Source organism: Saccoglossus kowalevskii, chromosome 6 (assembly GCF_978046115.1).
Source record: "Saccoglossus kowalevskii chromosome 6, keSacKowa6.1, whole genome shotgun sequence".
NCBI lineage: Eukaryota > Metazoa > Hemichordata > Enteropneusta > Harrimaniidae > Saccoglossus > Saccoglossus kowalevskii.
Genome location: NC_140646.1, coordinates 9,478,584 through 9,762,113, shown reverse-complemented (window position 1 = coordinate 9,762,113; position 283,530 = coordinate 9,478,584). Strand labels below are relative to the sequence as shown.

Sequence of the window (283,530 nt, the reverse complement as noted above, 5' to 3'; positions counted from 1 at the left end):
CTTTTTTGTAGAAAGGAAACGTTTAACTCAAAGTCAACACAGTGTAATTTATAGTAGTACCTTATTCTGGAACTCATTGCCAGTGTCATTAAAAATATCACCTCTCGATACACATTTAAACAAGGTCTTAAACAGTATCTCTGTAATAAATAACCCAGTATTGACTTATGTAATAATGGTTAATACTCGTTGAATCTTCAAACTTTAGCACTAAAACAACCATTTCGACAACTCATGTGCCAGTGTTCAGTGTTTGAACAAGCGGTCAGTGTTTTGAATAAGCAAGTAAGAAAAAAAAGGATAAAAACATGGTCGTTTTTCCGGTCGGAAATTAAACGACATGCTGTTGATTAAAATGTTATAAAAGCGGAATATTGGGCGAAATGAGTATTGATGTCCATTTATAGCTTGACATGCGTCACCAAATGGGGACATGGTTAGAGTTGGTAGTACCATGGAAGGTACTAATCCATGGTAGTACCAGTACTAGTACACAATGTATATAAGTACTGAGAAATAATTTTAAACTCATAGTTGCTGTCGACATAGGAAGTAAAGTAAGCAAATAACACCGAATAAACGGAGAAGGTAAATACTACGTCTAATTATAGTAAACACGTACTGCGTGCGTGACTCGAACCGGCGCTCGCGTACGGCACCTAATCGCCTAGCTTCATGCCACTACACGTCTTCCCCTCGGCCACCGGGCATCCCAAAAAAAGGATGCCTAATAACCGAGCTTATTACGTGCAGAGAACATGAAACCCGTCCACGCGATCCGCGCCACACAGCGTGGCCAGAATGCGGCAAAGGCCTTCAGATCTGTGTAGTGGCATGAAGCTAGGCGATTAGGTGCCGTACGCGAGCGCCGGTTCGAGTCACGCACGCAGTACGTGTTTTAATTAGACGTAGTATTTACCTTGCCGTTTATTCGGTGTTATTTGCTTATAGTACTAGTATACGCGGGAGGGAGTCCAGAGAGGAAACAGCCGGCATCCCTTTTACGGGAAAACGTGAAATCTCGACGGATTTGTTTCGTTCTCACATGTAATATTAGGTTTTGTGGGCTTCTGAGTTCAAAAAAGATGACTAAATCCACCAAAAAGCAAGCGTTTAGAGACCTATGCAGAAGTTGGTTTGCCAGTACTTAATCCATTTTAACACCTAGGCTACTCTATTGACAATGGTTGTTTATTTCATGGATTTGGCACTTGAGGTGGCTGATAAGCCGTGTCGAAAACGTGCGCAAAACGACCATTCTGTGCACGTTTTCTACACGGATTAAAAACCAGTTGTAAGCACAAATTTTCATATTTCAAAATTCTGAAATAAAAATTCATAGTCACCAAACTAATTTTTCCACAAATCGAATTGATTAAAAAAGCGTGTTTTGAGTACTTTATAATTGGTTCCTTTTTTTGAAACATTCCATCATATCTCAACATTTTGTTCGTTCCTATGCTTTAAAAATGATCTGAAGTGTTATGAGGGCTAAACACGGTTGTCACAAAAAATTGAATATCAGTGTAAGTGATCCATTGAATAATGTGTTTATATGGATTCCTATGGAAAATATTTGAAAATGGACGTTTTTTTATAATTATTTTGCATATGTTTTCTTGGAAACACATTCTTCGTTCTCCGTAAAAAAAATAAATATGAATGACGTGCATGTACATGTATATGAATCATCACACAACATTTTTTGAATAATTCACTTTGAGTCGAACTACATTAACTTTTTAGCTACATTGTATTGCCATACGCGCCCATATGGTGTAGTCGTTTAGACAATTTTCAGAAACCTTGTAAGCACGATAAGATCGGGAGAGTGTCAAATATGGAATCACTAAAATAATAAAAAATCCAAAGTTGGTACATTCAATACACAAATATTTCTACTATACCATAGTATGTTACTTCATACGTCTGTGAATGTTCGTAGCGTATAATCGTTATATTTTAGAACCACTCTGTAGCAGGGAAAACCGGTGCGTACATACGATACGAATAGTTTGATGTAACAGTTATTCGGAAATGAGGGCGTCCATCGATCGACTGGCTGGCTAGGTCAAAGTACGTTTCTTATAGAACTACGTAGACGTATTCACAGTGCCCAGTTTGAGCCAGTGACTGCATTGATATAACATAAGTAACAACATACTTGCATAAAGAAAATATGCAGAGAACACCAATTCGACAATCTGTCTAGCTGAACATTCAGTACACGTCGAATACAGACAACCACAGTTTTACAAAGTTAGCCGAGTGTGTACGTGCCAGACAACTATGTGTATACGATAAAATAAAAAAAAAAAACGCCGTACTCGGCCGAGAAAATAATGACTTCCTTCTTAAACCGGTTCAGTTGCGGATCACTAAGTGCCTACACACCCAGACAGTGGAAATAGAGCGCAATTACAGTTTGTTCATAATATGGAAAGCATTATGAAGTTTTAATTGATATTTGACGGTGCCATGGTTACATATTATAACCAGTGAAATGCATTGGGTTCTACAACGTGTAGCATTTAATTCAACTGTATACATTACACGTACCGTGAGTAATACGATATTACATTGCAATATCTCCTGGATTTTGTCTTACCATGTGGGTGGGTGAATGGAGGGGTACGGTACACCCATTGATATCAACTGTTATATGTCAACGCAGCTATGCAAATGAATCCTGAAGAAAAATTATTCAGTATTTTACAAATAAACGACCGTTTACCTGTGAGTTTGCAGTTTAGTTGACGAGGCAAAAAAAACGTGGTTGGGATGACCATCTCTCACCGGATGTACAAAACCGTTATGCCACACACCGTGGTGATAGAATAATACTTTTACGATGCAATAAAAGTTTAACAGTCTCACCTGTGTCGATACACAGCTTTAAACTGTGTATGTTTACCTGAATCGCAGTTATGAACTCTGACCAGGAAGTATAGTGACGTCAGGCTAATTCCTATGTGATCATGACACGTCGATCACACATCGAAAACTCCAAGCATCAAATTGTGAGGACGCACAGTTTAAGTGACCTTAAATATGGCCATTGAGCATGCGCAGATTATTAGTGGCCTACTTGTCGGGGTTTGAAGGTCTATTTTGAAATAAAATTAACGTGAACACATTGTAACTTCTGATAGATGTATAAATAACATATTATGTTTAGCGTTTTAACCCAGAGACACTACTACAAATGCATACGAGCAGCGATTGCTTGATTTAATTAGTAGAATATGAGCACAGTATGAGCAATTGTCGTTACCATAGCAATACATAAGTGCATACGAGTGTGCTTGCATCTCGTACCTTGGTGCATGGAGCTAAAAATCTTTTTTTAGCTCCATGCTTGGTGACCCTTCACCTCAATATTCAAATTTCTCGCATAACCGAACACACTGTATAAAATGACGAACAGAGGCCTAATTACTAGTAGTTTCTTTTAATGTTTATAAATAATGTTATTGTCGCTGCTATTTATCGGTTTACTCGGGTCACTGTTGCTTTTGTGGTCGTGGGTCTCTGGCCTGCTGCGCACGTTTAGTTAGGCCAGTGTCAATAATTCTTTGTTTGAACTCATAATCGTGTATTTGTGTGAAATCTTGTATTTGCAAATGGCGTTGGCTTTCAAATATATCTTGCTTACCATACCGGCATATATAGTTTTTATTACGGTGTAATAAAAGTATTATTTATTTATTTATTTATTTATTTATTTATTTATTTATTTATTTATTTATTTATTTATTTATTTATTTATTTATTTATTTATTTATTTATTTACTTATTTTGTATAGAAATAGTTAAGTAAACTGGTATTATTTAGTCAGTGAAACAATTTTAAAATGTATGATATATTTAGTTTATTCAGTGATTTTTTCTTGATTAAGTTACCGTGACGAATTACTTTCAAAAAGCTTAAAAAACTATTTAAATAAAAACAAATGTTAGATTACCTTTACGGCCATTCTGTTAAATTCCACAATTAGTTGTACATGTTCTTATTTATAATCATACCTATGTCCATTCAAAAACAGACAGGTACTATGGTCGCTATGGTAACCATCACGGTGGAGGTGGATTTCTCATCTTAGCTGGTCGATGTATTAGTCGTTCTTTCGCATGACATAAAAACAGAAACTAGATATAGTTTAAAAGCGCGTCTTCTATATTTAAATGAATTACTTGTTTGTTTATATTTACTTAAACCTGGACTTTATAAAAGTGTCCGAAATATTTGAATCTCCTGTCACCTGTTGCTCATTTGAATGATGAATAATTAATCACGTCCCATCATACACCGCTTCAAAATGGCGGATTTTACTACAAGCAACAAAAGTTTACTCAACGACGTATATCACTTGCAGAACGTCTAATGTAGAAAAATGTACACAGAGATGATGCAAGTAAAGGAAACTGCACCCATACGATGGGAGCAGGGTCGTTATCCACGTGAATCGCGCCATGAAAACGAAATTTCTTAAATTATTCCGGTAGGAAGCCTGTCGTATCGGGTTCGATCTTTGGACAGTGTACTGTACATAGCGAGGAATGTTTATACATATGCAACGTTAAACGAAAGCGTGCAAAAACAGTGTTGCACTATTAGTACTGTGCCTATTAGTTTAGGACAAAACGGTTACCCATTTACTGTTAAAATAATGGATGTTTTAGACGAATGCAGGGGACCGAATAAGGGAGTCCAGGCCAACTTCCTCGAAGTGTTCGACAGAAAGAAACGAAAGTTGTCAACAAAAGGTGTCAAAATACTGGACGATACCAAAGTGGACGACAATTTTACAAAGAATGGCAAAAGTAAGTCGGTATTTCATATGTATTCTAGTAAAATAACTTCAAATATGAGACAGATGGGCACTGACGTGTCTGCCACGAGGCTTCCGGAAAGACGACGAGGTGCCCAGGACAGCTGTATCGGTCTGTCATGGAATTTATTGTTTTGAAGTGGGGGTTGTTATTGTATTCACGTCCTAGCACACTTTGATGCAACCAGCAGGTTTGTTGTCGAATTCACGTAAAATAAGGAAATACTATCATAAATTGAGCATTCCTATCACCGCCCACTTCGACCATGAAACAATAAATTTAATCACAACAAACACACGTGCATAACCGTTAGTTGATTCAAGACATCATTGCAGGAACCAAGAAATACTATTCAAAGTATCAATTTTGTACTTAATGTGGGTTCTATTTGCAGTGCATCTCTGTTCTTATTACCATGCATTTTGACAATATTGACTCATCTGAGTGCCAATTTCAGGGTTTCTTACATAATATCCTAAAATTTTCTTCTAAATTTCATTACTACATGTATTTCATATTTATTGATAATTACAACATTGTGTATACATTACACTATTGTGAATGTACCTGATGATATTAGGTGATAAATTAGAATGATTGCATCTGGTCACTCCAATCAAATTTTTCTGTACCAACAAGGTTATTGATGTTTCATTGTAATTAGTTAATGCATTTATTTTTGGTGAGGTGAATTTTGTATGGATAAAATTTAACTGAAAATTATAGATATACTGTACTGGACCACATTATCGTCCAGTGTCCTCAACTCAGAAAATCATGATTTTTTTAGGGGTTTGCGACCCAAGCACCCCCCTCGGAAAAGTATGCAAATGACAATTTTAATTCACCATGTGACAGATTGAGGGGGATATTGCGTCTTTGAGGGAAAATAAAATTACGACAACGGTTATAATATGCACATTTTATTACAATATTAATTACATACTGTAAAATACTTTATTTTTGCTTGGAATTAATTTTCACTATTTTCGCTGAAGGAATGATTCAGCGAAAATAAAATCCAGCGAATATACTTTTTTCCCTATATTTTACATTCAACTCGTCAAAAATCAGTGAAAATAATTTTTTCACAAAACACCCAAAACGTCTTTTCAGTGAAAATTAATTCCAACTAAAATAAAGTATTTTACCACCGAATTTACGAGGTTAAAAATATTAGTCTGTTCAGACACAGTCAAAGTCAAAATGTTCATCATTATCTCCACTGACGAATGTGTTAGATCATACGCAAACTCTTGATGAAAAGCACTTTCAGCCATAATGTATTCTTGCATGATTTGACCTGCAACAAGTCTTATTAACCAATCAGACTTTCTGGTAACACAATGCGGAGTGAATTATCAATGTCGAAGTATGATCTGTTGGAATTGATTTTGGCGAATAAACTGCATGGTTTTTAGCTCCGCTGTTGACAAAGTCGACACACCGGAGCTGTTCATATTACTGATTGTTCTCCATCGTCGTCAACTTTACAATTTCAACTTCTTCTTCGAAACCACAAGTCAGAATGTTTTCAAATTTGATATGCAAGTACCTTGGAAGGACCTCTCTCAGATTTGTTCATTTCGTGATGATATCTTTCATTCTCTAATTATGGTGAATATTTTTGTAATTTTTGGTAAAAAGTGATATTTTCAAATTCTTGTTAAAAACCACAAATCTGATTGCTTTGATATTACATATATAGGTACTACATGTGGACCTCTCTCAGATTTGTTCATTTTGTGATATCTTCAATTATCTAATTTTGATGAACATTATTGTCATTTTTGGATTGAATACAGCAAAACCAATTGCTTACTATAAATATTGTTCGTTTTCTAATGATATCTTCAATTCTTTAATTGAAATGTGCCTTGCTAACAGCCCAGCTATCTCAGCCGACAGTTTGCCTGTTTAAAAAAACTGGTAACTAGCAATTTTTGACTGAATATGGCATGAAATATTTGCCGCATTTTACTTTTATTAACAGGTCATTGTCGAAGCTTGGTCTACACATTCACAACTTATTCATGGCGGTCAATATCCACACTATATCATATAAAAACAATTACCAGTATTTGTTAATAAAACAATAATCAAAGACCAAGTTTTAAATTAGTGGCATATTGAAGGGGTGGGTGCTTTGCCGAATGTTACAACATATTAGAATTTTTGCTGCTGCTAATAGTTCCGGGCCCATTATGTTTAATTCCTGATTTAATTGTTGCAATTTGATGTTGTTTCCCCAAACATTTATGTGTTATTTCCGTCACTAAAAAATTACATGATTACCACTTGATGTAATGCAATTCTCTCCATATATACACTCACACCACATGTGTCATGCAATATGCCTTAAGGGGGAGATTATTGGGTTAAGTATACAAGTATTTGGTCAATTAATTAATTCATTATTTTATTGTGATTAATTGTGTCAAAACAACAATAAATTTAAACATCATGTACAAGCAGATAATACTGAGAAAGTTTCTAGTCAGAAAATGAATATAAACAGCTTTTGTTAGTAATAACTTTTTTGACTCCCATGTGCGAAGCACAAAATGGGAGTCTTTGCAGTTAGTGTGTGTGTGTGTGTGTGTGTGTGTGTGTGTGTGTGTGTGTGTGTGTGTGTGTGCGTGCGTGCGTGTGCGTGTGTGCGTGTGCGTGTGCGTGTGCGTGTGCGCGCGTGCGTGTGCGCGCGTGTGCGCGCGTGTGTGTGTGCGTGTGCGCGCGTTGATGAAACTTGGTGCATAGATGCTCTGGGCCAATGCGCAGATTTGATTAGGTTTTGGTAAAAATCCGTGCATATTAATTACCTAATTTGCATTATAATTAGCTATTTTTTAGTGGTTCCATGACTGTTCCACTGATATCTAAACAACCACTCATTGGATTTTGCTGAAACTTGGTACATAGATGCTCTGAACTAATGCTAGGTTTTGATTAGTTTTTGGTAATAATCCGTGGATACTAATTACCTAATTTGCATAATGATTAGTCAATTTTCGGTTTTCCCACTGATATCTCAAGTACTAATCATCACATTTCAATGAAACTTGTTACATAGATGTCATACAACACTGCACAGACCTGATAGTTTTTATGGTAATATCAGTACATATAATTACCTAATTTGCATAATTAATTAATTTTCAGCTTTTGATATAAGTAGTGAGCATTACATTTCAATGTAACTTGGTACTTACATACTCAAGGACTATGCAGAGATTGATTGTTTCGGATAAATATTTGTACATATTAATCACCTAATTTGCATAATTAGTTAATTTTCAGCTTTTCCAGGGTATCTCAAGTACTAATCATCGCATTTCAATGAAACTTGGTACATAGATCCTTTAGGACTATGCAGAGACCTGATTAGTTTCAGGGTAAATAATTGTGCATATTAATTACCTAATTTGCATAATTAATTTTCAGCTTTTCTACTGATATCTAAAGTACTAATCATCACATTTCAATGAATCTAGAATTAGGCAGAGACCCAATTAGTCTTCAGTAAATATTTGTGCATATTAATCACCTAATTTGCATAATTAACCAATTTCCAACTTTCACACTGATATCTCAGGTACTAATCATCACATATCAATGAATGTTTATACATGGATGCTGTAGGATAATAGACAGACCTGGATAATTGTGGGTTAAAATCTGTACATATTAATCACCCAATTTGCATAATTAACCAATTTTAAGCTTTCACACTGATATCTAAAGTACTAATTATTCCATTTTAATGAAACTTAGTACAAAGATGCTCTTGGACAATGTACAAACCTAATTAGTTTGGGGTAAAAATCTGTTCATATTAATTCCCTAATTAGCATAATAATTCATATTTTTTTGGTTCTAATCACATTTCAATTAAACTTGGTACATAGAGTTTTTGTTACATTGCGCAGACCTCATTAGTTTTAAACTCAAATCTGTTCATAATAATTTTTTGATTTGCATAATTAGTTTTCAGCTAAGTAATTTCAAATTATATTTAATGTGTCTCCAATACTCTCAGCACATGGGAGTTCTTTCTAAGCTTTCTTTGATTAACATCTGTTTTTTTTCACACTATAACCGCAGCATTCCCACTGTCTTTTTTAACTGAGGGTATATGTACCCTCTATACAGAAAACTGGAGGTATAACACACATTTTGGGGGTACACCTGTACCCTCTACATAAAAAATTGGGGGTATTTCCAGGAGGGCCAGGGCCAGTATTATTTATCTGCACTGGGATTGGTTGTTGTAGCTCAGAATAAAGATTATACACAAGATTTCACAGAATTTATTTATTTTGCAATTCTCATTTTTAGAAATATTTTTACTGGTTGCTTGGATGCATACTCAATTATCATTCTATGTACTACTAGTTGGCCCTCCACGAGCATGTGATTAAAATCCACAGCATCTGCCTGCTCCGGGTAAACATCTTCGTCCATGGTGTGTACCGCTACCTGCTGTAAAATAATTAATATTGTGTTAATACGATCATGCTGACCCTACGGCTCTGCCGGCCATGGTAGAATTCCAGCACGTGACAGTTCAGAGTTGGCAATTATTTTGCACGAAAAAAACACATTAAAATAACAGTAAAATTCTACCGTTACAGTGTACGAGACAGTAAAACTCAAACATGTGTTACGGCTTGGATTCCCACATTGTTACTACAATAAGCGCATTATGCAAGCAAATATCAATGAATACGTAGTTCAAAATTACAGAGATTACTTTAAAAACAGCGAAAATTATATGAAAACAAAATACATACCAGTTATACAGTTGATATGTTCGAGTTAAACGTGTAAGGTCATCGCTAACTGCAAGTAACTCCAAGCTAACATGCCGCCATTTTATTCTACAATGACCCTCGTTTACGATGACGTCACTGATGTGTTATCACGTAAATGGTCGTTTGATTGGCTATTTTTCCATCATCATTACAAAATTAACCAATCATTTTTTCTGTTACAAAAAAAATACTCCTACTGTTAGGCTTTTCCATCTTGTGTTCAACACCCGGCGTTTTACGTAACTTACAAGCTGGTTGTCAAATGTCCGCGCGGAGTTCAATGATTTTCAGGCTAAATTAACGTTGACGTAAACCAAAGAAAAACGTACGCGCAATATAATTTTATACGTAAATGGAACGTAGATGAGTTGAAATTTGGCGCGCACTATTTTATTTATACGTGAATTACGTACTGCAGTACGTGAATGGGAATGCTGAACCGATAAACACAAAATAACATCATGAAATTTTGAAACAGTAAGAACAAAAAACAAGATCCAAATGTTTAGTAGAATTCATGCAACAAATTTATTTACCGAACTTCCTCGAGCATAAACCCCTCCCGAGTATAAGCCCACCCCTCTGTTTTTAGACATTTAACAAGTTGAGGGCATCCCTGAGTAAAGGCCCATTGTGTTTTTACAGGGCATCAACAACATTTATTAAAATATGCATGTAAAAAGTGTATTCATTGCATAATAATCGTGAGTGGTACGGTAGTTTGGTTTCTGCTTTTACGAGAAAACTCGCATTAATTTCAGGCCCGCGAACGTACGGAACATGGTTCGCACATTTTCTATTCTGTTATTTACTCAGGATGAATCCCGATCTTGCAATACGGAAGTAATCCATATTTCTTTTAAGTAGTGGTTTTAGAAATACCAAAAATGTGATCGTCAAGTCGTTAAAACTGTTCATTGAACATCGTTTTACTTTTCCGAATAATCGTGTCCATTGAGACTTTCGTGAATAGGATGTGATCGAGCAAACTATTCTTAGACATGAATGGCAACCGTGAAGGGTGTTTAAACTGTCCTACTACTTGACGCCCGAACACGAGCAAGGGCGAACGGGGAAAATACCTAACACGCGGGGCTGCAGCAGCAATCCTTGTACTGTATAATATTCGTTTATGCTCAAAATTTGAAACAGAGTGGCGAATTCGAGCAGCTATCTACACTTTTTATGATCGACACCCAGGCATGTTGTTTACTAGTTGGTTGGCGTTTAACAATAGGACAATACCATTCGATCCATGGGGGTGACAATGCTACGCACACGTGCAATGAAATTCATATCCCAAGAATATCGTAACGTCTTTGTGTTTTCTGTTGAAGTACAAGTTTGTATACGGTAAATCTCGTGTACGGTACAGAGTACGGTAAATCTCGTGTACGGTACAGAGTACGGTAAGTCTCGTGTACGGTACAGAGTACGGTAAGTCTCATGTACGGTACAGAGTACGGTAAGTCTCGTGTACGGTACAGAGTACGGTAAGTCTCGTGTACGGTACAGAGTACGGTAAGTCTCGTGTACGGTACAGAGTTCGGTAAGTCTCGTGTACGGTACAGAGTACGGTAAGTCTCGTGTACGGTACAGAGTACGGTAAGTCTCGTGTACGGTACAGAGTACGGTAAGTCTCGTGTACGGTACAGAGTACGGTAAGTCTCGTGTACGGTACAGAGTACGGTAAGTCTCGTGTACGGTACAGAGTACGGTAAGTCTCGTGTACGGTACAGAGTACGGTAAGTCTCGTGTACGGTACAGAGTACGGTAAGTCTCGTGTACGGTACAGAGTACGGTAAGTCTCGTGTACGGTACAGAGTACGGTAAGTCTCGTGTACGGTACAGAGTACGGTAAGTCTCGTGTACAAATAAACATATTCGTAGCCATGGACATGAATTAAAATGTGATCAGTTGTTTTATTCGTCCATGATTTGTATGAAGATCGTATATTTTGTAAGTGTATAAAGCATTTTCCACATTAAGCTTCCAATATTGATTCTTAAACACAAAATATCAAATATATCTTTAAGTGTAAAAATCAATTTTTTTTACTGTAAATGGTACTATCATTTACCAGTTACCCCTCCCCCACTCATACAGCATGCAGTAAATTTTGTATTATACACGCAGTTTACGGTTAATCTGGTTTATATCTCTTTTTGAAAACGCAGAGTTTGGTCAATCTCGCGCACAATATAGCGTACGGTATATTACCGTATGTTTTGTCCACATATTTCAAAGTGTTGACGCCGCGATACATATTCAGCTGTGATTGACACTCTATTGCACAAATACAACAAAGGGGGAAAATACACTGCCCATAATTCAGTTCAACCACTGTCGCTATTTTTTAGTAACCGTGGTTCAACCCAAGCAAGGCACGTTTTTTTAAAATAAACATGACATACCAAATATGATAAAATTGTGTAATTCGGGAAAAAATGTTGTCATTTGTTCTGGCTTGGGGCCTAAAGGTAAGGGAAAACATTTACCAGGTCGAGTTGCGTCTATAGACAATGCATTTACTGTTTCTGTTTGGAGCTGTAGCAGACAAAAAAAGGTCTTGAATAAATTATATAAAACATGATATACAACACCTTGTATTTCTATATTACGGAACCCCTCGTAGTAGATTATTTACAAGCTGATAAAATTAATCCCAAACCAGTTTGTAGCGGCCCTGGCTTGTAACACGGACCACAATCCCCGAGCATGGACCACTATAAAAGCACGATGCCACTTCAATGACTTCTATTCGCACACATGTTCCTGTGCTGCGTTCATGTGCGCAAGTATAACATGCCGTTAACAATAAAAAGAAGAAAAATAATAGGGGTCTAGCCCTACGGTAGAGACATATCCCTACCCCATGGAAGCAATACATCGAAAGGTCAAGTTCAGTTTATCGCCCGCTGTACGAATTCACGTTTGCGAATGAATGGCGCGATGGAAAGATCCCAAACCCAGTTGGCGAGCAACATACCAGTTTTCTGTATACATACCCTATGATCGATCCTTTCCAAACCCGTGGTTACATACTGCATGATATCGGCAGGTTTTAATTTAAATCGGTGTATGACGTTGTTTTTAGTATGAACAATTGAACTTGCCGACATAACGCTTTTCAGAGTTGTACTCGCTATCATGGATGACTAAACTTGCCGACTGACTTGTACTTTGACTACTAGTAATTTTGAATAATATTTTGTGTATGTCTATTTACTATACGTGTTTTAATTTTCGTCTTAGCTGACTTGTACTTTGACTAATTTTGAATAAAAATATTCCCCTACAAGGGCAGGTTGTTTACTATACATGTTTTATCGTGGGCGCGAAAAAGATTTAAGTGTTACTGAATGTTGCAATATAGGGAAACTTTCTTAGCGGCACTACCAAAAATATTTGTTTTGAAAACGATTTGTGACAATCTCACTTTTCCTGGCAACACTCAATTATCGACTAATTATGTTTTGTCTCGATACGTGCTATGATTGTCTATTTTCATATTGTAACATTATTTTGACTACATAACCACGAAGCTCCTAGATCCTAGCCCTGCATACAGTGCTGTGTATGGGGACGCATTCGGTTGATAGGTGACCCCCACAACAGCCCTGCGTACGTCCATAGACTGTACGCAGGGCTACCTAGATCCATGATATAACAAAGCACAATGAGAAAACCATGCTTTATTTTTACATGAGGTGAATATAGAATAATTTCCATATAACAGACGTCTTACTTATTTGTTTTTTAAATGAATCTTACTAAACAATACTACGAGAGTCTCTCCACACTTGTACAAACTTGTCCTGCATCAAAAATATATATACATTCCACCATTCATACAATTAATTAATTTCGACAATGTCGGCACATTCGTACTGTATCTCAACGTCACTTGAAATCTGATCACATTTTGAATCTTGTTCATGGCTACGAATTTACGTTTTTTATTTGTTTGAATTACATTATGAAGAATGATAACATTGGATCACAGCCTACAAAAATATCCCCTCTGTACCGTTCACAAGATTTACTGTACTCTGTACCGTATCTGAGATTTACCATACTCTGTACCGTACACTCTGTTTCAAATTTTGAGCATAAACGAATATTATACTGTACAATGATTGCTTCCGCTTCCCTGCGCGTTATGTATTTCCCCTTGTTCGCCCCCGCGCGTGTCCGCGAGTCAAGTAGTAGGACCCGGTTTAAATACTTTTTGATTAATTAACGAATTACGTGACCTGTTATGTCAAAAGAAGTTGTTCAGGTCAAGTCATGATGCAAAACACCATGGCGGAAATTACTTTGTATTGAGAGTTTGCGTATAATCAAAAACATTCCACAAGTATAAGCATTCCACAACAAAGAAGATCTTGCCTTCGACTGTTTTTCCACAGACCTTACCCATTTTTGCACCGTAAATTCAGACGATATGTAAATCGTATGGTAATAAAATGTGTGTATTTTTATAAAATGTTTGTTTCTTCATTGTAAAAAGTGTTGTGGAAATGAAAAAGACATAATACTTCTCCGAGACCGGCGCTGTTAAAAAAAAATGTAATTTGGATAATTTATCGTGGTTGGGAAGATGGTTTCAATCCCCCCCCCCCCCCCCCATTTTTTAATATCTTTTCAGAGGTGGTCCTGGAGTATTAGCCCACTCCCTAATTTTTCTGATTTTACATGTTCAGGCCCCTGGGCTTATACTCGGGGAACTATAAAACATAGTTTGATATTATATATAAATTTACTCCCCCCCCCATTTATGCATACTAATCACCTAATTTGCTTAATTAACCAATTTTCAACTTTCACATTGATATCACACATTATATGGGACATATGCACATGCATTTTTTTCATGATCCGATTAATGATAGCCGAATAGCAGCCATTTTAAGGCCGAAAATGCATCAAAATCGCACATTCCGGACCCGGATCTCAGTTATGCATGGACGGATTTTGTTCAAATTTGGTACATACATTAAACATAATAGGACCTTGATGCACGTCTTTTTTTTTTTTTTGGATCGGGTTTGAAATGGCCGACTGTTTTAAAGAATTCAGTTCTGGATTCATATCCGAGACATGTCTGGATTGATCAAGTTCAAACTTCACACACACATGGTACATCATGTCACAAATAGATATGTGCATTTGTTTCATGATCTGCTTAACAATAGCTGAATGATGGCCATTTTAAGGCCAAAAATGCATCAAAATCATGTATTTTCACAATTCTGGAACCGGATCTCAGTCATGCATGGATGGATTTTGTTCAGATTTAGTGCATATATTAAACATAATATAAGCTTGATGCACACCAATTTTTCGTCGGATCAAGTTCAAAATGGCCGACTGGCGGCCATTTTGTTTTAAAGATTTTAGTTTTCGATCCATATCTCGTACATGCCTGGACAGATCAAGTTCAAACTTCACATACACATCATACATTATATCATACATATGCCTGTGCATTTCAGCCAGTCCTTTTAAGGTCAAAAATTCGTCAAAATTGCACATATTCACCATGGGTGAATTTAGTTCACACTTCATGCATACATTGTACATTATGGTACCTTGAATCATGTTGTTTTATTTTCCAAATCGGGTTTTAACTGAATACAGTTCAGCATCCATATCTCAGGCATGCCTGAACCGATCAAGACCACACTTCACACACATCATACAATGTGTTGTACATATGCAGGTGCATTTCTGAGATTTCGGTCATGATCTGCTTTGAATGTATATGTCAATCAAATATGAACGGAACGGGGACGTGTCATTGACAATGACTTGTTTTTAATGTGTCTCTAATACTCTCAGCACATGGAAGTTCTTTCTAAGCTTTCTTTGATTCTTATTTTCTTCCCCCATGTCGATTTCCCCCTTTGTGTTTTTCACAACAAAGAAAATAAAACCCGGCGACACAACTTAACCATGGCGTTGGTTTTTGTTGTGTCACCTTTTCCAACTGTATTTTGCTTCCCTCATGCATGTCGTGTTCATTTTATGCTTTACCAATGTATTTAGAAATGAATAGATGTAATGACAGCACCAGAGGCTCGCCGCCGATTTTTGTCTCATCGTTTTTCGAGGCGACTGTGCAATGGTTATAATCAGAATTTACCAGCATAGAACCTGCATCCGAAATGCTATTTTTGCCGTGACTGTCTGCGGGGTTCGGGGTTTTTGCTTTGAAGGCGTGTGATTTTCACTGGAGTTCTGAGGCCTGAGATGTTTTCCAGAGCCATGCAAATCGCTGAGACTGACCGCGTCGCACGTATTTTCACGCGTCCAGTAAAAATCTGTTAAAGTGAGTTGCATATTGGCATGAGTGGAAAGTCCTCATGCTTGGCTACTGGTACTTCGTGTACTGAGATGTCGAGTAGGAGGCCCGATGGTGGAAGTATCAATATTTTTCGGCCTCCCACCGATGATCGGAGGGCATCTGCAGTCTGCGGTTTCAGACGGTGGTTTACCTGATTTTACCGGCTACAGCGAGGCTTTGTCCCTGGAGGTCTTTCCCGTTGCAGGCCCCTTTGTGGATCCGTCCACACACGGCACCGGGTTTGCCTCTGAGATGAGGGCTTTGGTCGAAGGACTGTAGGGGCAAATTGCGTCCCTGGCAGGCCGGGTAGATCAGATGCAGTCAGAGCGAGCTGTCTCCTTTGCGGCCCCTCGGTCGGCAAGCAGGAAAAAACACAAAAGCATCGCTCGCATTCAAAACATGTTTCTTCCGGGTAACCCCCCCTCTCTCTCTCGCTAATTTGGGTGAGGTCGAGGCTCAGGCTACAGTACTCATTTCGCCCAACCTCCCGCCCTTCCGGATTTTGGTCATTTTTTTTCGTTCGCTTTGTTAAATTCGACTGGAAAATTTCCGACGATTTCTTTTTTTTTCGACCATGCAAATCCGGAAGTATCCACTCGCTCGAACGCTCGCTCGCCTGACAGCGCAACCACCCGCATTTACAGTTCATTACCTATTGTAATGTACAAGTGTGTCATTTTAGTTTTTTATGATGTTAAAAGAAGAATAAATACAATCAGAAATTTATAGAACGACTGTTGAAAAAATACGGTGGATCACACTGCCATATAAAATTGGTAATAATACATACATACGCGTAGTAATAATGTCCACCATCATAAACAAGATTGAACCAAACATGTGAAATCAAATACGGTACTGACACAGACACAACTAAAAATGTCTAATGTAGAGTACGGTATTCGTCGAGTAACCGTGTGTAGGGTGACGGTTGACATGCACGCATGGTTTGGGTTTAACAAGGGTCAAGTTGTAGTAATGTAAATCTCTGGCACCTATAACAATTGAAGAATATCTGCAGGAATAGTAAGACTGTGAAAAAAAACAACCAATCGATTGTTATAGTATGACGGTACTGTACTATTTGTCAAACAATACAATACTTGCACGACTTCTTCTCAAAAAACGCCAAACTGTTTGACTCGATTTTTGGTGTGTGTATGCTTTGATGAGTGTACATGGTAATTTGTTCATGAGAAGTCTATCTGCCAAAAATTATGCAAATTAGCCCCCCAAAACTCTAAAATTTCTTCTATGACACTAAGTGGTCTACAGTGCTGATATTGATAGTGCATGTGCCTTGGGTTGTCCTCTATCAGTTTTGTTAATTTGGTAATTTTCAATTTCCTAATTTTGGCGAATATTTTCAAATGGTAATTTTTGGTCAAAAATTCTATTTTCGACTTCTTCTTCAAAACTGGTAGCCTGAATGCTTTGATACTTGGTGTGTATGTACCTTGTGTTGTCATCTACTAGATTTGTTCATCTCATGGTCATATCTTTAATTCTCTAATTTTGGCAAATATTTTTGTCATTTTTGGTTAAAAATGGAATTTCAACTAACCACTATTTCCAATGCTTTAGTGTTAGTCATACATGTGTTTATTATTCCATTGACAACTTTGTGTGGTTGTTTGGAAATATTTCAGTTAAAAGTACAAATTGTTGACATCTTAAATTCTCTATTTTTAGCAAATATTTTGTCATTTTTCATCAAAAATAATACTTTTGACTTGTTCTTCAAAACCAGTAGTCCAAATTCTTTGATACTTGGTACACATGTAGCTTGGATGACACTTTACCCAGTCACTAAAAGTGGCCAAATTTATCAAAAATTTCAGAAATTCATGATTTTTTTTATTACCTTCTCCTTAATGTGGGAAGATTATACAATGATGCCATATTGAAATTATATGCTCACAGGGAGATATGTAATGTTTCCCATTTGTTTTGTCAACTGTTTCTCATTCTCACATAGCACATGGGAGTTCTAAGTTTTCTTTGATTGGTCTATTGTGATTGTTATGAAAACATAACCACTCAAGATATTTAAATGTGTATAGACATGATTGATTTTGGTGGATAATTATGCAAATTGTCTAATGTACATACTAATATTTAGGCTATTTTGGTGATATCTTGAGAACCATTTAATATGTTTTAATAAAACATAGATGTTTTGGGGTAGTTTTTGGTGGAAATTTATGCAAATTATCTAATTTGCATATCAGCTAGTGAAATTCAAACTATTTGGGTGCTATTTCAAGAACCATTCAACATATTTCAACAAAACTTGGTATATACATGTATTACGAATTCAGATAATTGCAAATATCATGTTATGTTATTCTCTCTACATGCTGGAGTTCTTTTTAAGCTCTCTTTGATTCTAATTTTATTGAATATTTCTGTTATTTTTGTAAAAAATTCCACTTTTAGCATTATGTTTTATTGTCTCACTCACTGCCTTTTGGGGTATTTGTCATATACAGCACTTTTTTTTTGTACAATAGTCGTTGAGCAACAGGCCATTGGCCTATTTTTTAACAAGGCGGCTGGCAAGCGGACTAACACGTTACATAAACTTGTTGAATTACAAGTCTGGTTTTTATTTTTCCGCCCAATGTCTCGTTATAAAATAAAGAATTTAAATTTTGATGGGTATTTCGTTTTGCGAACTCTGGGTGAAATACTTCCATAAGCTGTACGTAGTTCACTTACAGTCAAAACAAAGTCAGCTTGGACATTAAGTTGTGAGACACTACAAAACAAACGCTGCCAATGACTCGTTGGAAATAAATAGAACGTGTTGCGAAGAGGAATCGCACCTGCATCTCAACGACGTCTCCGGTCATGAGCAGGGTTTGCCCAGTCTTGGAATAATTGAAAGTTAAAAAGAAATCAGTGTCGGGGAACCATTGACAATGTTTGCATGACAAATCCCAATTTTTTTTTTTTTTTTTTGCGTATCTTTAGGAATATTCTATTACAAACACTATGGTACCTGAATCCTGATTAATTCATAAATATGAATCGGTAAGGGTCAATTTCCTGCAATCCTTCAAGATAGCCTTGAGTGGAGATTAAATTTGCCTCCGAAAATCTTTCTAACGATGACCTGGAAGATTGCCATGATTGAGTGCCACAATTTCTGTTCTAAGATTTATTCGGTATAAATACAAATGTTCACCCTAACAGAGGTGGACATACAGTTTTAGTGACCAGAAGAGCTTATTGTCAACCGAGGCGAAGCACTAGGATAAAGACTTTCCGTTCCCAATAAATAATAATAAAAAAAAGACTTCCCGTTCCTGACATTATGAAATTCTTTCGTCTTTTCGGGGGAAAAACCCTGAAAAAAAAAAGATTTTGACAAGATAATTTAGAAATTTATATTATAAATAATTCATAACGAAATGTATTCCATATGTACCCATGAATTATTTTCATAATTACTGATTACCGGTACACACGAATATTACAGAAACAAATATTTTGCTATATTTGTGTCTTTTATTTGTCTTGAATTGTGACTGAAAGGAGCTAGATGAAATTACAAACTATGCAGTGTGTTCGACAACCCATGTATGAACAATAACTTTAATAAATATGATTTTACTTGGTATACTGTACTTTTCTACATAAAAACAAAAAAATTTCACAATGTCGAAAACGGAAAGTGATCATAATGTTGTTGGTAATAGTTGAAAATGATACATCCACCTGAACCTGCAGTTTTGTTTTGTGCACCCAGACACGAGCAAAAGTTAACCTGATAGACTTTCTTAACTACAGCATTCGTATTACTTATGCAAATTGAGTAGGGGCCATAGTGTGTGTCGGGTTTGCAAATAACAAAGGGTCAAATTATTTTGAGCGCCGTTTGGAATAAATTTAGTTAAAATCACACACGCAACACACAAATACTAGTACTCAATACATATCACGATTGATTGACCAGTTATTTAGCTGCTTGAACTATGCACACAAGGACGTAAATATGTAAATACAGGTCACAGTTCGACTTGCGTAGCAAACGTTACAATGTGTCAAGTGATTTTAAGGCGTTTTTGTCCCCCTTCCAAATACAGAGAAGCAATACGCGTTGTATTTTGAATCGTCATTTGAAAAGAAAATTGTTTAAAATATATGTATTCTGTATTTGACAAACAGTTCATTCGACAAATTAAAATTCACAGGAATTTGTTTCACTTATTAGAACAGAGTTTTTATAATATTAATTTAAAAACGCACTTCAAAAACAAAGATTGCAGTGTTTGAAGATGTAGATTCTCAGGAGGCAACAGTACTGTTGACTTCTCTCTCCACTGGACACCAACTAACTATTTAAGTTGATTTGCATACAAAGCAGAGCTTGCAACATGATAGCTATTCATAGAGGGTGTTTTTTTGTACTTTTTATTACCAAACGCTTCAGCGTGGTATTAAGAATTTGTTTTCAGGGTTGGGTGATACCAAGGTGGAAATGGATGCACATATGGGGTTAATTCCTGGAATTGCAATAGAGAGGGTTCAGGCCAAAATACAATATATAGTGTTTTCATGTTTCGTCTGATATTTCTGTGGTATTCTGCTGCTGTAATTAATGCAAGATTTGTTCTGAAATTCAGTGTATTGTGTGCACTCAAGGGTTATTCGTTTTTTGCTGAAAACACCCCTATTTTTTAATGGCAGATTCGAATAAGGTTCACTCCCACTAGGAAATATGCATTGTCGCTTGAATGAGAGCTAATTAAACACATTTTTCAGACCGGCGAAAGAGTATGTAACAGCCAATTGTAACAGCCTATCACGTGATTTTACTCAGAATGTCAACATGAAAAGAGGCTATTTCATTTTACGCAGGAATAATTGGGAGTAGAATATGTGAGGGATTGTATAAACAGAGATGTGTATACTGAAAAGTGATATCTATCCTTCTTTTGCATCGCTGAGCATTTCTGTTTTATTATACTGGTTTAAAAATGCTAAATTTGCATGAATTGCGATGTGTTTTTTTATTGAAACGCCCCTAATAGTTGAATTCCGGGTTCGAAGGAGAATGTAACAGCACACCACGTGGTTCGTTTGAATACAATGGTGAAGGATTGGCGCGATAGGGCACTGTCCGATCTGGATGGAATGTTTCGAATCAGTCGTATGTAGTTTAAATTAAGTTAAGTTTCCTCCACAGAATTGTGCATTGGCAAACATGCCGTCACAACTGCGGTACTCCACTGACGGAATGACTCTCGTCTACAGCGGTCGTTGATGAGCTGCACTCTACAACTTCGCTTGTGATGTTGCTTGTGGATTAAATGAATCTTAATTTCCGGTTAAAATTTCGCTCATTTGGCGTTGGTAATCTTTATTTGGAACTGGGTAACGCCGCAACGTCGCCAGCAGAAACCTCCTGGTACTTTGATGTTGATGGTCTATGATAAAGCTCAGTCAACATACATCAAGTTCTCTCAATCGTAGTATTCCATGTGGTGTACAGCTAATATGCCAAAAATGTTGCTGAACGATATCTTACCAGTGCGCAACGCAGCCAAAATAAAAGGCATGATCATTTGAACACTGTTATTACAAGACTGGTAGGAGATAATAAATTCGGGGCGAAAGTATTCAAAAAACAGATTTTGGCTGTTGCCATGGTAGTGGTGGGTCAGGATTGTTTTTCCAATTAGTGATGGTACGACCTACCTGTCAAGTATGAACAAAATCAACGAAGCCAAAAAAAAAAATCACAGAAGAGTTAGTTAAAAAGCCATACCTGGTGAAAATTTACTCTAAATTTGGGGTCAACTTTCTCATTGATGAAAAAAGATATCGAAAATTCAAATAGTAACTTTGTGCCCACACTCAAGCCGAGTACAATGAGCTATGTCTGAGGTGTTGTATCCTAAATTTGTAGGAGATACATTTAGCTCGAAGCTATCCAAAAATCATTTTTTTTACTGTTGCTATGGCAACGGTGGACCAACATTTTTTTGCAGATTTTTCCTAATGACTAGGGTGAAGGTGTGACCTACCTGCCATGTTTGAGTGAAATTGGCCAAGCCAAAAAATCACAGAGCTAATGCGTGAAAACACTGGAAATCACACACAGGGGCAATCTTAGTGGAGCGGATCGCCAATACCATGTTCATTAGCATATTGACTGTGAAAATACCGAAAACATTATTGCATGGATGATATGCAAATTAGTTTTAGTCAAAATAAGTAACTGCCTAGAAGTACCATTACTTTTTTTCAAATTTCATTTCACTCGGCAAGTATATTCATGTACCCCAAGGGTAAAATATCGCACTAAATATTGTTTATTCCTGCTATGTTTCGACAACGCTACTCTTGAAAGGACTACTTTGTTTGCATATGGGGTGTGGAAATACCGATTTCATAGACGAATCAAAATAAACTGCAGTACATATGTAATAATGTGGTATACTTCATTTTTACTGAAAACATTTTTCCCCTGAAATAAATTCCAGTGAAAATGCCATTTACCTCATACTCTATTGAGACACAGCACAGGGAAAATCGGATTCACATGTAATGCTTGAAAACGTTTCAGCGAAAATAAATTAAGTGAAATTCTATGTGACTTCATAAGAGTTGGAAATGAACAAATTATATGACACCCGACCCTACCACTCCATACACAATGTAAACTATACCCCCAAAAACATCCTTTCACTCACGCTTACTACTGTGTTTCACCAGTGCATTCTATTTGACTTCAGAAGAAATTGAAATAAACAAATTATATGACAACAAACTTAATTATAATTTCAGCCTCTAGTTCAGCACTGATTAAATAAACTACCTCGTTTTTATTCCTCAGCTCCTGAAAGTGAGGTTATTTGTAGTTATGTTGGCGATCGCCGCTGTGTCTGCGGAAGTACTGTGGGAGATTGCATGATAGAAGTGAAAGGTCTTTTGATCAATAAAATAATTTTAGAAAAGTGAATTAAAGGTTGGTTTTAAATATTAAATTTCATGGAATCTGGATGAAATAAAAAAAATTGAACTGGTATGAAAAGGAGGTAAATGTAGCCAGAATGCAAGGTCAGATTCCGGGGGCCAAAATACATCACAATGCAACCATCATTGCGGCTGCAAAGTGTCAACAACTATGGATTCAGTAAAAGACTTGATTTGCAGTTTGCGTGAATGGCCGGGACAAAAAATCCTGCAAATTCAGTGCTTCAGTGCAGTATTTGCTGCTTTTTTGTGCAATGAAAATTAATACACGAAATGCTGCCAAAAGACAGTCGTTCTTGTGAAACAATGGACTTACTTCTCCAGGGTATCAGGAGTATTTATGATTATTTGAAGTGGGAAACTGATGCTTTATGAAAGAGCAAAGTTAATTAACCCCGCACATTAGTGATTGGCCTAGGCTAGTTGAAGACGTTTATAAAGGGGTGACTCGCTAGAAGTATTCACCGTGAGTTCGTAATTTTTATTCGGGTTTATACTACAACACTTACATGTTACTGTCAGGAAAGTCTTGTTTGCATTTGCATAATGTGAAAGAGGAGTTTATTGTCAAAATATATACGGGTGCGTGTATGCGTATTGAAACTATACAAAATTCGAACATAGCGATTTTCTCATGGAATTGTTAAATCTTGGTATCATTCCCAACTGTCACAAAACTACGTTTTTACAACTCGTGTGCAATTGAAAGAGTATATTTCAGGTTTACTCGAATTGTTTCTCAGCACTGTGCCTTTTATAAATGTTATGGTTCTGTTACAGCAAATCTCAGAAGTATTGGGGCAGCAAATTTGCAAACTCGCTAGCGAATTAGCTAACTGCTTGGGTTTTGTCTAAACAGTTGGCTTTCGAATCTCAGTTAACCCAACAGTTAGAGATGCTGAAATGTTCGAGTTACGGACATCGAGTTACGAAAATATTGAGTTACAGAAATGACCACACCCATATTTTTAAAACCACGCCCACTTTTGTGAAACCACGCCCAAATTGTAACTCGATGTTCAATCACCAGTTAACAGAACTTATATACAGGCAACATATATTTTTATTTTTGTTAAACGTCCACATTCAGTAACTCGAACTTTAAATAACAGTTAATCAAACTTCTAGTTACGGGCAACATATATTATTTGTTTTGTTTAACTTTCAAATTTTATAACTCGAACTTTAATTAACAGTAAGCAACGTAGATTGTAGTTATTGTTCATCCAGATACCTTGCTTGCTGAATGTGGACGTGCAACAAAAACTAAAAAGTATGTTGCCCGTACCTCGAAGTTCTGTTAATTGTTAATCATAATTGAACATCGAGTTATAATTTGGGCGTGGTTTCAACAATATGGGCGTGGTCATTTCTGTAACTCGATGTCCGTAACTCGAACAATTCAGCATTTCAAGCAGTTAGCCAATTCGCTAGCGAGTTTGCAAATAGGCTATTCCAATACTTCTTTCGTTACGTAAAACTAGCTTTCGCCAACGTTCCAGTGTTGTAGGTTCATTTTCCAGTCACAAAAAAGGTATTTGTGATCGCTAGATTAGTCGATAGATGTTTTAGCTGGTTACAATCATGAAAACTGCAGAACGGTTCTCCGCCATAAATTTGTAGGCGGGTGTCGAATCCTCGGTCTATGCGACTTCTCAGGACTGTAGGGGCCGAATGTTCAACGGAAGGAGGCCAACCGACAGGACTGTACTCGGGGCTAGTTTCATGGGTTAATAGGCCACTCCTTTGCTTCAATTCCAACTATATCTCTGGAAATATCACTTGCCGTTATCATCAATATTTCGATATCCCTCAATGTCTCGATTGCGTGTCTGGTAATTCTAACAAACTACTATTTCGCAAAATTTTACCAGCCTTGCTTCCACCAGTCATTTAAGTCAACTCCCATATTGTCCTTCACAGTGAAGGGTAATTACTCTGAACATGAAGCTATAACCACAGACCATCTAGGTGCTGTTATTAAACCCTTGTATAAGCACCGGTTAGACAGGCTTGAACTATGCATGTGAAGCCAGTCGAGAGGTATATTCAATCCTATAGATTTCTCATTGTTTGGTAACTATTTGCTGCAAATGCAACAAAAATCAATATAAAAATATTACCCACACAGCATTCTACAGGTTACTTGTATAATACAGTAGTCACACAGTGAATATAATAAGGCAGTTCATATTTGTCTCAGTGAATCATTATTTTTGACATACATGTACACCTGTACAAAATACTTGGACAAAAGCCAGCTAAGATTTTCCTGTTATCTTGCATGTTTTATGAATCTATTCACGTCTAGATGCAGCACTTTTTTTTTGCGATGAGGCATTTGTTTTTCTGCTAAACAATCTGAATTATTCAATCTGAATAAAGCTGGAAATTATGTCCCTTAAAATAATAAAACAAATTAGGCACTAGTGTTTTTGTAAGATATTTACATCTATTGAGGACATTCGGTAGACTGATTCCCCACTGTTAGTTCAACCCCAAAACTTGTTTGTAATTCAAAATTAATTATGACAATGCATATTTATATTGAAACAAACTATGATAAAAGGATAATATTATATAACAAAGGGCAAGGTCACCAGACTTCAACTATGTATTATATTTCTAATGTTGCATATTGTTCATTTATTTCCGTTGCATGTTTTAATTTGCCATTCTATTCCCTGCTGCAGTTCGATCTGTGTGTTTTTCTGTTTTTACCTTGCCTGTACCATCAAAGATGGAAGGGAAAGGTATATTAAGGGAAAAATTTTGTCCGGCGTTGTCGTCGGCATTGTCGTTGTCGTCGTCGTCGTCGTCGTCGTCGTTGTTGTCGTCATCGTCGTTAATAATTGTTATTGTGTGCATAATAACTTTACTAATTCTATTCCAAACTTTATCAAACTTAGTCACCTTATTCATCAGTATAAAGTCTTCCCTGAGTTTGAACAACAGATGTCCTGTATGAAAATATCATGCAAAAATTGAGAAAATCTGATAAAATATTTTGACTGTTTCTACTTGACTCATCACTGGTGATACACATCAAAGGTCACTGATCTCAGTGGAAATATGCATTGTTGTATGTGTTCAATGAAGCAAATGATTTATCTTGTAATAATATCCTTGGTAATGTATCTCAGAATCCCATACTGGGTTTCAAAACCAACTCATGGAGAGATTGCACAGTCTGATACACATTTGCAAACCTACCAATAAAATCTTTACAGAAAACAAGATGTCAGAAAATCAATATAAGCACTCCTATGAACTGGGTGCCTAACTTTGATCAAGATCTGAAGCTAATAGAAAATCTGTTTAGTTCAGTTATCAAATCAAAAACAATACATAAAAAATACATTAAAAGCAAAACATTTCATCCACATTTTAAAAAGAAAATTATTCTAAAATATATGTATTCTGTATTCGACAAACAGTTCATTCGACTAATGAAAACTCACAGGAATATGTTTCAGCTATTAGAACAGAATGATATAGTTTTTATAATACTAGTTTAAAAACGCACTTCAAAGATTGCAGTGTTTGAAGATGTAGATTCTCAGGAGGCAACAGTACTGTTGACTTCTCCCTCCACTGGACACCAACTAACTATTTAAGTTGATTTGCATACAAAGCAGAGCTTGCAACATGATAGCTATTCATAAAGGGTGTTTTTTTTTTTTACTTTTCATATAATACAGTAGTCACACAATGAGGCAGTTCATATTTGTCTCAGTGAATCATTCATTTTTGACAGACACCTGTTCAAAATACTTAGACTAAAGCCAGCTAAAATTTTCTGTTATCTTGCATGTTTTATGAATCTATTCACATCTAAATGCAGTACTTTTTTTTTTCAATGAGACATTTGTTTTTATACTAAAATATCTGAATTACTTTAAAGAAAGCTGGAAATTATGTCCCTTAAAATAATTAAACAAATAAGGCACCAATGTTTTTGTAAGATATTTACATCTTTTAAGGACATTCGGTAGACTGATTCCCCACTGTTGGTTCAACCCCAAAACTTGTTTGTATTCAAAATTAATTATGACAATGCATATTTATATTGAAACAAACTATGATAAAGGGAATTATATTACTGTAAAATGAATAATTTTCACTGGGTTTAAATTTCACTGATTTACCATTTCAGGCATATTCAGTGGGTTTTAAATTCACGGTTTCGTCATTTAGATAATGTGTTCTATGCTAAATTTTACATATTCACTGTGTTTTAATTTAGCGCATTTTTCCAGTCAGCGAAATAAGCTAAATTAAAACCCAGTGAATAATTACCCCCTTTACAGTATATAACAAAGGGCAAGGTCATCAGAGTTCAACTATGTTTTTGCAGAGGATGTTCGGGCACCCCTATTTTTAGTCAATTTTCCATGTTCAGGACCCTGGAATCTTACCCATATAAAGTCATTGCTGGCAACAAGGCAACTTGTGAGAATCTGAATCCAAGTTGGGTATATTCACAGTTCCTTCTAGAGTGACGTGGTCTCCGCTGCTATATTCAATAAATATATTCACAGACATAAACTATGTTGAGTAGAGTAAATAAATATATTTCTGGCTGTATTTTTTCTGTTGTAACTTTAAACTTTGGTATGGCTTCCATTCTGTCTTGCAATGTTTTCTTCAAAATTACTTCCTACCTCTGACAGGCAATTGTAATAATTATCTTAGATTACATGTACATGTATATTCATCAAATAATATTTTGATTGTCATCTAATGCACTTCTGGGTCGTCAAGCGTGAATCCTCAGACCAACTGCTGAAATGAAACGAAACACATCCGGTCATAGATTGAACCTCCTATGTGTATTTACCTGTCATGCAACAGGGGAAATGATGTGTGGGAAATGGTTAGTTTTGTTATACATAAGTTAGCCTTGTTGCTATCATTGGCAGTGACAGCGACATTTTAATAATCACAGCAAAGTGACAATGAGGTTGTGCACACACAACTTTGAATGATTGCATAGGGGTCGTTCACAGCCATCAGAGCAGAGAAAATAAGAGCTGTGAAACTGCTTTGACAAACTCAGGATTTCCTTCGCGGCTACAAAACTCTGTTTTCATTTGACAAAACTAAAAAGTAGTCCCAGTTGTGCCAGTCTAGTCAAACATAGGAATGCGTAAATGTGCATTTTTATCTGATATATATCGATTGGTCTTTTTGAATCAGAAATAAAACATTTACCCCCAAAATACTAAGGGCCGCTTGGTTTTGTTAGAAAACGATATAAATTTACTCTGTCCACAGTCCCGCTATAGAGGGACTGTGCTTTGTCCGTACTAGTTTCGCATGTGTGAAGGTTGCGATAACAATTCCACAGTGCATATTTTTGCACTAGATCTAGTACTGTTTCATGCCTATATCTAGTACTATTTCATGCCTATATCTAGTACTGTTTCATGCCTATATCTAGTACTATTTCATGCCTATATCTAGTACTATTTCATGCCTATATCTAGTACTATTTCATGCCTATATCTAGTACTATTTCATGCCTATATCTAGTACTATTTCATGCCTATATCTAGTACTATTTCATGCCTATATCTAGTACTATTTCATGCCTATAGCTAGTACTATTTCATGCCTATATCTAGTACTATTTCATGCCTATATCTAGTACTATTTCATGCCTATATCTAGTACTATTTCATGCCTATAGCTAGTACTATTTCATGCCTATATCTAGTACTATTTCATGCCTATATCTAGTACTATTTCGGATTAGAGCTACTGGCACTAACCACTAGCACTATGCCCATTTCAACACACGAATATACATGCAGTAGTACATAATTACTGTCACAATGAATGAAATAGAGGCATTTAATATTCTTGTTAATTAAATCACAGTCCCTCTATCCCCGGTCTGGAGAAACAGTCATTGTATTAGGTGTGAATTGGCCTCCTGGCAAAGGCGCGTTGCGGGTATGGGCAAACCATTGTCACATGATCAGTACACAGTCGGTCACTATTTTTGCCATCGTCAATGCTATGCGTTTTTTTACAACTTAGTTGTTTATTCCAGAATTTGAGCTTTTTCACATATTTTTTAATCAGGATATCTGTATATAAAGGTCATATTTTAGCCGGCAAGTAGTTCTATTTTACAAGCAGCGACACATTTTCGCAAAAAATTGTCATACCTTTAGCCAGAAATTTTTTGTGTTTGATTTTGTGTTTGAAATGAACTCGGCGCGAAACCAATATTTGTCTTCGATTTTGATATTTTATGGTCGAAACATATCATTTAAAATTGGTGGGCTGATTTGTTATTTGTCAAACCGCATTTTATTAATTAAATTAATGTTAAATTGGGCGATTTTTATGGATGCTTTTTCGATTGTAAATGCAAATGGCAACGATTTGAAATGACAATGTACCCTATTCTGTGCTAAAAAATAATGTATATAACAAAATTGAAGCATTGTTTTATACTTTTCATCGAGTAACATCATTAGTTGTTGTATATTCGACTTCAACTGTTATGAACCCCCGAGAATCAGAAATATTTAAGGTTTTTCGATCGACCACGTTAACATGAACGACGCCATTTTGACAAGATTTGTTTAGCGATGTCAGCATGTTGGTATGTGAAGTTTTTTCCCTATTAAATCTAAAAGATGAACATAATTCCTGATATTAATCTTTACATGGCAGGAATTGGATGTTTATGAGTTGGTAGGCTGGGTTTGTTGCGTATCAGGGTTCAAAAACCCTGAATTTTGTTTACGCAATAGTTGCCTTAATTTGACGCCAAAGTGAAGTCATACAATGAGGTATCGCTTTGCATAACGGTAAATTTGCCGATTTCAATAAATATTCTGACGGTATTGTAATCTGTATGACTTCCTGACTCCCTCGGCCCGGGTGTGAACGGTTTGTTCAAGACAAAAGAACGCTAGTCGTTTCCATACTGGGGATAGAGGGAACACAATGCTATTGGCTGTTGCACTGTGACATCTGTTTACAATTTTGCCAACCAAAATAAGAATATCTGATAACAAACAACACTCACTGATCTGCTGTGATTTTACCCATGAGTTGTTAGCTCCGCTGTCATCTGCGGATGACCCAGCGGAGCTGTTGTTGGTATGGGGGTTTCTCCAGCATCGTCGGTCCCTCATGAAGTTTCCTTCTTCAAAAGTACTTGACTAATTACATTCATATTAGTACCAAAGGTACTTGGGGTGGTCCAGATTTGTTAAATTTGTGTCAAAATATGCAAATTTGGATTTTAAGTGAATATTTTTGTCATTTTTGGTAAAAAAATAATATCTTCGACAACTAGTCCTAAACTGTAAGTCCAATTGCTTTCATATTTGCAGCAAGGATACGTGGGATGGTCTTCTGTCAGATTTGTTGAATTCGTCTCAAAATATGCAAATTTGGATTTTCAATGAATATTTTTGTCATTTTTGGTATAAAATGTTATTTTCGACAACTAGTCCTAAACCGCAAGTTCAAATGTTTTGATATTTGCAGCAATGGTACTTAGGCAATCTGATTAAAATCTGATGTAATGTACAGGCTTTAATTATTTTGGCTATAAACTTATTTTAAGTTTTTATTAGGGGCCCAAGCCTGTAGGGCGTGGCCCCTATTCTTATTGTCCGTTTTTTTAGGGGCTCAAGCCCATAGGGCGAGGCCCCTATTCTTATCGTCTGTTTTTTTTTTCTTTCTTCCTTCCTTCTTTCTTTCTTCTTCTTTCTTCTTCTTTCTTCCGTAACTTTTTTCGTCAAGCTGTTTGTCAAAACTGCTGAACTGAATAGTCTGAAAATGCTCTATGCTGATAGTCCCTAATGTGAACTAGTGCAACATGCTTTCAGAATTTCGATTGGCCAATTAGTTTGACAGCCATATTGGATTGAAAATTAACCGGAAGTGGCTATTTCACCACTTTCTGAGGGTCTAGGCGTCTAGATTTTTTTATGGTATATAGCACAACTCATGTGTAATAAATATCAGCAATAAAAACTTTAGCGGTCACGTGACTTTTCTCGCCATTTTGTTTTTTCTAAAAATGGCAAAAAACACTTAACAATCTTCTTCTTCAGAACCGCCGAGTGAAATGCTCTCATATTTAGTATTTAGCTTCTATATATTAAGCACAATTATGTTTCAAAAAGTTGTTATGATTGGTCACATGGTTTGGTCGCCATTTTGGATTTCTTCTAAACAGGAAGTAGTTTTTTACTCATGCCACACTTGAGAGATTATTTTCAATTTTGCTTCATGGCATCTCTAAACCGAACTCTTTCAGAAACCTCCAAAAGATTTCAGATCAGTCGCATGGTTTGACCGCCATTTTGGATTTTAGGCAAAATTGACCAAAAGTTTGGGTATTTGTTTCTCAGAGGTGATTCAACGAATCTACTAGATGTTTTTATATTTACCATGCCTGCCCTCAACTCCATATGAAAAAAAATAATATATTTTGGATAAGTCACGTGGTTTGGCCGCCATCTTGGATTTTGTGAAAATAGAAATTATGCAATTACATGTTTTGTATTAGTCTGATTTCTTTCAAATTTTGTATGTGCATTTGTGTCATCAGATACATCATTTTGCCCCAATAGCACACTGCTAGGCCACGTGACTGGGCACCCATGGGGTGGGGGCTTCTAACCTCATTAATATGCATAACTGTTATAACTCAAGCACTGTTGTAGTTAGGAAGATGAATCCTGTGTTATTATGACAACGTTGAACAAGAGATTTGATTAAAATAACAAATGACCATATATGGTCATGTGAACTCATTAATATGCATAACTGTTATATCCCAAGCACTGTTGCAGGTAGGAAGATGAAACCTGTGTTATTATGATGATGTTAAACAAGAGATTTGATTAAAATAACAGATGACCATATATGGTTATGTGAGCTCATTAATATGCGTAAGCATTATATCTTAAACACTGTTGCAGTTAGGAAGATGAATCCTGTGTTATTATGACAACAGTGAACAAGAGATTTGATTAAAATAACAGATGACCATATATGGTCATGTGAGCTCATTAATATGCATAGCAATCATATCTAAAACACTGTCGCAGAGCAGGACATGTAACTAGTGTCATTATGAAGACATTGAATGAAAGATGTAACTGACATTAGAAATGGCTATATATGATTATGTAATCTCATTATTGTGCATAAGAACATGGCTCATTATATATCCTGAAAACCATATTTCGATAACCAAACCAGGTAAATACATGGTACCAACTTCATTTTGACCTCATGTTACTGATAATTCAAGCTACCTGATTGTCTAACATGTGACCTCATTGATTATGAAACAGAATCTTGTCAGCTTGGGCCCCGGTGACGCCGCTTGTGGCTTTAATTTCTTCTTTCCTTCTTTCTTCCGTAACTTTTTTCGTCAAGCCGTTTGGGAAAACCGCTGAACAGAATGGTCCGATAATTCTCTATACTGATAGTCCCTAATGTGAACTGGTGCAACAAGCTTTCAGAATTTTGATTGGTCAATTAGTTTGGCAGCCATATTGGTATAAAATAAAACCGGAAGTGGCTGTTTGACCACTTTCTGAAGGTCTAGGCGTCTAGATTTTTTTTATGGTATATAGTACAACTCATGTGTAATAAACACCAGCAATAAAAACTTTAGCGGTCATGTGACTTTTCCCGCCATTTTGTTTTTCCTAAAAACGGCAAAAAACACTTAAAAATCTTCTTCTTCAGAACCACCAAGCAGAATGCTCTCATATGTAGTATTTAGCTTCTATATATGAATCTCATTTACGTTTGAAAACAATTTTACGATTGGTCACGTGGTTTGGCCACCATTTTGGATTTCTTCTAAACAGGAAGTAGTTTTTTACTCTGGCAACACTTGAGGGATTATTTTCAATTTGCTTCATGGCATCTGTGTATCAAACCCTTTCAGAAACCTAAAAAATATTTCAGATCACTCACATGGTTTGGCCGCCATTTTGGATTTTAAGCAAAATTGACCAAAAGTTTGGGTATTTGTTTCTCAGAGACGATTCAACCAATCTACATGTACTAGATGTTTTTATATTTACCATGCCTGGCCTTAGCTCCATATGAGAAAAATAATATTATTTTGATCAGTCACATGGTTTGGCCGCCATCTTGGATTTTGTGAAAATAGAAATTATGCAACTACATGTTTTGTATTTTTGTTTTGTAGTCTGATTTCTTTCAAATTTTGTATGTGCATTTGTGTCATCAGATGCATCATTTTGTCCCAATAGCACACTGTTAGGCCTCGTGGCTGGGCACCCATGGGGTGGGGGCTTCTAACCTCATTAATATGCATAACTGTCATAACTCAAGCACTGTTGTAGTTAGGATGATGAATCATGTGTTATTATGACAACGTTGAACAAGAGATTCGATTAAAATAACAAATGACCATATATGGTCATGTGAGCTCTTTAATATGCATAACTGTCATATCTCAAACACTGTTGCAGTTAGGAAGTGGAATCCTGTGTTATTATGACAACATTGAACAAAAGATTTGATTAAAATAACAGATGACCATATCTAGTCATGTGAGCTCATTAATATGCGTAATCGTTATATCTCAAACACTGTTGTAGTTAGGGTGATGAATCCTGTGTTATTATGACAACATTTAACAATTGATTTCATTAAAATAACAGATTACCATATATGGTCATGTGAACTCATTAATATGCATAACCATTATATCTTAAACACTGTTGCAGTTAGGAAGATGAATCCTGTGTTATTATGACAACAGTGAACAAGAGATTTGATTAAAAATAACAGATGACCATATATGGTCATGTGAACTCATTAATATGCAAAGCAGTCATATCTAAAACACTGTCGCAGAGCAGAATATGTAACAAGTGTCATTATGAAGACATTGATGAAAGATGTAACTGACATTAGAAATGGCTATATATGATTATGTAATCTCATTATTGTGCATGGCTCATTATATGTCCTGAAAACCATATTTCGATAACCAAACCAGGTTAATACATGGTACCAACTTCATTTTGACCTCATGTTACTGATAATTCAAGCTACCTGATAGTCTAACATGTGAACATGTGACCACATTAATTATGAAACAGAATCTTGTCAGCTTGGGCCCCGGTGACGCCGCTTGCGGCTTTAATTAGGGGCCCAAGCCCAAAGGGCGAGGCCCCTATTCTTATTGTCCGGTTTTTAGGGGCCCAAGCCCGAAGGGCGAGGCCCCTATTCTTATTGTCCGGTTTTTTAGTGGCCCAAGCCTGTAGGGCGTGGCCCCTATTCTTATCGTCCGTTTTTAGGGGCCCAAGCCCAAAGGGCGAGGCCCCTATTATTATCGTTCAGTTTTTTCTTTCTTTCTTTCTTTCTTCCGTAACTTTTTTCGTCAAGCCGTTTGAGAAAACTGCTGAACTGAATAGTCTGAAAATGCTCTATACTTATAGTCCCTAATGTGAACTAGTGCAACATGCTTTCAGAATTTTGATTGGTCGATTAGTTTGGCAGCCATATTGGATTGAAATAAAACCGGAAGTGGCTGTTTGACCACTTTCTTAGGGTCTAGGCGTCTAGATTTTTTTATGGCATATAGTACAACTCATGTGTAATAGATATCAGCAATAAAAACTTTAACGGTCATGTGACTTTTCCCGCCATTTTGTTTTTCCTAAAAACGACAAAAAACGCTTAAAAATCTTCTTCTTCAGAACCACCAAGCAGAATGCTCTCATATGTAGTATTTATCTTCTATATATGAATCCCATTTATGTTTGAAAAAATTATTGTGATTGGTCACGTGGTTTGGCCGCCATATCGGGTTTCTTCTAAACAGGAAGTAGTTTTTTTACTCATGCCACACTTGAGAGATTATTTTCCATATTGCTGTATGGCATCTCTATATCAATCTCTTTCAGAAACCTAAAAAAGATTTCAGATCAGTCACATGGTTTGGCCACCATCTTGGATTTTAAGCAAAATTGTCCAAAAGTTTGGGTATTTGTTTCTCAGAGGTGATTCAACCAATCTACTAGATGTTTTTATATTTACCATGCCTAGCCTTAGCTACATATGAGAAAAATAATATTATTATGATCAGTCACATGGTTTGGCCGCCATCTTGGATTTTATGAAAACAAATCTTGTGCAATTACATGTGTTGTATTGGTCCGATTTGGATAAAATTGTATATGTGCATACTACTCTTGAGATGCATCCTTTCAACTGAATGGCACGTGGCTGGGTTTTGTCGCTGGGCGCCTAAGGGGTGGGGGCTTCTAACCTCATTAATATGCATAACTGATATATCTCAAGCACTGTTGGAGTTAGGAAGATGAAACCTGTGTTATTATGACAACATTAAACAATTGATTTCATTAAAATAACAGATGACCATATATGGTCATGTGAACTCATTAATATGCATAACCATTATATTTTAAACACTGTTGTAGTTAGGAAGATGAATCCTGTGTTATTATGACAACAGTGAACAAGAGATTTGATAAAAATAACAGATGACCGTATATGGTCATGTGAACTTATTAATATGCATAGCAGTCATATCTAAAACACTGTCGCAGAGCAGGACATTTAACTCGTGTCATTATGAAGACATTGAATGAAAGATGTAACTAACATTAGAAATGGCTATATATGATTATGTGATCTCATTATTGTGCATAAAAACATGGCTTATTTTATATCCTGAAAACCATATTTCGATAACCAAACCAGGTAAATACATGGTACCAATTTCATTTTGATCTCATGTTACTGATAATTCAAGCTACCTGATTGTCTAACATGTGATCTCATTAATTATGAAACAGAATCTTGTCAGCTTGGGCCCCGGTGACGCCGCTTGCGGCTTTAATTACTTTTGTTATTAATGCATTTTTATCTTATTATTTTACTTTGATTTTGAGATTTTTTTTTTAATTCCACCCTACATACATCTGATCCGACGCCTATGTAAGTCCCGTTCAAATCTCGCGTAAGTAACAGCCAATCACTGCCCCCTTTTATACAGACTGTCGGTTGCTTACTTTTCAGTGTAGCGATACTCTACCGGCAATCTTTCTGTACATTATATTTTGCCCACTTAAATAAACCATTAATAGAAAATTGCTAGTATATTTTTATTTACCAAAGAAATTCCACAGCATTTTACAAGTTTAGTCATTACATTGAATATTTTTTTCACTTCCAACAAATGTCTACACTTCCTGATACATCTTCGCCAGCCAAGGTTCGTTTATTCAACATCAAACACTGAGCAAGATTATCTAGAATGGAAGCAAAAAAATAAGTAAATCGTAATGATTAGAACACTGTAAACAGCTATAGTAAACAATGCAAACTGATTTTAAATTGTATAACGGTCACTGGCCCGAGATGTGTTCCAAATAAAAAATATTTTATTCCACTCCAAATCAGCTCAATTACTTTAATAAAAAGTTATTGTATAATGTACAAAATGTTGATACATTTTGATGAATATTTACAGCTACGGCTTCAATACTGTAGACGATTTTGGCCCGGTCGTCAACAAAACATCACCCGTCTCCAGGGCAAGCGACTGGAAAAAGACACCGGTGTTCGGTCGAACCGGTGTGTACAAAATCGTAACTCCCAGAATAACTACACAAAATAACGATCTAACCATTCGAGCCACAATATAAACATAAAAAATGACTTTCGTTGCATTTGACAATGATAAACTTACCGAAAAGCCGTGTTTTTCTCGGTCGCTAATGTCCATATAATCCGCTATTTTATTTGAGTGTGTTTTCCACCTGACTCTGCCCGGTGACGTCATCATGTGCGCTATAGAAGGAGGTCTGTGATTCGTCGACTAAAATCGTCGATAGTGGGTCTTGTTGAAATCTCGTTACATATCGGGTCAGATGTATGTAGGGCGGAATTAAAAAAAATCACAAAATCAAAGTAAAATAATAAAATAAAGTCATTAATAACAAAAGTAATAAAAAATAAAATTAAAATAAGTTTATACCCAAAATAATTAAAGCCTGTACACTACATCAGATTTTAATCAGATTGGTACTTGGGGTGGTCCTCTGTCAGATTTGTTAAATTTGAAATCAAAATAGGCAAATTTGGATTTTTAGTGAATATTTTTGTCATTTTTGGTAAAAAAATGTTATCTTCAACAACTAGTCTGAAGCCGTAAGTCCAAATGCTTTGATATTTGCAGCAATGGTACTTGGGGTGGTTCTCTGTCAGATTTGTTAAATTTGTGTCAAAATATGCAAATTTGGATTTTTAGTGAATATTTTTGGTAAAATTTTTTATTTTGGACAACTGGTCCTAAACCGTAAGTCCAATTGCTTTCATATTTGCAGCAAGGATATGTGGGGTGGTCCTCTGTCAGATTTGTTAAATCTGTATCAAAATATGCAAATTTGGATTTTCAGTGAATAGTTTTGTCATTTTTAGTAAAAAATGTTATTTTCGACAACTAGTCCGAAACCGCAAGTCCAAATGCTTTCATATTTGCAGCAATGGTACTTGGGGTGGTTCTCTGTCAGATTTGTTAAATTTGTGTCAAAATATGCAAATTTGGATTTTTACTGAATATTTTTGTCATTTTTGGTAAAAAATGGTATTTTCGAGAACTATTCTGAAACCATCAACCACAATGCCACTTTACTGATTCTTGTTCCATGATAATGAAGACAACGGAGCTATTTCGACCATCAGGTGGCTTGTTGTAATAATGTAGCAGGATATTATTTTTGCTAGGAAAATTTTGATGGCTATAAAAACCTATCAAACCTGTACATTCTTTATTTTTGTGAAGCAATGTTAGTTTTAAGGTCACATGACTCTTTATAAAATCTTGTTTTTTATGTTTATTCACAATTTTAGTGTCACTGTGGTCACAAACTATTGTTGGTAGGACTTAACATTTAAGTATTTGCTCTATTAAAAGCTTATTTTCAATAGATGTGAATATCAACCAAAAATTTGTTGCACACCGATCATTAAAATATTACCTATTTGGGCCCTAAAAACATCTTAGTAAGTTATACATACACTGCTAATAGAGAAAATAGGGTTCACTTAGTCAAACCATTAACATAAATCTGTATTTTTTCTTATTCTCTCCTACTAGATTTTATGACAAGGAGTATCCAGGTAGAAATAGAGTTGGAAGCAGATGAAAAAATCCAGGAAATTTCAAAATACAGTAAATCTGGAAATGGTAGCAGGGTTCATAGTCCAGATATTGATGATCTTTGTAGAAAGAAATTCAAGCCTATTGCACCTAAGCCTATTCTTGGAAAGGACCAACATCAGCCAGTTGTTGTGGCAACTGTTCCTGTCAAGTTTGTGTCATCATGTAATACAACACCAAGTGAAAACTCTAAGTTGAACACAATGTCCTCAGATTGCAGAACAATGGTGTTGAACTCTGGTTTTTCAGTTCTAGGGAATGCACCAATTATATTACAGTCGGGTAGCAAGCACATGGATGGTGGTATTACGAAAGTTTTTACACTTAATGCTCAAAATATGACTTCCGATGGAATTGTTCAGGTTGTCGTGCCACCGCCTAATTCAAGTATCACTGCCATGCCAAGCCCAAATATGGGCATGAATCACAGTACTCTGTTGTCGCAGACGTCTCTAAGTAATATTACTGAGCAGCAGTCGCAGGATATAAACTGGGCCAGTGCTAAAGCAATGATGAATGGTGTTCAAGCCCAGAACTACGCAGCAATGCAACAGACTCAAAGCCATGTGCCGGCAGGATTAAATATGTCAAATACAGTTGGAAATAATAATATTCCAGTGAATGCTAACCTACCTCAAAATGTGAAAGATATTCTGCGATTACGACCAAGTAAATACAAATACAGTTTGTTACTGAATAGTCCTATGTATAGCAATATTAAGACAGCTATGGGTATTACACCAATGCCTAATGCTGCTGTGATTGCAGAGAATACTTCCCAAGGTTACCAAGTTGCTAGCAATGTGTCTCATAATAATATGCCTGTTGTACCTGCATCATATGGCAATACTGCTGCTCCACTTATGTCACCTGTTTTAATAAGTGCAGTCCAGCCTACAAATGTTAGTGCTGTTCAATTATCTATGTTACCCCAGGGACAAACTGTTATGACACCAGTAATGAACCCTTCACAGCTATCTCCTGCTTTACATAGTCCTGGTATTCCAATTCAAACTTCCATCCCGCCTATATCTGCAAACACAGTAGGAACCGAGGCAAGAAACGTAAATAATTCAAATTCAGGAATATTGTATCAAAACAATAGCCAATCCCAGTCCTATGCAAGAACTATGCCTAATACCTCTGCTTTATATAGTGTGCCAAAACCAACGGGACAATATGTGCAGTCTTATGCAAGTACCAATCAACCATTAAGGACGTCTTCGCAACAAAAACATCCAAGTTTTTTTATTGATACTGACATGGTGATAAGAAACACTGCAAACATGTCTCAACCAACATTAATTCCACCTGTACATTCAGTGAATACATCAAGGATGTTGCACATTCCCCCAGTAACATCAACAGTCATTTCTGAAACCTGTACTTCCTTCAGAACTGATTCTCAGTCTGTATCTGTCTCTGAAACTAGCATCAATTCTACTGCAACAGGTTCAACCAGTCCAGCTGTAACTACATGGACACCCAAACCAAGTACACCAGTGTCCACTCATGTTGTGACAATGTATAAACCACCATCGTTGAGTACTATGATTTCCAATCTAGCAGCTCAAATGCCGTATCAGAGACTACCGTTATCACGATCACATCCTGCCCAAGCGCAACAGATTCAACAACCATTCCAATCACAGTTGCAACAGCAGCCTCAACCAGTCAGTATTTCTGGATTAAGCAGACTACCATTATCTCTTCAGGAGCCAACCCAGACAGCTACCACTATGTTTATTCCACATTTACAAAATCATTCAAGAGAAAATAGAATTCCCAGCAAAACTCTGAACACAAGCAAATTGTCCATGAGTGAAAACTCCACAATCAATAAGACGCATTGTGAAGGATTACTTTCAGTTCCAACAACTTCCACAAGACAAGTTCACATGTATCAACCAAATGCTTCTAATAGTGTTGTCAGTAACTCTAATAATAGATTTTCCTCATCTCCTGTTACAAGTAATTTGAATGTTGGTCAAAAAGTAAATGCTTCTCCTGTTCAACAGAGTCCGACAAGTTCATTATCAACAGTGTCTTCTGCGAGTTCTATTGCCCCAACAAATGGGGCATACTTTGCTCACCAAATTACTTCTACTAGTTTGATGCCCAGACCATCAATCCATCCATCGTCAACTTTTTCTCAACAAGTTGCGTCAACTGATGCGATTCCCGGACCACCAATGCAGCTCACGTCACCTTTACCAGTAACTTCCATAGTCCATGTTGCTTCTACATTGCCAGTCATATCAAGTACTTTTCATAACATAAATGCTAATAAGAATTCCTTTGTTCAATCTGCATATCCACCAACATTACAATACTCCAATGGCTACACAGGCACATCCCCAGCCCCAGCTTCAGCAGCAATACCTGTTGCAATCTCCAGACAACCCAACAGTGCTACGTTTCAAAATCTAACAAACACTATATCCAGGAATGTTCCAAATTCATTGAATTCAAATGCAGTTTCCAATGACACACCAAGGCCTGAGAATGCTAACCGCTCTCAACATCTTCATCTACCCTCAAGGACTACTCCACATGTAATACAAAATGTTCCACGATGTTTACAGTCAACGTTGATACCAATGAGTGATGGTGTCTCACAGGCTAGACAGAATTCAAGGAAATCACCTTCCTCTACAGCTTCTATTACCCTGCCGATAAGGACGTCAATTATTCCTCAGAGATCAGTATCTTCACTTCACATGGAACATCCTGCTCCACCACCACCACCTATTTCAAGATCAAATATTGCTGCCCCAGTTTGCCAGATTTCTGCTGTGTCATCAACATCAAGAAGTGATACAACATCTCTTTCATGGCCAGCACATGCAGCAGCCATATCTACTCAACACCATGTTCCTCTGGTAACTGTTACAACAGCACCAGTCAATTCCAGACTTTCAAACATCAATAATACATCATTCACTTTCTCAAACCATCCAAGGAGCTCAATGTGTTCTAGTAATGTACAATTAAATAATAACATTCCTACCACATCCAGCATTGGGACAAGTATCTCAACTATGTTTTCTCCACCCTCAATGACAATGGCTCATTCTGGATGTGCAACACAACAAAGATTACAAAGAAAATCTACCAGTGGTGGTACTCCAAGTCCATCTCAACTACCTATGAATGTAGTGTCAGAGGGACAGAGGTTCACACAGAACATAGCCAGAAATGTGCTAAGTGTACCACCGTTTGTAAATCAGTCAGGCATAGCATTCAGTCAGCAAAGGGGGAATTTAACACAAAACTCCTCTACCAACAATTCAGTGAGAAGTCCGACCATGCCAAATGCTATAGGGACTTCTGTTCAACCAGGTTTATCACCATACATTGAAAACAATGTTTGTGTTTCCAATCAATTTATCGGGAACCAATCTTCAAAAAATTCTAATCAGTTGAGTCATGGGACATCTACTCTTCAACTGCAAAATGTAACATCTGATACTTGTGTTAATAGGGACATGGATCAAATCACAAGACCAGTGGTCAGTGTTGTCAGTCCAACATCTAGTCACACAAGTCCGACAACCTCTAATAATTTACAACAAAAAACGATGCCAACTGGGCATTCTGAACAAAACCCCAGTAGCAATGTTATGCGCTTAGGACTAGATCAATCCACAGGAGTTGATGTGCCAATGCAAATGACAAATCAGACAACAATATTAAATACACTAACCCTAAGACAAAAACAAGGCAGAGGAACACGTTCCATTCAAAACAGGCAAGTACTGCCCTCACAAATAACTGGCAAACAGCTAGCAAACTCATCTGATTCAAGTTTACCTACAAGGCAACCAGAGATTTCCCAAACTGTAAATACACCAATACCAAATAAACAGACTTCCTCTAAGCATGATAAACATGATCAGAGATCTGGATCAAAGAACAGGGTGAGATCTAGTAATAAAAATGCTAAGACATCCCAGCAAGAAGGTGGTAATATACAAAAACCTCATAATCCAGTACATCAAAAATCAAACAGGGAAGATCAAACAATGTCTCCTTCTAGAAGTGACAATGGCAATAAACCTGAACCTGCTCAAGCTGCTAAATTAACTGTGCATCATAAACCACCAAACCAACAAATTCCATCATCTCTAGCGACTGATCTCATTTCTAGAGTGAATTTACCATTTATGCAGCCAATTTTTTGTAATACATCTACGCCAACGATTCCAAATCCTTTAGAAGGTTTACATCATGTACCTATGCATAGTCTTCTGCCAGACCATTCTATTCCGGGACATGTACATGCACTTCCACCACCACATCCTGCACCACCGCCTCCACCACCCCCACCACCTGTTGCTGTGGGTCCACCAGCCCCAGCCCCAACCCCATCATCACATCAGGGTCCTCCAAGTCATCTGTATGTTGGAGCACATTTCCGACCAATGCATCATCATATGTTTATGCCTCCAAGTCCAAGACAAGCTGAATTCAATCTTCTGTCACCAAGAACTTTCACTCCAGTGCATTTTCAGCAAGATGTGCCCCTTTATAATCCACCATTATCAAGTCCACCCAGTGTTACTGATAGTGTTCTAAGTATGCATTCCAACCACAGTTTAATGGACAATAGAGTCACCTCCTCATTATTGTATGAATCAACTGGTTTTCATCACCCTGCACCCCCTCCCCAACCAGCAGTAAATGCAATTTCTGAATTCCATTCTAGCCATCGTGATCTATCAGCAAGATTTGGTCAACATCACACCCTGAGAAGTGGTCCTCCAGCTTCAGCCTCTTTCTCAGATGCTGCTATAGTCAAACCTGTCAATAATGAAACTAGCAGAGAACATTCAACAGTTCATAGAGAAAGTTTTAGAACCCCCCCCTCTGAGCGCCCAAACAGTAGACAACTGCCAAATACTCGGTTTACTATTATTTCAGCGGCATCAAATACTCCAAATGTAACTAGTCCGTTCACATCTGTCTCATCAACTTCCAATCTTCCTGTGTCTAGCAATAATAACACTGTGGCAACTTCACCAACAGGTAGTGCAAGTCGCTTTGCACAGACCCATCATGATAAGTATCTACCTTTGGAATTAAGTATGACCACGCCTCCAACCCCAACAACTGAAACACCCAATCAAACAGCATCAAGTAACACACAGATTAACAACAAAGTCACCCAGCCTGATGAACCTGTCAAGTTTAGTGATACCATACTTCAGTGTAGTCGTCAAATACTGCGCGAGTCAGGTAGGACAGTTTTGTGTTGCTGGAATTGTGAGTACCATACAGCAGAGCCAAAGAAAATGCATCGCCATCAAAGATCAGAAGACAAGGCAATGAAATGTCAACTCTGCTCGTTTCAAGGCATTTCTCGTTGTGAAGTGAATCAACATTTCAAAATGGCTCATATGCAGCCAGAAAATGATCCACTTAGGGAGTCCTTTTAAAAAAAAAAAAAAGATGCACTCAGTTCTGTCACCTCCAGTGCTGAAATCTTAGAGCTGCACTTCTTGCCTATAATCATGGTATGTAGTCAAGATATGTATGGATGTTGAAATCAACACATTACGACAGACAAGTGCAAGTTATTGAAATGTTCCTGAGACAGGTTTACTGCTTCAAGTAATGGAGTAACATCATTCTGACAATCCTTACAAAAATAATTTACCTTTGTTTTCTTTAGTCTAGGGCCTCCCTAGAAAAAGAATTGCTTTTTTTAAAGTGAGGCATTTTTTTATGTAGCTAAAGTATTTTATAGTGAATTTAGCTGGTTTAATCAATTCGTCAATAGAAGTCACTGTGTAGTGGTAAAAACTTTTTTTACGGCCTTATAAATTTGGTAATTTTCTAAATAATTATATAGCCTACTGTCATTTCGTAAATACAATATTGTACTGGTACATACAATATAGTGTACACACTTGTCAGTCACTGTGTGTTCATTTTAACTTGCATGCCTTGATATACTGGTAGTGCTCTCTTTAGTTTGTTTTGTTTACTTGCTTGTATTGTCATTAGAAATGAAGGCAAGTTTTGCACTTGTCTGTATTATTGGCTTTACCTAGTTTATTCCTTTATATACCTACAAACCTTGTGAAAAGTTTACATAATTACATTGTGATGACACTTTCTTTTAAAAGTTCATTGAGAATGTAGTTTGTTGTATTGATATTATACTTATTTAAAACAAAACAAAAGTGAACTATGTTGAGGTAATTTAACTGTAACAAAAAAATGTTGGTACAAAATATTTTTATTTAATGCTTTTAAAAAATTATTGTGTGGGTTGTATCACTAAACATTTATATGGCTGTTAATGGTGGAAATCCAATGAGATACTCTCAGTTGGTCTCTCTCTTCTCTTTTAAAACCTGTGTAGGATTTATTAATTGAGGTCATACCAACTGAAGGTAGTGAAACAGCATAATATAATATTCTTTCTTTTGGTCATTCTCAATTTGAACATAAACACTAGCATCCTGATGACCATGAATGGGCATCAAAATTAAACTTTTTCTGCAATTACAGAACCAGATCTTGGTCGTGCATAGATGTATTTTGTTCAAACATGTTGCATACATGCACATTGCACATGTATAATAGTACCTTGTTAGATGTCATTTTATTTATTGACTCCCATGTGCGAAGCACATAATGGGAGTCTTTGCTGTTAGTGTGTGTGTATGTGTGTCCGACTGTTCCACTGCTATCTCAAGAACCATACATCGGTTTTTGATGAAACTTGGTGCATAGATGCTCTGGGCCAATGCGCAGATTTGATTAGGTTTTGGTAAAAATCCATGCTCGTTAATTACCTAATTTGCATGATAATTAGCTAATTTTTAGCTGTTCTATGACTGTTCCACTGATATCTAAAGAACCACTCATTGGATTTTGATGAAACTTGGTACATAGATGCTCTGAACATATGCGTAGATTTGACAAGTTTTTGGTAAAAATCTGTGCATATTAATTACCTAATTTGCATGATAATTAGCTGATTTTTAGCTGTTCCATGATTGTTCCACTGATATCTAAACAACCACTTATTGGATTTTGATGAAACTTTGTACATACATGCTCTGAACTAATGCTAGGTTTTGATTAGTTTTTGGTAATAATCCGTAGATACTAATTACCTAATTTGCATAATGATTAGTCAATTTTCGGTTTTTCCACTGATATCTCAAGTACTAATCATCACATTTCAATGAAACTTGGTACATAGATGTCATATGACACTGCACAGACCTGGTAGTTTTTATGGTAATATCAGTACACATTAATTACTTAATTTGCATAATTAATTAATTTTCAGCATTTGATATAAGTACTAATCATCACATTTCAATGAAACTTGGTACATAGATGTCATATGACACTCCACATACCTGATAGTTTTTATCCTAATATCAGTACATATAAATTACCTAATTTGCATAATTAATTTTCAGCATTTGATATAAGTAGTGAGCATTACATTTCAATGAAACTTGGTACTTACATACTTGAGGACTATGCAGAAATTGTTTCCGATAAATATTTGTGCATATTAATCACCTAATTTGCATAATTAGTTAATTTTCAGCTTTTCCACGGGTATCTCAAGTACTAATCATCGCATTTCAATGAAACTTGGTACATAGATCCTTTAGGACTATGCAGAGACCTGATTAGTTTTAGGGTAAATAATTGTGCATATTAATTAACTAATTTGCATAATTTTCAGCTTTTCTACTGATATCTAAAGTACTAATCATCACATTTCAATGAATCTAGAATTATGCAGATCCAATTAGTTTCCAGTAAATATTTGTGCATATTAATCACCTAATTTGCATAATTAACCAACTTTCACACTGATATCTCAGGTACTAAACATCACATATCAATGAATGTACATGGATGCTGTAGGACAATAGACAGACCTGGATAATTGTGGGTTAAAATCTGTACATATTAATTACCTAATTTGCATAATTAACCAATTAATCAGCTTTCACACTGATATCTAAAGTACTAATTATTCCATTTCAATGAAACTTAGTACAAAGATGCTCTAGGACAATGTACAAACCTAATTAGTTTGGGGTCAAAATCTGTTCAAATTAATTCCCTAATAAGCATAATAATTCATAATTTGTTGGTTCTAATCACATTTCAATTAAACTTGGAAACATAGATTTTCTGTTGCATTGCGCAGACCTCATTAGTTTTACACTCAAATCTGTTCATATTCATTTTCTGATTTGCATAATTAGTTTTCAGCTAAGTAATTTCGAATTATATTTAATGTGTCTCCAATACTCTCAGCACATGGGAGTTCTTTCTAAGCTTTCTTTGATTCGACTTGCAGCCATTTTGTTTTAATGCATGTCGTTTCAGAACCTTATCTGGCATATTTTGGGCTATCACATTCAAACTTTATGCATACATTGTACATAATGTCACATGTGTTCAATTTAAGAAAGTCAAATGGCAGCCATTTTATTTCCTTGACTAATTGTAATCGATCTTTACACATGTAGACATGTCACACATATTCACATGCATTTGTTCCGATTCCAAATAGTTGTCTCATTTCAGTTTTGTTGACTATTGTCCTGATATGGATAGTGTCATGTCAACAACATGTCTCATTTGCTCAGAATACTATGGAACATTAATATTAAATGTGTTAATAATCTACTTTAAACCACTGATATTATGCTTAATCTGTTTAAAATCTGAAAACGAAATTGAGAATACACTTTGTTTACTGCCACTGTACTGAGTAAATTGTATTATAGATACTAGCCATATGTGAGAAGATGCTGCCTTGGTCATGTAATTGGTTCCCGTTCGGACGTAGTCCGAAAACTGGGGTTATGGATTGGCCTTTATGCGTGCGTGCGTCCATCCATCTGTCTGTGCGTCCATTCGTTCGTCTGGACCTGTATCTTACACATGCCTGGACCAATCACACATACATAATATTATACATATGCACATCAATTAGTTCTGATTCAAGATGGCAGAATGTTTGCCATTTTTGTGCTAAAAAAAATCATCAAAGTCGAGCTTTTATGGATGGATTTTGTTCAAACTTGATATACGTTGGACATTATGGAATCTTGATGCATGTCAGTTTATTTTTCAGATCCGCTGTAAAATGGCCGACTGCTAGCCATTTTGTTTTAATGAATAAATGCAGTTCTAGTGCCATATCTCTGCCATGCTTTGACTGATTATGTTCAAATTAATATATTCGATATACATCATGACATAGATATATTGGTTTGACAGATTCAAAATGGCCAAATGACAGCCATTTTTGTGCTGAAAAATCATCAAAAATCAAGCATTTCTGGCATTCCAGAACTGGATCTTGGCGTTTATGGATGGATTTTGTTCAAACTTGGTACATACATACATGCATACATACGTTATGGGACCTTGATGCACATTATTCTATTTTTCAGATCAAATTTAAAATGGCTGACTGGCGATCATTTTGTTTTAATGAATGCAGTTCTAGTGCATATCTCTGTCATGCTTTGACTGATTATGTTCAAATGTTATATAATCGTTTTACATCATGTTATAGATAGATAGATGTATTCAAAATGGCCAACTGGTGGCCATTTTGTTTTAATTAATGCTGTTCCAGAGCAATATTTCTCAGTATGGACAAGATGGCAATCATTTTAATGTTAAAAAATCATCATAATCAAGATCATCTTGTGGATTCATATCTCTGACATGTTTATGTTTCAACTATATTACTATAAACAAAATTGTGTCTTAAATTTGATAACTAACAGGGACTGTGCCATGCATTGCTTGTTATCCGATTCTTTGGATGTACTGTGAAAACCCTTATTGCACCAAGAGACTGATAAATTTTGTTTTATAAATGTTTTGTTGTAGAGGTCGTGAATGGAAACTGTATTTGATTTAATATTTCCAGTTGACATTGTTTGGTTTACACTGGTCGCTTTGAATAAAATATTGTGCAAATTACTAAGGAAAATATTGTTTAATTTGTGGCCGGAAAATTGCTTGGACTTTTGGTTGGCATTTGCAGCGTGATAGTTACAACATTTATTGTTCAAAATTTAGACGAAATGAAGCCTCACATTTATACTTTTTCAATATGATATGATGTATTTTACGCATACATACATTACTAAATGATATAATGCATTCAATGCTGCTGCATCTGTAAAGGACCTGTAACAAATGCACACAATTTAAATGTATTTTACGCATACATACATTATTAAATGATATAATGCATTCAATGTTGCTGCATCTGTAGAGGACCTGTAACAAATACACACAATTTAAATGTATTTTACGCATACATACATTATTAAATGATATAATGCATTCAATGCTGCTGCATTTGTACAGGACCTGTAACAAATACACACAATTTAAATGTATTTTACGCATACATACATTATTAAATGATATAATGCATTCAATGCTGCTGCATCTGTAGAGGACCTGTAACAAATACACACAATTTAAATGTATTTTACGCATACATACATTATTAAATGATATAATGCATTCAATGTTGCTGCATCTGTACAGGACCTGTAACAAATACACACAATTTAAATGTATTTTACGCATACATACATTATTAAATGATATAATGCATTCAATGTTGCTGCATTTGTACAGGACCTGTAACAAATACACACAATTTAAATGTATTTTACGCATACATACATTATTAAATGATATAATGCATTCAATGTTGCTGCATCTGTAGAGGACCTGTAACAAATGCACACAATTTAAATGTATTTTACGCATACATACATTATTAAATGATATAATGCATTCAATGTTGCTGCATCTGTAGAGGACCTGTAACAAATGCACACAATTTAAATGTATTTTACGCATACATATATTATTAAATGATATAATGCATTCAATGTTGCTGCATCTGTACAGGACCTGTAACAAATGCACACAATTTAAATGTATTTTACGCATACATACATTATTAAATGATATAATGCATTCAATGTTGCTGCATCTGTAGAGGACCTGTAACAAATGCACACAATTTAAATGTATTTTACGCATACATATATTATTAAATGATATAATGCATTCAATGTTGCTGCATCTGTACAGGACCTGTAACAAATGCACACAATTTAAATGTATTTTACGCATACATACATTATTAAATGATATAATGCATTCAATGCTGCTGCATCTGTAGAGGACCTGTAACAAATACACACAATTTAAATGTATTTTACGCATACATACATTATTAAATGATATAATGCATTCAATGTTGCTGCATCTGTAGAGGACCTGTAACAAATACACACAATTTAAATGTATTTTACGCATACCGGTACATACATTATTAAATGATATAATGCATTCAATGTTGCTGCATCTGTACAGGACCTGTAACAAATATACACAATTTAAATGTATTTTACGCATACATACATTATTAAATGATATAATGCATTCAATGCTGCTGCATCTGTAGAGGACGTGTAACAAATACACACAATTTAAATGTATTTTACGCATACATACATTATTAAATGATATAATGCATTCAATGTTGCTGCATCTGTAGAGGACCTGTAACAAATACACACAATTTAAATGTATTTTACGCATACATACATTATTAAATGATATAATGCATTCAATGTTGCTGCATCTGTACAGGACCTGTAACAAATGCACACAATTTAAATGTATTTTACGCATACATACATTATTAAATGATATAATGCATTCAATGTTGCTGCATCTGTAGAGGACCTGTAACAAATACACACAATTTAAATGTATTTTACGCATACCGGTACATACATTATTAAATGATATAATGCATTCAATGTTGCTGCATCTGTACAGGACCTGTAACAAATATACACAATTTAAATGTATTTTACGCATACATACATTATTAAATGATATAATGCATTCAATGCTGCTGCATCTGTAGAGGACGTGTAACAAATACACACAATTTAAATGTATTTTACGCATACATACATTATTAAATGATATAATGCATTCAATGTTGCTGCATCTGTAGAGGACCTGTAACAAATACACACAATTTAAATGTATTTTACGCATACATACATTATTAAATGATATAATGCATTCAATGTTGCTGCATCTGTACAGGACCTGTAACAAATGCACACAATTTAAATGTATTTTACGCATACATACATTATTAAATGATATAATGCATTCAATGCTGCTGCATCTGTAGAGGACCTGTAACAAATACACACAATTTAAATGTATTTTACGCATACATACATTATTAAATGATATAATGCATTCAATGCTGCTGCATCTGTAGAGGACCTGTAACAAATACACACAATTTAAATGTATTTTACGCATACATACATTATTAAATGATATAATGCATTCAATGTTGCTGCATCTGTACAGGACCTGTAACAAATACACAAAATTTAAATGTATTTTACGCATACATACATTATTAAATGATATAATGCATTCAATGCTGCTGCATCTGTACAGGACCTGTAACAAATACACACAATTTAAATAAATTATGCATGCCCTTGTATTGATATTTAGCTCTGCTGTCGACTTTGTCGAGCGAAGCTTATCATATGAGTGATTGTCCGTCGTCAATGTTTTACTTTTTCGACTTCTTCTTGAAAACTGCAAGCCTGAATGCTATGATACTTGGTGTGTATGTACCTGGTGTAGATCTCTTAGATTTGTTCATTTCGTGATATCTTAAATTCTCTAATTTTGGTGAATATTTTTGTCATTTTTGGTAAAAAGTGATATTTTTGAATTCTTGTTGAAAACAGCAAGTCTGATTGCTATACATACTATACATATTGTTCATTTTCTAATGATATCTTCAGTTCTTTAATTGAGATGTGCATTGATAACAGCGGAGCTATCTCAGCAGACAGGCTGCTTGTTTATGTCAAATGAATTTTCTTTTTATAAATCATTTTGGCAAATTTCAAAGCATTTAATATGTTAAAAGTGTGGGGGCATTTATTATGCATTTATATGAAGTTACTATACTGTAGGTTTGATTTCTGACTGAATTCTTACCTCTGCCCCCAACGTAGACACATTTCTAGACATTGTGCACACTACTGCCTAAATAAATTCCCAAGTATTTGTTGAGTTTCATTTAGAGATTTTATTTGTTATTGCTGCACAAGTTAATGTAATATTGGAGAGGTTTGTCCTACAAATTGTTTTAGTAATACTTGTAAAATCCAGAGAGTGAAGTTTTATGAAATTATTTTTCTTCTCAAATGTTGTATATTGGCAAGGTCTCAGATGTTTACAATTAATGCATTGTATAACATGGATGGTTTGTTTATTTCTATTAGCTTTGCACATGTATTCATCTACTGTGGACCTGCTTCTCCAGAGCTAAGTCCTGTAACAAGTACAATTGGCACTGCATTGTTGTTTTGAATCAACCAATTACATTTGCTACTTCGGTAATAGCCAAGTTAATTGGCTGTTGGTCCTATACTATTATTGTGTTGGAGTGCCCAACAGAGAGGGGTATAGATTCAGTGCAAGGTACACACCTTGCACTGTGTACCTTTCTGCTCTTGATCGTTATCATGTTTTGCCTTTGTACCTACTACTACCTAGTTGAAAAAATAATTCATAGCTGTATTACGCATGTTGGTATTGTAGACCAGTGAGATTTTGTTTACCTTGTGTAGTTAAAACAACTGTCTATTTATTCACTTTGAGATTTGTTGTGTACCCATATCTGCCCCTCTTGCTGATGTACAATAAAAACTACATTTTCCCATTATGGAGTGATGCAAGTATAAAATAAAAATATTGTTTTACAATGTATATATTTAACCTTTTATTTTATGTTAACTGTAAATGTCAGTTCTACTGAAAAGTTAACAATTCTGAGAATATTTGGTTTTCTAAATTGTTCATGTGGATATTTCAACCACAAATATTTAAGTTATTGGCATGAAAAGAGCTCAGTTGTCTTTGTATTTTTGTTACTGTCGTTTTAGGCACTAACACTTGTGTAATTTGACTTGATATTTTCCGGTTTATGTACATAATTTATATATTTGATATAGATCAAATCTAGAGGCAGGGTAGTACAATTTATTTAGAGTATAAAAAATTGTTGCCGTCATTTTTTGTATCATGGTCCTTGCAATGATTATTTTATAAATAACTATTTTTCACAGTTTTCTGTGTTCTGGTGTATTATATAATTGCTTTATTATATTTTTTCAAATGGAAATTTCCCTAAAATTTACATCTCAAAAGTATTGATTATACTTTGCAATGTGTATATTATTTGAATATCAGTAAATTGAAATTCAGCAATTTGTGGCGTGTTTCTTTTATCTCTATTCACTTTGGTGGTTGGGTTAACACATCTCCTCCTGACAAGCCTCCATGGATAGCCGAGGCTGATTGGAAAACTATAGATGATTGAAAGTGCTCTTGTGTGAAGTAAATTCAATATTCTTTGATTCCTGAACTGGCATACAAAGATAAGGTTTTTCTGTTTATAAATTAGTTGAATATGCAAATTAGATACATATGCTGATGCCATGTCAAATTTAGCAGGTAAAGCTGGAAAATCAATTACATCATGAACAAAGTACTTTTAGGAAATCTAAACATAAAACTGAAAATGAAACTATTTACATAAAACCAATTTTGCTTTATGGCTCAGAATTATGGACCCTGAATTCAGGACAATGCTAAATGGGACAAAACATCAATATTAAATTCTGCAAATAAATCTTACAAGTAAATAAAAAAAATCCTGTAACTTAGCATCAAGAGCAGAGGTGGGTCATTATCCACTACTGCTCAGTGCAAAAAGTTGAAGCTTTATCAGGATTCCCATATGAAGTTACACATCATTCTAGCAAGGAAAAATATTGATTAATTTTGTGCAGGTTATTTAATGAAATAATATTTCATTTTTAGCTCTGCTGTCGACTTTGTCGAGCGGAGCTATCATATGAGTGATTGTGTCAATGTTTTACTTTTTCAACTTCTTCTTGAAAACTACAAGCCTGAATGCTTTGATACTTTGTGTATATGTACCTTGGGTAAACCTCTCTTAGGTTGGTTCATTTCATGTTGATATCTTCAATTCTCTAATTTTGGTGAATATTTTTGTCATTTTTGGTAAAAAGTGATATTTTTGACTTCTTGTTAAATCAAAGAAAGCTTAGAAAGAACTCCCATGTGCTGAGAGTATTGGAGACACATTAAATATAATTCGAAATTACTTAGCTGAAAACTAATTATGCAAATCAGAAAATTAATATGACCAGATTTGAGTGTAAAACTAATGAGGTCTGCGCAATGTAACAGAAAATCTATGTCTCCAAGTTTAATTGAAATGTGATTAGAACCAAAAAATTATGAATTATTATGCTTATTAGGGAATTAATATGAACAGATTTTTACCCCAAACTAATTAGGTTTGTACATTGTCCTAGAGCATCTTTGTACTAAGCATGGAACTGGGGTTTATAGTTCCATGTACTAAGTTTCATTGAAATGGAATAATTAGCACCGTGAAAACTCCAAAATTTCGACCCCTCTAAAAATTTGACCGCCTATTTATTTGCCGGGTTTCGGTGTTTTATTTACCTCCAAATTTTCGACTCCACTAAAAATTGCCGACTCATTCTTATTCGAAAATTGCGACCAGTTTTAGTTTTCCCCCAAACGAAAAAAAAACCGATGTGAGCGTTCAAACGGGACCTTCCTCAAAGGCATGAATCCGGGTTTCTGATTGACTGAGAGATTTTTATTTTATTGGTAACGAAAATATATTCTAAATAAACGAAGTTTCAAATAAAAACGAACACAAAAATCTCGGCATGCTGCGTTTCTGAATTGTTGATTATTACTGTACTCAGTAGTGATTATAATAATGTACACAAAATAAATTTGTTGAATGGTTATGAAATACAAATAAAAGTCAACTTAGTTTCATCGTAAGCGAATGATTCCGGTCTCGTATAAACGTTTGATGCTGTAGGATATCCGCCATGTTCTCTTAGGTCAAATAGGTCAAATCGCTAATTAACCAATCAAAAAGCTGGATGATGCGAAAACGGCATGATTTTTTTTAAATAAAAAAATTAGTTGTTTTTAAAAAATAAACTGGTCATCTGAAGAATAATTTAACATTGTTCACAGTGATAACAGCTCATTCTCGAAAGGAAGCTTACCCGCTCACGCTAGTCACGATAAAAATCATACACGTGTACTCTTGAATAGACAGACGTCAATGACTACGGTAAAACTTAGACTCTATTTTAGCCGGCAGGATTGATTGAAATGTCCGAAAAATGACGCCAAAATACACCTTAAAAGTCCCATTTTATTTTCTTAAATCCCATTATATTTTTTAATCCAAGGGCGAATTTACGGCAGAATTTGGTCCCTCAAATCACCGGTACGGTGCTCAAATAAGGGACACGTGAGCTTTGATTCTAACCGGATACATTGCACTGGGTCGGGGAGATCGTTTGCTAAACTTCCATGTATCTTTTGTCCAATGGGTACCTGTACTTCGAACATTCGCAAGTTTTCCTAGGTAGTGCGAGACAGCTTTGTCTTTTGACCTATTAGTTTTGTGCTGACCTCTTCTCCGCGTCTTGATGTTTTGTTTTGCTTGTCATAATACTCACTGATTGATGACTTTGTTTAGATTTTGAGTTACAACTCGGCCACGACCTTTGCTTTTACCGTGAAACATGAGGAAGTTTACGTCAATTGACGGACATTGCATTTTTTAAAAACTAATGAAGCACACTGTCTATCATCCCCATTTTTTTTTGCTGATTTCTATTCTGAAAAATTCGACCGTCCGAAAATGCACCTTAATTTTGACTCTAAAAACACGTCACATTTCTAACACAAATTATTTAAAACCGGTCGAAATTTTGGAGTTTTTACGGTACTTTAGATATCAGTGTGAAAGATTGGTTAATTATGCAAATTAGGTAATTAATATGTACAGATTTTAACCCACAATTATTCAGGTCTGTCTATTGTCCTACAGCATCCATGTACATTCATTGATATGTGATGTATAGTACCTGAGATATCAGTGTGAAAGTTGGTTAATTATGCAAATTAGGTGATTAATATGCACAAATATTTACCGGAAACTAATTGGGTCTGCATAATTCTAGATTCATTGAAATATGATGATTAGTACTTTAGATATCAGTAGAAAAGCTGAAAATTAATTATGCAAATTAGGTAATTAATATGCACAATTATTTACCCTAAAACTAATCAGGTCTCTGCATAGTCCTAAAGGATCTATGTACCAAGTTTCATTGAAATGCGATGATTAGTACTTGAGATACCCGTGGAAAAGCTGAAAATTAACTAATTATGCAAATTAGGTGATTAATATGCACAAATATTTATCGAAAACAATCAATCTCTGCATAGTACTTGAGTATGTAAGTACCAAGTTTCATTGAAATGTAATGCTAACTACTTATATCAAATGCTGAAAATTAATTAATTATGCAAATTAGGTAATTAATATGTACTGATATTACCATAAAAACTATCAGGTCTGTGCAGTGTCGTGTGACTTCTATGTACCAAGTTTCATTGAAATGTGATGATTAGTACTTGAGATATCAGTGGAAAAACCGAAAATTGACTAATCATTATGCAAATTAGGTAATTAGTATCCACGGATTATTACCAAAAACTAATCAAAACCTAGCATTAGTTCAGAGCATCTATGTACCAAGTTTCATCAAAATCCAATGAGTGGTTGTTTAGATATCAGTGGAACAGTCATGGAACCACTAAAAAATAGCTAATTATCATGCAAATTAGGTAATTAATATGCACGGATTTTTACCAAAAATTAATCAAATCTGCGCATATGTTCAGAGCATCTATGTACCAAGTTTCATCAAAATCCAATGAGTGGTTCTTTAGATATCAGTGGAACAGTCATAGAACAGCTAAAAATTAGCTAATTATCATGCAAATTAGGTAATTAACGAGCATGGATTTTTACCAAAACCTAATCAAATCTGCGCATTGGCCCAGAGCATCTATGCACCAAGTTTCATCAAAAACCGATGTATGGTTCTTGAGATAGCAGTGGAACAGTCGGACACACATACACACACACACACACACATACACACATACACACATACAGACACACTAACTGCAAAGACTCCCATTTTGTGCTTCGCACATGGGAGTCAAAAACGCAAGTGCAATTACTTTGATATTACATATATAGGTACTACATGTGGACCTCTCTCAGATTTGTTCATTTTGGTGAATATTTTTGTAATTTTTGGTAAAATGTGATATTTTCGACTTCTTGTTAAAAACCAATAGTTCAATTGCTTTGATATTACATATATAGATACTACATGTAGACCTTTCTCAGATTTGTTCATTTCGTGATGATATCTTCAATTCTCTAATTTTGGTGAATATTTTTGTCATTTTTGCTAAAAAGTGATGTTTTCGACTTCTTGTTAAAAACCAATAGTTCAATTGCCTTGATATTACATATATAGATACTGTAAAGGGGGTAATTATTCACTGGGTTTTAATTTAGCTTATATTTCGCTGACTGGAAAAATGTGCTAAATTAAAACACAGTGAATATGTAAAATTTAGCATAGAACACATTATCTAAATGACGAAACCGTGAATTTAAAACCCACTGAATATGCCCGATATGGTAAATCAGTGAAATTTAAACCCAGTGAAAATTAGTCATTTTACAGTACTACATGTAACCCTTTCTCAGATTTGTTCATTTCGTGATGATATCTTCAATTCTCTAATTTTGGTGAATATTTTTGTCATTTTTGCTAAAAAGTGATATTTTTGTCTTGTTGAAAACCGCAAGTCCAATTGCTTTGATATTACATATATAGGTACTACATGTGGACCTCTTTCTGATTTGTTCATTTTGTAATGATATCTTCATTCTCTAATTTTGGTGAATATTTTTGTTGTTTTTCGGTAAAAAGTGATGTTTTCGACTTCTTGTTAAAAACTCTAAGTCCGATTGCTTTGATATTACATATATAGGTACTACATGTGGACCTCTTTCTGATTTGCTCATTTTGTAATGATATCTTCAATTCTCTAATTTTGGTGAATATTTTTGTCATTTTTGGTAGAAAGTGATATTTTCGACTTCTTGTTAAAAACTGCAAGTTCGATTGCTTTGATATTATATATATTGTTCATTTTCTAATGATGTCTTCAGTTCTTTAATTGGAATGTGCATTGCTAACAGCGGAGCTATCTCAGCCGATAGGCTGCTTGTTGTTAGTGTATCTTTAATTTTATTTTATTAAAACATGTACACATTATAACTAATTGGGGTGGGAATTGCCAAGCAAATTTATAAAATTATAAACAAATATTTTCGTAAATAACACTGACCGTGAAATACGCCCTTGAGAAGTGTTACTGATGGAATATTTTATATTGCAATTTCTTTCAATTGTAATTAGTTGTCTTGCAATGCATTAGTAATAATGTAAATATATATATATACATTTCTTTATTTCATTGTTGAGACTGAGTTATATATTTGTTAGGTACTATAATTTATCTAATATGGAAAACGGTTATGGGGATTATTAATTTTAATAAACAATATTCAACTATCCTTTGCAACACCAATAAGATCATAATGATGTAAGCATGGGTTTTATTTTGGAACTCCTGCCAACTGTACAAACCATAAAGGCAAATTCGTAGCTTCTAAGGACGGTATTCCCAGAATAGCGCAAGTTGTTAAAGAAACATAAAACTTTAATTCTCAACAACGATGAAAGGACCAGTTAATGCAACAAAGCCCTATTCCCCGCCATACCCACCCAATACGAAACCCACTTACCGCGAAGCTACTAGTGTGGTAAATAATAATTTTGTAAATTTTGATCATTATGCATTTCACCTTGTTTACCTTGATATCTGTTATTACTTAAATTGTGACCCATTCCTTTCTTCTATTAATCCCTAATTTTGGTCCTAGTCTATCTTGAATATTTCTAACTAACAAGGCTGTTCCCAGTCTATTCAAATGAACATTATCATAAAGTTGCCTGTCTGGTACCATATAATGCTGTAGAAATATAAGGCCTTCCTTCTCACATAGATCTTTCAACAAAGTGTTACCATGTCTGGAAGCTTTCAAGAAATATTGGTTATTGCGTCTGTGTATAATAGATGAAATATATATTGTGGATTTAGGAAAACATTCTTTGGCCTTTTGTATTAAAGAGTGATAAGCATTGATACATGTGTCACTGACTGATGAGCCACTATCAATATCATTTGTGCCTATATGAATTATGATATGTTCTATATCTGTATACTTTACATGAGATAAATCTTGTTCTACTTCCACTATTTTACTACCTCGTAATGTTCTTACTTGAGTGTTTCTGTATACTTTGGATGGTTCAATATCTTTCAATATAGAGTCACCTTGCGGTACTATTAGAGTTTGAGTGGTTGTTGGTTTACTCTTCTTCCTTGGTGATTCCCACTGGTATTGGTGGTCGTGTCTATGCTCTAATGGTGAGGTGGAGTTTGAACTGGTATTATTTAGTCGTGTGGAAAATGGGTTTGTTGACATTTTCTGTTGTAGACAGACTGGTATTTTGTTGCAAATGCTGCACATCACCCAATTTTTCTTCCATTTTGTCACTCTTTGATTAATACTTCTATCTTAGTTTCTCCATGGAACTATAAACCCTAGTTCCATGGTTTCTCTATCTGACAGTGATTGTTGTAACATTTTCTTGTCATTTTGTAGGGTGTGAATTTGTCCTTCATAATTCTCATTTGATGTTATGATTTTATCCAATTTACTTTGATTCTTTTTTATTGTGCCCTGCAGTTTGTGTATTGATGTATCCATGTTCTTTAATTTCTCACTTATTTCTTTAGTAGACTTTAGCATTTGAAGATTCTGTTGATTAAGGTTTGCCTCAACCTGATCCAGCTTTTCTGTTATTGCTTTAATATTATGATTATTCTTAACAATGTCACAGTACTATCAGGGGGAAATTCTTCTCTTTGGGGTTCTCCACACGTGTCCGGGGGGAACCTCGTCTGGTCTCTTTATCGCGTCCCCTTGAGGGGCGGGATCGGGAAAGTCACTTATACTTTATTGTGGTATTATTAGTGGTATTCTTGTTGGAGTTTTTACTGTATTCAGTTTCTTTTGTTGTTTAACATGAGTTTTTTGAAATCTACTAGGTGTAACTGTTGGTTGAATTTTATCTTCTTTATTGGTACATGGTGTTGCATCGATTTTGTCCTCATTGGTGTTACAACAGCACAATTTGGTTTTAACAGTGAATAGTAATTGCTCAAGATTATTGGTAAGCCAGGCCATGCAGTGTCCTTGAAACATGATAGTACTATTATAGTAAACATCAACATCGACTGTAGCTCTGTGTACAGGTCTGTGAATGTGGAGGCGCTCCTATTCATCGAGACCTTATCTGCGCCCCAATACACAGCCCTGTGAACGACCATAGGCATTTTCAAAAACACTACACATGTCATACAAAATGTCTCATTTCGGGACGAATTCGTACCTCTTTGCACCAAAAGCAGCGTCGATCACCTTAACATACTGTAATGAACACTCAGTTGTTGAATTGATGTACTGTAGGGGAGTTTTGGATGTTAAAACAGACTATTTATTGCCCAAAATGCGTATACACGGTACTTAAGTATATAAACAGAGACGCCATTTTGGTCACGCGAGATTGACCACGTGATAAAACTTTTTACTATGACGTCAGAGCTGAATGACGAAAACGTGTTTTCTATGAGGAAAATCAATATAATAATTGTTGTGGTTTTTGACTAAAATGTTTAAATTTTCAGTTATTTTCAAGAAAAAATACTTTAATTTTAAAAAGTAATATATTATTTTGTTATCCATCATGCTTGGCAGAAAAAGTATACTAAATCTTAATGATGGAGGTTATAGCTGCTACAGATGTGTCTCAAATATATACAGCTCAACACAACATCTGTGATCAAAGATGGGTGGAGACTGCTCAGCATGATGGGTTTTTAAAATTAAAAATAAATAAAAATAAAAATAAATTAAATTTTAGTTATAATACATCATTTATTTATGTTAATTTTCAAAACAAATGCACAATAAATGAATAATAAATTCATGAAATATTTATTGAACAGTTGTATTCATGTTTCTTTATAGTGTTCGTTGAACGGGATTCGATGAAAGTACATGCAGATTTCTTTTTCGCGGCTGTGACGTCAAGAAAAAGTTGTATCACGTGACCACCGTCAATCAATTAAGTCACGCGTGATTCAAGATGGCTGCCACAGTTTGTTGACAAATGCGAGTTTGACGACAAAACGTGAATTTTTCCACTTTATAATTGTCAAGACATGCGTAAGGTACAAACCGAGTGTTCATTAAATGTTATTGAAACGATCGGTGCCATTTACTGATGGAGGATGGTTAAGTTTCTAGAAAAAAATGTAATTTTCCATGCCACGTCCGCTGGGGATGTGGGTTTTTAGAAAATCGTAGTGACCGTTCACATGGCTGTGTTGGGGTGGCGTAAGAAGCCCAATGTAAATATCACCCCTACACAGCCATGTACGCAGGGCTGCATTGACTGCAGAAAAATTGGGTCCTACTACTTAACGCGCGGACACGCGAGGGAGTGACCGAGCACGCGCGGAAGCGAACAGGGGGGGGGGATACCTAACGCGCGGGGCAGCGGCAGCAATCCTTGTACTGTATAAAATTCGTTTATGCTCAAAATTTGAACCAGAGTGGCGAATTCGAGCAGCTATCCACACTTTTTATGATCGACGCCCGGGCATTCCGGCGAGTCGAGTCCGCCATGTTGATTACTAATTTTGGTTAGCGTTTAACAATAGGACAATACCATTCGATCCATGGGGGTGACAGTCCTACGAATGTTAAACAAAAAAGAAGTCCCGACTTTGCCAGTCTAGGTTCTAGCACAGGGAGTTGGAGAAACTTATGTATTTTAATAAATTATTAAATAATAAATTGTTATATACTTTTTCTTTTACCCCCTTCTGTCTTTTACACACACCCCTTTGTTTATATCACTCTTTCCTTTATCACAACTTAGTTACGCACAAATGTTATATGCAAATTTTAACGTGCGATGTAGACACGCCCTATCATAGTAAAATATCCCAAGGGTTGAAACGCGCCAGGACTGTGAGCACAACCGTAAAACCGGTGGGCATTTAATTTATTCATGAGATGCATTAATAAACAAGAAATGCTGCGCGCGAATTTTTTTAAATCCGGCGAGTGTAATCTCCGACGCGACGCAACTTCAATGAATCAGTGACTCTTATGTAAAATGGTTTCTACTTCAAATGTCGTTCGCGTTGCTTTCGAGATCTTTCTAATGAAAATAATCAACATAGCATCAACACAATTCATGGGAAAATTGTTTACTTCTGATCATGTGACAACAATATACGAGTCATTCTTTGCGATAGAGGTCAAAGATCGCAACATCCGGTTTCCGGTTGTGCTCCTGCCATGTCGCTCGATCGCAATGAGTTTTAATTTGATAAATATTCAAGTGCAAATGCAATTGTGTCACTTTCTAATGCCATCCATGTCATTACAGATGCCATATATGTAAAGAAAACGAACTTTGAAAGGTTCGAATTCGTGATTTGATGTCACAGTCCTGGCGCGTTTCAACCCTTGGGATATTTTACTATAATAGGGCGTGTCTACATCGCGCGTTAAAATTTGCATATAACATTAGCGCGTAACAAAGTTGTGATAAAGGAAAGAGCGGTATGAACAAGGATCAGTGATTACTTGAAATCGATACCAGGAAGGGGGGGGGTAAAAGAAAAGTTATATAACACTTTATTATTTAATAATTTATTAAAATACATAAGTTTGTCCAACTCCCTGTGGTTCTAGCGTGCGTTTGGCAACATTCCTAAAGTGGAACACTGGTGGAGATATTGGATATCGTCGTGTGGAAACGGATGAGGGTCAAACATTTGTAGTCGAAGTATGGTGTAACCTCTGTGCCAAATATATGCAGACAATTCAGGCTGATGTAACCATCAATGGGCAAGCCAAAAAAGACCTGATTTACATTAATGGGACAAATAGCGTGACAAAACATAATGTCTCTAGACATTTGTCATCAGTCAATAACATTGATCCTGATTAAAATGCGAGATTGACTGTGTGTGACACATGGTTCAATTTCAAAGTGAGTTGTGTGATTTAAAAATAAATAAATATAAAAGATGACAACATGTCTGTAGTATTTTATTTCCATAATAATTTATTCATTATAATTAGTCATAGACAGTTATAGTTAACTAAAACACCCTGGGTCCACCCTTATTGCAAATCATATAATTTTCTAAAATCACTCGCCTCACTGCTTTCAGGCGAGAAATTTGTAATCCCATAACTCGCCTCAGTGCTTTTAGGAGAGCAATTTTTCACTCACCATCCATTTTCAAAAGGCAAGCACTGTTAAGTATAGAAAATCTACTGTTAATGCCCTTCGGGTCAGTTATAATAATGCTTTTCGTAAACTGTTGGGGTACGCCCGTGACTGTAGCACTATGTTCATTGAAAACCATACAAACACATTTACCGGTTTATATAGAAAGCTAATTTATGCTTTTATGGATCGACTACGATCATCAACCAATACGCTTATATGTGCCTTGCTCAATATTGATGTGAGATGGAAGTCTACTTTAGTGCAGCATTGGACAAAGGCTTACAATTGAAGAAGATGAATGTAATAATAATGGCAGTATATTACAAAACTTTTACAAATATTTTAATTTTAGAACAAGATTGTGATGTGTAAACAGCATTCATGATGAAGTGATTAAACACACATCAATATGAGGACAACTACCAGTAGTAACTCACGGATGATCATTTAATTACAAGTTTCTGAGCATATGCAGGTTAAAAATGTAATTGGTGATGATGAGTTGTTTACCTAAATACATAATTTTTAGCTATCCTTCATTCATGAATAACTCCTCTTTTCCATTATCATACATAATATAAAATTACTCTGATGAATAACTCTAAATAATCCAGTTTAGCCTTGTTACCATAGATTTCATGTCAAATTGGAACTGCCTTATGATTAATATTCAGCATTTTGAGGAATTCTAAATCTAACCCGAATATTTAATTATTTCCTCTAATTTGTTTCAAGCGTCAATTTCTCAGATCATCAAACTTCCGACCCAAATTTTAAAACACACACCTAACATCTTATGGCTTGTAATCACTTTAGCACAATTGGTTTTTATTTGCAGAATAATTAGAAACTGCCACCTAACCTCAGGATTTCTCATATTTTAGACTTTTTCAAATCCTTAAAAAGTTGTAATATATCACATATATAGTACATACATAATATACAAGACTCCAGGCAAGGGTTTCATCATAATTGTGAACAGATACAAATATTAGACAAATATATTTTTATTCATTGACCATGGCTATAACTGTTTGCATAGCGTTGAGACATTGCATAGCATCTTGCTGTTCATCAGTTGGATTATACGACATAGATTTTACGTTACTGTATGCCTCCATCAAATTAGGTCCAACAGCTCCATTCTTCATGCTTACTTTAGCCTGAACACAAAATAACCAAGTACAGTTATGAAATTTATATATTAACAAGCCTGCTGTACTAGGAGTTTTTCTGAAAAATATTTATAGACACAATTATATAAGGTAATTTTTCAAACTAATAAATAAACATCTGATTATTCAAGATGTGTATCTTGTTTGAATACACAGAATATTGTGGTATAAGTATGAATTATAACATGTTATCAATAGCTTGATTTGACACTACACTACACTGCATTGCATTGCATTGCAGTGTCAATAAACATGTTTATGTCATATACATGTATACATATGTAAAGTAATACTCAGTGATATGGAAACTGCCTCCTTGTGTTGTCATTTGAATATTCTTTTGTTTTTGTTGCTCATATAATTAAAATGTTCTCTTCAAGTTTAGTACATATTGAAATAACGTTTGTAATTTTTTGTGGTACAGCTCTTATGTTAAATCGTGTAACCATCTGAATGGTTTTGAACATTTTTGATCTTCATTATCCAATTTCAAAACGACTTCATAAAATACTAGTACAGTGTTTCACAATGTACACATTACCAGTATCTCAGAATGATAAGGGAGATTGCAAATGCATATATATAATTGCTAATTTTGATTCATTAAATGAAATGGTAATAATGTTAGACAAATTAGCTTATTTATTGTTTCTCTATTTATTGTTTGCCATACTGACAGATTGTTACCACATAGATTGCTGAAACCTACACAGACATATCAAAATCAACTCAGTTCTAGTCCTGAGAGATGACTGCTTTGAAATCTGGCGGCCCAGGCAATGTAAAGCTACACTGTGAATTTTAATTTTTTTTACTGACATTCAATTTAAATACATATCAATTGAATCAAATTACTAATTTGACAGTAATTGCAATAGTACTCATGTTAGTTGTATTTAGACACAGCAACAGTTCTATGCACACATCTGGATTGGAGTAACTCACTGTACAAAGAACAAGTCATTGAAAATGACACAGTCCCCGTTAAATTTTTGAAAGTTCTCTTTGTGCTCGTCATATTAAAGCGGAGGGGTTGTCGTGAACGTGTCCTTGAAACTAGAGTTCCAAGTGGCGTATACAACAGATTGTTTATTTACATCAAAACGCGTGTTCCGTGTAGTAGTAATATGGCCAAAAATAAAAACAGCCGTTATTCGTCCATCTTTGATCAGATTATGAAAAACACTGATATGTATGATGTATGTGCCAAATAAGAATGAAAATGGTACATAAATTGTGGAAATATAGTAGTAAGGCCAAAAAGTCAGATGGCTGTCAATCGGCCATCCTTGACCAGATTTTGAAACAAATTGTCATGGACATGCATCCTAACATATATAAAGTACATGTATGTGCCAAATTTGAATGAAAACTGACAGAGCACGTCCAAGATACTGCATAAAAAAACAAAAGCAAGATGCCTGCCAGTCGACCATCTTTGATCCAATTGCGAAATAAATCACCATGGACATGTATCCTAACATGTATAATGTATGTACCAAGTTTGAATGACAACTCACAAAGCATGTCCAAAAACAACATTTTCAAAAATCAAGATGGCTGCCAGTCGGCCATTTTGAATCGAATAGCTAAACCACTGCATGTGCATATGTCCCACATAAGGTACTAGGCACATGCAAAGAATGAACGGAATCGGTCCATAGGATTCTGAAATATGACTCTGGACAGACTGACGTAGGGACGGACGGACACAAGGACGGACGGACGGACGGACGGACACAAGGACGGACAACATTTTCAAAAAACAAGATCGTGCAAGTCGGCCATCTTTGATCCAATTGTGAAATAAATCGTCATGGACATGTATCCTAACATGTATAATCTATGTACCAAGTTTGAATGAAAACTGACGAAGCATGTCCAAAATCAAACATTTTCAAAAAACAAGATGGCTGCCAGTCGGCCATTTTGAATCGAATCGCTAAACCACTGCATGTACATATGTCCCACATAAAGTACGAGACACATGCAAAGAATGAATGGAATCGGTCCAAGGGATTTTGAGATATGACTCTGGACGGACACACCAATGCACGGGCGGACGGAGACCGAATTATAAGTCCCTGTTTTAAGACTTTGTCCGAACGGGGACTAATAAAGCAGAGTGCAATCAGTCTTGACACTCTGGTTACCCCAGGAAAAAGATCAAGGATACTATACATTATATTTGTTGAAATACTTACCTTCTGACTGTTGTACACTAATGCCCATAATGCTGTTACTGCTATGTACTTTGAATGCATATTAGTGCCATTTACAACATCCAACAAATAAGGAAGTAGTTTATCTGCAAATATAAGCCAAAAAACTCATAAGTAAGGTAAGCAATTCACTGATATCTTGTCAAGAATGCATTCTGGGAATGAAATGTTCACTGTTATTTGCAAAATTCTGTATGTTGACAAAATTACAGTATGTCATTATCAAACGGCAAAAAGAATATTAATATTAATTTCAATGGCAACTCTGATGATATTCTTAACTCTAGTATCATACTACTGTTTGGCAGGTGACTAGCAATACCAACATTCTCCACACTTTTTTATTTTACAGCAGTTGTTCATGTTTTTGGAAAATAATTTCTGTTTAGATTTTGAAATTATCAACAGGATCACAATGTGTCACACTTACCATTAGATAGAAGCTTGGGTTTACTTGTAGCATGCAAACATAGATTACGTAGTATGAGCAGAGCTGCCATTTGCACAGCTTGGTAGGAACACTGACCATAATCTAATAGCAAATCTAAACATTCTGTGGGAATAAGAGTTTTCTTTTTAAAAATATAGTGCATGTATTGATATATTTCAGTATTTTCCAATCTTACCTAGTAAACCATATTGTGTGCACTAAGGAATTATGCAATCAATAAATTAATATTCATCGCATCATGCCAGGCTTGATGCGAGTCCCATGCAACATATCTAAAAACATTGTTCATTTACACAAAATTTGAACATGCAAAATACTATGAGAGAGAGTAAATTTACACCCACAAAACTAAATACAAGAACCACTGGTATACTGACTATGAACGAGCAACAACCAAATGCAAATAGCATTCAAGTCTTGTAGAATCAACCAATCAAAACAAGTGTTACATACTGATCTACAGTAGACATACCCTAATTGGTTGATAGATTTTGTCAGAAACATGATTGACATACTAGGTAATTGGTCAGACGTGATGTAAAATGGCAGCTATATAACAAAACTTCCAGTCAACACTAATATTATGATCACCCCAAAAAAAAAACACTGAATAGGAGTAGAGGCTATTCTTGGGTAGCCAACATCTGGGCATTTTCACTGTCTGGCAACCATACCTGGTGAAAACAACGATCGAAAACCCTAAAAAACTGTACTTTTGGCTAGTTGTTGAAACTCTGTGTAACAAGATTACCCATACACGTGCAACATATAGAAATTTGGTTGTTCAGAATTGCCTCACAGTTGAGTTAGTGCTGTTTTCTTGATTTCAGCTGATTTTATCAGCTCCTCGATCAGTGTTCCATAGCATTTTATGAAGAGGCATAGATATACATGGTACAGTGCACGTCTTAGCAACACAGAACATTCTGTGATGTAGCTCCACCCTCAAGAATATTGTGAAAGCACTCAGGGATACAGAAGATACAACCTTTACATGTATAATAAAACCTGTGTAAACAGACCATCTGGTATCTTATATGAGTAGGTGTCTGGCCAAGGGACTGGAAAAGATGTTTAGATCAGTTTGCAATTTATACATGGTTTGACATGATACCGAATTCTGCCGTAAGTTCGCCCATCCGAAAAATCGCCCTGGGGTTCAAATTTTCAAAAAATTATCATAAAATATTTTTTTGGGGGCATATATTTTCATTGAAAAATCCATCTATGCCGATTTTCAACACCAGCAGTTGGACCACCCAAAACGAAAGAAATTATTGCAGAAGCTAATCTAAAATTGTATACATTTTTTTCTAGCTGGATTAAAAAGTAGACCACGTATCTTTCTCCAAAAAAAATCACATTAACGAACCTTGTGCGCCAAATACAATTATTTTGTTTAATTTTATTAGTAACGAAAGTATATTCTAAAAGAAGTTTCAAATAACAACGAACACAACTGCATTGCTTAGTAGCGAATGATTGTGGTAGCGCAATCCGGTCATGCTGCGTTTTACAATTGTTGATTATCACCTAGTAATGATTATAATAATGTACAAAAAATAAATTTGTTAAATTGTTATGAAATGCAAATAAATTTCATCGTAAGCGAATGATTCCAATCGCATTTTCAACGCTCGATTCTGTAGAAATGAATATCCGCCATGTTTTGACCTGAAATGGTGTAATAGGTCAAACCAATAATTAACCAATGAAAACGATGGATGATGCCAACATGTTCAAATTACCATAGCTCATTTAAATATGTTAATGTTATTGAACGCAGCACGGAAGAGATTTGCCGATGTTGTTGCACGATCTTTTGCCTTGGATTTTGATGGGAAAGCGGCATGATTTGTTTTTAAATAAAAAAATTAGTTGTTTACAAAAGATGAACTGAACATTTGAAGAATAATTTAACATTGTTTACAACGATAACAAGTTCATTGTCGAAACGAAGCTACCCATTCATGCTAGTCACAACAAACATCAATACTCTTGAATAGGCGTTAATGACTACGGCGAAACTTTTAGGCATCAGTAAAGATTAAAACAACACCTTAAAAAAATGACAAAAAATCGCTCTGGGCAGTTTCATGGTCCCATTTCATATTTTTAAAAACCCGAACTGCCGTTTAACGGCCCTGGGCGAATTTACAGCAGAATCCGGTATATAAGTTTGTTTAGAAAACATACTACATGACTGTGTGCAGTAAAATACCTGGTATTTTCATTATCATTTGTTGTCCCTCTGCTGAGAATGAAAGATTCACTAATAATTTTAACCACATCAGAGACACATTGAGTTTTCTTCCTTTGCCTCCTTTCTTTGGTGGTGGTACTTTGGAAAACAGCTGAAGGAAATTACTCTGTAAACAATAAATGATAAAGTTAGACACTAAAATCATACTACAGTAGTAAATGTCTGAATTCAAAAGTTCTGGCAGGATAAGGATTAAACTTCTATTATGCAGCTAATTTCACATATTACTCCAATCATAATTCCCATATTTGATGATGCATATATTGGTCAGATGATGGAGGATCACAAATTTGCATAGTAGGAATGCAACTTTAAGGAAGAATTTTTCTCAAATCACAAAATGAAATTGAAATAGTTTACATTAGATTCAGACCACCAATACTGGCAATTAGATGAAATCAGAAATTACCAATTTAGTGAGAATTTACATCATTTTTAAATGGTTTGTCCAGTTATTGTGTTTTGAGCTGGTTTTACTAGTTATACATTGTTTACAACCCTGCAATGTCTTGGCAAAGTTCACATATGGGTATATTGACCAGACAATGTTTGATACAGATATGGATGGAAGTTGGTTCCAACACACAGAAACAAAATATATAGTTTTGTTTATAGTAATATAGTTGGAACATAAACATATCAGAAGTATGGATCCAGAAGATAATGCTTGATTATAATGAGTTTTTAACATTAAAATGATTGACATATTGTATCTGATCATCAAATGAGTAGTCCATATTGAGAAATATTGCTCTGGAACAGCATTAATTAAAACAAGTCATTGAAAATGACACAGTTCCCGTTCAAATTAAACCTCATGTACCAAACTTGGTCTTGACAATATTCAAGAATATATTTACGTGGTAAAATACCAAAATGGTGCACATACCGAGTATGACAAATAAGAAAAAACAAAAGAAAATGGTTTACAGTGCACTGATCAAGTATGAGTACTTTCAAAACATTTTTCAATGCAGTGTCCAATGTCTGAAACGCAGTGACAAGGTCAAAGTCAGAAAGGCACCCAGAATGATTTGGTCTGAATGAAATGCAGCTTTTTAAATCAGCAAGCAACCTGTAAATACATACTGGAATGACTTGTTAAGATAAATTTTAAATACAATATGTCCCATATCTAGTATGTTATCAATAGTCATACTGTTAGCAGTACTGACATTAGCACATAATCATTTAATATACCAAGGTTATAAGACTCCAGAGGTGATACCTGAATATTTAAGTGAACATAACCTGCAATCACTAATTTATCTTGACCCGTTATTTCAGTTTGAAGTAGGACGGACCAGCACTGCCTTCTATATCATCACTAAGCAACAGAATCATTCTCTTACTGTACAAATAAAGTTGCATAAATTCACACAGAAAAAAAGTTGTTAGTGTTTTTATTACAAACTTCATTTGATGTACAATGAAAAATTCAAAGTTTAAATACATAGTTCTATATTTATATTTGGGGGGGGGGGGGTAATAAAATAAACGTGTCATAAATGAAGATTTTTAATTGAAGTCAGCAAATCTTCTGTAATAGATTTGTGTATATTGCAGAACTATGTGGTATTGTTGCATGATATAAGGCATCAAAATTGTCTTTCAAATTCAGATCCTGTGAAAAAAATACAAAAAAAATTTACAAACAATATACAGTTCACATAAATCCACCGAGACCTTGCAACAATAATTCAGTTCTCTCAAATGCACATTTAAACAAATGGATTCAAACAAGTGACCTTGGATGTAGATGGCGCTGTGACAAGGTGACCAGCTATATATTGAAAGATGGTGGCCCGTCGTGGCTAATCTCTCAAAATGGCGGACGTACCTCCTCAGACATTTTTGAATGAAGTTATTCAGTTTTCTCTCATAATGGCACTCAAAATCGTAATCACGTGATACTGTTGGATCAATGATTTTTTTATTGTAATAATCAAACCAGAACAATTATCTTGAATACGTCCAATGCATGGTCGCTATTGTGACGATCAAATACAAAACAACCGTGACTGCATGCGTGGGGCAGTGCGAAGGGGCATTTGTCCATTAGTTAAACGCAAGAAAATATTTGTTTAGCCAACACAAATTGAAATAGATAACTGGCTTGAAGGAGCTTGAATGATAAACAAACAGGCAAACATATTATTGCAGTAAGTATTAATTAAATAACGTAAAAACCCACACTAAAAAACAAATTACTCCACTGTACTTACCAAATAATTTAGTGATCTTCAGATTATTCAGTCTTAATTATCGCGAAATGACAACAGGCATCCATAAGCATGGACCCGAACTAGAGGTGTGTTACCATTTACCTCACTTAAGCGAATCTTCTCCCAAGATGCAACACTGGAACACATTGACTGAACGGTAAGACAATGTAGGGGAAAGGCAGGGTCCAGGTACGTGGTAAAAATATTGATAATCTTTATTGCAATCATTTTCAAATCAAGATATCAAACAAAATACAAATGAAGGTAACATTCTGACAAACCACATAATAGAACTTTATTGACGTTAATTTAACAACAAAAAAACAACTTTGTATTAGATGCATGTAATCTTAATCAGAATCTGCACATTTTGGGGTCTGAAATAGCTGCCAAACAGTCAAAATTGATCTAATCACAAAACAAATTCATGTGCATATGTATACTTTCATGACATGTATGTATACCAAATTTAAAAAGAATCCATCAAAGCATGTCTGAAATATGACCGCACACATACACACATACGCACGCACGCACACACACACGGAACCAAAAACACTACTTCCCGTTTCGAACGACCGTCCAAACGGGAACTAACAAATATATAAAATTTGAACATAATCATATAAAACATATCAGAGATATGGCTCTAGAAGCACATTCATTTAAAAAAAATGGCTGCCAGTCAGCCATTAACAATACGATCTGAAAAATAAAATGACGTGCATCAGGAACCCATAATTTCTAATGTATGTACCAAGTTTCAACAAAATCCATCCATAAACGCCAAGATCCTGTTCTGGAAAGCCATAAATGCTTGATTTTTGATCATTATTTAGCATAAAAATGGTTGCCATCTGGCTATTTTGAATCAGATAGTCAAACCAATTTATATCTATGTATCGGTATAATGAATATATAAAATTTGATTATAATCAGTCAAAGCATGGCAGAGATATGGCACTAGAACTGCATGCATTAAAACAAAATGGTCGCCAATCGGCCATTTTAAATTGGATCTGAAAAATGAAATAATGTGCATCAAGGTCCCATATGTTCAACGTGTGTACCAAGTTTGAACTAACTCCATGTATATACGCCAAGATCCAGTTCTGGAATGCCAGAAATGCTTGATTTTTGATCATTATTTAGCACAAAAATGGTTGCCATCTGGCTATTTTGAATCAGATAGTCAAACCAATTTATATCTATGTACCGGTATAATGAATAAATAAAATTTGATTATAATCAGTCAAAGCATGGCAGAGATATGGCACTAGAACTGCATGCATTAAAACAAAATGGTCGCCAATCGGCCATTTTAAATTGGATCTGAAAAATGAAATAATGTGCATCAAGGTCCCATAATGTTCAACGTGTGTACGAAGTTTGAACTAACTCCATGTATATACGCCAAGATCCAGTTCTGGAATGCCAGAAATGCTTGATTTTTGATGATTCTTTGGAATGACAGACACTGATAGCCACAGGAGCAAAATGTTACTGTGAAATCCACTAATTGGCAATTATTTAAATTTCATACCATACCCACCTTCCAAAGAATTCCTCTACATTCAGAAGACAGTGCCAGGGTTGATAATAATGAAAATATTGATTTCTGATTCTCACTGCAGTCTCCTTTTTTCTGTTTACTATTTTCACGGTTGGCATACTTCACCAGACTATGTAACAGTGAATTGCTACTCGGTCCACTGCCACTCACTGCACTCAGAGATGTGAATGCCAACGAACTACAAGCTGGAAAGAAGAAACAATACAATAATTGTCAAAACTGAAAGGCTATCCATCCTAAAAGACCAAATTAGATTCATTTGACATTGTGATATAATTATATTACTTACCTGGTTCACATCTAGCAGTGTACGTACATAAGACTGCTAAAACAGTCATCATTAACTGTGATTCTACAGTACACCAAGACCACAGTTTATGTACAACATTACTGAAACCACACTCATATGCTGCCATCTAGTGGTGGAAATGAGAGAATATACAGTATTATTCATAATACATATTTACCTATATGGTGTGCTCAGATCATACCAAAACATTTGTATAAATTAGCTGCACTATGACATCATGCAATCTATACTGTTGAAAGAAGATTAAACAATCACTTGTCAGGAACATTTGGCTACATTGCACTTACATATGGGCATTGGAAAATAAAAATGTAATATTTTCATTTTTCTCACCTTGACCTCTTCACTATTGTACAGGAAATTCCTGAGTAAATTTAAATGATTCATCAACTCTGATATCTGGCTATCCTCCTGCTGAGAGACGAAAAAATGCAAAACATTAGTGTACAGAATTAAAGCAACCAGTGTCTATAAAGAACCTCTGAGTTCTCATTTACATGGGACAATGCTTTCATTGTTTTAGCAGACTCACAAACCCTAGTAGGCATGGAAATAACAAGAAACAAATCAGACAAAACCGGTTAGTTTGAATACCAAAGTCAACTTCTGTTGGTTGAAGTCTACAATTGCAAAGTGAAATTATCTCACCTTTTTCTTAGATGATGTTTTTCCAATCTGTAAGGAATCCATGTTTAATTTCACATGGATATGCTTGATTTGATCTATTGTACTCTCCACTAAACCAGCTATGAACAGAGAAATGTAAACAATCATTGCTTCATGTAAATAAAAATGTTCAACACTTAACGATCACAGAAAGATTATATCCATTTTCAATACAATTTGACTGCGCAAGATTATGAATATAACATCTTTCAATATTTCAAAATTGTAATGTCATCATTTGTTGAGATCAATCCACATTGAGTATTGTAACACGGATGTTAGTATATTTGTCATACCTTCCAATGCAAATGTTTTTGCGGTATGACTGACAGCTAGTAGAGTGCTTAATGCACTACCAATAAGGTGTTTCTCCTGAATTGTAACACTGTTAGATGTTGGTAAAGTACAGTCATATGCAGACAGCAGAACCTCACACAGTATCTGGCCACTTGATACACTCTCATCTACAGTGGAAAAACAAAATGCATTACGTATAGTTTATTTCTGTATGATTGCAATTACAATCAGGACAACTTATAGTAAATAACTAAACTTGATATTACTCTACAGTATGGCTTCAAACAAGATCATCAATACGACTTTAAATAATTCTTACCTGATTCCACAGAGCTATTTTTGTCACCATCCATAAGGAACATTATATTTTTATCCTGTGTTTGTTTCACACCTTCCACAGTCAATAATACAGTGATGTATTTCAGTACAGACACCCTGGTAGAAGACAGTGATGTACTGCTACGTATCACATGCACTATGCAATCTATGAAAAAATACAATATATTACACTCTGATAAAAAAAAATTTCATATGGGCAAAAAAGTTTTAGAGTAGGCAACTTTTAACTTTTATTTGGGTTTACAGAAATTTGAAACGACTCATGTCATCGCTAAATTTTTCTTTTAAATTATACTGAACAAAAACTGACAATCATTTAATATCTCTTTGGTTTTATTTACAATATCAGCAAATTTGTTGCTTGGGAGAAAACAAATTTATTTTTAATTAATTTATTAATACAAAAGAAAAGATCAATATCATACCACCAAGATTCTCACAATTCTCCAAATTTTACATGTCATAATATGGTATATGGCATCTTAGTGCTAACAAATTCAGTGAAATGTTCAATTTTTCACCACAATAATTTGTTTAGATTTGACTCGTAGCTGTGAGTGTCTTTTGTAGTAATTAGCTTTCGCAGTGATTAGGGCTTTGTTGCAGTAACTGGTATTTTCATTGGAGTTGAGAATTGAGAGTTTTATATGTCATTAATAACTAGTGTTAATCTGAGCATATTTAATAATAGTTCATAATTTTATAGTTCATAACTGGCCTCGCAATTCCCACCAGCAATTAGATAAAGTGGCACAGCATGTTGGCAAATTGTTAACAAATCCAAAATCACTTGATAATTTTGTTTACTTTGCATGTCACTTGTGTACTATGGTTGTATTTGAGGTTTTTATCATTTTAATGGTGTGCATATTTTAATACATACAGGTATACTCACGAAAATACCCATGAAATAATAATATTTGAATTTATTATATAGCCTGGACAAAAGAAAACATTATTTTTGTATTGTGTAGTTACATTTTCATGTATACCATAGGATCTTTTGCTTACTGATTTGACTACACTGTTTCTAGTCATTGTATACTGTGTTCTGCAGCATAAATATCTGAATATTTGCTTGTATGATGACCATATTGACAATGCCCCGGACCGTTTACTTATCAGTGTCTGACTGGTATAAACAAAATGCGACCAAGAAAACGACAGAGAGCCACAGACCCAAAACAATCTGTCGCCGTCCACACCAGCGATATGAAATTGAGAATCGCAATTAGAATCATCAATTCTCAAAATAAGCATTGTGCACCCACTAGTTGCGCCACCCATTCTGCGCCATCAAGAAAATGCATACTGTGCCCCATTCTAGGTTCAAAATGAAGTTACGGCAATGATTTTATGTGAAATACTGTTATAACATTTGCAGGGGCATTGAAGAGTATAAAACTACATTGGAAACAAATCATTCTGCTCTCCTCATTCACGTACTATTTTTGTATTCTAGGTCAATTGTTAAGAAGTTTAAACAACGTTTCTATTCTTGATCTATTGAAGGGGAACTAAATAGAGCCTAATTTGGTGTATTTATCAAGTTATGTATATTGATTATAAATTTGAAAAGAAAAAATAAACAAGCAGCCTGTCGGCTGAGATAGCTCCACATTTCAATTAAAAAACAGAAGATATCATTAGAAAATGAACAATATGTAACCTTGCTGTTTTTAACAAGAATTCAAAAATATCACTTTTCACCAATAATGACAAAAATAATCATCAAAATTAGATAATTGAAGATATCAAATCTGAAAGCGGTCCACATGTAGTACCTATAAAAGCAATTGGACTTGTGGTTTTTAACAAGAAGTCGAAAATATCACTTTTTAACAAAAATATTCACTAAAATTAGAGAATTAAAGATATCATCACGAAATGAACAAATCTGAGAGAGGTCCACATGTAGTACCTATATATGTAATATCAAAGCAATTGGACTTGCGGTTTTTAACAAGAAGTCGAAAATATCACTTTTTACCAAAAATCACAAAAATATTCACCAAAATTAGAGAATTAAAGATATCATTACAAAATGAACAAATCTGAGAGAAGTCCACATGTAGTACCTATATATGTAATATCAAAGCAATTGGACTTGCGGTTTTTAACAAGAAGTCGAAAATATCACTTTTTACCAAAAATATTCACCAAAATTAGAGAACTAAAGACATCATTACAAAATGAACAAATCTGAGAGAGGTGCACATGTAGTATATGCAATATCAAAGCAATTGAACTTGCAGTTTTCAACAAGAAGTCGAAAATATCACTTTTTACCAAAAATGACAAAAATATTCATCAAAATTAGAGAATTGAAGATATCACCATGAAATGAACAAATCTAAGAGAAGTCTACCCAAGGTACATATACACTAAGTATCAAAGCATTCAGGCTTATAGTTTTTAAGAAGAAGTCGAAAAAGTAAAACATTGACACGGACGACAGACAATCACTCATATGATAAGCCCCGCTCGACAAAGTCAACAGCGGAGCTAAAAAAAAATGATTATCTTCAGAGTCATGATGATCTAAATATGAGAAACCATAAACCTGCGAAGGACTTCCGTTTGCGCCATCTTGCCATAAATAAAATGCCCTCATAAGGTATAAACAGGAAAAGTAACAAAGCATGATGACTTAGAGAGCCATAGTTGGCTGGACTGGTGAATTGACTTCTAGTCTAGGTTGTTTTGACTTTTACGTTAATGTTATTTACAAGCGTATCAACATACAAACATGATGGATGTGCGATTGATTGAGACGGACATTTTTTTTTTGTCTAACTGTCTAATAAGTGTTGTTTCCAGTACTGCACTGTGTGTGCAAAGTCTGGATGCTGGAGAATGCAATCTTGAATTTGTAGAGTGGTGGTGGAAACATTTTCGTCCATGTATTCACGGGGCTGCACTGGCAACTTGAAATCATGGGACAATTGTCACAGGAACACCAAGCAGATTGTTCACAGACTTCCGTGTAATTTGAAATAAAACTATCATCCGAACAAGGGGCATCGTTGATGATATACTCTCTTCACTCACACTGGACTGATCTAAATCCTCACAGTATACCGTACTTGCCTGATCATAAGCCTGGAGGCATGAACACGTAAGGGAAAAATAAGGGATGAGCTTATACTCGAGGACCAACTCAGAAAAGATTTTGTTTTGTGATTAAACACTGTAACCATCTTGCCAACAAAGAAAAATTATTCAAAAAAATTATTCGTTCACCACGCCGGGCTCGAGAAAATAATACTTATTTTTGAAAAAAAAATGCGTCATTGATTTCCACGACACTCACAATGAAGAAACAAACATGTTCATAAAAACACACACATTTTATTACAATACGACTTACATACCGTCTGAATTTACGGTGAAGTAATGGGTAGGGTCTGTGGGGAAACAGTCAAAGGCATTTATCATTATCTTCGTCTTGGTATATTTTCGACTGTACGCAAACTCTCCGCAAAGCAATTTTTCATCATGAGGTTTTTCAGCACGATTTGACCTGAAACAACTTCCTTTGACCTAACAGGGCATGTCTTGCATTAACCAATCAAAACGATGTGTCGTAATAATGAAATTGTCCAATTATTGACGATGATTTTTTAACGCAATGCAGAAGTGAATTACCGCAATGCTAAAATGCGATCTGGAGCGCTGACGAAACAACGATGATTTATTCCCTAAAAACTTAGTGTGGAGGAAGAATTTAAACACCTTTCACGGTCGCCAACATGTTACATCGTTCAAACCCTAGGCCTTTCATGATAGTCTCAAAGTAAACCATGCCCAATAACCAGGTACACGACTTAACGATCACATTTTTGGCTTTTCAAAAACTATTACTATATGGATTACTCCAGTATTGTAACATCGGGGTTCATCCTGGGTAAAGGACAGAATAGAAAGGATGCAAACCATGTTGTGTACATGCGCCATGAACTCTGAAATTAATGCGAGTTGTCTCATAAAAGCACGAACCAAACTACCATGCCAATCAAGATTATTATGAAATGAAACACACTTTTTACACGCATATTTTAAAGATGTCGACGCCCAGTAAAAACACTCTCGGCTTATAATCGTGAATGTCCTCAACTCGATAAATACATAGTAAAAATAGAGGGATGGGCTTCATACTCGGGAGGGGCTTACGAACGGGGAAGTACGGTACTATAACACAATTGGGCTTCCAATCTCAGAATACTGTGGTTCAAATGCATAATGCTCTAACCCAAGTTGTAAAAAGCACATTGTGCATATAAAAGTTGAGTTTATACTAATAGTACACAACGCTTGGCAGCATGAACGGCTATGTACAATGGCGTATACGAATGCGATCAGATACTAAAACGTCATAGCTTTGTTCGTTCGTTATTTATTTATTCACCTCCATGGATGGCCTCCATGGTGTTTAATTGCAAGCACTTCAAATGCCTATCCAAGCTACAGTTATAATTAAAACAAAATTAAACCACTGCAATATTATTTCGAATACAGTTTAGAAAATACACAACTATAAATTAAGGCCGCATTTAGGTTCGCTTTAAGTTTCCAGTCCTTTTTATCGAAATTGTTCACTAGTAATTGGGCTGTTATTCTGCGCCTTCGAAAAGCAATGCAAAGTTGTTTTAAATAATGCAATATAGATGTTTCACTTCATTGTACTTATTATTTTGCGTTTAAAAAATAATTGCGTAATTTATGAAATGTACTCTAAACTTTCAAATACGGAAATCGAAATAACATTGAATGTCATGTAAGTTGGTTAAATTGCAGCGCAACCTCACTAGTACATGTATCTACAAAAACAACCAAAGTTCAATCTGTGCGTAAAAGTTTCTCCAAAGACAATGCAATGTTTATTCACCACCACTGGCAATGTTGACGCGATATCTGCAGAATAAATCAAAAAAACTACACAAATTGACTCCATTTATGAATAATTAAAGCTTGTCTCGAAAGCACGGCACAGTTGGAGGCTGCGAAAAATTCAAATAATAAACAGTGTATAGACCAACGGTTACTAGTAACCTTGATAGATCAGACTTTTTTCCCCTACTAGCTATTTCGGAAAACGACAACTAATGTATATACAGGAATTATTCTTTGTGATGACTAAAATCATACTATTTTCAACGTTAGTGTTTGTTAGTTGGGTAAATTAGTGTTCAAAAGTTGTTGTTCAGAAATTTACAAACTGTCTGAAAATCACCCAGGACCAGAAATGGCTGCATGGACTTGTTTTGGATCAGCATTCTCAAAGACGAACGGGAACAGGAAGTCAGTAGAAGACAGAAGATTGTTTTGCTAGCGTGGGGGAAATTTGGTGAGCGTGGGGTGATTGGTACTGGCAACGTTTGGGGATCATGATGTAGCTGTCTTTGAGAATATGTTTTGCCAGTTTTTGAAAAAATAAAACATCTGTTGATCAAATTATCGTAATTTTTACTTGTACCATACTATTTAAAGAACGTTGGAGTGTTTTAGTTTCACATATATCTTTAAAAAACAAGCCATGCATGGCACAGTCCCCGTTAGTTATCAAATTTAAGATATGTAGTTTTGTTTATAGCTGGAATATAACTATGTCAGGAATATGATTTTTTAACATTAAAATGATGGACATTTGTATCTGATCGTCAAACAAGTCACGTATTGAGAGATATTGCTCTGGAACAGCATTCAAAATCAGCCATTTTGAATACATGTATATATATATATATATGACATGATGTATAACAAATATATAAAATTTGAATATAATCAGTCAAAGCATTTAGGAGATATGGCTGTAGAAGCCCAATCATTAAAACAAAATGGCCGAGAGTCAGTCATTTTGAATCTAATCTGAAAAATAAAATGACCTGCATCAGGAACCTGTAATGTCTAACGTATGTTATAAGTTTGAACAAAATCCATCCATAAATGCAAGAAATGCTTGATATTTGAGGATTTTTTTAGCACAAAAATAGCCACCATTTGGCTACTTTGAAAAGGATCGTCAAACCAATATATCCGTATATCTATGACATGATGTATAATGAATATTGAAAATTTGAACAGAGTCAGTCAAAACAAGTCATTGAAAATGACACAGTCCCCGTTAAATTTTTGAAAGTTCTCTTTGTGCTCGTCATATTAAAGCGGAGGGGTTGTCGCGAGCGTGTCCTTGAAACTTGAGTTCCAAGTGGCGTATACAACAGATTGTTTGTTTACAATAAAACATGTGTTCCGTGTAGTAGTAATATGGCCAAAAATAAAAACGGCCGTTATTCGGTCATCTTTGATCTGATTATGAAACACACTGATATGTATGATGTATGTGCCAAATACGAATAAAAATGGTACATAAATTGTGGAAATATAGTAGTAAGGCCAAAAAGTCAGATGGCTGTCAATCGGCCATCCTTGACCAGATTTTGAAACAAATTGTCATGGACATGCATTCTAACAATTATAAAGTACATGTATGTGCCAAATTTGAATGAAAACTGACAGAGCACGTCCAAGATACCGCATAAAAAAAAACACAAGATGCCTGCCAGTCGACCATCTTTGATCCAATTGCAAAATAAATCGTCATGGACATGTATCCTAACATGTATAATCTATCTACCAAGTTTGAATGACAACTGACAAAGCATGTCCAAAATACGACATTTTCAAAAAACAAGATGGCTGCCAGTCAGCCATTTTTGATCCAATTGTGAAATAAATCGTCATGGACATGTATCCTAATATGTATAATCCATGTACTAAGTTTGAATGAAAACTGACAAAGCATGTCCAAAATACAACATTTTCAAAAAACAAGATGGCTGCCAGTCAGACATTTTGAATCGAATCACTAAACCACTGCATGTGCATATGTCCCACATAAAGTACTAGGCACATGCAAAGAATGAACAGAATCGGTCCAAGGGATTCTGAGATATGACTCCGGACGGACCACGGACGAAGACTGAATTATAAGTCCCCGTTTTCGGACTTCGTATAAATATAATGATGTGCATCAGGAACCCGTAATGTCTAATGTATGTACCAAGTTTGAACGAAATCCATCCATAAATGCCAGCAACACTTGATATTTTATGATTTTTCAGCACAAAAATGGCCACCATTCGGCCATTTTGAATCGGATCGTCAAACCAATATATCTTGTCTATCTATGACATGATGTATAATGAATATTTAAAATTTGAACATAATCAATGAAAGCAAGTCAGAAATATGGCACGACAACCACATTAATTAAAACAAAATGGCCGCCAGTCGGGCATTTTGAATCTAATCTGAAAAACAAAATTATTTGCATCAAGATCCCATAATGTCTAATGTATATACCAAGTTTGAACAAAATCCATCTGTAAACAGCCGAGAAATGCTTGATTTTTATGATTTTTTAACACAAAAATGACTGCCATTCGGCCATCTTGAATCAGATCGTAAAACAAAATGATGTGCATCAAGGTCCTATAATGTTCAATGTACGTACAAGGTTTGAACAAAATCCATCTGTAAACAGCCGGGAAATGCTTGATTTTGATGATTTTTTAGCACAAAAATGGCCCCCATTCGGCCATTTTTCAATAGAATCGTCAAACCAATATATCTGTATATCTATGACATGATCTATAATGAATATTTAAAATTTGAACATAATCAGTCAAAGCAAGTCAGAGATATGGCATTAGAACCACATTCATTGAAACAAAATGGCCGCCAGTCGGCCATTTTGAATCTTATCTGAAAAACAAAATGATGTGCATCAAGGTCCTATAATGTCTAACGTATATACCAATTTTGAACAAAATCCATCTGTAAACAGCCAAAAAATGCTTAATTTTGATGATTTTTAGCACAAAAATGGCCGCCATTCGGCCATCTTGAATCAGATCGTGAAATAAATTGACGTGCATATGTATAATATCATGTATGATGTATGTGTCAAGTTTGATTATGATTGGTCCAGGCATTTTTAAGATACAGGTCGCATGCACACATGCACGCAAGTCAAAACATAAGTCCCAGTTCTCGGACTGAGTCCGAACGGCAACTAAAAAAAAACGTTTTTCCCAAAATTTCAAACTGTCTGGAAATCACCTGAGACCACAAAACAAAGGACAAAATTACCGATTTTTTTATTTGTTGAATTATGCGATTTAAAAAAAAGTTTGCATGTTTTAGGTTTGGCAAATTAATTTACGAAAGTTTTTTTTTTTCGAAATGTCTGAAAATGATTGTGTAAGTGCGTCTTCGAGGTCAAACTGTTGTCATATGTTAATCACCTCACCTCAATTATGATTTTTGATTGGCCAAATACCTTTAAGCGAGAAAAAAACGTTCTGTAAGCTGAAAACACGCATTTTAGCACCAATAGAATTTGACGACGATCAAACTATTGCGAAATAAAAACAGAATTGTATGAGGGCCACCAAATCCTGAATAAGAATTAGATAAACTGTACTATAACAGAATGATTGGGTGAGTGTTTATTTTTCCCCAGACAGGCAGCGAGAATGAACAGAGACACTGTTTACAAAACACTACAATAAACCACAGACTGGTTACGAACCAATTGAGCGAGGCTAACTGAATCGTAAACTCGGTGTGGTTCATAACGAATCTTGTGATTGGTTCTTGACAAATTCTGAATAGGCCACGCCTCCAACCGTGCCATGTTTTTGGGGCAACCATTAATTATCCATAAATAGAGTAAATTTGTGTAATTTTCACGATTTATTCTGCAGATATCAGTAAAATATAGGTATGGCTTTGGCAAAATTTGAAAGAGTAACTAATATTGTTCAAGCTATTATTTTTTAAAGATTATATTTTTCATTCTTTTCGTCTGTTTTTCCGAGTTTAAAAAATATGGGCTTCATCCCGTTTCTATTTCTTACACTAGATACCAGCCGATTGACACCCCCCCCCGCTCATGGGGACTGCGTACAGTTGATTATAGTTTCTAGGCTCTCTGTGCAATAAACCTTCTCACTGTGTGGAGCATGTAACGGCCGTCTGCACCTTTTTATCTTGAAATCGTAGTTTCTTTCTCGTTTTTATGATTCAACCAATTATATCATATCCCAGATAATGATCTCTCTCGATTGTGCCTAATTATAGCTAGCCGATTACTTTAATTTACTTGTTTCCAATGGCTTTGTACTTATTTTCCAGAATGTTATATAACAGTATTTCAGGAGAAAACATCCTGATTGCGTTGATAAACAGGCTTGAAAATCATTGCAGTCTATGATTGTACATTTTTAAAAAGCTTGAACTAGGCACAGGATGAATTTTCTCAATATCGCGAAATGAGGGGCACAGAATACAACAAAATGGCCATCAGACAGACAGACAGACATACATACCAACTGCAAAGACTCCCATTAATGTGAGGGTATTCATGATGATTAAATGGTGACTGCTACAAATTTCCTGTGAAATTCATCAAAATGTGTGTCTCACATTCAACAGCATTTTCCAATAACTGAGTATGTATGATATTTACCTATAATAGTTTTCCAATATTTAGCCATGGATGGTAGGATTGCCTTAAGAGCACGGCTTTCTTCTAGTTGTACCATAGATGTCAAGAGACTAAACACACTGGACACTAACATATGACAGGATAACTCTAGACAGCAATCTAAGTATACATAATAAGGCATGATATAAATAACAATTATATCCCTTTAGTTTTATAAGAAATTTACAAATGTGGTGAAATATTGTATTTCCAATTGACAATATTTAATTTTGCTCAATTAGTCAGGCAAATGCTTATGGAAAATTTTTATGGAAAATAAAAGTCATATTGTGAGTGCAATTTAAAGTTTATGCATACTTATTTGCTCTATTTAGCATATACATGTATAGTCGAGGAGCCACTTTTAACTATTTAGACAGGTAATTTATTCTTACTCACTCACTTACTTACTTTATTCTTCACTATTTCTGGAAATGAACCCTAAAAATTTTCAAATTTGGCATTTTTTGCCCCAATATTCTGAAGGAAAGTGCAGACTATAAACAACTATTTTTTTGAATTTGTGATGAAAAGAGAGAACTGGTGGTGAAAAGGTGGATGTGTGTGCCATAAATGTGCAAGAGTAGATACAATTGATACCTTTGATACATTGTCTACCAGCTAGACTCAGCAACTGTAGACATTTACGCCATACGATGGTATCTTCTAATACTGACAGTCTTGTTGGTGTATCACTTTGTAACATTGCTTTAACAAATAGTAAGACATCACTGTACATTTGAAGCAAAGTATCCACCAGCAGTATGCCATCTTTTCCATCCAACTGCTGAAGTGATCCTTCTAATAAATCAACATCTAATAGTCTGGAATCAAGGATACATGCACAGGAATTCACCATTTATTGATCGTAATTTGTGTAAAATGGTGAAATGTTGTGGTCAAAATACAACCAATGCTTATACTGTATTTATTCAGGTAAGCGCCCAAGCCCGGGAAAACGCTCACCCCCCAATCTTGATACAATAAAGAAGTTGGTCCTTTCTTTTCACATTCTGCCCAAGGGCGTGTTTGCGCTGTTTACATTTATTTTTCAAGATTTTTCCATCAGAATCAGAACACTCAGCAAGTCTACAAAAATGTATATTAAAGCAAAAACGGTAGTTCTCATTTTGAAGTATGTCGTTGCCCTGAAAAGGGCCGTTCGTTTGTGTTTTTTTAGGAACGATTCATGCAAATCTTACAGCATATGGAGAACTACGAAGCAAGTGTCGCACTTGTTCAGCTTTAGCATAATCGACAATGAAACAAATGTTGCAATATTGTATCAACCCATACCTGGGAGAGAGGTTGAAACCATGTTGTTTTGGCTTAATAAAATATTTGCTAGCAGCTTGCGAATCCATGGGCCAGTAATTTTGCAATGTTACGCCAAAGACTGCCAAGTTTTTTGCCTTCTTTCATCACAGCTATTGCATTTCTGTCATGGAAAATATTCTTCTGCCGTTGGAAAAAAAAATTCTTCCTATTTCAAGCCCAACGCGATATCCATAGTGAGACATGATTCCAACCACCAGAACTTGCTGAATGGTAATTCCACTACGATTGATGAGTGCCTGGTCCGATAAGGAAGCGATGTTGACTTAACCACTATAATGAAACACTAGTCAATTTTAGCCAATAGGTAAAGCAGATGCTTAAAGGTCAAACAGTAAACAAAAGGATCGTGCAAGTCGTTTGCCATGTTTGGCTGTTGATCCGGTATTTGTCAAAACCGGAAATAATTTTACACAGTTTAACGTGTTTGCCGGCAAGGAAATCCTAATTCAGACGATTCTTCACTGTCGAATTTTATTATTTTTGGTTTATTTGTCACATTCTAAGCAATAAATTATTTCTTGTTACACTTCTAATGCTGCTTATTGTTCATTTATTTCCGTTGCACGTCTTCATTCAACTTTCTATTCCCTGCGGCAGATCGATCTGTGTGTTGTCAATTTTAACAGATTTCCGTTTTTGTTTTTCGCAGGGGGATACCCGGGCGATCGATATTTTTTGGCAATTGTCCATGTTCAGGGCCCTGGGCGCGTACACAGATAAATACGGTAATACACACATGAGAAAGCTGCTACATGTACATTTATGTCTTTTGTACATAAAAGACTTGAAGATTAAAATGATGTATAATTTTCACAGTTTTCACAGCAGCATAGAGACCATTATTGTGAGAACTGTTTTCATTATTTTTCCAAGACAGATTTTCACAAGCAATGACTATGTTAGCACCAACACAGCTGATTAAATTATGAATATTACATACCTGAGCAGATTGGTGAGTAAATTGTTTTTATTGACTGCCATGGTAGCATCATGAGGGGCTAGGCTGATGAGATTACGTAATAACTGGCACAATGTACCAATCAGAGATGGTGTCACCACACTTGGGTATCTGACTTCAGTTGTACTGAGAACAGTGGAGGAAGCTGTGTCTTGACTCGCATCGGTACCACTAGAGGAAGAAACTGTAGAAGGAAGTAGTGATAGTGTGCTTACTAGACAGGAAAAGAATTTATAGGTAAACATTCAAATACACTCACAATGTAATTTGCATCTGAATAGGTGCAGTAATCATAGTGCATGCAATAGTTGATAACTGATTGGTTTGATAGGGGAACATATTTTGGGGGATAACATGCATCTATGGTGGTTACAATGTGTAAATGCATGAAGCAATATCACTCACTGTCATCACACTAGAGTTCTAGCTTCTGATAGTGGAGATTTAATATACTGTGGTAAAAAAAGTTTTATCAATAACGAAAACCATTTCAAGCTCAAATATATTTTGAGATATAAATTATCACACACATGGCCTGATTTTATAGAATTATACAAAGTCTGATTTAATTCTGAATGTAATGGTTCTTACCTTGTGATTGTGAAGATCTCTTGGATGAGTTGGTTTGCATAGATGCAATTGATGTTGATGGCGTTGATGTACGGTGTGTGGTGTTAGGAGTAGATGTATACATCTAAAATATGATTGTCAAATATCAAACAGTTACATTATTAATACATATATTGATTTAATAATTCACTTAATTTTAAATACTGCATTTTGCTTTCTGTGAGTTTAATTTTTCATGGATGTAACTTATACTATCAACCCTCAAGTGTACATGTGTTAGTGAACTTTACAAGCAACCTGAGGGTCTTGAGTATTCCCCTAATATCATAGAAGGAACTAATCTAACAGAGGTTCATCCAAGGTTCACATATATCAAGTATTATCAAAGCATTTGGAGTAGGATTTTTGAAGATATTGCAATGACATAAATAAATCTGACAGAGGTCCACTCAAGGTACCTACATATTGTGTAATTTTGACTAATTGATAATGAGATATTTTGTGAATCATTAAACAAATTTAATAGTTAATAGTGTACAAGCAGAGCCCTGTAAAAACACATGTATTACAATGCTGATGGTGTTATTACTTACAGTTGACCTGTTATCCTGTGTTATGTTGGCCCCATTACTACCATTCAATGCATCATTATCAACTGTAAAACATAATTGTATTTCAAGTATGGTTATTATAAGTTGAGGTGTGAGCACAAATGCAATAAATATTTACATCTTATCATTCTTATACAGTATATGTCTCAGTATGAACCATAATTTATCCTGGATCTAGTATTTTTCTTATCCCCCTATTTCTTGTGAGTTGTCTAGAAGACATTAAAATTCTGACTACTCGTTACTATTGCAAAGAAAGTATTGGTAATAAGTAAATATTTGTTGACACATTCATCATTTTACACCAGGGATTTTCACAAAACCTTTGTTTCCAAGGTAACATGAGTACTTATACGTAAATCTTTGTATTTTAAGTACCCCTTCTGATCATCTAATTTTATACAAGAGGATGATAAATAAAGAAACTCACCAGTTGTGATAAGAGTTGATGGTGATGCAGATGTTGCTGTAGTTGTTGAGGTAGTGACAGTTGACATATTATCTAGAATACTGACTGGTGTTATAGTACTATCTGCATAGTAATTACTTATCATTGCAGGCATCTCAGTATAGAACTGATAGTGATGTAATAAAGCTATCAAGGCAGGTAGGCCTACTAATGATATCTAGTTACAAAATATACATTCCAAATTTAGTAATTACACAGACAAGTAATTAACAAATGACAGGACTAAATGAGTGTTTGCATAGAAGCTGTGTGGTCTGGGAAGATTAGGCTCAAAATACAAGTTATGACACAATCCTCATTTAAGTTCATATAGAAAACATGTGCATGTAAGTATCTTACTACTCTGTACAGCAAATGACCTGTACAAAAGTAACATCATGTAGAATGTTTATACCAAGTCTCAAGAACATTTGTTTGTCAATCCATGACTGAGATCCAGTTTAATTTTATAGCTTTAAAATTGATGCCATTTGGTTAACCTGAATTGGATAATTGCATGTGTAGATGTGTCACAAGATGTATGTATGTGTAAAGTTTTAAAATCTGTCAAGGCATACTAGTATGTCAAAAATATGGTTCTGGAATAGCATTATCGTTCAAATAAAATAAAATTATATTAATTCCAATCTGAAAACAAAATGACATGCATCATGTTTCCAATAACGCTAATGTATGAACCAAGTTTGAACAAAACCAGGTACCAGTAATGCATAACCAAGGTCTGGTTCTGGAATGACTGAAACACTCAATGAGTTTTTTGCGCTAAATTGGCCGTCATTCAGCCATTTTGAATTAGATAACAATCAGACACTGGTGTACATTTAACCCAAGATGTATGACGTATGTGTGAATGTGATCAGTCCAAGCATGTCCACTCTGGAATAGCAGTCATTAAAACAAAATCACCACCAACAAAGCAAAATGCCATGCATCAAGTTCTTATGTCAAACATATGTACCAAGTTTAAATCCATTAATATGTAACCAAGATCAGTTTTAGGAATGACAAAAATGAAATTTTGAGTCATCTTGAAAAGAATGCATGTATTGACATTAAGTTTGATGCAATCAATCAAGGCAGGCTCTGGTTCTGGATAACTATTCACTAAATCAAAATTTAAAATGGCTGTCATTCAGTCTTGAATTGAATAGTGAAACTAATACATGCACATACACATGTATGTATAGGGGTCTAAAAACTAACTCTGCGACGTGATTGTGTGACTCGCCGAATGTTGATTATTGCACTCTGTGACAGGATCGCAGTGTCACTCTGCGAAGAGCACAGTTCATTTTGGTTGGTGGGTCGAACAGCATGAATCGGTCGATGATCACCACCTTCCTTATAAAAAATTAAGTTTTAAATGGTGAAAATGGTATATACGTTAAAAAAAAGTGTGTAAAGACTATGTACCGGCGACATGCCGCACTGTTCGGTGATCGGCAAGCACATGGAAGACAAATTGTGGAACCAAACAAATGACACTTGGTCACAGTGATTAGACACATCACACCGCTGGCTAGAAAAATTAAATAGTGTAACGTGCACATTGGTTTTGACTGCCTATTTACGGTGTAACGTTATCGCCATCTTGGAGTTGTAGGCTTAGCTCGACGACTATGCTCATTAGCATAGGCGGTAGCTTCAAAGCGAGTGGAACGCAAAGTACTTTTCACGCGTTCTGCAACGAATGTTGTACGTCTGCTTTGACTTTGTTGAGTGCATCAAGGAAAATAATTTGCATGCAGTGAAAAAAACACTTGTGGTCTACGATCGATTAGCTGGTATTTTAACCACCAGATATAAAATACTTTGTAACAGTTGTGAAAAGTGAACAAAAACGGCATTGGTTTGTAGTATGAATGTAATTATTTTTGTATCATAATTTTCGAAGTATTGCTGAAAATTATGGTTTATTTTTTTAAATGAATGCCAAATTTCGGTGGTCCATATTGACCTTAATGTAGCGGGAAGAGAAATTTTCTTATTTTTCTTGATTTTTCAATAATTGATAAAACGGTTACTTTGTACCTTGATTCATCATCCCAGCTTTTCGAAATTTCTGAAAGACCAGTGCTCAAGCGCTAACACTACTACAGTTTCGTTAATATTTGTATAATGTTTATAACATGTATATGTATACTACCGGTAATACTCTGTTGTTGACGATTCTGATAGAACGGGTGACAAGCTTCCTGTCACAAACAATGCATATTTATCTAACGTCTATTGTCAGCATTATTATCAGTCAAGACTTCGTCTGAGAAATCGTTTTATTTTCTAAGTCTATATTCTATTTTAATAACACCATCTTACTAACGCAAGGACGATGAAAAGAAAGAAAGCAAAGACGCCAATGACAGACGAGGCAAAGAAAAATTTGCAACTCAGGGTCATATTTACTAATTTAGACTTGCCCGCAGCCTGTTGTGATTCCGATGAAAAATTACAGGACTTTCGCGTTCACCCTTCGTTTACGCAATTTATAATTATTTTTCAAGGATTTTTCATCGAAGTCGCAACAGATTGCAAGCACGTCTAGGTCATATTATGACCAACCTCGCGAGTGGTTTGGAAGAAACGATCAGGCTGAAATATTCGCATCAACGCGAAAGAGTTTCAACTACTTAACCGATGACGACACTGATACGTGAGACCACTAATTGAATTTTCATAGACGACAATGTTAACATATGAAGAGATTGCTATATGAAAATGACGAAGTTGAAAATATGGCTCAAAAATGGGAAATCAACATGCCAGTAATCAACCATATGAAAAAAAACTAACATGTTGGCCAGCTCAAACTCTTGCAAATTTCAGGTAAACAAGACACACCTACTGTATTTGGATTGCACCAAGAGAAATCACTGGAAAAACACCAAGATTAGAACATCCAAATACACACAGAATAAACCCATAGGTACACAGCCGCTAAGTAGTAAACAAAAGAACACATGTTGGTCTCACCTCTGACCCAGGTGATTACGCCCTCAAACAGGGAGCACCTGAGAAAAAAAAATATTTAAAAAATTTCATTGGTTCTTGCTAGGCATTTAAATTGAGGGCTACGAGCAGCCATTGGTTGATTAGTGGCATGAGACCTGATCAGGCGATTAAGTGAGTACAGGAAATCTGTTGCTCGTCCACATCTGCCAAATAAACAAAGCCATCGTTTCCGTTTATGCAAAGAGCGTGCACCCATCTAATTTTCCGTTGACACAGCCATTTTAGTTTTCTATCTTTTTAGTTTCAATCCATTTACACAGCTTTAAGTTTTTTTCTCTCTTAATATTCTTAATAAAACGATATTGATTGTACAGAAACAATTTTACCCGCTACATGCTTTATTTGGGAATTCAAAGTGATGAATATAGTCATAACAAATTATACTTGCTAATGAAAAAAAAGAACGTAACATCGTGTGAAGCGTACTTCACGCTCTACTCGCTTTAAAGCTGCCGCCTATGCTAATGAGCATAGTTGCGGATGAAGCCTTACAACTTCAAGATGTCGTTAATGTTACCAGCTCCCTGACATTACATTGTAATAAGGGGGGGGGGCAGGGGTTATTTTCGTTCAACGTAATTGCAATATTTTTTTGTTTGTACAACGTAAATTGAAAAAATAAATTCTGTAATTCTGTAATCACAGGCTAGACGTACAACGTAATCAATCAAATATTTTTTTCGTACACTGTAAAAATGTGTCATTTTTCTCGGTACGTACAAGAATTTACATCCAAAATAAAAAAAAGGCGTAAAGAATAATCCAGGGAAATTACATTTTCTAAACTGTAAAACGACTAGATGACACATTTCACTGCAAAATTCAATTTTCACTGTAAACTGTAAAAACGTCTTTTTTTTCCTTGTAAGTTGTAAAAAGCCCTTTTTATTTCCTGTAAAACTGTACCGGCTACCTCCCTTGCCTCCCCTCTAATAAGGCAGCCAACAGCAACGTGCATGTGTTTTGTAACCCCTTTCATCCCCTCCGCTTTTCCACCAACCAACCAATGGGAATCGTGCTCCGGTCGCAGAGTGCAATAATCGACATTCGGCGAGTCGCACAATCGTGTTGCAGAGTTAGTTTTTAAACCCCCATACATACCTCACATACAACATAGAAGTGTGGTATGGTGAAGAAGTGAAGTCCTTTGTTTTATACTTACATGGGTATCTTCATCCTGTACAGAGGGACCTTGCCATTTAATACATGGATCGGAAACAGCAACATCTGGCATAGATTGTGATGTTAAATTGACAAATAAAGCAGCTGCCTGCAACAAACAGTTATTATCATCATTGAGACATTGCGTGACGTGATTCTCAAATGATAGAATCTGTTCTTTTGGGATAATGATGAAATATTCTCTCTACCTAAAGAATACATATGCACAAATGTAGGTGTTTGTGTGTGTTTAAGAGTACACATATTTCACAATAGTTGCGTTCACGCACAGCTCCTTACACAGCACGGGCTAACGATGTGGCGACCTTTGGGTGTGAAAATTATGCACGTGATTAAATACGTCCAACTTTCTCATTCCCAAAGTTAACAGACCTGGGGAATGTTGCATTGTCCCATGTTCATAAAACGACTATTCCACCAGTCATTACTCCGCGCTCGCTTCCACACTGATCAAAATAAATTTGGTTCGCTGTCTACGAAATGCATTAATAAAACTCTGTATTCTGTTACGCTGTTGTATACTGTTTCTGTGCATCCAAATAAGTTGGGTACGTCTTCTCTCGCGTTCCTGTGCACGTAGCTTCAAAATTTTAACGAAACAGAAACACGCAACAGAAATAGAACCTTGCGCGTGTCATTCATTTTTCGTTCGTAAATAGCAGCTTACCAAAGGTCACCGACTAATGGCGCCATTAGCCAGTGCTAACGACTGGCCCTCCCTGTACGTGGACGCAATTGGGTCTAGCCGAAATGCAAATATGCCTAAATCAGCTTAAATCTTAGCCTGTACCTCGTGTAACGTGAACACAGCTCATATGACATACTCATATACCGGTATGTGCACAGCTGAATAAATACAACATTAGGTTGGATTAAGAATCCAAGACATATTGCAAGAACCATTCAAACCAAATTGTCATACATGTTTGACAAAACTTTTCACAAAACAAAAAAAAAGTATTTTATCTTTTTACAAAATAAAAATATTGCATCATACATGTATTTTAAAATTGTTAAGATGAAATTCTGTTAATACCTGCTGTCTTACAATACTGCATTCGGACTGGTCAAGCAAAAATGTTAATACTGTTCCCCATATACCACCTGGGATTTGCTGACAGCAAGAACTTAACATAATACGTCCTGATTCTGTGGACGCAAGTGCAGTAGCAATTCCCAAACCAGTAGTACGTACCTTGAATGTTGAACAAGAAAATAGCACAAGTAATGAACACATTGAGATTTCAACATACAACACATTACATTAAAACAACAATACATTGTTTACTTTCACTTTCTACTATTATGATAATTTCATCGGAATACAAACACACAACTGCCAAGAAATACCTCAGGATCTCTGTAATACCATAATGCCAGTAACCATAACAACCCTGTGTTCATAACCTCATCTTGGTTCCCTTGTCTGATGTACAACCAATGTGAAGTCCATGTCTGAAATTAAAGACGGTTTTAAAACAAATACAAAATGAAGGTAACACAAACATGACTCATAAATATCAAACCCGCTTGGAGTGCAGTATTTGCTTTATTGGTAGTACATACAATTATTTAAATTACAGAGGTGTCGTCAAAATAAGTACATTTTTAATGATTCAGTTTACAACAAATGTGATTTTGGGTTTATATGTTCTTCTATTGGAAATTGGCACAATAGAGCAAATATTTCTAGTGTAAATGACTTTAATTTCATGAAAGACAAAATAAATGTTACATGTGCTGTAACTAGAAATTGTTCATGATTTAATCTTTGAATTATCAAAAATGATTTTCACAGTGACTCCCATTTTGAATTTTGTGATATTCCCCGACTCACAATATATGTAAAACATTATCTCTAATTGTTTTCAATGGAAAAGTATGCTTCATAATCATGTCTTAGATCATAATAGCTGTATTTGAGAATAAATACTGTACCTTATCTGTTGAATGCTGTGACATTTCATATGCTAGATGCAGTAGACATAATGTAGCACATCTAGTAACACCTTTACCCATGTATGACATAGCAGTACCACCACGGCCAACATGAAACGCAGATACAATCTAAATCAAAATATTTATCAATGTTAAAACAATGTATCAAGCATATAGTGATGGTCAATGCAAACATATACTGCCTGATTACATATACTGTTGCTGTCACAATTTAGTGGGTGATGAAACACCAGTGAAAAGCACTTTACAAAATTGATGCCTGCACAATAGGTTTTGTTCAGTGATATTCTATTACTGTCATACGCTACATTGTACATTTTCCACACACTTTTGAATGCGTCCTTACAAGAACTTTAGAAATTTTATAATTTTTACTGACAGAGTAATAACGTGTCATACCCACAATATTTCTTTATTATAATGCATTTTATTGGGAACAAAAAAGCAACTCAACCAGCAGTATTGCAATATACATGTATCTCACTGTTTTGCTATCAAAATAGCAATAATTGATAGGTCAAATGTAATGATAAACTGATATCAATATTTTCGTTCACAGTAAACTTCTATGTTTGTGTACACACCAGTGATTTCAACACACCATCACCATCGACAGGACAAAAACCCCAAGCATGTTGGGGTGTATTAAGATCAACCAATCTTTTATTTAAATGGCTTTCACAAATTTGTAATAATTCAAGCAATGAATTCATATTGAAAAAGAATATTGCTATATTTAATCTGTTTCAAAATACTTATATTAACAAAGACATGAGTTACCTCCAATAGTGATGAGAGAAATTTATGACATAGTGGTAGATTTTCCAGGTCCCTACTTCCATTACTCCAACCAGACCTACATTAGTAGATAACAGAAAAATGTTCAAACACAAGTCATCATGGCATACTGATAGCCACTATGTGTAGTTTAAGCTACACTACTGCTCCGTGTAAATTGTACTTCAATTTTACCTAAATAATATTTTGTAACTGAATATTTCATTGTGGGACAGGAAGTAATCATGAATGCACAAACTTGTGAAAGTGATTTCACAGACTAGGTTAACTGAGACCAGAGTCTTCATCAGCATAGTGTAACCCTGGGTTTCTAGCATTTCTTGTTTTGTTACATTCAATCAGTTTGTAGTTTATATTTTCCCCCTCATTTATGCATTATGCAATCTTGGGATAAAAACGAAAGAACTGTTAATTTTGAACTATGGTGGCATATTCCTTATTTGCATATTCTCGGGGGCGGACATCCGGGCATTTTCTACCGCCTGGCAACGCTCGCGGTGAAAACAAAGACCAAAAATTCGCAGAAAACGGTACTTTGCGATGGTTGTTGAGAGTCCCCTGAACAGTGTAACAAGATTAGCCCTACGTGTGTAACAAATATGAATTTGGTTGTTCAGGATTACTTCAAAGTTGAGTTTGTGTTGTTTCCTCAAGTTTTCACCAGCTCCACCGGCGTTCCACAGCAGCGCACACAGAGCCCATAGAAATACGTGGTACAGTGGTGCTCGTCTTAGCAACATGGAACGTCCGTGACGTAGCTCCGCCCCAAAGGATAGCTACAAGCAGTGTAAAAGTCGGTCGTGTGCAAGAAGAAGACCGGAGAAGACTTGGCTCGTCACCGTCCGCAATGAAAATATCGTTGTTTGCAGAGTAATGAACTGAATTTGATCAACTTTCTAGCTTTCCAGTGAGGGCTTCTCCGATTATCGACCATTGATTTCTTCAGCTGCGTAATTCTCCGATCGTCGACCATTGATTTTGTCTGCTGCATCATTCTCCGATCATCGACCATAGATTTTGTCTGCTGCGTCTTTCCCTGTGTAACTGTTACAATCACCACTGCCCATGGGCGAGTGGGTAAGGTTTTTTGTTATTATCTGTCATAATTCGTCACTGTGATGAGAATTCGTCGATTTGGGACTTTTATTGAGCTTCGTTTCTGTTAGAGAAAGAACTTTTGTGTGACGATTTAGTGAAAATAAGTTGAGTTGAGTTTCGATATACTTTTCTACCCGTTGTTAAAATTACTGAAATCTATTTCCGTTGAACTAGAAGACAGACTTTTGGCTTTAGAACCTTTAGTGGTATGTGAACACAGACCATATCCTACTAAGGGTATTTTGTATACCATTGCTTTATCCCATGTAAAGTGTGGATAAATGATATTGCTCTGTTCAGTAATAATCATATAGTTTTTAACCACTGTATAAAAATATACTGTCATTGATTTTATTTACAAAGTCCAATAATAGGCTTTGAATTTAGTCTGTGATCTGTTTGGTTAATAAGGTTAATGCATTAATATTTCTGAATCGTTGCTTGTTAGGTTAATAAGGTTGATGCATTAATATTTCTGAACAGCTGATAGAGTTTCTCAGTGACCTATTAGGTTAATAGGGTTAGTGCATTAATATTCTGTGTTGTGACTTGTATGCCTATACTGTTTACAATGGGTATCATTACTGTATTGTTTTTATTGTTGCTCTTGTGAACTGATGTTATCCATTTAATAGCTTGAGAGATTAGTGTGTTTAATAAACCTGACATAATAAGTTCAACGTAATATATGGTATTGTCACCTCTTATGGATGAGTGATTTGTGTGACAGTGTGTGTCCCCTTTATGGTATATATCGTAGTGTTGATAGTGATTACTTGTATGATAGTGGTTTTTTCCTATAGAGCTAGTTTGATCTAGTGTAAACAGCACCTCATCACTGGTATATGTCGCTTACCAATCTAAATTGTGCAGCATCAGAAGAAAACTCAAAGTGGAGAAGTTGACTCAACCCGGCCTTATCCAAAGCTCAAAATTGATTTTGTTATAATTGTTTTCTCCCTGATTCAGGTCTGACCTTCATCTGAGCTAGCCTGACGAGACTGGGGCTACAATAGCTTTAGTCCCACAGAAATAAACCTGCAGAGTATGTACATATTCCCTGTGGGTTTAAAATGAGGTACATCTAAATCTTTAAAAAATTCCTACCTTGCAGTTACATGTAGTAAGCATTGTAGAGTACATTCCAATGAAGGCAAGTCATAGAAATGTACAGCATCTGCTAAATTGAGACTCTGAACTAAGGAGTGCACTATCTCACCACCAATGTAACCAATACCATTACTAAACTTCCTGGAAATCAATTAGTAATTAACTGTTAAATACAAACAATGGCAAATATAAGACTATTTGTTGGTACAGAGCAAATTGAGATTATTATAGACTGCTCAGTAGATGATAAAATGATTGATATTAAACACAGCACATATGAACATACAATGTATTTTACATACATGGTATACGTTGTATGGGGTGACCGTAGTACTTTAACACCAGCCAATTATTAACACAACTATATATCAGACAGGAGAGCAATATTTTTTAGAGTGGGTGTATTTTCTGTCAAGCCGAACTGTGATATGGTTGGAAATAGTGTACAAACTAATAAAATAAGATGAATACAGCACCTATATTTTACACCAGTTCTAGGTTATGAAGAAGTAAGGACTTACCAACTATGGTTTGATTTGGACAGTCGTTTCGCAAATACATTGAGAAACACCAGTATTGACTTCTGCAAACCCCTAAAAAAAACCCACAAATACATCATTAACCCTTATCTGTTGAAAGGACATGGGGCAGGCAGGATAAGGGGTTAAATGAATACAATCATGACTTTACAATTACTTTAAAAATAATGAGATGTGATGCAACTTGCCTCTTCCCAGCGGTAGTTCTTTCTTCATTAACATCAGTAGAATTGTCTGATTTCTGTATTAGTCTGGTAAGTGGAGCGTGGTTGTCAATGATGATGTCAGCTAACCAAATATAGAAATCCTCTGGTATTGACTGCGATATGTCTAAGATTTCTGACAAGGTAAACAACAGCTGAGAAAGCAGACTCTCATCATCAGTGTTAGCAGGGATCACTTGCAAGTATCTGTGAAATGAAACCACTGGGTTATCAAGGCAGTTTGTGATCAGCTGTTCTTCTATGAATCCATTTTTTGTAAAATTTATTTTTTTCAACAGTATTCAAATTCACATACAGATATTGATTTACAGACTTTTTTGAATAACATAGTTAAATAATGACATCACTAAACAGCATATGATGATTTATTATTCATAAATTCATCCAATTGAGGCAAGCAAATAAGTACCGTAAAATTTGTATCAGAAGCCGCATCCCTAATAGAAATCACACCCATTCTTTTTGAACAATTTCTCATATGTGTAATTGCTCTAATAGAAACTGCATCCATTCTGTTGCATTGTACCATTTTAATAGAAAGTTTCTAATACTGAATTTATAGTAGTGCCCAAAAAATTAAAAATCTTACTTCTCTTTATAACCAATATTTGATTCTGTAAAATATTTTTATAGTATCAAACCCTCTTGAACTTTCATCAAGTTGATGACATATTACCTTTTATTACATGCATTCATGTAAATTAATATATGATTAAAAATAAGGGCGTATTTGGTGGTCCAATTGTCACGTTGGCATGTTCCAGCATTTCAAAAAAACAAAATTCCCTGATTTTTCCTTGATAAAATCTTAATATTCCCTGATAATTATTTCGACTCATTTAACATATATGCCACATGTTTTTGTTTATGTTGTTGCAGTAAACTATTTACAGTATAAAACACTATAATGTAAAAGTAATTATTACTATTAACACAGGCATGTAATGGCCTCCCTTCTCCCCTTACAGCCATCCTTTCCTCGCCTTATGCAGACAGAGGTTGAATCAAGGTAATCCAAGTAAAGTATCAATTAATCACAGCATTACCCTACGATAAACTTTAATGCACCTATTATAACACTGGTTACAAAATTGGAATGTGCATTTGCATGAAGATCTACATGCCATAGAGGGTTTTAATCAGCAAAACTGTACTTAATACAATGATACCAAAAACTACTGAAGTCTGTGGGTATTTACAAAAAAGTATAAACTACACTTAAACAATAACTTGTAACCCTTGAACAAGTATATATAATTGTTCGGGTAATGTCCTGCCTCAGCAAAAATGGCTGGTAACACTGACAAGGGTGAAGGTAATACAATGCTCCCATCATGTGTGACCACTTTATATGCCAGATGGAAGTGTTCACATAAGACTCCCTCCCCGGGACTCCCTCTTCAGGACAAGGGTATAGATGTATCATGGCAAATTGTTTTAACACATCAAGTGTCAAGCTTAGTAGCTTGGAAGGAACTGCTCATGTATAACAAGAGAGGGCAATGTACCTGCCTGCAAAGAAAATGTTGGTACTGATAGACACACAAGTGCCATTTTACCAAATGTTAGTACATAAAACAGAATCATCTATCTACTTATGCTACTCTCATGATAACTTCTGGAAATAGTGATTAGCAAATATTAGAACCTGTACATCTACAATGTAAGCTACTAATTAGAAACCCAGTAATGTCTGAGAATATGCAGCAAGTTGTTTTTCTTTTCGCCACCATAGAATGTTTGTTTGTTTGTTTGGTTAGTGATACTCCAGTGCTCAAGCTTCTTGAGTTTTTCCCTTTCTTCATTAAGTTCATGTAGTTATTTCTGCAGCCCTCTTTTGCAGCTTGTTCTGCTTCTGCAGCTCTTCCTTTTGTTCAGACAAGTGGGTAGTGTACCGTGAATAGGCATAATTGCATGACTGCAGGAGCCTTGGTGTGATCTCAAAGTCAGCAACAGAGAAAGTCCCGAAAGAGCGACTGTGTCATAGACCATTCTTTGTGCCACCATTGATTCTGTCTTAAGATTGGCTGCAAGGAGGTCGCTGTTGATGGAAAAACTTTGTTCTACTGCAGCTTGACCATGTGACAAGGTGTTGGATTACTTCCCACAACTCTTTCAGTTCTGGTTTCAGCAGCAGGCCAACTACTGAATGGAAGAAGCTATCCAGTCGTTCAGAAAAGTTCTCACATTACATTCTGAATTGACGCTGAAGCAGCCCAAACAGCTCTCAGAATTGCCTTTATCTCATCACACTCACGGTCTTGTTTCCACTTGTTATATACAAGCTTGTTCAGCACAGTTTTCATCTTCTGTTCAGCACAGTTTTCATCTTCTCTTCAGCAGATTGCTGGTGTCTTATCATGAAGCGGAGATCAAGTGCTTGCAGTGTACGTACCATGGAGTACTTGAGAGAACATCTTTCCAAAATCTTGTGTGTCATTGCACAATGCAAATTCAGGCATGCAATTAGAAACTGGCTTTTGGCTAGTGGGGAAGCGACCTTTGATTTCAGAGCTTGATCTAGCAATCTGTTTGCTGCAAAGCCTGGGTCCACCTTGTCTAGGGACATCAAGACTAGCTAGTTTGTAGGATGTTTTGGCTTCTGTCAGAACTGAGCCCTTGATGAACTTGTCATGAGACTTCTCAGGATATTACATAGGTCTTCTGTGATGAATGGCATCACAGGCTTCTCTGTCTGATACTTCTTCAGAAATGGCTGAACAAGTTTAGCTGTGGCAAGGAAGACTTCCAGCTTTGCCAGGATAAGCTTATCACTGACCACAAATTCCTGAATAGTCTTGAATGACGCAACTGTTGGTATCTGTCATTTTGGCTTCTTGAAGGTTTCCTTGACATAGGTAGGACCAGGCTTGAATAAGATATTTAAGCTAGACTAAAAAGTCTGTAATATGGCCAAATAATAAAATCTGTGTCTCAAAGCTGCCACACGCATTTGTTTTGCTGTGGACATTTGATTGTTAAAAGTCAGAATTTCATTTGTTTCATGTTATTATTTTTTTCTCATTTTTTACTACAAAAAATAAGAGCTGTTTTGGAAAAAATGGGGCAAAACACGTGTTATTCTACTTGATTCCTAAAAATATACAAGTATAAACATTTCAGTAATTTTTGATTTTGGATGTGCATGGATACAAAGGCTAATTGAAGTGAAGAAAAAATAAAATAAAACATGCCACATCAGTTTCAAAAAATGTCACAAGCTTTGAGTATTTTTTTTTTATTTTAGCCTGAGCATGCTGACTAATTAGTCAATACAGATCATGGTCACTCCCAACAATCAAGTTGAACAATTTCATTGTTGCCTCTTGAACAAGAGAAAGGAAATTATTTGTCCCATCTCAACTGCCACTGAGGCTCGAAGCTGCTATAGCTACTTGTACTGTAGCCTATTTAAAAAACGAAACACTATAACCTGTCATTCAATGGACGTTGTTTTGATATATACAACAAAATAACAAAGTTTGACTGACTACTTTTGAGTTTTGAGAAAATCCCTGATTTTTTCCTGATCTTAGACATTTTTATCAAATTCCCTGACTGGAAAAATCAAGAATATTTTCCCCTGATTTCCCTGATGGGCTTGGAACCCTGTAGTAGCTTATCAAAGACAACAACACTCACAACAGTTTGGTTGGACTCTGATAACCAGTGACTGTTTTGTGAGTAATATGCATGTTTATCATGATGTATGAAATAAACTATGATAGTCAGAATAAGAGCAATGTCCTCACTATATGACGTATAAAACACATGTATTTTACCTTCCAAAGGCAGCTTTCCAATCTTGCTTGTATAATACATTAGTCACGTACAGACTATGTGAGTTACAACCCTTGTTATGTATATTTTCAGTGACTATATAGTGAACTAATCTCATCAATGATGTCTTCACCATGTAATGGGAGCTAGCATTTAACATAGAATCCAGACATTGCTTTATTCCAGTTACTGTGTGGCTACAGCATACTATTATCTTGTCAACTTTACTCAGGTACAGCTTACTGGCAAATCTGCGAATGAAAAACAATTTATTAGGTGTGTACAGTCTTATAAATTGTTCTACATCTAATGGTAGGGAGAAAATATTAGGGTTGTACAAACCTGTTTGTTTACCTAATCATACCTACCAGAAAGTCCGTGGAAATCCGCCCACCTCCTCACAAGCTTCCGGCGGCCTGTTGGTGCAGCGGAAACGTTTGTGAGAATGAACGGATCTGGCCTCTTGGCGTGAAGCGCCCTGAGGGTGACCCCTCAGAAGAGGCCTTTTTTCTATAGGGAATGATACCCTAGGGTGTTCTTTGTGAACAGGATATATTCCCTAATAGTTTTCGTTTGGGGCTGTAATCTGTAGTTAACAAGTAATAAATGGAATTTATTATTTCCACAGACTTTCTGCTAGGTATCTGTACAACCCTAATAGTTTACTACATCACCTGTGGAAATCCGTGGAAATAATAAATTCCATTTATTACTCATTAGGCAGAGTAGCATGCTCACTAGAGGTGGGGAAGCCCCGACGGCTGAAATGTATAATATTTTTCGACACAAAAAAGAAATGTCAAAAAACTGAGAGAAATCTCCCAATATGGGGAGGCTTACTAAAGCTGGTCAACTGAACAATAAAATAGGGCCCCAACAACAAAACAGTGTATTGCTGGGGTTTGATAGCGTCGAACGAAACCGACAGCATCAAGCAAAGGAGGCTGGCTTCGACTGAAGACACTATCACGCTACCGCTTTCGTGCATAGGGCCCCTAGGTGGTGCGGGCTGGGTCAACGAATACTGTCTGACCCGTCACCACTGGACACAACGTGTAGAGACCCTCCTGCAGCGCTTGGAGGTCTCTCAGGTAATAGTTAATAAAGACATTCTGAGATCTCCAGAACCCTGCTCGAAGCACCTGCTCGAGCGAGGCCCCAGACATCAAAGCCAATGAGTTAGCTACCCTGTGCACCTCATGTGCCTTCACCTGGTGGCGTTCCAAATGAATCGATGAAGAAGCAATAAGTATACGCTTCCACAACTGTATAAACAATTTACCGTGAAATAGTGATATACGAAGCAGGGTGGCTCTGTTTGCCCCACCCATCCCAGGCAAACATGTGCTTCTCACTGCCCCTAGACACCTTGGTGCGGTCGCAGTACCAGCTCAGAGCTCGGACCGGGCATAGAATCCATCCCAGGCGTCATTCCTACTATGTAAGTGTGGCGTGGGATGACGGTCGGCTCAGGGTCACATCCTGGGATTCCTGGCAAGAAAGCCCAGCCGAGTCTTCCAAATAACTAGTGAGTTCATAAAGGAGGTACATCCGCGACTAAAGGACAAGTGCCCCTATCTTTGAGCGCCGCCTACTTTATGCTAGAGCCAAAAGAAAAATGTTTACTTAGTTACAACCTAGCCTTTGCCTTATCCATAGGCTTGAAAGGAGGGTGTTGTAACGCCGTTAGACCAATGACAAGTCCCAGTCAGGAGGATTAGCTAGCCCCTTGGCGCGTAGCCCCTTCGAGCGGAAAGACTAAAACAATTGTAACATGACAGAACTCGAAACCAGTTTCAGTCCAGCAGATTCTGTAAAACTGGGAATAAAACTGATCGATATCCAAGAATTGTCGATTTTACTGATCAAAGATAGAGGAAACAAACGGCTACTTCGCTAATAGAGGGTCTGAGATGATCAATCTCCCTTCCGTCACACCAATCCATGTACGGTCTCCATCTGGATTCGTACAAACGTGGAACTTGGACAACTCTGCAGAAAAGCCTAGTGCTTGCACGAGTTTATTGATAGCCTCCAAGCGTGAATATGGAATAATGCGAGGCTCATCGGTAGAGTGCCGTCTGGCTGGGACAACAGATCCGGAAGATCCGGCAACCCCACGGGAGACTCGAATAGATGTTCCAGCAACATTGGGAGCCAGACCTTCACAGGCCAATTGAATTGGGCACCCCCCTAGTCAGAAGACAGGTGGGCTCGAGTCACAACTTCTCCAACACTTTGTGCCCCGTTGGAAGTTAGAAAAGCGTAAGCGTCCCTGCGACTCCAAGAGATTGATAGAGCGTACGTACTCGTCTCCGGGAGGAGTGACACGTACGTCGGGAGCTTGGTATTCCTGTGATTGGCAAACAAAACTATCTGGGGCCTGTCCCAGAGACAGTAGGACGGTCTGCCACTCCAACCAATAGATGTGGCGGTCCAAATATGCGGACAGAAACGTCCCCTTAGACCTGAAGGTCCCTCAGATGACCGCCCCATCCCTGGGTCGACGCATCTGTAATGAGAGTCAGCGTGGGAGTCGTCGGATCTAGGGGTGTTCCCGTTTCCAAGTACCATGCGTCCTTCCGCCAAAGGAGGGCAGTCATTGTTTGGTACGACGATTGAACCCTGAACGTCAGGTTCCGTATGTAAATCCTGTAGTCCAGTGAGCACCTCTGAATCGGATTATACCGGAGAGCTGCTCAGTGAACCAGACGACAAACTAAAGTCATTTGCCAAAATGGTCGTATCAGTTCGCGAATCAACACTGTTCCCGTCAACCGGAGTTGGTTGGCGAGCTCTACCAGAGAGCTGCATTGCTCCTGCGAGGGTGAATGCGCCCTTGCTCTGTGTCGAGCTGCATACCCAGGAAAACCGGACTGTGGGACGGTATTGGGTTGGACTTGGCAATATTTAATAAAAAAGCCCAACTCATGTAGGAGCTTCTGCGTCAACCACACTTGCTTCAATGAGACCTCCCTGTCTCGATTGTGTATTAACCAGTTGTCGAGATATGGGTTCAGATAGACCGATGACCGGTATAGCAGCTGGATCACCTGTCTTAGCACTCTGGTGAAGACATACGATGCCGTGCACAGACCGAAGGGGAGGGCGGTAAACTCATAGACTTTGCCCTCTAATGGGAATCTGAGATACCGGCTACATGAGTGGTGAATGGGAATGTGGAGGTAAGCGTCGCTAAAATCCAGCGATACATAAGGGTTCCCCACTAGGCGTATTGCCCTTTTCTCCAGAAGGCTTGCTACTTCTTGTCGGATCATCTCCGCCTTGACCTCGTCCCTCGGCAAAAGACCTGAGGGAGGGTGAGGAGTCAGAGGAGGAGGAGACCGAAGAGAAATCTGATACCCACGCGACACTACTTCAAGCATCCAGGGATCGGAAACCCTCTTGCGCCAAGCTGGTATTGTGCTGCGTATTGCCCTTTTCTCCAGAAGGCTTGCTACTTCTTGTCGGATCATCTCCGCCTTGACCTCGTCCCTCGGCAAAAGACCTGAGGGAGGGTGAGGAGTCAGAGGAGGAGGAGACCGAAGAGAAATCTGATACCCACGCGACACTACTTCAAGCATCCAGGGATCGGAAACCCTCTTGCGCCAAGCTGGTATTGTGCTGCATAATGCGCGATTCCACGAGAAGGAGCAGTTCGGGGCTAGTGCTTCCCAAACTCTATCCTCCCAAAAAGGAAGACGAAGAGGGGGAGACTGAGCCCGAGGACCCCTGGGAGGGAGACCCGGAGTCGTACTCCAATCCATCTCCAGGCAGCTGGCGAAGCCTTCAAAGAGACTTCTGGGCCCAGTCCCCAGAAGCGTCAGAACGCCCACCACCAACGCTGCGTTTCTTGGGCTCTCTCTGATGCTTCCCGCTACTAGTCTTCTTTTGCCCCTTCGAAGGAGACCATGAGCGATTTGATCCTTGCTGGTTGAGGCTTCGAGCAGCGGACTTACTACCTGGGCTGCCTTGTGGCTTTGGTTTGAACCGTTGACCAGACGGACTAGCACCTTGGCCAACACGGACGATTGCTTCAATTGGATACACTGATCTTCCACAACCGGCCAACCGTTTACCGCATCCACTAACCGGCCACCAAACAGCCGGTCACACCCCCCAAGGCCTTTTCCGAAGGAGATCAAACTCGTCTCCCGCTGGAGTAGGATATGCGCACAGACCCAGAACTGCCTCACGCTCAGCTGAAACCGCTCCTGCCAAGAGGGCAGTATGGACTTATTGCATGTAGCGACTCTCTGAGCCACCAGGAACTGGCCCATCTGCCCGAGGTTCATTGCTGAGCACTCAGACGGTCGGAATTTAGCAAGGTGAGCTGACGCTCTAATGCTGAAGAAACCCATTCTATAAAATTTATGGGTCTAAGTTCTGCCCGTAAAGCCCTATGCACTAGTAGGCTCTGGCGCCGGTCAAATGACCACGCAACGTGGCTTTCCTGATCTGTACTACCGCCTTAATAAAAGTATGGGTACCAGAATCAGGACGGGGAACCCGTGTGTCCTAGACACCTCACTGACCTACACTAAAATGTTGAGATTTATTAAACTTACACATCTTCATCATGGCTTTTGCCATCTTTAATAAATTCAGCCAGTAATTCAATCCCATGATGCCATGCGATATTCCATCCCATAGTTAACATATCTGCAGGGGGTCCAGTACGTAGTGGATCTGAGGATAATGGGGTGACAACTCTGTATGGACTAATGATATGATGACTGTGGGCCTTGAATGGAAGGCTGTACCTAGGAAGGGAAAAGTAATAAACATTACAGACTGAGAGATGGTTGTTAATTCTACATATACTAGTTTAATCTAATAAATCATTAGTCATGGAAGATGAATAAAACTGATGAGAATAAATTGGACTCCTTTCAATACCAGTGTTTAAAGAAAGCAGTGCAAATATTCTGGCCAAACATCATCTCAGTAGATGAACTTCACAATCACACCAATACACCAAGGATAAGTCAAGAGGTCAGACAAAGAAGATGGAATTGGATAGGACATATTATGAGAAAGCCAAGTAATTACCATTGTATGATTGCTTTGACATATGGCATCCAGATTGAAAAAAGGAAGGTGGGCAGGCTTAAAACAACATGGAGGAGAACAAGTGGAAAAGGAGAGAAAGTTGGGTGGATGGAAAACTTGGAATGAGGTCAGTGGAAAAGGAGAGAAAGTTGGGTGGATGGAAAACTTTGAATGAGGTCAGGGGAAGTGCATAAGACAGACAGAACTGGAAGAGAAGCGTTATGGTCTTGTGTGCTTGGAGGCACGAAGAGGATAGATGAGATGAGAGAATCTTACATTACATGCATAACTGAAGACTTGTGGCATGGTACAGCCAATATACAAATGATCAGCTTATGATAATATTAAATTTTCATTTTACATTACTGTTCAAATACTTTTTTTAAGCTGGAATTAATTTTCGCTGAAATGGGTTTTTGTGAAATTTATTTTCACTGAGTTTTTATACGCTGAATGTAAAATATACAAAATATTGTATATTCGCTAGTTTTTTTTTTTTGTAAAAAATTTATTCCAATCAAAAATAAATTTAAAAGTATTTCACAATATCTCAAACATTCAACCTAGATTACAAAAGTAACTATTGGAGAAGATTTTATTACTGTCAGTTAATGAGTTATTGAAAAACATTTCCAGAAAGAAAGTTATAAAATAAAAATAAATATAGTTTTACGGTTAAAATGTCACAGATGATAACATTTCATTGTTTCACCCAAATAAGGATTGGTTGGAACAATGATGACTGGTCCTCTCACTTCACACACTGACTACTATATTAATAAAATACCTGTCAACCACTGTTTTGGGTAAGCTGAATCCTGTCAAACTGATTTCAAATGCTGGGGATGAAGTTTTACTGTCAAGACTGGCAACCTCGTCAAACAACAGCAATGTTAATATGTGTGCTGACTCATAACGTACTCTGTCATCAGTTGAAAACAACAAGGAACCTGCCAGAAACAAGTAAAAAACATGTCACAAAAAGTTCATGCTTTGGTCAGTCTTTGTTTTGCAGTTGTAAAAATTAAATACAAAATACAAAAATGAAAAGTATTACACAAACAAATAGTAATGATATATAAAGATGTGGCAGATGTCATTTACAGGAAGATGATACCAGACTGCATCTGCCTAGTACTGTAAAATGCATTAATTATTCACTGGGTTTTAATTTTGCTAAGTAAAATCTGCTAAATTAAATCTATATGAATATGTACATGTACACAGGAGACATTTTCGTAGGTATGAAATTTCACATTTTCACTGATTTATTAAAAATGTGTCTCATAAAATTAAAGCGATGTAAACATGGGACTGAAATTAAAGTGGTTTACAGTATATTAGAGAGGAACCATGTACAATTAGGTATAGTACTTACATCTGATAAGTATAAAATATATAGTGATATCGTGAGCAAGTTGATGACGTAAACTATAATTCTGATGAATCAACCGACGTAACATAGATAAACAGGGCGGAATAAAAATAACCAATTCTTGCTGCAATGAGATAAAACACTCAATATTTAGTATCAACATTTCAGCACAGTGTTCTCAACTTTTTACGGGAATTTGATGAGTGCGACAACATACTTTTAAGATCGTAAAAAAAAAATGATTTAAAATATCTTACTTCCTTGGAGTCAGCAGGTTTAACAAGAGAACTTCTTAACAGCTGTATTATCATCTCTAATCCATCATGTTTGAGGAAACCTTGATGTAATGTCACATCTATAAAAGCAATAACAAAACACTTTATCATAGTGGAATGTTGACAATCACACTGTACAATTGTTGTAAAGTAAACAACTGAAACCCAACCACAAATTGTTAATTGTTGTTCATACAGCTGTGTATGACCACTGAATGTGAACTGTATATATTTTGTGTACTACAATTTTTACACAGCTTTCAATGATAGACTGAAAATAAGTAATCATAGAGAAAACATTGCATTTGGGAAAGATTGCAGTGCAAACAAACATATTATATTTACCGATAGAATATACAAGTTTATCACATTGATTGCACAAACCACAATTGACGTTAGGACTGGTATTTTATTTTAGAACACTTTTAAATTTTCTACTGATTTTAGAACTTTCACTTGACATTTCTTGTTTATCAATTTTATACGGTTTTCCTCATCAACTATGAAGTGCTCCACAACTTTCTAAACAAGTGTATGCATGACCTTCACAGTGATCCATGAATTTCTGCCCAAGTATCATCCTTCAGTACATGCATCTAGTTCCAAAGAAAATGACACAATCTGCTACGAAATCATTTCTATTTTCCAACACAGCCCATTTATATCAGTCAAATCATGTATGATAGAGACATTACATGATCATGATATTTTACTTACTGATATCATACATGAAAGTACTGTCAGATAATAAGTATTACACAGAAGAGATGTCAATCAAAGCCAGTTATGTAGAAGTCAATCACTACAATACCTTGTAGAATAACAGCCAACTGCTCAGCTGCTGATTTTCTTACATTCGCCTCAACTGTACTAGACGTTAGAATATTGTACACTTTAAGAAGTCCATCAACCTATAAATAAAATTAAAAGCAATATTGAGATAGTTTTATTGCTTGTCAAATGCAAATCATACAAACCATACAAATAATATCTTACATGTACAGGAAAAATGGAAAAGCTATACAAAGATCTTATTTATCACTACTTTAATAATAATAACTTTATTACACAACCAAAACCATCAGGGGGTTTAGTATAGTAAAAGTAACAATGACAAAAGACTAAAATGATAAAACTAACTAAATAAAAGTAAAACATTAATAGGACAAAATAGAAAAAAATAATGTATAAAATACTGAAACTGACATTGCATAGAAAAGACATTGGTTCTCTCATGGATGCATATTTACATAATTAAGTATTTTCATTGAATAATGTATTTTTTAAAAATTTGGAAAGGGCAACATCATATTTCATTATTTTAAGAAAAACATCTCCATTTTGCTGGCCTGCGATTTTATTAATGATGTTACACTCTAGAAATAAAGATTGTCTTTCAATTTCAAAAAATGCACATTCCAGAATGAAATGCATCTCATCCAATATCACATCATTTTTACATTTCTTACACTTTCTATCCTCAAGTTGGATTTTTGGATTTTTTCGGCGACCTAATTCTATTTCTAGAGTATGATCACTTAGTCGAAATCTTGATAACATTTTTCGTAGATTTAGGCGAGGGTTCTTCGAACCCACCTATTCACATAGTTCATACCCACCATAGACTCCGGTCAGTCAAAATGATTATTTTGAACTGTAGGCATTAATCAGCGATTCTGCCGGTGACTGAGAGATAAAATCTAGGTCAGGGGAAGCCCCATGACCTCAAGATTCTTTTACCCCTTACGTCATGAACCCACGTGACCGAGGCCACATGGCAACGGCATAGGTAGCCGTCCATCACTCTGGTTCCTTTCTCTCCGCCTCGAGGACTTAGACCAACGCGACGGAAAGAGTGGGGAGGTTGGGGGGGACCCGGAGTCTATGATGGGTATGAACTATGTGAATAGGCGGGTTCGAAGAACCCTCGCCTAAATTCACTACGTTCAATTACCCACCATAGACTCCGGTCAGTCAAAATGACTATTTTGAACTGTAGGCAGAGTCAGACACCGATAGGTGGAGGGTTTTTCCGAGCAAACAGAAAAAAAAAAAAAAAAAAAAAAAAAAAAAAAAAAAAAGGAATGATGAAAGTCTTTTCCCAGTCCGGGATGAAAACAAACTCAAAAAGACCTAAGTTAAGACCCAAGAAGAGTTGTGTCTTACCTTGCCTGTGCTGTCCCAGAAGCAAGAAGCCAATGCTGCTGTGGTGACAGGGTTCGGTGTGCCCGAGAAAGCTAGACCCAAGCCGAACTCAGGGGTGATAAGCTTGAAGGAGGACCGAAACAATTCGCATGAGGGTGTAGGTCGACAGAAGCGAAACCTGGGAGCTTCCAGGAAGTGCTAGTGGAACAGGCAATCTGCCCGCAAAGATGCGGAGACTGACTTATCGCCTATGCGCAGAGGCCCCTGCAGTCGTTCAGGCTGGGTCAGCAAACAATGCCTGACCGGCTACGACGGGGCCTAACCTGAAGAGACCCTGCTCAATAGATTGGGTGTCTCCTAGGTAGTAGTTGATGAAGACGTTCTGCGTTCTCCAGAAGCCTGCCCTCAGAATGTGTTTGAGGGGGGCACCTGACGCTAGCGCTAGTGAGTTAGCAATCGCACAGACCTCATGTTCTTGTATTTGGTGTCTCTGCAAGGTCAGTGTTGAAGAGGATAGTGTATTATAGACCTCCAGTACAGTCGCAGTAATCCACCTGGGGATGGAAGTCGGGGAAACCGGCTTATCCCGCTTGCCAGGGCCGTAACACAAAAACATGTGTTTGGTTCCCCATCTAGAAAACCTGGTACGGTTCTCGTAGCAACTCAGCGCTCGGACCGGGCAGAGAAGCAATTCCTCCTGATCCTCCGGACTGACAATATTTGCCCGCCGGGAGATGACGATCGGTTGAGGATCGTGTCCTGGGATTTGGTTCTTGGCGAGAACTTGATTCGTGTTTTAGTACAACTTGATCGCCCATAAAAGCGGCACAACCGTCCGCAAAATATAGTGCGCGCCTAGCTTTGACCGGCGCCTACCTGAGGCGAGGGCCAGTAGGAAGACTATTTTCCACATCAAAAAATTGAGTGGTGCTGATTGGAGAGGCTCAAAAGGCAGTCTGCTTAGAGCAGACAACACAGCCGACGAGTCCCAGTTGGGCGGCTCCCTTGTATGGGGTTTTGGCGTCATATTAAAGCGGAGGGGTTGTCGCGAGCGTGTCCTTGAAACTTGAGTTCCAAGTGGCGTATACAACAGATTGTTTATTTACATCAAAACACGTGTTTCGTGTCATAGTAATATGGCCAAAATAAAAACAGCCGTTATTCAGCCATCTTTGATCTGATTATGAAACACACTGATATGTATGATGCATGTGCCAAATACGAATGAAAATGGTACATAAATTGTGGAAATATAGTAGTAAGGCCAAAAAGTCAGATGGCTGTCAATCGGCCATCCTTGACCAGATTTTGAAACAAATTGTCATGGACATGCATTCTAACAATTATAAAGTACATGTATGTGCCAAATTTGAATGAAAACTGACAGAGCACGTCCAAGATACTGCATAAAAAAACAAAAACAAGATGCCTGCCAGTCGACCATCTTTGATCCAATTGCAAAATAAATCGTCATGGACATGTATCCTAACATGCATAATCTATGTACCAAATTTGAATGACAACTGACAAAGCATGTCCAAAATACAAAATTTTCAAAAAACAAGATGGCTGCCAGTCGGCCATTTTGAATCAAATCGCTAAACCACTGCATGTGCATATGTCCCACATAAAGTACTAGGCACAGAATCGGTCCAAGGGATTCTGAGATATGACTCCAGACGGACGCACGGACACAAGGAGACTGAATTATAAGTCCTCGTTTTCGGACTTCCCCTCCGAACGGGGACTAATAAAAAGTTATGCTTCATAAAGGGGTTCTTTGGTTATTTGGAAAGCAGTTTTGAAGCTTTAATAAGTTCTTTTCTTAATTTACTACAAGATTTGTCAAACCAAACCAATTTTGTGGTTCTTTATCCCATTTTTATTAGCGCCTTTTTTTTTTAAACAAGTGTCAGTTGTATTCATTAATATCTTTGTTAAGGGACGACGTCAAAAGATTGATGTCGGATAAAAAACTTAATTCTTTTAGTTTTTTTCCAAACCCCCTACCCCCCACTGAAACTTAATTGATAAATATTGGTCATGGCGTCAGACTACATTCACCATTAAATACAAATTGATAATCGGACAGTAGTATTGCATAGCAGTTGGTTGTCGGGTGGGTGTACAATAAGTTTACAAATGCACCTCATTTGACGCACAGATTTACACTCGAACCAAACCATTTTTCTGTTTTTTTTCCCTATTTGGTTATTTCTGTCCATGATTGAATAGAAAAAAAAACGAACTACAAATACTCCAAGATTTTTTTGACTTCATTAAAAAATAAAATCGTTTTTTGTAGGATGGAAACTTTTTGAGGTCAAAACCCCCCACCCCCAAACTAAAGGAAATAAGTTTTTTATCCTTTATTTATCTTTTGACGTCGTCCCTAACTGATTAGTAAATTCATTCACATCTACTTTTCCTGTATTATTTTTTTTAAGTAGTCTGAAAATTGTTTTTCTATTTGCTGGCTATATAACATGCCAGTAAATTTATTTTTTGACTCCTGATCCCAAATATATTTAGGAGGCGAAGGCTTTAGTTGCTCTGTAGTCCTAATTTTAATTTCCACACAAACAGATAATGTTAAGGAAATGGGACAATGGTCAGAAAGATAACTCAGATTACCAACTTTAAGGTATAGATGCATGTTTTTTTTGCTTTTCTTACCGAGACAGTCTTGGATAGATAGTGTTGAAATTTCAGAGCATTGTCAATGCTGAAACATGCCCAAAAATGAATTTTAAAATATAGGAAATCGAGGCACGTGTATGTGATTAAAAGTCTCGAAAGTTTGTTTACATTGCTCTTTGATTAACAAGTCACTGTTGATGTTATATGCAAATGAGTTGCTGGCCTCAGTTACGGTGCGGCGATGTGTAACTTCCTGTCCGCGACAATGTTTAACTTACCTCAAGTGCTATCAACTAGTTTTGCAAACTACAAAAAAAGACAAGACGTAGACGCTTCCAGCATGCAAGCGGAATACAAAAAACATACAGTTGTAAATGATAAGTAAAATTTTTCACCCTTATCTCGCAACATGTCGACAACTTCTAGCCTGGCAGCTTCTAGTGAAGTACTGTTAAATATTTTTTTTTCACGCATTTTTTTTCTCTGAGGCATTATGAAACTGACTAATTATACATTTGTCGTTTCGCTGTAACGATCACCGTGCTGATAGCATTGCGATGTTGTAGTGGATAAACACCATTCAGACCATTGCTGTGCTGTCATCCATAACTAACTTTTCAGTGGCAAAATACACAAACGTGAAATACTCGGTTACTTAAAAATAAAAAATACCCCGAAAATTACAGAAACATCGGCAACGAGATGCTGTTTTTAAACACCGCGGAACAATCATCATGCCATCTTGATACCTTAATTGGAAGCCCCCTTGTCAGCTCACATGCATCTGTAGCGATGTTGCAAAGTACGTTGTACGACCGTGCTCGGCGACCTCTGGTACTATGGCACTCAATGAATGAGGTATTTCAAGAGGTCAGGGTTTGTTTTAATTTTTATCGACCCATCTCGTCTGCTCGTAGTTGAATGAAACCTGTTTCGATTTACAATAGTTGTCTTCCATTTCGACTTTTTCTCACCGGCGATTGAGTACAAAAACTGTGAATAGCCGTTGTGTAGCAAAATATTACGGCCCATTTAAACCTGGCCGTCTAACTTCACACGGTCCATTTCCCCAGGATCGTGAAAAACTGTCATACAGAATATTTTTTAAAGGTTTGAGGAAAGGTGAATTTAGACTCAACCCACCCCACCCCACCCCACCCAATGGGGATCGATGTGTTTGTATAACTGTATGAATATCTCATCTGCTTTACGTAATCCATTGTGCCCCTCCTTAAGTGGAGAAGATAACATGACAGTTTTCACGCAAGGTTTTGACTCCGTGTACGATTTTATTTTATTATCTGACGATTGAACATCAGCAAGCGTCGGTGTATGATGGATTTTGGCATGCCGTCGTGATGCAATAGCCATTTTTGTGGACTATTTTGACAACGTCTCTACGAACAAAAAGACGTCTGGGCTTATTTTTAAAGCTTTGCATTCTCGGACAATGACATTCGAAGTGTGAAATACTGACCGGCATTGACTATACGACACACATCCTGCTTGACAACTTTGTAATATGAAAACAAAACATACTATATATACGCCTGGATGCCCCTTTGTTAATAAACAAATAATAAACGTTGTGTGAAAGTTTCACTCAAAATAAACAAGAATTGTGCTAGCTATTTAGATTTGAACTTCCATGGTAAACTGAAAAACACAAGTGGAGATAATGGCTAATTTGCACAACCATTCACTCAGTAAGAAGTTTGCTAATTGCTCATAATTCAAATGGCTGTAACAGTTCCAAATTTAAACCTATTATCGTTTTGTAAAAAGTTAAATATAGTGCATAATATGGAGATCCCGTCATTACTTTTTTATCATCATGTTTCTTTTTGATTATTTATGTACAGCCTTGCTAAATCCTGCTAAGCATTCAAAAGAGAGAATGTTTGTACCAGTTTTCTATATTTTAAAATCGTCTTTTGAGTATGTTCCACTATTCACAATGCTGTGAAATTTTAACAATCTATAGCCAAGACTGTTTGGATAATAACAAGCAAAAATCCCGTGTGCTGAGAGTATTGAAGACACATTAAAAATTAATTCAAAATTACTTGTACATGAGATATTGATGGAAAAGCTGAAAACTAATTATGTACATCAGGTAACTAATATGAACAGAACAGAACAAAAAAATTATGAATTATTATGCCAATTAGAGAATTAATATGAACAAATTTTAACCCAAAATTAATCAGACCTGTCTATTGTTCTAGAGCATTTATGTACCAAATTTTATTCAAATGTGATGATCAGTAATTGAGATATCAGTGTTAATTAATTATGTTAATTAGGAGATTAATAAGCATAAATATTTACCAAAAACTAATTGGGTTTCTGCATAGTTCTCTTTAAAAGTTTCATTAAAATCCAATTTGTGGTTCTTTATATATCAGTGGAACATTATGCAAATTAGGTAATTAATATCCAATTAAAACTAATCAGGTCTCTGCATAATCCTAGAAGATCTATGTAGCAAGTCTCATTGAAATATGATGATTACTACTTGATATATCAAAAGTTGAAAATTAATTATGCAAATTAGGTAATTAATATGTACTCATATTAGCCTAAAAACTATCAGGTCTGTGCAGTGTCCTATGACATCAATGTACCAAGTGTCATTGAAATGTGATAATTACTACTTGAAATATCAAAAGCTGAAAATTAATTAATTAATTATGCAAATTAGCTAATTAATATATACTGATATTACCCTAAAAACTATCAGGTCTGTGCAGTGTCCTATGACGTCTACCGGTATGTACCAAGTTTCACTGAAATGTAACCATTACTACAGAAATATCAAAAGCTGAAAATTAATTAATTATGCTAATTAGGTAATTAATATCTACTGATATTATCCTAAAAACTATCAGGTTTGTGCAGTGTCCTATGACATCTATGTACCAAATTTCATTGAAATGTGATGATTAGTACTTGAGATATCAGTGGAAAAGCCGAAAATTGATTAATCATTATGCAAATTAGGTAATTAATATTGCACAGATTTTTACCCAAAACTAATCAAATCTGCGCATTAGTTTGGAGCATCTGTGTGCCAAGTTTCATCAAAATCCAATGAGTGGTTCTTTAGATATCAGTGGAACAGTCATGGAACAGCTAAAAATCAGCTGATTATCATGCAAATTAGGTAATTAATATGCATGGATTTTTACCAAAACCTAATCAAATCTGCGCATTGGCCCAGAGCATATATGCACCAAGTTTCATCAAAAACTGATGTATGGTTCTTGAGATATCAGTGGAACAGACGGACACACATACATACATACACACACACACACACACACACACACACACACACACACACACACACACACACACACACACACACACACACACACACACACACACACACACACACACACACACACACACACACACACACACACACACACACACACACACACACACACACACACACACACACACACACACATACTTGTATTGCTATATGTTCCGAGGACTTCATTGGATTAACTTTTAATATAGTTGAATTAACTTTTAATACAGTTGCGATATGAACTCGATTAAAACGCGTTCCTATATAGGGTTGCGTTTTAATTGGAGTTTAATTAAACTCAATTACAATGCAATACAATGGAGAATTGCATTTTAATTAAGTTTAATTAAACAAGAGTTGAATATCCCGTGACTGAACATAGAAATGTTTGCGAAGCTTAGGTTTAGTATCGGGGTAAGGTATGGTACAATTATATTAATATTAATATAACGTGAACCATACCTTCCCCCGATACTAAACCTAAGCTACGCAAAACGTATTAATAATCGAATTAACTATTAATATAAATTATGTTTTCCGAGGACTATGAAAAAGGTCCTCGGAAGTTGCTATATATCTGTATTTTTGTCCTCGGAACATATAGCAATGCAAGTACACACACACACACACACACACCTCCACACAAACATACAGACACACTAACTGCAAAGACTCCCTTTTTGTGCTTTGCACACGGGGAGTCAAAAAAGATCAAAGAAAGCTTAGAAAGAACTCCCATGTGCTGAGAGTATTGGAGACACATTAAATATAATTTGAAATTACTTAGCTGAAAACTAATTATGCAAATCAGAAAATTAACATGAACAGATTTGATTGTAAAACTAATGAGGTCTACGCAATGTAACAAAAACTCTATGTACCAAGTTTAATTGAAATGTGATTAGAACCAAAAATATTATGATTTATTATGCTAATTGGGGAAATAATATAAACAGAGTTTTACCCCAAACTAATTAGGTTTGTACATTGTCCTAGAGCATCTTTGTACTAAGTTTCATTAAAATGGAAATTAGTACTTTAGATATCAGTGTGAAAGTTTAAAATTGGTTAATTATGCAAATTGGGTAATTAATATGTACAGATTTTAACCCACAATTATCCAGGTCTGTCTATTGTCCTACAGTATCCATGTATAAACATTCACTGATATATGATGATTACTATAAAAACCTGCAAATAAGCGCCACCCTCAATTAAGAGCCACTCAGTGAAAATTTGTTACATTTGACCCTCCATTAAGAGCCACCAAGAGTTGAGTGGTTTTGTCAATAAGAACCCAGAAATAAGTGCCAGCCACCCGGTTGTTTACAATCAGGCAGACACCGAGCTTATCGTGCCTCACTTCCACCTGCATTGTTTATTGCCCCACAGAAGGTGTGAGACAAATAAAGATTATCCCCATAACTTGCCTGATGTCCTGTGTAATTGAGAACAGAAGAATGATAGACGAAAGAAATGCACTGAGAGCGTGAATGTGACTGTCAACTTGTCCATTTTATATTTCTGACACACAATCGACCAATTCACAAACTATTCATAGTAACTACTAGTATGTTTTTTGCCGAAACACCGAAGGACACGTTGAGATATTCATTGTCAATGTGTCTTTATAACCAAGTAAAGAACGTCACGATTTTAGAACGCCTTTATCGGAAGAACGGAGGTATCGAAAATACATTCTCACAGACGGACCGGAACAGGAAGTCAGCAGAAAACAAAAGATAATCCGGTCATGGCAACGTTTGAGGGATCGTGACGTAGCTCCGACTGTGAGAATGTAATGATTATGCATCCCACTCTCGCTGATCGTGATTTTGGGTTATTTTTTGCATTTTATTTGAGACGTTCGTTTTTGGATGATTCGAGACAAAATGTTCAGGGAAGTAACAAAATAACTGGCATTAGTTTGGAGAGGACTCTCTTGCCGAAAATAATCAAAATTGAAGTCGAATGGATTAGTTCCACAAACTTGTGCGATCAACTTGTCTTACAGCAAAGTGAAGTCTACGTGACCCGCCTGACCCAAATATTTAAATTAGCTATTTGTGAGAATTGAAAATAATCTGAACTTGTACCAATCAGAAAATGCCTTGTAACAGGCCTGGGCTTTCGTGAATGATTTCGTCTCTCCGATTGGTCACAGGAAATTATTTTTAATACATGTAATTGTTACTTTCTCGGTATCGTTTCGTATTTGGTTATATAGGGGTGGGGCTATAGTTTGACCCTGTTTGCGTGGACTGTGAAGTACGTGAATATCATTATAAGCTGGCTTGATTATGAAACAGGAAATATAAACCAAAGCTGTACTGTCAGACGTCTAGCGCAATTAAAACAATGCCCAAGTACCCAAGCTGTACAAATCTATAGAAAAACGTGTTTTTATTTATTGTTTTTGCCATAAATACAAGTGATTGGGCATCATTTTTATCATTCGTTCCATGCTTCCTTTGCAAGTATGTCCTCTCCTGTCGCTGCTGGTCAGATCAATTCTATCCGAAACTATTTTATATTGTCACCAAATCAACCACCACGCCAGCCACAGCCACGCAAGTTATTCCCAGTTTTCAAGAAAAAAATTTGCCGTACCAAACTTGGTAAACAATTGTACAAGTGATTCGAGTGTTGGGTCAGACACTGAGAGTGCTACCAAATCCGACTTCAGGCATCGCTACGCATTGTCAGTGAAACGTGACTTCAGGCATTGCTACACATTGTCGATGAAACGTCGAATCGTCGTATTTATTTGACATTTGTTATTCCCATAACAGTATTTTTACAGAATAAATTAACTGCAATGATACATCATTAATAATTACTTGTCTGTTTTGGTTGTGTGTGTGTTTGCCTATCCCCTTCCCTATTTCACAATGAAAAAGTTTGATGACCCTGGTTTAAGAGCCACTGGCTACAGGGTTGTCAACATGTTACCTCAAATAAGCACCACCCAGAAATGAAAGTGTTACAAAGTGGCTCTTATTTGAGGGTTTTTAAGGTAGTACCTGAGATATCAGTGTGAAAGTTGGAAATTGGTTAATTATGCAAATTAGGTGATTAATATGCACAAATATTTACCAAAAACTAATTGGGTCTCTGCATAATTTTAGATTCATTGAAATGTGATGATTAGTACTTTAGATATCAGTAGAAAAGCTGAAAACTAATTATGCAAATTAGGTAATTAATATGTACTCATATTACCCTAAAAACTATCAGGTCTGTGCAGTGTCCTATGACATCTATGTACCAAGTTTCATTGAAATGCGATGATTATTACTTGAGATACCTGTGGAAAAGCTGAAAATTAACTAATTATGCAAATTAGGTGATTAATATGCATAAATATTTATCCGAAACAATCAATCTCTGCATAGTCCTTGAGTATGTAAGTACCAAGTTTCATTGAAATGTAATGCTCACTACTTATATCAAAAGCTGAAAATTAATTAATTATGCAAATTAGGTAATTACATGTACTGATATTACCATAAAAACTATCAGGTCTGTGCAGTGTCATATGAAATGTGATGATTAGTACTTGAGATATCAGTGGAAAAACCGAAAATTGACTAATCATTATGCAAATTAGGTAATTAGTATCCACGGATTATTACCAAAAACTAATCAAAACCTAGCATTAGTTCAGAAAATCTATGTACCAAGTTTCATTAAAATCCAATGAGTGGTTGTTTAGATATCAGTGGAACAGTCATGGAACCACTAAAAAATAGCTAATTATCATGCAAATTAGGTAATTAATATGCACGGATTTTTACCAAAAACTAATCAAATCTGCGCATATGTTCAGAGCATCTATGTACCAAGTTTCATCAAAATCCAATGAGTGGTTCTTTAGATATTAGTGGAACAGTCATAGAACAGCTAAAAATTAGCTAATTATCATGCAAATTAGGTAATTAACGAGCATGGATTTTAATCAAAACCTAGCATTAGTTCAGAGCATCTATGTACCAAGTTTCATCAAAATCCAATGAGTGGTTATTTAGATATCAGTGGAACAGTCATAGAACAGCTAAAAATTAGCTAATTATCATGCAAATTAGGTAATTAACGAGCATGGATTTTTACCAACACCTAATCAAATCTGCGCATTGGCCCAGAGCATCTATGCACCAAGTTTCATCAAAAACCGATGTATGGTTCTTGAGATAGCAGTGGAACAGTCGGTCACACATACACACATACACACATACATACACACACACACACACACACACACATACAGACACACTAACTGCAAAGACTCCCATTTTGTGCTTCGCACATGGGAGTCAAAAATTCACTCCCAAGTGCCCACGAACCTGCATCTATACCTTAAAGTGACAGACACAATGAAAGAGACTCTTAGAAACTGAACAGTAGCCTACAATGCTGGAGCCTGCCGAGTGATGATATGTAAAATTTCCTAATAAAGCGCCAATTACCCTGCCATTAACAATTATCAAGTCATTGCTTACACACAGATCTACAAGATGGTTACCAAATTTGTTAGTGTTTTTATCTAAAGTGTATCTTCTATTAAAATTATCTGCAATGTAGTTTTGGGGGGTTGGCACATGACTATTGGAATCATCAACAATAAAATCAACAATATTCCCAATTCTACTATTAAAATCTCTCATGATGATCATGTCACCCTGATGAGAGAACCTATCAATTTCTTTTTCCAAAATACTGAAATAATCTTTGTTATAGTGGTAAACAGAATTTTCTGGTGGAATGTAAATACAAGCTAAAAAAATACTTTGTTCTAAGGAAAGGAGGTTCTTGTCCAGCTTGCACCATAGAAAGTCATTATTTTCAGAATTAATTTTCGATAACCCCTTTTTAAATTTATTTTTAAACAAAATTGCAACCCCCCCCCCCCTGAATCTCTTCTACTTTTGGATAATTTTCTAATTCTATCAGATCTAAAACTACAAATATTATCTATATCTAACACAAAATTACTACTTTTACCTAACCATGTTTCCTGAACACACAAAATATAAAAACTTTCAACTGCTGATACAAAATCAGCATCCATGCATTTTTTCCCCTAAGCCTTGGCTGTTCCAACTACCAATTTTAAGTTTGGATTGCATTATTTCTAAACTGTACTTCCATGATACATCTAATTTATTTGATTTAGTAATAAGATAATCAGACAAGATGCATCATTAATTAATCTATCAATCAATCAATTAACTAATTAATTAATTAATTAATTTATTTATTTAATACAACCACAGCAGCCATATAAGGCAAATAACAGTGGTGTGTTAGTAGACACATTTGTTAAATACAATACAATACAATACAACAGTAAACAAAATTACCATAATGAAGTATCCCTATCAAGAGATCTATATAATTTTTGGATTTGTCCTTCAATTATATATATTAAAGGGATAACCATTCTTGTATGTGAACAACTGTGCAGCACTTTAATATTGTGAGAACAATTTTCATGAATTACGAGTCAGTAAAAATCATGAAATTTTGTAGCATGAAAATCCTCTGTGGTGCTACAACACAGAGAGTCAGTGACTCTCGCTAAATTTTTTCCTCTCAAATGAAATGCTGAACATTTCTAGCAGCGAAAATTAAATACTGTAACACACTATATGTACTTTAAGAAACACTCCAAAATTTAATTTCATGTTTTAGAGGCAGTTTATCAATGGTTACAGCTATGAATTAGATTTCTACACATTGTAATTACAGTGCTATATACATTGGTTCAAGACTATTCCATTGCAAACAATGCAATACTTACTTGAAAGACTGAATTGTGTGAGTCATCTATGGTTACTGGTTGATCCATAATAAATAGATTGCCCATATCTGTCAATGCAGCCTGCGTTGAAGTTGGCAGTTTATTACAACTGTCTTCTTCTTTGGATAAGAATTCAAGTATGTGTTTGATGGTTTCTGAACGAACACTGCAAATATATGAAAAATCTAAGATTATTAACTGACATTACAATTATGATATCATAAAGATATTCAAATTAAAGTTCAGGACAATAATAATAATATCTTTATTTTGTACTGTGGCCATTGGCCTTATGTACAGATACAAATAAATACATGATAAATTAGATTGGAATGGTCGCAGAAACAAGTAAAGGAAACAAATATAAAATCATAATACATAACATTTGCATAATTAAGTGTTCTCTCCAAGCATAAGTTGTCGTACTTGAAAACTATAAAATATAAATTTACCAAGGTTTAATTGTATATATGGGGTTTGATTCTGAAATAATGAAATAAACTTTATCTCTGTAGATGGGGAGTAGTAATACTGTGCAATAAACTTCAACCTCAGGGAGTTATATTTGGGACAAACTTATTACACTACAGCCAAAAGGACACAACCTCTGGTTACGTCGAGTACCACTGGCCCTACCCTTTTCAATTTGTAGTACATGGGACGAGATCCTTAATCTACATAAAGCATTTCTGTATATTGCAGAAGACTGACCAATATTTGTGAGATATTTCTCACATGTTAATTCATGTTTCACCTTACAATAAGTTACAAGTTTGAGACTTCTATTAATTTCAGAGCTCCAAACTTGTCTGGAAATATGAGGATAATGTGCACCAACTCATTTTTGCAAACTCATCTGGCCATTGAGCCAAAGAAATATGATACATTTAAGAAACAAACATATTTGACATGTTACCACACAAAGATGGGCAGTAGGTTGTCCTGTATTTCAATTACACAAAAATGTGGGAAGTAATATTTTACATCTGATTGTGTAGAATAACATGTTTGGTCATCTCAAGACATATGGTGAAATGATTGAGGGTATTGTTCAATAGGCCATCATACTTGTTTTCTTCCATTCTTAGTAACATGTATTTAATATTTTATTCATGATTTTGGTGGAATGAACTGTATTTCAGTTTTGGTTTGTTTTAAACCATAACATTACGTTATCATGTTTTTCTTCCTTTTATATTATTACATGTATTAATGTGCTATTTGTGATTTTAGTTGAGTGTTAAGGTAGAGATGCACTTTATTTGTGAATTTCAATCAAAAAGAGTTTTTTTCGTTTTTTATATAGATTTTTATCTAAAGAACATTCTGTGAAAATTTGACCAATGAATTCTTATTGGAACACCGTTAAAATTGCTGTTTATTTTCTGGTTAAAAATAAAAAAACACTCACACGTGGCAATGTTTATGTCCAATTGCCTAATTTGCATGAGTAACCAAATAACAAGACCTTGATTGACAATATGCAAATCGAGATTGTATGGGTTATAGTTCATTCAATTCACGCGCATGTGCAATTATTCTCAAATCAGTTCTCGCTCGCTAGCAAACCAAACATTATATTTCCTCAGCGTTTTTTCTTAATTTTTATCATTACATTATGCGTGGTGTGAAAAGATAGAGAGGTAGAAAGAAGATTCAGATGATTTCTATGCAAAAGCTACACTGAAGGCATCAGCCCACCGAACGAAAAACAAATCGATGTGAGCGTCCAAACATGACTTTCCCTGAAGGCATGAATCCGAGTTTCTGATTGACTGAGAGATTTTATTTTTAAATAATTGTTCTCAAAAAATAAACTGAGCATGTGAAGAATAATTTAACATTGTTTACAGTGATAACTGCTCATAGTCGAAACGAAGCTTACCCATTCACGCTTGTCACGATAAACATCATACTCTTGAATAGGCGTCAATAACTACGGTAAAACTTAGACTCTATTTTAGGCATTAGGAATGATTGAAATGACGCCAAAATACACCTTAAAAGTCCCATTTTATTTTTTTTCTAAATCCCATCCCGAATTTACGGCAGAATCTGGTCCCTCAAATAAGGGACACGTGAGCTTTGATTCTAACCGGATATATTGCACTGGGTCGGGGAGATACAAACTTGTGTGTATCTTTTGTCCAATGGGTACCTGTACTTCGATCATTCGCAAGTTTTGCTCGGTGGTGCGAGACAGCTTTGTTTGCAACCGGACGAACTCCGTTTAATTCAATAAAGCAAACAACTGACAATGCTAAAATAAATTGCAAAGGTACACTAAAATTAATTGAAAACAACCAAATAATTTCAATGAAAAATAAATCACAGAGAGAGGTAACTTGATACATTACGGTAACAACTCTTTTGACGCGCTGACCGCTTCTCCGCGTCTGATGTTTTGCTTTCCTTGTCATAATACTTACTGACTGATGATTTTGTTTTGATTTTTGAGTTTTTTAGCCTGCAACACGGCCACGACCTTTGCTTTTTCCGTGAAAAATGGGGAAGTTTACGTAAATTTGACGGACATTCCATTTTTTTAAACTACCGAAAGCACACTGTTTAGCACTCCTATTTTTTTCATTTGCCGATTTCTATTCAGAAAAATTCGACCGCTCGAAAATGCACCTTAATTTGCACCCTTAAAACATGTCAGATTTCCAACACTAATTATTTAAAACCGGTCGAAATTTTAAAACTTTTACGTTGGGAGCTGGAGCTCTCTTCTTGCAGGCGACAGTCGCCGGTAGTACAACAGCATGTTTTGTACGTACATCCGTGCGCTGATTGTCTGCGACTGTCTTAGAAAATCCCTGAATAAGGCGTTGCCAAAATCGGAAAAATAAAAAAATGCTTCCTTAAAAAACGAACATAATTCAAATATTTCTTTTAACAAATATGTTGCAGTGGGAAAAATGGGATTGGAAACAATGAACAAAACTTCTGTGCCTCGCGTTTCGATTCTAGGATTACGCGATTATTCATTATTGTGCGTTCGCTTCCTGGAGTTGGTTCTCAATACTACATAAAAATCATCAAGGATAAATAATTTAATATCCCACTTTGTACTCTTCACGGTAAACCATAGGCTCTGAAATACTCGTAGATTTTTTATTGAAAATACATCGAAGAGAAGCCATGATGTTTTGATCATGATAAAAGGTCACCTTCCTAGGACCGTCCCCTGTTTAATAATTCATGAGATGACGTCATATTTACTGGGCATTGCCACGTGTTTTTACCGACCCCATCAAAACACTGGTATGAATGACGTGTTTCTGATTTATATATTCAAGAGCAGTTGTTCTGGTCCAACGATTTTACATAAAATGTCTATGTCTATACGTCAACTTTCAATTTCAATAGTCTAGAAAGTATGACAAAGTATGACAAAGCAGTAAATCCCGGTTTAACGCGCAAATATGCAAATTAGCCTTTTTCTCGACTTCTATTTTTGGTGAATTCTTGGGTTTTAAATTAAAATAGCTGATAGACGCTTTGGCCATTTGCCTCGAAATTTTCACACATTATTGACAAGGTGCTCCCCCTTCAAAATGCGTCCGGACAGTTTATTACGGCGAGTGGAACAAAAATAACAAGTCCGCAATTAACATGGATATATAAATTATGCAAAAATAGAAAAGAGTGAACTTTGAGGTCATGCTGTGCGACTTTGAAAGTCGTTAGAGATGAGTGGACGCATTTGAATTAGTAGTATACCAAGGTATCCAGTGATGTAATTTTACCCACAAATGTACTTGAAGTTTTTAAGCTAATTTTTTTTAAACCACTTTTGTCCAAAAAAGCATATTTTTGAACCAAAATCAAAAACGCATTCTGGATATTTAAAATAAAGACAAGTTTTACAAAGTTTGTATAATAAGCTTTCAGAAAATATATAACATGTTGGATATATAATACCATCTTCATTGTCTAATTACTCAATTAAAAAGCAAGCCAAATAAACTGCATCTCTACCTTAAACACTCTGTTTAAATTAACTATTATTTCTGTTTTTGTTTCACAACCATAAAATTATTCTCTGTAGCACATTTATTATTTATTTTTAAATAAATCATCTTATGCAAAGACTCAACAAAATCGCTCAATGTATGGACACAGGCTCAGCATGTACTAGGTGTACAGGACAAAGTCTTTGTTTTTTTTATCTGTGATAGTGCTTCATACCTGCAACTCTTTGAAAACATCAATCGCAGATTACATCTAAAGTGATCCAATTTGGGTAGTAATGGTTCGCCTTTTTTATCTTTGTCTTCTGGTTTGCAATGAATTATATCTAATATACTGGTGCCTAGATTGGTTTGCTTCTCCACATATGCCTAAAGGTTAGTAGATAAATGCATGACATAGGTAGTAAAGTGTACCGGTAACCAGAAAATGTTCACAATTATATAATTTACAGGTCTGTGTAAGAAATAAAACTTTCACCAGCCAAATGTTATAAAATTTCTTGACTTTCCCTAATAAATAAAACTAAAAGAATTTAATATGTACCAAGTTTGAATGAAATTTGCTCATGAATGTTTGAGAAGTTATAACAGTCTGTTCTGGGTTAATACTCAAACTGAAAGGACGTAATTCCATTAAACCTTGTATTTAATGGTTTGAAAGAAATATACATACTGCTGATTTGGTATTACTGTGAGCTGAGTGAACCCACAACCTCCTTGATACCTCGACATGCACACACTGGACACACACACTAAGCATGTCATCTTGACACTAACTGATACTTTTTCTGAATTACTAACCTGAAGTATAGATATAACTGGTAACAAGACATCTATAAACTGTTTCCACACTGCTGAACTCATCAGTAATTTACTTTGTAGTAGATACAGTAATATCTGCCTAGCCATCAAAGATACCTGCAAAGTGGAATAATAAATACTATTGCTTCATAAAAATGTTGCATGTGGTAAGAAATCTGAAAAATTTATTAATTATATAAAATAATGAGGACTAAATAAATGATGGTAAAGCATGATAAGTGAAACATTTTACAGATGTTATCATATATTATTGTTATATTTTATTTTCACTGAATCATTACCTCAGCAAAAATAGCGAAAATTACATCCAAGTGAAAATAAAGTATTTTATAGTACTGTAAGAAATCAAGTACTGTCATGTTTGGTTATTTGTTAGCTGGATGATGTATGTACACAAACAATGAAATCAAAAGCCAGGGTTGAATTTACTTTACCTGTTCATCGCCATCAGTCATGCCAAAACAACTGATTTCATAAAGTATCTGTGAATCCAATAAAAATTTGACATTGGAATATGTCAGCAAACCTGGCTGTGTTACCTGCGTGATTCCCAGGGCATCCTACAATGGAGATAATATAGTAAATACCATGCAATAAATGATTCAACATTTAATACATCTACTGCCGATATCTTCCACCAGATAGTCAGGGATTGCCAAGACCTATTGTATAAAAAAGCTCCAGCAGGCAATGTGTTAACAGGACTGTGGGAAAATAAATAAAACAAATCATTTAAATTTTAACTGCAGATTTCACATTTTCTAAACTTTCAATGCCATCATTTTTATGGAACATTTCACACACTTTTATTGTAATTTTTTTAAATATATTTTGTTAATTGACCGAATGGGCATGATTTTCATTTGGCTACAGGCTTGATTAATATGAAAACAAGCCATGCATGGCACAGTCCCTGTTAGTTATCGAATTTAAGATATATAGTTTTGTTTATAGTAATATAGCTGGAATATAACCATGTCAGGAATATGATTACGATGATTGTTAAGCATTAAAATGATTGACATTTGTATCTGATTGTCAAACAAGTACTTTGTCCACATTGAGAAATATTGCTCTGAAACAGCATAATGAATACATGTATATATCTATAACATGATGTATAATGAATATATAAAATTTGAACATAATCAGTCAAAGCATGTCAGAGATATGGCTCTAGAAGCCCATTCATTAAAACAAAATGGCCACCAGTCAGCCATTTTGAATCCTATCTGAAAATAAAATGATGTGTATCAGGATCCTGTAATGTCTAACGTATGTACCAAGTATGAACAAAATCCATTCATAAATGCCAGAAATGCTTGATATTTAATGATTTTTTTAGCACACCATTCGGCCAATTTTAATAGGATCGTCAAACCAATATATCTGTATATCTATGACATGATGTATAATGAATATTTAAAATTTGAACATAATCAGTCAAAGCAAGTCAGGGATATGGCACTAGAATCACATTCATTAAAACAAAATGGCTGCCAGTCGGCCATTTTGAATCTTATCTGAAAAACAAAATGATGTGCATCAAGGTCCTATAACATCAAATGTATATACCAAGTGTGAACAAAATCCATCTGTAAACAGCTGAGAAATGCTTAATTTTGATTATTTTAGAACAAAAATGACTGCCATTCGGCCATCTTGAATCAGATCGTGAAAAACAAGTTGATGTGCATATGTATAATGTAATGCAGTGTTCTCCCCGGGAATTTAATTTGCATATAATTTGCATATCATTTACATAATAATAATAGGAATTGACCAAATCACATTTACACCCACACAATAAACAACATATATTTTCAAAAACAATTAGTGGCAAATATTTATTTGCTTCACACAGTGTTATAAACACTTTTATTTCGGGCACTTTTGTAATATTAATGAGCTCGGTCACAGTGCAAATATTTTTTTTTATTGGAGTCAAAATATTACGTTTCAGTTTAGAAGAGTTTGAATTTAAAAATGAAACATTCAGAATTTCTCAAAATGCAAATGCTGCAGACTAAAAAGAAACAAATAAATTGTAAAAGGTTAAATGAAACTCATTTGAAATGTTTCAGCCAGGATTTTGTTCACGACTTTCATGATCTTATTTACTACAAAATTCTCCAAAAATCGACCACGAAATTATTTGGCGGATTGCTGGTTATTATTCCGACCATCAGCTTCTACAACGTTTACATTTTCAGTAATGAACAAACAAATAAAACTTCCAAATGATCATCAAAGTTATGACGTGACATAACTTACTTCGCGATGTTATACACCGGTTATACCAATAATTCCTCTTACTCAGTCATGATGCCATGCAAAAAATTATACTTCTTTTTTATTATATGAAAAAAATGTAAAATTTGAATTAGTTTTATCGGGAGCAATTATTTGTGATCACTCCATCACTTCGGTGAAAAACACAGACCCACCATGATAGTTGTGACGCATTAGTTAACCGGCATGTGTCCTTTGACCTGATGGGTCAAAAATGCCATTAACCAATCAGAATGCCGCATGGTAATGCTGGTAGAACCCTAAGTTTTCCGAATGGTAGTGATCATAAAAATTACATTGCGGAAGTAAAGCGATGTCGTAGCACGATGTGTTGGTATGGATTTCAGATGAAAACTGCATGATGGTTTTCGAAAGAGATGATTACCTAGCAATTTTTAAAAGGTAAAAGAAGTCTTGAAAGAAGAGTTTTTACATGATTCACGATGATAACAGTTCAGATGTATTTTACCCAATCATGCAATAAACACATTTTTTTCTTGAGTAGCGTAAACTGATCATGAACTCAGCTTTGCCCATGTTACATCGGGGTGGAATTGATTTTGAAAGAATTTTAGCTTTCAATCTAAAGACTGTGTCTATCGTCAGAAAGTATTTACTTACAAAAAAAAGAGGTGCTAATTTTACAAAAATGACTTGTATTGTTTAAAGCTGCTACCACATCGCACGACTATATGTCTATTGTTTACAAATTACAATCCATGACTGGCAGGATGTGTGTTGGTCGGTACGTAAGTATAATAACAATATGACAATAGTCCTGGTCGGAAGCGTTTTAGTGGTGTTCCCTAATTTTGAGTGCCGGTCGGGCAGACCAGCGTGACGATTTCCCCAATAAAAAAAGCACTGTGGCGGTCTTGCTAATCACCGTGGCGGTGTCAGACCGGTATGGCGGCAAATCGAAGCACTGTGGTGGGACCGCCACGCTGTTTACATCCTGGGGAGAACACTGGTAATGTATGATGTATGCGTGAAGTTTGATTGGTCCAGGCATTTCTAAGATACAGGTGCGGACGCACGCACGGAGGTCAAATCTCCGTCCGAACAGGGACTAAAAAACGATGCATGTTTATTTTCTGTTTCCTAATTTAAAAGAAGCACTTAGTCTGTATGAAGTAAATAACCATGTACCTTCACGATATCTAGAATTACTGTATATGAGCATGTTTTCACTTTACCCAGTGGATGGGCCAAGTATTTCAAGAATACCTTCGTGCATTGTGTCACCAGTGAAGTATTGACATTTATTGGTTTGCATCTGAGAACAGAGAAGAATGAAAAACTGTTATCTATTATTTTAAAGACAGATTAAAGACAGATACAATCATGTTTAGAAGAGTGAGTAACGGTATGAAAAAGATAGACAAAGTTTATTTCTACTGTAATAAATAAATAATAAATATAATCAAAGAAAGCTTTGAAAGAACTCCCATGTGCTGAGAGTATTGGAGACGTATTAAAATTAATTAAAAATTTAAGATTTGTTTTTCAAACAAGAAGCTTGGCAACTAATTTTTGTCCGCTATTTGAGATGCATAACATGAAAAAAATGTGATTCACATTATCAAAATTTATAATACATACAGAAAATACGTTTGATTTTTCATCCATGGTTTTTAGTCTAATTAGTCCCAGAGCAAATCTGCAATGAATTCAATTTAAATCGGATTATTTTAGATATCAGAAATGGGCTAATAATAGATAATCAATATGCATGTTTATCAACATTAAACTAATCATGTCTGTGGATTACCTCAATGAACCAAATGAATTATTTTACAAATTAAACAAGTATTATGCATTTATTATGATTTAGGTCTGTATATTGTTTCAGGGTGCACATGTACAAAGTTTCATTATAAGGTGATGATTGATCCTAACTAAATTAGTGGAATGCCGAACGGTAAATCATTATGCAAATTAAGTAATTAGTATTGATGTATATAAACCTGAATCTAATTTGATCACATTATGTACCAAGATAAGATAAGTACTATCACAGACCATCTATGTACGAAGTTTCATTGAAATGTAATTAGAACCAAAAATTATGATTTATTATGCAAATTAGGTAATTAATATGCACTGATTTTAACTCAAAACTAATCAGGTTTGTGCATTGTCCTAGAACATCAATGTACCAAGATTCATTGAAATCGGATAATTACAAATGTAGTACTTGCGATATCAGTGTAAAGCCAACAATTAACTAATTATGCAAATTAGTTTATTAATATGCACGCATTTTTACTTAAAATTAATCAGGTCTTTGGATTGTTCAAAAGCATCTATGTACCAAGTTTCATTGAAAAGTAATGAAGTAATAGTACTTGAAATATCAAAAGCTGAAAATTGATTAAATATGCAATTTAGGTAATTAATAATTCACATACCTGTCTGCATCGTCCTATGTATCTATGTAAGTTTCATTGAAATGTGCTGATTAGTACCTGAGATATCAGTGGAAAAGCCGAAAATTGACTAATCATTATGCAAATTAGGCTAATTTTATGTATGGATTTTTATCCAAACCTAATCAACTCTGTGCATTCACCCAGAGCATCTATGTACCAAGTTTCATCAAAATCTAATGAATGGCTCTTTAGATATCAGTGGAACAGTCAAGGAACAGCTAAAATATTAGGGTTGTAAACCTGTTTGTTTACCGAATCATACCTACCAAAAAGTCTGTGGAAATAATAAATTCCATTTATTACAGCCCCAATGACAACGGGTCGCCGGAAGCTTGTGGGGAGGTGGGCGGTTTCCACAGACTTTCTGGTAGGCATGATTAGGTAAACAAATGGGTTTGTACAACCCTAATAGTTTACTACATCACCTACCAGAAAGTCCGTGGAAATAATAAATTCCATTTATTACTTGAAGGCAGAGTAGCACGCTCACCGAAGGTGGGGAAGTTCCGAGGGTAGACCCCCCAATATAGGGAGGCTACTAAAGCCGGTCAACTGAACACCAAATAGGGCACCTAACAATTTTAATGCATCAAAACCGTATATTGCTAGGGTTCGATAGCGCTGAACGAAAAACAGTAGCGTCAAGCAAAGGAGACTGGTTTCAGCTGAAGGCACTATCGCGCTAACACTTTCCCGCATAGGGCAACTTGGTGATGAGCTGGGTCAACGAACACAGTCTGACCCGTCACCACTGGACCCAACCTGTAGAGGCCCTCCTGCAGTGCTTGGAGGTCTCGTGGGTAATAATTAATGAAGACATTCTGAGATCTCCAGAACCCTGCTCGAAGCACCTGCTTGAGCGAGGCCCCAGACATCAAAGCCAATGAGTTAGCTACCCCGCGCACCTTGTGTGCCTTCACCTGGTGGCGTTCCAATGAACCGATGAAGAAGCAGTTAACCTATACGCTTCCACGACCGTATCAACAATCCACCGCGAAATGGTGATATTCGAAGCAGGGTGGCTCTGTTTGCCCCGCCCATAACAGACAAACATGCGCTTCTCACTGCCTCTAGACACCTTGGTGTGATTGCAGTACCAGCTCAGAGCTCGAACCGAGCATAGAATTCGTTCCTGACGGTCTTCCTTGCCCACTATGTAAGTGAGGCATGGGATGACAATTGGCTCAGGGTCACGCCCTGGGATTTGATTCTTGACAAGAAAGCCCAGCAGAGTCTTCAGAATAACTTGCGAGTTCATAAAGGAGGCACATCCGTCACTAAAGGACAGTGCCCCTATCTCTGAGTGCCAAAAGAAAACTGTTTTCATAGTGACATGCTTCATGTCTGCCTTATCCATAGGCTCGAAAAGGGGGTGTCGTAACGCAGACAGAACTAACGACAAGTCCCAGTCAGGAGGATTCGTTAGCCCCTTGGTGTGTGGCCTCTTCGAGTGGAAAGACTTAAACAGTTGTATCATAATAGAACTCAAAGCCAGTTTCAGTCCAGCAGATTTTGAAAAACTGGGAATAAAACTGACCGATATCCAAGAATTGTCGATATAGATTTCCCTTGATTAAACAAATAAAGGAAAAAATCGGCTACCTTGCTATTAGAGGGACTGAGATGATCAATCTCCCTTCCGTCACACCAATCAGAGTACAGTTTCCATCTGGATTCGCGAGGAACTTGGACAATTCTGCAGAAAAGCCTTGCGCTTGCATGAGTTTTTAGCCTCCACACGTGAAGATAGAATAACACTGGGCTCATTGGTAGCATGCCGTCCGGCTGGAACAACAGATCTGGAAGATCCAGCAGCTCCACTGGCGACTCGACTAGAAGTTCCAGCAACAACGGGAATCAGATCTTCACTGGCCAATTGGGCGCCACCAACGTCAGAACACGGGTGGGCTAGAGTCGTAACTTCTCCAACACTTGGTGCACCAGATGGAAGGGTGGAAAGGCGTAAGCGTCTATTTGGCTCCAAGAGATCGGTAGAGCGTCCGTCCGCCACCCATTGGGGGATCCTGGAACCGAGTACGTCTCGAAAGGGCATCCACGACACTGTTGCGTATCCCCGGAAGGTGGTGAGCCGATAGCTCCACTTGGTTCTCCAGGCACCAAAGGAGAATCTCCTTCGCTAGCTTCGACAACGTGGGGAACGTGTCCCCCCCTCCTTGTTGATGTACGACACTACAAGCGAGCCGCATCGCTTCTGAATGTCGAACTGCATACCCAGAAACACTAGGCTGTGGGACGATATTGGGATGGACTTGGCAATATTTAATTAAAAGCCCAACTCGTGCAGGAGCGTCTGCGTCAACCGCACGTGCTCCACTATGACCTCCCTGTCCCGGTTGTGTATTAACCAGTCGTCGAGGTATGTAGCAGCTTGGTCACCTGTCTTAGCACATGGTGAAGACATACAGTACTGTGCACAGACCTGGTGATGCACAAGGCGTATCTATTTCTCCAGAAGGCTTGCTACTTCCTGTCGGATTGTCTCCGCCTTGACCTCGTCCCTCTGCAAAAGACCTGAGGGAGGGTGAGGATTCAGAGAAGGAGGAGACCGAAGTGGAATTTGATACCCGTGAGACACTACTTTGAGCGCCCAGGGATCGAAAACCCTCCTGCGCCAAGCTGGTATGTGCTGCATAAGGTGCGATTCCACGGAAAAGAGCGGACGGGAGTTCGGAGCTAGTGCTTCTCGAACTCCATCTTCCAAAATGGGAGGACGAAGAGGGGGAGACTGAGCCTGGGGACCCCGGAGAGGGAGACCCAGAGTCGTACCACCATCTATATCTAGGCAGCCGGCAAAACCTTCAAAGAGACTTCGCGCCCCCCCAGTCCCTAGAAGTGTCAGAACGCCAAGCACTAACGCCACGTTTCTTGGGTTTCGTTGACGCTTCTCGCTCCTAGTCTTCTTCTGCCCCTTCGAAGGAGACCATGGCGGACTTACTACCTGGGCTGTCTTGCGGTTTTGGTCTGACCCGTTGACCAAAAGGACTAGCTACCTTAGCCAACAGAGACGATTGCTTCAATTGGATACACTGATCTTCCGCAACCGCCAAACCATTCACCGCATCCACTAACCGGCCACCAAATAGCCAGTCATGCCCCCCAAGGCCTTTTCTGCAGGAGATCAAACTCGTCTTTCACTAGAGTAGGATAGGCGCACAGACCCAGAACTGCTTCACGCTCAGCCGAAACCACTCCTGCCAAGAGGGCAGTATGGACTTATTGCACATAGCGACTCTCTGAGCCACCAGGAACTGGCCCATCTGCCCGAGGATCGAGGTTTGTTGCTGAGCATCCAGACGGTCGGAACTTAGCAAGGGAAACCCATTCTAAAAAAATTATGGGTCTAAGTTCTGCCCGTAAAGCCCTATGCACTAGTAAGCTCTGGTGCCGGTCAAATGACCACGCAACGTGGCCTCCCCGATCCGCACTACCTGCCTTAACAAAAGTATGGGTACCGGGATCAGGTCAGGGAACCCATGGAGAAGGCTGTGGTACCACGCGAGTGTCCCACTCAGGGGAACCATCGACGGTTCGCTTAGCCCCAATGGGGAATCGATTGGCCCAACAGAAGGCATTGGACGTGACCGCTCCGAAACCAGGTTCAAGCTGTTTGTCCTCCCCCGAAGGGTACCAATCGCCCCCTCCATCGCCCTCTGAGCTCCTTCCATAGCCTGGGTCACACAAGGTGCCCAGGGGAGTTGGCCGGCGGGAGTGGGAGTGGAGAGCGCCGATGAAAGTGGGTCCAAAGGAGACTCCCGGGAGGGGGGGGGGTCCTGATTACCACCGGCCCCATGTAAAACAAAAGTCTCGCGGCTGTCACTGCACGGTTCACAAGCTGCGACCTGAACTGGGCTGGGCTCCGGTTGGTTGGGTATCCTGTGACTGCCCCGCCAAAGTGGGGATGAGAAACAACAAAGTGCCCGCCCCCCCTCCTGTCAGGGAAGTGGTCGCTGTCCCCCATAAGAGGGTTGCGTACTACCCTGTACAGGAGTACCAACACTGGAGTTCCCTCGCCTCGTCAAAAGAGGGGACACTCTGCACGACTTGGGAAGACACAGAAAATAATGCCTGGTCAGCCCGAGCTTGGGGGGGGTGGGTGGTTGGTTACGGGCGAGGACACGTAAGGCGATCCATTCCGGGGAGAGGGCCCCCTTCTATAAAATAAGTGGGCTCTCCCCTTCCCACTGATGTGAATTGTCCCCCACTGACCCTCTAAAGGAGAGATCACTGGGAGAAAGGGAAACAACTTGACCCTAGCCCTGGTGGTGGAGGTAGTGGAGATACAGGCAATATCTCAACCCCCCCAAGGTCCTCCCGAGTCCTACCCTGAGACTGCAGAAAAGCAGGTAGAGCATGTCCTACGTTCCGTCGGCGGGACGTTCTTCGTCTTTTTTTGAGACTTAGGCATATTAGAGTCTGCAAAAATTACGAAAGTTAATTATCATGCAAATCAGGTAATTAATATGTACGGATTTCAACCAAAACCTAATCAAATCTGCGCATTAACCCAGAGCATCTATACACCAAGTTTCATTAAAAACCAATATACGGTTCTTGAGATATCAGTGGAATGGACAGACACACACACACACACACATACAGACAGGGTAATACAAAGACTCCCATTGCATGCTTTGCACACGGGAGTCAAAAACTGTGCTTTAATACACATTATGCGAGTAAGCAATACTGTAATTTACTACATCAAGTACACATGTCGTCAATCTATTATTTGAAGACAGATTGAAGACAGATTAAAGACAGATACATTCATGTTTAGAAGAGTGAGTCACGGTATGAAAGAGAGACACTGTGCTTTAATACGCATAAAGTAATGCGAGTAATTTACTACATCAAGTATACCAATAAAGTGGTTCTTGCAAACAATTATTGCAGAAGAACAAAAAAAAGAATGCTCGAGATGATACATCATACTTACATATCAGAACATAAGTGAATGAATTTTTCCACCAATGGCATATGATAATGATATGGTATGCTATGTAAGGCTTCTTCTGCCATGCTGATCTGTACCTGAACTGAGACATCACACTAAATACAAGCATGAAGAGATTACTTAGTATAGTTGGTATATACAATTGTGTATTGGACTCTTTTAGTTTCTGTAAAGTGCTCCACACATTTATAAGCACATCTCTATTTGTCTTTGATTGATAAAATATTTGCTGTGTCATTGATGTAAATTTGTAATGGCCATCACCAAAATGTGGACACTGAAAGCATAGTTTATACGCAATACACCAACATTGTACATTATATTACTTGCAAGTGGAAAAAGGTGGCCACAGGATGGCACCTGAGTGACCAGAGAGCACAACCTATTGAAATCCAGTTTTGTCAAGCAAACATCAAAAATTCTGCCTTGGGGCCCCTGGGTGGAATGTCCTCTGACAGCCTCTCACTGGTGATTTTACCGGTTAGTGTCATTTTCCATAACAATTGTGCGACATGATAACTTCAGTCATCACCAGATGATCGAAATGGTGACTATTACAGGAACCCACTCTACTCTAGAATGCATGTTTCAAAGAAAATGCAGCTAGATGCAAAAGATAGAAATAAAATAATAATAAAATAATGTCTAATACCTGATAGTCGCATGTTTTGAGAAACTTGCATGCTGACTGCATAGAATCATATACAGACATAGCTGAGTTATAGATCTCATACTGATCACTATTTGTTTCAGTGATATATTTCAAGGCGATATCCTTAATGTTTGGATATGTAAGACATAACGTATAATCCATAACAACTAGACACAAGGCAGAGTTCAAACTCTCTGGTAAGACATCACTAGCCTGTAAAAAAATACAAATAGAAACAATGATGGCAACAAACATTGAAGTGTATACAATGTATTTACTATTATATTATAGCATTGTCCATACCAGCAAATTTTATGACGTCATTGCCACAGATTATTCGTGATAATGTATTACATTATTGAGCATCAAGGCCTCGTACCATGGATAGGAATAGGATGTTGAGTTGGGAAATGGCCGCTGCACACTTTATTGTGCTTGTTTGTGTTTGTGAATAGGAATCGTTGCGTGAACGTGTTGACTTTATATAATTTACTTCCAGTGTATATTGGAAATCAGACTAGACTTGCAGTAAGCTATTTTCTGATTTCCTTTTTACCCAATATATATATATTTTTTCTTACCATTTGTTTTTCTCTGTATTTGTTTTTGTGTGTGGCTTACTTTTGTTATCATTTTTCAGTGTTTCTTATTGTTATCATTATTGGGTATTAAGGATGCGGTAGAGTTAGCATGCTCTAAAAAGTAAAAACTGTTTTCATGAGGAAAAGTTTTTTGAAGCATAGCAAATTATATATTTTCTTGAAGCCCTTGTTCCTGGCTTTTTGAAAAAAATGATGTGCGACATGTACCACAAATTAGTCACGTGATTACTAAGTAAACATAGAGGTGTTATTTTGAATAAAAATGAGTTTTGTATGAAAACCGTAGGGGTTTTGTAAAAAAAAGAAAGCTGAAAAATCAAGGCAGCATCAGCCCCGTCAATGCCTCGAAAGTGTTAGAACATAGATTGCATATTTGTTTACAATGACATCAATTTACATTTTTCCTGTTATTTCACCCATAGACAAGGAATTTAAAAGCCATTTATTTTTGATTGTGAGAAGTTATCAAAAAATGCTTCAAACGTTGTGCTAATTTTGGACATTTAAAGCATCAGATGGACTGATTTTTACAACAAAACACATAACATGGAGTCACTTAGTAGCCTTGCAGTATTAAAATCCAAAACTATAAAGTTTTGGGTCCGTATTCGTCCTCCAAAAAAAAGCGAAGTTGTTACAGTACACAGCGGCCCCGCATTTGAGCAGTTAGAGAGATAAATGACGTCATCTCATTATATATTCAAATCATGTTTACATGCGAAGCATGGTCTGTAAAACAAACGCTTACATAGTAACCGGAGAAAGAGGTTGAAATGCCTAAACGCCAACCCCCTAGTGCTAGTTAACTCAACAACATCCGACGTTTTGTCTTATTCTAGCAGACACTCGACTTCCACCGCAACTTCGGAAAAGGCGTTCGTGTACGGACCTTTGTTGATGGGTGACAATCCCACATAAGACACTAGTTTTGCAAACTTCGCCAACCTCTCCCAACTGCTCGTTGGACCAATACAGATTTTCGGTTGATATTAAATTGTCTGCTCGACTTTTTGGAAGATGGAAATTGATCATGTTTTGCTGACGAAATTTTACCCTCTTGAAGTGTGAACCCCATTGTACTGTCAGCAATGCGTTTCTGTTATAGGTAAAATTTCGCTTCCTCTGAACTGCGTTTTGAGTTTTTCCTTGGGGGCCTCTTTTTTGTGATTGATCAATAATCAGGAGCCGGAGTTGATATGACCGCGTCATCGTCGGTGTGCACTGTTTCCGTCGTGAAGCGATTATGCAAATTACGCAATAAGTCAATGTTATTGTTTGCGTCCAGACTTTTATCTCAAAAACAAAGTGTACAGTATCCGTTATGCAAGTACTTTTTCTTATTTTAAAAAAAAAAAAGGTATTCTAGATGTGTTTCAGTTTTAATTTTGATAAAATTATGAGCCCAATAACTTTTACAAAAGTAATAACAAAAAAAGCAAAATTCACGAAAATAACTACCGCATCCTTAATTAAATATTATTACTATATACAGTATACAGATTACAAGTTTAAAATTACTCAAGCACACTTTTGGCTCAATTTACTTTTTTGTATTTTTTTTTTCAAATTCTAAACTTGATCCAATTTTTGTTGTTTTTGTATGTAATGCCACAGTTGATTTATGCAGCTCCTATTTAAATAGTGAACACCTGACTCAAAAAGGTTGCAACAACGAATAAATAAATAAACAAATAAATAAATAAATAAACAAACAAAATTAATTAATAAATACAATGCATTCTAAATAGTTTACACAAAATCATAAAAAGTAAAGTGAAGGAAGTGGAGCAGTAATCCATAAAATCCATGAAATCCATCAATGATACTTACCTTGTCAATGGGTAGAAGAGATTCTATAAACTGCGTGACATACATAGAAATCATGATAAATGCCAGCCTATGTTGTATGATATCATGCTCCACCATATTCTCTGATATATTACCTTTACTATGGTGGTGATGCAACAACACATCACCCAGAATCTCAAATACATCCACAAGTTTCTCTGTCTGTATTGGAGAGATTATAGCCAATAGTACCGTAAAAACTCGATTAATTCGCAGTAGTAAAAATAATTATTTTTTTAAGTGCACGAATTAATAGCGTAAAAACGGAAATTATTGGTTTTTGGTGCGCGAATTAAAAGAGTACTTTTAGATCGATTCAAAAAGGAGCTGTTTTCATAAATTTATTAGTGATTTGTTTTGTTTTCCAATGAACACGATTACAGAACGTTTTTTTAGTGCCTCTGAGACTCATGGCTAGCGACATTCATGGCGTATAGTCGGGCAGAGAACACGCACTGCGTCAAGGACCATGCACCATGTTACCCTTGAAATGAAACAGTGAAATGGCAAAAGTCACTCTGTACACAAAAAAACAAGCCATGCATGGCACAGTCCCGTTAGTTATTAAATTTAAGAAACGGGGACTAAAAATGATTGACATTTGTATCTGATCATCAAACAAGTACTTGTCCATATTTAGAGATATTGCTCTGGAACACATGTATATATATATCACATGATGTATAACGAATATATAAAATTTGAATATAATCAGTCAAAGCATTTAAGAGTAGGCTCTATAAGCCCAATCATTAAAACAAAATGGCCGCCAGTCAGCCATTTTGAATCCAATCTGAAAAAAAAAAATGCCGTGCATCAGGAACCCGTAATGTCTAATGTATGTACCAAGTTTGAACGAAATCCATCCATAAATGCCAGATATGCTTGATATTTGAGGATTTTTTAGCACAAAAATGACCACCATTCGGCCATTTTGAATAGGATTGTCAAACCAATGTAACTGTTTATCTATGACATGATGTATAATGAATATTTAAAATTTGAACATAATCAGAGAAAGCAAGTCAGAGATACATGTATGGCACGAGAACCACATTCATTGAAACAAAATGGCCGCCAGTTGGTCATTTTGAATCTTATCTGAAAAACAAAATTATTTGCATCAAGGTCCCATAATGTCTAATGTATATATCGAGTTTGAACAAAATTCATTTGTAAACAGCCGAGAAATGCTTGATTTTTAGGATTTTTCAGCACAAAAATGGCCGCCATTCGGCCATCTTGAATCAGATCATAAAACAAAATGATGTGCATATGTATAATGTCATATATGATGTATGTTTGAAGTTTGATTGTGATTGGTCCAGGCATTTCTAAGATACAGGTCCGGATGCACGCACAGATGCACGCACGGAGGTCAAAACATAAGTCCCCGTTTTCGGACTGCGTCCGAATGGGGACTAACAATGAACACATGGCTAGTAGCCGTCTGGCTGCACTGCCTTTTTTTATTTTTCTAGGCTTCGCCCGGGCGATGTTATGGCAGATATTACAAGCCCATCTTGTCTGAAAAAATACCCTTCGTTGATAAAAATGATCTCAAAAAATTTTTAGAAAAAATTATGTTTTGCGTTGACCAAATATAATCATGCAAAGTATAAATTCAAAGCGTTTCAATACATTGTGTGAGGTCGCATTTTACGTGAACAAGAACATGCACTAAGAAGGAAACGCAAGCCAAAGTCGAAACGGGGTGCATCATGGACATGACACAAGACACGCTGCGACAACTGAGTATTCAGCGACATCATTTTGGGACGCAATTGAACTTCAAGTACTTCTTTGTGAAACTTGCTGCGCGGCGATGCTGACGTCAAGTGTGTGTTGACCGAAGTTTGACCCCAAGTCACGCACTGAACTGGCACGTTACCTTAGCAACCTTTTCTTTCGTGCCCCGCGCGTCAATTTAGTAAAATTGTTATTATATCCGAAGGTACTGTAATTACGCAACTTGTATGTAACTCTGTACTGGCTTTGAATATATCAATGTCGTTTACTTAGTGCACTGCTTTTCTAATTACACAAATTTGTTTACAATATTGTACCGGCTCTGAATATTTCAACTTCGTAATGTATTGCTTTCATGATATTTAGTTTTGTTTTAACCACGCGTTTGAATTACGTGCGGCATTGGGCCACCCAGCTTGACGCAAATCAATATACCGGTAGTTACTTGTCATTTGTTCAAAAAATCTTTCAACTCTCACAAATACCATGGACGCAAAGAGTTAACTGAGGGTTAAATGAAAAGGAACGTCTTTCTTGGACAAAAAATACGTCAGTACAAGATTATGTGTGCAAGGTTAGATTTATAGAACGTACATGATCGCTTGTGACACGAGATCAATCGCCCGACCAATCAAAAACGTCAATTTATGCACCATAGGGCGGTTCACTAACGACGAAAAAGCCCTGTACTAAGCTTTCCACCACAGAAATTCGTAATCATTGTGCTGACCGATAGATTTTTTATCGACTAAGTAATAATCTTGCCCAACATCTGTAGTGTCGTGGGGAATGATTTTTTTCAGGTCAAATCTTTACCGAACCTAAACTGCTTGCTAACTGAAAGGCTGTGATGACGGAGATCATCTGCGATTGCGGCTACACCAAGTACTGATAACATAATGTATATTTTTAATGTCTACATGCAATATATTCTGAGTTATCCACTTTATTCTGGTCCGCGAATTAATAGGATACAATTTTAAACAGGTTTTTGAACGCCGCCGCGAATTAAGGTAGAGATGCAGTTTATTTGGCTTGCTTTTTAATTGAGTAATTAGACAATGAAGATGGTATTATATATCCAACATGTTATATATTTTCTGAAAGCTTATTATACAAACTTTGTAAAACTTGTCTTTATTTTAAATATCCAGAATGCGTTTTTGATTTTGGGTCAAAAATATGCTTTTTTGGACAAAAGTGGTTTAAAAAAAATTTGCTTAAAAACTTCAAGTCCATTTGTGGGTAAAATTACATCACTGGATACCTTGGTATACTACAAATTCAAATGCGTCCACTCATCTCTCTAACGGCTTTCAAAGTCGCACAGCATGACCTCAAAGTTCACTCTTTTCTATTTTTGCATAATTTATATATCCATGTTAATTGCAGACTTGTTATTTTTGTTCCACTCGCCGTAATAAACTGTCCGGACGCATTTTGAAGGGGGAACACCTTGTCAATAATGTGTGAAATTTTCGATGCAAATGGCCAAAGCGTCTATCAGCTATTTTAAATTAAAACCCAAGAATTCACCAAAAATAGAAGACGAGAAAAAGGCTAATTTGCATATTTGCGCGTTAAACCGGGAATTACTGCTTTGTCATACTTTGTCATACTTTCTAGACTATTGAAATTGAAAGTTAACGTATAGACATAGACATTTTATGTAAAATCGTTGGACCAGAACAACTGCTCTTGAATATATAAATCAGAAACACGTCATTCATACCAGTGTTTTGGTGGGGTCGGTAAAAACGCGTGTCAATGCCCAGTAAACATTACGTCATCTCATGAATTATTAAACAGGGGGCGGTCCTAGGAAGGTGACCTTTTATCACGATCAAAACATCATGGCTTCTCTTCGATGTATTTTCAATAAAAAATCTACGAGTATTTCAGAGCCTGTAGTTTACCGTGAACAGTACAAAGTGGGATATTAAATTATTTATCCTCGATGATTTTTATGTTGTATTGAGAACCAACTCCAGGAAGCGAACGCACAATAATGAATAATCGCGTAATCCTAGAATCGAAACGCGAGGCACAGAAGTTTTGTTCAGCGTTTCCAATCCCATTTTTCCCACTGCAACATATTTGTTAAAAAAAATATTTGAATTCTGTTCGTTTTTTAAGAAGGCAATTTTTTTATTTTTTCCGTTTTGGTAACGTCTTATTCAGGGATTTTCTAAGACAGTCGCATACAATCAGCGCACGGATGTACGTACAAAACATGCTGTTGTACTACCGGCGACGGTCGCCTGCAAGAAGAGAGATCCAGCTCCTAACGACCAGTTTTAAATAATTTGTGTTGGAAATCTGACATGTTTTAAGAGTGCAAAGTCAAGGTGCATTTTCGAGCGGTCGAATTTTTCTGAATAGAAATCAGCAAATGAAAAAAATAGGAGTGCTAAACAGTGTGTTCGTTAGTTTAAAAAAAAATGGAATGTATGTCAAATTGACGTAAACTTCCCCATTTTTCACGGAAAAAGCAAAGGTCGTGGCCGAGTTGCAGGCTAAAAAACTCAAAAATCAAAACAAAATCATCAATCAGTAAGTGACAAGGAAAACAAAACATCAGACGCGGAGAAGCAGTCAGCGCGTCAAAAGAGTTGTTAATGTATCAAGTTACCTCTCTCAGTGATTTATTTTTCATTGAAATTATTTGCTTGTTTTCAATTAATTTTAGCGTACCTCTGCAATTTAATTTAGCATTGTCAGTTGTTTGCTTCATTGAATTAAACGGAGTTCGTCCGGTTGCAAACAAAGCTGTCTCGCACCACCTAGCAAAACTTGCGAATGATCGGAAAGTTTGTATCTTCCCGACCCAGTGCAATATATCCGGTTAGAATCAAAGCTCACGTGTCCCTTATTTTAGGGACCAGATTCTGCCGTAAATTCGGGATGGGATTTAGAAAAAAATAAAATAGGACTTTTAAGGTATATTTTGGCGTCATTTTCGGACATTTCAATCATTCCTGATGCCTAAAATAGAGTCTAAGTTTTACCGTAGTTATTGACGCCTATTCAAGAGTATGATGTTTATTGTGACTAGCTTGAATGGGTAAGCTTCGTTTCGACAATGAGCTGTTATCACTGTAAACAATGTTAAATTATTCTTCACATGCTCAGTTTATTTTTTGAGAACAATTATTTAAAAATAAAATCTCTCAGTCAATCAGAAACTCGGATTCACGCCTTCAGGGAAAGTCACGTTTGGACGCTCACATCGATTTTGTTTTTCGTTCGGCGGGCTGATGCCTTCAGTGTAGCTTTTGCCTCTTCCGACATAGAAATCATCCGAATCTTCTTTCTACCTCTTTCTTTTCACACCACGCATAATGTAATGATAAAAATTAGGAAAAAACGCTGAGGAAATATAATGTTTGGTTTGCTAGCGAGCGATAACTGATTTGAGAATAATTGCACATGCGCGTGAATTGAATGAACTATGACCAGTACAATCTCGATTTGCATATTGTCAATCAAAGGTCCTGTTATTTGATTACTCATGCAAATTAGGCAATTGGACATAAACATTGCCACATGTGAGTGTTTTTTATTTTTAATCAGAAAATAACCAGCAATTTTAACGGTGTTCTAATAAGAATTCATTGGTCAAATTTTCACAGAATGTTCTTTAGATTAAAAATCTATATAAAAAACGAAAAAAAATATTTTTGATTGAAATTCACAAATAAACTGCATATCTACCTTAAAAGAATACATTTAAAAATTAGCGTTCGAAAATAAAATGGGTGCGCCAATTAAAAGAGACCACGAATTAATCGAGTTTATACGGTATGTTGCAAAGTATATTGTTACACGTATTTTAAAAACTAAAATCAATTTAGCTTCCATTCATGAATTTTAGTACAGCTGTAGTGGCAATAATTCCATCAAAAACAACTTTCTGGTGATTTTACTATTTTTCATGCATCCAAAAAACAATTTCTGATTATTAGATAGGCACTAGAAATCAACTGTTGAAAAAGAAAATAATAAAGTCAAGAACTACACTTTGACATACCACTTCTCTTGCAACCACACTCTTCTCTTGCCAGATGTCTTGCCCAATAGCTTGTTTTAACAACTGTAATATCTCAGTCAATAGTTTAGTACAGTGGACCACCATGTCAGCATTATTTGTCTTCAACAACGGCGTAGCATGTTCTAATACCAGTATACAGAACTGAGGTACAGTAATCTGACCAAACTGTAAAGCTATCATGTCTTCACTGTCTGTTTCAACATCTGATGAGGATTCCTGTAATATATTACCATGCCGTGGTGATTGCCTATCAAAATGAGAAAGATGTTATTGACCATATGTGGCTGGACAATCCATGTCATGCTAATACATATACAATAAAAGTGTGGAGAGTAAATAAAACTACATTATCTGTTCACATTTATTGAAAACGCAACTAAGATGTTATTTATGGATGAAAAAATGGCTACACACACACAAGGTATCGATATTCGACAGTGAGAACACATACATGTATGTGCCAACGCCAACTATCAGTTACCATAAAGACACACCTATAATTGTGGCCTGCTTTTTTACACCATTAGGCATCGCACAGAAGTAAGTTTTTCTTTGTTTTCTTTTGTAAGATTTATTTAATTTTCTTTTAAAATTTTGTCATCTGTTTTCAGTTTTATTTATTTGTATTCATTTGTAATCCTGAAGCAAAATGTTGACTCCATTAAATGAACAGGAAACATTAGTTTAAGTGTTGATGTGCATCCTTTCAGTGTATACTTACATAGGAGTTGATGTTAGACTGGAATCACCTTCTTGTCCATCACCACGTAACCTCTGACCTGAATAACCCAATACTGTGGGCCTACTTACACTGATTAGACTAGATTGTAAGGTAGAGTTACTATTAGAACTGGAATTACTGCTACCAGACGTACCAAAGTCAACTGAAAAGGAAAATACAACAATTTTTATTTAATGGAGGTCATTCACCAAACAAGTGTCACTTTTAAATCAAGAAATCTGAAAATGGTCTGTTGCATTTGTAAATAAATTGTTTGTATTTGCTTAGTATGGTGAAAGTTTGTTGTACCGGTACTTAGAAACACATCAAAACCATTTTAGTCTATGGGAGATATACTTTTAATAAGCAAATATGGAACTAGTGAGTAGACAATACACTTCCATTGAAGAGAATACATGCTAATGTAGCTACTAATCAATTTATGAACCACACTTACCTTGCTTAGGACAGTACAATGCTGGGTCATGATAGAAAGTAATCCGTGCTTGTAAATTGATGGATAGATCTTTCAAGCATTTTACAGCTGATAATGGTAATGTGTGTTCATGTGGTGGTTTCAACTTCAGCAATGCCAGTAAACTCTACAAGAAATTATTAAATCTAGCAATTAGATATTTGCCTGCAATCACAAGTTGAATATTACAGAACCAGTGTATTGCAACCATGCATGTAAATATTAAAATACATAGCCACATGCCCCTGTTACTGAGCCTTGTTACTACATATTGTTCATACATATGTACAAACGTTCATTTAGGGGGGAGAGAGAGAGAGAGAGAGGAGAGAGAGAGGAGAGAGAGGAGAGAGAGGAGAGAGAGGAGAGAGAGGAGAGAGAGAGGAGAGAGAGAGGAGAGAGAGAGGAGAGAGGAGAGGAGAGAGGAGAGGAGAGAGGAGAGGAGAGAGGAGAGGAGAGAGGAGAGGAGAGAGGAGAGGAGAGAGGAGAGGAGAGAGGAGAGGAGAGAGGAGAGGAGAGAGGAGAGAGGAGAGGAGAGAGGAGAGAGAGAGAGAGAGAGAGAGAGAGAGAGAGAGAGAGAGAGAGAGAGAGAGAGAGAGAGAGAGAGAGAGAGAGAGAGAGAGAGACAAAGGGGGTGATGGTTAAATGAAGTAATTATATTTGCTGTGTGCATTTTTTAATTATCCAGTGACATGTATGTACATGCACAACTTAAAATTTTGCTAGCATTAAAAGCTGGATTGTAAGTTTTTATGGAAAGGCAAAGCTAGCAGATAGCCAGCCAGAATAAGTTATGACATCACTGCAATTTAACTATAGTATAGTATATGTAACTATAGTATAGGACAAAAGTAGTTCAACAAACCTGCACAATATTTGGTCTTTGTAGAAATATCTCAGCTGGAAAATCCTTCAAAACCACTTGACTTAGAAATTCACATGAATTAGCAACAAGGACAGGATTTGAACTTCTCAGAGAACTACAAGAAAGCAAGATAGTGTTTACAAAAACTGCATAAAAACAAGCTATCCCCATCTAGGGCCCACAGCAGAACATATAAAATGTCTATTTTATGAGAATAACAAAATGATGTCACTTGTATTAATGATATGGAAGAATAGTTATAGATTTCTGAGTCCTTATTTTGTTATACATGTATATTAGAAACAAACAGAAGGCACTAAATTTGACTTTAAAACCTTGTGACCTACTGCATACCTAATGAGAAACTTGACATTTCAAAAACAAATATTATGTCAGTCCTACCTGTCAGTTGAGGTGAGAACTTGTTTGTCTGTAGACGTCAGTGGTAACCATGGAAATGTAGAAAATTGAAAACAACTAGTCATTTCATAACCTGGAAAATAAAATGACGACCAATCATCAATTATTAATTAAAAACTAATCTATAGCACCCTTAACATTTTAAATATCATCAACGTCATTTAAGTAAAGTAAGGTATGGATCAATTATCAACAAATCATGTCACGAGTTGACAGAGTTCCCATTGTTCAATAGTAAAATAGTAAACAACACTGCAATGGGTCGGCTATTTAGAGTTTGAAACCTAAACCCTGGCTATCACAAGGTCTCCTTGAATCGGTCAAAAGGAAACATAAATTATTCAGCAAATTGAAAAACTAACCAACTGATACTAATTTTTTGAATAAATATAAAGCCTACGGAAACTTGTTAACTAAATTACTAAAATCGACCAAGAAACGGTATTATTCAAACAAATTTTCAGCATCCCGTGGTAATAGCAACAAAACATGGCAAGTGGTCAACAAAGTCCTTAATCAATCTAATCATTCAACTATTCCACAGAAATTAATTTCAGGCAATTCTGGCAAAATACTGACCACTAGTTCAGATATTGCAGATGAGTTCAATGACCACTTTGTTAATATCGGTCCAAATCTTGCCGCTCAAATTACTAGCTCTGGTGATTTCAATGATAACCTCACTTAGTCGATTTGTCATTTCTTGAACCTAGAAATTTTGTTTCCTATGAAGTTTTTTTATTGATTTACATTCATATGGGACCAAAGAACAATTTTAGCTTGGTTGCCAAAATTGCAACATTGGGCAACTCTGCTAATTTGCATAATCCAAGATGGCCACCAAACGTCATTTTGAAAATGTAAATTTTGACCCACCCGTCCTACTATAGTGTGTAATACCTCTTTTTAAGGGTTTTCTTGTGTGTAGAATTCATTTCTGATGTTATTTTTCTATTTGCAGGTCAACGTTTAGTGCTAAAGGTCAGGTCAATATTAACTTTGACCTTTATTATTTTATTTATTTATATTTGAATAGCAGTAGCGAATATTGCACCTAAACGTTTGAAATGAATTATTGTTTTTTTTTCTAATTTTACTGTTTCTTTTCTGGGTATCAGAGATGACTGATGCTGGGAAATGCCTCCTGCCAACCTGCAGCAAGTCTGGGCGACTAAAAACATTCAAATTACAAGCCGTGCAAAGACTTATTGCATGTGCAACAGAGCGGCATGATGATGAAACCCTTACTAGAATGCAGGATGTTTTGGACTCTCAAGGAGAGGATGCATCAGTAGAAGTTTATCAAGGCTGCTACTGTTCATTCACCTCTAAGGAACATATTAAACAAGTTGTTAATAAGAAGAGAAAGGAAGGTTTACTAGATAGTGATGAACCTCCCGCTGCCAGAATCAGAAGATCACAAGTGACAGAGTTTCATTTTAAGAAACAATGCTTGTTTTGTGCAGCAGTTTGTGAACCTGTTAATCCTAAACATCCCAATAGGTGGGACAGAGTGGTACAGTGTGAAAGAAAGGGTCTCAAAGATGCTCCACCTTTCAAGGATGTTGTACTACAGTATTGTGATGATCGAAATGATTTGTGGAGTCGAGAAGTTGCTATGCGCTGTCATGGTGTACATGACTTATCTGCAGCTGAGGCACAGTATCACGTTCGCTGTTATGATGAATTCAGAAAAATTCCCATGCATGCTGACCAGAGCCCAATGATTGATGATACTGCATTGAAGCTGCTTGTTGATGAGATGTATACTAAAAGAAAACTATGTACTTGGGCTTCTATTGAACTGTATGATAAGTATGTGAGTCATGGTGGTCAGTTGTCACGAAAGCAAATGTTTACCAATCTGGTTACGTATTTGGGTGATGATGTGGCGGTGCTTTACATTGAGGGTTGTGCATCTATTGTTGGTTTTCGGGAGTTTGTAGGCAAAATCTTAAAGTTTGTCAAAGTGGACACATTGGATGAGGACAAAGAGGATGCTTTGGTCCGAAAGATCAAAACTGAGGCACGTGAAATTCCTTCCAATAACAAAATATATGATCTTGGTGACTTTACATTTGCCAAAACAAAAGAACACACTAGTGCCACACTGCTCAGGTTTGTCTCAAAGCTGGTATCACATGGTGAAATTACAAAGGCATCACTGAGTTTATCACAATCAATACAATATCACATTACCAATACACGAAACCAAACAGCACTTGGGTTGGGTGTGAAACTACATCACAAGTTTGGTAGCAGTGATCTCATTCAAATTTTGAATGGACATGGATATACTGTGTCATATGATGAGGTGTTACGGTTCCGCAAGTCAGCGACAAAGTATGTTGGTGATAATGCTGCCACACTGCATAGGATGATGGGACTCACGCAAACAGTTGGAGTCGTATTTGGTTGGTATGATAACTTTGACTTGCTGGTGTCAACCCCAAATGGTCGCCGTGAGACACATGCCATGGCCACAGAATTTCAGATGCATCCTGCTGGGATCATTGAGACTGGAAACATTCAGACGGGCATCAGCAAAATTGTAATCCCACGCCTTACATCCAAGCAGGCCAAGTCTGTGGGTAATAGCAAGGCCATAACAATTATACACTACACTGGTCTTAAGAAAGTAATTCCTCCTGCCGTACCAACTGACAAGACCACTGGGATCAGTTTCAATGAAGTATGTGCTCGTCAGGCCAGTCTGATGGCTGCACAAGAAAAAGACACACAGTGGCTCAACAGCTTGAGAGAAGGGCAAGATGCTATGGAGTGGAATGGTTTCAACAATCAGCTTGCCAGGAACCATAGCATACTAAGACCTGGCAGCACGTATATGTTTGGTCCTTTGATTGATGCACCTCCTTCCCACCCAGACACAATACTTACAACCCTGACATACATGCAGGGGTCGCTGGTCGACATGGGAATGACGTATGTTCACCTCACTATGGACATGCAGCTGTTTGTTGTAACAAAGCAGGTATGCTGGAACCAGCCAGTGCAGTTCTATAATGTAATCGCTCATCCTGGTGGAATGCATATTATACAGTCATTCCTCAGCAGCATTGGAAAACTAATGCAAGGTTCAGCTCTGGAAGTGTATGTGGCTGCAGCATATGGAGGGCTGACAGGCATATTCACTGGCAAATCCTGGGTGAAAGCATTGAGAGCCTTTCGTGGTGTATCAGCATCAATCTTGAAGCGTTTTCTATCAACTGGGCCAAAGACATTTGAACAGATAGAGAAGTACCTGGACAATGCTCGCCTCCATCCCACTGGCCGGCACTGGGTAGACAACTTTATTCTTCCTACACTACTCATCCACCAGTTTGAACGTGCAGAGAGAGAAGGTAACATTTACTTGAAGCAGCAATCCTTGGAGCGAATGATGAAGTACTTCTTCCTTGCTGGCCATGTGCAATATGCTCGATATTTGACCCAGTACCTGCTGGAGATGCGCAGACATCATGCCATAGAAGCTATGCCAGACCTTGTCTGTCGGCACCATGATGGATATTGGAATGCTGTCTCTGCTGACCAGTTTGGTGAGCAGACTGCTATTAAGATGGGAAAAGGAGCTCTCAAGGGAATGACACTGTCTGCTGAGCTTGTGTGTGAGTGGATTGATGCATTCCCTATCACTGTACATGTATCAGACTGTGTGGATCGTATGTACTCTGCTTATACACCAGGCAAAAATGCACAGAGACAGCACAAAGAAGAGTTAAAGCATCGACGTGTCTTGGATGCAAAAGATAGAAGTCTCATTGATGCAGAGGTTGAGAAGTATCCTCACCCACTAGAAGATCATCGACCTCATCTGTACAATCCAGTCACTGGCCAAATTGCCCCCTCTGTTGTGAATGTTGCTGACTCGATTGCGATTGGAGAAAAAATGGAGAGAAAATACATTGCCAGTCTTCCTAATGGTTTTTACAACCCTATAAGTAGCCCTATCAAGACAATTTCTATTCTCAAGAAAAAAGTGAAGGGCAACAAAGTCAGGCCAGTAATAGACCTTGAAAACATTTTTCTTCGGTTATTGGTGATTGGTCAGCGAAGACAGATGAAGCTTGAGCCGCTGTTTGCCTATGAACTGTGTGCTGTGCCTGCATCAATCATCGATGAGTATGGTTGTCTTCGCAAAGATAGCAAGTCAGAGCTGGTTAAACGACTAGCTGTGCCTGAGACATTGCCAACATCAGCTGATATTGTCATCGTGGATGTTTCACAGTTGTTCTACCATATTGTATGGCCACATAAGGGTAGTCAGATCTAATCACATCCATTCACAGACGTTTGAGTCATTACCCAGCTGCTACTGAGAAAATCATTGTCTTCGACAAGTACCAAGATGTCTCTGCAAAGGATCATGAGAGAATGCCTCGGGCTGGGGATATTATTACCGACTATGAACTTTCTATCACAAGTTCTTTACCCAAACGAGATGTCATTCTGAAAAGCAAAAACAACAAGCGGAGACTTGCGAGTATGTTGCACACCTTCAGTGTTGAAGACAATGTGACAATGGATAATCATATTGACAGTGCATTTGGTCATGATGAGGCAGATATAACTATGGTTTCCTATGTAATTGTGGCAGCTAACTCTGGAAAGGCTGTGATACGTGTGCTTAGTGATGACACTGATGTATTTGTTCTGTTAGTGTATTGGGTGTATCGAATGGACCTACAGTGCAAAGTACAGATAGAGCGTTGGGATGGGACACTCCTGAATATTAATGCAACCTGTGCTAACCTAGGCCCAAAATGTCTGCAACTCCTGGGAATGCATGCCCTCAGTGGGTGCGACACGACCTCATATCTGTATGGCAAAGGCAAGATTAGTGCACTAAAAACTTTGCTAGCAGGGAACTTCCCAGGTTTAGCTGATGTGCTGGGTGAGGTGGCTGCCACAGATGATGATTTGCTAGAGGCAGTAAAACCCTTTCTTCTGGCTCTTTATGGCCAGCTGCCAGGAACTACTATGGAATCTGCCCGCTTTACATTGTTCACCAAAAAGAAGATGTATCCTAAAGTGATGGCACTTCCTCCAACGACACCCAACCTCTTGCAGCATGTTTTAAGGGCTCATTTACAAGTGATGTTGTGGAAAGCAGCAGACGATCAAGTTCCACCTGTTGAGTCAGCTGATATCACAAAATTTGGATGGGAGATCCAGGAGAGTACCCCAGTTCCTGTCAGTGCTAAGGGTGACCCAGTACCGCCAGAACTAATTGATGTGATTCAGTGTCAATGCAAAGCACAAGGTAAAAAATGTATCACTGAGGCATGTGGCTGCCACAAAAAACATCTTTCGTGCACGTCATACTGTAATTGCTCTGGTGAATATGGCTGCTGCAATCCATACACGAACAGACGAGATGTTGAAGTTACAGACGAAGTGGGTGTAGACATGGAGGATGATGTGGAGATTTTCAGGATAATGTAGACCAGGATGCTGAAGAAGATTTTGATGATGATGCGGAACAGGAAGATGTGGAGAGTAGTCTTTCTGATCCTGATAATGAGTGGGAGCATACAGATTTTTAATTTCAGATATAAAAGATTAAGACTATCTACTTATTGTGTTATTTTACACTTATTATGAATACCATTTTTGTGTCATGTAATTACAGATTTCACAGAAAGAAAACATGAATAAAGTTAATTATGAATGTTGATAAATTTGTTATTTTTATTTTGTGTTCTAACCTAAGCTTCGCCCTGGGCTTTCACACATGAGATTAACCAGCAAAATAACACCAGGAATATATTGTATACACAGAAAAACCATTAAAAAGAGGTATTGCACATTATTCTAGGACAAACGGGTCAAAAGTTTAATTTTCCAGATGACGTTTGGTGGCCATCTTGGATTATGCAAATTAGCAGAGTTGCCCAATGTTGCAATTTTGGCAACCAAGCTAAAATTGTTCTTTGGTCCCATATGAATGTAAATCAATAAAAAAACTTCATAGGAAACAACATTTCTTGGTTTAGTATTGGACAGATAGAAATGTCAAACCGACTAACTGGCAATTATCTAAACTCTTTCTTCTTCCATCCTGTAAGGGACAGCGGTGTTTTTAAAGAAATTATTTCCCTTGCCCTGAACAAATCTGTTGGACATGACAGCATTCACCCAAAACTAGCAAGAGACGCTGCGCACCTAATCTCTCATCCTCTCGCACATATTATCAATTGTTCACTGAGCCAAGGAATTTTCTCAGAATCTCTCAAAACTGCTAAAATGACCCCAATTTATAACAAGCAGCCTGTCGGCTGAGATAGCTCCACTGTTAGCAATGCACATTTAAATTAAAGAACAGAAAATATCATTAGAAAATGAACAATATGTAGACTTGCTGTTTTCAACAAGAATTCAAAAATATCACTTTTCACTAAAAATGACAAAAATAATCATCAAAATTAGATAACTGAAGATATCACCACGAAATTAACAAATTTGAAAGAGGTCCACATGTAGTACCTATATATGTAATATCAAAGCAATCGGACTTGTGGTTTTTAACAAGAAGTCGAAAATATCACTTTTTACCAAAAATGACAAAAATATTCACCGAAATTATAGAATTGAAGATATCATCCTGAAATGAACACATCTGAGAGAGGTACACATGTAGTACCTATATATGTAATATCAAGCAATTGGACTTGCGGTTTTCAACAAGAAGTCGAAAAATATCACTTTTCACCAAAAATTACAAAAATATTCATCAAAATTAGAAAATTGAAGATATCATCATGAAATAAACAAATTTGAGTGAGGTCCACATGTAGTACCTATATATGTAATATCAAAGCAATCAGACTTGTGGTTTTTAACAAGAAGTCGAAAATATCACTGAATTGAAGATATGATCATGAAATGAACAAATCTGAGAGAGGTCTACCCAAGGTACATATTATTCTTTATGGACTGGATACGGCTTTTGCGGCCCGAGGTCGTGCGGCGTAAACCGTATGATCGAGGGCAGCAAAAGCCGTATCTAGTCCATAAAGGTTTTATCATATACCTTATATGAAAAAAAAGTCTTTAGTTATGTTATTTTTCGCTCGTCTGGCCCAAAAGAAAACCTATTCGATTTCATCCGGGTTTCGATACGGGCCTTTTTACTGGTGCGGATTTATACGATGGATTCTAAATGACGGAAACGCGTCAACATCTCTCACACAATAGACCGGTACCGCATGACGTCAGTGACAGGGATCTATAGACAAACTAATGTCACCAAATATATCCACAAATTACGTTTTAATGAAACAGCAAATGAACATAAATTTATAACAATATTTTAACAGTAATAAATACGAACTCATTATAAACTTTCTTTCTTAAGAATGGACACTACAGTCCAGCTAAGTTGGTCATTTACTGACCGTCCGACAACGGACGATTTCTTGGAGCTGATGCTGTAGCCACAGGTAAAGACGGGTAAAGACACGTTAATTTCACAGTTGTTAAAAAGCTTAGTCGGTGAACGAGAAACAATTGCTTGACGAGAAGCAGTTTGATTTACAGTAACAGATTCTGGCGTAACCAAGAATATCTGAAATGCGCCGACGATTTTCCGTTGAGATACAGTATCTCCAGACAGTCAGCTGGCATCGGTGTCGCTGGGTGTATCCCGCGACACCGATGCCAGCTGAATGTGAGTATCGTAGTGCTGTAAACTTGACCTGTTTTTGTGACCAGTTTATTTATGATTGGTTGTGGTGGAATGCCGGCTTTCGTCAGGGTAATAATGAATCCAACTTGTGTTTTCAGTATATTTTCCATCCACAGAATATCGTAATATCGTCAGCCATTATAAACAGAAAGTAGTTCCAGGAAATAGACACGTTTACCAAATATGGTAAACAGGGCCCGGGCGTGATATGGAAAATTATTGCACGGCTCGCGCATCAGGATTTCCATAGCGTTACGAGGCCGGGCAATACGAGGTATATGATAAACACCAAGTATCAAAGCATTCAGGCTTGTAGTTTTCAAGAAGAAGTCGAAAAAGTAAAACATTGACACGGACGACGGACAATCACTCATATGATAAGCTCCGCTCGACAAAGTCGACAGCGGAGCTAAAAAATGACCTGCATCAAGGTCTCATTATGTCCTACAAAAATTGATTTTTTTTTATCACAGGGTTAATTTATCCTACACCACTCATATAAAGACTATAAAGAGGATTATTTTGCGAATTTGTTATGAAAATAGGGAGCTGGTGGTGAAAGGATTAATGATTCATGCAGTATGAATTATACTTACCAGGCCCCTGTGATGTTTGTAACTGTAGTTGTTGATTCGCTGAAAGTTCATTGATTGATTGTTGGTGTGACTGATGTACAAAGTAACCCACTTGTGGTTCTTCTATATCATAGGTCGGTCTATTCTGTGTTTGAGTTATATGTTCATGGTGTATTCTAGTATCTTTCTGCTCAGAACTCTTCGCATCACTTCTACTTGATACATCATCTACATAATCATCAACAAATTTATATCTGTCAATGCACAAATATCTTAGTTCATGTTTGCATAATTGAACTTTAGCCCAACATGCAATGCAAGTAATACTCCCATGATGCATCACACTTCTAGTAGTAAAATATCTTTTTGTGGGAGACAATGAAATGTTGAAATGAATTGCACCTCTATCATCATTCTAAACTAATGTTGGTGAAAGTCACTAAATTTTAAATTTAGTTCTCATGAACACCGTTAACTCATCAAATCGTGAAAATTAACCAGTTTACAGAATTTTGTATTTCAAAGCTAGAAGTAAATGTCTCCATGCGATTGGAATATTGACGAAAGCTTTCAATACATAACATTTTTTTTCCCTTCCCTCATTGATCACATCTTCAGTGTGCAACAACACACAAAGTAAAACCATGTAGTGTTAACTGATGTGAAGCTAATTACTGGCAAGCAGCAATATTGGTATGCTGAAGCTGGTTACTACCTTAAACTAAAATATGTTTGGATATTTAGAGGAGTAACAAATTCCCACTTCTGGTCCAGCTAGACCTAAAATGCACCACCGATTTGAGATATAATTTTTGGTATGTGTTGGTTCTTGGATATTTCAGCTTCGTTGTCCTGTACTTCGTTTAGTAATTCGAACTTCCTACATTGCGTAAAAACGGAGAGTTTCGACACCGAAAATGCCTTCGCTTAATTGCTAAGGGATGGTCGCTTAGGTATGTGCTCTGTAACCTAAAAACTTTAGGCAATCAAACAAAAATGACATTGTACTAAAGTACATAAAGTATGTAGCATAAAAACAACTTGCTCTCTTGCTTATTGTGACACCCTCAAATTGAAAGTCAACAATGGTATAATCCCCTATTTTACGCCACGACTCAACAGTCTTTTTGCTTGACGTGTTCATTTGCCTTCAATTACGTTTCGGTGGCTGTCACTGTCGTATTTTGAGTCTTGTCGATAACATTTTGGTTCAAATTCATGTAGCTATCGCCGAGAAAATTTGAAAAATCTTTCAACTAAACTGGAAGTCAAATTAGCATAACAATGCTTTTAGCCTTTATCGTTTCGCCATATTGAATTGAATTTCCAACTACAACATTTAAACCTTAGTCGGGGAAATTCACTCGCATTAAGGTAGCGAGAAGGTTTTGTGACGTTTTTAAATAAAACATTCTCTGTCTGTTGTCTCGTTCAGAACAGTAATTTAGGTTATATATATCAAAAGACTAAGTATAGAGGTGCAAGTTCGCACAAACTGGACAGACATTGTTTACATAATTATCACGTGACATCAAAAATGGCGAACCTTGTAAAAATGACTAAGTACGCGATTGCGAGACCACACTGCGGAATTTCCTGGTGAAATTTAAGTTATGCATTGTCCGTAATCAAGTCCATTGAAATGCGTCTCCGATAATCAAAAGACCTATTATTCCGATTTCTATGCAGGTTTGTTTTTTTGTCCCCAAATTATTTCATACTTGGCACCTTTAACAGACTATTATTCTGTGACAAAGCATTTTCTTTAAAAACCCAGACATATTTCGCACCATCATTATCTTTTGAACGATAACTGCGAGTTTGAATGTCCTAGTCCGAACGCACTTGATTTAGCGGCGGTCCCAATGAGTCGTACTCGATCAAAACTTCAACTCGAGAAAAACGCGAAAAACAGTTTTGGTTAATAAAACACTGTAGATTTGTTGCATTATTATAAATATACACTAAAAATGGCCAAACATATTAACCACTGATATCATAGAACTCATAATGAGTGTCAGATAATGAATAATTTCAAGCTCGAGCGTGAAAAATGAAGAAAACTGCTGGCATTTGAGTCCGTACTCCAGGAACGTTCGGGTTTTCCATTGTTATGCAAACGAACAACGAGGGATAATCCTCTGACAAACATTACTGTCCCACTGTACACGCTGACAGTTTACAAACAAGCTAATCCTTCAAGTGTCTCAGATAAGACATCTAATAAAACGGTTTTCATGGTGAAACAAAATGGCCGATGTTTGAAAAAAAATTGCTGTGTCAGAGTGCGACACTGAGTGGCAGATTTTTCTTTGCCTCGTCTGTCAACGCTTTCTTTCTTTTCTTCGCCATTGCGTTAGAAAAAAAATGTATTAGTAAAATAGAATATTGATTTGGAAAATAAAACGATTTAAAAGAAAGTTGTGCAAAGTTACAGTACTCCTTTCGCACAACCTCCCGCCCGCTTCCGCTTTCCAATCACCTTTTTCTCTCGCTTTTGCGACCGCTTGTTGAATTCAACCGGACAATTTTTGCTTTTTTTTTCGACCGCGCAAACCCCGAAATATCACCGCCCACCTACTCGCTCGCGCACATTTAAAATTCGGACTAACAGAATAATTTCCGAGGTTCACATTGTCTTATAATTGTCTTTCTGGTTTTTATAGATGTTGAACAGCTGACAAAAGTTCAAATACTTTTTGTTTTAATTATATATAATTATATGCACGCAACCTGACCCTTTGACCTCGATTTGGCTTGGACTGAATATTTTATTTTAAACAATATTCTGACGTGAAATACAAAATGTATTTCAACACAAGTACGACATGGTTGTCTGGGGTTTCTTTCCTGATTGTTGAGTCTTCGCAATGTGTTTTGTATAATTATTGTTGTTTTCCCCCGATGCTGAAGGACCGTGAAGCTAAATGGCAGTTACATGCATGGGCTGAGTGAAAGAAAATATTTCTAAGCCTAAAATAAAACCTAATATTACACCTCTTTGTGTATTTGTTAATTTTACATATGTTTGTCATGACAGTATGTTTGTAAATATCTAGAAAAATCTCGTCTTTCGTTGATAATTTTGATTGTTTGTTTGGAATGTCGATCCCCATTGGTTTCTCCATACTGAGTTTAGGAAGGGCGTCGATCAACACCGTGACAATCAGCCGAGAGAAGACAAACATTGACCGTAATTCATGGAGATCATGTCCGTAATTTGTGGGCTGAAACCCCAAATAATTAATCAAGTATTATTATTTTAATATATATTTTATTTTACATCGCAAAACTAAACCATGCCCAAAACAGAGCTCGAGTTGTTCGCGGTGAAACAACCGCATTGAAGACGATGCAACTTCAACTAGCCATTTCTTGCCTTGAAATAAAAAAAATAAAAATTCGAAGAGCATCGGGGAAAATATTAATAATCATCCTTATCAACCGCTTGCTTTATTTTATTCGAATCCATGAAATTCACGATTTTTTTTACATTTGTTGGCAACTTCCGCGCTAAAAAAGATTGAAAATGTGGGTGTGGTTATTTTGCAAAGTCCTGTTGATAATAAGGACAAATATGGTTCTGTGACCCAGTTCGTGCTCCGATCAGGTGACTCTCAGCCAATCAATGATGTTGTAACAAAGCATGTTTGACGCTAATTGAAGGGTCGTCGTACAATCCAATCACCGGCGTCGATTCACATAGTTGTTTGCACAGTCACTTGGGGGCTGAAAATCAATAAATACTAATTTTCAAAAAAAAAATCATCCGCTATACGTATATAAATAAACAAGTTGTGAAACACGGCACCTAGTAAATCGACACCCTGTCGGTTTCAAATGTCGATTTCTTACCTTAAAATGCGAAACAAAAATTTTAGAGGGGATCAGGTGTTACGTTAATAACCATTGTTCATAATCGCTAACTTGGTTTTATTCAAAACTGCACAAATCGCGAGTTTTCTGGTGATATCCGACAATTTCATGATCGAAAATGGCCAGCAGCCAGAATCAAGGGGGATTCGCACAGAGTTCTGGGTAAATCAAGTGCGCATACTCATTTTCAGCCAATCAGGCGTGCCGTAACAGCGAGTATTTCCTTGATTTACCCAGAACTCTATGCGAATCCCCCTTGATTCTGGCTGCTGGCCATTTTCGTTCATGAAAACGTCGGATATCATCAGAAAACGCGGAATTTGTGCAGTTTTGAATAAAACCAAGTTAGCGATTATGAACAATGGTTATTAACGTAACACCTGATCCCCTCTAAAATTTTTGTTTCGCATTTTAAGGTAAGAAATCAACATTTGAAACCGACAGGGTGTCGATTTACTAGGTGCCGTGTTTCACAACTTGTTTATTTATATACGTATAGCGGATGATTTTTTTTTGTTGAAAATTAGTATTTATTGATTTTCAGCCCCCAAGTGACTGTGGTTGTTTGTGCTGTGGCAGGCTTCAAAATTATTTGCTGAAAAACATATATTTTGACAAACTGATGGAATTTGACCTTAGTTCAAAAAAGAAAATACTAGGCTAAGATACATTAGAGCTCACGCGAATCAGTTTTCTCTGCAAGTTGTGAAATAAAGTAAACCAGAGTAGCGTCGATGATTTTCAGCCTTGAAGGACTTTGAATTGTTCATCGACTGGCCACCAAATAGTTATGGTTATAACTAAATTTGACACGTTTTTCTTTTAAGCCCAATAAATTATTCATACATGTCAAGCTCTGTTCGATTTTTTCAGGGCATGTGGCCGTTTTTAGTCGAAAATATTTTTTGTGGGAACACTTTTGTATACGGTATAGACCGAGCTCATTCAATGATCGTGACTTAATTTTAAAAATTGAATGTCAAATTTTACCAGACGTGGACCGATGTGGATTCGATATAGTTATTTTTGGAATTAATCACTAACATTTCCTCGTTTCTCTGCTCTGTCAAAAGGAGTCACCTAGGCTTTTTTCACGTAACTGTCTCATTAAAATAAAAATAAAAATATTACATCTAGAACAAGCACCCAAAACACGTAACAAGAGGTCCCAGTTCAGTTGCTTTCACGATACAAGTGTAATACAGCTATTAGATTTGAGGTGTCGTTCAGAATGTAATAATAGTTAATACTAGTTGTATGTTCACACTTCACTATCAAAACCACCATTTCGACCACTCATGTGCCAGTGATCAGTGTTTGGGCGAGCGGTCAATGTTTTCAATGAGTGAGCGAGCGAAAAAAAAAAACGCGATTAAAATGCGGTCGGTTTCCGGTCGGACAAGACCGCGTGGTCGGAAATTAAGCGATAAGCGGTCGATGTAAAAGCGGAAGGTTGGGCGAAATGAGTACTGTATGACCATGTTTCTCCGACGAAGTCTCGACTGACAATAATGCTGACAATGGACGTTAGATAAACACGCATTGTTTGCAACTGGAAGCTTATCACTCGTTATATCAGAATCGTCAACAACAGAGTATACAGATAAGATTTTATCATTTAATTCCTTCCAAAGATAAACACTATGCAAATATCCACGAAACGGCAGTTGTAGTCTTTTCTGCTAGTGTTTTAAAACACTAATTTGAGCAACGTTATTTCGCAATTTCGATCTTTTGTAAACCTGGGGTGATGCATCAAGGTCTAAAGTAACCGTTTTATCGATTTTTGAAAAATCAAGAAAAAAGCGAAAATTTCCCTTCTCGCTACCTTAAATTTGCACTAAAGTACAATCAAGATCTACACTTTCTCATAGCATAAACACAGGTTTTACTTTCGCTTACTAAAAATTAAAATATGACTGGGTTCGCAGTCACGTAGCTATTGTCGCAGTAAGTAGTCTCTCTATAATTGTCGTCCAAATAATTCACGTCCCAAATTTTGGTTCCCTGGCGCCTCTTATAAATAAGTTATATCACCGCTAGTCTGAATCAATGATATATCACCCAAAAAATGGATGGTTGGGCGAAAATCGTTTTTTTTTTTTTTTTTTTTTTTTTTTACCTTGACATTTTCGCTTGGAAAGCCATTCACAGTAAATTTAGATTCCCTGGGCGCCTATAATAACCTATCTAAGCACTGGGCTGAATCATTCATATTGCCAAATAAACATGGAAGATTGGGCTAACATTCCAATCACTCGTTGTGATTTGCATTACATTGCATTTTTGTCATGTCATAAATTGCGTTTCTAGAGTCCCCCAATTTTGTTTCAAAGACTGCAGTCACACAGAGATAACCAGAACGTTGAAAACTTCGCTGTGAAATTCATGTGCAGTAAGTTACGTTTTCGGATTCCCTCAAATTTGTTTTGACCTTTGTCACCTATTCCCACATCAAAGTGAAATACAGCATTAATATTTGTTCCCCAGAAATCTTCGCTGGTATTTTCTATCGGAAACACACAGGCCATAAGACTTGATTTCAAAGGTCACAGGTCGTTTGGATCAAACAATTTCAAGTTCGATGTATGCCTAGAAACATGGCAACATTGTTATTTTGGTGAATATATAGAACATGCCCTATTCAAATAAAGGATTTTGATATGCCAATTGAACAACTGCGTACTGGAACGTCTCCAGTATAAAAAGTCCTCTACTCTCCGAAATTTGACAATGGCACTAGCCCAAAATGGACTTCCTTTCCAACACGTCTTTAATGTAATCATGATGTAAAGTGTTGAGGGACTGTAATATTGTTGACGTCACTGTACGTAAGGACACACTTACCTTAGCAACCTTTTTCTTTTGTGGTCCGCGCGTCGATCTAGTAAAATTGTTATTATATCCGAAGGTACTGTAATTACGCAACTTGTATGCAAATCTGTACTGGCTTTGAATATGTCAACGTCGTTTACTTAGTGCACTGCTTTTCTAATTACGCAAATTTGTTTACAATATTGTACTTGCTCCGAATATTTCAGTTTTGTAATGTATTGCTTTCATGATAATTACGCAAACTCAAGTTAATTTCTACTATTGTTAGGATGCTGACCCGGGGTATTGGGTCTGTGAATATTTCAATATTACCGACTTGATAATGCGTTGCATTCGTAATAATTACGCAAACATAAACATGGGCGCATTTAAATCATTAAAACTGATAGTAGTCAGGTGTCTACGGAAAGTCGAGGAAATATTTTATATACTTGTGATTCATCGATGTTCCAATGGTGATTTTTTTTATTCGAAATGAAGTGAACATGTAATATAAACCATACCATGTGTCAAGTTAAATTTTACTATAATATAATATAATAAACTCTGGACAGTGCACTTCGATCGCAATATTCACTACATTTCGACTGAACTCTAATAACCACGTGTTTGAATTACGTGCAACGACCTCAAGAGTTTACGCACTGATATTTAAATTAGGGCCATCCAGCTTGACGCAAATCAATTTAGTTACTTGTCATGTGTTCAACAAATCTTTCAACTCTCACAAATACCATGAACACGAAGAGTTAACTGGGGGTTAACTGAAGGGGAACGTCTTTTTTGGACAAAAAACACGTCAGTACAAGATTATGTGTACAAGGTTAGATTTATAGAACGTACATGACCGCTTCACTCAGTGTTTTAATAATCACGTCGCATGTGAAACGCAGGAGACATTTTAGTTCGCCCATTTCTTGTTTACCGGAATGCGATACAGACAAAGATTAAACATTGCTGATAACAACCAAGAGGCTCGAATCCGGAAAGCTTGGATATTTTAAACTTCGTAAATAACATTCTTTTCAAGCGTAGACTTTATTCAAGTGTAATAAACGTAAGTGAAATGTATTTTAACGAGTCATAATACGCAACAACAATTCGTTTACAGCATTGGTTTTATTGAAGTTTTAATGCTTTTCGACTTCACAGTGAATTATTTTAGCGTCATATTTGAAATAGCACGCTCGATACAAGATGTCGGACGGGAAAATTGGGGTCTGTAAAAATGTTTGTTGGTTCAGTCAGACAATGTGTGGACCAAAACATCGCCCACTATTTGAAACATCGCCCATGGGCGGGGTTTAGGATGGGCGGGGTATCAGCCGAATCCGGTACACACGTGTTGGTAGTAAGTTTTCTTTATTGAAAAACATCACAGCTTCCATGCTCAAATGAATTCAACTCATTGTGAATTTTATAGAGCTATATCAAAGCCGGACCGACCGACGTTGAGTGTTGTCACCCTTTGTATCTCAGTAATTGACGGACAGAAAGTGTTAAGTTGTCTCCTCCAGCCCTTTCACGGCCAATTAAATACAAGATGCAACGAAACATTAGTTCTTTTACTTATCTGGATGTAACTTTTACTTACTTCAGTTACATCCCAGTTAACGTATTCCATTTATATAGCTTACAAAGTATTTGTAGACTATTGTCAAGTAATATGAGAGGGTGCACTAGAAACTAGCTAGGATATAGATATATTACATTCCAGTTAACATATATGCATTTTTACTACCATAAAAATATGACATTATAAATTAATCACAGGAAATAGCACGAACAATTTGTACCTTTAGATGGTAAATGTTTGTGGTAGATACACTCAGCTTTATGTTGCATTTCCCCAACATCTGGTAATGTTAACATGTTTTCCAGTATTTTGTCTATTATTATCTGCAACTCCGGTTCACTGGTTGGTCTCAGCTGTGACATGAACTCAACACCACCAATCTCCAAAAATATGCCAGCAGCCGAAGAATGCTGAAATTATATCGAAAAACAATTTAATTAAAAATTTTCTTTATAATTTCACAAAGCGTTGTACAACATATTACATTTTTTTTTATTCCATATGAAACATGCACGTTTTGGCCATTCTGTGCATGTTTTGAACATCTGTTATCAGTCAGCTGAAAAAAATGATTATCTTCAGAGTTATGATGATTTAAATATGAGAAACCATAAACCTGCAAAGGACTTCCGTTTGCGCCATCTTGCCATAAAAACGCCCTCATGAGGTATAAACAGGAAAGGTAACAAAGCATGATGACGAAATAGTACTAGTATCTGATTAAATATAAACAACTTAGGGAGCCATAGTTGGCTGGACTGGTGAATTGACTTCTAGTCTAGGTTGTTTCAACTTTTATGTTAATGTTATTTACAAGCGTATCAACATTATGGATGTGCGATTGATCGAGACAGGCATTTTGCTTTGTTTTTTGTCTGTCTAATAAATGCTGTTTCCAGTACTGCACTGTGCGGCGTGCAAATTATTCTGGATGCTGGAATATGCAATCTTGAGTTCGTGGTGGTGGAAACATTTTCGTCCATGTATTCACGGGGCTGCACTGGCAAATCACGGGACAATTGTCACACGAACACCAAGCAGATTGTTCAGACTTCCGTGTAATTTGAAATAAAACTATCATCCGAACAAGAGGCATCGTCGACGATATACCCTCATCACTCACACTGGACTGATCTGAATCTTCACAGTATACCGTACTCCCCTGATCATAGGCATGAACACCTAAGGCAAATATAAGGGATGAGCCTATACTCGAGGACCAACTCAGAAAAGATGATTTTGTTTTGGGGATGAACACTGTAACCATCTTGCCAACAACGAAAAATTATCCAAAAAAATTATTCGTTCATCACGCCGGGCTCGGGAAAATAATACTTATTTTTAAAAAAAAAAATGCATCATTTGATTTCCACGACACTTACAATGAAGAAACAAACATGTTCATAAAAAACACACATTTTATTACAATACGATTTACATACCATCTGAATTTACGGTGAAAGAATGGGTAGGGTCTGTGGGGAAACAGCCGAAGGCATTTATCATTATCTTCGTTTTGGTATATTTTTGATTGTACGCAAACATTCGACGCAAAGCAATTTTCCACCATGAGGTTTTTAGCACGATTTGACCTGAAACAACTTCCTTTGACCTAACAGGTCATGTCTTTCATTAACCAATCAAAATGATGTGTCATAATGATGAAATTGTCCAATTATTGACGATGATTTTTTAACGCAAGTGAAGTGAATTACCGCAATGTTAAAATGCGATCTGGAGCACTGACGAAACAACGATGATTTTTTCCCTAAAAACTGGCGATTCGCAATTTTCGAAATATAAACGACTGTTAATAGTAACCGTGGGTAAACTTAGTGTGGAGGAAGCATTTAAACACCTTTCACGGTTGCCAACATGTCACATTGTTCAAACCCTAGGCCTTTCATGATACTCTCAAATTAAACCATGCCCAATAACCAGGTACACTACTTAACGATCACATTTTTGGCTTTTCAAAAACTACTACTATATGGATTACTCCAGTATTGCAACATCGGGGTTCGTCCTGGGTAAAGGACAGAATAGAAAGGATGCAAACCACGTTGTGTACATGCGCCATGAACTCTGAAATTAATGCGAGTTGTCTCATAAAAGCACGAACCAAACTACCATGCCAATCAAGATTATTATGAAATGAAACACACTTTTTACACGCATATTTTAAAGAATATCGTCGACGCCCAGTAAAAACACTCTCGGCTTATAATCGTGAATGCCCTCAACTCAATAAATACATAGTAAAAATAGAGGAATGGGCTTCATACTCAGGAGGGGCTTACGATCGGGGAAGTACGGTACTTTAACGCAATTAGGCTTCCATTCTCAGAATACTGTGGTTCAAACACACAATGCTCTAACCCAAGTTCTAAAAAGCACATTGTGCATATAAAAATTGAGTTTATACTAGTAGTACACAATGCTTGGCAGCATGAACGGCTATGTACCATGGCGTATACGAATGCGATCAGATACTAAAACGTCATATCTTTGAAAAGTACCCGGATGTTAAATATGTTCGTTCATTATTTATTCACCTCCATGGATGGCCTCCATGGTGTTTAATTGCAAGCACTTCAAATGCCTATCCAAGCTACAGTTATAATTAAAACAAAATTAAACCACTGCAATATTATTTCAAACACAGTTTAGAAAATACACAACTATAAATTAAGGCCGCATTTAGATTCGCTTTAAAAGTGATTAACAGTAACAGATAAAAAGTGCATACAAATTACAAAATTAGGCGAGGGTTCTCCGAACCCGCCTATTCACATAGTTCATACCCACCATAGACTCCGGTCAGTCAAAATGACTATTTTGAACTGTATGCATTAATCAGCGATTCTGCCGGTGACGGAGAGATAGAATCCAGGTCAGGGGAAGCCCCATGACCTCAAGATTCTTTTACCCCTTACGTCACGAACCCACGTGACCGAGGCCACCTGGCAGCGCCACAGGTAGCCGTCCTTCACTCTGGTTCCTTTCTCTCCGCCTTGAGGACTTAGACCAACGCGACGGAAAGAGTGGGGAGGTTGGGGGGGGGGGGAACCCGGAGTCTATGGTGGGTATGAACTATGTGAATAGGCGGGTTCGGAGAACCCTCGCCTAAATTCACTACGTTCAATTACCCACCATAGACTCCGGTCAGTCAAAATGACTATTTTGAACTGTAGGCAGAGTCAGACACCGATAGGTGGCGGGTTTTTCCGAGCAAACAGAAAAAAAGGAGAATGATGAAAGACTTTTCCCCAGTCCGGGATGAAAACAAACCCAAAAACCTAAGTTAAGACCCAAGAAGGGTGGTGTCTTACCTTGCCTGTGCTGTCCCAGAAGCAAGAAGCCAATGCTGCTGTGGTGACAGGGTTCGGTGTGCCCGAGAAAGCTAGACCCAAGCCGAACTCGGGGGTGATAAGCTTGAAGTAGGACCGAAACAGTTCGCATGAGGGCGTAGGTCGACAGAAGCGAAACCTGGGAGCTGCCAGGAAGTGCTAGTGGAACAGACAATCTGCCCGCAAAAATGCAGAGACTGACTTATCGCCTATGCGCAGAGGCCCCTGCAGTCGTTCGGGCTGGGTCAGCAAACAAGGCCTGACCCGCTACGACGGGGCCTAACCTGAAGAGACCCTGCTCAATAGATTGGGTGTCTCCTAGGTAGTAGTTGATGAAGACGTTCTGCGTTCTCCAGAAGCCTGCCCTCAGAATGTGTTTGAGGGGGGCACCTGACGCTAGCGCTAGTGAGTTAGCAATCGCACGGACCTCATGTTCTTGTACTTGGTGTCTCTGCAAGGTCAGTGTTGAGAAGGATAGTGTATTATAGACCTCCAGTACAGTCGCAGTAATCCACCTGGGGATGGAAGTCGGGGAAACCGGCTTATCCCGCTTGTCAGGGCCGTAACACAAAAACATGTGTTTGGTTCCCCGTCAAGAAAACCTGGTACGGTTCTCGTAGCAACTCAGCGCTCGGACCGGGCAGAGAAGCAATTCCTCCTGATCTTCCGGACTGACAATATTTGCCAGCCGGGGGATGACGATCGGTTGAGGATCGTGTCCTGGGATTTGGTTCTTGGCGAGAACCCGATTCGTATCTTAGTACAACTTGATCGCCCATAAAAGCGGCACAACCGTCCACAAAGGATAGTGCGTGCCTAGCTTTGACCGGCGCCTACCTGAGGCGAGGGCCAGTAGGAAGACTATTTTCCACATCAAAAAATTGAGTGGTGCTGATTGGAGAGGATCAAAAGGCGGTCTGCTTAGAGCGGACAACACAGTCGACAAGTCCCAGTTGGGCAGTTCCCTTGCATGGGGTCTCAGCGTCTGGAAAGCAGTAAATAGTCTCCTAATAGTAGGACAATCGGTTAGTCTTGTTCCCGTAGGTTTGAATGGTGGGGCACAAGGCCGACCTGTAGCCAACGATCGCTGCGTAGGACAAACCCACTTCGTCAAACAGGTGGACGAAGGAGCCTGCTACCTGGCCAATAGAGGGATGGTATCGATCAATCTCCCTTCCGCTACACTAACCAGTGTATGCTCGCAGCCTAGAAATGTAGGCTGCATTGGTGGAATCCCAGTTCGCCCTGGCCAGGACGTTGGTAGCCCGCTCAGATAAAGCTTTCGTATGTGCGGGTCTAATGAGAGCCTCTATGCGGGTAAGTGATACCCGCTGGGCTCATGGTAGTGCGCCGTCTGGTTGGGACGGCATGTCCGGTAAGTCCGGAAGCACTACTGGTGTTTCGACTATCGTTTCCGACAGAAGTGGAAACTAGGCCCTGTTTGGCCAATTGGGTGCGACCAATGATAATATGCAGGTGTGCACCTGTCGAAGTCTTCTCCGGTGCCTGGTGGACTAGCGGGAAGGGAGGAAAAGCGTCTAACCTTGGACCGTCCACAGCCAAAAACAGCCTGGAGGCTACCCACTGGGGTATCAGCCACTCCGTGTTCTGGAGACGGAGTCGCCCTGAAAGGGCGTCGCTAGACTGTTCCTCACCCCTGGAAGGTGGTGTGCGGTTAGCTTCACATTGTATTCCAGGCACCAAAGGAGGATTTTGCTCCGCTAGGACTGACAACGATGGGGAATGCGTCCCCCCTCCTTCTTGAAGGAGACCACCGCTGCGTTGTCTGTGCGGAGCAGGACTCTGTGGTCTCGAACTACGGGTAGAAAGCGTGGTAGTGCTAAGTACACTGCTCACAGTTCGAGCCGGTTGATATGGTGGTCCCAAAACTATGCGGGAGCCATATCCTTGGGCTTGTTCGTCCAATAGATGCGCTCCCCAACCCTGGGGGAAGGCATTTGTTACCAGAGTCATACCTGCGGCGAGCGGGTCCAAGGGGTCCCCTCTGCCCGAGGTTGGTCAGTGACGACCACCAGGGCAGGGCTTCCTTTACTTGGTCCGAGATCGGAACCCGCTTATCTAGTTCCCATAGGAGAGCTCGGCGTTATAACAAGCGTTATACCGGGCGGCTGCATAGTGCGGCCTGGGGAACGACCCTTCGTACCGAAGTCATCATTCCGATGATCCGCATTAGTTCACGGAGGGACACCGAGGGAACGCTGACTAGGCATTCGGCTAGGCTGCTTAGCACTAAGCAATATGCTTGAAAAAGCTAAGCCAAGCTTACCTCTGTGTCAAAACTCCATGCCCAGGGACACCAACTGCGCGTTGGCTCGAGGTGGGACTTGTCGATTTACTAACGAGCCTAACTGGTGAAGTAAATCCTGTGTTAGCCTGATGCGTTTGGCTATTACCCCTTGCCTGGGTTGTTGGTAACCAGTAGTCTGGGTACGGATTGAGGTGTACCGACATCTGGTGAAGCAGCAGCACTACCTGTTTCATCCCTCTGGTGAACACGTAGGGCGCTGTGCCTAACCCAAACGGGGGGGGGGGACACCGAAGTTCGAATACTTGGCCCAGCTGGGCGATTCGAAGGAGATGGCAACTCGCTAGGTGCATCGGTACGTGCAGGTAGGCCCCGCTTAAGTCTAGCGGGGCTAGCCAGTCAAAACAGTGGATGGAGAGAAGAACCCTGAATGGTGTCTCCATGTGGAACCGATCGAGGGGCACGTACTGATTCAGTCTGTCTAGGTCCAAAACTGGACGCCTGCCACTTGTAGATTTGGTACTACGAACACATTTGGGTAGAAGCCTGGACTTAGTTCCGGCTGATGTACATGTGTACCCTGTGTATGGCGTCTTTCCCCAGCAAACTGCTACTTCCTGTCTGATTGCTTCCGCTTTGCAGGAGTCCCCTGGCAGTGCCCAACAGGGGAGACACTGACGGGGGGAACTGGAGATTTCAGCGGTATGCCGTAAACGGATGTCACCACCTGGAAAGGTCCAGGTATTGGTCACCTGCCGTCTCCAAACCGGACTACACCGGCGCAATCTGTGTACAACAGGGATGTGTGGCCATGTGTTCGGCAGTTGCAAGGGGGGAGGGGTGCTCCCTTCCCCCATGAGGCGAGTTCCCCAAGGCCTGAAGTAGTCACTAAGTTGTGATCTGGCCACTCACCGAACACGTGCCTGTCCCCCCCGGTTGCAGAGGTGAGCGTCAAACATGCTTCCCCTGCTGCCGGGTAGACGTCCGCCCAGAGAGGGTGAGGAGCCACCACCTGGCTCTTACCTCCCTGGGGGCGCGCCACTACCCTTCCCTCCCATGGAAGGGTATAAGCGCTTGCCTCCTGGCTGACTCTAGCTAGCGAACAACGCCTTAGGGCGTTGTGTTTTCTGTGCTTGGGGTGCCCTCCGCTTGCCCATGGCAGGACCAACTGGCTAGCGGATTCGATCTGAACCCTCTGATTCATTGCACTCCGAAGCTCCGAGACTGTACCCACCATTCCCTGAACAAAGAGGGTGGAGGGTGTCCAGTCTGCGTCACTGAGGTGGGGGACGTACCCCAGCTCAGCTTGTCGGCGAAAACACATGCATCTAAGGTCACGTCTCGTAGCACAGTAGTGGCCCTGGCCAAGCGAGCCAGGCAACACTAGGGGGTGTCGCACGTAGATGTGCGGTGGCCCACCAGTAAAAATGTCGCCTGGTCTAGGAGGCTGGTGCGTTCTGCCTCCAAGGTCACCAGAGTGCTGGGCACGCATAATAATGCGCTCAAGCAACTCTGCCCTCAGGGCTAAATGGGTCGTCCTCAATTGGCAAAGACACCCATGGAACGCGGCTATCCCCCTTTGCCCGGTTTGCCAAATTCGTGGTACCGGGGTCTGGGGTAGGAGCCTTGGAATCCGGTTGGGGGCGTTTTGGTCTCATCCCACGCTATGGGGTCTGATCCCGAAACACACCGACCGGGTAGCGTTTGGTCCAGTGGGAAGTGTTGCCTAACGTTATCCCCACCCGGGGGCCTTAAGCATTACATCCTCCGCAGCTGACCAAGGCCGCCCATCAACACCGTTTGCGTGCTCTGCGCCCCACTCCGCACTCAGACGGACAGGGGAGAGATGTGCACACGGGGTTGCTGTGGATCCCGACGCCCGTGATCCCATAAGCGTTGAAGCAACCTTAGGTGGTCGCTTTAGGATCAAGGGTGGGGGTATATACATCGTATCACTGTGATCGATGATACTCCGCCTCACCCCAAAAGCGTGGCTCACCGAGTCATACAGATGGAAGACTCTGAGGGACCGCCCGGAGTACCGGCTGTATCCAACGCGAGCGAACGCGTCTCCTTTAACTTAAAAAATGTGAGAGGGAGCGTGTTCGACTGTGCGTCTCATGACAGGGTCGGTTCCCTCTGGGGACGCCGTGGGTCGGTAAGAAAGGAGTCAAAACCCACAGCGAGGACCGGACACAATGATAAATTCGTTACCGTTGTACCGTTACCGCGTGACGAACCCTAGCTGGCTGAAAGCGGGGGGGGGGGGGGGGGGGGGGGTCAACGCGTACCCTGCCCTGAAAGCCCTGCCCCGAGATCGGAGACTTGGCTGCCAGCACCCCGTTGGCATTCAGTGCGGATCCAGAGAAGGAACGGTGCAATTAGCCTGAGCCTCGGCCACCCCCCAAAATAGTGGGAGAGCCGTGACTGGGAACGGGGGTTCCCCGGAAGAGACGTGTTTGAATGCAAACATGCTTTCGTGTTTCTTCCTGCTTGCCCACCGAGGGGACACAGTGGAGACAGCTCGCTCCGACTGCGTCTGATCTACCCGGCCTGCCAGGGACGCAATTGCCCCGACAGTCCTTCGACCAAAGCCCTCAACTCGAAGGCAAACTCGGCGTCGTGCGAGGAAGGGTCCACGAAGAGACCCGCAACGGGCCCCATAGGAGGAAAGCCTCCAGGGGCACAGCCTCGCTGCAGCCGGTAAAATCGGGTAAAAAAAAACGCCTGAAAAAACAGACTGTGAGGATGCCCTCCGATCAGCGGGGGAGACCGAGAAAATATCGGTACCTCTGCCGTCAGGCCTCTTACTCGACGTCCCGGTACATGAAGTACCGGTAGCCGAGCGTGAGGACTTTCCACTCATGCAAAACACGCAACTCACTTTAACCGATTTGTTTACTGGACGCGCGACCTTGCTGTGACGCGGTCAGTGTCAGCGATTTTGATGGCTCTGAAAGAAAATCTCAGGCCTCAGAACTCCAGTGAAAAAAACACGCTTTCACGCAAAAAAAACCCGAAACCCACACGTAGCCACGACAAAGCATCTCGGATGCGGGTTCTATGCTGGTAGATTCTGAATAAACCACTGTACGGTCGGCTCGAAAGACGAGGAGACCGGAAGAAAAAAGGCAGCGAGCCTTGGAGCTGTCATTACATCGATATATTGCTAAATACATTAAAAATAAAAGACGACATGCATGAGGGAGACGAATTACAGTTGTAAAAGGTGCCGCCATGAAATCAACATGTGACTACGTAGTGGCGCCGGATTTTGATTTCTTTGCTGTGAAAAATACTACACACAAAGGGGAAAACGACACGAGGGTAAAAAAAGACAAGGAAAACTTATCCTACCAGCTACCATGTCGGATGCCGAGCAGCGGCAACAACCCAAGCTCTAAATCCGGACAGGAAAAAAAGCAGGCGATCCAGCAGAGCTCGCTAGATTTCATCTCCACTCGAGGCGGAGAGAAATTAAGAGTGAAGGACGGCTACCTGTGGCGCTGCCTGGTGGCCTCGGTCACATGGGTTCGTGACGTAAGGGGTAAAAGAATCTTGAGGTCATGGGGCTTCCCCTGACCTTGATTCTATCTCTGCGTCACCGGCAGAATCGCTGATTAATGCCTACAGTTCAAAATAGTCATTTTGACTGACCGGAGTCTATGGTGGGTAATTGAACGTAGTGAATTTACATTATTTGTATTTATTAATTAATAACTCCACATTGCATGTAATGTGTAGTTGTATTTATTAACTAATAACTCGTATGTTGCTTGTATTTGATTTTCGAATACTTTTGCCCCAAATGTATTACATCCTACCAGTCTTATAATAGCAGTGTTCAAATGATCATGCTTTTATTTTTGGCTACCGTGCATTGAGATGACAAAAGATGACCAATGCCGACATTGCTACACTGTGTCAATGTAATCCCAACGCAACTTTGAATGAACTGTAAATGCTGCGTTCAATCTAAAAAACACTATCGCAAAACGGTTGGAAATAATAAATACAAGCCGGTAGGAGTGGAGCGGTTCGCCAATAACAGAAGAATACATCTTAGTAAAGTGACTTCTAAAGACTGAATGTTTTTTGCAAACCTTGTGTACGGAGCCCAGTTTTAGTTATAAACCGACGTTAGCTTCATGTTCATGTCCTGCCATGGCAACAGCCGAAAACATGTTGCTTGTTTTCTGAGTGGAGTGGATGGCCAACCAGCCTACCGACTTGTTCGGATGCAAGTTATAGTCTGTAACTTTTATATTCTATATTTGCTGTATCGCTGTCCGCCAACCGTGTTGCTTGTTCATTTACGTATTCGATTTGATTGGTTGTGATCTTGTCAGATGCTTACGTCGCTAAATGAAATATTCTGAGTTTTAGCATCTGTATTGACAATATTGTTCTGATCAGTTTGTTTGATTGTCACAGTAATTAGGTTTGTCGAACCTTTCCGTACTTTGACCTTCAACATTATGCACTTGATATCCAAATTCCACCAAATTCAGCAGCCAACACGTGGTTCAGCATGCAGATGCCATGTGGAATGTTGGTGTGATTTGCATAAACTGGGAGATATACCGGTAATTGTGATTTATTCGAATACACGTGACCAGCTTGGCGCATGAGAACATAAGAGACAACAAAATTACTTATTACCCACATTCTTAGTATACGTGTATGTTTTTTCTTGATTATAACTTATCAGTATTAAATTGCATAAGATTACACTTGGTGTTGATTTCACTCAGTTAATTGTTTTAATTGTTACTAGTAATTACATGTACATCATTTTTCAAATCGTGTTATCCAGGATGTTTTCTAATTAAATATAAATTAAGGCAATATAAAGTTTACAAAGCAACACAAAGTACCGGTAACTACGATACTGTATTGTAATTTCCCTTGTATACATTGTAATACAAATGGGTATTTATTGCAACATAACAATAAAATTGTTTTGCGTAAAAACAATTACGTTGTAATACGAGGGACTTGTGTTGTTTTGTGACACTTTATTTTCGATTAATTCATATATAGAAATTAGTCTATTTGTGAATAGCACGTCTTGACAAATCTGATGCGTCCGTACATAATTTTGTAACCTGCAGATATCGCCTAAACATTCTGTACTACCACGGCATTTATTTCTGTTACGTGTCAGATTAATGTCGTACCAACAAGACATAAATTAGAATGTATCTGAGATATTTGGTGCGATTTGTTTTAATATATATATGTTGCCGAAACTTCCATAGACGTTCCGTGCATGAAGAAGAGAGAGGACAAGTTAGTTTTAATGCAGATTTAACTCTTTTGTTTCAAGCCTTTTTTTCTTTCCTCTGTTGATTAACGCTCTTAATTCATTAGACATTATGTGACAAACCACAAATTTGCATTTGAACCCTGACTGAAACTGATTGTATTAGATGTGTATTCAAGTTATCTGTCTGCGGGCCACACATGTCCACATGCACAGTGTCAATCACTCGGGCCATATGGTGTTTAGTACATAGGCGGCGGCGAGTAAATGAAAAAACATCTGTTGCATTGTGTAAAATATGGTGTTAAATCATGAAAATGCCCTGCAAAAGACGAAAAATAGTTGTCAAACATTCGATGTGCATTTAATATATTAACCTTAGATATGAACACGTATCGAATATAATTCATACCAGGGCCTGATCGACCAAACTGTTTTGGGGCCGTAACGTCCAAACCAGGGCCGAATCGACTTGGAACGAATCGATCGTCCCCGACAAATACGACTTCAAATTGTTTCCATATATGTTGCGCTTCTAATACTACTTACTATTCTATTCAGTTGTTAATTTTTGCAAACGATTCTCACCTTTGAGAGTTTTTCAATCAAATTTACAACTTCCTTTCGCATTGGCACCGATGGAAAGTTGAACCATTCCAGAAGACGTATCAGGAAGTACTTTTCCTGTACGACGTCAGCTTCGCAGATAACATTATGATCCAGCTTTGAAATTATATTATTCATTGAACGCACACGAATTTCCTCTAACTGGTGCCCTGAAACAAATCACAAACACAAATTAAATTCCCAAGGAAAAAAATATAAAGTTCCGTGATCGCGAACAAACATGACATGCACGGTCTTGTTTTTTGGATTTCAAAACTTACCAAGTTTGGTGAACAAGGGTCTAAGATTGACATCAGAACGCACTGGCTGCATTTCGACGCAAGACTTGGTCTTTTAGCATTTACAATTGACTCTGCTACGACTTAGGCGCGTTGTGTCAGCAATTTCACCAATTTAACAAATATTCTGACTAGACAGATCGAGCGAATGGTTCTCAGTTTAAATTATCCGCCATCTTATGTCTTGAATAATTTATGAAATCACGAAGATTCTCTCTCGCGAGACAGAGATTTCGGGTTGGGTTGAACTACTGTAAGTTATGGGGTACAAAGCATTATAGAAAAGGGGAAAGAAACAATAAAAGAACACACTAGTTATTGTTGTACATATATAAATTTATACTAATATATTGCCTAAATAACTATATTACATCAATTTACTTATCATCAAAATGTTTGCATAATGCATGAGCCCACGAATACTTACACCACGGAAACTGAATGGATGCTTCTCAAATCGTGACACTGAATGAACGTCATCCCCCAGAACCAGTGTGAACCAAAACATTCTGAGTTTAGTGTTATTGGTTAGATACTACTTACAGGTCGTGGTCGTCTGAACTGAAAGTGACAGTTTTGAAAACGTTCGTAATGTTCAATCGTCAAGTCAGACGAAGTATTTCTGTTGAATCTCTAACTTCTTTGGATGAAAGGTATTCTCTAAGACAGGCCGGAAACGGAAACGAGACAAAAACAAAAGATTTTTCAAGTTAGCGTGGGGGAAATAACGTTGCTAAGTATTATCGTCAGGGAAAGCTATTGTTTAAGCTAGTCTGTGATTGGTTGCTGGCAATGTTTGGGGGATTTTGACCAGTTTGTGACGTAGGCTTGTCTTAGAGAATGACTCGAATACTGTTCCCGTGGTGTGTATAGCTTGTGTACAGTGTTCTGAATGTGTTTGTTTTCATTGGGACTCTAATGTAAACATCAGCCCAGGCTGCCCTGAAACAGACATTTACGCAGGAGTAAATGTAAATACAGTAACGATCCGGTCGACTAGACTATGTAGCTAAAAAAAGGATAGCTTCATGACTGGACTGAATCGTACCATGGACGTACTAGTACGTCCATGATCGTACAGTGTGGATATTTATTATAATGTAGTACAAAAGATAGTACAAGGAGACAACTTTCGTACAGTGATGTACAGTGACTTGGTGTAACTGTCAAGTGCCGGAGCCTCGATCCCACCTTTATACCAATAACCCGGATGTGACATTACGTCATTAATACAACGTAAATAATACATAGGAGTATCGATATATAAGTATAATATTGGTAGATACTTGGACATTACATCCCTCCTAACCTAGATAGAATGTGTCACAAATAAAGTGTTAACTGTTACACATGCGCAAAGATCAAACTTTATATAAACTAGTTTTAAACTTTAAACTCGATAGAAATGTAAGCAAAATCATGAAACGAAAAGGTTTGACTGACAGAAGTTGCGTCTTTGTTATTGTCAATGAATAGTGTCACTTTATGATAGTTGAGCGTTCAATTGTTCTGAGATAACAAATAAACATCAAGAGTTCATTAACATTGAATGTAAGAGTTATAAGAGTTCATTAACATCAAATGTAAGAGTTCAATAACCTTCAGTAAACAAATGTTTACGTTTGTGTCTAAAACAATAACTGGTTAAATTTGAGGCGAGAGGTTACTAGTACGTCACCTCTAAGGTAAATCCTCAGCATTTACTTGCCTTACTACACTGAACATAATCTTTTAAATATGAAGGTGGTTGATGTTGGCGTTGCGAATGATCACGACGTGGAACACTCACAGGTTGACTTGCAGAGGTTCACGATGTTGAATCTAACAAAGTGGACTCTTCAGCTTCGTCTTGTTCTGCTTCGCCTGTCTTGCCGTCATGTTCACCCTTCAACACATTGAAACGAGATGAGTTTCTGGTTATTTTATGATCACCTTTCATCGCGGTTATCATGGAACCATTTGTATCTGTAACTCTATATGGATGTGTGATGTATGGGGTTGTATCTTTTCTGATGTACCCATCCTGTTTTATCAGCACAATATCACCCACTTGAATTTGCTTCTTGTTAGTATTCTCACGATTGTCCGCATTTAATTTCATACGTGTTTTTTGTTCTTTATCGCGTTGACGTAGCTCGCTGTCAGCATGGCTAGGTGTGCTGATTTCCGGTAAATGTACTCGCATTGGTTTTTTCAGCAATAATGATGCAGGTGGTACACTGGTTGTCGTGTGTGGTGTGGTTCTGTAGTTATGTAAGAATCTGTATAACTGTTGTTTCCACGCCTTGCCTTCAATATGTGCTATGCGATATATTTTCTTCATGGTGTGCATAAATCGCTCAACCTCACCGTTTGCACGGGGCCATCTTGGTGTTATTTTGCGATGCTTGAAACCAAGATCTTTTGCAAATGCTGCAAATTCAATGCTGGAGAATGGTGGGCTGTTATCAGAGCGAACTATCCTGGGTATTCCAAACAGCGCAAATATGCTATCTAGTTTTGTAATGGTGACCACCGAACTCGGCCAGATTTCTACTCGGCCAGTGACCGATCACGGCCAGTGACCGTACTCGGCCAGCATATGTGCATAAGGGTGTCAATGATGCAACAGCGAGCGTTGTATTACAGACTGTCAGAGTCATATCACAACAAAATATAAAAAATGTACGGGCGTCAAAGGGTGTCGATTTCAGTGATGCCTTTCGTGCTTTGTTAATAAAAAAAGGGATGTCGATTTCAGTGACGAAACAGCCAGCGCTGTGTCTTTTGTCATATCACAGTAAAATGTAAAAAAAAATAGACGGTCGCCGATGTGATGTCTGTGATTCGATGTAATGTCTGTGTTTTTCCTTTGAAAAGAAAATTTGCATCACTGAAATCGACAATGTTCAGCCAATGTTGAAATCAACAACATGTCGGAGAACCAGTAGCGTTTGTGTGTGTGTGTTTGTAAACTTGCGTTGTTGAAATCGACAACAAAATAGTCACGGGAGTTGAAATCTGGCCGAGTTCGGTTGTATTCTTTTGTAATAACGAATCTAGATGCGGTTGAACTTATTACCTCTACTACGGGGTAACGGCTGTAGTCATCGGTTACCACTAAGATATGTCCACCATTTGGTAAATCACTGAAATCAACGCTGACTTCCTCCCACTGACATTTTTAGTTGTTCGCGTCCACCTTCCACGATGTTCAGTTGACATGGAGTACACGACTCAACAGTTTCTTTCACCATATTATCGATTCCAGGGAACCAAACTTTCTCTCTTAAGAGCTGTTTTGTTTTAACGATGTCTTGATGGCCCTCATGTGCAATATTATATTGATGATTGCTTGTTGTAGATCTTCAGGTATTACGATTCGGCTATTGCGAAGTAGTAGGTCGCTGCATGAATGTACTGTCAGCTCATTTTTCACAGCATACAGACATTTCAGTGTGTTTTCCTCCTTTGTATTAGTAGACTGTGAGATAACTTCATCCCACTTGCCAGTTTGTAAGGCTTGCATGCACAGTAACAAAGGTGTATCAGTCTTTGTCGCTGCTTGGATGTCTTCAATCTGTACTGTTTTAGGCGTAGCATGCTGTATGATGGACTTTATGTGTTCTTCAGCCATTTTCTCTTCCCTGCTGGTTGGTTTGACAGAAGATAGTGGATGTCGAAACATGTAGTCTGCTGGATTAAGTTTTCCAGGTCGGTATGACACTTTAAAATCATACTGCTGAAGTTTGAGAATCCATCGTTCTATGCGTGCTGGAGGTTTTGCAGTTAGACTGTTGAAAAGCGGTACTAAGGGCATATGATCGGACATCACTTCAAACTTGTGTCCGTATAGGTATAAGTGGTAGTGAAGCACTCCCCATGTCACCGCCAGGGCTTCTCGTTCAACTTGTGAATATCGTTGCTCAACAGGTGTTAGAGATCGACTGGCTAGTGATATAACAGCAACACTGCCAGTACTATCACGCTGTGTAAGAATAGCACCCAGGCCAACATGACTTGCATCTACAAGTACTTCTGTCTGTCTGACTGGATCAAAGTAGGCCATTTTACGGTTGACTGAGATCTTGTCTTTGATTTGTTGCAGTGCTTGTTCTTGGCGCTTTCCCCATTTCCAGGTCACGTTATTTTTCGTAAGTTCACAAAGTGGTTCAGTAATGGTTGCCAAATTTGGAATGAACCGACTGCAGTAATTCGCCATGCCAAGTAGACTCTTTACAAACCCAAAAACCCAACACCAAGGGATGACAAGGCCAGTAGCTCATATCAAGTTGCCTCTGAGGAGGACATGTTTGATTTTTGTAAAAAATTACATATAACTGGTAAACGTTCATTAATTTTGACAACTTGTGAACCTTTTTGTGAAGACTATGTGCCAACTGTTATTAAAGAAAATTTCCCAACTATTTTAACTTCACTAGTAGACAAACAGTGTTTTGAAATGAATTACTGTAACCTTGTAGATCACTGTAGTAAAATAAGTATTTCTGTTAGTGATGAACAAGCTGAAGCAGTAGAATCTGCTACACGTAGTCAAACAAATTGCAAACTGTGGTAAAGATTTAGAGAGAGCAGAATAACTGCCTCAAAAATGAAAGCTGCTTGTCATACTGATCCAGCATATCCTTCTTTAAGTTTAATAACAAGTATTTGTAACCCAGAAAGCACAAAATTCACAACAAGGGCTACAGAATGGGGATGTGAGCATGAAAAAGTGGCAAGAGACAGTTTTGTTGAAAAAATTGGGAAAATGCATGAAAATTTTGTTGTAAATGATAGTGGATTTGTGATAAACCCTGATTATCCACATATTGGTGCCTCTCCTGATGGGACTGTATCTTGTGATTGCTGTGGGGTTGGGAGCTTGGAAATTAAATGTCCATTCTGCAAGAAAGATACAACAATACCAGAATCTATTGACAAAATGTTTTGTTTACAGGTAAATGAGGATGGTCATTTAAAACTAAGTAGAAAACATGCATATTATTATCAGATTCAAACTCAGCTTGGTGTTTGTAAATATGAATTTGGTTATTTTGTTTTATGGACTGAAAAGGGCATTCACATTGAGATAATACAATTTAATAGTTCACTTTGGGAAGAAATTGTAGTAAAATCAGAACGGTTATTTAGAATTTAAATTTTCCCAGAACTAGTGGGGAAATTTTATTCTCGGTTACCTAGCACCTGTTTCAGTACCAGCACTCACGCTCTTAACAAGGTATCAACATCATCTGAGGGAGACGTGTTGTATTGCTATTGTGAACAGGTAGAATCCGGTGAAATGGTTGCATGTGACAATGTGAATTGTGAAATTAAATGGTTCCACTTTGAATGTGTTAAAATAAATAGGGCTCCCAGGTCTAAAAAATGGTACTGTCCTGACTGCAGGAAGCTTCCAGAATTTAGGCGTGGTGGAAAAAATAAAGGAAAACCATGAAATGTGGTATTTTTAAAATTTAGTTCATCAAATAGTTTAATCATGTGATGTGTTTGATCAAAATACTTACCTTTGCAAACTCTGACAATTTTACCTTAAATGTTGCTCTTCTGGGATGTAGGAAATATCTGAATAAGAAGGAATTTTGAAAATTACAGCCAGAAATTTTAACCACCAAATGTAGGTGTTGTCATATGTATGTATTGACTACTTATTTTTACAGAAGAACATTTCTTGCCCACAGCAGGTTTTTTTGCTGCCTTCTGCCTATTCTCTACCTCCCTGCTCTTTGAGTTTCAAACTGATTCTGAGACACATCATTTTGTATGTAGTTGTGCTTACAATGTAATTTTAACTTTATTTTGTCATGCCAGATATAAACTACTGTATATAAAGATCATCCATTCATTTGATTGTGGAATGTATATACCGGTATATCAACACTGTGAAAGCGACATAATAAAATGATTAAATTATTATTTGTTGTATTGTTTTTATTTGACAATTGTCATTGTAAAGCCTCTTGACTATAATAAAAATATTGCATCATTGCAGTACATGCAACAGAAAAAAAACGACTGCTAGTACCAGCCAGAAATACACATTCTCTGTACTCAAAAAACAATTACCATATTTAGTATTAGTAGCGCATACTGTTACGTAAATGAGTCCGCGATGTTTCCATGGTCAAAATCATTTAATCTTTGAATACTGTGTTTTCGACTCCCATGTTGGAAGCACAAAAAGGGAGTCTTTGCAGTTAGTGTGTCTGTCTGTGTGTGTGTGTGTGTGTGTCTGTTCCATTGATATCTCAAGAACCAATGTTCGGATTTTAATGAAACTTGGTATATAGCTTGTCTGGGGCAATGCGCAGATTTGATTAGTTTTTGGTTGATATCCATGCATATTAATGAGCTCATCTGCATAATAATGTGTGAATTTTAAGCTATTTCAGTTATATCTCAAGAAGCATTAAAACGATTTTTATGTAACTTGGTAAGAATGTTACTAATGATTGGCTGCTGCAGTTCATTGTTGTATTTTACATTTTAATTAAAATTTAGCATTTTTTATGTATTTTTTTATTATTTTTTTTTTAATTTTTTTATGCCCAGTTGCATGAATACAACTAATAGGAATCGGTGAGTGGACTAATTTGCATAATGATGCGCATGCGTATTCTATTTTTTATGACCAGCAATTTATGATGGTGTCAGCCATTTTGTTATTTCCAGTGTGTTGTACAAAAACGAAGCAAGCGCTCGGGAGATGACATGTATCAGTTTATATTATGAAAAGGTCTAAGAAATTACATGTATGATTTTTTATTATCATATAAGTAAATAAATAAATAAGTAATTGAACAAATGTATAACCTCAATGACTGTGAAATGAATTACTGTGCAAGCTAGTTTACATTCACGTGTGGTGTACAATTACATTCAAGCCACGGAACATTGAACCCTGTGTGAGCCCAGTCAAGAAAATAATGAATGTGAGATTCATCATCGCCAAAACCATGGCAGTGTTGAAGATATGAAAATGGTTGGTAGGTTCGATTTCATGGTAAAATGTTGTGTGAATTCGTTGTACTTGTGAATCCTGATTTATCGCCGTATTATTGAATGCAAGAACAAATATGGTGACCTCCAGCATCAATGTAGTTGTATCAAGTCGCTGCCGTAAGGAGATATTTCCTTTGTATCGCTTACATGTGTAAATATATGTTGGGATTTAGAGAAAAAAAACTCGTAAACCATACCTAATTTACCGTGACAGGAGTGATCCATTTTGGTCCCGATTGTTGGTGGGCTGATCAGCATGTCGGATTATTTCTGAGAATGTTCTTCGTGTGGGAAATCACAAAATCATTAGCACTAAGTAAGCTGGTTTACCTTATTTTTGTGTCAGGGTACCCTGTTCAATTGACATGAATCAACATGCGATGATTACCAAAACAATTTGACAATCAGTGTCTGATTTGTTCATTGCCCCCTCAACACGGTGATTTGTTATGACGGTGATTTGTTATGAGGGGTCGGAAATTACGAATTCATTAGCTCTAATATATCCTAGTTTACTTTAGTTGTTTCATCCGATTATTCTGTACATTGATTTTACCTAGCAAAGGAAACAATCGGTGTCTGGCTTTGTTATATTTACACTATTGCAACACCTTATGTGGGCCCCCAGCGTGGGCCTCATGTTTCACTATTTTTTTCATTGAATATTACACGGCAAGATATCCCTCAAATCGAAAAGCACATTTATTGCTCGAGTTACTGTTCCTATTAAGTTAAGCCATGGAGCAAAAAAGAAAATATGGTTAAGCTGAATACCATGCTTCATGTGAAATGTACAGACCGTGATGTCAGCATTAACTACTGGATGCACAGTGGAAATCACTGGGGCAACGCCACGCTGACCGGCGTCTCCTGCCTAGTAAAAAAAACATGCGGGACGGGCTGCAGGGTTTTAAGCCATCGTAGATGTTTTCGAAACGAAAATTAGCGAATAGGTTTTGTTTCGAGCCACTTAAAATGTCCTGTGTGTATTTTTGGTTGGTACTCATCACGTGCGACGTGCCCCAGATAGTGTCAATTTATGCGCAGTAACAAATGAGAAGTGTTGGGGATTACTTTGAATTTTATGTACCGAGAAGTACGTCTGCCGTAAATTATTAATATTTGTTAAGGTACTGAGCTGTACGATGGTTGTAATTTTACCATGTCGATTTTCGGGATATACGAACCAATCAAAAAGATTGTGATGCCTTCCTTATTAATATACGTAACTGAAAATAAATAAATATAATATTTATTGACACACATATTGATATTAAGATAGTGGTTTGAATTTTAGATATTTAGATTGTGATTGTTTGTCAGAAATTTACATAGTTGTTCTTGCTACTTTATGTTTTCCCTGTTAACTAAATTTCTAAAATATTTTTAAATGCCCTACAAGTTTATTTTGGGCATTTATTTGTTTACTATTTTCGTTGTATTTCATTTTCCCCAATGTTTTATGAATTATTTCAGTTTTCTTTTTAATGTTTCAATTTTGTGTAGACTTTTTATGCATATTTTTAAGTAGGCTTATTGTAGGTATACGATGTCTATGTGTGTAGATGACTACTGGTGGCTCCTTATTTAATAGATTATTCATAATTTGTTTATCATTTTCAAATATTCCCGAATATTACATCATGATCCCTATTCCCTCAGCACACGGGAGTTCTTTGTAAGCTTTCTTTGATTTGGTATTGACCCCCTAACTCTTGCCCCCAAAAATAATATATCGCCCCTTTTAGAATGTATTGACTTACTAATAACTGAATATTCATGAGCACAGAAACTGCCACATCATGAGTAAATTAGCATAATTTTAATAAATTTGCATAAAGTGTAGGTATGTCTACTGGCGTCCTGCCATGTAAATTCACACTTGTGTAATAATATGGAATTTATGTGTTGTGTTGTCAGCACAGACCTGTGTCATAAAATAACGCTCCACCACCTCTTTACATGAGTATATTTATAAACGTTTTTCCTTTTTAGTCACATATTTTAGTGAAATAATGTGAGAGAAATATTAACGTCATACGTATTTCAGTCTTTGGAACAGCGTAATACACATAATTATATACCCTATATATAAAATATGTTTTTGAAATTCAGTCCCTCACCTCACCCTCGGTCGTTTTTGGCATCAATTTATTTTTGCTCAGAAACGCAAGGGCGCTAAGACTCGATTTTCAAGGACACAGGTTGTTTGGATTGAACTGTTTCTTTTGTTTCGAGTTCGTTGTAGGTCTAGAAACATAACAATGTTGTTTTTAGTGAATACAGAATATGTTCTGTTTCAATACAGGATTTTGATATGCCAATCAGGCAATTTTAACAATTTCTTACTGTAGCGTCCCCTGGATAAATGATTCTCTGCTCAAAAAAATTACAATGGTATTAGTCCAGAACAGACTTCCTGTTCAGCACGTCTTTGATTGTTGCAATGTTTACGCCACTGTACGAAAATACACACACTCGCGAAATTTACAACATTCCCTTGAGCATTTTAGGATAGTGGGAATGAAAGCAAATTGATGGAAATGCCAGTTACAGCACTCATGAAGATTGATGATTCGATTGCTGGCCGGGATAGCTGTATTTAGTGTTTAATTCTATGCAATAGGTCTACACTTGCGATTCTCAATTTTGATGTGTAAAATCATATCACTGCTATGAATGGCGGCGGCTGACAGACTGTTTTGGCTTTTTTGTTTTACTATTCTGACGTTTACTTGGTGCATTTTGTATATACCAGTCAGACACTGACAGTAAGTAAGTAAACAGTCCGGGACATAGTCAACATGGGACTCTGAAGGCTCCGGAGATAGCGTCATCGTACAACATTAATGAACAAAATTTACATTACAATCTCATGCTTCTGAACAATCCAATATTTATGCTGGATAACAAAGTATACAAGTACTGTCTACAATATACTGCAAAGTGAAAATGATATACCTATTTGACCTTGCACAAAATTCCAAGAACACAAAGCAAACAACTAACAACAATCGACAAAACAAAACAAAAACTGCAGAGTACACCAAACAGTCACTGTAGTCACATGACCTCATGATCAATGTAAATACAAAATAAACGTAGTGAATACAATATATATATAAAAAAAATCTTGCAGCCTCCATATATAGTTACACAGATCACAAAAAATGCATTATTATTTTTTGTCAAGGCTATGTATATACTTAATTTTGGGTGTATTTTTGTACACGTATTCATTAAAATATGTATACCCATTAAAATTATCAAAACTTCAAATGTAATTATAGTAAAAAAATAAACAAAATTATTGAAAGTCATTTTGGATTTTTTGAAAAAAAGTCTAAATCTAAAAGTGTAATTGGTGATGAGAATTGCCAAGCCAGTTTATAAAGTAATGAACAAAAATGTTAGTAAATATTACTGACTGCAAAAGAAGCCCATCGCGAAGTGTCTTGTATCGATAATAAAATTTTTGTTTGAAATTTGGAATATAATCATGTGTAGAGTGCCTTTCGAACCAGACACTAGCAGCAATTTTGGGGCCAGTTTGTTCTTACAATATTTCTAAGTTTCATTTATCATAATTTAGCGAAGAAACCCCCAAACGATTTAATATATCTGTAAAATATGTGCCAGCGGATGAATGACTTTGAAAAATTCGAAGTTTGAACAAATTCCCAGCCCTCCTTCCGTGTTATGCATCAGATCAGTGTAGAGAAGACACCAACCTGCAACGTCAATGGGCTCGAAAAAACTGTCAGCAAAATTTGCCTCTCAAAATGCTGGAAATAGCGTTTCAGAGGGTCTAGATTTCCAATTTGTAAGGGAAGCATGCCCCTAGACCCTCTAGTAAGGTCGTGTATTCGGCACGAGGTTGGTGAACAGATCCCCCCTCCCATGCAAAATTTGGTGCTGCCACCTCTGGTACATGATTATTAAAGTTCCATACTTGATCGCCTGAAAATCCTATTTCAGTTACATTTGAGCATCAATCAAATGTCAAACTACCTACCACAGAGTGCAGTGGATGTTTGATCAACTTTGATTGGTTTAACATAAGTAAGCAGGGTCATCGACATATTCAAAAAGACAAATAACACATTATGCAATTAAGAAAAAGCATGAGCAAGAACAGTTTGACAGTATAAGTTCATATGACGCAGTCTGTCCTTGATATCTTTTGCTTTCACTCCTGTCATGTAATTTTGAACACTACAGTGAAAAGAAACAATTGTACCTTAGTTTATAAACAATAACATCAATTTCCATTTGATACTATTTCCACAGATGATTGAGTTGAGTAATAAAGTTATGATTATAATGTCTCTATTAATGTCTTACACCCATGTTTTCTAGTGGTTTATAATATTGTCTTTCAGTCCAAAAAAGAAGTGCAAGTTAGAAAATGTTGATTATTTACATCTGGAAGGTGTTCCAGAGAGTTATCATGACAGTGTTGAGTTACACATAGAGACTATAGCCGTAACAAGTATACCAAGAAACAAAGCGTCACTAGCACGACCAGTAGTGCCACCCATATCTGTGGCTACCACATATGAAATAGACAAATGTGAGGATTTTGCCGAAGCAATCAAGGTACACAAATCGTTTCACGTACATAAAATTGTACAAGTTAATACGGATTTAATTTTATAGCAATTACAATGTAAAACATAGTGTATATTTAATACATTTATTTTCCATTATTTGTGAATAAGATGAAATGTACAAACTGAGATGACATTCTCATTAGTTCTATTTAATATTACTGATTATTGTATGAGCAAAAATTTATGAAGTATTCACAGGTGTGATATGCAATGAAGATGACATGTGATTTGAATAAGTCACGCAAATTGCGATATCCCTGCGAGATCCCACTTTATTTGTGAAATCAACAAACATTTAATAATGAGATATGCACATTTGATGATGGTCAATTATGATGAAGTAAGGGAACAATATTTCCCTTTCAAAAATTCACATTTCGATATAGAGCTATAAAAAAATTCAAGTTCAAATTCAAATTGTTTAATTTTTGTGGCAGACGATCTTAGAGTGAATCAGCGGTAATTATGCTCATTTCAGTATCCCCAAATTAAGATTATTAAATACCCACTGTGTTCTGTGACACTGTTGGTTAGAACTACATTTAATTGACACACATGGAATGAGATCACTTTCAAACTTTCACAAATTTTGAGAGTCCACTTCTTCATCTCTTATCAACGTAAATGGTATGACAGTTGCATACCTATACCTTATAAATACTTGGTAGCAGATATTACAGAATTGCAGATTTCTAATCAACTGTAAGATATCTTTTTCCTTTGTATTCCTAGAATGAGTATGTGTACAGTCGTTTTGGTAACCATACATGTCAGGTGGTTGCCGAGGTAATCAACAAGTTAGAAGGTGGTATTGGTGGTTTAGTGTTTTCCAGTGGAATGGCCGCCATCACAACATCATTATTGGCTAATTTAGATGCAGGTGATCATTTGGTAAGTTACAAATTCATAATAAATATTATTTGCTATGAATTAATGCAAGGTTATTAATAGAATACCAAAAAGTATGCTCAAAGACAATACAGCGATATGGACCGACAGTCAGTGGAGTGTGACCATGTCCTGTCTGAGTGCACACTTTTTGGTATCTTTGTAATAACCATATTATTATACATCTTTTCCTCCCAAGGAACAGCACAGATTGAGCGAACTTCTTTGTATGGGGTCCTGTCAAACTCTGGAGGCTACTATGTTTGTTTTTATTACCTTGCCCATACCATCAAAGATGGAAGGGAAAGGTATATTAAGGGAAAGATTTTTGGCCGGCGTTGTCGTCGTCATTGTCGCTAATAATTGTTATTGTGTGCACAATAACTTTATTAATTTTATTCCAAACTTCACCAAATTTGGTCAACTTATTCATCAGTATAAAGTCCTCCCTGAGTTTGAACAGATGTCCTGTATGAAAATATCATGCAAAAATTGAGAAAATCTGATAAAATATTTTGACTGTTTCTACTTGACTGATCACTGGTGATACACACCAAAGGTCACTGATCTCAGTGGAAATATGCTTGTTGTATGTGTTCAATGAAGCAAATCATTTATCTTGTAATAATATCCTTGATAATGTATTTCCCAAATCCCATGGGAATACTATACTGGATTTCAAAACCAACTCATGGAGAGATTTTTTGCACAGTCTGATTTACATTTGCAAACCTACCAATAAAATCTTTACAGAAAACAAGATGTCAGAAAATCAATATAAGCACTCCTTCGAACTGGGTGCCAAACTTTGATCAAGATCTGAAGTTAATAGAAAATCTGTTTAGTTCAAAGTTATCAAATCAAAAACAATACATAAAAAATACATAAAAAGCAAAATGTTACATCCATATTTTGAAAAGAAAATTGTACTAAAATATATGTACTCTGTATTTGACGAACAGTTCATTCGACAAATGAAAATTCACAGGAATTTGTTTCAGCTATTAGAACAGAATGATAGAACTTTTTTAACAACAGTACTGTTCACTTCTCTCTCCACTGGACACCAACTATTTAAGTTGATTTGCATACAAAGCAGAGCTTGCAACATGATAGCTATTCATAGAGGGTGTTTTTTTGTACTTTTCATATAATACAGTAGTCACACAATGAGGCAGTTCATATTTGTCTCAGTGAATCATTAATTTTTGACATACACCTGTACAAAATACTTGGACAAAAGCCAGCTAAGATTTTTTATTATCTTGCATGTTTTATGAATCTATTCACATCTAAATGCAGCACTTTTTTTTCTGCGATGAGGCATTTGTTTTTATACTAAAATATCTTAATTACTCTGAATAAAGCTGGAAATTATGTCTCTTAAAATAATTAAACAAATTAGGCACCAATGTTTTTTAAGATATTTATATCTTTCAAGGACATTCGGTAGACTGATTCCCCGCTGTTGATTCAACCCCAAAACTTGTTTGTATTCAAAATTTATTATGACAATGCATATTTATATTGAAACAAACTATGATAAAAGGAATACTATTGGATAGCAATTTGGAATTTGCATTTCCTAATATGGTAGGATGAAAATACCTAGTGCAATACCGTAAAATTACGGTACGCTGTAACTTACGGTGACAGATGTATAATAATCTGTAAAAATATAATTGTGATGATTGGTACGGGATTCCTTTCAAAATGTGTGAAATTCACTACGTTCAATTACCCACCATAGACTCCGGTCAGTCAAAATGACTATTTTGAACTGTAGGCATTAATCAGCGATTCTGCCGGTGACGCAGAGATAGAATCCAGGTCAGGGGAAGCCCCATGACCTCAAGATTCTTTTACCCCTTACGTCACGAACCCACGTGACCGAGGCCACCTGGCAGCGCCACAGGTAGCCGTCCTTCACTCTTAATTTCTCTCCGCCTCGAGTGGAGATGAAATCTAGCGAGCTCTACTGGATCGCCTGCTTTTTAGCTCCGCTGTCGACTTTGTCGAGCGGAGCTTATCATATGAGTGATTGTCCGTCGTCGTCGTCCGTCGTCGTCGTCCGTCGTCCGTGTCAATGTTTTACTTTTTCGACTTCTTCTTGAAAACTACAAGCCTAAATGCTTTGATACTTGGTGTATATGTACTTTGGGTAGACCTCTCTTAGGTTTGTTCATTTCATGTTGATATCTTTAATTCTCTAATTTTGGTGAATATTTTTGTCATTTTTGGTAAAAACTGATATTTTCGACTTCTTGTTAAAAACCGCAAGTGGAATTGCTTTGATATTACATATATAAGTACTACATGTGGACCTCTCTCAGATTTGTTCATTTCGTGATGATATCTTCAATTCTCTAATTTTGGTGAATATTTTTGTCATTTTTGGTAAAAACTGATATTTTCGACTTCTTGTTAAAAACCGCAAGTGCAATTGCTTTGATATTACATATATAGGTACTACATGTGGACCTCTCTCAGATTTGTTCATTTTGTAATGATATCTTTAATTCTCTAATTTTGGTGAATATTTTTGTCATTTTTGGTAAAAACTGATATTTTCGACTTCTTGTTAAAAACCACAAGTGCAATTGCTTTGATATTACTTATATAGGTACTACATGTGGACCTCTCTCAGATTTGTTCATTTTGTAATGATATCTTTAATTCTCTAATTTTGGTGAATATTTTTGTCATTTTTGGTAAAAACTGATATTTTCGACTTCTTGTTAAAAACTGCAAGTCCAATTGCTTTGATACTACATATATAGGTACTACATGTGGACCTCTCTCAGATTTGTTTATTTCGTGATGATATCTTCAATTCTCTAATTTTGGTGAATATTTTTGTCATTTTTTGTAAAAAGTGATATTTTTGACTTCTTGTTAAAAACCGCAAGTCCGATTGCTTTGATATTACATATATAGGTACTACATGTGGACCTCTCTCAGATTTGTTCATTTTGTGATGATATCTTCAATTCTCTAATTTTGGTGAATATTTTTGTAATTTTTGGTAAAAAGTGATATTTTCGACTTCTTGTTAAAAACTGTAAGTCCGATTGCTTTGATACTATTCATATTGTTCATTTTCTAATGATGTCTTCAGTTCTTTAATTGAAATGTGCATTGCTAACAGCGGAGCTATCTCAGCCGATAGGCTGCTTGTTTTTTTTCCTGTCCGGATTTATAAGCTTGGGTTGTTGCCGCTGCTCGGCATCCGGCATGGTAGCTGGTAGGATAAGTTTTCCTTGTCATTTTTACCCTCGTGTCGTTTTCCCCTTTGTGTGTTGTATTTTTCACAGCAAAGAAATCAAAATCCGGCGCCACTACGTAGTCACATGTTGATTTCATGGCGGCACCTTTTACAACTGTAATTCGTTTCCCTCATGCATGTCGTCTTTTATTTTTAATGTACCGGTATTTAGCAATATATAGGTGTAATGACAGCACCAGGGCTCGCTGCCGTTTTCTTTCCGGTCTCCTCGTGTTTCGAGTCGATCGTGCAGTGGTTATATTCAGAATTTACCAGCATAGAACCCGCATCTGAGATACTTTGTCGTAGCTACGTGCGGGTTTCGGGGTTTTTGCGTGAAAGTGTGTTTTTTTCACTGGAGTTCTGAGGCCTGAGATTTTCTTTCAGAGCCATCAAAATCGCTGAGACTGACCGCGTCACAGCAAGGTCGCGCGTCCAGTAAACAAATCGGTTAAAGTGAGTTGTGTGTTTTGCATGAGTGGAAAGTCCTCACGCTCGGCTACCGGTACTTCATGTACCGGGACGTCGAGTAAGAGGCCAGACAGTGGAGGTACCGATATTTTTCTCGGTCTCCCCCGCTGATCGGAGGGCATCCTCACAGTCTGTTTTTTTCAGGTGGTGGTTTACCCGATTTTACCGGCTGCAGCGAGGCTGTGCCCCTGCAGGCTTTCCTCCTATGGGGCCCGTTGCGGGTCTCTTTGTGGACCCTTCCTCGCACGGCACCGGGTTTGCCTCCGAGTTGAGGGCTTTGGTCGAAGGACTGTCGGGGCAATTGCGTTCCTGGCAGGCCGGGTAGATCAGACGCAGTCGGAGCGAGCTGTCTCCACTGTGTCCCCTTGGTGGGCAAGCAGGAAGAGACACGAAAGCATGTTTGCATTCAAACACATCTCTTCCGGGGAACCCCCGTTCCCAGTCACGGCTCTCCCACTATTTTGGGGGGTGGCCGAGGCTCAGGCTAATTGCACCGGTCCTTCTCTGGATCCGCGGGCACTGAATGCCAACGGGGTGCTGGCAGCCAAGTCTCCGATCTCGGGGCAGGGCTTTCAGGGCAGGGCACGCGTTGACCCCCCCCCCACTTTCAGCCAGCTAGGGTTCGTCACGCGGTAACGGTACAACAGTAACGAATTTATCCTTGTGTCCGGTCCCCGCTGTGGGTTTTGACTCCTTTCTTACCGACCCACGGGCGTCCCCAGAGGGAACCGACCCTGTCATGAGACGCACAGTCGAACACGCTCCCTCTCACATATTTTAAGTTAAAGGAGACGCAGTTCGCTCGCGTTGGATACAGCCGGTACTCCGGGCAGTCCCTCAGAGTCTTCCATCTGTATGACTCGGTGAGCCACGCTTTTGGGGTGAGGCGGAGTATCATCAATCCCAGTGATACGATGTATATACCCCCACCCTTGATCCTAAAGCGACCACCTAAGGTTGCTTCAACGCTTATGGGATCACGGGCGTCGGGATTCAAAGCAACCCCATCAGCATATCTCTCCCCTGTCCGTCTGAGTGCGGAGTGGGGCGCAGAGCACGCAAACGGTGTTGATGGGCGGCGTTGGTCAGCCGCGGAGGATGTAATGCTTAAGGCCCCCGGGTGGGGATAACGTTAGGCAACACTTTCCACTGGACCAAACGCTACCCGGTCGGTGTGTTTCGGGATCAGACCCCATAGCGTGGGATGAGACCAAAATGCCCCCAACCGGATTCCAAGGCTCCTACCCCAGACCCCGGTACCATGAATTTGGCAAACCGGGCAAAGGGGGATAGCCGCGTTCCATGGGTGTCTTTGCCAATTGAGGACGACCCATCTAGCCCTGAGAGCAGAGTTGCTTGAGCGCATATGCTATTATGCGTGCCCAGCGCTCTGGTGACCTCCTAGACCAGGCGACTTTTTTACTGGTGGGCCACCGCACATCTACGTGCGACACCCCCTAGTGTTGCCTGGCTCGCTTGGCCAGGGCCACTACTGTGCTACGAGACGCGGCATTAGACGCACATGTTTTCGCCGACAAGCTGAGCCGGGGTACGTCCCCACCTCAGTGACGCAGACTGGACACCCTCCACCCTCTTTGTTCAGGGAATGGTGGGTACAGTCTCGGAGCTTCAGAGTGCAATGAATCAGAGGGTTCAGATCGAATCCACTAGCCAGTTGGTCCTGCCATGGGCAAGCTGAGGGCACCCCAAGCACAAAAAACACAACACCTTAGGGCGTTGTCCGCTAGCCAGAGTCAGCCAGGAGGCAAGCGCTTATACCCTTCCATGGGAGGGAAGGGTAGTGGCGCGCCCCCAGGGAGGTAAGAGCCAGGTGGTGGCTCCTCACCCTCTCTGGGCGGACGTCTACCCGGCAGCAGGGGAAGCATGTTTGACGCTCACCTCTGCAACCGGGGGGGACAGGCACGTGTTCGGTGAGTGGCCAGGTCACAACTTAGTGACTACTTCAGTCCTTGGGGAACTCACCTCATGGGGGAAGGGAGCACCCCCCCCTCGCAACTGCCGAACACATGGCCACACATCCCTGTCTCCATCCACCGTTTTGACTGGCTAGCCCTGCTAGACTTAAGCGGGGCCTACCTGCACGTACTGATGCACCTAGCGAGTTGCCATCTCCTTCGAATCGCCCAGCTGGGCCAAGTATTCGAACTTCGGTGCCTCCACCCCCCCCCCCCGTTCGGGTTAGGCACAGGGCCCTACGTGTTCACCAGAGGGATGAAACAGGTAGTGCTGCTGCTTCACCAGATGTCGGTACACCTCAATCCGTACCCAGACTACTGGTTACCAACAACCCGGGCAAGGGGTAATAGCCAAACGCATCAGGCTAACACAGGATTTACTTCACCAGTTGGGCTCGTTAGTAAATCGACAAGTCCCACCTCGAGCCAACGCGCAGTTGGTGTCCCTGGGCATGGAGTTTTGACACAGAGGTAAGCTTGGCTTAGCTATTTCAAGCATATTGCTTAGCGCTAAGCAGCCTAGCCGAATGCCTAGTCAGCGATCCCTCGGTGTCCCTCCGTGAACTAATGCGGATCATCGGAATGATGACCTCGGTTCGAAGGGTCGTTCCCCAGGCCGCACTACGCAGCCGCCCGGTATAACGCTTGTTATAACGCCGAGCTCTCCTATGGGTACTAGATAGGCGGGTTTAGATCTCGGACCAAGTGAAGGAAGCCCTGCCCTGATGGTCGTTACTGACCAACCTCGGGCAGAGGGGCCCCCTTGGACCCGCTCGCCGCAGGTATGACTCTGGTAACAGATGCCTCCCCCCAGGGTTGGGGAGCGCATCTATTGGACGAACAAGCCCAAGGATATGGCTCCCGCATAGTTTTGGGACCACCATATCAACCGGCTCGAACTGTGAGCAGTGTACTTAGCACTACCACGCTTTCTACCCGTAGTTCGAGACCACAGAGTCCTGCTCCGCACAGACACCGCAGCGGTGGTCTCCTTCATGAAGGAGGGGGGGACGCATTCCCCATCGTTGTCAGTCCTAGTGGAGCAAAATTCTCCTTTGGTGCCTGGAATACAATGTGGAGCTAACCGCACACCACCTTCCAGGGGTGAGGAACAGTCTGGCGACGCCCTTTCAGGTCAACTCCGTCTCCAGAACACGGAGTGGCTGATACCCCAGTGGGTAGCCTCCAGGCTGTTTTGGCTGTGGACGGTCCAAGGTTAGACCGTTTGCCGCACCCCGGAACACCAAGCTCCCGACATACGTAACACTCCTGCTGACTCCAGGAGCCTGGGCCAGGGTCGCTTTGCTACCCTGCGGACCCACTTAGTTGTGTACGCTTTTCCTCCCTTCCCGCTAGTCCACCGGGCACCGGAGAAGACTTCGACAGGTGCACACCTGCATATTATCATTGGTCGCACCCAATTGGCCAAACAGGGCCTAGTTTCCACTTCTGTCGGAAACGGTAGTCGAAACACCAGCAGTGCTTCCGGACTTCCCGGACATGCCGTCCCAACCAGACGGCGCACTACCACGAGCCCAGCAGGTATCACTTACCCGCATAGAGGCTCTCATTAGACCTGCACATAGGAAAGCTTTATCTGAGCGGGCTGCCAACGTCCTGGCCAGGGCAAACAGGGATTCCACCAATGCAGCCTACATTTCTAGGCTGCGAGCATACACTGGTTAGTGTAGCGGAAGGGAGATTGATCGATACCATCCCTCTATTGGCCAGGTAGCAGGCTCCTTCGTCCACCTGTTTGACGAAGTGGGTTTGTCCTACGCAGTGATTGTTGGCTACAGGTCGGCCTTGTGCCCCACCATTCAAACGTACGGGAACAAGACTAGCCGATTGTCCTATTTTTAGGAGACTATTTACTGCTTTCCAGACGCCAAGACCCCATACAAGGGAGCCGCCCAACTGGGACTCGTCGGCTGTGTTGTCTGCTCTAAGCAGACTGCCTTTTGAGCCTCTCCAATAAGCACCACTCAATTTTTTGATGTGGAAAATAGTCTTCCTACTGGCCCTCGCCTCAGGTAGGCGCCGGTCAAAGCTAGGCGCACACTATCGTTTGCGGATGGTTGTGCCGCTTTCATGGGCGATCAAGTTGTACTAAGACACGAATCGGGTTCTCGCCAAGAACCAAATCCCAGGACACGATCCTCAACCGATCGTCATCCCCCGGCTGGCAAATATTGTCAGTCCGGAGGATCAGGAGGAATTGCTTCTCTGCCCGGTTCGAGCGCTGAGTGGCTACGAGAACCGTACCAGGTTTTCTAGACTGGGAACCAAACACATGTTTTTGCGTTACGGCCCTGTCAAGCGGGATAAGCTGGTTTCCCCGACTTCCATCCCCAGGTGGATTACTGCGACTGTACTGGAGGTCTATAATACACTATCCTCCTCAACACTGACCTTGCAGAGACACCAAGTACAAGAACATGAGGTCCGTGCGATTGCTAACTCACTAGCGCGAGCGTCAGGTGCCCCCCCCTCAAACACATTCTGAGGGTAGGCTTCTGGAGAACGCAGAACGTCTTCATCAACTACTACCTAGGAGACACCCAATCTATTGAGCAGGGTCTCTTCAGGTTAGGCCCCGTCGTAGCGGGTCAGGCCTTGTTTGCTGACCCAGTCCGAACGACTGCAGGGGCCTCTGCGCATAGGCGATAAGTCAGTCTCTGCATTTTTGCGGGCAGATTGTCTGTTCCACTAGCACTTCCTGGAAGCTCCCAGGTTTCGCTTCTGTCGACCTACGCCCTCATGCGAACTGTTTCGGTCCTACTTCAAGCTTATCACCCCCGAGTTCGGCTTGGGTCTAGCTTTCTTGGGCACACCGAACCCTGTCACCACAGCAGCATTGGCTTCTTGCTTCTGGGACAGCACAGGCAAGGTAAGACACCACCCTTCTTGGGTCTTAACTTAGGTTTTTGGGTTTGTTTTTCATCCCGGACTGGGGGAAAGTCTTTCATCATTCTCCTTTTTTTTCTGTTTGCTCGGAAAAACCCGCCACCTATCGGTGTCTGACTCTGCCTACAGTTCAAAATATTCATTTTGACTGACCGGAGTCTATGGTGGGTAATTGAACGTAGTGAATTTAGGCGAGGGTTCTCCGAACCCGCCTATTCACATAGTTCATACCCACCATAGACTCCGGGTCCCCCCCAACCTCCCCACTCTTTCCATCGCGTTGGTCTAAGTCCTCGAGGCGGAGAGAAAGGAACCAGAGTGAAGGACGGCTACCTGTGGCGCTGCCAGGTGGCCTCGGTCACGTGGGTTCGTGACGTAAGGGGTAAAAGAATCTTGAGGTCATGGGGCTTCCCCTGACCTGGATTCTATCTCTCCGTCACCGGCAGAATCGCTGATTAATGCCTACAGTTCAAAATAGTCATTTTGACTGACCGGAGTCTATGGTGGGTATGAACTATGTGAATAGGCGGGTTCGGAGAACCCTCGCTTAATTTACATACTGTAAAATATGTTTTTTAGCTACTTTAGCTAATATTATCACTAGTTTAAAATAATGTATATTCTCACATTGAGATTTTAATACCTAAGCTAAATTAAGATTCTGTTAATTCATGTATTGCATCAAATTTGCTAAAATTGCATGTTTTATGGGTTATGGGTTTCACTATATTTTTACAAAATTCAATATTTGATTTTGTGTTATTGTTTACAATTGCTGGAAAGTTTTCTTGATATGTCTTTGCCTTTTCAGGAGTATTATAATTAATATGTAAATTATTTCAAACTAAAGAAAAATGATCCTGTCTCTTTAATTGTCTAGATGCATTATTGTATTTGTCACATGTTTTGTCACTTGATTAGATAGCACCAGATCCTGTCTACAGTGGTACACATAAGTACTTGGAACAAATGCTGCCACATCATGGAGTTGAAATATCATGGGTGACAGCAGGATGTCATGTTGATGAATATAGAAAACTTGTCAAGAAAAACACAAAGGTAATTCAATCCTACTCTCTATTTGTACCATGGCATGGGTGACTTTAATTCTTGATGGCTGGTACAAAAATGAGATTAAATCTAAAGCATTGATTATAGAGAGATAATCAGATTTATATACATGCAATTGTATTTTAATACCAGTTGGAGAGCGCCCTCTATGGCTGGCGCATTCTTGTTTAATTGTGCCTTAGAGGGGGGAAGCAACATTGATCCACCTCTTTTGAACTACACCGTCAACTTGCCGGCTTGCAGTTTGTTTCTTCTACAATTTTAGTCGTATTTTCGATAATTTTAAGGCAAGTTCTGGTTTACCTGGGGTTATCGTTCCGCCGTTGAGGTTTCAGGCATCCTTTCACACGTTTGTTTAAGTCATCATGAAGCCTAAAGTTTTAATTTTGGGTCATTCTTTTGTGGCGCGATTGAGTACGTCCATGTCAAGTGGACGCAACGCATGCGCTTTGCCGCTTTCGTTTAATTTGAGTAATTCGGCAGAAATAAAATTACATGGTGTCGGAGGGTGTACGGTGGAAAAGTTACGGCGTTTCGATTTACACGTCGTTCAGGATTTCAACCCAGACGTGGTTATTTTACAGTTGGGTACAGTTGATTTAGCATCACTTTCTGCATCCAATGTAGGGTCACGTTTAATTAACTTGGTGCGTCATTTGCATGATCGCATGAACGTCAAGGTCATTATTGTGTTACAGGTTTTCCCTCGTGTCACAGCAGCTCGGAGTAACTTTAACGAACGTGTGGCTCAGTTAAATAATATCTTAGAGGTGGAGTTTGACTCCTGTGTGCGAAGCACACAATGGAAGTCTTTGCAATCAGTCTGTTTGTATGTTTGTGTCCATCTGTTCCACTGATATCTCAAGAACCATAGGTTGGTTTTTGATGAAACTTGATGCATATATGCTCTGGGCTAATGCGCATATTTCATAATGTTTTGGTTTAAATACATGCATTACCTAAATTGCATGATAATAGCTTTGGAGTTAATGTGTGTCCATCTGTTCCACTGATATCTCAAGAACCATAAATTGGTTTTTGATGAAACTTAGTGCATGGATGCTCTGAACCTAAGGCCAAAAAAAACAAACTTATGTTGACCTCAAGTCGGGAAATTAAAAAATTGGGTCAGTCGGATTTTTTTTTTTTTTAAACTTAAGGTAGAGATGCAGTTTACCTGACAGGTATTTTAATTAGTTAATTAGGAAACCAAGATGACCTCCCTTGTCCACAAAACTATATATTTTCGGAAAGCTTATTGTATGAATTTTAAAGTTTTGTTTATTTGTTTAAAGCGAACCTAAATGTGGCCTTAATTTATGGTTGTGTATACTGTAAACTGTATTCGAAATAATATTACAGTGGTTTAAATTTGTTTTAATTATAACTGTAGCTTGGATAGGCATTTGAAGTGCTTGCAATTTAACACCATGGAGGCCATTCATGGAGGGGAATAAATAACGAACGAACATATTTAACATCCGGGTACTTTTCAAAGCTATGACGTTTTAGTATCTGATTGCATTCGTATACGCCATTGTACATAGCCGTTCATGCTGCCAAGCATTGTGTACTACTAGTATAAACTCAATTTTTATATGCACAATGTGCTTTTTAGAACTTGGGTTAGAGCATTATGTGTTTGAACCACAGTATTCTGAGAGTGGAAGCCCAATTGCATTAAAGTAACGTACTTCCATGATCGTAAGTCCCTCCCGAGTATGAAGCCCATCCCTCTATTTTTACTAGGTATTTATCGAGTTAAGGGCATTCGCGATTATAAGCCGAGAGTGTTTTTACTGGGCGTCGACGATATTCTCTAAAATATGCGTGTAAAAAGTGTGTTTCATTTCATAATAATCGTGATTGGCACGGTAGTGGTTCGTGCTTTTATGAGAAAACTCGCATTAATTTCAGAGTACATGGCGAACGTACACAACGTGGTTCGCATCCATTCTATTCTGTCATTTACTCAGAATGAACTCCGATGTTGCAATACTGGAGTAATCCATATTTCTTCGGGTAGTAGCTTTCGAAAAGACAAAAGTGTGATCGTTAAGTCGTGTACCTAGTTATTTGGCATGGTTTACTTTGAAGCTATCATGAAAGGCCTAAGGTTTGAGCGATGTGATATGATGTTGGCGATCGTGAAAGGTGTTTAAATTCTTCCTCCACACTCAGTTTACCCATGGTTACTTATTAACGGTCGTTTACTTTTCCGAAATTGCTAATCGCCAGTTTTGAGGGGAAAAAAAATCATCGTTTTTTTCGTTGCAATCAGTGCTACAGATCACATTTTAACATTGCGGTAATTCACTTCCGCATTGCGTTAAAAAATCAATCATCGTCAATAATCATTTTGATTGGTTAATGAAAGACATGACCTGTTAGGTCAAAGGAAGTTGTTTCAGGTCAAATCGTGCTGAAAAACCTCATGGTGGAAGATTGCTTTGCATCGAGTTTGCGTACGATCGAAAACATACCAAAACGAAGATAATGATAAATGCCTTTGACTGTTTCCCCACAGACCCTACCCATACCGAGACGGTATGTAAATCGTATTGTAATAAAATGTGTGGGTTTTTATGAACATGTTTGTTTCTTCATTGTAAGTGTCGTTAAAATCAATGACGCATTTTTTTTTCAAAAATAAGTATTATTTTCCCGAGCCCAGTGTGGTGAACGAACAATCTTTTTGGATAATTTTTCGTTGTTGGCAAGATGGTTACAGTGTTTAACCCCAAAACAAAATCATCTTTTCTGAGTTGGTCCTCGAGTAAAAGCTCATCCCTTACTTTTTCCTTACGTGTTCATGTGTTCATGCCTCCGGGCTGATGGTCAGGGAAGTACGGTATACTGTGAAGATTCAGATCAGTCAAGTGTGAGTGATGAGAGTATATCGACGACTATGCCCCTTGTTCGGATGATAGTTTTATTTCACGAAAATGTTTCCACCACCAACCTACGAACTCAAGATTGCATACTCCAGCATCCAGACTTTGAAATAATTTGCACGCACAGTGCAGTACTGGAAATAGCATTTATTAGACAGATGGACAAGAAAAATGCCTGTCTCGATCAATCGCACATCCATAATGTTTGTATGTTGATACGCTTGTAAATAACATTAACGTAAAAGTCGAAACAACCTAGACTAGAAGTCTTAGTCTCCCTAAGTTGTTTATATTTAATCAGATAATATTTAGTCATCATGCTTTGTTACCTTTCCTGTTTATACCTCATGAGGGCGTTTTTTTATGGCAAGATGGCGCAAACGGAAGTCCTTCGCAGGTTTATGGTTTCTCATATTTAAATCATCATAACTCTGAAGATAATCATTTTTTTTAATTTTTTTTTTCAAATTTATAATCAATATACATAATTTGATAAATACAAACACCAAATTAGGCTCTATTTAGTTCCTCTTTAAAGTATTTTATTTTTATGGACACTGTTGTTTGAAATATGCACAAAAATGTGCTTTTTTCGTCAAAAGTGATTTAAAAAAAATTAGCTTCTAAACCATGCTTCTGTTTCCTGTCAAAATTGGTTTATGGGTACATCTGTTTACTATGAAGAAAGTGCCGTCTTGAAAACTGTCTACCAGTTGTCAATTTTGTAGGGCAGCAGCTCAAATTTCACTACTTCAAGTTTATGCATGAATTAACACCCAGGCTAGTTGTCTGTACGATTGCTGTAACACTATTCAACTAAAAACAATGCCCCGACGGCGTTTTGAAGATAAACATATTGCCAATCATTTGTGAAAATTTCAAAACAAAAGGTCAAAGCGTCTAGGAGCTATTTTTACCTTGCCCGTACCATCAAAGATGGAAGGGAAAGGTATATTAAGACAAAAATTGTGTCCGGCGTTGTCGTCGTCGTCGTTAATAATTGTTATTGTGTGCATAATAACTTTACTAATTCTATTCCAAACTTCATCAAACTTGGTCACCTTATTCATCAGTATGAAATCTTCCCCGAGTTTGAACAACAGATGTCCTGTATTAAAATATCATGAGAAAATCTGATAAAATATTTTGACTGTTTCTACTTGACTGATCACTGGTGATACACATCAAAGGTCACTGATCTTAGTGGAAATATGCATTGTTGTATGTGTTCAATGAAGCAAATCATTTATCTTGTAATAATATTCTTGGTAATGTATCCCCCAAATCCCATGGGAATACTATACTGGGTTTCAAAACCAACTCATGGAAAGACAATGAGTTCATATTTGTCTCAGTGAATCATTAATTTTTGACAGACACCTGTACAAAATACTTGGACAAAAGCCAGCTAAGATTTTCTGTTATCTTGCATGTTTTATGAATCTATTCACGTCTAAATGCAGCATTTTTTTTCTGCGATGAGGCATTTGTTTTTATACTAAAATATCTGAATTATTTTGAATAAAGCTGGAAATTATGTCCCTTAAAATAAATAAACAAATAAGGCACCAATGTTTTTGTAAGATATTTACATCTTTACATCTGAATCCCCACTGTTGTTTCAACCCCAAAACTTGTTTGTATTCAAAATTAATTATGACAATGCATATTTATATTGAAACAAACTATGATAAAGGGAATTATATTATATAACAAAGGGTATAAGGTCACCAGAGTTCAACTATATTTTTTTAAAGTTCTGGAATGTTCACTAAAAAGAAGCTGAGATATTTGCTAATTTGCATAACAATTCACTCAGTAAGAAGTTTGCTAATGCTCATAATTAAAATGGCTGTTACAGTTTCAAATTTAAATGTATTATCGTTTTGTAAAAAGTTAAATATAGTGCATAATATGGAGATCCCGTCATTTCTTTCTTTTACCATGTTTTTTTTTATTATTTATGTACAGCCTTGCTAAATCTTGCTACGCATTCAAAAGAGAGAATGTTTGCACCTGTTATCTATATTTTAAAATCGTTTTTGAGCATGTTCCACTATTCACAACTCTACAACATTTCAACAGTCCATAGCCAAGACTTTTTGGATAATAAAAAGCCAAAAAAAAAATCACTCCCAAGTGCCCACGAACCTGCATCTCTACCTTAATTGAAAATTTAATAGTTGATCCAGCTTTTGTTGTCATGTACACAGCAAACGTGTTCGCCATGTTCGCTACCGCTGTACACATGTACGTACACACGATCACAAACCCGGAAGTGAGAATACTGACAGCGCTAAAACAACATACAAAAGCCGTAGTTTTGTTTGTGATGTAAGCGGATGAGAGTTTTATTATAAAATGTCACGTTTTGTAAATTCAATAAAATTTTAGGCATTTCATGTATTAAAAATTATATTTACTACAACAAACGTATTGTTTATGATTCAAAATAATGTTTTTATTTAATTAAGAAAATACTTGGTGCGGCGATATTTTTAATATTGTGCACCAACTATCCGTTGAATCGCAAATGTCAAAATGGCCTGAAATGCAAAAGACGTGTTTGCTCTTCAGACTTCGCAACATGTCAGAGAAATACAGATCACCCCAGGTTCAAAGTCTCCACTTTATCCCCCAGGGGATCAAACAACGATCCGGGATCGTTAATTTTTCGAGGAAACACTTATTTACTGTAAAATGGGGAGTTGTTTTTAGCTCCGCTGTCGACTTTGTCAAGGGGAGCTTATCATATGAGTGATTGTCTGTTGTCGTCTGTGTCAATGTTTTACTTTTTCGTCGTCTTCTTGAAAACTACGATCCTGAATGCTTTGATACTTGGTGTATATGTACCTTGGGTAGACCTCTCTTAGATTTGTTCATTTCATGATGATATCTTCAATTCTCTAATTTTGGTGAATATTTTCGTCATTTCTTTTTAAACAGTGGTATTTTTGACTTCTTGTTATTGCATATATAGGTACTACATGAGATCCTCTCTCAGATTTGTTTATTTTGTAATGATATCTTTAATTCTCTAATTTTGGTGAATATTTTTGTAATTTTTGGTATGAGGTGATATTTTCGGAGCTTATCCTATGAGTGATTGTCCGTCGTTGTCCGTCGTCCGTGTGAATGTTTTACATTTTCGACTTCTTCTTGAAAACTACAAGTCTGAATGCTTTGATACTTGGTGTATATGTACCTTGGGTAGACCTCTCTTAGGTTTGTTCATTTCATGTTGATATCTTCAATTCTCTAATTTTGGTGAATATTTTTGTCATTTTTGGTAAAAAGTGATATTTTTGACTTCTTGTTAAAAACCGAAAGTCTGATTGCTTTGATATTACATATATAGGTACTACATGTGGACCTCTCTCAGATTTGTTCATTTTGTGATAATATCTTCAATTCTCTAATTTTGGTGAATATTTTTGTAATTTTTGGTAAAAAGTGATATTTTCAACTTCTTGTTAAAAACCAAAAGTTCAATTGCTTTGATATTACATATATAGATACTACATGTAGACCTTTCTCAGATTTGTTTATTTTGTAATGATATCTTTAATTCTCTAATTTTGGTGAATATTTTTGTAATTTTTGGTATGAGGTGATATTTTCGGAGCTTATCATATGAGTGATTGTCCGTCGTCATCCGTGTCAATGTTTTACATTGTCGACTTCTTCTTGAAAACTACAAGTCTGAATGCTTTGATACTTGGTGTATATGTACCTTGATCATATCTTCAATTCTCTAATTTTGGTGAATATTTTTGTCATTTTTGGTAAAAAGTGATATTTTCGACTTCTTGTTAAAAACCGCAAGTCCAATTACTTTGATATTACTTATATAGGTACTACATGTGGACCTCTCTCAAATTTGTTCATTTTGTAATGATATCTTTAATTCTCTAATTTTGGTGAATATTTTTGTCATTTTTGGTAAAAAGTGATATTTTCGACTTCTTGTTGAAAACCACAAGTCTCTTGCTTTGATATTATACACATAGGTACCTCAGGTAAACCTCTCTCAGATTTGTTCATTTCGTGATGATATCTTCAATTAACTAATTTTGATAAATATTTTTGTCAGTTTTGGTAAAAAGTGATATTTTCGAATTCTTGTTAGAAACCGCAAGTCCAATTGCTTTGATATTACATATATAGGTACTACATGTGGACCACTCTCAAATTTGTTCATTTCATAATGATATCTTTAATTTTCTAATTTTGGTGAATATTTTTGTCATTTTTGGTAAAAAGTGATATTTTCGACTTCTTGTTAAAAACGACAAGTCCAATTGCTTTGATATTACATATATAGGTACTACATGTGGACCTCTCTCAGATTTGTTCATTTTGTAATGATATCTTTAATTCTCTAATTTTGATGAATATTTTTGTCATTTTTGGTAAAAAGTGATATTTTCTTGTTAAAAATCACAATCATTTATGGTCAAAAATGATATTTTTGAATTCTTGTTGAAAACAGTAAGTCCCATTGCATTGGTACTATGCATATTGTTCATTTTCTAATGATATCTTCTGTTCTTTAATCGAAATGTGCATTGCTAACAGCGGAGCTATCTCAGCCGAGAGGCTGCTTGTTGTTTTTTGCAGGTGCAGAACCAGAATTATCTTCTGTACTTTAATTGAAATGTTCATTGCTAACAGCGGAGCTATCTCAGCCGAGAGGCTGCTTGTTTTTTCTTTCTTTGAGAAGTGCTGTCAACCAAGGCATAAATATGTGTTTCTCTGTACATAAATTTCACATGATTTGTTAATATTAATGTATGATAATAAAAACTTAATAATTTTTTTCTGGATTCTTGTACTTTATTTGTATCATTGTCATATGAGAAGTACTCTTGTCCTTATTTCGAGATATTGAAACTAATTCAGGGCCACAAACTACATGTAGACCTGTACGTGAAGTACATGGGAAGTAAAGTTGTTGTCACAGGTAATGTACACCAAGGATCATTGCAGTTTCTCAGTTCCTCATCTGGTGCTAGTATGACAAACAGTATTATTGCCCTGTTCCTGTAAAAAATATCAGGTTTTTTTACTGGAACACTTCGGTGATTGGCAGTGTCCTTGTATTAGGAATACAGTTGTACAAGGAAGTTTATCTAAACAGACACAACACTGACTCTTCTACATATTTGCAGATCTGATTTGCATACTTACTTACTGTTGTACTTGTTTGTTGCTATCTGGTGTTCTTGCTGAGACCAGGATGGAGAGTGCTATGAACTTGAAATTGCCAATTTATGTCCATGTCAAAAACTGATTAAATTATATGTTGCAACAAGCGAAGGCAGTGTCATTCATGACTTCTTTGATTGAATACATTTTTACTGCTTGGAGGCCATTTTTTCCCTCAAAAATCTAAAAAAAAAAAAACTTTTTCTACCCGTTACCAGCTTTTTCTCAGATATGTGTCATCCAGTTTTGTTCAAAGTTAGTACAGGGACAGGTAATAATTGTTTACAAGTGCACATTGCATTATATGTTTATCAAGTTATTCATTTGGCTCTTCTGAGACAATTTATATTTTTTTACCCCCCCCCCCCCCAGCTTTTAGAATTTTAGTACAGCTCATAATGGATAAATTCACTCTGACACAAACCCAGTTCAATATCAGTTTTAAATTGTTTTCTCAGCGGGGGCTATGACATGTCATGTCTTGTTTTCATCCATTTCTTCTTCTTTCCAGTTAGGTGAATTTATTGATTGATTTGTGAAAATGTAGGAAATATGTACATCCATTTTTAATGATTTATAGCCCATCAAAATGTTGTCGATCATTTCATTTTTTTTATTTGACACAGGAATTCAAATGCATTACAAACTACTGCAACCTGCAGTAAATAGCAAATCAAGGCAATCCTCAGATATATCCCGCAATTTGTGCAATTCACACAATTTTAAGGACCACATAAAAAGTTCAATGCTACACTAACTTTTGGTTGCTTGTCCATAGTGTTAAAAGATTGATTAGAAAAAATACTAAAAACCATTACATTTCAAACAGGTGTTGTATGCAGAAACGCCTGCTAATCCAACAATGGCAGTAACAGACATGGAAGAATTTGGTCGCCTTGGTAACAGTCTTCCTGGTGTTATGACTATGGTAGATGCTACGTTTGCTAGTCCCTATTTATTACAACCATTGAAATATGATGTAGATATCTCTATACATAGCTGGTAGGTCATTGTTAATATTGTACAGTGAAAACCACAAAGCTGTATTTTTTTTGTGACATTTGTTTATAATCTTTTAGCCGTCTAGGTACTGTTTACCATACTTTCCCAGTCATAAGCCCAGGGGTCTAAATATGTAAAATTAGAGTCAGTAAGGGGTGAGGTCCACTTCAAAAAGGATGAAGAATTTTTTGTTCAACATTGTAACCATTTTAAACATTTTTGGTCACTATGTATGTCTTTTGGGGGAAAATAAAACTGCAAAATGAGTTTAATGAGTCATTAATTTCCACAACACCTCTACAATGAAGTACAAAAATGTTTATAAAGTATGGCCAGCTGTCTAGGTATTGTTTATGTGTGTACAGCCTGTATATCCTTAACATTTTTGGTATATGTATTCATAAATTCATTTTAGTTTGGTATAAAATATTTGATATGCAGTCTGTTTTTAGCTCTGCTGTCGATGTGAAACTTTCTAGGAAGGTACCTTGGATGGTTTTCTCTCAGATTTGTTCATTTCGTGTGGATATGTTCAATTGTCTCATTCATAGCGAATATTTCTGTCATTTTTGTTCAAAAATGCTATTTTCGACTTCTTCTTGAAAACTGCTAGCCCGAATGCTTTGATACTTGGTATGTAGGTACCTTCGGTGGACCTTCTCAGATTTGTTCATTTTGTGATAATATCTTTAATTCTCTAATTTTGGTGAATATTTTTGTCATTTTTGGTAAAAAAGTAATATTTTACTTCTTGTTAAAAACACCAAGTCAGTATTGCTTAGTTATTACATATGTAAGTACTACATGTGGACCTCTCTCAGATTTGTTCATTTTGTAATGATATTTTTAATTCTCTAATTTTTGTGAATATTTTTGTCATTTTTGGTAAAAAGTGATATTTTCGACTTCTTGTTGAAAACCAAAAGTCCAATTGCTTTGATATTACATATCTAGGTACTACATATGGACCTCTCTCAGATTTGTTCATTTTGTAATGATATCTTTAATTCTCTAATTTTGGTGAATATTTTTGTCATTTTTGATAAAAAGTGATATTTTCGACTTCATGTTAAAAAACGCGGGTCCAATTGCTTTGATACTACAAATCTAGGTACTACATGTGGTCCTCTCTCAGGTTTGTTCATTTCATGATGATATCTTCAATTCTCTAATTTTCATGAATATTTTTGTAATTTTTGGTAAAAAGTGATATTAAAAAGTGGTTAAAAACCGCAAGTCTAATTGCTTTGATATTATATATGCTACATAGGTACGACAGGTAGACCTATCTCAGATTTGTTCATTTCGTGATGATTTTGTTCTTCAATTATCTAATTTTAATGAATATTTTTGATAAAAAGTTATAAAGAGTCTGATTGCTTTAATACTATACATATTCTTCATTTTCTAATGATATCTTCTGTTCTTTAATTGCAATGTGCATTGCTAACAGCGAAGCTATCTCAGCCGACAGGCTGCTAGTTTTAACTATTAGGCAGGAAACTAATAAAATTATTGAACAAAATCAATCTAATTTGCTGAGGATTCTGTATTTTTCATAAATTATTACTATTTGTTTTCCTTTCAATATAATAGTACCAAATATTTGGGAGGGCACAGTGATGTATTAGCTGGATTTGTTTCTACTCGACGACTTGAACTTTTTGAAAAGCTGAGTTCATACCAGAAGAGCATGGGCAGTACACTGGTAAGAGTATTCTCAAATACAATGTAATACTTATGACCATTTGTGCTACTAAGATCTACGTGTGTTTTAACACTAACTGTAGGTTTTAAATTATGACCTCATTAGTATCCTTTAATTTATGGGTTTCTCAGATAATTTTAGTATAATTGTCAGGAATGATGGAAATTCATTCATTATCTCCCAATCTTTACATTATCATTTATACATTTTAATTAACATATATTTGCTAAAATATAATTGCATTGCGATGTTAAAAATTACGTTTTCATTCAAAATAAATCTAGTCTCATTAGTTTCTTGCTATTTTTTTTTAATTTCTCATTGCAGTCACCATTTGATGCGTATTTGTTATTACGAGGTGTACGTACATTGCATGTACGCATGGATAGACATAGCTCCAATGCTTTAAGAATAGCACAGTATTTAGAACAACATCCCAAGGTATAGTTGTCTATGTGTACTTATAATTTATATATATACAAATTTATTGTGTTCTTTACTTGATTACATTAACTCAGCCAGTTTTGCTGGCATTTACTGACACACTATCGTAATAGTTACTATGTGCACGTTATGAGATCCTGGCTCGTACGCAAATTTTTAATCCTTCATGTTTGGAGAAGGATTACATCAGTTGTGTTCACATTAGTCAAGACCCCATTGGCGCCACTCTGCCCGTGACGAAATCGATCACGCCTTAATTCGTTAATCTGTTATTTGACATAAACATGGAAAATGATACACTTATGATGATAATAATAATTGCTATATTGAAATTATATTCATTTGCTGTTATGATATTTATTATGAGTCAATGTGCACATGAATGACAAGGAAGATTCAAAAATCTTTTTTTTTTTCACATTGATGTAACATTGTGGAAAAAAACGGTTGTAGCAGCACATAAATATGGATTGATGATGACGGTTTGCATTCATTTCATTCATTACTACAGCATCCGACCATATATAGCTGCAATTCCTTCGATTGTCATGTCGTAGTATTATAAATCAGTATATGTTCTCTTCAAATCAACACAGAGAACATGATTTTGGTTTGTGCTGAGCATTCAGGCCAAGTGTTATGGTCCTGAGTGTCTATCAGGATTTTTCAGTTCCAGCCACACACACACACATATTTCGGTATGTTCCTACTCTGTCCCGAGTCTCGGCATGTGCTGAGATCTCTAATGTGAACACCACTAGTATGTACAAATTGTTAACAATATCACAAAGACGCCAGAATTCTCTAATTATATTGAGGCATTACAAGCACCATCTACATTTAATTCATACATTATCAATGTGCTATTTTACATGCCATGATAAAATGGTCTGACACATTCATATCATACCAGTACACTGAAAATACTAAAAATGTCTCTTTATGGAGATCATTACATTCTAAATCAGTAATTAAATAATGGCTCAATATGTTATAAACATTTTCTTTTAATTTTCATATTAGAAGTGTTTTTTTCTGTATTTACGGTATTTTCTCATTTATCTACTAGATGTTTATATTTGTCATTTAAAAAAAAAATTATACAGCAACTCTTTTTAGCTCCGCTGTCGACTTTGTCGAGCGGAGCTTATCATATGAGTGATTGTCCGGTGTCGTCCGTCGTCGTCGTCCGTGTCAATGTTTTACTTTTTCGACTTCTTCTTGAAAACTACAAGCCTGAATGCTTTGATACTTGGTGTATATGTACCTTGGGTAGACCTCTCTCAGATTTGTTCATTTCGTGATGATATCTTCAATTCTCTAATTTTGCTGAATATTTTTGTCATTTTTGGTAAAAAGTGATATTTTCGACTTCTTGTTAAAAAACGCAAGTCCAATTGCTTTGATATTACATATATAGGTACTACATGTGGACCTCTCTCAGATTTGTTCATTTTTTAATGATATCTTTAATTCTCTAATTTTGGTGAAAATTTTTGTCATTTTTGGTAAAAAGTGATATTTTCGACTTCTTGTTAAAAACTGCAAGTCCAATTGCTTTGATACTACATATATAGGTACTACAAGTGGACCTCTCTCAGATTTGTTCATTTTGTAATGATATCTTTAATTCTCTAATTTTGGTGAATATTTTTGTCATTTTTGGTAAAAAGTGATATTTTCGACTTCTTGTTGAAAACTGTAAGTCTGATTGCTTTGATATTACATATATAGGTACTACATGTGGACTACTCAGATTTGTTCATTTTGTGATGATATCTTCAATTCTCTAATTAATTTATTTTGGTAAATATTTTTGTAATTTTTGGTAAAAAGTGATATTTTCGACTTCTTGTTAAAAACTGCAAGTCCGATTGCTTTGATATTACATATATAGGTACTACATGTGGACATCTCAGATTTGTTCATTTTGTGATGATATCTTCAATTCTCTAATTAATTTATTTTGGTGAATATTTTTGTAATTTTCGGTAAAAAGTGATATTTTCGACTTCTTGTTAAAAACCGTAAGTCCGATTGCTTTGATACTATTCATATTGTTCATTTTCTAATGATGTCTTCAGTTCTTTAATTGAAATGTGCATTGCTAACAGCGGAGCTATCTCAGCCGATAGGCTGCTTGTTCTTATTTAAATTTTAAATTCATATATGTCTAGTTTTTCAATTATCATTCCCATGCCTTATTGGTATGATATGATATATATATTAAATTTATTTTCAATTGATTAGATTTTAAAGGTTTACTATCCTGGTTTGCCGTCGCATCCCCAACATGAGATCGCAAAGAAACAAATGAAATTGTTTGGTGGAATGGTTAGTTTTGAGCTGAAGGGAGGATTGCAAGCCGGCAAGACATTTGTAGAGGTGAGTTCAGAATCATTAATGCACAAGTTTTGTCAGCTGTCTAAAAATAAAGATTCATTCACGAACGGTTCCAACTTTTAGGAAACTTGGTCCCCAGGTGCTTGCGTTCAACTGGACCTGGTAGACGCCATGTGAAGTCTGATTTATTTACAGTTGATAGAAAATATTATATAGAAACTAAAGATTTGAAAAAAAATTATTGATGATGATGTAAGAAAAATAAAAAAGTACATAGTGGATCACTCCATCCATTCATCCATCTAGACTTATTTCTGACACATAACTTGTTGAGTTTCATTCAACTTTTCACAAAGACATCATTTTGTTCATGATCAGTCTAATAAGGCTGCTTCAAAAAAGAGTCGCTCATGTTTTTTTTAGCTCCGCTGTTGACTTTGTCGAGCGGAGCTTATCATATGAGTGATTGTCCTTCGTTGTCCATGTCAACTTTTTACTTTTTCGACTTCTTCTTGAAAACTACAATTCTTATTGCTTTGATACTAGGTGTACAAGTACCTTGGGCAGATCTCTCTTTGATTTGTTCATTTGTGATGATATCTTTAATTCTCTAATTTTGTTAATGTTATTTTTGGAAAAAAGTGATATTTTCGACTTCTTGTTAAAAACTGCAAATCCAATTTGTTTGATACTATACATATAGGAACCTCAGGTAGACCTCTCTCAGATTTGTTAATTTTGTGATGATATCTTCAATTCTTTAATTTTGATGAATTCCGATTGCTTTGATACTATACATATAGGTACATGTACCTCGGGTTCACCTCTCTCCGATTTGTTCCTTTTCTAATGATATTTTCAGTTCTTTAATTGAAATGTGCATTCCTTGTTTTCTGTTTTTTTCCCAAAATATGGTATAAGAAAAAAATTACAAATGAGAGGACTAAGAACAAATCCTTTTTTTAGTCTTTTCTTTCAAATTGACAATTGAACTATCATTTTGTTTTTGTTAATTTGATAAAAACAGGCCAACTAGTGGGCATTTCAGATCCAAGCCTGGACTAGTTTCATTCACATTTGACAATAATGTCAGAGCAATGTAGCATACCATATCAAAGTAATAGCAGAGATATTACATTATCACACATACCAGAATTGTGTGAACCATTTATAGAATCTATGGTTTACATGACATTTATTTATCTTGTAGAGTTTACGAATCCCACATTTAGCTGTGTCGTTGGGTGGTGTGGAAAGTCTAATAGAACATCCTGCTAGCATGACACATGGCAAAGCACTTTTAGGTGAAGAAGCATTTAAACAAAGTACAGTTCCATTGGGACTTGTACGATTCAGGTAATGTTTTATTGTAACTTTATTGTATTATTAAAAATACAATACTTCCATCAAGCCGGATGGTGATAGAGATAACTCTACTATGCTGCGATTATCGCATTTTAGCAAAATGTCTTTCACTTCAAGTTAAATCAAAAAAAGCTTAGAAAGAACTCCCGTGTGTATTAGAGACACAGTAAAAATTAATTCAAAATTACTTGTGCTTGAGATATTGATGGAAAAGCTGAAAACTAATTATGCAAATCAGAAAATTAAAATGAACAGAGTGTAAAACTAATAAGGTCAGCGCAATGTAACAGACCATCTATGTACCAAGTTTTATTGAAATGTGATCAGAACCAAACAATTATGAATTATTATGCTAATTAGGGTATTTATATGAACAGATTTTAACACAAAACTGATCATATTTGTACATTGTCCTAGAGCATCTACTTGAGATATCAGTGTGAATGTTGAACATTTATTAATTATGCAAATTAGATGATTAATATGCATAAATATATACAACTAATTGGCTTTCTGCATAGTTAGATTCATTTAAAGATGATGATTAGTACTCAAGATATCAGTGAAAAAGTCGAAAATTAAATAATTATGCAAATAAGTTAATTAATATGCACAATTATTTACCCCAAAATTAATCAGATCTCTGCATAATTCTAGAGGATCTATGTACCAAGTTTCATTGAAATGTCATGATTAGTACTTGAGATATATGTGAAAATCCGAAAATTAACTAACTATGCAAATTAGGTTATTAATATGCACAAATATTTATCCCGAAACAATCTATCTATGCATAGTGCTTGAGTATCTATGTGCCATGTTTCATTGAAATGTAATGCTTACTACTTACTAAAATTAATTTATTATGCAAATTAGGTAATTAATATGTACTGATGTTACCCTAAAAACTACTAGGTCTGTGCAGTGTCCTATGACATCTAGGTACCAAGTTTCATTGGAATGTGATGATTAGTAGTTGAGATATCAGTGGAAAGCCGAAAATTTACTAATCATTATGCAAATTAGGTAATTAATATGCACAGATTTTGACCCAAAACTAATAAAAACCTGGCAACAGTTCAGAGCATCTATGAACCAAGTTTCATCAAAATCCAATGAGTGGTTCTTTAGATATCAGTGGAACAGTTATGGAACAGCTGAAAATTAGTTAAGTATCATGCAAATTACGTAATTAATATGCATGGATTTTTACTAAAAACTAATCAAATCTGCGCATAAGTTCAGAGCATCTATGTACCAAGTTTCATCAAAATTCAATGAATGGTTGTTTAGATATCAATGGAACAGTCATGGAACAGCTAAAAATGAGCTAATTATCATGCAGATTAGGTAATTGATATGCATGGATTTCTACCAAAACCTAATCAAATCTGTGCATTGGCCCAGAGCATCTATGCACCAAGTTTCATCAGAAACCGATGTATAGTTTTTGAGATATCAGTGGAACAGACGGACACACACACACACATACACATACAGACACACTAACTGCAAAGACTCCCATTTTGTGCTTCGCACACGGGAGTCAAAAAGTTATTTCTGATATCCTTGGGCATGACCAAACCAGGTTTATTCATAGGATGTTTCATTGCAGACAACATCGGAAGAATTTTGAAAATTATTGAATATTATGAGCATGAAAATGAACCTGGGCTTATTAGTCCCCGTTTGAACGCAGTCCGAAAACGGGGACTTATGTTTTGACCTCTGTGCGTCCGTGCTTCCGTCCGTGCGTGTGTGCGTGCGTCCAGACCTGTATCTCAGAAATGCCTGGACTAATCACAATCAAACTTCACACATACATCATACATGATATTATACATATGCACATCAATTTGTTTCATGATCTGATTTAAGATGGCCGAATGGCAGCCATTTTTGTTCTAAAAATCCTCAAAATCAAGCATTTCTCGGCTACGTTGGACATTATATGACCTTGATGCACATCATTTTGTTTTCAGATAAGATTCAAAATGGCCGACTGGTGGCCATTTTGTGTTAATAAATGTGGTTCTAGTGCCATATCTCTGACTTGCTTTGACTGATTATGTTCAAATTTTAAATATTCATTATACATCATGTCATAGATATACAGATATATTGGTTCCGCGTATTTACCATAATGATACTTCCTTTTGTTGTAAAATATTTAAATACTTTCTTTCCGACTTTGCTAAGCTGGGTAAACCGGACCTATTCAAGTTTGACACTTATCAATCAAGTTTTCTGAATGATATCATTTCAGCATGGTTGCAGTATAATTATACGAGTGCAAATAACATAGAAAATATACTTTAAGAACTAATATGAATAATTCTAATATTCGTATTGACAACATGACTGTTGCTTGGAAATGCTTTATACAACACGGTATAATATTTATTAATGATCTTTTAAATGCAGACTGTACATTTCACACGTTTCAAGATTTGGTATCACACTACAGGAATATATGTATATTTGAATATCAACAGTTATTATCTATTTGGAAGTGCAGTATTGTTGAATCTAACATGTCAAAACTAATGGTCTGTATGCCAAATATGCATAACAATATCTGGCTGTCAGAAACTAAAGTTACTAAAAGTGTTTACCTTTGGTACTGCTATGAGGAATTTCCTGATTCAACCCCCTCAGTTATACAGCAACATTGGCTGGACATTTTGAACACCCCTTTACCTTGGAAAAATATTTATTTTGCTCCCTTTTCTATTACTGGCGATGCCAAATTACACTATTTTCAATATAAAATTATTATGAAAATATTGCCTTCAAATAGGTTGTTGTGCTTGTGTGGCTTTGATTCCTCCCTGTGTTCTTTTTGTGAAGAAGTTCAGGAAGACTACTTTCCTTTATATTAGGACTGTAGATATGTATTTGTATTTTGTACATCAGTCAATAAATGAATGGTTTTTGACTCCCGTGTGCAAGGCACACAATCAGTGAGGTCGCCAAAGCCTCATTTGCATATCTACGTTCATTCGCGCGTGTGGCAGTTACGTTTCAAACCAGCCGAGCACTGCATTATTTCACACATTTTAAACTTGCACTGGCTTTAATTCGGAGTTCCCAATACAAAGTTCCTGTGTTTATTTAGGATTATTGACATTCCAGCTTCAAGGCAGACCACTTATTATGGATCGTTCATCAAAGTTAATATGATATTTGAGGTGGTTTTTGAAGGTCGGTATTTCTCTCTAGTGTTGAGATACACTCTCGGACTCCCATTTTTAAAACAGTTGATTGGAAATTAACCATACTTTGCCAACATGTGCATTGTATTTATATTTTATAAGTACAAGACATTTTTTATTTTATAAGGCTTGTGTAAGACTTGGCCGAAGAATTTTCCACTGGCGAATGGGAAGTAACCTAAATTATGACCTATGACCTCAAAGCTTTCAATATTGCATTGAAACCCGGAAGCACGGTATATATATGTAATTACCGGGCGTGAACAGTTTTACGTTTTGTTTTTACTTTAACTATGTTCCATATAATGCGGAAACAATATTGTATGTTGGAAAATGTGTGTAATGAAGCTGTATACTGGCAATTAAATGTATTTAACCTGAAACACCCTTGCCTGCATTGCTTTCTTATAACATGAAATATTTTATAAAACACTGAAGAACCAGTTTGTTTTTGACTTATTTATTAATTAAAAACAAGGGTAATATTTTATTTGGCATGTATTTTACAATCCATTAACAAATAAATGTATGGAGAAATTAGGCAGCTTACAAACAAAATTAATTCAATACAAAATAATTACAGATCAGTTCAAAGTGCCCTCCACTGGATTCTTCATTGATCTGTCATGAATTTCAAATTTTGAGAGCCTCATAAGTTATAACATTATGCCAAGGAAAAATTGATTTTTTTCTGAAATTCTATTCTTTGGCTAATTCAATTCCTTTTTTATGCAAAAGAACTAAGAATTTTTTGTTATTCAACCCACCAATAGTTGCCAACGGGCATCATCGTCAATTCATGATAACCAACTTTTATTTTTTAGCTCCGCTGTCGACTTTGTCGAGCGGAGCTTATCATATGAGTGATTGTCCGTCGTCGTCGTCGTCGTCCGTCGTCCGTGTCAATGTTTTACTTTTTCGACTTCTTCTTGAAAACTACAAGCCTAAATGCTTTGATACTTGGTGTATATGTACCTTGGGTAGACCTCTCTTAGGTTTGTTCATTTCATGTTGATATCTTTAATTCTCTAATTTTGATGAATATTTTTGTCATTTTTGGTAAAAACTGATATTTTCGACTTCTTGTTAAAAACTGCAAGTGCAATTGCTTTGATACTACATCTATAGGTACTACATGTGGACCTCTCTCAGATTTGTTAATTTTGTAATGATATCTTTAATTTTTTAATTTTGGTGAATATTTTTGTCATTTTTGGTAAAAACTGATATTTTCGACTTCTTGTTAAAAACCGCAAGTGCAATTGCTTTGATATTACATATATAGGTACTACATGTGGACCTCTCTCAGATTTGTTCATTTTGTAATGATATCTTTAATTCTCTAATTTTGGTGAATATTTTTGTCATTTTTGGTAAAAACTGATATTTTCGACTTCTTGTTAAAAACCGCAAGTGCAATTGCTTTGATATTACATATATAGGTACTACATGTGAACCTCTCTCAGATTTGTTCATTTTGTAATGATATCTTTAATTCTCTAATTTTGGTGAATATTTTTGTCATTTTTGGTAAAAACTGATATTTTCGACTTCTTGTTAAAAACCGCAAGTGTAAATGCTTTGATATTACATATATAGGTACTACATGTGGACCTCTCTCAGATTTGTTTATTTCGAGATGATATCTTCAATTCTCTAATTTTGGTGAATATTTTTGTCATTTTTGGTAAAAAGTGATATTTTTGACTTCTTGTTAAAAACCGCAAGTCCGATTGCTTTGATATTACATATATAGGTACTACATGTGGACCTCTCTCAGATTTGTTCATTTTGTGATGATATCTTCAATTCTCTAATTTTGGTGAATATTTTTGTCATTTTTGGTAAAAAGTGATATTTTCGACTTCTTGTTGAAAACTGTAAGTCCGATTGCTTTGATATTACATATATAGGTACTACATGTGGACCTCTCTCAGATTTGTTCGTTTTGTGATGATATCTTCAATTCTCTAATTAATTTATTTTGGTGAATATTTTTGTAATTTTTGGTAAAAAGTGATATTTTCGACTTCTTGTTAAAAACTGTAAGTCCGATTGCTTTGATACTATTCATATTGTTCATTTTCTAATGATGTCTTCAGTTCTTTAATTGAAATGTGCATTGCTAACAGCGGAGCTATCTCAGCCGATAGGCTGCTTGTTTTAATAAAACCTATCTACCGGGTATATAGAGTGCATATTTTCACAAATATAGTCAATTAATATTCTCAATATTCAAATGACTAGATGCAAGAAAAAAGTCTTTAATTTCATAATATCTAATACTATATGATGGACGAGAACATGTTCAAGCATATTGTTGTATACAATAGGGCGATGAATTATAATTTATCATTAACTAACAATATAGTTCAGAGCAAAATGATAATTGTGTCCCTTTCTGTCCTTGGTCATGGTATTAAACTCAAACAAAGTTCTCTTTTTAATAGTGACAGAAAACTTCAGTCTTCAGTTACACCCAAACTAACATGTTCATATAACATAATCATGAATGAATATTTAATATTTATGTGATATTGTTGTTAATTTTGGAGATACAATAGCTGCAATTTAGAATAACCATGAATACAATAGAGGTAATTACCATATTACATTGCTATTCAAATTGGTCAATACTCTTACCAGATATGCTAAACAAACAGCTGTAAAAAGAGTCTTTTTTTTTTACCTCCATTAGACAGGAATGAATGGGACATTGTAAATTTACAGCCTAAAAGTATCTTAGAAGAAAATACAATTAATTGTTTTCAGCAAAGATTATAGAGAAATATTAGATACACAAGCTCTAGTAATTTAAGCTTTAAAAAAACTTTCTGGCCAAATTATTTTTCAAAAAGAGACGTCCTTGATTTACTTATGTGCAGTGCCAAAACAACATTTGTATTTTACAATACAGTGAAGTTTAATCTCATTGATGTTTTCAGTATTACATAACATTTTTTTTTTAACATTTTTACCATACTACCATGTCATACTACTGTTAAACAAAATTATTTACAAATACATATAGGAAGGACTTGACCAGATTTTTTTACAACATAATTTTGAACACCACCAACATATACAACTTGTTAAGGGTTACTACAGGTATTGGTAAAAAATAAACCCCAAATTTAACAAGCATTGAGAATAGTTTAGCAATAGAACTCTAAATGGTGATGCATAAACTGTAATAGACATTTTTAGTGACAACCTGAAAGCCCCCCCCCCCCCTACACACACCAAGGTTGTAAAATTCCAACAAGTCAGAGACAGATTGTAGGCATAAATATCAAACTTTCTGTAGACAGGTGAATCAAGTTTTACAGTTGCGCAAAGAGAAATCATTTCGCACAACAATGCATCTAAAAAAACAACGACCATCACCATGTATTTTAATAACTTTGAAATGTTTAACAGAAGAATGCTTATCATAACTACCAAAAACAAGATCTTCTGTAGCATTATGCACAGTTTTAGGTTTTGGTTGAACCATTTGGTAAGAAGTACCATGAAAACCTCTTTGACCAACAACTGACCTCACTGCAGCATATTTTGAGAATTTGTTCGTATTGTCAAAGGATGTTATTGAGAATGCATTTCTTACTATACTGTCCTCCATAAATGTGTCAGATGATCTTTTATTTATTACTGACAACATGTAACGATGTAGTGAGTCCACTGAACAAATCATACCAAAACGATTCAATATTTTCATGAGTGTTTTTGATCCACTGTAACCTTCAACCATATCAGAAAGATAGATATGTAATGGATAGATACATTGATCAGAACATGTAAAAAGAAGTAAACAGACAGAAAATAAACGTCTGAGAAAGCGAGCCCTACTCTCCATTGAAGTTCTACGATAAAAAACAAAATAATGCTTATCCCACTCAAAGTTGTTGCAATGAAGATGGTTGCGTTCAGTTGTGTTAAGTGTGAAGTAAACAACAATGTTCCAAAGAATTGGATCAATTTCAAAATCAATTGAAGATAAATCAACAAAATTGCATTTTATATAATTTGAAAAATCAAGAGCCTGTTTATAAAATTTACTATTCAATTTCTCGGCAACCAAATCTATCATTTTGTAGAAGTCTACATCAACTTTACTCAATCCCGAACTCTCGCTTCAAGTTTTTCTATTTGGCTCTGGAGAGATAAAACATTTTTATTATTTTCCTAGAGTGCATTGTGTAATACCAGTCCTGTATAGAAGGGTAGATAATTTTTTGTTAATGCTTGATTTCAAGGAAACGTGTGAAGGAAAGTAAATGCAGCTTATTTCTCGAAGCCAGCTGTTAGTTCTGCTATAAGATTCTAAAAACTCTATTTCACTGTTATTTAATTTGCACATTTCATAATTATTTTCTAATGTGATGATGAAAAACGTTTAACATCCAGCAGCAATATTGCATGTTTATTGAGTAAAATATCACCAACAAATGAAATAGTTTCATTCAATGCTAATGACAGCAAGTCGCCACGACTACAATAATTTGAAACCATGATATTGTGCTGGTCAATAATTTCCCTTAGGACAACATCACTTGAAATGCACAACCCAGACTGCACATCTAATTTGATTTTGCTGGCTATTTCAGAAAATGATTTGTAACATTTAATAAACACCATACTGCAGTTACTAAGTTGAAAGTCGGTTCCAGTAGATTGGTGAAACTGAGATACAATTTCATAGTTGGGAATACTAGAGAGTTGTTGCATGAGCATGCAGCACACACTGTTTGAACTCTTCTCATTGTTTGCATATAATGAGTTTGGCAAAGAGGAAAATATGAAATGTTATGAAATATGGAGAAATCAATATCTAATTTGGTACAAAGAGAATGGAATGTTTCTTTTTTGGCATCATGAACACTTTGACGGTCACACATATCTACACTCTCCAGAATACATGAAGAAATTTTCTTTTTTTGGAGTTGAGTTGATAATGCGAGTTACTGAATCGACCTTACACAAGCATTACAGATACAATCAGTTTCCGAGATATTGAATTCTTTCAGGAATATTTGCAAATCAACCTTCCAACTAATAGAATGATTGTACCTAGCTTCTCCCACAATTTTTACATTTCAGACAATTAGTACCTGGATGACATTTTTCACTGTCGCCTTTCCTTGCACCCCCACAAGTCAAAAAATTCAGGGACAATTCTGTACAAGGAATAATTTGTTTATTACTATCAAGTCTTAGCTGATTTGAGGACAGATTTAATAATAATTTTAATTTATCTTTAATGTCTACACTAGATAATGGGTATGTGGATGATAGAGTGACTTTTTTTTCACCAACCCTTATTTTATAAATAAATGGATTATTTATGAATACAAACAAGGAGGCTATCGCAAGAACAATCACACATGACACAATTTTTAGTTGTAGAGTATCTTGCACACAGTTATGCAATACTTCTTTAGAAGTAGTCAACACAACAGTGTTTGGTGATACAGGTTTATTTCTCTGAGGAAGTTGTTTTATAGATGGATTGGTCATATTTGGAAAAATAAAGTACATAAAAGCAGATACAGCTAGCAGAAAAGCAAGAATGTCATCAACTGAATGATCATGAAATTGAACTGGAGTTGTCTCAGTTGAAACTGTTTCTGAAAACTGGCAATTTCCATAATATTGCTTTAACATGGTATTGCTCCACCGTGCACGAAAGATAATCAAGAAACTGAGATGTCAAGCAATCGCCATGACAACACCACTTTACCTTCAGCATAAGTTTTATTAGACTTCTTAAGTCACATAAATTCTCATTCAACTTGTAAGATGTACCACCATTATCAAGCCTCTTTTGAATTCTGTTAACTTTTCTGTGCATCATTTTAATAGTTGCCAGGCCCCAATGAAATGACATCCTGCCCCTTTTTGATCCAAAACAAAATTTGGAGTGGAAGTTAGGCTCAGCAAACGACGGAATGTCCAAAGGAAGAAAGATACTAAGAGTTTTAATTTTTTCCCAAATAAGGCATATTTTTTTGCTCTGGATGCAAAGAAACAAAGCAAAGTTGGTGAAGGAGAGAAAAGACCACAACAATACTTCCCAAGATCCAGCTATGAACAGAAAACAGACAGTCCTCTTGCAAGAAAGCAAGGCCAAGTAATATGATGAAAGCGAACATACCCTTTATATCAAAAATAAACCAAATCATCACACAAATCAGACTTGTTGCATTTGTTTCTGTATTTTAGTATGCGTGTTATTTCATCTTGATAGATGTTTGGATATGTGATAAACTGTGATGGAAAGAAATGTTTATATACTAAAGAAATTATATATTCAAGACATTTGAGTACAATAAAAATAGAAATGCAACAATAGTAAACAAAGAGGGCCATTAGAAAAGGAAGAAAAATGAGAAATGTAAGAAGGAATATTTCACCACAGACTGTGAATTTACTATTGTTGCATGATGTGATACAGAATTTCTGCTTATGTTCAACTCAAATGTACTGTTAGTGTTATAGGTCCAAGTAAAACTGTCACAAATATGCAACAATGTCAAAAAAGATAGAGAAAATAAAATAAAAATTAAAAATATCGATGGTGTTTTCATTGGTGGTTTATTTTACCACAAAACTATACATATAAACATCATTTATTTTGGCAGGGTGACTACAAACAGCTCTTCCAAGTAACAATTTAGCAAGTAGCACAGTAGTCTGGAAGGGAAAAGAACAAAATACAAACAATTAATATATTATTTATAAAACTTATCTAAGAATATAGAATAGTCAAGTCACAAAAACAAAAACGCATAGTGCTGCAAAACTAATATATATAGTCACGTAGGTTTCAACATAGAGCCAAGAATATTCTCAGTTCCATGGTTTCAACAAAATACTGCTTGTTCCTTTTTTCTTCAAAGCCCTCAAAAATAAATAAATAAATAGTCAATAGTCGTATAAAAACTAAACAAATAAATACTATAATTTAGCCTTTTACGGGAACAAGAAAAAAAACACGTTTTTCAGTGAAACTGAAGTAAATTTCAGATAATATTGTCATGTAGGTCAGCTGTTATTTTGGCGCCCTTTTTGTGGCGGGAAAATTGACATTGACACGAAAAGATTCCAGTTTTGAAAACATTGCCAAATGTTAGAGAGACGCTGGAAACTTACAGAATTTCTCACACACGATCACACTTGTGTATATTTTCAGTAGATTTTTGTTTCATTTCACAACAATGTTGAACAGTCCGCCGAAGAATTTGCAAGAGACACGTAAATGAACACTGATTTGCGGGTTAAAAAATCAATGCCAAATTAAAATTAAATTAACCCAAATAAGTTCATAAAAAGTCACCTGCACACACCTATTGATACATACCTTTCACCGATAACAGTAAATTTGGTTTCCGTACTTCACACAATATGTAATTTTCAATCCAGAGTTAGCAGTACCAGTGCAATACAAACGTGACCTTGATAATAGGATTGTGTTCAAATAGAAGCTGACATTTTTGGACTATGGGCATATGATGATAATAGTAATTGTTATAGTGAAATTATATCCATTTGTTGCAATGGTGTTTATTACAAGCCATCGTGCACATGAACGGCAAAGAAGATTCGAAACATAATTATTTTTTTCACGTCAATGTAAAATGTGCAAGAAAATAGAGGTTGTAGCAGCACATAAATATGCGTCGCTGATGACGGTTTGCATTCATTACTACAGCATCCGACCATCTACTAGTATATTCGAATTTCCTGTCATCATAATTTCATGCTAGTATCAATCAACTTATATTTTTCTTAAATTTACCACCGAGGGCGTGATTTCAGCTCGTGCCGAGTGTTCAGGCAGCAAATCTCGGCACGTGCCGAGTTTCGGTCCCAAGCATCCATCGGGACCGAGATCGAGTTCTTTTCGGCACGTGCCGACTCGGTCCCGACCATTCACACACAATTTTCGGCACGTGCCGACTCGGTCCCGAGTCTCAGCACGTGCCGAGATCTCTAACGTGAACGCCACTATAGAATGTAAATGCATTGACCTGTTTGTACAGAATACCAGTTCATCCCTCATTATTTATGTGGATCATGTTAAAAAGATCTCAAACCATTATGAGGCCAATGAAAAACAAATTTGGTGTTTCCAGTATTAGAGTAAAAAATAATGGGTAGTTAGGCAGGGATTATATTATTTTAGATTTATTTTTTCCCCAACATGTTCAGTCTATATCAAATACAATTATTTTAAACAATTTTTTTTTACATGATGATATTACTATCAAATTTTGTTTATTTTAGAAAAAGGTAACTCATTTCCATGAAAATATAATTAATAACAAATGACAACACATGTCATTGTTTAAGGTCGAGGTGAGTGGCATGAACTGTTGATCGGTGGCACCATTTCAAAAATGGCAGCTGGCAACAGAAAAACCTTCACTGATGTACATGTGTATGTGTGAGCGCAAGGAATTGGCCCCTATCAGTTTCTGCCTAATAAATGACAGTTATGTACATTCCTGCTGTGGCCATTTACCTACAATAGCAACATCACAAGCATGATAAAAGCCCCCTGATGTACACATTGCAGCTCTTGCTGTTTTTTGCATGTGACAAAAATCCGCCTAAATCACAAGAAACTTGTAGTGAGCCAAACAATGATCATGAAAAAGTAAGAATGAATACAGCCAGCCATGCCAATATGGTGAATCAAATGCAATTTCTTGCATGACTTTCTGCTCAATATTATACAGTGTGTGGTAGCCTATGCTGAATAATCAATGGTGTGGTCACAAATGATCATGAAGATTAATCATGATCACATACTTCATATACACTATAACATTACATTAATGGGCAAAGACTATTAAAATCATATCCATGCCCCTAGACATGGCTACATCCGAGGTCATCATTTTGCCAATGCCATTCTTGCATGTCATTATTGCTGGTTGCATAGACTAGACTATTAATGTACAAGTATTTACACATATCGGCCTTAATTGGTTTTAGATGCTATTTTATTGAGATGCATCGTGACAACTGTGGCCGTGAAGGTTAGGTAATTGTTACTAGTCGCACCGTGCACACACATCATATGAGTTCACAGGCCATAGGCCTAGTAAATCGCTGTCATCATTTATATACGATGCAATATTTATTTTTTGGTCATTAGTTTCTCTGATTCATGACATCATGTGCCAATAAATCCTGAAAATTGGCTTTGCTAAGCAATGAGTCGTTTAGTACAAAACACTGAATGATCATATCATGGTGTGCAGAGTTTTAGAGGTAAAGCAATTGTTAAGAATATATTAAAATTTGTGGAAAAGGGCAAGAGCCTTAGTACAATGTCTGTAGGTCTCATGCCACTAATTAACCAATGGCTGCTCGTAGCCCTCAATTTAAATGCCCAGCAAGAACCCAATGAAATTTTTAGCTCCGCTGTCGACTTTGTCGAGCGGAGCTTATCATATGAGTGATTGTCCGTCGTCGTCGTCGTCCGTCGTCCGTGTCAATGTTTTACTTTTTCGACTTCTTCTTGAAAACTACAAGCCTGAATGCTTTGATACTTGGTGTATATGTACCTTGGGTAGACCTCTCTCAGATTTGTTCATTTCATGATGATATCTTCAATTCTCTAATTTTGGTGAATATTTTTGTCATTTTTAGTAAAAAGTGATATTTTCGACTTCTTGTTGAAAACCGCAAGTCCAATTGCTTTGATATTACATATATAGGTACTACATGTGGACCTCTCTCAGATTTGTTCATTTTGTAATGATATCTTTAATTCTCTAATTTCGGTGAATATTTTTGTAATTTTTGGTAAAAAGTGATATTTTCGACTTCTTGTTGAAAACCGCAAGTCCAATTGCTTTGATATTACATATATAGGTACTACATGTGGACCTCTCTCAGATTTGTTCATTTTGTAATGATATCTTTAATTCTCTAATTTCGGTGAATATTTTTGTAATTTTTGGTAAAAAGTGATATTTTCGACTTCTTGTTGAAAACCGCAAGTGCAATTGCTTTGATATTACATATATAGGTACTACATGTGGACCTCTCTCAGATTTGTTCATTTTGTAATGATATCTTTAATTCTCTAATTTTGGTGAATATTTTTGTAATTTTTGGTAAAAAGTGATATTTTCGACTTCTTGTTGTGGACCTCTCTCAGATTTGTTCATTTTGTAATGATATCTTCAATTCTCTAATTTTGGTGAATATTTTTGTAATTTTTGGTAAAAAGTGATATTTTCGACTTCTTGTTAAAAACTGTAAGTCCGATTGCTTTGATACTATTCATATTGTTCATTTTCTAATGATGTCTTCAGTTCTTTAATTGAAATGTGCATTGCTAACAGCGGAGCTATCTCAGCCGATAGGCTGCTTGTTAAAGAGTACTCATGAAACTTTTAAAGAGTACTCATCATCACATTTCAATGAATCTAGAACTATGCAGAGACCCAATTAGTTTTTGTAAATATTTATGCTTATTAATCACCTTAATTAACATAATTAATTAACACTGATATCTCAAGTACATGTACTAATCGTCACATTTCAATAAAACTTGGTACATAGATGTCATTGGACACTGCACAAACCTGATAGTTTTTAGAGTAATATCAGTGCATATTAATTACCTAATTTGCATAATTAATTAATTTTCAGCTTTTGATATTCCAAGTAGTAATCATCACATTTCAATGAAACTTGGTACATGGATGTCATAGGACACTGCACAGACCTGGTAGTTTTTAGGCCAATATCAGTACATATAAATTACCTAATTTGCATAATTAATTAATTTTCAGCTTTTGATGTTTCAAGTAGTAATCATCACATTTCAATGAAACGTGGTACATAGATCTTCTAGGACTATGCAGAGACCTGATTAGTTTTGGGTTAAAATCAGTTCATGTTAATTACCTAATTTGCATAATTAGCCAATTTTCAGCTTTTACACTGATATCACATGTACTAATTATTCCATTTCAATGAAACTTGGTACATTGATGCTCTAGTTTTAGGGTAAATAATTGTGAATATCAATTACCTAATTTGCATAATTAGTTAATTGTTTCATGAATGTTCCACTGATATATAAAGAACCACGAATTGGATTTTAATGAAATTTTTAAAGAGTACTCATCATCACATATCAATGAATCTAGAACTATGCAGAGACCCAATTAGTTTTTGGTAAATATTTATGCTTATTAATCACCTAATTAACATAATTAATTAACACTGATATCTCATTTACTGATCATCACATTTGAATAAAATTTGGTACATAAATGCTCTAGGACAATAGACAGGCCTGATTAATTTTGGGTTAAAATTTGTTCATATTAATTCTCTAATTAGCATAATAATTCATAATTGTTTTGTTCTGTTCATATTAGTTACCTGATTTACATAATTAGTTTTCAGCTTTACCATCAATATCTCAGGTACAAGTAATTTTGAATTAATTTTTAATGTGTCTTCAATACTCAGGGGTTCTTCTAAGCTTTCTTTGATCTTTCATTACAAGTGACACTTTGACGTTAAGTGCAGTCACATGTATTTTGGGGGATGTATACAATGCTAGACCATTACACAATATTATATTATTATTGACACGCTATTATATATTTAAATGTAAAATTGTTGGGACAAAACCAGACATTGGTGGTTTTAGATCATATATCAAATTAATTTATCATACAGAGAATTAAGTTGCAATTATAGAAAATAGACGGGGAAGTCATAATAAACAAGACATGAAATGTCACAGTCCCCATTATTTGATTATAAAGTAGTACAGGGAACATCTGCAAACAGGTGAATGAATATGTACTCTTTGTGGGTAAAACTCATCATAAAGTGATTTCCCCTGATCTAGTTTTGTACTGACAACTAAAAACTTCCACTGATTCATGTTCAGAATTTCAGAGTACACAAGTGCAACAAAACTATTTGTCATACATGTATACTTGCTCAAGAAACTGCATTCATAAATCTGAGTGAACCTTGATGTACATGACTTCTTTGTTAATCAGGTCTTAGTATATTACCAGGACCTGGGTTTGTTTCAACATCACCACTGGGCATCAGAATCATTCTCATGTTGTCAAATACAATTTGTTATTAATACAGTAAGGTTTATTATTTAAAATGTATTCATTGTACATAGAACAACATCTGTTAATTTAAACAATTGTAAAAGCTATGTTTTCAGAGCAAGTACATGTAATAATTAAGAAAGCCAGTAGTGATAAAGGTTGGTCTGCTCATAACCTTCAATGGAGAAGTAACAATAATTGTTTGAAGTCTTTTCAGTGCAGTGATATTATTGCATTTCAATCATTATTAATGGGTATAAAATACTGTAAATCATTTAATTTTCACAGACACTCCATGTTGTAGGAACCCAGAAAAAATTGCCTTGCGAAATTGAAGCAGTTCACAGCACCACTGTGAATAAAAAAAAAACAGGTTAAAATGAGTATTGTCAAAGATATACACATGTGGGTTCATAAGACATATGTCCCAATCTGAGTGGTTCTAGGGATTAGTATCACCAGATTTTACTCTCCGTGATTCAATATCAGTCCTATGTATAACGCTGTGTTGATCAGGCGAACTAATTGACAATGGCCCTACAGGTATCGCTATGAAATAACAGTAGTTTTGTATTCTTCTAGCATTTCGACTATGGAAAAATATTTGTTTTTGAAAGTGGCCGAATTATTAGAAGAAAAACAGAAACTATTTTCTTTAGTATAAATTCTAGTAACTGAAATGCAGGATTGAAAAAGAACAAGACAATACGCAAGATTGATAAACCTTCAGTGAGCACTCCTTAAATTTCAGATTATTGGTACCATGTTTTTGGATACATTCAATGACCTGATACATAAAACCACATTTTTTATTGCTCAATCACTTGACCCTGTATGGCACAAGATCGCAAGCTTTTAACATAAAATTGGGTTATTTATTTGATGCAACGAAACATGCATTCACATTAGACGGAAATTCGTTTGAGATGTTACTGGATTTTTGTATTCAGTTTTCCTTTTCAACCACCATCATCACTTAGTAAGCTGTGATCGCGCATTGGGATTCTGACTGTGCATAAATGCGCAGGGTAGTGCCACCAGAAGACCGATTGTTTGAGAATATTTTGCACCATTACGCCATTTCAAATATTATATTAATTCACAGACAACAAAATAAAGATTTTCAAAAACATACAAGTTTTCCCACAATTGATGATTGTATGGCAATTACATGCCTTCGCCAGTTTTACTTTGGAAGAAGTTGGAAACAGATAACAGAAAGGGGCTACATCTTCTTTTTAGCTCCGCTGTCGACTTTGTCGAGCGGAGCTTATCATATGAGTGATTGTCCGTCGGCGTCCGTCGTCGTCCGTCCGTCGTCGGCGTCCGTCGTCCGTGTCAATGTTTTACTTTTTCGACTTCTTCTTGAAAACTACAAGCCTGAATGCTTTGATACTTGGTGTATATGTACCTTGGGTAGACCTCTCGTAGGTTTGTTCATTTCATGTTGATATCTTCAATTCTCTAATTTTGGTGAATATTTTTGTCATTTTTGGTAGAAAGTGATATTTTCGACTTCTTGTTAAAAACCGTAAGTCCAATTGCTTTGATATTATATATATAGGTACTACATGTGGACCTCTCTCAGATTTGTTCATTTTGTGATGATATCTTCAATTCTCTAATTTTGGTGAATATTTTTGTCATTTTTGGTAAAAAGTGATATTTTCGACTTCTTGTTAAAAACTGCAAGTCCGATTGCTTTGGTACTATACATATTGTTCATTTTCTAATGATGTCTTCTGTTCTTTAATTGAAATGTGCATTGCTAACAGCGGAGCTATCTCAGCCGACAGGCTGCTTGTTTTTGAATTTTAATGAAGCATGATTTTTTAATTTTTTTTTTTACAAATGTCTATTTCAGGGCAACAGAAACAAAAACAATAAATGTGTAGGTAGGCATTTTAACAATTGCACAATTAATATTGGATGAAAACGTCATTACTGATATAAATCATTCTGTTCAAACAATTAAAAATAAGATCACATTTAATCTAGTCAGTTTTCATAATGAAATACATAATAACATGTACTTATAAATTTGAATAAGGTTCAACGGCCTTTTCATTTAGTGCCAGTTTATACACCATAAAACCTCTGGTTTAGGTGTCACACTCAGTGAAGAGTGAAAGGCCTTATTTTGGTTCTAAAATAGGCATCACGAAATGTTGGAATTGAATCCCCCAAAAAATTAATACAATGTAATATGCAATATTTTTTTAAATACGAATATAATCATAGGCAACCTACTATTATACAATGAATAAATTGATCGACACAGGGACATTCTCCCCTCTCCCCCTGAGTTGTGGATATTTCGGAAATCGCGACACAAGCAAAAGACTGGATAACGATTTACTTGAAAACTATGTCCCCATGTACAATAATTTGACAGGGTATACAATTTACGTACAAGTTTCGTAGATTGGAGACAATTGTTTGCTTTTTTGGCTTTTCACAAGAATATAAAGCTGGCAATCATCATAATATTCACGTCCGTACGTCACAGAATGTACACCAATCGTACCCCAATATACATTCAATTTTGCTGAAACTGGAGAACTTATCTTTGCAAACACGTCTTGAAATTCTTAATGAAATCAAATAAAGTTACTAGTTCGTCTAGTAACTAGTGAATGAGACCACTGAGCTGAGCCGAACAGAATACATGTATAAACAGTACTATAATAAATTGCACGCAATGGAGAAATCACGTGCCATAATAACAGCAGCATTACTCACAGATCTAATCTACTGTAAAATATTTTATTTCAGTTGGAATTTGCTGGGTGTTTTGTATTGAATTTATTTTCATTGATTTTTGACAAGTTGACTGTAAAATATAAGAAAAGGGTATATTCGCTGGATTTTATTTTAACTGAAACATTCCTTCAGCAAAAATAGCAAAAAAATGTTGCAATCAAAAATAAAGTATTTTACAGTAATTAATTTATTCTGAGCATGCGCAGACATTCTGTCAATGTTGCCGGGAGAGGTAATTTTTGATGCAAATCGTGAAAAAGACCCACTTGGGATTTTCAGATCTGGAAAAAAAATTACGTGCATACTCAGCAGAGACTTGTTCATCAACCTGCCAAGATTCACTGATATCTGCTGTAGAGCTTCTGAGAAAATGTTGGAGACGGAAAATGGAATATGGAAAACGGAAACCGGAAAATGGACATTTGACATAACCTGAATTATAAAGTCCCCTTTTCAGGCTGCGCCTGAATGGGGACAAAAAATGGGGAGCATTCATTGAGTATTTTGAAACATAAGTTTGTATTTGTGTATTGTATCTTTATTTTGTTAAGCATATATCAATAAAAAAAACAGCTATAAACCCACTAAAATTAAAATATGAATTAAATCACAGATTTTATGATGTAAAATGTAAAAGTTTGTTCAACAAACACGACAGTGGAGCTTATCATACAAGTGATTGTCTGTCGTTATCCATGTTAACTTGGTGTATATACATGAACCTTGAGTAGACCTACATATAGGTACTACAGGTAGATTAGCACCGGGTACTCAGCTCCAAAAATTGTGTGTTGTAGGGGGGTGGACACTTACTCGAACATCCCCTTCAGAAAAGAGTGCAAATGACAATTTTAGTTCACCATGTGAAAGATTGAGGGGGATATTAAGTCTTTTGGGGAAAATGAAATTAGTTGCGTCGTCATTGACTTTCACAATGAAGAAACAGAAATATCACAAAAAATATGCACATTTTATTACAATATTAATTATGTACCGGTACCACCCGAATTTATGAGGTTAAAAACAGTCAAATTCAAAATCTTCATCATTATTTTCAAACTCTCGATGAAAAGCATTCTGACATGGCCTGCAACAACATCCTTTGACCTAATCAATTCTCTTATTTAACCATCAGAATGCTGTGTTGTACCAACACATTTCTTCATTAAATCTTGAAGACTTCCTGGAAACGCAATGCGGAAGTCAATTATCGATGTTGAAGTATGATCCGTTGGAATTAATTTTGGTGAATAAACGACAAGATTTTTCAGAAACTGGTAGTACTGGTAAAAATAGCAATTTTTGAAAGTAATATTTACAACATTTCACTTTCATTAACAGGTTATTGTCAAAGCATAGTTGACGCATGGTTACCATGATCAGAACATATTCAGGGCGGTCGGTTTACATGCTGAGTCATATATAAACGATTACCAGTATTCAGAAAAGTGATCAAAGATCAAGTTTTATGATTAGACAGTCAAATTTTGGGCACTTTGAAAGGAATAGGCGTTTAGCCGAATGTGAACCTAAAATAAAAATGTCCAAAAAGTAGGGGGGGGCAGTACTCTAATTTTGATGAATATTTTTGGTAAAAAGTGACTTTTTAGCTCCGCTGTCGACTTTGTCGAGCGGAGCTTATCATATGAGTGATTGTCCGTCGTCGTCGTCCGTGTCAATGTTTTACTTTTTCGACTTCTTCTTGAAAACTACAAGCCTGAATGCTTTGATACTTGGTGTATATGTACTATGGGTAGACCTCTCTTAGGTTTGTTCATTTTGTGATGATATCTTCAATTCTCTAATTTTGGTGAATATTTTTGTCATTTTTGGTAAAATGTGATATTTTCGACTTCTTGTTAAAAACTGTAAGTCCGATTGCTTTGATATTACATATATAGGTACTACATGTGGACCTCTCTCAGATTTGTTCATTTTGTGATGATATCTTCAATTCTCTAATTTTGGTGAATATTGTTGTCATTTTTGGTAGAAAGTGATATTTTCGACTTCTTGTTAAAAACCAAAATTTCAATTGCTTTGATATTACATATATAGATACTACATGTAGACCTTTCTCAGATTTGTTCATTTCGTGATGATATCTTCAATTCTCTAATTTTGGTGAATATTGTTGTCATTTTTGGTAGAAAGTGATATTTTCGACTTCTTGTTAAAAACTGTAAGTCCGATTGCTTTGATACTATACATATTGTTCATTTTATAATGATGTCTTCAGTTCTTTAATTGAAATGTGCATTGCTAACAGCGGAGCTATTTCAGCCGATAGGCTGCTTGTTGACTTCTTGTTCAAAACCACAAAGATTGCTTCGATACTATACCAGTACATATAGATACTACAGGTGGACCTCTTGCAATTCTCTGATTGAAATGTGCATTTGCTAACAAGGGAGCTATCTCAATGGAGAGGCTTCTTGTTTTTTGTTTCATTGGGAACATTATATTTGACATTTAGGAATTGCTAGTTTATTTTAGAAATTGCCTCAATGTAGCATTATTATCACATTATAAATCACATCCTGGTGATATGTCATTTCATGCATGATATTTTGTACTTATTTTTATGTATATACCTATTTTTTCCTCAACACAGTATCACTATTAAACACCATTAAAATAAAAAACTCTATTTCTGTATATCATTCTAACCAATGTGAAAATTTGTACATATCCTACTACTCTTTTCTGTCTGTGTGACTCTTGGTGAACATACCAAGAATTTGGTCACAAATATACAATATCTACACTTTCATGCAAAACTCTGTTTTATTTTTATTTTTTGCAGTGTTGGTATCGAGCATATAGATGATTTACTACAAGATGTGGAACAAGCCCTAGCCAAGGCTTGAAATTCTGGAGTTCATCAAATCAATTCATACATCAAAACATATAATGTCAACAATTTTAGGACATCTAAAAACTATCATAACTTTGAACCTGGGTGTTTGTTTTATTTTTATGTGTACAAATCAAATTTTATCAAAAGAACTTTTGTGTGGTGTAATGTAACTTGTATATAATTGAGATCTCCATGAAAAAATTATTTCACTGCAGAGTTATCAGTTATATTATCTGATAACAATGTGACAACACTCACACAGTTATATTATCTGATAACAATGTGACAACACTCACACAGTTATATTATCTGATAACAATGTGACAACACTTATACAGTTATATTATCTGATAACAATGTGACAACACTAACGCAGTTATATTATCTGATAACAATGTGACAACACTCGCACAGTTATATTATCTGATAACAATGTGACAACACTCACACAGTTATATTATCTGATAACAATGTGACAACACTCACACAGTTATATTATCTGATAACAATGTGACAACACTCACACAGTTATATTATCTGATAACAATGTGACAACACTCACAGTTATATTATCTGATAACAATGTGACAACACTTATACAGTTATATTATCTGATAACAATGTGACAACACTTATACAGTTATATTATCTGATAACAATGTGACAACACTTATACAGTTATATTATCTGATAACAATGTGACAACACTCACACAGTTATATTATCTGATAACAATGTGACAACACTAACGCAGTTATATTATCTGATAACAATGTTACAACACTCACACAGTTATATTATCTGATAACAATGTGACAACACTCACAGTTATATTATCTGATAACAATGTGACAACACTCACACAGTTATATTATCTGATAACAATGTGACAACACTCGCACAGTTATATTATCTGATACCAATGTGACAACACTCACAGTTATATTATCTGATAACAATGTGACAACACTCACACAGTTATATTATCTGATAACAATGTGACAACACTCACACAGTTATATTTTCTGATACCAATGTGACAACACTCACAGTTATATTATCTGATAACAATGTGACAACACTCACACAGTTATATTATCTGATAACAATGTGACAACACTCACAATTATCTGATAACAATGTGACAACACTCACACAGTTATATTATCTGATAACAATGTGACAACACTCACAATTATATGATAACAATGTGACAACACTCACAGTTATATTATCTGATAACAATGTGACAACACTTACACAGTTATATTATCTGATAACAATGTGACAACACTTACAGTTATATTATCTGATAACAATGTGACAACACTCACACAGTTATATTATCTGATAACAATGTGACAACACTCACACAGTTATATTATCTGATAACAATGTGACAACACTTACAGTTATATTATCTGATAACAATGTGACAACACTCACACAGTTATATTATCTGATAACAATGTGACAACACTCGCACAGTTATATTATCTGATAACAATGTGACAACACTCACACAGTTATATTATCTGATAACAATGTGACAACACTCGCACAGTTATATTATCTGATAACAATGTTACAACACTCACACAGTTATATTATCCGATACCAATGTGACAACACTCACAGTTATATTATCTGATAACAATGTGACAACACTCACACAGTTATACTATCTGATAACAATGTGACAACACTCACACAGTTATATTATCTGATAACAATGTGACAACACTCACACAGTTATATTATCTGATAACAATGTGACAACACTCACAATTATCTGATAACAATGTGACAACACTCACACAGTTATATTATCTGATAACAATGTGACAACACTCACAGTTATATTATCTGATAACAATGTGACAACACTCACACAGTTATATTATCTGATAACAATGTGACAACACTCACAGTTATATTATCTGATAACAATGTGACAACACTCACAGTTATATTATCTGATAACAAACTGACAACACTCACACAGTTATATTATCTGATAACAATGTGACAACACTCACAATTATCTTATAACAATGTTACAACACTCACACAGTTATATTATCTGATAACAATGTGACAACACTCACAGTTATATTATCTGATAACAAACTGACAACACTCACACAGTTATATTATCTGATAACAATGTGACAACACACAATTATCTGATAACAATGTTACAACACTCACACAGTTATATTATCTGATAACAATGTGACAACACTCACACAGTTATATTATCTGATAACAATGTGACAACACTCACAGTTATATTATCTGATAACAATGTGACAACACTCACACAGTTATATTATCTGATAACAATGTGACAACACTTACACAGTTATATTATCTGATAACAATGTGACAACACTCACAGTTATATTATCTGATAACAATGTGACAACACTCACACAGTTATATTATCTGATAACAATGTGACAACACTCACACAGTTATATTATCTGATACCAATGTGACAACACTCACACAGTTATATTATCTGATAACAATGTGACAACACTCACACAGTTATATTATCTGATAACAATGTGACAACAGTCGCACAGTTATATTATCTGATACCAATGTGACAACACTCACAGTTATATTATCTGATAACAATGTGACAACACTCACACAGTTATATTATCTGATAACAATGTGACAACACTCACACAGTTATATTATCTGATAACAATGTGACAACACTCGCACAGTTATATTATCTGATACCAATGTGACAACACTCACAGTTATATTATCTGATAACAATGTGACAACACTCACACAGTTATATTATCTGATAACAATGTGACAACACTCACACAGTTATATTATCTGATAACAATGTGACAACACTCACACAGTTATATTATCTGATAACAATGTGACAACACTCACAGTTATATTATCTGATAACAATGTTACAACACTCACACAGTTATATTATCCGATACCAATGTGACAACACTTACACAGTTATATTATCTGATAACAATGTGACAACACTTACAGTTATATTATCTGATAACAATGTTACAACACTCACACAGTTATATTATCCGATACCAATGTGACAACACTCACAGTTATATTATCTGATAACAATGTGACAACACTCACACAGTTATATTATCTGATAACAATGTTACAACACTCACACAGTTATATTATCCGATACCAATGTGACAACACTCACAGTTATATTATCTGATAACAATGTGACAACACTCACACAGTTATATTATCTGATAACAATGTGACAACACTCACACAGTTATATTATCTGATAACAATGTGACAACACTCACAGTTATATTATCTGATAACAATGTGACAACACTCACACAGTTATATTATCTGATAACAATGTGACAACACTCACAATTATCTGATAACAATGTTACAACACTCACACAGTTATATTATCTGATAACAATGTGACAACACTCACAGTTATATTATCTGATAACAATGTGACAACACTCACACAGTTATATTATCTGATAACAATGTGACAACACTCACACAGTTATATTATCTGATAACAATGTGACAACACTCACACAGTTATATTATCTGATACCAATGTGACAACACTCACACAGTTATATTATCTGATAACAATGTGACAACACTCACACAGTTATATTATATGATAACAATGTGACAACACTTACAGTTATATTATCTGATAACAATGTGACAACACTCGCACAGTTATATTATCTGATACCAATGTGACAACACTCACAGTTATATTATCTGATAACAATGTGACAACACTCACACAGTTATATTATCTGATAACAATGTGACAACACTCACACAGTTATATTATCTGATAACAATGTGACAACACTCACACAGTTATATTATCTGATAACAATGTGACAACACTCACAATTATCTGATAACAATGTGACAACACTCACACAGTTATATTATCTGATAACAATGTGACAACACTCACAGTTATATTATCTGATAACAATGTGACAACACTCACACAGTTATATTATCTGATAACAATGTGACAACACTCACAGTTATATTATCTGATAACAATGTGACAACACTCACAGTTATATTATCTGATAACAAACTGACAACACTCACACAGTTATATTATCTGATAACAATGTGACAACACTCACAATTATCTGATAACAATGTTACAACACTCACACAGTTATATTATCTGATAACAATGTGACAACACTCACAGTTATATTATCTGATAACAAACTGACAACACTCACACAGTTATATTATCTGATAACGATGTGACAACACTCACAATTATCTGATAACAATGTTACAACACTCACACAGTTATATTATCTGATAACAATGTGACAACACTCACACAGTTATATTATCTGATAACAATGTGACAACACTCACAGTTATATTATCTGATAACAATGTGACAACACTCACACAGTTATATTATCTGATAACAATGTGACAACACTCACACAGTTATATTATCTGATAACAATGTGACAACACTCACACAGTTATATTATCTGATACCAATGTGACAACACTCACACAGTTATATTATCTGATAACAATGTGACAACACTCACACAGTTATATTATCTGATAACAATGTGACAACAGTCGCACAGTTATATTATCTGATACCAATGTGACAACACTCACAGTTATATTATCTGATAACAATGTTACAACACTCACACAGTTATATTATCTGATAACAATGTGACAACACTCACAGTTATATTATCTGATAACAATGTGACAACACTCACACAGTTATATTATCTGATAACAATGTGACAACACTCACACAGTTATATTATCTGATAACAATGTAACAACACTCACACAGTTATATTATCTGATACCAATGTGACAACACTCACACAGTTATATTATCTGATAACAATGTGACAACACTCACAGTTATATTATCTGATAACAATGTGACAACACTTACAGTTATATTATCTGATAACAATGTGACAACACTCGCACAGTTATATTATCTGATACCAATGTGACAACACTCACAGTTATATTATCTGATAACAATGTGACAACACTCACACAGTTATATTATCTGATAACAATGTGACAACACTCACACAGTTATATTTTCTGATACCAATGTGACAACACTCACAGTTATATTATCTGATAACAATGTGACAACACTCACACAGTTATATTATCTGATAACAATGTGACAACACTCACAATTATCTGATAACAATGTGACAACACTCACACAGTTATATTATCTGATAACAATGTGACAACACTCACAATTATATGATAACAATGTGACAACACTCACAGTTATATTATCTGATAACAATGTGACAACACTTACACAGTTATATTATCTGATAACAATGTGACAACACTTACAGTTATATTATCTGATAACAATGTGACAACACTCACACAGTTATATTATCTGATAACAATGTGACAACACTCACACAGTTATATTATCTGATAACAATGTGACAACACTCACACAGTTATATTATCTGATAACAATGTGACAACACTTACAGTTATATTATCTGATAACAATGTGACAACACTCACACAGTTATATTATCTGATAACAATGTGACAACACTCGCACAGTTATATTATCTGATAACAATGTGACAACACTCGCACAGTTATATTATCTGATAACAATGTTACAACACTCACACAGTTATATTATCCGATACCAATGTGACAACACTCACAGTTATATTATCTGATAACAATGTGACAACACTCACACAGTTATACTATCTGATAACAATGTGACAACACTCACACAGTTATATTATCTGATAACAATGTGACAACACTCACACAGTTATATTATCTGATAACAATGTGACAACACTCACAATTATCTGATAACAATGTGACAACACTCACACAGTTATATTATCTGATAACAATGTGACAACACTCACAGTTATATTTGATAACAATGTGACAACACTCACACAGTTATATTATCTGATAACAATGTGACAACACTCACAGTTATATTATCTGATAACAATGTGACAACACTCACAGTTATATTATCTGATAACAAACTGACAACACTCACACAGTTATATTATCTGATAACAATGTGACAACACTCACAATTATCTGATAACAATGTTACAACACTCACACAGTTATATTATCTGATAACAATGTGACAACACTCACAGTTATATTATCTGATAACAAACTGACAACACTCACACAGTTATATTATCTGATAACAATGTGACAACACACAATTATCTGATAACAATGTTACAACACTCACACAGTTATATTATCTGATAACAATGTGACAACACTCACACAGTTATATTATCTGATAACAATGTGACAACACTCACAGTTATATTATCTGATAACAATGTGACAACACTCACACAGTTATATTATCTGATAACAATGTGACAACACTTACACAGTTATATTATCTGATAACAATGTGACAACACTCACAGTTATATTATCTGATAACAATGTGACAACACTCACACAGTTATATTATCTGATAACAATGTGACAACACTCACAGTTATATTATCTGATAACAATGTGACAACACTCACACAGTTATATTATCTGATAACAATGTGACAACACTTACACAGTTATATTATCTGATAACAATGTGACAACAGTCGCACAGTTATATTATCTGATAACAATGTGACAACACTCACACAGTTATATTATCTGATAACAATGTGACAACACTCACACAGTTATATTATCTGATACCAATGTGACAACACTCACACAGTTATATTATCTGATAACAATGTGACAACACTCACACAGTTATATTATCTGATACCAATGTGACAACACTCACAGTTATATTATCTGATAACAATGTGACAACACTCACAGTTATATTATCTGATAACAATGTGACAACACTCACACAGTTATATTATCTGATAACAATGTGACAACACTCACACAGTTATATTATCTGATAACAATGTGACAACACTCGCACAGTTATATTATCTGATACCAATGTGACAACACTCACAGTTATATTATCTGATAACAATGTGACAACACTCACACAGTTATATTATCTGATAACAATGTGACAACACTCACACAGTTATATTATCTGATAACAATGTGACAACACTCACACAGTTATATTATCTGATAACAATGTGACAACACTCACAATTATCTGATAACAATGTTACAACACTCACACAGTTATATTATCTGATAACAATGTGACAACACTCACAGTTATATTATCCGATACCAATGTGACAACACTTACACAGTTATATTATCTGATAACAATGTGACAACACTTACAGTTATATTATCTGATAACAATGTTACAACACTCACACAGTTATATTATCCGATACCAATGTGACAACACTCACAGTTATATTATCTGATAACAATGTGACAACACTCACACAGTTATATTATCTGATAACAATGTTACAACACTCACACAGTTATATTATCCGATACCAATGTGACAACACTCACAGTTATATTATCTGATAACAATGTGACAACACTCACACAGTTATATTATCTGATAACAATGTGACAACACTCACACAGTTATATTATCTGATAACAATGTGACAACACTCACAGTTATATTATCTGATAACAATGTGACAACACTCACACAGTTATATTATCTGATAACAATGTGACAACACTCACAATTATCTGATAACAATGTTACAACACTCACACAGTTATATTATCTGATAACAATGTGACAACACTCACAGTTATATTATCTGATAACAATGTGACAACACTCACACAGTTATATTATCTGATAACAATGTGACAACACTCACACAGTTATATTATCTGATAACAATGTGACAACACTCACACAGTTATATTATCTGATAACAATGTGACAACACTCACACAGTTATATTATCTGATAACAATGTGACAACACTTACAGTTATATTATCTGATAACAATGTGACAACAGTCGCACAGTTATATTATCTGATACCAATGTGACAACACTCACAGTTATATTATCTGATAACAATGTGACAACACTCACACAGTTATATAATCTGATAACAATGTGACAACACTCACACAGTTATATTATCTGATAACAATGTGACAACACTCACAATTATCTGATAACAATGTGACAACACTCACACAGTTATATTATCTGATAACAATGTGACAACACTCACACAGTTATATTATATGATAACAATGTGACAACACTTACAGTTATATTATCTGATAACAATGTGACAACACTCGCACAGTTATATTATCTGATACCAATGTGACAACACTCACAGTTATATTATCTGATAACAATGTGACAACACTCACACAGTTATATTATCTGATAACAATGTGACAACACTCACACAGTTATATTATCTGATAACAATGTGACAACACTCACACAGTTATATTATCTGATAACAATGTGACAACACTCACAATTATCTGATAACAATGTGACAACACTCACACAGTTATATTATCTGATAACAATGTGACAACACTCACAGTTATATTATCTGATAACAATGTGACAACACTCACACAGTTATATTATCTGATAACAATGTGACAACACTCACAGTTATATTATCTGATAACAATGTGACAACACTCACAGTTATATTATCTGATAACAAACTGACAACACTCACACAGTTATATTATCTGATAACAATGTGACAACACTCACAATTATCTGATAACAATGTTACAACACTCACACAGTTATATTATCTGATAACAATGTGACAACACTCACAGTTATATTATCTGATAACAAACTGACAACACTCACACAGTTATATTATCTGATAACAATGTGACAACACTCACAATTATCTGATAACAATGTTACAACACTCACACAGTTATATTATCTGATAACAATGTGACAACACTCACACAGTTATATTATCTGATAACAATGTGACAACACTCACACAGTTATATTATCTGATAACAATGTGACAACACTCACACAGTTATATTATCTGATAACAATGTGACAACACTCACACAGTTATATTATCTGATAACAATGTGACAACACTCACACAGTTATATTATCTGATACCAATGTGACAACACTCACACAGTTATATTATCTGATAACAATGTGACAACACTCACACAGTTATATTATCTGATAACAATGTGACAACAGTCGCACAGTTATATTATCTGATAACAATGTGACAACACTCACACAGTTATATTATCTGATAACAATGTGACAACACTCACAATTATCTGATAACAATGTTACAACACTCACACAGTTATATTATCTGATAACAATGTAACACTCACAGTTATATTATCTGATAACAATGTGACAACACTCACACAGTTATATTATCTGATAACAATGTTACAACACTCACACAGTTATATTATCTGATAACAATGTGACAACACTCACAGTTATATTATCTGATAACAATGTGACAACACTCACACAGTTATATTATCTGATAACAATGTGACAACACTCACAGTTGTATTATCTGATAACAATGTGACAACACTCACACAGTTATATTATCTGATAACAATGTGACAACACTCACACAGTTATATTATCTGATAACAATGTGACAACACTCACACAGTTATATTATCTGATACCAATGTGACAACACTCACACAGTTATATTATCTGATAACAATGTGACAACACTCACACAGTTATATTATATGATAACAATGTGACAACACTTACAGTTATATTATCTGATAACAATGTGACAACACTCGCACAGTTATATTATCTGATACCAATGTGACAACACTCACAGTTATATTATCTGATAACAATGTGACAACACTCACACAGTTATATTATCTGATAACAATGTGACAACACTCACACAGTTATATTATCTGATAACAATGTGACAACACTCACACAGTTATATTATCTGATAACAATGTGACAACACTCACAATTATCTGATAACAATGTGACAACACTCACACAGTTATATTATCTGATAACAATGTGACAACACTCACAGTTATATTATCTGATAACAATGTGACAACACTCACACAGTTATATTATCTGATAACAATGTGACAACACTCACAGTTATATTATCTGATAACAATGTGACAACACTCACAGTTATATTATCTGATAACAAACTGACAACACTCACACAGTTATATTATCTGATAACAATGTGACAACACTCACAATTATCTGATAACAATGTTACAACACTCACACAGTTATATTATCTGATAACAATGTGACAACACTCACAGTTATATTATCTGATAACAAACTGACAACACTCACACAGTTATATTATCTGATAACAATGTGACAACACTCACAATTATCTGATAACAATGTTACAACACTCACACAGTTATATTATCTGATAACAATGTGACAACACTCACACAGTTATATTATCTGATAACAATGTGACAACACTCACAGTTATATTATCTGATAACAATGTGACAACACTCACACAGTTATATTATCTGATAACAATGTTACAACACTCACACAGTTATATTATCTGATAACAATGTGACAACACTTACACAGTTATATTATCTGATAACAATGTGACAACACTCACACAGTTATATTATCTGATAACAATGTGACAACACTCACACAGTTATATTATCTGATACCAATGTGACAACACTCACACAGTTATATTATCTGATAACAATGTGACAACACTCACACAGTTATATTATCTGATAACAATGTGACAACAGTCGCACAGTTATATTATCTGATAACAATGTGACAACACTCACACAGTTATATTATCTGATAACAATGTGACAACACTCACAGTTATATTATCTGATAACAATGTGACAACACTTGCACAGTTATATTATCTGATACCAATGTGACAACACTCACAGTTATATTATCTGATAACAATGTGACAACACTCACACAGTTATATTATCTGATAACAATGTGACAACACTCACACAGTTATATTATCTGATACCAATGTGACAACACTCAAAGTTATATTATCTGATAACAATGTGACAACACTCACACAGTTATATTATCTGATAACAATGTGACAACACTTACACAGTTATATTATCTGATAACAATGTGACAACACTTACAGTTATATTATCTGATAACAATGTGACAACACTCACACAGTTATATTATCTGATAACAATGTGACAACACTCACAGTTATATTATCTGATAACAATGTGACAACACTCACACAGTTATATTATCTGATAACAATGTGACAACACTCACAATTATCTGATAACAATGTTACAACACTCACACAGTTATATTATCTGATAACAATGTGACAACACTCACAGTTATATTATCTGATAACAATGTGACAACACTCACACAGTTATATTATCTGATAACAATGTGACAACACTCACACAGTTATATTATCTGATAACAATGTGACAACACTCACGCAGTTATATTATCTGATACCAATGTGACAACACTCACACAGTTATATTATCTGATAACAATGTGACAACACTCACACAGTTATATTATATGATAACAATGTGACAACACTTACAGTTATATTATCTGATAACAATGTGACAACACTCGCACAGTTATATTATCTGATACCAATGTGACAACACTCACAGTTATATTATCTGATAACAATGTGACAACACTCACACAGTTATATTATCTGATAACAATGTGACAACACTCACACAGTTATATTATCTGATAACAATGTGACAACACTCACAATTATCTGATAACAATGTTACAACACTCACACAGTTATATTATCTGATAACAATGTGACAACACTCACAGTTATATTATCTGATAACAATGTGACAACACTCACACAGTTATATTATCTGATAACAATGTAACAACACTCACACAGTTATATTATCTGATAACAATGTGACAACACTCACACAGTTATATTATCTGATACCAATGTGACAACACTCACACAGTTATATTATCTGATAACAATGTGACAACACTCACAGTTATATTATCTGATAACAATGTGACAACACTTACAGATATATTATCTGATAACAATGTGACAACACTCACACAGTTATATTATCTGATAACAATGTGACAACACTCACACAGTTATATTATCTGATAACAATGTGACAACACTCACACAGTTATATTATCTGATATCAATGTGACAACACTCACACAGTTATATTATCTGATACCAATGTGACAACACTCACACAGTTATATTATCTGATAACAATGTGACAACACTCACACAGTTATATTATCTGATAACAATGTGACAACACTCACACAGTTATATTATCTGATAACAATGTGACAACACTCACAGTTATATTATCTGATAACAATGTGACAACACTCACACAGTTATATTATCTGATAACAATGTTACAACACTCACACAGTTATATTATCTGATAACAATGTGACAACACTTACACAGTTATATTATCTGATAACAATGTGACAACACTCACACAGTTATATTATCTGATAACAATGTGACAACACTCACACAGTTATATTATCTGATACCAATGTGACAACACTCACACAGTTATATTATCTGATAACAATGTGACAACACTCACACAGTTATATTATCTGATAACAATGTGACAAAAGTTGCACAGTTATATTATCTGATACCAATGTGACAACACTCACAGTTATATTATCTGATAACAATGTGACAACACTCACACAGTTATATTATCTGATAACAATGTGACAACACTCACACAGTTATATTATCTGATAACAATGTGACAACACTTGCACAGTTATATTATCTGATACCAATGTGACAACACTCACAGTTATATTATCTGATAACAATGTGACAACACTCACACAGTTATATTATCTGATAACAATGTGACAACACTCACACAGTTATATTATCTGATACCAATGTGACAACACTCAAAGTTATATTATCTGATAACAATGTGACAACACTCACACAGTTATATTATCTGATAACAATGTGACAACACTTACACAGTTATATTATCTGATAACAATGTGACAACACTTACAGTTATATTATCTGATAACAATGTGACAACACTCACACAGTTATATTATCTGATAACAATGTGACAACACTCACAGTTATATTATCTGATAACAATGTGACAACACTCACACAGTTATATTATCTGATAACAATGTGACAACACTCACAATTATCTGATAACAATGTTACAACACTCACACAGTTATATTATCTGATAACAATGTGACAACACTCACAGTTATATTATCTGATAACAATGTGACAACACTCACACAGTTATATTATCTGATAACAATGTGACAACACTCACACAGTTATATTATCTGATAACAATGTGACAACACTCACACAGTTATATTATCTGATACCAATGTGACAACACTCACACAGTTATATTATCTGATAACAATGTGACAACACTCACACAGTTATATTATATGATAACAATGTGACAACACTTACAGTTATATTATCTGATAACAATGTGACAACACTCACACAGTTATATTATCTGATAACAATGTGACAACACTCACAATTATCTGATAACAATGTTACAACACTCACAGTTATATTATCTGCTAACAATGTGACAACACTCACAGTTATATTATCTGATAACAATGTGACAACACTCACACAGTTATATTATCTGATAACAATGTAACAACACTCACACAGTTATATTATCTGATAACAATGTGACAACACTCACACAGTTATATTATCTGATACCAATGTGACAACACTCACACAGTTATATTATCTGATAACAATGTGACAACACTCACAGTTATATTATCTGATAACAATGTGACAACACTTACAGATATATTATCTGATAACAATGTGACAACACTCACACAGTTATATTATCTGATAACAATGTGACAACACTCACACAGTTATATTATCTGATAACAATGTGACAACACTCACACAGTTATATTATCTGATATCAATGTGACAACACTCACACAGTTATATTATCTGATACCAATGTGACAACACTCACACAGTTATATTATCTGATAACAATGTGACAACACTCACACAGTTATATTATCTGATAACAATGTGACAACACTCACACAGTTATATTATCTGATAACAATGTGACAACACTTACAGTTATATTATCTGATAACAATGTGACAACAGTCGCACAGTTATATTATCTGATACCAATGTGACAACACTCACAGTTATATTATCTGATAACAATGTGACAACACTCACACAGTTATATAATTTGATAACAATGTGACAACACTCACACAGTTATATTATCTGATAACAATGTGACAACACTCACAATTATCTGATAACAATGTTACAACACTCACACAGTTATATTATCTGATAACAATGTGACAACACTCACAGTTATATTATCTGATAACAATGTGACAACACTCACACAGTTATATTATCTGATAACAATGTGACAACACTCACAGTTATATTATCTGATAACAATGTGACAACACTCACACAGTTATATTATCTGATACCAATGTGACAACACTCACACAGTTATATTATCTGATAACAATGTGACAACACTCACAGTTATATTATCTGATAACAATGTGACAACACTTACAGTTATATTATCTGATAACAATGTGACAACACTCGCACAGTTATATTATCTGATACCAATGTGACAACACTCACAGTTATATTATCTGATAACAATGTGACAACACTCACACAGTTATATTATCTGATAACAATGTGACAACACTCACAGTTATATTATCTGATAACAATGTGACAACACTCACACAGTTATATTATCTGATAACAATGTGACAACACTCACACAGTTATATTATCTGATACCAATGTGACAACACTCACAGTTATATTATCTGATAACAATGTGACAACACTCACACAGTTATATTATCTGATAACAATGTGACAACACTCGCACAGTTATATTATCTGATACCAATGTGACAACACTCACAGTTATATTATCTGATAACAATGTGACAACACTCACACAGTTATATTATCTGATAACAATGTGACAACACTCACAGTTATATTATCTGATACCAATGTGACAACACTCACAGTTATATTATCTGATAACAATGTGACAACACTCACACAGTTATATTATCTGATAACAATGTGACAACACTTACACAGTTATATTATCTGATAACAATGTGACAACACTCACAGTTATATTATCTGATAACAATGTGACAACACTCACACAGTTATATTATCTGATAACAATGTGACAACACTTACACAGTTATATTATCTGATAACAATGTGACAACACTCACAGTTATATTATCTGATAACAATGTGACAACACTTACAGTTATATTATCTGATAAAAATGTGACAACACTCACACAGTTATATTATCTGATAACAATGTGACCACACTCACACAGTTATATTATCTGATAACAATGTTACAACACTCACACAGTTATATTATCCGATACCAATGTGACAACACTCACAGTTATATTATCTGATAACAATGTGACAACACTCACACAGTTATATTATCTGATACCAATGTGACAATACTCACACAGTTGTATTATCTGATAACAATGTGACAACACTTACAGTTATATTATCTGATAACAATGTGACAACACTCACACAGTTGTATTATCTGATAACAATGTGACAACACTCACAATTATCTAATAACAATGTGACAACACTCACACAGTTATATTATCTGATAACAATGTGACAACACTCACACAGTTATATTATCTGATATCAATGTGACAACACTCACACAGTTATATTATCTGATACCAATGTGACAACACTCACACAGTTATATTATCTGATAACAATGTGACAACACTCACACAGTTATATTATCTGATAACAATGTGACAACACTCACACAGTTATATTATCTGATAACAATGTGACAACACTTACAGTTATATTATCTGATAACAATGTGACAACAGTCGCACAGTTATATTATCTGATACCAATGTGACAACACTCACAGTTATATTATCTGATAACAATGTGACAACACTCACACAGTTATATAATTTGATAACAATGTGACAACACTCACACAGTTATATTATCTGATAACAATGTGACAACACTCACAATTATCTGATAACAATGTTACAACACTCACACAGTTATATTATCTGATAACAATGTGACAACACTCACAGTTATATTATCTGATAACAATGTGACAACACTCACACAGTTATATTATCTGATAACAATGTGACAACACTCACAGTTATATTATCTGATAACAATGTGACAACACTCACACAGTTATATTATCTGATACCAATGTGACAACACTCACACAGTTATATTATCTGATAACAATGTGACAACACTCACAGTTATATTATCTGATAACAATGTGACAACACTTACAGTTATATTATCTGATAACAATGTGACAACACTCGCACAGTTATATTATCTGATACCAATGTGACAACACTCACAGTTATATTATCTGATAACAATGTGACAACACTCACACAGTTATATTATCTGATAACAATGTGACAACACTCACAGTTATATTATCTGATAACAATGTGACAACACTCACACAGTTATATTATCTGATAACAATGTGACAACACTCACACAGTTATATTATCTGATACCAATGTGACAACACTCACAGTTATATTATCTGATAACAATGTGACAACACTCACACAGTTATATTATCTGATAACAATGTGACAACACTCGCACAGTTATATTATCTGATACCAATGTGACAACACTCACAGTTATATTATCTGATAACAATGTGACAACACTCACACAGTTATATTATCTGATAACAATGTGACAACACTCACAGTTATATTATCTGATACCAATGTGACAACACTCACAGTTATATTATCTGATAACAATGTGACAACACTCACACAGTTATATTATCTGATAACAATGTGACAACACTTACACAGTTATATTATCTGATAACAATGTGACAACACTCACAGTTATATTATCTGATAACAATGTGACAACACTCACACAGTTATATTATCTGATAACAATGTGACAACACTTACACAGTTATATTATCTGATAACAATGTGACAACACTCACAGTTATATTATCTGATAACAATGTGACAACACTTACAGTTATATTATCTGATAAAAATGTGACAACACTCACACAGTTATATTATCTGATAACAATGTGACCACACTCACACAGTTATATTATCTGATAACAATGTTACAACACTCACACAGTTATATTATCCGATACCAATGTGACAACACTCACAGTTATATTATCTGATAACAATGTGACAACACTCACACAGTTATATTATCTGATACCAATGTGACAATACTCACACAGTTGTATTATCTGATAACAATGTGACAACACTTACAGTTATATTATCTGATAACAATGTGACAACACTCACACAGTTGTATTATCTGATAACAATGTGACAACACTCACAATTATCTAATAACAATGTGACAACACTCACACAGTTATATTATCTGATAACAATGTGACAACACTCACACAGTTATATTATCTGATAACAATGTGACAACACTCACAGTTATATTATCTGATAACAATGTGACAACACTCACACAGTTATATTATCTGATAACAATGTGACAACACTCACAATTATCTGATAACAATGTTACAACACTCACACAGTTATATTATCTGATAACAATGTGACAACACTCACAGTTATATTATCTGATAACAATGTGACAACACTCACACAGTTATATTATCTGATAACAATGTGACAACACTCACACAGTTATATTATCTGATAACAATGTGACAACACTCACACAGTTATATTATCTGATAACAATGTGACAACACTCACACAGTTATATTATCTGATAACAATGTGACAACACTTACAGTTATATTATCTGATAACAATGTGACAACAGTCGCACAGTTATATTATCTGATACCAATGTGACAACACTCACAGTTATATTATCTGATAACAATGTGACAACACTCACACAGTTATATAATCTGATAACAATGTGACAACACTCACACAGTTATATTATCTGATAACAATGTGACAACACTCACAATTATCTGATAACAATGTGACAACACTCACACAGTTATATTATCTGATAACAATGTGACAACACTCACACAGTTATATTATATGATAACAATGTGACAACACTTACAGTTATATTATCTGATAACAATGTGACAACACTCGCACAGTTATATTATCTGATACCAATGTGACAACACTCACAGTTATATTATCTGATAACAATGTGACAACACTCACACAGTTATATTATCTGATAACAATGTGACAACACTCACACAGTTATATTATCTGATAACAATGTGACAACACTCACACAGTTATATTATCTGATAACAATGTGACAACACTCACAATTATCTGATAACAATGTGACAACACTCACACAGTTATATTATCTGATAACAATGTGACAACACTCACAGTTATATTATCTGATAACAATGTGACAACACTCACACAGTTATATTATCTGATAACAATGTGACAACACTCACAGTTATATTATCTGATAACAATGTGACAACACTCACAGTTATATTATCTGATAACAAACTGACAACACTCACACAGTTATATTATCTGATAACAATGTGACAACACTCACAATTATCTGATAACAATGTTACAACACTCACACAGTTATATTATCTGATAACAATGTGACAACACTCACAGTTATATTATCTGATAACAAACTGACAACACTCACACAGTTATATTATCTGATAACAATGTGACAACACTCACAATTATCTGATAACAATGTTACAACACTCACACAGTTATATTATCTGATAACAATGTGACAACACTCACACAGTTATATTATCTGATAACAATGTGACAACACTCACACAGTTATATTATCTGATAACAATGTGACAACACTCACACAGTTATATTATCTGATAACAATGTGACAACACTCACACAGTTATATTATCTGATAACAATGTGACAACACTCACACAGTTATATTATCTGATACCAATGTGACAACACTCACACAGTTATATTATCTGATAACAATGTGACAACACTCACACAGTTATATTATCTGATAACAATGTGACAACAGTCGCACAGTTATATTATCTGATAACAATGTGACAACACTCACACAGTTATATTATCTGATAACAATGTGACAACACTCACAATTATCTGATAACAATGTTACAACACTCACACAGTTATATTATCTGATAACAATGTGACAACACTCACAGTTATATTATCTGATAACAATGTGACAACACTCACACAGTTATATTATCTGATAACAATGTTACAACACTCACACAGTTATATTATCTGATAACAATGTGACAACACTCACAGTTATATTATCTGATAACAATGTGACAACACTCACACAGTTATATTATCTGATAACAATGTGACAACACTCACAGTTGTATTATCTGATAACAATGTGACAACACTCACACAGTTATATTATCTGATAACAATGTGACAACACTCACACAGTTATATTATCTGATAACAATGTGACAACACTCACACAGTTATATTATCTGATACCAATGTGACAACACTCACACAGTTATATTATCTGATAACAATGTGACAACACTCACACAGTTATATTATATGATAACAATGTGACAACACTTACAGTTATATTATCTGATAACAATGTGACAACACTCGCACAGTTATATTATCTGATACCAATGTGACAACACTCACAGTTATATTATCTGATAACAATGTGACAACACTCACACAGTTATATTATCTGATAACAATGTGACAACACTCACACAGTTATATTATCTGATAACAATGTGACAACACTCACACAGTTATATTATCTGATAACAATGTGACAACACTCACAATTATCTGATAACAATGTGACAACACTCACACAGTTATATTATCTGATAACAATGTGACAACACTCACAGTTATATTATCTGATAACAATGTGACAACACTCACACAGTTATATTATCTGATAACAATGTGACAACACTCACAGTTATATTATCTGATAACAATGTGACAACACTCACAGTTATATTATCTGATAACAAACTGACAACACTCACACAGTTATATTATCTGATAACAATGTGACAACACTCACAATTATCTGATAACAATGTTACAACACTCACACAGTTATATTATCTGATAACAATGTGACAACACTCACAGTTATATTATCTGATAACAAACTGACAACACTCACACAGTTATATTATCTGATAACAATGTGACAACACTCACAATTATCTGATAACAATGTTACAACACTCACACAGTTATATTATCTGATAACAATGTGACAACACTCACACAGTTATATTATCTGATAACAATGTGACAACACTCACAGTTATATTATCTGATAACAATGTGACAACACTCACACAGTTATATTATCTGATAACAATGTTACAACACTCACACAGTTATATTATCTGATAACAATGTGACAACACTTACACAGTTATATTATCTGATAACAATGTGACAACACTCACACAGTTATATTATCTGATAACAATGTGACAACACTCACACAGTTATATTATCTGATACCAATGTGACAACACTCACACAGTTATATTATCTGATAACAATGTGACAACACTCACACAGTTATATTATCTGATAACAATGTGACAACAGTCGCACAGTTATATTATCTGATAACAATGTGACAACACTCACACAGTTATATTATCTGATAACAATGTGACAACACTCACAGTTATATTATCTGATAACAATGTGACAACACTTGCACAGTTATATTATCTGATACCAATGTGACAACACTCACAGTTATATTATCTGATAACAATGTGACAACACTCACACAGTTATATTATCTGATAACAATGTGACAACACTCACACAGTTATATTATCTGATACCAATGTGACAACACTCAAAGTTATATTATCTGATAACAATGTGACAACACTCACACAGTTATATTATCTGATAACAATGTGACAACACTTACACAGTTATATTATCTGATAACAATGTGACAACACTTACAGTTATATTATCTGATAACAATGTGACAACACTCACACAGTTATATTATCTGATAACAATGTGACAACACTCACAGTTATATTATCTGATAACAATGTGACAACACTCACACAGTTATATTATCTGATAACAATGTGACAACACTCACAATTATCTGATAACAATGTTACAACACTCACACAGTTATATTATCTGATAACAATGTGACAACACTCACAGTTATATTATCTGATAACAATGTGACAACACTCACACAGTTATATTATCTGATAACAATGTGACAACACTCACACAGTTATATTATCTGATAACAATGTGACAACACTCACGCAGTTATATTATCTGATACCAATGTGACAACACTCACACAGTTATATTATCTGATAACAATGTGACAACACTCACACAGTTATATTATATGATAACAATGTGACAACACTTACAGTTATATTATCTGATAACAATGTGACAACACTCGCACAGTTATATTATCTGATACCAATGTGACAACACTCACAGTTATATTATCTGATAACAATGTGACAACACTCACACAGTTATATTATCTGATAACAATGTGACAACACTCACACAGTTATATTATCTGATAACAATGTGACAACACTCACAATTATCTGATAACAATGTTACAACACTCACACAGTTATATTATCTGATAACAATGTGACAACACTCACAGTTATATTATCTGATAACAATGTGACAACACTCACACAGTTATATTATCTGATAACAATGTAACAACACTCACACAGTTATATTATCTGATAACAATGTGACAACACTCACACAGTTATATTATCTGATACCAATGTGACAACACTCACACAGTTATATTATCTGATAACAATGTGACAACACTCACAGTTATATTATCTGATAACAATGTGACAACACTTACAGATATATTATCTGATAACAATGTGACAACACTCACACAGTTATATTATCTGATAACAATGTGACAACACTCACACAGTTATATTATCTGATAACAATGTGACAACACTCACACAGTTATATTATCTGATATCAATGTGACAACACTCACACAGTTATATTATCTGATACCAATGTGACAACACTCACACAGTTATATTATCTGATAACAATGTGACAACACTCACACAGTTATATTATCTGATAACAATGTGACAACACTCACACAGTTATATTATCTGATAACAATGTGACAACACTCACAGTTATATTATCTGATAACAATGTGACAACACTCACACAGTTATATTATCTGATAACAATGTTACAACACTCACACAGTTATATTATCTGATAACAATGTGACAACACTTACACAGTTATATTATCTGATAACAATGTGACAACACTCACACAGTTATATTATCTGATAACAATGTGACAACACTCACACAGTTATATTATCTGATACCAATGTGACAACACTCACACAGTTATATTATCTGATAACAATGTGACAACACTCACACAGTTATATTATCTGATAACAATGTGACAAAAGTTGCACAGTTATATTATCTGATACCAATGTGACAACACTCACAGTTATATTATCTGATAACAATGTGACAACACTCACACAGTTATATTATCTGATAACAATGTGACAACACTCACACAGTTATATTATCTGATAACAATGTGACAACACTTGCACAGTTATATTATCTGATACCAATGTGACAACACTCACAGTTATATTATCTGATAACAATGTGACAACACTCACACAGTTATATTATCTGATAACAATGTGACAACACTCACACAGTTATATTATCTGATACCAATGTGACAACACTCAAAGTTATATTATCTGATAACAATGTGACAACACTCACACAGTTATATTATCTGATAACAATGTGACAACACTTACACAGTTATATTATCTGATAACAATGTGACAACACTTACAGTTATATTATCTGATAACAATGTGACAACACTCACACAGTTATATTATCTGATAACAATGTGACAACACTCACAGTTATATTATCTGATAACAATGTGACAACACTCACACAGTTATATTATCTGATAACAATGTGACAACACTCACAATTATCTGATAACAATGTTACAACACTCACACAGTTATATTATCTGATAACAATGTGACAACACTCACAGTTATATTATCTGATAACAATGTGACAACACTCACACAGTTATATTATCTGATAACAATGTGACAACACTCACACAGTTATATTATCTGATAACAATGTGACAACACTCACACAGTTATATTATCTGATACCAATGTGACAACACTCACACAGTTATATTATCTGATAACAATGTGACAACACTCACACAGTTATATTATATGATAACAATGTGACAACACTTACAGTTATATTATCTGATAACAATGTGACAACACTCACACAGTTATATTATCTGATAACAATGTGACAACACTCACAATTATCTGATAACAATGTTACAACACTCACAGTTATATTATCTGCTAACAATGTGACAACACTCACAGTTATATTATCTGATAACAATGTGACAACACTCACACAGTTATATTATCTGATAACAATGTAACAACACTCACACAGTTATATTATCTGATAACAATGTGACAACACTCACACAGTTATATTATCTGATACCAATGTGACAACACTCACACAGTTATATTATCTGATAACAATGTGACAACACTCACAGTTATATTATCTGATAACAATGTGACAACACTTACAGATATATTATCTGATAACAATGTGACAACACTCACACAGTTATATTATCTGATAACAATGTGACAACACTCACACAGTTATATTATCTGATAACAATGTGACAACACTCACACAGTTATATTATCTGATATCAATGTGACAACACTCACACAGTTATATTATCTGATACCAATGTGACAACACTCACACAGTTATATTATCTGATAACAATGTGACAACACTCACACAGTTATATTATCTGATAACAATGTGACAACACTCACACAGTTATATTATCTGATAACAATGTGACAACACTTACAGTTATATTATCTGATAACAATGTGACAACAGTCGCACAGTTATATTATCTGATACCAATGTGACAACACTCACAGTTATATTATCTGATAACAATGTGACAACACTCACACAGTTATATAATTTGATAACAATGTGACAACACTCACACAGTTATATTATCTGATAACAATGTGACAACACTCACAATTATCTGATAACAATGTTACAACACTCACACAGTTATATTATCTGATAACAATGTGACAACACTCACAGTTATATTATCTGATAACAATGTGACAACACTCACACAGTTATATTATCTGATAACAATGTGACAACACTCACAGTTATATTATCTGATAACAATGTGACAACACTCACACAGTTATATTATCTGATACCAATGTGACAACACTCACACAGTTATATTATCTGATAACAATGTGACAACACTCACAGTTATATTATCTGATAACAATGTGACAACACTTACAGTTATATTATCTGATAACAATGTGACAACACTCGCACAGTTATATTATCTGATACCAATGTGACAACACTCACAGTTATATTATCTGATAACAATGTGACAACACTCACACAGTTATATTATCTGATAACAATGTGACAACACTCACAGTTATATTATCTGATAACAATGTGACAACACTCACACAGTTATATTATCTGATAACAATGTGACAACACTCACACAGTTATATTATCTGATACCAATGTGACAACACTCACAGTTATATTATCTGATAACAATGTGACAACACTCACACAGTTATATTATCTGATAACAATGTGACAACACTCGCACAGTTATATTATCTGATACCAATGTGACAACACTCACAGTTATATTATCTGATAACAATGTGACAACACTCACACAGTTATATTATCTGATAACAATGTGACAACACTCACAGTTATATTATCTGATACCAATGTGACAACACTCACAGTTATATTATCTGATAACAATGTGACAACACTCACACAGTTATATTATCTGATAACAATGTGACAACACTTACACAGTTATATTATCTGATAACAATGTGACAACACTCACAGTTATATTATCTGATAACAATGTGACAACACTCACACAGTTATATTATCTGATAACAATGTGACAACACTTACACAGTTATATTATCTGATAACAATGTGACAACACTCACAGTTATATTATCTGATAACAATGTGACAACACTTACAGTTATATTATCTGATAAAAATGTGACAACACTCACACAGTTATATTATCTGATAACAATGTGACCACACTCACACAGTTATATTATCTGATAACAATGTTACAACACTCACACAGTTATATTATCCGATACCAATGTGACAACACTCACAGTTATATTATCTGATAACAATGTGACAACACTCACACAGTTATATTATCTGATACCAATGTGACAATACTCACACAGTTGTATTATCTGATAACAATGTGACAACACTTACAGTTATATTATCTGATAACAATGTGACAACACTCACACAGTTGTATTATCTGATAACAATGTGACAACACTCACAATTATCTAATAACAATGTGACAACACTCACAGTTATATTATCTGATAACAATGTGACAACACTCACACAGTTGTATTATCTGATAACAATGTGACAACACTCACAATTATCTAATAACAATGTTACAACACTCACACAGTTATATTATCTGATAACAATGTGACAACACTCACACAGTTATATTATCTGATAACAATGTGACAACACTCACACAGTTATATTATCTGATAACAATGTGACAACACTTACACAGTTATATTATCTGATAACAATGTGACAACACTTACAGTTATATTATCTGATAAAAATGTGACAACACTCACACAGTTATATTATCTGATAACAATGTGACAACACTCACACAGTTATATTATCTGATAACAATGTTACAACATTCACACAGTTATATTATCCGATACCAATGTGACAACACTCACAGTTATATTATCTGATAACAATGTGACAACACTCACACAGTTATATTATCTGATAACAATGTGACAACACTCACAGTTATATTATCTGATAACAATGTGACAACACTCACACAGTTGTATTATCTGATAACAATGTGACAACACTTACACAGTTATATTATCTGATAACAATGTGACAACACTTACAGTTATATTATCTGATAAAAATGTGACAACACTCACACAGTTATATTATCTGATAACAATGTGACAACACTCACACAGTTATATTATCTGATAACAATGTTACAACACTCACACAGTTATATTATCCGATACCAATGTGACAACACTCACAGTTATATTATCTGATAACAATGTGACAACACTCACACAGTTATATTATCTGATAACAATGTGACAACACTCACAGTTATATTATCTGATAACAATGTGACAACACTCACACAGTTGTATTATCTGATAACAATGTGACAACACTCACAATTATCTAATAACAATGTTACAACACTCACACAGTTATATTATCTGATAACAATGTGACAACACTCACAGTTATATTATCTGATAACAATGTGACAACACTCACACAGTTATATTATCTGATAACAATGTGACAACACTCACACAGTTATATTATCTGATAACAATGTGACAACACTCACACAGTTATATTATCTGATACCAATGTGACAACACTCACACAGTTATATTCTCTGATAACAATGTGACAACACTCACACAGTTATATTATCTGATAACAATGTGACAACACTTACAGTTATATTATCTGATAACAATGTGACAACACTCGCACAGTTATATTATCTGATAACAATGTGACAACACTCACACAGTTGTATTATCTGATAACAATGTGACAACACTCACAATTATCTAATAACAATGTGACAACACTCACAGTTATATTATCTGATAACAATGTGACAACACTCACACAGTTGTATTATCTGATAACAATGTGACAACACTCACAATTATCTAATAACAATGTTACAACACTCACACAGTTATATTATCTGATAACAATGTGACAACACTCACACAGTTATATTATCTGATAACAATGTGACAACACTCACACAGTTATATTATCTGATAACAATGTGACAACACTTACACAGTTATATTATCTGATAACAATGTGACAACACTTACACAGTTATATTATCTGATAAAAATGTGACAACACTCACACAGTTATATTATCTGATAACAATGTGACAAAACTCACACAGTTATATTATCTGATAACAATGTTACAACATTCACACAGTTATATTATCCGATACCAATGTGACAACACTCACAGTTATATTATCTGATAACAATGTGACAACACTCACACAGTTATATTATCTGATAACAATGTGACAACACTCACAGTTATATTATCTGATAACAATGTGACAACACTCACACAGTTGTATTATCTGATAACAATGTGACAACACTTACACAGTTATATTATCTGATAACAATGTGACAACACTTACAGTTATATTATCTGATAAAAATGTGACAACACTCACACAGTTATATTATCTGATAACAATGTGACAACACTCACACAGTTATATTATCTGATAACAATGTGACAACACTCACACAGTTATATTATCTGATAACAATGTGACAACACTCACACAGTTATATTATCTGATAACAATGTGACAACACTTGCACAGTTATATTATCTGATACCAATGTGACAACACTCACAGTTATATTATCTGATAACAATGTGACAACACTCACACAGTTATATTATCTGATAACAATGTGACAACACTCACACAGTTATATTATCTGATACCAATGTGACAACACTCAAAGTTATATTATCTGATAACAATGTGACAACACTCACACAGTTATATTATCTGATAACAATGTGACAACACTTACACAGTTATATTATCTGATAACAATGTGACAACACTTACAGTTATATTATCTGATAACAATGTGACAACACTCACACAGTTATATTATCTGATAACAATGTGACAACACTCACAGTTATATTATCTGATAACAATGTGACAACACTCACACAGTTATATTATCTGATAACAATGTGACAACACTCACAATTATCTGATAACAATGTTACAACACTCACACAGTTATATTATCTGATAACAATGTGACAACACTCACAGTTATATTATCTGATAACAATGTGACAACACTCACACAGTTATATTATCTGATAACAATGTGACAACACTCACACAGTTATATTATCTGATAACAATGTGACAACACTCACACAGTTATATTATCTGATACCAATGTGACAACACTCACACAGTTATATTATCTGATAACAATGTGACAACACTCACACAGTTATATTATATGATAACAATGTGACAACACTTACAGTTATATTATCTGATAACAATGTGACAACACTCACACAGTTATATTATCTGATAACAATGTGACAACACTCACAATTATCTGATAACAATGTTACAACACTCACACAGTTATATTATCTGCTAACAATGTGACAACACTCACAGTTATATTATCTGATAACAATGTGACAACACTCACACAGTTATATTATCTGATAACAATGTAACAACACTCACACAGTTATATTATCTGATAACAATGTGACAACACTCACACAGTTATATTATCTGATACCAATGTGACAACACTCACACAGTTATATTATCTGATAACAATGTGACAACACTCACAGTTATATTATCTGATAACAATGTGACAACACTTACAGATATATTATCTGATAACAATGTGACAACACTCACACAGTTATATTATCTGATAACAATGTGACAACACTCACACAGTTATATTATCTGATAACAATGTGACAACACTCACACAGTTATATTATCTGATATCAATGTGACAACACTCACACAGTTATATTATCTGATACCAATGTGACAACACTCACACAGTTATATTATCTGATAACAATGTGACAACACTCACACAGTTATATTATCTGATAACAATGTGACAACACTCACACAGTTATATTATCTGATAACAATGTGACAACACTTACAGTTATATTATCTGATAACAATGTGACAACAGTCGCACAGTTATATTATCTGATACCAATGTGACAACACTCACAGTTATATTATCTGATAACAATGTGACAACACTCACACAGTTATATAATTTGATAACAATGTGACAACACTCACACAGTTATATTATCTGATAACAATGTGACAACACTCACAATTATCTGATAACAATGTTACAACACTCACACAGTTATATTATCTGATAACAATGTGACAACACTCACAGTTATATTATCTGATAACAATGTGACAACACTCACACAGTTATATTATCTGATAACAATGTGACAACACTCACAGTTATATTATCTGATAACAATGTGACAACACTCACACAGTTATATTATCTGATACCAATGTGACAACACTCACACAGTTATATTATCTGATAACAATGTGACAACACTCACAGTTATATTATCTGATAACAATGTGACAACACTTACAGTTATATTATCTGATAACAATGTGACAACACTCGCACAGTTATATTATCTGATACCAATGTGACAACACTCACAGTTATATTATCTGATAACAATGTGACAACACTCACACAGTTATATTATCTGATAACAATGTGACAACACTCACAGTTATATTATCTGATAACAATGTGACAACACTCACACAGTTATATTATCTGATAACAATGTGACAACACTCACACAGTTATATTATCTGATACCAATGTGACAACACTCACAGTTATATTATCTGATAACAATGTGACAACACTCACACAGTTATATTATCTGATAACAATGTGACAACACTCGCACAGTTATATTATCTGATACCAATGTGACAACACTCACAGTTATATTATCTGATAACAATGTGACAACACTCACACAGTTATATTATCTGATAACAATGTGACAACACTCACACAGTTATATTATCTGATACCAATGTGACAACACTCACAGTTATATTATCTGATAACAATGTGACAACACTCACACAGTTATATTATCTGATAACAATGTGACAACACTTACACAGTTATATTATCTGATAACAATGTGACAACACTCACAGTTATATTATCTGATAACAATGTGACAACACTCACACAGTTATATTATCTGATAACAATGTGACAACACTTACACAGTTATATTATCTGATAACAATGTGACAACACTCACAGTTATATTATCTGATAACAATGTGACAACACTTACAGTTATATTATCTGATAACAATGTGACAACACTCACACAGTTATATTATCTGATAACAATGTGACAACACTCACACAGTTATATTATCTGATAACAATGTGACAAAACTCACAATTATCTGATAACAATGTTACAACACTCACACAGTTATATTATCTGATAACAATGTGACAACACTCACAGTTATATTATCTGATAACAATGTGACAACACTCACACAGTTATATTATCTGATAACAATGTAACAACACTCACACAGTTATATTATCTGATAACAATGTGACCACACTCACACAGTTATATTATCTGATAACAATGTTACAACACTCACACAGTTATATTATCCGATACCAATGTGACAACACTCACAGTTATATTATCTGATAACAATGTGACAACACTCACACAGTTATATTATCTGATACCAATGTGACAACACTCACACAGTTGTATTATCTGATAACAATGTGACAACACTTACAGTTATATTATCTGATAACAATGTGACAACACTCACACAGTTGTATTATCTGATAACAATGTGACAACACTCACAATTATCTAATAACAATGTGACAACACTCACAGTTATATTATCTGATAACAATGTGACAACACTCACACAGTTGTATTATCTGATAACAATGTGACAACACTCACAATTATCTAATAACAATGTTACAACACTCACACAGTTATATTATCTGATAACAATGTGACAACACTCACACAGTTATATTATCTGATAACAATGTGACAACACTCACACAGTTATATTATCTGATAACAATGTGACAACACTTACACAGTTATATTATCTGATAACAATGTGACAACACTTACAGTTATATTATCTGATAAAAATGTGACAACACTCACACAGTTATAGTATCTGATAACAATGTGACAACACTCACACAGTTATATTATCTGATAACAATGTTACAACATTCACACAGTTATATTATCCGATACCAATGTGACAACACTCACAGTTATATTATCTGATAACAATGTGACAACACTCACACAGTTATATTATCTGATAACAATGTGACAACACTCACAGTTATATTATCTGATAACAATGTGACAACACTCACACAGTTGTATTATCTGATAACAATGTGACAACACTTACACAGTTATATTATCTGATAACAATGTGACAACACTTACAGTTATATTATCTGATAAAAATGTGACAACACTCACACAGTTATATTATCTGATAACAATGTGACAACACTCACACAGTTATATTATCTGATAACAATGTTACAACACTCACACAGTTATATTATCCGATACCAATGTGACAACACTCACAGTTATATTATCTGATAACAATGTGACAACACTCACACAGTTATATTATCTGATAACAATGTGACAACACTCACAGTTATATTATCTGATAACAATGTGACAACACTCACACAGTTGTATTATCTGATAACAATGTGACAACACTCACAATTATCTAATAACAATGTTACAACACTCACACAGTTATATTATCTGATAACAATGTGACAACACTCACAGTTATATTATCTGATAACAATGTGACAACACTCACACAGTTATATTATCTGATAACAATGTGACAACACTCACACAGTTATATTATCTGATAACAATGTGACAACACTCACACAGTTATATTATCTGATACCAATGTGACAACACTCACACAGTTATATTCTCTGATAACAATGTGACAACACTCACACAGTTATATTATCTGATAACAATGTGACAACACTTACAGTTATATTATCTGATAACAATGTGACAACACTCGCACAGTTATATTATCTGATAACAATGTGACAACACTCACACAGTTGTATTATCTGATAACAATGTGACAACACTCACAATTATCTAATAACAATGTGACAACACTCACAGTTATATTATCTGATAACAATGTGACAACACTCACACAGTTGTATTATCTGATAACAATGTGACAACACTCACAATTATCTAATAACAATGTTACAACACTCACACAGTTATATTATCTGATAACAATGTGACAACACTCACACAGTTATATTATCTGATAACAATGTGACAACACTCACACAGTTATATTATCTGATAACAATGTGACAACACTTACACAGTTATATTATCTGATAACAATGTGACAACACTTACACAGTTATATTATCTGATAAAAATGTGACAACACTCACACAGTTATATTATCTGATAACAATGTGACAAAACTCACACAGTTATATTATCTGATAACAATGTTACAACATTCACACAGTTATATTATCCGATACCAATGTGACAACACTCACAGTTATATTATCTGATAACAATGTGACAACACTCACACAGTTATATTATCTGATAACAATGTGACAACACTCACAGTTATATTATCTGATAACAATGTGACAACACTCACACAGTTGTATTATCTGATAACAATGTGACAACACTTACACAGTTATATTATCTGATAACAATGTGACAACACTTACAGTTATATTATCTGATAAAAATGTGACAACACTCACACAGTTATATTATCTGATAACAATGTGACAACACTCACACAGTTATATTATCTGATAACAATGTTACAACACTCACACAGTTATATTATCCGATACCAATGTGACAACACTCACAGTTATATTATCTGATAACAATGTGACAACACTCACACAGTTATATTATCTGATAACAATGTGACAACACTCACAGTTATATTATCTGATAACAATGTGACAACACTCACACAGTTGTATTATCTGATAACAATGTGACAACACTCACAATTATCTAATAACAATGTTACAACACTCACACAGTTATATTATCTGATAACAATGTGACAACACTCACAGTTATATTATCTGATAACAATGTGACAACACTCACAAAGTTATATTATCTGATAACAATGTGACAACACTCACACAGTTATATTATCTGATAACAATGTGACAACACTCACACAGTTATATTATCTGATACCAATGTGACAACACTCACACAGTTATATTCTCTGATAACAATGTGACAACACTCACACAGTTATATTATCTGATAACAATGTGACAACACTTACAGTTATATTATCTGATAACAATGTGACAACACTCGCACAGTTATATTATCTGATACCAATGTTACAACATTCACACAGTTATATTATCCGATACCAATGTGACAACACTCACAGTTATATTATCTGATAACAATGTGACAACACTCACACAGTTATATTATCTGATAACAATGTGACAACACTCACAGTTATATTATCTGATAACAATGTGACAACACTCACACAGTTATATTATCTGATAACAATGTGACAACACTCACAATTATCTGATAACAATGTTACAACACTCACACAGTTATATTATCTGATAACAATGTGACAACACTCACAGTTATATTATCTGATAACAATGTGACAACACTCACACAGTTATATTATCTGATAACAATGTGACAACACTCACACAGTTATATATCTGATAACAATGTGACAACACTCACACAGTTATATTATCTGATACCAATGTGACAACACTCACACAGTTATATTATCTGATAACAATGTGACAACACTCACACAGTTATATTATATGATAACAATGTGACAACACTTACAGTTATATTATCTGATAACAACGTGACAACACTCACACAGTTATATTATCTGATAACAATGTGACAACACTCACACAGTTATATTATCTGATAACAATGTGACAACACTCACACAGTTATATTATCTGATACCAATGTGACAACACTCACACAGTTATATTATCTGATAACAATGTGACAACACTCACACAGTTATATTATCTGATAACAATGTGACAACACTCACAGTTATATTATCTGATAACAATGTGACAACACTCACACAGTTATATTATCTGATAACAATGTGACAACACTCACACAGTTATATTATCTGATAACAATGTGACAACACTCACACAGTTATATTATCTGATACCAATGTGACAACACTCACACAGTTATATTATCTGATAACAATGTGACAACACTCACACAGTTATATTATATGATAACAATGTGACAACACTCACAGTTATATTATCTGATAACAATGTGACAACACTCACACAGTTATATTATCTGATACCAATGTGACAACACTCACACAGTTATATTATCTGATAACAATGTGACAACACTCACAGTTATCTGATAACAATGTGACAACACTCACACAGTTATATTATCTGATAACAATGTGACAACACTTACAGTTATATTATCTGATAACAATGTGACAACACTCGCACAGTTATATTATCTGATACCAATGTGACAACACTCACAGTTATATTATCTGATAACAATGTGACAACACTCAAAGTTATATTATCTGATAACAATGTGACAACACTCACACAGTTATATTATCTGATAACAATGTAACAACACTCACACAGTTATATTATCTGATAACAATGTGACAACACTCACACAGTTATATTATCTGATACCAATGTGACAACACTCACACAGTTATATTATCTGATAACAATGTGACAACACTCACAGTTATATTATCTGATAACAATGTGACAACACTTACAGATATATTATCTGATAACAATGTGACAACACTCACACAGTTATATTATCTGATAACAATGTGACAACACTCACATAGTTATATTATCTGATAACAATGTGACAACACTCACACAGTTATATTATCTGATATCAATGTGACAACACTCACACAGTTATATTATCTGATACCAATGTGACAACACTCACACAGTTATATTATCTGATAACAATGTGACAACACTCACACAGTTATATTATCTGATAACAATGTGACAACACTTACAGTTATATTATCTGATAACAATGTGACAACAGTCGCACAGTTATATTATCTGATACCAATGTGACAACACTCACAGTTATATTATCTGATAACAATGTGACAACACTCACACAGTTATATAATCTGATAACAATGTGACAACACTCACACAGTTATATTATCTGATAACAATGTGACAACACTCACAATTATCTGATAACAATGTTACAACACTCACACAGTTATATTATCTGATAACAATGTGACAACACTCACAGTTATATTATCTGATAACAATGTGACAACACTCACACAGTTATATTATCTGATAACAATGTGACAACACTCACAGTTATATTATCTGATAACAATGTGACAACACTCACACAGTTATATTATCTGATACCAATGTGACAACACTCACACAGTTATATTATCTGATAACAATGTGACAACACTCACAGTTATATTATCTGATAACAATGTGACAACACTTACAGTTATATTATCTGATAACAATGTGACAACACTCGCACAGTTATATTATCTGATACCAATGTGACAACACTCACAGTTATATTATCTGATAACAATGTGACAACACTCACACAGTTATATTATCTGATAACAATGTGACAACACTCACAGTTATATTATCTGATAACAATGTGACAACACTCACACAGTTATATTATCTGATAACAATGTGACAACACTCACACAGTTATATTATCTGATAACAATGTGACAACACTCACAGTTATATTATCTGATAACAATGTGACAACACTCACACAGTTGTATTATCTGATAACAATGTGACAACACTTACACAGTTATATTATCTGATAACAATGTGACAACACTTACAGTTATATTATCTGATAAAAATGTGACAACACTCACACAGTTATATTATCTGATAACAATGTGACAACACTCACACAGTTATATTATCTGATAACAATGTTACAACACTCACACAGTTATATTATCCGATACCAATGTGACAACACTCACAGTTATATTATCTGATAACAATGTGACAACACTCACACAGTTATATTATCTGATAACAATGTGACAACACTCACAGTTATATTATCTGATAACAATGTGACAACACTCACACAGTTGTATTATCTGATAACAATGTGACAACACTCACAATTATCTAATAACAATGTTACAACACTCACACAGTTATATTATCTGATAACAATGTGACAACACTCACAGTTATATTATCTGATAACAATGTGACAACACTCACAAAGTTATATTATCTGATAACAATGTGACAACACTCACACAGTTATATTATCTGATAACAATGTGACAACACTCACACAGTTATATTATCTGATACCAATGTGACAACACTCACACAGTTATATTCTCTGATAACAATGTGACAACACTCACACAGTTATATTATCTGATAACAATGTGACAACACTTACAGTTATATTATCTGATAACAATGTGACAACACTCGCACAGTTATATTATCTGATACCAATGTTACAACATTCACACAGTTATATTATCCGATACCAATGTGACAACACTCACAGTTATATTATCTGATAACAATGTGACAACACTCACACAGTTATATTATCTGATAACAATGTGACAACACTCACAGTTATATTATCTGATAACAATGTGACAACACTCACACAGTTATATTATCTGATAACAATGTGACAACACTCACAATTATCTGATAACAATGTTACAACACTCACACAGTTATATTATCTGATAACAATGTGACAACACTCACAGTTATATTATCTGATAACAATGTGACAACACTCACACAGTTATATTATCTGATAACAATGTGACAACACTCACACAGTTATATATCTGATAACAATGTGACAACACTCACACAGTTATATTATCTGATACCAATGTGACAACACTCACACAGTTATATTATCTGATAACAATGTGACAACACTCACACAGTTATATTATATGATAACAATGTGACAACACTTACAGTTATATTATCTGATAACAACGTGACAACACTCACACAGTTATATTATCTGATAACAATGTGACAACACTCACACAGTTATATTATCTGATAACAATGTGACAACACTCACACAGTTATATTATCTGATACCAATGTGACAACACTCACACAGTTATATTATCTGATAACAATGTGACAACACTCACACAGTTATATTATCTGATAACAATGTGACAACACTCACAGTTATATTATCTGATAACAATGTGACAACACTCACACAGTTATATTATCTGATAACAATGTGACAACACTCACACAGTTATATTATCTGATAACAATGTGACAACACTCACACAGTTATATTATCTGATACCAATGTGACAACACTCACACAGTTATATTATCTGATAACAATGTGACAACACTCACACAGTTATATTATATGATAACAATGTGACAACACTCACAGTTATATTATCTGATAACAATGTGACAACACTCACACAGTTATATTATCTGATACCAATGTGACAACACTCACACAGTTATATTATCTGATAACAATGTGACAACACTCACAGTTATCTGATAACAATGTGACAACACTCACACAGTTATATTATCTGATAACAATGTGACAACACTTACAGTTATATTATCTGATAACAATGTGACAACACTCGCACAGTTATATTATCTGATACCAATGTGACAACACTCACAGTTATATTATCTGATAACAATGTGACAACACTCAAAGTTATATTATCTGATAACAATGTGACAACACTCACACAGTTATATTATCTGATAACAATGTAACAACACTCACACAGTTATATTATCTGATAACAATGTGACAACACTCACACAGTTATATTATCTGATACCAATGTGACAACACTCACACAGTTATATTATCTGATAACAATGTGACAACACTCACAGTTATATTATCTGATAACAATGTGACAACACTTACAGATATATTATCTGATAACAATGTGACAACACTCACACAGTTATATTATCTGATAACAATGTGACAACACTCACATAGTTATATTATCTGATAACAATGTGACAACACTCACACAGTTATATTATCTGATATCAATGTGACAACACTCACACAGTTATATTATCTGATACCAATGTGACAACACTCACACAGTTATATTATCTGATAACAATGTGACAACACTCACACAGTTATATTATCTGATAACAATGTGACAACACTTACAGTTATATTATCTGATAACAATGTGACAACAGTCGCACAGTTATATTATCTGATACCAATGTGACAACACTCACAGTTATATTATCTGATAACAATGTGACAACACTCACACAGTTATATAATCTGATAACAATGTGACAACACTCACACAGTTATATTATCTGATAACAATGTGACAACACTCACAATTATCTGATAACAATGTTACAACACTCACACAGTTATATTATCTGATAACAATGTGACAACACTCACAGTTATATTATCTGATAACAATGTGACAACACTCACACAGTTATATTATCTGATAACAATGTGACAACACTCACAGTTATATTATCTGATAACAATGTGACAACACTCACACAGTTATATTATCTGATACCAATGTGACAACACTCACACAGTTATATTATCTGATAACAATGTGACAACACTCACAGTTATATTATCTGATAACAATGTGACAACACTTACAGTTATATTATCTGATAACAATGTGACAACACTCGCACAGTTATATTATCTGATACCAATGTGACAACACTCACAGTTATATTATCTGATAACAATGTGACAACACTCACACAGTTATATTATCTGATAACAATGTGACAACACTCACAGTTATATTATCTGATAACAATGTGACAACACTCACACAGTTATATTATCTGATAACAATGTGACAACACTCACACAGTTATATTATCTGATACCAATGTGACAACACTCACAGTTATATTATCTGATAACAATGTGACAACACTCACACAGTTATATTATCTGATAACAATGTGACAACACTCGCACAGTTATATTATCTGATACCAATGTGACAACACTCACAGTTATATTATCTGATAACAATGTGACAACACTCACACAGTTACATTATCTGATAACAATGTGACAACACTCACACAGTTATATTATCTGATACCAATGTGACAACACTCACAGTTATATTATCTGATAACAATGTGACAACACTCACACAGTTATATTATCTGATAACAATGTGACAACACTTACACAGTTATATTATCTGATAACAATGTGACAACACTCACAGTTATATTATCTGATAACAATGTGACAACACTTACAGTTATATTATCTGATAAAAATGTGACAACACTCACACAGTTATATTATCTGATAACAATGTGACAACACTCACACAGTTATATTATCTGATAACAATGTTACAACACTCACACAGTTATATTATCCGATACCAATGTGACAACACTCACAGTTATATTATCTGATAACAATGTGACAACACTCACACAGTTATATTATCTGATACCAATGTGACAACACTCATACAGTTGTATTATCTGATAACAATGTGACAACACTCACAATTATCTAATAACAATGTGACAACACTCACAGTTATATTATCTGATAACAATGTGACAACACTCACACAGTTGTATTATCTGATAACAATGTGACAACACTCACAATTATCTAATAACAATGTTACAACACTCACACAGTTATATTATCTGATAACAATGTGACAACACTCACACAGTTATATTATCTGATAACAATGTGACAACACTCACACAGTTATATTATCTGATAACAATGTGACAACACTTACACAGTTATATTATCTGATAACAATGTGACAACACTTACAGTTATATTATCTGATAAAAATGTGACAACACTCACACAGTTATATTATCTGATAACAATGTGACAACACTCACACAGTTATATTATCTGATAACAATGTTACAACATTCACACAGTTATATTATCCGATACCAATGTGACAACACTCACAGTTATATTATCTGATAACAATGTGACAACACTCACACAGTTATATTATCTGATAACAATGTGACAACACTCACAGTTATATTATCTGATAACAATGTGACAACACTCACACAGTTGTATTATCTGATAACAATGTGACAACACTTACACAGTTATATTATCTGATAACAATGTGACAACACTTACAGTTATATTATCTGATAAAAATGTGACAACACTCACACAGTTATATTATCTGATAACAATGTGACAACACTCACACAGTTATATTATCTGATAACAATGTTACAACACTCACACAGTTATATTATCCGATACCAATGTGACAACACTCACAGTTATATTATCTGATAACAATGTGACAACACTCACACAGTTATAGTATCTGATAACAATGTGACAACACTCACAGTTATATTATCTGATAACAATGTGACAACACTCACACAGTTGTATTATCTGATAACAATGTGACAACACTCACAATTATCTAATAACAATGTTACAACACTCACACAGTTATATTATCTGATAACAATGTGACAACACTCACAGTTATATTATCTGATAACAATGTGACAACACTCACACAGTTATATTATCTGATACCAATGTGACAACACTCACACAGTTGTATTATCTGATAACAATGTGACAACACTCACAATTATCTAATAACAATGTGACAACACTCACAGTTATATTATCTGATAACAATGTGACAACACTCACACAGTTGTATTATCTTATAACAATGTGACAACACTCACAATTATCTAATAACAATGTTACAACACTCACACAGTTATATTATCTGATAACAATGTGACAACACTCACACAGTTATATTATCTGATAACAATGTGACAACACTCACACAGTTATATTATCTGATAACAATGTGACAACACTTACACAGTTATATTATCTGATAACAATGTGACAACACTTACAGTTATATTATCTGATAAAAATGTGACAACACTCACACAGTTATATTATCTGATAACAATGTGACAACACTCACACAGTTATATTATCTGATAACAATGTTACAACATTCACACAGTTATATTATCCGATACCAATGTGACAACACTCACAGTTATATTATCTGATAACAATGTGACAACACTCACACAGTTATATTATCTGATAACAATGTGACAACACTCACAGTTATATTATCTGATAACAATGTGACAACACTCACACAGTTGTATTATCTGATAACAATGTGACAACACTTACACAGTTATATTATCTGATAACAATGTGACAACACTTACAGTTATATTATCTGATAAAAATGTGACAACACTCACACAGTTATATTATCTGATAACAATGTGACAACACTCACACAGTTATATTATCTGATAACAATGTTACAACACTCACACAGTTATATTATCCGATACCAATGTGACAACACTCACAGTTATATTATCTGATAACAATGTGACAACACTCACACAGTTATAGTATCTGATAACAATGTGACAACACTCACAGTTATATTATCTGATAACAATGTGACAACACTCACACAGTTGTATTATCTGATAACAATGTGACAACACTCACAATTATCTAATAACAATGTTACAACACTCACACAGTTATATTATCTGATAACAATGTGACAACACTCACAGTTATATTATCTGATAACAATGTGACAACACTCACACAGTTATATTATCTGATAACAATGACAACACTCACACAGTTATATTATCTGATAACAATGTGACAACACTCACACAGTTATATTATCTGATACCAATGTGACAACACTCACACAGTTATATTCTCTGATAACAATGTGACAACACTCACACAGTTATATTATCTGATAACAATGTGACAACACTTACAGTTATATTATCTGATAACAATGTGACAACACTCGCACAGTTATATTATCTGATACCAATGTGACAACACTCACAGTTATATTATCTGATAACAATGTGACAACACTCACAGTTATATTATCTGATAACAATGTGACAACACTCACACAGTTATATTATCTGATAACAATGTGACAACACTCACAGTTATATTATCTGATAACAATGTGACAACACTCACACAGTTATATTATCTGATAACAATGTGACAACACTCACACAGTTATATTATCTGATAACAATGTGACAACACTCACACAGTTATATTATCTGATACCAATGTGACAACACTCACACAGTTATATTATCTGATAACAATGTGACAACACTCAGTTATATTATCTGATAACAATGTGACAACACTTACAGTTATATTATCTGATAACAATTTGACAACACTCGCACAGTTATATTATCTGATACCAATGTGACAACACTCACAGTTATATTATCTGATAACAATATGACAACACTCACACAGTTATATTATCTGATACCAATGTGACAACACTCACAGTTATATTATCTGATAACAATGTGACAACACTCACACAGTTATATTATCTGATAACAATGTGACAACACTTACACAGTTATATTATCTGATAACAATGTGACAACACTTACAGTTATATTATCTGATGACAATGTGACAACACTCACACAGTTATATTATCTGATAACAATGTGACAACACTCACACAGTTATATTATCTGATAACAATGTTACAACACTCGCACAGTTATATTATCTGATAACAATGTTACAACACTCACACAGTTATATTATCCGATACCAATGTGACAACACTCACAGTTATATTATCTGATAACAATGTGACAACACTCACACAGTTATATTATCTGATAACAATGTGACAACACTCACACAGTTATATTATCTGATAACAATGTGACAACACTCACAATTATCTGATAACAATGTTACAACACTCACACAGTTATATTATCTGATAACAATGTGACAACACTCACAGTTATATTATCTGATAACAATGTGACAACACTCACACAGTTATATTATCTGATAACAATGTGACAACACTCACACAGTTATATTATCTGATAACAATGTGACAACACTCACACAGTTATATTATCTGATAACAATGTGACAACACTCACACAGTTATATTATCTGATAACAATGTGACAACACTCACACAGTTATATTATCTGATACCAATGTGACAACACTCACACAGTTATATTATCTGATAACAATGTGACAACACTCACACAGTTATATTATCTGATAACAATGTGACAACACTTACAGTTATATTATCTGATAACAATGTGACAACACTCGCACAGTTATATTATCTGATACCAATGTGACAACACTCACAGTTATATTATCTGATAACAATGTAACAACACCCACACAGTTATATTATCTGATAACAATGTGACAACACTCACACAGTTATATTATCTGATAACAATGTGACAACACTCACACAGTTATATTATCTGATAACAATGTGACAACACTTACATTTATATTATCTGATAAAAATGTGACAACACTCACACAGTTATATTATCTGATAACAATGTGACAACACTCACACAGTTATATTATCTGATAACAATGTTACAACATTCACACAGTTATATTATCCGATACCAATGTGACAACACTCACAGTTATATTATCTGATAACAATGTGACAACACTCACACAGTTATATTATCTGATAACAATGTGACAACACTCACAGTTATATTATCTGATAACAATGTGACAACACTCACACAGTTGTATTATCTGATAACAATGTGACAACACTTACACAGTTATATTATCTGATAACAATGTGTCAACACTTACAGTTATATTATCTGATAAAAATGTGACAACACTCACAGTTATATTATCTGATAACAATGTGACAACACTCACACAGTTGTATTATCTGATAACAATGTGACAACACTCACAATTATCTAATAACAATGTGACAACACTCACACAGTTATATTATCTGATAACAATGTGACAACACTCACACAGTTATATTATCTGATAACAATGTGACAACACTCACACAGTTATATTATCTGATAACAATGTGACAACACTCACACAGTTATATTATCTGATAACAATGTGACAACACTCACACAGTTATATTATCTGATACCAATGTGACAACACTCACACAGTTATATTATCTGATAACAATGTGACAACACTCACACAGTTATATTATCTGATAACAATGTGACAACACTTACAGTTATATTATCTGATAACAATGTGACAACACTCGCACAGTTATATTATCTGATACCAATGTGACAACACTCACAGTTATATTATCTGATAACAATGTAACAACACCCACACAGTTATATTATCTGATAACAATGTGACAACACTCACACAGTTATATTATCTGATAACAATGTGACAACACTCACACAGTTATATTATCTGATAACAATGTGACAACACTTACATTTATATTATCTGATAAAAATGTGACAACACTCACACAGTTATATTATCTGATAACAATGTGACAACACTCACACAGTTATATTATCTGATAACAATGTTACAACATTCACACAGTTATATTATCCGATACCAATGTGACAACACTCACAGTTATATTATCTGATAACAATGTGACAACACTCACACAGTTATATTATCTGATAACAATGTGACAACACTCACAGTTATATTATCTGATAACAATGTGACAACACTCACACAGTTGTATTATCTGATAACAATGTGACAACACTTACACAGTTATATTATCTGATAACAATGTGTCAACACTTACAGTTATATTATCTGATAAAAATGTGACAACACTCACACAGTTATATTATCTGATAACAATGTGACAACACTCACACAGTTATATTATCTGATAACAATGTTACAACACTCACACAGTTATATTATCCGATACCAATGTGACAACACTCACAGTTATATTATCTGATAACAATGTGACAACACTCACACAGTTATAGTATCTGATAACAATGTGACAACACTCACAGTTATATTATCTGATAACAATGTGACAACACTCACACAGTTGTATTATCTGATAACAATGTGACAACACTCACAATTATCTAATAACAATGTTACAACACTCACACAGTTATATTATCTGATAACAATGTGACAACACTCACAGTTATATTATCTGATAACAATGTGACAACACTCACACAGTTATATTATCTGATAACAATGTGACAACACTCACACAGTTATATTATCTGATAACAATGTGACAACACTCACACAGTTATATTATCTGATACCAATGTGACAACACTCACACAGTTATATTCTCTGATAACAATGTGACAACACTCACACAGTTATATTATCTGATAACAATGTGACAACACTTACAGTTATATTATCTGATAACAATGTGACAACACTCGCACAGTTATATTATCTGATACCAATGTGACAACACTCACAGTTATATTATCTGATAACAATGTGACAACACTCACACAGTTATATTATCTGATAACAATGTGACAACACTCACACAGTTATATTATCTGATAACAATGTGACAACACTCACAGTTATATTATCTGATAACAATGTGACAACACTCACACAGTTATATTATCTGATAACAATGTGACAACACTCACACAGTTATATTATCTGATAACAATGTGACAACACTCACACAGTTATATTATCTGATACCAATGTGACAACACTCACACAGTTATATTATCTGATAACAATGTGACAACACTCAGTTATATTATCTGATAACAATGTGACAACACTTACAGTTATATTATCTGATAACAATTTGACAACACTCGCACAGTTATATTATCTGATACCAATGTGACAACACTCACAGTTATATTATCTGATAACAATATGACAACACTCACACAGTTATATTATCTGATACCAATGTGACAACACTCACAGTTATATTATCTGATAACAATGTGACAACACTCACACAGTTATATTATCTGATAACAATGTGACAACACTTACACAGTTATATTATCTGATAACAATGTGACAACACTTACAGTTATATTATCTGATAACAATGTGACAACACTCACACAGTTATATTATCTGATAACAATGTGACAACACTCACACAGTTATATTATCTGATAACAATGTTACAACACTCGCACAGTTATATTATCTGATAACAATGTTACAACACTCACACAGTTATATTATCCGATACCAATGTGACAACACTCACAGTTATATTATCTGATAACAATGTGACAACACTCACACAGTTATATTATCTGATAACAATGTGACAACACTCACACAGTTATATTATCTGATAACAATGTTACAACACTCACACAGTTATATTATCTGATAACAATGTGACAACACTCACAGTTATATTATCTGATAACAATGTGACAACACTCACACAGTTATATTATCTGATAACAATGTGACAACACTCACACAGTTATATTATCTGATAACAATGTGACAACACTCACACAGTTATATTATCTGATAACAATGTGACAACACTCACACAGTTATATTATCTGATACCAATGTGACAACACTCACACAGTTATATTATCTGATAACAATGTGACAACACTCACACAGTTATATTATCTGATAACAATGTGACAACACTCACAGTTATATTATCTGATAACAATGTGACAACACTTATACAGTTATATTATCTGATAACAATGTGACAACACGCACAGTTATATTATCTGATAACAATGTGACAACACTCACACAGTTATATTATCTGATAACAATGTGACAACACTCACAGTTATATTATCTGATAACAATGTGACAACACTCACACAGTTATATTATCTGATAACAATGTGACAACACTCACACAGTTATATTATCTGATAACAATGTTACAACACTCGCACAGTTATATTATCTGATAACAATGTTACAACGCTCACACAGTTATATTATCCGATACCAATGTGACAACACTCACAGTTATATTATCTGATAACAATGTGACAACACTCACACAGTTATATTATCTGATAACAATGTGACAACACTCACACAGTTATATTATCTGATAACAATGTGACAACACTCACACAGTTATATTATCTGATAAAAATGTGACAACACTCACAATTATCTGATAACAATGTTACAACACTCACACAGTTATATTATCTGATAACAATGTGACAACACTCACAGTTATATTATCTGATAACAATGTGACAACACTCACACAGTTATATTATCTGATAACAATGTGACAACACTCACAGTTATATTATCTGATAACAATGTGACAACACTCACACAGTTATATTATCTGATAACAATGTGACAACACTCAGTTATATTATCTGATAACAATGTTACAACACTCACACAGTTATATTATCTGATAACAATGTGACAACACTCACAGTTATATTATCTGATAACAATGTGACAACACTCACACAGTTATATTATCTGATAACAATGTGACAACACTCACACAGTTATATTATCTGATAACAATGTGACAACACTTACACAGTTATATTATCTGATAACAATGTGACAACACTTACAGTTATATTATCTGATAACAATGTGACAACACTCACACAGTTATATTATCTGATAACAATGTGACAACACTCACACAGTTATATTATCTGATAACAATGTGACAACACTCACACAGTTATATTATCCGATACCAATGTGACAACACTCACAGTTATATTATCTGATAACAATGTGACAACACTCACACAGTTATAGTATCTGATAACAATGTGACAACACTCACAGTTATATTATCTGATAACAATGTGACAACACTCACACAGTTGTATTATCTGATAACAATGTGACAACACTCACAATTATCTAATAACAATGTTACAACACTCACACAGTTATATTATCTGATAACAATGTGACAACACTCACAGTTAAATTATCTGATAACAATGTGACAACACTCACACAGTTATATTATCTGATAACAATGTGACAACACTCACACAGTTATATTATCTGATAACAATGTGACAACACTCACACAGTTATATTATCTGATACCAATGTGACAACACTCACACAGTTATATTCTCTGATAACAATGTGACAACACTCACACAGTTATATTATCTGATAACAATGTGACAACACTTACAGTTATATTATCTGATAACAATGTGACAACACTCGCACAGTTATATTATCTGATACCAATGTGACAACACTCACAGTTATATTATCTGATAACAATGTGACAACACTCACACAGTTATATTATCTGATAACAATGTGACAACACTCACACAGTTATATTATCTGATAACAATGTGACAACACTCACAGTTATATTATCTGATAACAATGTGACAACACTCACACAGTTATATTATCTGATAACAATGTGACAACACTCACACAGTTATATTATCTGATAACAATGTGACAACACTCACACAGTTATATTATCTGATACCAATGTGACAACACTCACACAGTTATATTATCTGATAACAATGTGACAACACTCAGTTATATTATCTGATAACAATGTGACAACACTTACAGTTATAT

General features: G+C 35.9%; 4 protein-coding genes across 6 annotated transcripts; 2 read left to right on the top strand and 2 right to left on the bottom strand.

The window, feature by feature from the left end:
• The first annotated feature begins 4,496 nt into the window (after positions 1–4,496).
• On the top strand, positions 4,497–44,730 carry LOC102803045 (uncharacterized). The gene is made up of 2 exons (XM_085499912.1): positions 4,497–4,824; positions 38,142–44,730. The coding sequence occupies exons 1-2, from the start codon at positions 4,671–4,673 to the stop codon at positions 43,640–43,642; spliced, it is 5,655 nt and encodes a 1,884-aa protein (XP_085356038.1). The 5' UTR covers positions 4,497–4,670; the 3' UTR covers positions 43,643–44,730.
• A 13,497-nt stretch (positions 44,731–58,227) lies between these two features.
• LOC102803176 (uncharacterized) lies at positions 58,228–58,884 on the bottom strand. Its single transcript, XM_006824398.1, has one exon. The coding sequence runs from the start codon at positions 58,882–58,884 to the stop codon at positions 58,228–58,230; it is 657 nt and encodes a 218-aa protein (XP_006824461.1).
• Positions 58,885–62,585: 3,701 nt separating this feature from the next.
• LOC100374803 (rotatin-like) lies at positions 62,586–176,378 on the bottom strand. Its single transcript, XM_085499911.1, has 47 exons — positions 176,322–176,378; positions 176,023–176,210; positions 164,748–164,962; positions 156,287–156,519; positions 147,968–148,058; positions 147,566–147,680; positions 146,683–146,827; positions 146,226–146,388; positions 145,484–145,751; positions 139,687–139,866; positions 137,255–137,467; positions 136,585–136,697; positions 130,345–130,471; positions 127,338–127,463; positions 126,883–126,999; positions 126,299–126,450; positions 122,105–122,270; positions 109,012–109,111; positions 108,183–108,280; positions 107,929–108,049; positions 107,338–107,500; positions 106,067–106,261; positions 101,501–101,749; positions 97,683–97,904; positions 97,477–97,548; positions 96,953–97,096; positions 94,730–94,805; positions 93,929–94,057; positions 93,341–93,445; positions 93,027–93,185; positions 91,971–92,078; positions 87,761–87,956; positions 87,313–87,374; positions 86,741–86,843; positions 86,132–86,333; positions 84,454–84,677; positions 83,836–83,973; positions 74,281–74,445; positions 73,961–74,128; positions 73,647–73,744; positions 73,332–73,412; positions 72,978–73,104; positions 72,668–72,873; positions 68,849–68,996; positions 66,607–66,729; positions 66,159–66,262; positions 62,586–63,942 (listed from the first exon to the last, which is right to left on the bottom strand). Exons 1-47 carry the CDS (start codon positions 176,371–176,373, stop codon positions 63,787–63,789), a joined length of 6,906 nt encoding a protein of 2,301 aa, XP_085356037.1. The 5' UTR covers positions 176,374–176,378; the 3' UTR covers positions 62,586–63,786.
• Positions 176,379–176,862: 484 nt separating this feature from the next.
• LOC102810166 (uncharacterized) lies at positions 176,863–234,628 on the top strand. 3 transcript variants are annotated; one of them, XM_085500734.1, is made up of 10 exons: positions 176,863–176,992; positions 187,727–187,943; positions 188,690–188,848; positions 198,386–198,523; positions 207,467–207,639; positions 209,236–209,347; positions 209,675–209,788; positions 212,042–212,176; positions 213,345–213,490; positions 234,394–234,628. In XM_085500734.1, exons 1-10 carry the CDS (start codon positions 176,931–176,933, stop codon positions 234,455–234,457), a joined length of 1,320 nt encoding a protein of 439 aa, XP_085356860.1. In that variant the 5' UTR covers positions 176,863–176,930; the 3' UTR covers positions 234,458–234,628. The 3 variants fall into 3 exon arrangements, with proteins under 3 accessions (XP_085356860.1, XP_085356859.1, XP_085356861.1); XM_085500733.1 differs by lacking the exon at positions 234,394–234,628 and adding an exon at positions 222,713–223,499; XM_085500735.1 differs by lacking the exons at positions 213,345–213,490; positions 234,394–234,628 and adding an exon at positions 222,713–223,499.
• Positions 234,629–283,530: the final 48,902 nt, after the last annotated feature.

Coding starts and splice junctions, on each gene's coding strand:
- LOC102803176 (XM_006824398.1), bottom strand. CDS start 58,884: ATGTCAACAAACCCATTTTCCACACGACTAAATAATACCAGTTCAAAC.
- LOC102810166 (XM_085500733.1), top strand. CDS start 176,931: ATGTTCAATCGTCAAGTCAGACGAAGTATTTCTGTTGAATCTCTAACT. Junction 187,944..188,689: donor ATTTTGCCGAAGCAATCAAG/GTACACAAATCG, acceptor TTGTATTCCTAG/AATGAGTATGTGTACAGTCG. Junction 209,789..212,041: donor ATTTAGAACAACATCCCAAG/GTATAGTTGTCT, acceptor TCAATTGATTAG/ATTTTAAAGGTTTACTATCC.
- LOC102803045 (XM_085499912.1), top strand. CDS start 4,671: ATGGATGTTTTAGACGAATGCAGGGGACCGAATAAGGGAGTCCAGGCC. Junction 4,825..38,141: donor TTTTACAAAGAATGGCAAAA/GTAAGTCGGTAT, acceptor CTCTCCTACTAG/ATTTTATGACAAGGAGTATC.
- LOC100374803 (XM_085499911.1), bottom strand. CDS start 176,373: ATGCAGCCAGTGCGTTCTGATGTCAATCTTAGACCCTTGTTCACCAAA. Junction 127,464..130,344: donor TAATTCTAGATATCGTGAAG/GTACATGGTTAT, acceptor TCTCCATTGTAG/GATGCCCTGGGAATCACGCA. Junction 97,549..97,682: donor AGAACTACCGCTGGGAAGAG/GCAAGTTGCATC, acceptor GGTTTTTTTTAG/GGGTTTGCAGAAGTCAATAC.